The 216,058-nt window shown below is 33.3% G+C and overlaps 1 long non-coding RNA gene across 1 annotated transcript; it reads left to right on the top strand.

Moving 5' to 3' along the window:
- The first annotated feature begins 34,094 nt into the window (after nucleotides 1–34,094).
- On the top strand, nucleotides 34,095–157,166 carry LOC116422570. Its single transcript, XR_004233223.1, has 3 exons — nucleotides 34,095–34,797; nucleotides 116,138–116,245; nucleotides 156,279–157,166. It is a non-coding gene; the product is annotated as an uncharacterized LOC116422570 (long non-coding RNA).
- Nucleotides 157,167–216,058: the final 58,892 nt, after the last annotated feature.

Below are 216,058 nucleotides of genomic sequence, written 5' to 3'. Positions count from 1 at the left end.
CTACCTAAATATTTCCAATCCTTTAACTATCCCTCCTAGGGTATGATTTTAGATTTTAGGCCCTCCAATATTTTGAATCTCTTATCCTGTACACTCTCTACTTTATTGCTCATCACCACCAAATTTAGCTACTCTCAAAATTAAGCTATAATCCATTCTTACCGTTTTGTCTCATCGTTTAATCATTATGACCATTTGCGCCACACCAAACCCACTGAAATCTTTCAAGCTCTGATTTTTTGTGTGGACAAAATACTAGCAGGACAGAATTTTGCTAAGTATATATACTGTCTTTTTCAGGTGCTCTTTCTATAGGAAGTCACACTCTTTGGCTAAAGGGATGCAGGCTCTGCAATGGTACTTTAATTGCAAATTTTCCCATGCTCCCTAAATGAAAATTGGTACTAGAGAACATAAAAAGCTGGGGAATCTCTATATCTGAAACTCACTTTCACATTGACTGGGATTCTATTTTGAAGACATGCACTGACATACTTCTTTATTTTCTACAGAATTGTTATTCACTAAGCATTCTACACTATTGATATCACACTATTATGATTTTCTTGTCCTCTGGATGGACTCAATAACTATTCCATGTTCTGTCACAAACACCAAAGGCCAGGATCCTAACATGTCTACTGCACCAATTAGCAGCATCAAGAGACCATCTGGACCACTCTTTTGTAATCCTGGTCACTGTCAGTAAATGTCAGGACTTATGTATCTTCTCCAATTCAAAGTTGCAAGCTATTCAATCTAATATAGGATTCTACTAAGCTGGCCAAAAGGAATTGCGTTACTTTCACAGTTTCCTTAACTGAAGACAATACTTTCATAATCAGCTAGAAGATATTTTCAATATGGTTTTTCAATGACCCACATCCATTTCAATTTTTAATCAGAAAGTTACTATCTGGTAATAAAATGACATTTAATTTTAAAGTGATGGACTTCTCAAATAGCTCTTTGCTGTGATTGAGTTGATGGTTAATAATTAGTTGATCTGTATTTAACACGCTAGTCTTATTTTAATGAACTTAAATTAAATGCATGCCAGGGCTCAGAGCCTTAAATCAGAGCTGTGTCATAATGAGCTAACTGGAAAAATTTGAAGACATTGCCATGAAAGCACATTTTACTGAAGCTCATCAAATTCTCACCCAATTCTGACTTTTCTAGTCTCTTTGGAAAGCAGCTGTCTCAATTTTCCACTTTTATCCTAAGTAGTCACTAGCGTTTGAAACCAAAAGAGAAAGATATAGAGAAAACTAAAAAAAAATATTTAAAATTAAAAGTCATTCCTCAATAGACAAGTGGTTAAAGGATATGAACAAAGAGTTTCAAATGAAGAACTATGAATTCTTCATGTCACCCTTTGAAAAATTGTCCTAAATCATTAATGACAAAGGAAATGCAAATCAAAACAACACTGAGATTTCACCTAATACTCAGCAAATTCGCAAAGCTGATAAAAGAAGGGAATAGTGAGTGTTTAAGGAGCTGTAGAAAAAAAGGCACACTAATGGAGGAGCTGTGAATTAGTATAATTATTCTGGAAAACAACTGGGAATTATGTAAATAAAGAGACTAGACTGCACATATTCACTGATCCAGAGATTCCATTGGTATAAATATATCCTTTTGAGGTGATTGAACCAAAAAATGTCCGTAAACTACAAAATACTGAGAGAAGCACTTTTTAAGGTTGAAAAGAATTGGAAACTAAGTAGATGCCCATCAATTGGCTAAAGAAATTATGGTACATTAATACAATGATAGGCTATTATAAAGTAGAATGAATACAGAGAGGAATGCAAAGTGAAGTAATGTAAGACAAGAAAACAAAGTATTAAATGACTACAACAGTACAAGTAGAAAAAATAACAATAATGAAATAATTTAAAATTAAAGTTTTATAATTGTAAATAAATTCTTGGTCCCAAAAGGAAATATGAGAAGATACATCCCCCTCTTCTTTTTAGAGGTGGGTGCATGTATGGCTGTAGAATATTAAATATAATATTAGTAATTTAGAAGAGTGATCTGTTTTGCTTCATTTTTCTTTTTTTTTTACCTCTTTTCTTTAAAAAAAAACAAACCTCTTTGATATAAAGAATGCCTCTCTGGGAGGATGTTAGAAGAAGGATACAGGAGAAAACTTAGGTGATGTAAAAGACAGAAGATATCAATAAAATCTATTTTTAAAAAATGTTGGAGAGAATCCCAAAACCATAATGTTTCTACATTTCTACAACTATTGAGGAATGGATCACTGAAAATATGAGGAAAGTTTCTCTTTCCAAAATCTTTATAGCTAAATTTACTATGATAACATTTTTTAGAAAGTGATGCCGTAAAACTCAAATAATTTAAACTATCTATTGACTATGATGTAAGCTACAGGTTATACATTTGCTAAGTAAAGAATCATCACAAGTAATAATTTAAACATTTGACTGATTAAGTTGTTCAAAGTAATAAGTTATATGATAGTACTTCCAAGGTATTTTTTTGGTTAAGAACAAATACCAAGTTATTGTTGTTCAGTTGTTTTCAGATATGTTTAACTCCTCATACCCTATTTGGAATTTCTTTTTTTGCCATTTTATTCTGCAATTCAACTTATTAATGAGGAAACTAAGGCAAATAGGGCTAAGTGATTTGTTCAGGTTCACACAGCTAGTAAATGTCTGAAATCAGATTTGAACTCAGGAAGAAAAGACTTCCTGACACTAGGATCAGCACTTTCTCCACTGTGCCACCTAGCTATCCAATTATGTCATACTAATTATAAATTATTTTATTCTATTTAGTAAAGCTAATTTATTCCTATCTTGCCCAAGTTGTTGTTAGTATACAAATGCCTGAATCATCTAATATCAGTGTAGGAACTGGTTCTTGAAAGCTTTTTGAATTACATAAAGGCTACATAATTTCTCTAAATTCACATAACTAGTAAGTATGAGACATAGAATTTGAACCTAGGTTTTTCTGATCTGAATCTCCATTCACTACACCATGTTTCCTGCCTAGTTTTTAATACTAAAAAAATGTGATTAAACCCAAATCTAATCATAATCTGATAAATCTTTGGATTCAATTTTCCATTAATGATATATTATGGCACTAATGAATTTATCTCTTCCATCTTCTAGAAATAATAGCACTTTTTGGATCACTGAAATTATTTTCTCTTTAGCTTCTTTCTTTTTTTTTTCTCAATAGTATTTTATTTTTTCAAATACATATAAAGATAGTTTTCTTTTTTTAATTAAAACTTTTCATTTACAAAACATATGCATGGGTAATTTTTCAACATTAAGCCTTGCATAATTTTCTGTTCCAAATTATCCCCTCCTCCTCCCCCACCTCCTCCCGTAGATGGCAGGTAGTTCAATACATATTAAATATGTTAAAATATATGTTAAATCCAAATATAAATATTTATACAGTTATCTTGCTGCACAAGAAAAATCAGATCAATAAGGAAAAACAACTGGGAAAGAAAACACAATATATAGCTTCTAACTTTATCATAAAAATCCAGTTGAATTCAGTGTCTTGTTAAGAAATTTTATATATATATATATTCTACAATTTGTAAGGCATTATAGTTGGTGCTAGAGGTATTAAAATAAAATTGACATAGCTGCTGCCCTCCAAAGACTTTTATTCTACTGTGAATAAATGTCAACCACACAAAGAAGTATAATAGAAGGTATATATTAATGGAGTCAAAAGAGAAATCATAGTTCTCTGGGAAATTATTTGGAGGAAAAGATTTCTTTCTGTTGGTACACGAATAGAGTCTTGAAGGAAAGATAACAAAAAGGGGAAGAGAATATATACACTAAGAGCCACATAGATCTCTTGCAATGACCCAAGGACATAATCTGTTCCAAATTTTTCCAAAAGTCTATGAATTAAGGCAATTATATTTTTATAAATCTTGTCATCTTTCTTGGTACTAGTGAGAAATCTATTTTCATAGTTTCAAAAAGATGTAAGAATGAAATATGGCTCCTTTCTATGAGCAGCAACTACTTTAAAAATAAAGATAACATAATGAGATAGCAGTTCAATAATAGATATCCACATAAAAGATAAAATAATCTCAAAAATGTTTATGATTGTGTACAAAATTAACAAATAGATTAAATGTTTCCCAAACATTTAGATAAACATAGGTCCTTACATCACAAACAGGATTGTTTCAAAGTTTGTTTTAAAATCTGTATCTGTGCCATCAATTGTGACAGCATTCAAAAGGGCCTTTGTGGTCCAGTGAACCAATAATAATTTGAGGTTAAAGGATTTATAGGAATGTCAACAGAACACAGAATAAAAAGGAGAGTTGGCACCTACTTTATTTGATCAATGCAGATCAGCCAGACCAGAACATTTGTTCTCCAAAAGTGAAATGTGGGCCCAACTGAACTTTCCTGATTATCAATACATCTAAATTAACTGAACTAAATTATCACCTTCACTTTTTACTGCAGAGATCTAGCCTAGCCTGTGTGTCGGTAGAATCTTCTGCTTTTATTTCTCTTTCAAAACCCATTGAACACGAACTTTTAACAGTCATTAAAAGAGCTGCTGATGTTACCAAGTAACAATGATTCACACAAATATCACTAGCGGGCAAGAATCTAAGAGCTTGTTAATTAATGAAATGACTGTTTTACTTTAAAAGCTCATCTAAGGATGAGGAGAAATTACCAGAGTATGCCAGAAATTGTGGAGAGATGTGGCTTCAATAACAGTTGTGACATGTAGCCTAAAATCAGGGATTTCATGCAATACTGTGACAATGGGAAAGGGGCAGTTCTGGGCAACTATGGTCAATAGAATAGAGAAAACTTATCCAGAGACTGCCCTTGTACAGAAAGAAAATGAGAAAGCCTCCTACATGTTATAATCTAAGGGATGCTGCTGGATCTTTGCCATCACAGAATCATAAAATCTTAAAGTTGGAAGCAAAGAAGCATATAGTTCAAACAATATCTGAAGAGAGATATCCATTACAACAAAAAAGCGCACAGCCAACCTTTGGGAGACAACCTCCAATAATAGGAAATCCTTTTGGACAGACCTATTTGGAAGTTTTGATTGAGCTGAAATCTATTTTCTGGTAACCCTGTTCCTAGTAACATGTGCCAGAGTCAATAAAGATAAACATTACATCCTTGTAAATTTATGTCTATTCTCACTCCCTCCACTCTACTCTAAATCTTCTCCAGATCAAACATCCTACTTTCCTCAAGCTAGCTTTCTATATCATGCTGTGATCAATTGTATTATTTTCTGAAAGATTCCTTTTTGTGGTGTTTTTTTTTTTCTTCTTGATTATCCGCCTCCTAAAAGAGTCATACATGGAATCAGAGACGATACAACCTGAGTTCATGGGCGAACAAAATGCTCTGTGGCAATTTCAATTGATAATTTTAAAAATTAAATTAAATTTAAGCAGAAAATAATACATTTGTTATAACATCATGTAACACTGTTTTCAGTTTCTGATTTCAGTGTATTTTTCTGAATTTATTTAATTGAACTTACTTTTGTGCTTTTTGTATTTAAGCCAGACAAGCCTACATGGGTTTCACTGAAATTAGCATTTCATGCCACCTCCAAATGGCTGATTCTCTTCAAGACCAAACCCACATATGCCTTCCTATGGGAAACCTTTATTTAGAATCAATAATAATTATCATTTATGAATATTATTAAGTACTAATCATTAGGAGTCTCATTTCAAATGATAATGTATTTACTAATCTATTTACATATTACATCCTATCAATAGACTATGAAACTATTTAAGACAGTAACAGATTTTTCTTTGTTTTGTCTTATCAATGCCTTTCTAGTACTTTGTCACATATAATAGATAACTTACATAATTCAATGAATCTGTGCAATGTCTCTCCATACAGTCACAAATGTCTTTTTTTTAAAGTTTATTTTTCATGTTTTTAATATCATTACCTCCCCCTGCTCCCACCCAAGCAAATCATTTTCAACCAATGGAAAATAAACCCTAACAACAAAGGCATATTCCAGTGAAAGAAATACACATACTGGCCATGTCCAGATGCTTGTTTCACTCTCATTTTACAGTAATCACTACTCTACTGAGAAGTGGGTGATGGGCTTTATCTTCAGTTCTCTGGACATATGTTCATTGCATGAATCAGAGTTCTAAAATCTTCCAATTTATTTTTTTTATAATGTTACTGTGATTGTATGAATTTTTCTTTTTCTTTTCTCTTTGATCTGTTCAGATCATAGAAGTCTTTCAAGTTCCTTCTGAAACTCTCCATTTTCTCATTTCTACTGGCAACTGGATGGCACAATAGTTAAGAGTGCTGGGCTTGGAGACAAAAAGAACTAAGTTCAAATTCTACCTTAATTATGGACTACTTGTGTGACTCTGAGAATGTCACATGACCTATTTTCACCTGTTTCCTTATGAAATAGTTATTTGCCTCAGAGGAATATTGTGAGGATCAAATAAGTTAACATTTTTAACAGCATTTTTCAAATCTTTAAGTGCTATATTAATGCCATTATTGTTTTTTTAATTATTTTTATAATGTAATAAATTCTACTTAACGTTATATAGTATTGTTGAAGTTCAAAGAAAACCCCAAAAGTTTGGAGCTGCAGACTAGTGTTATGAGGTGTCTCAAAAGAATTTGCAGGCTTGAACCCATCTCCAAGTCAAAGGGAAAAATTTATAATAATCACAATGCCAATTGAAAGTGAGCTAAGTTCCAAAAGAATTTAGCAAAGAAGGCAAATTTATAGGAAAAAGAAAGATTGGATGCTTCATGTCACTGATATGCTACTTTTTATGACTTAGAGATTCAATGTAGAATTGAGGAGTGGTCTGGTATGTACCTATTGAGTTTTATGATATAGTCTGGAATGCTCCTCATTATTTTCTCAGAAATTGTTACTACTGACTATCAAATTGGTGTCTGGAAGCCAGCACTGTTTGTGAAACTACAGAATGCCCAAGGCCAGGTGCCCTTAGGGTTACTGCCATATGTCCCCTAAAAGCTGCATCCTATCAGTATAGTTTGATTAGCCATTTGTCAAAAGGTTTTCCAGGGTTGGGTTACTGGTGAGGTCCTGATTGGTGTTTTGGCCCAAGTGAAAGAAAAGAACTTGCCCTGAGGCAAAAAGGCCGAGGACACTGATTCAAATTAGTTGTACAGTCCTATCCTCTGGGGAGATCTCCAGTCAGAAATACAAGTTACATCAAACCCCTGAGACCCAACCTCTGCAGAGGTCTTGGCCAGTCTCACTTTGTCACGCCCTTTCAGAAATCCTAGTCATGTCCCTAATGTTAAACTTTCCTTATAAAATCTACTTTTGGGCCATCCCATGCCTGCTGCCTTCCTCTGGATCAGTTCTCCACAGGTACTTTCCCTCATGGAGTCTTTCCTCTTCCCCTTCCCCCATGGACATGCTATCTCCTTATTTCCACTATACTTCCCAACTCCACTTCTCCTCCTTACAGTTAACTCTTTCAGGGTACTAAATCCCTTTCAGATTTAGTCTGACAGCTAAGGGGATTCCCAACCTTATGTGAAACTCCTTTCCACTGAATAATTTTGAGTTTTATTGAGGAACTTGTCTTTCGTATTTACAATTTCTGGTGTCTATTTGTATCCCTTCATTTTGTCTCTAACGTCTCTCCTAAATAAATTTATTTTTTACCAAAGAGAATGGCCATTATGAATTTTTGACCTGACCAAACCCCAAATTTTGGTGCCTACCATCATCTGGTGTCTACATCACCAATCTCATGTTGGTCTTCAAACTACATCATTGCTATATAAAAAGATCTTTTATAATCCTTTTGTGCAAATGATCCTTTTTCTTTACTCTCTAGGGTATAGACTTTATCAATAGATATTCATTGTTTAGTAATATTCCCCCAAAATCATCTTACAGTTGTCTTCTATAAACTTGCACACATTTTCTCTCCTGCAAAAAAAAAAAAAAGTAAGCTTCTCAAAGGAACAGACTGATTCATTTTTATCTTTGTATTGCCAATACCTGGAATAATTCTTGAAGCACAGTAGTTGCTTAATAAATGTTTGTTTGTTTATTGATCTCATTGATATGGTTATTTCTTCCATGTAAGAAAACTGAAATCCCTCCCATGACAAATCATTCTTCATTTATTATCTATGTTTTCCGAGAGTGATGATAAAGCTCTTCTAGAGTTTTTGGGGGCATTTTTTTTACATACTTGAATTGTCCACATGGTACTTCTCACTATATAACTGGTCCATTTGATTTTTTCTATCTAATAGTTTGTAAACTGCATTTCATAACAATTCTTGTATATAAGCCAGCATCAGAAATATATTTTAGTTAACTTGTAAGTATGTATCTCTTGATTTTTCTTTACATTGCCCATAACTGTAGGTCTTGAGAGATTAGGTTGTTCTACACATTAGATATTCAAAAATTCTCAACTCCACAGTATCATTGGATATGTGAGATATGAATGGACATTTATTTGGCTTCCACAGTTATGAAAATAAATTGGAGAAATGAAGCCTAAGTTAAAAATGAGAGATGGATATTCATGTCATATAACTTTTGTATCATCCAATTAATAGGGAAAGATGCTTCAGGATAGGAAATAAAATACTGCCTTTGGAGTTTCAAATGTATATCTACTCACCTAGACCCCCATTATTGCAAGATTGTAAAATAAATCTTTCCTTCATTCATCAGTGAATCAGTGAAGTTATTGGTAAGATATTTTATTTCTTACAGGTAGATATATGTATTTCTTTTAAAGATGAGTTTGCATGGTTTAGGTTCCTTCAGGGTGAATTTGATTCTTACAGCAGCCTCCTTTAAGGACTTCATTCTTTTTCAGGCTATATCCCTGAGTCTCCGAGAATTTTTCTATAATTTCCCATGAATGGATAAACAGAGTAAAGATCTCTAAGAAGAATGTGGCCTCAATTTATACCCTATTGTGACTTGAGACTTTACAATAACAAATTGAGCTATAGCTAAAAGCTGCAGGTGTTTGATTATTGTAAGTAAACTTACATTCCCTTTCTGTCCATCCTCCCTCCCTCCACATACACACACCTTTTCATTAGTATTAAATATCTAATATGGCAAAGAATGTGCTATTGACTATTATTCCTTGTTTCTGGGATAGATTTTTAGTCTCTGGGTAAATTAGAATGTAAGCCTGGGTTCTCCAGTCAATGTGAGAAAAGGTCAGAAGGGGGTGGGAGCTTCCACATTAGGGTCTATATAATCCTGTGTTTGCAACTTGTACTTTGCACCCTACTTGTCTGTTAGTTGTCCTTTCTCGAGAGACTGTAATAAAGCCTTTTTTGCTTTTTGCCTTAAGAGCCTCTGATTTTAATTAGCATAAGGATCAGTATCCCATACAGCTCATCCAGGATATTTCCTGTTCATGAGGAGTCTCTCTGGTACCATATTCTTGGGCAGATGACCTCATGGAGAGTTTTTTGGTGGTTCTTGGATTTGGCACAGGGAAATCCCAATCCAATAAGGTAAATTTCCAAAGGGAGCCATTCGGAAAAAGCAAAAATGAAAGTTATGGAGTTCTGAGACCTGACTAGCAAAGACAGAAGATTTAATTTGGTTCAGAAGATAAGCCAGTGGAGAAAAGTTTAGAATCAGTCAGTATATTGTGCACACAACCCAGGTAGGTAAGAAACTGGTGAAGCGGAGAGAGACTCTAAGTGGTGAGAGTCCTTGAGAGTACCTTTCCCTTTGACAAGAACTGGTAAACTGCCTGGGTGACTGGAGCTGGGAGAGTACATAATAGTGCTCCCATTTCCCTTTGATGTAGGGAGACTTTAAGAAGATTGAGTCCATAGAGTCCTATTTCCTTTGTTAACATCAGGTAAGTCCTTCATGGAAAAGGAAAAATCTAGGGTAGCTGATTAAAACCTATTTAATGTCCTAGAAGATAGCCCTTTAGGAAAAATTGGGATGAAGTACCAAAACAGATAGGGAAAGATAAAAAGAAAATGATGAAATACTGTTGTTTTGTTTGGGCAGGAGCCAGGCTTGGAAAAAATGTCAATCTCCGGGAGGGCTGGGTATAAATTCAAAGGACCTTTTAATATTGAAGGGGAGTATCTATGCAGCTTTGTGTTTGCTGGCCCTTGTGTCTGTGGCTATGGAACTTCCCTTCTCACCTCCAACCCAAGGAGGTACTCCAACATTCTCAGTATGGTTCCTTGGCATTTCTGGTATGGAGGATGAGCTAGTCATTGGGCCACAGACCCGCATCTGGATACCTGGGTCCAAAACTCTCCAACCCTCTCACCCACGGTCCTAAATGTCAATTTTTAAAGCCATTCTTATAGACATTGTGATGAAAATGAGAGATGTGCATGTTCCCCTTGATAGTTACTATTAACTAGGGTGCGCTGAAATTGTGAACTTCTTTATTCTAGTATAGTAGTATAAGATTTTTAGAAATATGTGTGGATTAACATTGAAGTTTTGCTACTAGAAGTTTAAATCTGTAATTGATTTGATTTTAAGTTTTAAAAACATCTGTATTTGATTTTAAGGAAAAAAATGGGTATTAAAACAAAGTTCTCTAGGAACTTACATAAAGAGGTTACATGTTTATATCTTCTAATTAGATGAAATATATTCGAGGTACCATGTTGCTTTCTAAATTGTATATTGGGTAATTTGTAAAAAACTGTATGAGCTGTACTTTAACATTTTATCAGCTCTGCTGGATATGCTGTATAAATGTTGTGAAATTTGTTCCAAAGTTATTTAGATATTACTAAATTGATATTAGATGCTAGATTGCCTTGGATCAAATCTTTGCAGATTGCTTTGTTAAAGAATTATAACTGTCTCCAGAAGTGGTTTGAGATTTTCCCTATATACGTTTTTAAGGAATTATATACTGGCAATGTCCTCACCCCTTTCAGCCCTCATGCTAGCCCAAACAACACCTTTGGACTTTGCAGTTCCAGGAGAATGGGTGCTTACTAAATCCTGGAAGAAACAGAGTGGGAAGGATCTTGCCATATTACAGCTGACTGAGACTGCATTCTGGAAGCTGAAAATACCAAGCTTAAAGGACCTGTGGAGGAACTTCAAGAATAGAGTGTTAAGGACAATTTATACCATCAGATCTTTGGAGAAGGAAGGAACTTATGACCAAAAGAGAACTAGAGAACATTATGAAAATGGACAATTTTGATTACATTAAATTAAAAGGTTTTTGCACAAACAAAATAAACACAAACAATATTAAAAGGGAAATACAAATCTGGGAAAAAATCTTTATAGCAGTGTTTTTGATACAGGCCTCGTTTCTAAAATACATAAAGAACTATGTCAAATTTGTAAGAATACAAGTCATTCCCCAATTGATAAATGGTCAAAGGATATGAACAGACAATTTTCAGATGACAAAATTAAAGCCATCAATAATTATATTAAAAATGCTCTAAATCACTATTGATTAAAGAAATGGAAATTAAAACAACTCTGAGATCCACCTCACACTTCTCAGATTGGCTAAGATGACAAGAAAAGATAATGATAAAGGTTCGTGGGGACATGAAAAACTGGGACACTATGTATTGTGAAATGACACAAATATTCTGGAGAGAAATTTGGAATTATGCCCAAAGGGCTATAAAACTGCCTTTGACCTAGCACTGCCTCTACTGGGTTTGTATCTTGAGGAAATCATAAAGGAGGGAAAGGGACCCACATGTGCAAAAATGTTTGTAGCAGCTCTTTTTGTGGTTGCAAAGAATTGGAACATGAGTATTTGTCCATCAACTGGAGAATGGCTGAATAAATTATGGTATATGAGATAATGGGGTATTATTATTCTATAAAAAATTGATGAACAAGCTGATTTTAGAAAGGTCTGGAATGATTTACACGAACTGATGCTGAATGAAACATGCAGAATCAGGAATACATTGTACACAAATAACAGCAAGAATGTGTGATGATCAACTATGAAAGGCTTGATTCTTCTCAGTGGTTCAGTGATTCAAAGTAATCCAAATAGACTTTAAACAGAAAAATGCCATCTGCATCCAAAAACAACAACAACAAACTAAGGAGACTGAATGTAAATTAACACATACTGTGTTCACTTCATTTTTTTTGTTTTTTTCTCTCCCCCATGATTTTTCCCTTTTGCTCTGATTTTTCTCTCCTGATATGATTCATAAAGCAATGTGTATTAAAATAAATAAATTTTCTAGAAAGTAAAAAAGGACAATTTATAACCTCTAGAATTGTCTTTGTACCAGGGCAACTAGGAATGTTTTGGTGGGAAGGGAGATTAATTGTGCTTAGAGAAATTTTAACAATATTTCTGTTGTGCCTCTTATTTATATTTCCAGAAAAAAGTTTAAAAGAACTACTCAATTGAAGCAAGTTGAATGAACACTTTTGTGTATGAAGAAATTATTAATGTTAATTTTGAGAGCTTCTTTAATGTAAAATTAGGACAGCATATTCTATATTTTATTTGAATTCTAATTGGTTATATTGAGTCATCTTAAAGCTGTTCCCATTCTTTAGGGGGATTCTGAGAACAGTGGTCTATGTCTTTGTCTCTTTGAACATGGTTAATACTTGAACATGTTTTGTTATAGATTGGTTATTGAGTAACTCAAAATAAAATGATTTGTGTAAGATTGAATTTAAAACCATTTACTGAGATATGAAGATAAGCTGTGAGAGTCTCTTACTGTTCTCAATGTAAGATTATAGTTAATAGTTAGGCTTTGAGAGCTAAATTCACCTGATGATTTGATTTGAGATTAAATCTCTTGGATCTGTAGCTGATATTATTTGGAGTTTTAAATTCAAGTATGATTGTCTGATAGATCATCTAGCCAGTAATCCACCATCTGAAGCCAGAAGCTATCAAAGGAATGTGATCCTGAACTGTTACAGGTGGAGGTTAGTATCTGGGCAAGAATTGCCCTTGGCCTCTACTTAAGGTGGGATCCAGTGGTGTTCTTTTGAATAAGAGCCCATCTAATTATTCCTCAGCCTGGGTATAAGGTGGAATTGTTATTGCATACAATTACCTAAATTCAAACTAAGCTAAGGATGCTTTATCCTGTCATGTATGTGTTCTCAGACTACAGCCTGAATGAGCAGTTTTTTATTATAATCACTTCTCTGCTTTTTCCTATTACATCAAATTTCTATAATCAGAGCAAATGCTCTGTAGAAGCCATGAGCACAATTAAAGTATGTAAGGTCTTGCAGTTTCCTATCTGAAAATATGTGGTCATCATACCCTAAATAAGCAGGTAAATGAGTATTTAGTCTATTTGTTGCTAGATGCATATTTGTATCTGGTCCTTTTAGAATTTCTGTTGTTGCTGACTTCACGATAGACATCTTTATTTGTGAAGGGTTACCCAATCCAATTACTGGGAATGAAAATAGTTGGGGTGATAAATGGCCCAGATGGGAGTTGGGGGTACAGATCCCCAATTTGTATTCTGAATAAGTTCATTAGATTCCAGGAATGGTTGAAATAATTACTAACCAGAATGACAAAGACACTAAATTTGTTAGCAGACCAGGTCACTCAGACTACAGAAGCAGTATTCCAACACAGCTTGGCACTAGACTATTTGTTGGCTGAAGAAGGTGGAGTTTCTGGAAAATTAAATCTATCTACTTGCTGTGTGAAATTTGCTGTTAATGGACAGGTAGTGAAGGAACTCGCCAAAGACATTAGACAATTGGCCCATGTTCCATTGCAGGCGTGATCCTCACCATTTAATTCCTCTTGGTGGTCTTAATCTGGAGGCAGCTGGTGGAAACAGATTCTTTGGTTCCTGCTGATAGCTTTAAACGGAGTCATACTACTCTCTGTATGCCTCCCCTGTGTGATACAGCTTATTACAAGGGTAGTACACACATCACTGGTCAGGATGATAAAGACTGAACAACTTGTGGAGGTCCAGTTAGATTTGGAGTATTAAAAGGATGAAGATGAACCCCAATAGGGATCCATAGGGATTGGAGACTGAGGACCCGATGGGTGGAGAAATGTATCAAGAATGGTGTGAGAGGTCTTCAAAGATTAATAAATAAGAGGAGGGGTTGAATGGAATCAATTGAGTGAAGGCCTCTCATAAGAATGTGGTCTGGACCTGGGCCCTAATTGTGACTTTGGACTTATGCAATACAAGTTGGGCTATAGCTAAAAGCTGCAGATGTTCTATTATCTTAGGTAAAATTATATTCCCTTCCTGTTCCCCCATACATAGCTTTTCATTAGCATTAAGTACTTAACACAATAAAGAGTGTGCTATTAGTATTCTTTGTTTCTGAAGTAGATTTTTAATCTTTGGATAAATTAGAATGTAAACCTGAACTCTCCACCCAATGGGAGAAAAAGGCAGAAAGGGGTGGGGGCTTCTGCATTAGGGTCTACATAATCTTGTACTTTGCACTACTCTACTGACAACACTTTAGTGGGAGCTGCCCTTTCTCGGGAGATCACAATAAATCCTTTTTTTTTTTTTTTTTTGCTTTTTTACTTTGAGAATGTCTGATTTTAATTTGGGTAAGGGTCACTGTCTCACACATCCCAGAACCTACTCCATCCAGACAGCTAATTCTTCCCCCCTAAACACTGCAAGTATCTTCAGCTCATTCTGTCACTCCCTTTGATTAACTGACTCCTCCCAGTACCTTTAGTTTAAGAAAGTGATCCAGTTCAGTTATATTATCATTCCTCTGCAAGATGTACCTAAGGCTCTTCCAGATTTTCTCTATAATGCTCCTAAGCCAGTGCCTTTCTCTCTTCCCCCATTTTTGTATAGCCTTTTTAATGTAAAATCCTTGAGGGAAGTGACTACTCTTTTTTTTTTTTTTTTTTGTCCAGTTTGCATTGTATTTTCAGCATTTAGCAGAGTTCCCAGAACACAATAGGCACTTAATAAATGTTTGTTGATAGGTTGAAATTCTAAAACATTAATCCTTTACATTTATGAACTGACCTAAATCAAAATTCAAATCTCCTTTCAAGGATTAGAACATGAAAAAAAACAAACAAAACATCATTTGTCTACTAAAACCATTAGGCCTTCTGCTATGCTATAACTTTGATTTTCCCACTTTGGAATAGGACCTCCAAACCAAGATATTAGAAAATTGTTCCAAATGGACCTTTATAGTTATCCATTTATAATATGATCTCAGTGCTGGCCAACTTGAATTTACTATTGATTAAGTTAGTATAAACTCAACTATCCTACTATATCTAGCCAGCCCCAAATCAACAGATCATGTTTCACATGTTATCAAATCATCTATTTTAATCACTTTGCCATATTCCACAGTACCCCCAAATCTCAACATATATGTGTAAATTCTGACTCAAGTTATGAGCTTTGTAATCAGGTGAAAACCACAATACTAACATAGATCTTGGCAATGGTGTCATTTGACAACTTTATGGATCAGTTTATCATGATGTAGCACTCTTTCTTGATTTCATGAAATGTGTTGTCTCCCTCTATGTCTATATCTATGTCTATGTCTATAATATTTCTTAAGATCAAGGGATGTCTGTATTATATTTATATCCCCAATATTTAGCCTGGTCCCTGCAACACAATGAGTGATTAGCAAAAAATATATATATATATATTTTATTCATTATCAATCTACTATTTATTAATTTATTTTGGACTAGTATTAGGATTTTAAAGTCAAAATGTAATAGTCACACTGTATCCTACTATAAAATGGAGAAGTTGTGAGATTAAAATATAGGCTAAATATATTTTAATAGGTTAGACAAATTGATGGAAAAATGAATGAATGATTAAAAGAAAAGATTAAGCATGTGTCAGACATTGTGCTAAATGATAAGAATAAAAATTCAAGGAGGTTGTATCAAAAAGAAGAAGAAAACACATTATGGGAATGATAGCCAGTGAATGATGTTTGGTCTAGAAAGTCACCAGAACAGAAAAGGGAATCACAGGGGCTTTTCTAAGAATAGTAGGATACATCTGATTAGTGTGTACAGTGTTAATTAAAAAGTAGTAATGGGTTTTGGATGAGTTATGTGCTCAGAACCATAGCATAAAAATGTCCAGGACAAAAGGAAGAAGTTCCTAATAAATGGGATACACAAGTAAGCTCTTTCCCAGTTAGTAAGAAGGGATTTTTGCGTAGCAAAGGGATGACACCTAGGTCTGTACCAAGCCATTAGATAACCAAAGAAAGACTAAATACCAAAAGAAAAGTGTCAGACATAAACTTAATTTCTTTCCTCATCTAGAAAACTACTGGGCTTCCAAGCAGTTTCATAAATTTATAAATCCTGATTAGTAACAAATTGGAATATTCCAAAGCTTGCATAAGCCTTCCAAATAACAGTGGACATAGTGGAAAACATATCAAATCCCAGATGCTTAGCTGTTCTCCAAGTTAAAGTAAAAGGGCATTGAGCCTGGGTATCCCAGAAAACCAAATGGATTGAAGTAAGACTTGGCAAGAATATTATGTTTAAGTATTTGAGGAACTGATTAACTTTCCTAAAAGCATGTCAGTATTTTGCTGTCTCCTTAAGTCAAAATATAAGCAGCCACTTCAAAACCTTTTCATCAAGCAAGCAAGATATAAACAACAAAGGCAAAATTAGAAACTCAAGCATGCTGATATGTAGATGGGATGTAAAAAAATGTTATCTAATTTCTTTATCATCTAAAGAAATCTTAGTTCATAACTTCCTTATATTCAGCTCTTCTACTAAATGGACTGTCAACAGATATAGTAGTTTACAATTATTTATTTGATTGAATTATACTTATGAATGTCAAGATAAGAAGGGGTTAAAAAAAACTAAAAATTTGAGAAAGTGAATCTTCCTGATCTTGACTTTTTTCTCCTAAGGATTTTTAGAATTCTTCCCAACATGCCCAAATTTAAAATGTTAAAATTAAGTAACATTTATAAAGAATTAGAAACAACACATTTAAGATTAAGTAATAATTGTCTAGCTAACAAGTATTTAGTATTCCTTAATTTTTTCTACCAACTGAAATGGTACAGTCACACTTAGGAAATTAGCCAGTGCTTCCAGTGATTCCAAATTCTTCCTTTTTCTCCATCTCTTGAATACCAATGTTCTCTTTGTAATGCCTAATGGCTGGGAATCATAAAACATAATAAATTTATGAGAATGAAAAATCCAAATAGCCCACAGGGCAATGGAAATATACATAGCCCGAGGTCTCAGTTTTGGATTCCCATAGTGCTAAAAAGAAGATCAAATAATGTGAATTCTTAATGATAATTTAAATATCTAGTTCACTTGCTCTCAGAAAACTTGGAACTTCTAAGGTTAACTCAGATCTAAATATCTGATTAAAGAATATCCGTGTGACCTAAATGGATATGGCACTGGTTACCTAAAAGAGCTCACAATTGTAAATATGAGTCTCAAATCATCTATGTATTTATATGCATATAAATGTACATATTTGTGTATTTGTATATATAGATATCTGAATATGGATATACTCACATTTGTATACATACATATATATGCATATATACACATATATACACATGTACATAGTGCAATTGATTTGGAGTTAGAAGTGTTAGATATTAATCCTAGGCCTAGTGACCAAAATGAACTGAAGATAGCCTTACATATTGTAAAAATTGAAAAATGTAATGACTGGGCCATTGTCATGGATAACTGAGAGATTGTGAAGAATAGGAAAGAAAAATGAAAAATGGAAAATATTATCTCTTAAAAAAAGGCAGAAAAATCAAACCCAAAACCCATTGTGGATATAAAATTGGTCATCATGACATCACCAAGAATTTTTTAACACATAGTATGTGCCAGGAATTGTGTAAAATGCTAGAAATAGAATAAAAAGGGACAGCTCAGGGAGGCAACATGTAAACAAAATATACACAGAATAAATTGGATATAACCTCAGAGAGAAAAAAAAAACTAAGTAGAACAAGAAAAAGTTTCTCTTAAAAAAACAAAACAAAACAAAACAAACAAACAAAAAACAACACTAGATTTTATCAGGGACTTGAAGGAAGCCCAGAAAAACAGGAGACAGAAATGAGAAGAGACATGGAGAAGAATTTGTGAAATGTACAGAGTTGGGAAATGGAGTATCTGGTTCAAGAACACTGGATCACAGAATATATGGCAGTCAAGAAGAGATTGAAAAGGTAAGAGGGGCCCAGATTATGAAGGACTTTGAATGCCAAACATAGGATTCATATTTGATCTTGCAGATCATAGGGAGTCACTAGAGTTTATTAAATTGGGAAACTAGTGAACCTCAAAAAATAGAAGTGGTACTTACAAAGAGCTTCATAAGACTGGTGATATCAGGACAATCTTATTTCCTTTTTAAATTGGATTACTAAATTAGTAAATCAGAGGAAGCTTGAGATATGGTTTGTCTTGATTTAGTAAACCACTCGAATTGATAAACATTTATTAAGCACTTATTATATGTAGAAATAAGAAAAAGAAAAAAAAGTTACTGCCCTCAAAGAACTTAAAATCTAATAATAGATAAAATGAGACTCAAAATTATGTAATCAGGGGCATGATGTTAATGGACTCAAAGTAGAATTGCTTATGGAAAATAGAGAGCTTCTTGGAAAATTCTAATCTGAAATATCTATAAAGGAAGACTTTGGGAAGATTTTATTGTTCCACACTCCAGCTCTCCAAATAAAAGAGAAGATCAAGTAAGAGAATAGAGAATATGTTGAGCATCAAAATGTAGTCAATGGTGATAAGATTTCAGGTAATCGCTTATTCAGAGTGAAACATTATGTTCTGTGAAATTAAAATTAAGCAAAGCTGCTTGTAGAAAATGAAGAACATTTCATAAAGCATCTCATGCTATTCTTATGACAAAAATGAAAATATATCTGCTTTCTCGTATGTATTTCTATTATATATGTATGTATGTATGTATAGTAGAAAATAGATTATATTGATTCTGAACAAGTTAAATGAACAGGTCTAAAGGATTAACTTAAGAGAGCTATAGTGGAGTTTCCAGGCTTAGTCTTGTGCTATTCAACAAATTTATTGATTATTTAGATAAATGAATAGATTGAGACTTCAATACCCTTTGAGGCCACTTTCTTGTTGCCTTTTAAATACAGGACTCCATTGCTAGTTTCCTTAATCCTATAGGAAGACAAATAAGTCACATTATTAATTTTCCAGCTAAGGAGTACAACCATACCTGGTACTTCTATTTAATACATAACCCAGTGGTCTCTTAAGAGTCTTTTTGACCCATGTGTGGGATAGGTTTCCTAAAATGCTAAAATATCCATACTGGCCTAATCAAAACACATTTGAAGTACTATATGCAATTCTGGGCTAATTGATCAATCAACAATTATTTCTGAAATGCTTACTATGTACTAAGCTAACTCAGTTCAAAAAAAGATATGGATAAGAGAGCATCTACAGGAGGACAATAAGAATTACAAAGGACCTTTTGTCTACCTCACATGAGAAACACTGAAAGAATTGAGGTTGTTTTATCTAGAGAAGAGAAAAATCAGAAGGGACTTGAAAAATGTTTTCATATATTTGTATATCAAATGGTAGTAGATTAGACTTCTTTTGTTTGGTTCTAAGGAGACAGTTCTAGGAATAATGAATAGAAGTTGCAAAAGCTCAAATTTAAAATTGATATCTATAATCTTTTCCAATGATTAGAGCTTTCTAAAAGTGGAATGGGTATTTCAGGTAATTGTTTGTTCTCCTTCACTGGAAGTATTCAAACCAAGACTGGATAATTCCTTTTTCTACTATGCTACAGCAGGCCTCCCTTTTCATTTGTAGGTTGGATGCATTTTTGAGATTCCTTTAAATTTAAATTCAGTGAATTTTTTTGGTCATATTTGTGACACAATGTCAAAATTATGAAATACTTAATTGTGACAATAATGAAAAAATAATAGAAACCTATCTGATCCACATTTCTAAATAACTCCGATTTGATTATTTTTTCTCTATTTCTCACTCATGAATACTAAATATCTGAAACAGAAAGGAAGGAGGTAAAACATAGTCCGTGAATAATTTTGGAATTACTGCTTGTTCCTGCTGTTATCTGTGATCCAATACTCATCATCTGCCCAGCTGATTGATCCCAGTGTCTATAAAGTTTCTGGCTTGCCTTGCCTTAGGCACTCATCATTGTTCCCAGTCATGATCACCATTTGCTAGTCCACATGCCCTAGCTTTTCTCTAGATAAAAATTTTCGTGTTAAATCCAGCGGCAGCGAGAACAAACAATAACCACAACAATCCAGTTACTACCATTATTATTTCTCAGAAATCCCCATCTTTCAACATGTCCATAAACCTGATATAGACATTCTCCAAAACATTGTTCTGTTTTCTCATTTGGCTAACACTATTAACCTACATTATTGACATGCATGTCTAAAAAGGATTTGGAATACTTGTTCTTATAAATCAGATCTTACACTGAGGGACCAGATCCCTTGGTAAATGCAGTCCTTTATTATTTGTTCTGCCTTTATATCCTGGCACAGACATTTTTGAAAAACATATTATCTTCTACCCCTAACTAGTGCCCATTATACATATATAATAATATATAAAACCAAATCAAGATGATTCAGTATGTTATCAATAATTACTTGAAGGACAAAGAATAGAGATAGGGAATGGAATTAATATTTCATTGCTAGCCAACTCTCTCTTCAAACATAAGTCAGAGTAGCTAGCTGATCTAAAAGTTATAGTCTTAGAGAGCAGCTTCAAACAATAAGAAGCATCACTTTCTCAGGGTCAATCAGTATGAGTCAGAAGTAGGACTTGAACAAAGGTTTTTCTAGTACCAAGCACAGCTTTCTATTCTCTATACAATTGCCCTTTTTTGAAAGCAAAATATAACACACAATATATTATTGGGAATGTATATGTAAAGAAAAGAAGATAGGTTGAACATCTAACAAGAATGAGGGACAACAGAGAGATAACAGAATTATGACAGGTGAACAAAAATGACTGAAAAAACAAAAGTTGCATATTGCATTAGTATTGCATTATTAAGCAACACATGGCAATTTAACAATAAATCAGGAATAGACTTTTATGTATCAAAAACAGTTAATTAAATTAGGTCAATTAAATAAAAGGAAACAATACAATATTAGGTAATCAGATTGGATGAAAGTTTACGAACTTTACATGTTGAAAAGGGATAAAGCAAACAGGTGTAATTTTCTGAATTCATAAAAGGAAAGGTGTCTCATGCCCCTATAAACAGTCAGAGGAACATAGAAATAATAACTGACTCATCAGTAGAGGGGCAGGTTTTAGATGAAACATATGGGTAACTTGAAATATATAATTATGAGAAATTTTTTGCATAAATCTTCAGATCTGACTGGATTTCAGATCAGCATAACCTAGGTTCTTATTTTGTTGTTCAGTTGTTTCAATCATATCTTACTATGACCTCACTTGGAAATTTGGAATTTTTTTAGCAATGATACTAGAATGTTTTTAAATTTTCTTCTCCAGCTCATTTTACATATAAGGAATTGAGGCAAACTGGATTAAGTGACTAACCCGAGATTACACAACTAGTGTCTGAGGTTAGAATTGAACTCAGAAAGATGAGTCTTCCTAATATTATATCCAGCACTCTCTCCAGTGAGCCACCCAATTGCCCTAAATCCTTAAAGATTTTTAAACAGAAAGAAGAGGTGGTCCATTTCCCCAGTCACATAGGAACTAGGGTCAAAGAATATTATAAGGTTTCCTTCCAATTCCCACAACTGAATAAAATGTCTCACAAGACAGAATTTAAACTAGACCCATAATTCAATAGAAAGGGAACTGAGCTAGCTCCAGTATTGAGTCACAAAATGAAATCAGTGTGATTCATTCAATTTTCACAATTAACAATGGTTAATTAATTAACCATTAATTAATTAATTAACTAACACTGTCCTAATACCTTCAATTCCCTTAAAACCAGCTCTATGGAGTAAAATCCCAAACTCATGTAAGTATTTCAGCATATATTAAGCTTGTACTAATGAAAATTATTAATTTCCAATGTCCTTAATCTTCAAAATCTGTTAAATTGGTTGGGCAGTTTTTTAACTTAATCTTTCACTGAAAGGCTAAAGTGAGACCTAGTCCTGTTTACTAGCACAACTGCTTGAAGTATGAAACTTCATTAATCTTTCCCAGAATACTAAATTACTTAGCTGCAGTTTTTTAGCACTTTTTTCTGGCTGGCTTCATTTTTCCTTTTGTAAATCTTTCAAGGTAACATAATCTACAAACAACAAAAGAATGATAAAAAAACAAATATTTTCCTATATTTGATAAAGAAATAAGAACAAAGACAAAATGATGACAAACATGTTTTTTCTAGCACCATATTTTTCAATTTTCTATAATGAAAAAAGCCTAATGCAAGGCAAGAGAGAGAGAAAAAGGAGTGGCCAGTTGAATCTCTTGAAGATTTATATCAGGTATTACATGATTCAGTTGTGTACTCATTAGATATTCATTTAACTATTGGGAGCATCCCCTGGTTCTATGCCATCAAAAATCTATCCAAGAAGTAATACATAGGTATTTTGCTACTATTAGGACCCATCTTCCTTTACCATCCCTGGGAGAAAACTTATTTTTATTTTATTTTATTTTTTATTAAAGCTTTTTTATTTTCAAGACATATGCATGCCCCAAAGAGATACTAAAAAAGGGAAAGGGACCTGTATGTGCCAAAATGTTTGTGGCAGCCCAGTTTGTAGTGTCCAGAAGCTGGAAAATGAATGAATGCCCATCAATTGGAGAATGGTGGAGTAAATTGTGGTATATGAATGTTATGGAATATTATTGTTCTGTAAGAAATGACCAGCAGGATGAATACAGAAAGGATTGGCAAGAATTACATGAAGTGATGCTGAGCAAAATGAGCAGAACCAGGAGATCATTATATACCTCAGCAACGATACTGTATGAGGATGTATTCTGATGGAAGTGGATTTCTTCGACAAAGAGAAGATCTAACTTAGTTTCAATTGATCAAGGATGAACAGAAGCAGCTACACCCAAAGAAAGAACACTAGGAAATGAATGTAAACTGCTTGCATTTTTGTTCTTCTTCCCGGGTTATTTATACCTTCTAAATCCAATTCTCCCTGAGCAACAAGAAAACTGTTGGGTTCTGCACACATATATTGTATCCAAGATCTACTGTAACCTATTTAACATGTATAGGACTGCTTGCCATTTTGGGGCAGAGGGCGGAGGGAGGGAGAGGAAAAATCGGAACAGAAGTGAGTACAAGGGATAATGTTGTAAAAAATTACCCTGGCATAGGTTCGGTCAATAAAAAGTTATTTAATTAAAAAAAAAAGACATATGCATGGACATTTTTCAACATTCACCCTTGCAAAACCTTGTGATCCACTTTTTTCTCCCTCCTTTTCCCCCTCTCCTTCCTTTAGAAAGCATGAAATCTAATATATGCTAAATATGTGCAGATCTTCTATGCATATATCTATGATTATGTTGCACAAAAAGAATCAGATCAAAAAGGGAGAAAATAAGAAAAAAAAAACAAAATGCAAGAAAAGAACATCAAAAAAATGAAAATGCTATGTTGTGATCCACATTCAGTCACTACAATTCTCTCTCTGAGTACTGATGGCTCTCCCTCACAAAATCATAGGAATTGACCTGAATCACCCCACTGTTGAAAAGAGCCATATGTATCAGAATTAATCATCACATAATTTTCTTGTTGCTGTGTACAATGTTCTCCTGGAACTACCCACTTCACTTAGCATCAATTCATATAAGTCTCTCCAGGTCTCTCTGAAATCATCCTGCTGATCATTTCTTACAGAAAAATAATATTCCATAACATCCATATAACATAATTTATTCATCCATTCTCCAACTAATGGGCATCCACTCAGTTTCCCTTTCTTTATCACTACAAAAAGGGCTACTACAAACATTTTTGCACATGTGCGTTCTTTTCCCTTTTTTATGATCTCTTTGGGAGATCCTGGGAGAAAACTTAAAAAGAAAACTAAAAGTTAATCCTTTTCCTAAATCATCCCAATCCCGGCAACAAACAATTTAAATGTAAACTACCCCGGTTCCTGGAGCAAACAATCTAATTTACATCCTAAATGTTACTGAGCTTGGAAGAAACAGAGATTGAGAACAAGAGTCGGACCTTTGAAGACAGTCCTTGTAAAAATCCCTTATTAACCAAAATATTCTAGGTAGTTTTTCTGGTGGGCTGTTGATGAGACATTGGAGTCCTGACTTGACCTGGCTCAATTTACCAAAAACTGCTGGGTAAAAAATGAAATGACAGAGGTAACAAAGGTTTGAACTTCTGAGCATGTCAATATATGAAGCAATCCAAGTCAATTACCCAAGAAATTAGGACCAATTAATTTCCTAATTTTGCTCTGACCCTAAATACAAAGAGAAACATACTTTTATACATCATAAACAATTCATTGAATAAGGAAAGCTAATTAATTAATTGAAAGGAAACAATACAATATTAATTAATTTGATTGATTGAATTATTAGGAACTGTTTAAATTGGGAGGATAAAAGTAAATACGTGCAATTCTCTGAATTCAGGAAAGGAAGTATCCTAATCCCCTTAAGTGTCTGTAAATAATCAAAGGAACATGGAAACAATAACTGATTGATCATTCTAAGGTCAGTTTTAAGATAAGACATATGAGTAGCTTGAGATATATAATTGTGAGAAAAATTGTGATGCATCAATATTCAGATCTGACTGGGTTCATGATCATCATGATCTAGGTCCTTAGTTAAGAGTCTCTAAACAGCCAGTAGAACAACAACAGCAAGATTATATGATGATCAGTTCCTAATGGACTCTGATGGTGATTCTTTTCAACAGTCAAGTGATTCAGGTCAATTCCAATAGTCTTGTGCTGAAGAGATATATCTGCACCCAGAGAGAGAGGACTGTGGGCACTGAGTATGGATCACAGCAAAGTATGTTGATATGATAAATCATGTATGAGAAAAACATGTACCCTTCATAGAGAATTTATGTGAAATATGGATAAGAATTCCACAGGGAAAAAATGTGATTGGAATATGATTTGCTGGGAGAATTATCTAACCAGTTCAGATCACAGATTCATAAAAGTTCAAATTTTAAAACAGGAAGCATCTTTGAGTAATTATTTATACCCAATTTAGTAATCACTGACTCAAAATTACACTAATTTTCATCACATATTCTTATGAAAGTTTGTATCTCACTAGTACCATCCCCTTTCTCTTAAACCAGTGGCTTATTATTTTTATAATAATATAAATTTCTTCTTTTAGAATTTAAAATCCTTCATAACAAGACTCCCAATCTACTATTTTAACTTTTTTTAATCTTACTCCCCTTCACACTTTCAAGAACCAGTTAAAAACAGTCTTATTGCTTCTCATACACAACTCTTTATTTTCTGTCTCTATGATTTGCCAGTAACTATCCCAAGTCACAGAATTCATTCTCTCACTTTCTTAAGTTATTTAGAATCCCTAATGTTCTTCATGATTTTCAGTTCAAATGTCATATTCTATGTAGACTCCACTCTAGAAACGTCTACTCCTCAAATCACCTTGAAAATCTTTTGTAGCTCTTTTACATTTACCAGTTGAGGTACATATTTTCCTCCTCAATAAAACATAGCCTCCTTTATTTCACCTAAGTTTTTATATCCTCAGTGACAAGCTGAGCAGCTGGCACTTATAACCTTTAAGTAAATGATAGATGAATGATTTACAAAGATAAAATAAGAAATCGTAGAATATAAGGTATATTTCCAATGCTATGTAAAAAAAAATAAAGTGAAAAACCAACTTAAGAAATAGGAATAAGTTTGTCATTCAATCCATAATGCAACAAAAACCTTGGGTCCAAGATTCAAAGGCAGAAAAATAAATCGTGTTTGCACAGTTACTGCACTTGACTAGATCATAAAACATATTAGTCTTGCTATCCAAAAAGAACTTTTATTTACTCCACTATCTAGGATATTTCCAGGAGTTTGTCCTAGAGCACAACTTAAGATTCTATCATTCTCTCCTGCCACAGATAAAAGTCCTGAAACAGGACCTTTGTATGTCATAGCCTGTGTGCCCTTTTGCTTTGTGGTTTCTAATTATTCCCTCCATTGGAGAGTGGAATAGAAACTAGCTTCTATTTTGTAGATCACACCAAATGAAGTTATAGAAGAGTATGTGAAAAAGTGGAAAAGGTTGTTTCAAAGTATACCAGCCTCCAAGTTTCTAAATTCATTAAAGGTTAAAAAACAAACAAACATCAAAATAGCATAAATTTCAGATAGTGAATAAGTTTTCATGTGACTAAAATTATAATAAATAGCTCTTTTCTCTTTTTTTTCCCACTTACTTATTTTTCTACAAATGAGTGTTTATGCATGTGACTGATTCTGTAAGGGAATAGGAAAACTAAAGCTCAGAGATCATACAATGTCAATGCCTTCTTTTGTTCTCAAGTTTTTGCCTGCTTCCCACAAACTTGTTCAAGGCAAGAAATGCTGAAATTGGAAAATTACAGAATTGTTTAGTGAAAAACACTCTAGCAGTCATTCAGTCCTTCACTCATATGAAGAAACATACTTTCTACACAATAACTTACAAACAGGCAACTAGGACTTTGCATCAACCCCCCAAATAATGTAGGGCACAGCACTACAGAAGAGAGCTTTTTGAACTTTTTTTACAACTGCTATCATGAAAAGGGTGTTTTTTCTCGAGGCAGAGCTAAGATGGAGGAGTAAAGGGAGTATTCCAAAAACCTTTAAATAATGATTTGAAAGAAATTTTAAGGCATCAAAATCCATAAAAAGATGGAGTGGAACAATTTTCTAGCTATAGGCGACTTAGAAAATCTGCAGGAGAGGTTTCTTGTATTGGGTGGTTCTAGAGCACAATCTCAATGCAAGACACACTAGGAAAGAAAGAAAGAGAGAAAGGAAGAGAGAGAGAGAGAGAGAGAGAGAGAGAGAGAGAGAGAGAAGAAAAAGAAGAAGAAGAAGGAGGAGGAGGAGGAGGAGGAGGAGGAGGAGGAGGAGGAGGAGGAGGAGGAGGAGGAGGAGGAGGAGGAGGAGGGAGGAAGAGAGGAATTGGCAATGACAGACCCCTCAGCCCACAGAGTCCAAAGACAACTCAGTAAGAAAGTTTTGGAGAGCTAGGGTGGAAGGGAACCCCAGACCAGGATCAGGCTTTGGAAGCCACTGAATCAATAGCAGCAATGCAGCACTGCAGAAGAGGCAGCAACTGCAACAGCAACAGCAATAATGGCAATACTTAGTTCTTAACTTCAGAGGGATGTTATGAGGGTCATTTCTATTCCTTCATGCTAACTTCACTTACAATATTAACAAAAAAGAAAATTATTTAAAGATAGATTAATTTAAATTTGCAGTTGTTCTCCAAATAAATTACAATTCTATATCTCAAATAACAAGCACACCAATATATGCCTTACTTGTTTCTGTAAAGGCATTGTTCTAGATGCTACTACAAAGGTATAATGAGATGAATTACCTGGAATTACAGCCAGATTACAGCCAGATAATAAAAATTAATAATGAAAGAGTCCCTATAATCCAAAATGCCCTTCACACTCTTGTCTCCTTCCACACTATCTCACCTCTCTTACCCTTTTTTTGAGTGAGGTAACCTAGAACCAAATTCTAATGATCAGTTGAAGGAAAGAGCTTCCACAAGTTAGTGGGGGCAGGAAGGATGGTCCCTTCCCTTCTATTACCTGGAGCTATTTGACTGCTTAATGTTTGAATAAGATGAAAGTCGAAAACTTCAATTTTTCTGATGAGTTGTAGAATCACCATAAGGCCTTACCATCTGTCCTCTCTTAAGATTCTCCAAGCTTTGTAATTTGCTAACTCTCTTGCCTCTATGATTTGTTATGTCCTAGCACTCTCCACTTAAATATTAAATAAGAGAAGAATCTTCAGGCTTTTCCATATATCCTCTGGGATTTCTGGGATTTCCCATCTGTTCCACATATAAACTTTCCTTATATGTTGCATTCCCATAAAATGTGAGCTCCTTGAAAGCAGGGACCGTCTAGCTTTTTCTATATTAATTCCCAGTACTTACCACAATACTTGACACTTAATAAATGCTTAATAATGCTCTTTTACTTATTATTTATTCACACAGTGAAAGTTCTTCAAAGAGTAAGATTTCAGGGAAGAGTGTCAGACTCTAATATTAATGCAAGAAGAATTTAATAAGTTCTTATCAGTGAATCAATAAGCATTTATAAGAATTGTTGAGGACTTATAGAGAAGTACAGAATATGGTAGGAAATCAAAAGATGGTTGACCTGAATGTTCCCCTTAAATAGAGGCTCTAGGAGGACCTCTCCATTCTCTATTCAGAGAGAGATAAGGATACCAGAAACGAGGGTAAAATGAGGTGTGATGACTGAAATAACACTAAAAAGATACCTCGAGTATGTTGGAGAATTCAGAGGAGTAAAGCAAAGTATGGAGTTCTGGTAGTCACAGAATGACAAATCTCTATCATAACCCCAAAAGCCATCTAGTACAACTCATACCTGAATAATAATATCATGTATAACATATTCAATAAATGATCATCCAGACTTTGTAACAATATTTTGAAAATGAGAAATCAATTTCCTAAGGCAGGTTATTCTATTTTGTGATTATTTCAATTGTCAGGAAGCTTTTCCTCATACTACACACACACACACACACACATACACACACACACGTACACACATATATGTATGTATACAGATATATATTTATACATACACATAAATACATATAATATGTATTCTATATGTGTATCCTTATATCATGATTGCGCACTTATACACACACACACATACACACACACACAATTTTGCTTTCTACTTCAATGAAACCAACTAAATTTTCTCTATAAGGATTCCCTTCTCAACATCATAAAAGTATATATTTTTAATAAATATTATTGCCTCCCTATTTATCTATCCTGTTTCTTTGGAGTACATTTTCCCTTCCAAAGGTAGATTTCAATAGTTGTTCTCCTTCCATCAAGTCTACACTATTTTTTCCTTCAATATGATTTCTAATTTTTTCCCAAATTCTTCTGTGTTCCCGGCATTTAATGAAAGAAAAGCCTTTAGTTGTTTAATATTCATGTCGGTAAATCCAGAAAAAAGGCATTTCTGGATTCCAGCATGAGAGTGTGCAGCCCAATAGTTTTTGTCTCTCTGGATTTTGGATTTTGGGGTGGGGAGAATTAACTAAATTAGGAAACTAAACATCCCTGCTAACAGGAGTAGAATTTGAAGTGGAAGGATGGAGATATGCTTAGTGTAAATAGTAAGAAGCAGCTGGGTGAAAATGCTTGAATTATTCAAATTAATAGTGATTTTGATCAATAATGGGACCTAATTGCAGACTAGGTAACTTAGGTTCTGACTGGATATGTTAATGTTAAGTAGAAGACCAGGAGAAAAATTATTACTTCTCTTAATTATGTCAAATTTTTTCAAGTATATTCTATGTCCAAAGGAAGGCAGTAAGCTAACTATGATGGCAGGAATTTAGAAAAAAAATCACCAAGCATTATTAAATGAACAGGAAATTTGTGTGGTAGTGGTACTAAATGTCAGGGACACAATTAGAATTGAAAGTTTAATCATGATTACCTAATATCAATTAAGTGTGGAGGAATTTCTACTGAGAGGAAATGAAATTGTCACCAAAAACAAAGATGAATAAGATTTTAAGAAATGTTTGTATTGCTAACTGGGTACAACTGTGGACTAGAGTCAAAAAAGATTTAAAATACTAAGATTCCCTTCCAGTATACCTGAGTCTGTGACTGGCTCATAAAAAGAAATATTAACTTTTTATCTTTTTTGTCTTTAGTAAGTTTATTTTTAATACACATTACTTTATGAATCATGTTGGGAAAGAAAGATCAGAGCAAAAGGGAAAATTAATAAAGAGATAAAAATACAGAAAAAGGAAGTGAACATAGCATATCTTGATTTACATTCAGTCTCTTTAGTTCTTTTTCTGCACACAGATGGCATTTTCTGTGCAAAATCCATTGGGATTGTTTTGAATAACTGAACCATTGAAAAGAATGAACTCTTTCATAGTTGATCATCCCACATTCTTGCTGTTATTATTTACAAGATGTTCCTGGTTCTGCTTGTTTCACTTAGCATCAGTTCATGTAAATTTTATCAGGTTTTTCTAAAATCAGCTTGTTCATCATTATTTATAGAACAATAATATTCCATTACTTTCATATTCATATGTTTAGTCAATCCCCAACTGATAGCCATCTTCTCATTTTCCAAATCTTTGCTACCACAAAAAAGCTGCTACAAACATTTTTGCACATGTGGATTCTTCCTTGTGATACAGACTCAGCAATGGCACTGGTAGGTCAAAAGGCACATATAGTTTTACAACCCTTTGGGCAAAGTTTCAAACTGTTTTTCAAAATGATTGGAACGTTTCACAATTCTACAAACAATGTATTAGTGTCTCACTTTTCCCACATCCTCTCCAACATTTATCATTATCTTTTCCTGTCATCTTAGCCAATCTGAGATGTGTGAGGTGGTACACCAGAGTTTGTTTTAATTTGCATTTCTCTAATCAATAGTGATTTAAAACAATTTTTCATATAATAATAGATTGCTTTAATTTTATTGCCTGAAAATTGTCTGTTCATATTCTTTGATCATTTTTCAATTAGGGAACGGATTGTAATCTTATAAATTTGAAACTTTCTTCATGTATTTTAGAAATGAGACCTTTATCAAAAACATGTAAAGATTTTTCCCAGCTTTGTACTTACCTTTTAATCTTGTTTGTGTTGGTTTTGTTTGTGCAAAAATCTTTTAATGTAATGTAATGAAAGTTATCTATTTTTGCCTTTCATAATATTCTCTAGTTCTTCTTTGGTTATCAATTCCCCCTTTCTCCAAAGATCTGACAGGTAAATTATTCCTTGCTATTCCTACTTTGTTTATGGTATTATCCTTTATGCCCAAATCATGTACCCATTTTGGACTTTTTTTTTGTATGGAGTGTGAGATGTAGATATATGCTGTTTCTGACATATTGTTTTCCAGTTTCCCCAAAAATTTTTGTCAAATAGTGAGTTCTTATTCCATAAATTTAAATTTGGAGATTTATCAAACACTAGATTACTGAAGGGTTGTTGTATGTATCTAATCTATTCCACTGATCCACCATTCTATTTCTTAGCCAATACCAAATAGTTTTGACTACTGCTGTTTTATAATATAGTTTTACTTTTGGTACTGTTGTGTCACCATCCTTTGTATTTTTTCCCATTAATTCTCTTGGTATTCTTGATCTTTTGTTCTTCCAATTGAATTTTCATCTTTTTTCTAGTTCTATAAAATAATTTGTTGGCAATTTAGTGTGGTATTAAAAAAGTAGAATAATTTAGAACGAATTGTCATTTTATTATATTAGCTCAGCCTACCCATGAGAAATTTATATTTTTTCCAGTTGTTTAGATCTGACTTTATTTGTGTGAGAAGTGTTTTGTAATTGTGTTCATATAGTTCTTGTGTTTGTCTTTGCAGTTAGAACTTTCTCTTGTCTAAAGTTGTTTTAAATAGAATTTCTCTTTTTATTTCTTATTGATTGGCTTTGTCAGTAATATGTAAAAATGCTGATGATTTGTGTGGTTTTATTTTATACCACACAATTTTGTTAAAGCTTTTGTTTCCAGTAGGTTTTTGGATGATTTTTTAGGATTCTCTAAGTATATCATCTTATCATCAGCAAAGAGTGATAGTTTAATTTCCCCATTGCTTATTCTAATTCCTTATTTCTTTTTCTTTCCTCTTTATCCTCCTACTTCTTTATAGGGTTAGATAAATTTCTATATCCAATTGAATGATTGTTATTCTCTCTCTCAGCCAAAACTGATGAGATCAAGCTTCAGATAATTCTCATCCCATTCCCTTCTTTTCTTTGATTTTAATAGGTCTTTTGTACCTTTTTGTGTGAACCAATTGTCCCATTATATTTCCCATTTTCCATTTTTCCAGTAAAATCCTTTTCCCAGCCCTTAATGTCATGTTCTTTGATGTCATCACATCATAATCTCAATTCATGTGATGTCCCCTTCTGTCTGCGCCAGTGTCAGATACATTTTATAAGAGTTACAGACATTGGTTTCCTCTCTAGAAATGTAAAAAAGTTTAAACTTTAAATATCTATTTTCTCATTTATCTTTCTCTGCTTCTCTTGAGTTCTGTATTTGTAGATTAAATTTTCTGTTTAGTTCTGGGTTTTTTTTATAGAAATTATTGAAAGTCTTACTTCTTTGAAGCTCCCTCTCCTCCTCTGAAATATGGTGCTCAGTCTCACGGGGTAGTTAATTGTTGGTTGTAACCCCAGGTCCTTTGCCTTCCAGAATATGATATTCTAGGCTCTCTGATCCTTTATTGTAGAAGCTGACATATCCTGGGTAATCCTGACTGTTGCTCCTTGATATTTGAATTGTTTTTGTCTGGCAGTTTTTTTCCTTGGATTGTAGTTCTAGACTTTCACAAAAATGTTCCTTGGGGATTCTTTGTGGGATCTTGTTCTGAAGGCGAACAATGGATTCTTTCCTCCATTTGTAAAATATCAAAACTGTTTTCCTCAATTATCTCTTAAAGAATACTATCCAAGCTGGTTTTGTTTTTTTTGTTTTTGTTTTTTTTTGGTTATGGCCTTCAGGTGGGACAATAATTTTTAAATTGTCTCTTCTGGATCTATTTTACAGGTCAGCTATTTTTCATTTTTTTTAATAATTATAACTTTTTATTGACAGAATCCATGCCTGGGTAATTTTTTACAACATTATCCCTTGCACTCACTTCTGTTCCGACTTTTCCCCTCCCTCCCTCCATCCCTTCCCCCAGATGACAAGCAGTCCTATACATGTTAAAGAGGTTACAGTATATCTTAGATACAATATATGTGTGCAGAACCTAACAGTTCTCTTGTTGCACAGGAAGAATTAGATTCAGAAGGTATAAATAACCTGGGAAGAAAAACAAAAATGCAAACAGTTTACACTCATTTCCCAGTGTTCTTTCTGTGGGTGTAGCTGCTTCTGTCTGTCATTGATCAATTGAAACTGAGCTAGATCTTCTCTTTGTGGGAAGAAATCTATTTTCATCAGAATACATCCTCATACAGTATCGTTGTTGACGTATATAATGATCTCCTGGTTCTGTTCATTTCACTCAGCATCAGTTCATGCAAGTCTCTCCAAGCCTCTCTGTATTCCTCCTATCAGCTATTTTTCCAATGATGTATTTCACATTTTCTTCTATTTTTTCATTCTTCTTAGTTTTTTTCATGGATTCTTGCTGTCTCACAGAATCATCAGCTTCCATTTGCCCTGATCTGGATTTTAACCTGTGATTTTTTTCCACTTAGCTTTTGTACATCTTTCTCCATTTGGTTAATTCTATTTTTAAGGAGTTGTTTTCTTCTGATATTTTTTTTCTTCTTTCTCCAACCTAACTCTCTCCTGCATATCTCTCATTTCCTTTCTCATTTTTTCTTCTACCTCACTTATTTGCCTTTTAATTTATGTGTGTGTATGAGCATTTCCAAGAAGCCTCTTTGGGTTTGAGACCAATTTATGACTCCTTGATATTTTTTCTGTGCACATTTTGTCTTTGAGTTTGCGTTTTATTCTGCCCTAAACCCATATTTAGCTCTATATGGGCAAGGCTCTTTTCTGTTTCCTGCTCAGTTTTTCCTTTTTTCCTTTTCTTTTGGTATTTCCTTTTTTTTTTTTTTTTTTTTTTTTACTTTTATGCTTGAGCTCTTTTTTTTTTTGGAGTTAAGGGACTGCTGTCCCAAACTTCCGGTGCAGCCCAGAACCTTGACTCTGAGCACAGCGCCCCTTGTGTTTGCAGGAAGTAGCTTTGCCTGCTCTTTTCAGGGCACAGCCTGGTTTCCGGAGTTTGCCTTCTAAGATAGGACTGGAGGCTGCCCCCTGCTGGGCTCCGCTGCTGTCCATCATTGATCTATTGGAACTGAGTTAGATTTTCTCTTTGTCAAAGAAATCCGCTTCCATCAGAATACATCCTCATACAGTATCCTATGGGACTTAGTGGCTGCTTTGCTGTGATTAAGACCCTCTTTCCCAGAGTCTGTCTCACCTGCGCTGAACACCCTTTCCAGCCCAGTGAGACTGACGCTTTTGAAGGCTATCAAGCTGGGGAGAGGTTCCACGGCATCTTCTCTGCTCAGAGGCTCCTTTCATGTGGTTTTCCAGGGTAACTGGGAGAGCTCGAGCATCTTCCCGCCTTTATCCCGCCATCTTGGCTCCGCCCCCCAGAAGTCAATCCATTCACAGTTCAAACGGCAAAGAAGCCCGCTGGAAATAAAGACGTAGCGGCTAACTTAGCACTTCGCCGAGCAAAGAATCCAGCAACGGATGGCTTTAACAAAATCGAGGCAATGTCTGCTTTGAAAATAGAGAGGTGTTCCTCGTAGAAAGCAAAAGGATGAATTACGCGGGAAGAACGGTGGCGGGAAAACGGTACCCACACAGAAGAGAGCTGGTCCCAGGTAAGAGCCCATCATAAATTTCCCAAAGTGATGGCGTCGTTTGAGTCTGTACTGTTTATTTCTATTTGATTGGAATCTATTATCACATGTTACATAATTAAATATTCAAATATCGTACATTTGAATATATGACTTCATAAGATTCATTATTTGTACCAATTGGAATCTAGTTTTAAACTTATAAACATATAAACAAATTTTATTTTCAGAGTGCGGGTTGTTAGCTATTTAACAGGACACTGCTAATTCAAACCTGAATGTAGCTTTTAGGAACTCATGTTGATGGCTTCTGAAGCGATTTATCTATAAGTAATTCAAAGTATAATTCTTTTAATTTAATTTTTGTTACTTCCATTGCCCAAATTCAATAAAGAATACGATATAAAGCAATTACAATTTTGAACATTGTTTTATATATTATCCATTTAGATAATATATATCCCTTACCTATACACATATCAGACTTTTCTTAATGAGAAAGAATTTATATGAAAGTCTTCTTTTTATTTACCATTATTCTAAACAGTTCTGTAATTAAAGTATGGCTATACATAGAAAGGAGGAGGAATTGGACCTGTATTAAAATGGATTACAATACTGCTTGCATTTTTGTTCTTCTTCCCGGGTTATTTCTACCTTCTGAATCCAATTCTCCCTGAGCAACAAGAGAACTGTTCGGTTCTGCACACATATATTGTATCCAAGATCTACTGTAACCTATTGAACATGTATAGGACTGCTTGCCATCTGGGGGAGGGGATAGAGGGAGGGAAGGGAAAAGTCGGAATAGAAGTGAGTGAAAGGGATAATGTTGTAAAAAATTGCCCTGGCATGGGTTCTGTTAATAAAAAGTTATTAAATAAAATAAAATAAAATGGATTACAATGATAAAGGAAACTCCCCAAAGAGAAAGTTGTCTCTGCCAAAGCAAGTTAGCACTTTTCTATAATTTCTCATTTTAATGAGTTGCCTACAGCACTGAGAGATTAAGTAAATTGCAGAGGTTGTATATATCACAACTTGTATATATCAGAGGTTTCACTGGAACTCAGGTCTTCTTAGCTTTGAAGATGGTTTTCTCTCATTGTGTGTGTGTGTGTGTGTGTGTGTGTGTGTGCATGCACCTGGTTGATGTCTGATCAAAAGAGGAATTTTGGTCTGCTCTATTTCTAACTTGTCCCGGTTTTTCCCTCCTTAGGCACCCTGACTTCCGCCCTGTCCCTATTCCCCCAATCTCAGGGGTTTCCATATTAATGCCAAACTTTCCACTGGTATCTGAGCTCCTAATAGCCCATTGGAGCACTAAACACTGAAGCTCATCTTTCATCCTCAGCTTCTTTCACATCAGGGATCGCTGGCATGTGCCTCCAGGTCTGCCTAGCACTAAGATTTGAAGTTTAATCCATTTAAGTTACAGATGATTTGCTGACCTACATTAGTGAAGGAAATTTATACACTGGGAGTTTTCTGATGAAATCATAGAGCCCGATCTCTGCTCTCCCTCTAATGTTATATTTTATGGGAATTTTGAACCTAAAAACAATACCTTTTTAGTTATTCCATAGTGATGATTGTTTTGACTACATGACAGCTAGAGAATGTACATTCAGAAAATCACTGGAGCAAATATTCTTTTAAGTGTCTAAATGCTATAATTCCTTCCCATTCCATTACTCCAAAACATTTCCTTACAACAAGTTCAGCAACTCCCACTTTGTGAGCATAATTCACAAATATCTATGTCTCAAAAATTATCAATTTAAAACATAGCCAGAATTTTTTAAAACAGTTTTTCCTGGTCCATTGACAAAGCCTATCTTTATTTTAAGACAGCAAACAGAAATACCAGATGTAATTTATTGATACATACATCTTGTAACTGGCTTCATCCATATTTAGGGCTAGAAAGCTAATAATAAGAACAAGGAACACATCAAAACAAATTGCGGGAATGTATTATTTGAATAAAAAGAAAATGGCATTTTAAAGTTGAAGTTGTGAGTATATATGCTGGATGCCATATTGAGTGTAATGATGAAGGAAGAACACCATACAGGCAGTCAAGAAAAAAGTTAGGAACAGGAGACAACAATCCTACAGTTCATCAAAGGGACACACATTCCAAGAGTGTTCAAGGGATCAAAAGTCAATACCGGAAAAAACAGTTTGGAAGAAACTTGCCTTGGGGATACAGTGAATACCACACAACCATAAAACTATGCATTGTTAGTAGAGGCAGAGAAGGGAGAGTAAGAAACTGGGCCATAGGCTTTGATGTGGGCCAGAATTGAGATCTAGACCACGAAATGGGCCAGGAATTATAAGAGAATCAGTTCAGAAGTCCTCATGAGCTAAAGGTTGCGGTGAAACAGCATCACCTTACAGAAATACTTGTTAAAGATCCACAATTTTGATAACTGAGATTTATATAGCATTCTATGCTTTAAAGGTTGCAATGCACTTAACTCATTATATTTCATTTGAATGTCAAAATTATCTGTAAGGTTCTGTCTTTTGTGAGGGGAAGAGGGATGTGGGTAAGGAAAGATCCTAGTACCTGTGACTTCATTGATGTTTAAAAATTTTTAAGTGCCTACTATGTGCTAGGAACTGTGCTAAACACTGGGTTTACAAAAAAGGCAAAAGACAGTTGTCTACCCTAAAGAAGATCCCAATATAGTGGGGGGAGGAACAACATGCAAATAAATATATACATAATAAGTTACACAGGAAACAAAAATTAACAGAGGAAAGGCATTGGAATTTGGAGTGGTTGGGGAAGCCTTTTATGGAAGGATTTTAATTGGGACTTAAAGTCAAGCAGGTTAGTAATCAAAGAAGAGGAAATAAAGTGTTCAAAGCATGCAGGACAGTCAGAGAAAATGCCCTGAACCAAAAAATGGAGCATCTTGTTCATGAAACAGCCAGAAAACCAGTGGCATTGGATCAAAGTGTCATGGATAAGTTATGAGACTGGATAAATAGGAGGAGCTGAGTTGTGAAGGGCCTTCATTGCCAAACAGAATAACTTGTACTTAATTCTGAGGCAATAAGAAGCCAGCAGAGTTTATTGATTGAGGGGTAGAGGAAAGAGGGTTATCTAATTAGGACTGTATTTTAGGAAAATAGCTTCTTTGGCTGAATGGAGGATTTCCTTATTTCTAGTGGGGGAAATTCACTCTGCCAAGGGAGACCAGTAATTTAAAAAACTACAATTAAAAAAAAACAAAAACAAAACATCCTCATCTTTTAGTCTTATCCCCTTGTGGTGACAAGAGTTTAAAGGATTTGCCTAATGTTTCATAGACCATCTGTATCAGAGATGGGAATTGAATCCAGTTCCTCTCACTTCAAGATTAGCTCTCTATTCATTATATTAAGCTAAAAGGTAATAAGTGTACGGATTTATTTGCCCCATTTTATGGATGAGGATGTTGCAAACAAAAATATTAAGTGGCTCATTTATGATCAGACATGTGCCTGAAATGGAATTAGAATTTAAATCTTTCTTATTGCAAGATCAACATTTTCTCCAAAGCCCCATTTGTCCAAGACATTTTGTAATGATCTAGAAATACAAAGATTAATATAACAAAGTTGTTATCCCCAAGTACCTTCCATTTAATTGAATATCAGAAACCAACTATTCCAAAAAGCATGCCAAAAAGAAAGGCAAAATTGATAGGAAAAAATGATTAGCTAACGAGTTAGGACCCAGGGAAAAACTGGGTTTAATTATTTTAATAAAAAAAAAAAACAACCATTGATTTAGCAAGTCCCTGAGAAGCAACATAATATAAGGGATAAAAGGAGGATGAGAATTGGAAAGATTTGGGTTCAAGTCTAATGGACTTCAAGTCTAATGGATGAGTCACTTAGACCTTCTATACCTTAGATTTTCTTATACCAATCTTTTTTTAAGATTTTCTTAGATTTTTCTATACCAACTATTTTTCTTGTTGTTATTATTATTGTTTAGACTTTTTTCAGTCATGTCTGACTCTGTAACCTCACATGGAGTTTTCTTGACAAAGATATTGGAATGGTTTGCCATTTCCTTCTCCAATTCATTTTACAGATGAAAAAAACTAAAGCATAATTAAATGACTTTCCTAGGATGATACAGCTAATGAGTGTCTGAGGTCAAATTTGAATACAGATTTTCCTGGCGCTAGGCTCAGGGCTCTATTCACTGTACCACCTGGCTGATCAGCTATTCCTTAAACTGATGAAATCACAAGTTAGATCCCAAAAGGAATGCAAATGTTCAAGGTTTTCTGGTTTCATTAAAGGTAAAACAATAATAAATGGTGCAGTCCATGCCCTCAAAAAAATCTGTAAAGAGTTGAAAAAGAAAAATGGAAAAAGACAACTATATATATATATATATATATATATATATATATATATATCAGAGCACTGGATTTATGAGTCAAAAACTGATTTTCAGAACAGAGAACAATTGCAGATCTACATTGGTAGAAGGTGTTTTCTCTCTTAGACTTGACTCTATTAAATACATCATAATACCAATTCAAACCAAAGGGGAAAAATAATATCATCACACAAAAAAGCTCCATTGCTTAACACAGTACCTGATTCATAGTAGGGGCATCATAAATATGTGTGGCTTTTTATTGGATTCGGCTTCATTTCAGATTTTACCCAAAGCACCTAAGGAAAAAAAATCTGGAGAGGAATAATTTTACAACTCCATTTCAGAAATAGATTGCTTCTGTTAGTGTAGCATGTATCAAGTTTGCTCACAACTAAAAATAATTCATAATGTGCAGGCAGTTTGCACTTTGTGATTTTTTATAAGCAATATTTTAAAAAGGCATTTCTAATTATACACTTCACCAGTATCATCATCATCATTCTACGGACACTACGCTTTACATTTGGAATGACTGCTTATCTACCTGTCGGATAGTCCATTATTTACTGCTGTTTTCTATGTGTACCTAAAGCTTTCCACTCCAGGAAAAGTAGTGTTCTTGCAATGCATTATGTTAATGATGCATGAGAATGCTTAAACTGTGCTGAACTAATAAAATCTGTTTCCAATCAGACCATTAAACATGGTAGGGATTTTTTGGACTTGATTTGCTAAGTCAACCAATAGGAGAAGAGGAAAAACCAGCACATAAAACAACTTGAAACAATTGTTATCCTTCCATAATACCAATCTGTTTGTGACATTAACTTGCATGTTCTATAATGTGATTTTATCTTCAGATTTCTTTTTCTGTTTTTTAAATTGGAGCCTTATTTTAATGCTACATATTTATTACAATCTTAAAGCACCACTGTTGTGTGGATAAAATCACTACAGAATATGTACTACTAACAGCTAAGCATCTTTTCGTTAAACAAATAGAAAACTTTAAATTCACTCCTTCATTCTTCTGCAGGCTCTGCTGCTGACAATTCATACTTCTTTTTCCACCATTCTACCAACACCCTTCTCATTCTGAAAGGTCTCTCCATCTTTCCTTCACCAGCCACTATCAAAATTTAAAACTGAATCGAAACTTAAATAATAGAATGTCATGACCAGAATGAATCTTTACCATCATCAAAGTCTAATACCTTTATATTATAATCATAAAACTCAAAGCCCAAAAGATGACATTTCTTACCCCATACCTGACAAAAATTGAATACAGATACAGAATCAGAGTGCCATTCCTTTTCAGAACCTTTTTTGTTTCTATGAGAGAAGAAAGATGTTGAGGGGGAAATGTCTCTCTGGGTAGGACTATGATAAGTCATTTTTTCTGATTCTGTGTTCATTAGCCATACTAGAAAGAACAGCTAATAAATTTATGTTAGCTTTCATGTTTTCATATCTGTATCACCTCTTCTGAGCTCATTCTCACAAAGTAGATCAAGTTCCCAAAAGATAATGACTTTTGCTTCTTTCAAGGTATTAGAGATAACTCTAAGGTGCTAAATGTGCCTCTAATTCTGACAATCATGAGACCCCAGTTGTGTGTTTTGCAATAGTTATCAGGTAATTATCTTAATTTGCTTTTAGAGGTTATTTACTAAGATGGTATATTAATAACAGCTTTGAAAAACATTTCTCCTTAAATAGCCTCTTCTCCCTCAAGTACATATAAAATATGCCATAAGATTGCCTTTTTTGCTTAGAATATGATGTTAGTAAAGTATAAGTGTAAAGAACATATATGTTCAAAGTTTAAAGTCATGTATCCTGTTTATTAGAAATTCTTTCTTGATTATACAGCCAATAATTAATTCAAGGCATGAAATAGTTGAAGTTGCTTCTTCTATATTGGCTATTTGGCAATATATTTCTGTGACTATGTTAGCTCTAGGCATATCTCTTTCTGCTCCTGACTAATGAATTTCTTACTGGTTCAATTCTGCTGGTCAATGAAGAAGTGTGAGAAAAGAGGGAAAAGTTCTCTTTTTCCTCTGTCTCCCTTAAAAAGCCATTCTATCTCAGGAACTTGGCTTAAACTGGAATCCAAAACTGTAATGCTGAAATCTTCCACCTCTGGGCTGAATCTCTAAATGGAGCTCACAGACAGATTAGCTGATATTGATGTTGGTGTCATGGACATTTCTGATCCTCCCATTCTTTCTTAATCCAATCCAAGAGATTTCTAATTTATAAAAAATATCCCAGCTCACAATCTCATTGCTGGCACATTTATACATATGACAAATTAATTGGGTAAGGAAGGAACTTCACCTTTAAATAACTGATACCATTTGAAAGATGTGAATCCTTAGCTTAATTCCAAACTCAGTTCAGGTGCTTCCTCCCATGGAAAGCCTTTCTTGATTACCTAGTTGTTAATGACCTCTGCCTTCTCACATTGTGTATTTGCTTAATTTTTATCATGTTCTATGTTTTATTAGAATATAAATTCCCTGAAGGATCAGATTATTTTATTTTAAATTTTTACCTGTGCAAGTTGCATTCTCTCAAACTCTGTTTTTTTCATTGGTAAAAAGAAGGAGTTGGACTCAATGACTTTTAAGGTCTTTTACAATTAACCATATTGACTAGTGCAGTATATTTAATGTAGTAGGCATCTGATAAATGTTTCTTGAATTAGCCAAACTGAATTAAGTGTAATACAAATAACATTTGTTTATTCGCCCTCTATATAGCACAAAACTAGTATGTTTCTTCTCCCATTTCTCCAAATGTAGGAGCTACTTCAGGAAAATTTCTATTTTCATAAAAATAAAAACTGAATTTCTGCTATTAGAGTATTTGAATGGGAAAAAAGCTGAGGGAAAGAGGGGAAGATGATATCAATGACTTAAGGGAAGCAATAAATTAAGTCCTATGCTTCTTGGGAGTAATGAAAAATATGTCTTAGGTCAATGTGGGACTAAAATATATTTCCAGTTACAATATCAGTAGGAGGCCTAAAAATATGAATACTGTTTGGACAGCAAATATTGGTCAGTACTCAGAATGGTAGTAAGTGGACAATGGATAGCATACAGCAAGTACTATGTATATAGTCAATGCATAATGAGCAAAATACAATAATAAATGATTACTGAATATCAGAGAATCAGATAATAATCAGATAATATTAAATAACTAGGTCATAGAAAGTAGATAAATCAATAGTATATAACTACACAGACTGGAAATGAAAAAATGATGAAAGATGATCAAGGGAAAAAATGCAAAATTCCCCATGGTTCTTTGGTGGACTCATGCTTTTTATTAAAAAGGAACAGGATCAGAAGATGAATAGCATTGTACAGATTTCAGATTCTTTATTAACATTATATTAAATATGGGTACTCTAGATACAAGCTTTTTTCCAATGACTAACATATGGAAATATTACTGGAAGAACTGAATAATGCCAATTTTGACATTCTCATAATTAACAAAACAAAGAACAGAAAGAAGTTTTAACTAAATGGAAGGAAAGGGAAACCAGCCAAGTTCATACAATAGTCATTTAGTCTAAAGAGCACAACTGGAAAAATAATTCTAGCTTTAAAAGAGCTTATATTCTAATGAAACATAAAGAATGTAAACAGATAAGGACATATAATATAATTTGAGAAGAGAAATCACTGACTACTAGGGGATCAAGAAAGGGTAATCCTTAAAGAAAAACTAACATTGTTCATAAGACATATTAGAATTCCTAGAAGAAATTAACCAAAAGATCAGGAAAATATTACTTAAGAATCTTTAGATGAAAGTAGTGATCAAAAAAGAAAAACTGGGATTTTGTATTTCAAGAAAACAGAGGAAAACAGAAAGAGAGGAAAGGAAATGTGTACAGATGTATTAAAATAAGACTCAAGGGAAATTAAAAGTAATGAGCCACATGCTTTTTGAAAAGAAACCAATCCCAAAATGAAAACTCTTAAAACTTCTAGACTTTTAAATTTAACATAATCAAAATTATCTATTTTTCATTTTGTAATGTACTTTACCTCTAATTTAGTCATGAATTTTTGTCTTTCCATAGATCTGAGACGTAGACTATTTCTTGCTGTTTTCATGTGTTTATGGTATCATCTTTATGCTTAAATCATGCCCCTCTTTTGACCTTATTATGGAAAACAATGCCTAGTTTCATTCATACTATTTTCCAGTTTTCTCAGTAGTTTTTGCCAGATAATGAGTTCTTATTTCAAAGAATGGGCTTATTAAATACAAGGGTTTATGAAACACTAGATTACTTTGTTCATTGACTACTATATTTTGTGTATCATATTTTCCATTTTCCATTGATCCACTATTTTATTTTTAGTAAGTACCAGATATTTTTGATGATTTCTGATTTATAATATAGTTTGAGATATGATACTGCTAGGCCACCTTCCTCCATATTTTTTCATTGATTCCCTTGATATTCTTGATCTGTTGTTATTCCAGAAGAATTTTGTTAGGTTTTTTTAATGCTATCAAATATGTTTTGGGTAGTTTGACACTGCATAAGTAAATTGAATTAAATAGAAATGTCATTTTTATTATATTGATTTAACCCATCCATGATCAATTGATATTTTCCCAATTGTTTAGATCTGACTTTATTTATATGAAATGTGCTCTATAATTGTGTTCATACAATTATTAGTTTGTCTTTGCAGGTAGACTTCAAAATAGTTTATATTGCTTACAGTTATTTTTAATGAGTTTTCCCTATCTCTTGATGCTAAGCTTTATTGGTCAGATAAAGAAATGATGATGATTTATGTGGGTTAATATTTTATCTTGCAACTTTGCTAATTATTTCAAGTATATTTTTAGCTGATGCTCTAGGATTCTCTAAGTTTACCATCGTATCGTCTGCAGAATGATAGTTGCATTTCTTCCTTGCCTATTCTAATTGTCAATTTTTTTCTTCTTTTATTGATAAATCTAACATTTCTAGTACCATATTGAATAATAGTGGTGATAATGGCCATCTTTGCTTCACTCCTGATTTTATTGAGAAGACTTCCAACTTGCGTCCATTACAAAAAAATGATTGCTGGTAGTTTTTCATAGATACTGCTTATCATTTTAAAGAATACTACCTTTAGTCTTGTATTCTGTACTATTTTTAATAAGGAATGCTATATTTTGTCTAAAGCTTTTCCAGCATCTATTGAAATAATCATATAATTTCTGTTCATTTTCTTTTTGATATTGTTTTCCTAATATTGAACCAATATCACATCCCTAGTGTAAATTCCACCTGGTCATAGTTTATAATCCTTTTGACATATTGTGGTAATTATTTATTAGGGAATTAATCTATAATTTTCTTTTTCTGTTTCAGCTATTTTTGATTTAGGTATCAACACCATATTTGTGTCATAAAAGAAGTTTGGTAGGACTCCTTCACCTCTTATTGTATTGGAATTAATTGTTCTTTTAATGTTTGGTGAAATTCAACAATTAACCTATGTGTCCCTGGTGATATTTTCCTGGGGAGTTCATTAATAGCTTGTTCAATTTTTCTTTCTAAGATTGGATTATTTAGGATTTTTATTTCCTTATCTATTAAGCTAGGTAGTTTATATTTTACAAATATTCATCAATTTTGCTCAGATTGTCAGATTTATTGGAATAAAATTGGTCAAATATTTCCTAATGATTAGTATTTTCTTTATTGGTGGCAATTTTTTTCCCTTCTCATTTTATATATGGGTATTTGGCTTTCTTACTTTTTAAATCAAATTAACCTATGGTGATCTATCTTATTGATTTTTTTAAATAAAACCAACTCCAAGATTTATTTATTAGATCATAGTATTATTATTATTTTTTTACTTTCAATCTTATCAATTTCACCTTTGATTTTCAGGATTTTCAATTTGGTGCTTAAAGTAAGATAATTAATTAGCTATGTTTCAAGATTTTTTATTGTATACCTAATTCATTGATTTGTTCATTTTCTATTTTGTTAATTTAAGAATTTAGAGAAATACATTTTCCATTAAATTCTGCTTTGGTGGTATCTCACAAATTGTGGTGTGATGTCCTATTGTTGTCATTTTTTAAATGAATTGTTTCTATAATTTCTTCTTTGATCCCTTTATTCTAGGATTAGGCTAGACAGTTTCCAATTAATTTTAATCTATCTTTCCATTGCTCTTTGTTTAATGTAATTCTATTACACTGATTTGTAAAAATACATTTAATATTTCTGCCTTTTTATTTTTAGGCTTTTATGCCACATTAAATGATCTATTTTTGTGAATGTGACATTTACTACTGAGAAAATAAATATATTCCTTTCTGTTCCCATTAAATTTTCTCCAAATATCTGTCATATCTAACTTTTCCAATAGTCTGTTTTCTTCATTATTTACTTTCTTGGTTGCTTTATTATTGTTGTTATTGTTGGTTTTATCAGGTTCTTTTGAAGTTCACACACTAGTATGTTTTTTCTGGATATTTGTTCCTGTGTCTCACTTAATCACCCTCTTACAAATCTGGATGCTATACTACTTGGTGAATGTGTGTTTTGTATTTATATTGCTTCATGATCCTCAATTAGGTTTTGTACTTTCTTTTCATGTGGCCAATTGTACTCTTAGGAGCTGTTTTCTTCAGTGGGTTTTCATGTCTTCTTTTCCATTTGGTTAATTCTACTTTTTAAGCTCTTAAACAAACTGTGGACTCTTCTTTCATAATTCTCTTGCATTGTTCTCATTTCTTTTCTTAATCTTTCTTCTGCTTCTATTCTATGATTTTTAAGTTTGTTTTTTGAACTCTCTTCTCTCCCTCTCTTCCCTCTCTTAACTTTTTTCCTTTATTTAAAATTTGAGCTCTAAAAAAGTAAATGAATGAATTTGAGATCTTCCCAGATGAAAGAAGTACTGTCTCAGGCTTCCTGTACCAGTGACTACAGGCCCGGGGTATTAAAATGGTGCTACCCTGATGTTGTCCTGAAGCCCAAGTAGGACATTCATGGGTGATGCTGGCTGAGGGGATGGACTGAGAGCGACTAGAGCTTCTGGAAGGTGCAGAGGTCTGACAGCTTACCTGATGCTGAGCTAGAGTCCTAGTGATGATGTCTAGCATGTGCTGGGGCCAAGTGGGATGTTTCTGTGTTTTCCTGGATCTGAAGAAAATAGTGGTCTGGTCTCGGAGCGGGTGGGGGGGGATGCCCGTCTGGCTAGGCTACAACAGAGAATATAGTGATTCCTGGGCAACTCTCTTGGTTTTGTAAAGGGGTGGGGGTTGGGTGGAACTTGGTATTGGTGTTTGCCAAGATCACCACTCTGGGGTTCAGGATCTTTTGTAATTCCCTGATGCGGGGCCTGCCAGCTCACAAGGGAGTTCCTGCATTAGATTATTCTCTTCCTCCTCACTAGATTGAGAGGGATCTTTCTGTCAATCTTCCAAGTTTCCTGGACTAAAAGTTTGTTCCACCCCATCTTCTTGCTGATTCTGCCACTCCAGGACCTGTCCCGGGATGCTAGTTAATGGTTGCCCCAAAACAAACATCATGGAAGGGTTACAGTGATTCAGTGCTTATTCTGCTATTTTGTCTCCTAGAATGACTGTCTATTAGGGATGATGCATTGGGATCTTAATGTCATGGAACATGCAAAGGGTCAAATAAAATAGATGGTCTGACAGTAGTTTTGTTAGTACTTCATAATCTTAAAGTTAAAAAGAAAAAAAGAGGAAATAGAATTCACTAGGAAAGAAAAAGAAGAGATAAATGGGAAAATTTATTTATCATAATCATGATGTGCAAAATGATGCATCATTTGAAACTCACTTATATCTAAATTGGCCAAAGAGCTATTTAAAATAAATGTGGGACTGCTAGGTGGTACAGTGGATAGAGCACCAGCTCTGAATTCAGGAGGACCTGAGTTCAAATCTGATCTCAGACACTTAACACTTCTTGTCTATGTGACCCTTGGTAAGTCACTTAACCCCAATCGCCTCAGCAAAATAAATAAACAAATAAAATAAATGTGAGTTTAATATAGAAATAATTTTCACTCAAGAAGGAAAAAAAAAGAATAGGAGAAAGGGAAAGGAGACTAAGAGGGAGGATAGATTGAGGCAGGGATTAGCCATAAGCAAAACAAATTCTAACTTTAGGGTGTGAGCAATAAAAAAAAGATCAAAAAGTAAAAAATAAGATAACTTGTGATTGGAGTCTGGTGTGGGAGCAATGAATGGAGAAAGGGAGACAAAGCTGATCAGTCATCAAGTATAGAGCAAGTGATGAGTACACTCATGTTACCATGATCATCTTCTTTAAAAAGGGCAGAGAATGAAGAAAGAGAAAGAAAAGCAAAAGAGACTAGGATAGAAGGAAATACACAACTAGAAATCATAATTATGAAAGTAAATAATAGGATGAATTATCTTATATAGGGGGAAAATATGGAAAAAATCAGAAATCAGAATGCAATACTATGGTACTTAGAAGAAACATACTTAAAAGAAAAAGACTCAGTTATAGAGAAAAAAAGATAATGAAGCAAATCTTTTATGCTTTGACTGAAATTTAAGAAAACAATTTTTACGAATCATGATCTCAGCCAAGGTAACAGAAATAATTAAAAATAGGCAAACGGATAAACAGTAGCCATATTACTATAAAACTTATCATAGATAATAAAGTTAAAAACGTATTTACAAATGCATATGTACCATATAATGTAACAATTAAAAATTTAAATCTGAACTTTTCAGAGGTTGGCAATCTAACAAAAAAATAAAGAATTTAAGGACCTAGATACTTATTTTTGAAAATTAAGTATGATAGATATATTGAATTGAAAGAGAAAGCACACATATTTCTCAACACAAAGTGGTGCCTTTAAAATTGACAATGACCAAAAATTGACAATGAGCACAAAATCCTCAGAGTAAAATACATCAACAAAAAGTATATTCAATTAAATGTCATGGAAGAAAGAAATAGAAATTAATGGAAATAGTAATCCTTTAAAAATGAATGGATCCAAAAATTACAAAAAAATTTAATAATTTTATTAAAGGTAAAGATATCAATGAGAAAATAAAAATAGAGTAAATAAAACCTAGTGCTCATGTAATAAATCATTAATATTTCTTTTGAGAAAAGGATTAAAAAAGATCTGTCAAAAAGCATCACAAAAATCAAATGATTTCAGAAATACTGTTACTAAAAGTTTAATTATTTTTGCTTAAGCCTTCTGTATAAAATCAGATCAATGACTTGTTAGATAAAAGTTCAAAATATTTCAAAACAGAAAAATAAAAATGAGGGGGAATATGTATGCAATTAAAACAAACACAAAATGATATATTTAAGTAAGTTACTGATGCTGAAAAATGTGAAATGGATGAATAAAATGACATTGGCACTGGTTATGATAACTGCACATACAGTAGTAACCAACATAAATAATTTGTTTTGATGAGGACACCAAAAGAGCTGTAAAAATCGAATTAGCAAAAAAGTCAAATTGTTCAACAAGAAACAAACATGGTAGCCAATAGTAATATTGATTTATAACAGGAATTTATTTGTAAAATCTTGTAGAGAAGGTTAGTGGTATGAGCAGAATCTTATAAAGTAGTGAGAAGCAATAGAGTGAGAGTAGCTAAAAGAAAATAACCACTGAAAGACCCAACTAGTCAATACTATTTCTATAAAAATGAGAAATTACAATAAAGACATGAAATATCAAAAAGATCTGTAAGGATCATATTTTTAATTGAAGCTTTTTATTTTCAAAACATATGCATGCATAATTTTTCAACATTGACCCTTACAAAACCTTGTGTTCCAATTTTCTTTCCTTCCCTTCACCACCTCTCCCAGAGGGTAAGTAATCTATGTTAAGCATCTTAAAAATGTATGTTAAATCCAATACATGTATACATATTTATATAATTATCTTACTGCATAAGAAAAATGAGATCAAAAAGGGAAAAAATGAGAAAGAAAACAATGCAAGCGAACAACACAGAAAGAGTGAAAATGCTATATTGTGATCTACACTCAGTTCCTATAGTCCTCTCTCTGAGTGTCAATGGTTTCTTCTTCATCAGATCACTGGAACTGCTATGAATCATTTCATTATTGAAGATATCCACTTCCATCAGGATTAATCCTCATATATCATTGTTGTTGTCATGTATAATAATCTGCTGGTTCTGCTCATTTCACTTAGCATCAGTTCATGTAGGTCTCCTCAGGCCTGTCTGAAATCATCATGTTGATTGTTTCTTATAGAACAATAATATTCCACAACATTTATATACCATAAATTATTCAGCCATTTTCCAATTGATAGGCATCCACTTAGTTTCCAGTTCCTTGCACTACAAAAAGCGCTGCTACAAACATTTTGAGTTGCAAACTTCTTATACAGGTCCTGGTGTTTGTTTTTTCCTGGATGAAGATCCATCTTTTTAATAAGGTTAATTATATATATAATTATACATAATTATATAATATACATTACAAATACATACAAATATATAATTATATAATATACATAATTATACGACTATGAGTCTGTAATGCCACAATCAGAAGTAAAATTGAATAACACCCAATTGGCAAATATGAATTATATCATATTCTGTTATGGTGGAGGCAAAGACTTATGAAGAAGTGAAATAAATTATATCATAAAAATGAAAAAAAGTCTGATTGTATAGCAAGAATGAGGAATCTTATAAAAACCCTATGTGATAATTTGATATCAGATGAATGTGAACTAGGCATATATCATATTAGTGGGACATTAATTGTCTTCTTATGAGAGAATATGCTCAAAGTCTAGGAAAAATCAAAATGAATACTGGTATAAATTACCTTTTTTTTCTAATATATACTTTTCTTATAGGACTTTTGAACTTATGAATCAAATGAATAATTTAAACATGTCATAAGTCCTAGAAATAGTCCAAAAGGAACCCATTGTCCATTACTTCATGTGCCAAGAATCCAATAATTCCTGTAAGCTCTGAAATACTGCAATAGTCTCATCAACAATTTTTCATTTCAAGAAATCCAATGATTCCATACATTTTATTCTCAACCAGGAAAAATCAAAATGAATACTGGTATAAATTACCTTTGTCTTCTAATATATACTTTTTTTATAGGACTTTTGTTTGCCTCAGTTTCCTCATTTGTAAAATGAGTTGGAGAAGGAAGTAGCAAGTTATTCAAGTATCTTTGCCAAGGAATCCTGAAATGAGTCACAAGGAGAAACAACTTAACAACTACATTCATCTATTTTGAATTATGTCATTGTGAAATGGGAACAAAAGTAAAAATTCTCATTGTACCTAACTTTAAGTGAAAATTTCCCCCTAAAACTTGTGAGTAAACAACATTTGGGTAAGCTAAATTCTATTTTCCCTTAGGTGAATTAACCTTTCATTCTGGCTTTACCTTAATTGCTGATTGATTTCCCCTTGACAATTTACAAACCTTTAATCTAAAGCTTTTCTGGCCTTCATCTTCTTTGCCAAACCCTTAGTGAAGTGTAAACAAAATTTGCACACTATAAGAAGCTTTCTCCTTCTCCCCCACTTCCCCTTCCCTACCTTCTTTTTCTCTATCTCTGTCTCTCTGTCTCTGTCTCTGTCTCTGTCTCTCTCTTTCTGTCTGTGTGTGTGTTCTCTCTCTCTCTTTTTTTTCTCTCTCTCTGCTCTCCTCTCTCTTTCCTCTCTCTCTCTTTCTTTCTGTTTCTGTCTCTGTCTCTCTCTGTGTCCCTCTCTTTGTTTCTCTCCCTCTTCCTCTCCTCTTCTCTTCTTTTCTCCTATCTCTCTGTCTCTGTGTGTGTCTCTGTGTCTCTTTCTTTGTGTATCTTTAAACTTATGTTGCATCCTTTCCAAAATGAAAAACTCTTTTTAAAGGATCAGTACAATGAAGAGGCAACCTAGGAAAAATCCTAGGTTCAAGTTTCAGTCAGTTATGGGAACATAGTCAAGGCACTCTTTTTTCATTCTTAGTGTAAAATGTAAAATGGGGATAACTGCACTTTTATTTCCTCCTTCATGTGGATGATGAGAAGAAAATAACTTGTTAGCATCAAGTCCCATAAAAGCAATAAATCATCACTTTATTTTCTACAAACATAAAATAAAGGGGTTGGAATGAATGGCTTCTTAGCTTACTTCCAAATCTGGATTTATGACCCTATGATACCATTAATTGTATTTTCTTATAGAAAGATTATTTTTAAGTATAAATTTAAAATAGGATCTAGATCTGGAAAGACATATAGAGATATTCTAGTCTAAAACCCTCATTATATAGATGAATAAATACAGAACCAGATAACTACAGTGACTTGTCAAAAATCACAGAGATATCAAGTATAAGAACTCAAAAGGGAACCTATTTCCACTCAACTTCAAAGAAATTAATGTTTCCATTGTCACAAAAAAGAAAATGTTTGTAGATATAAAATTTCAAGGCATTTAAAATATATGATAAAGTATGTGTAACACCACATCATAAAAAACAAACTTAAATAGGGGAAAAACAAACAATTGAATGAAAGTTTAGTCTAAGACTTAAGAAAATTTATCTCAGGGGTAAGTAATGATGAATTGGATGACAAATGGATGAAATATTGAAAAGAAGAGGAAAAAGGTTAAGGAACAAACACTTTTTTAAACCCTCAAACAAAGAATCTCCATACCTTTTTTTTACTTACATAATTCAATATCCAAGATTAATTGTAGTAGTGGTAAAATTGGTACTGAAAAAGAAAATAGAGAAGTAGTTTGTCCAGATGAATGTACAGAAGAAGTCTGTGCTAAAGATCACATAATTGAGCAAACTCTGAGGGACCAATTCACAGTATATCTAAAGAAGTTAAAAATATCAAAAGCATGGGGGGGAAAAGAACTTATTACTATTAATATTTTGATCCAGAGTTGATATAAGTTAATATTTTAGTCTAATTCTCTATATAAAATTTCTTATGAAAATAAGCTATACATATATTAAGGGCATTGGAGATAAAGGCATTAGAATGTAATGAGCAGAATTTATAAGCAATATTCAATATACCACATTATTACTGTCAAATAATTAACTGAAAGAAAAGAATACATCCTCTCACTGTACTTACCATCCATTGGCTTAACAAATATTTAATTATGGAGAGCAAAACACTACCTCTAAAGTTATCCTCCATCAAAGTATTTCATTTGGATATGTCAAAATTATATACAATTCCTTCAAGGACAGAATACCAGAATTAGCCTTGTTTGATGCCATGATGATCATCAATGTCAGATGAAGAATAAAGGAAAATCACATGTTCTAGTCAAAATTATTAGTTACCATCATGGAGGAAATTCAACATTAAGTCCAAATTGAAGAGAATGATATCCTTTCAATGATATTGCATGTGGTTGAAATTATCATTGTATAAAGCCTAAGAAAATTGCACAACTCTCAGTATAAATGAGATTCATAACCATTCACAAGTTTGAGCTAATTGAAATAATATAATTTGATTAAGGTACAAGATTCTGAGATAAAGTGCAAAGAGGGACAGAACACCATAAGATATAACAAAGCACAAGATGGTATGCAATAAAAATTAAGGAAGTGACTTTTCTTGGTGGGAAAAAAGTACAAATAATTATAATTGGAAGGACAGTAAGGGAGGATGGAAAAATGTCAGATCCAACTGAGTTCCCTGGAGGAAGACAGTTGAAAACTGGTACAAACTAATGGGTTTTTATAGGGTTCTTGTATAAGCAAAGGAGATCCCAAAAGACCTTAACCTTTAAGATTTAATAAGTATCCAGTTTTTAGCCACTACAAAAAGGTCTGCCACAAACATTCATGCACATACAAGTCCCTTTCCCTTCTTTATAATCTCTTTGGGATATAATCCCAGTAGTAACACTGCTGGATCAAAGGGTATGCACAGTTTGATAACTTTTTGAGCATAGTTCCAAACTACTCTCCAGAATGGTTGGATTCGTTCACAACTCCACCTACAATGCATCAATGTCCCAGTTTTCCCGCATCCCCTCCAACAATCATCATTATTTTTTCCTGTCATCTTAGCCAATCTGACAGGTGTGTAGTGGTATCTTAGAGTTGTCTTAATTTGCATTTCTCTGATTAATAAATGACTTGGAGCATCTTTTCATATGACTAGAAATAGTTTCAATTTCTTCATCTGAGAATTGTCTGTTCATATCCTTTGACCATTTTTCAATTGGAGAATGGCTTGATTTTTTATAAATTAGAGTTAATTCTCTATATATTTTGGAAATGAGGCCTTTATCAGAACCTTTGAGTGTAAAAATATTTTCCCAGTTTATTGCTTCCCTTCTAATCTTGTCTGCATTAGTTTTGTTTGTACAAAAACTTTTCAGTTTGGTATAATCGAAATTTTCTATTTTGTGTTAGAGAATGGCTGAATAAATTGTGGTATATGAATATTATGGAATATTACTGTTCTGTAAGAAATGACCAACAGGATAATTTCAGAAAGGCCTGGAGAGACTTACACGAACTGATGCTGAGTGAAATGAGCAGGACCAGGAGATCATTATATACTTCAACAACAATACTATATGATGACCAGTTCTGATGGACCAGGCCATCCTCAGCAAGGAGATCAACCAAATCATTTCCAATGGAGCAGTAATGAACTGAACCAGCTATGCCCAGAAAAAGAACTCTGGGAGATGACTAAAAACCATTACATTGAATTCCCAATCCCTATATTTATGCACACCTGCATTTTTGATTTCTTCACAAGCTAATTGTACAATATTTCAGAGTCTGATTCTTTTGTACAGCACAATAACGTTTTGGTCATGTATACTTATTGTGTATCTAATTTATATTTTAATATATTTAACATCTACTGGCCATCCTGCCATCTAGGGGAGGGGGGGGGTAAGAGATGAAAATTGGAACAAGAGGTTTGGCAATTGTTAATGCTGTAAAGTTACCCATTCATATATCCTGTAAATAAAAGGCTATTAAATAAAAAAAAAAGATTTAATAAGTAGGTTAAAGTTTAGGGTTGCTGATCTATAATAGGGCAAGAATGGGGGGGGAGGATCGATGCCTGGAAAATTCGCAACTGGTTGTAAATTGCTTTTACAGAAAGGAAGGAAGAGAAGAAGGGGACAGAAAGGAAGGAAGAGGGAAAGAAGAAAGCAAAAAAGAGCAAGGAAGGAAGGAAAAGATTTCATTTTTTAATTATTTTATTTTTTCTGGTTGTACATGTACATTAATTTTTTAATACACATTTCTTTATGAATATTGTTGGAAGAGGACAGAACAAAAGGAAAAAAAAACAAGAAAAAAAACAAAAAAATTGAAGATAGCATATTTTGATTTACATTCAAACTTCATAGTTCTGTTTCTGAATGCAGATGGCATTTTCTAAAATTTATTGGGATTGCTTTGGATCATTGGACCGTTGAAAACCATCTCATTCTTGAAAAGAGCCACATGCATCAGAAATGATTATCATATAATCTTATTCCTGTGTACAATATTCTCTTGGTTCTGTTCATTTCACTTAGCATCAGTTCATGTAAGTCTCTCCAGGCCTTTCTGAAATCATCCTCCTGATGATTTCTTATAGAACCATAATATTCTATAACATTCATATACCATAATTTTATTCAGCCATTCTTCAATTGATGGGCATCTACTCATTTTTCAATTCTTTGCCACCATAAAAAGTTGCTACAAACATTTTTGCACATGTGGGTCCTTTTCCCTCTTTTATGACTTTCCTGGGATATACACTTACTAGTGACAGTTCTGGGTCAAAGGGTATACACATTTTGATAGTATTTTGGATATAGTTCCAAATTGCTCTCCAGAATGGTTTGATCATTTCACAACTCCACCAACAATGTATTCCTGTCCTAGTTTCCCCACATACCCTCCAACATTCATTAATGCCTTTTCCTGTCATCTTAGACAATCTAAGAGGTTGTGAGGTAATAGTTGTTTTACTTTGCATCTCTATTTTTTCTGCATTTATTCATATGACTATAGATGACTTTAATCATCTGAAAATTCTCTTGACCATTTATTCTTTGACCATTTATCAATTGAGAAATGATTTGTCTTGGAAGAATTTCATGAAAGATCATCTCTGTTTTGAAGATGAATATTTGTGAGTAAATTACTTTAAGGACCATAGTCTAAAATACCTTGTTTGAATAGTGTTGTGTAGTGGAAAGGACACATTTGGAGTTGAATTTGAATTCAAGCTTTTTTAGTTAACCTATGTGTGATTTAAAGAAAGTCTCTTCATCACCCTGGACTTTAAGTTCTCTATCTGTAAAATGACTGGCACACTGATCTCTAAATTCCAATGTTAGATAAAATGAGGGGCTTGCACTAGATGATGTCTAAGGCCTCATGCAGCTTTAACGCTGCATGATTTTAGATACTTCCTGTGAGGTAATGGGAAAATAATGTGTTTTTAAAGGAGAGACAGAATGATAGCTGCCATTTATCTCACACTGATGTTGTTTAATCTATGAACCTCTTTCAATTAACATTTAAATAGCAGTAACCCAGCTGGCAATCACTATAAAAACATGAAATAGAACCCATAATTTGACACCAATGATCAAAACTGTGCTAACTCAATCGAATGATTTCAAATAAATAATTTGGTTCTTTTCAACACAGCACAGAAATTGGGAAGAAAAATTATAGCTTTTGATCATTTATATGAAAAAAATTCAAGATCCAGGTTGTCTTTAATCGTTCAGTCTTTAGTTTCATTTTGATTTGGAAACTATAATGGTTACCAAGGAGACATTCAGTGATATGGTGAAAGCTACTATTAAAAACCAATTCAACTCATCCCAAAAGTTGATTCATATCAGGTGGTACAACTTTCCTCTGAGCTAATTAACTTCAAGAATCTTAGGGACAGAAGGAATCTTAAAAATCATCAAATATCAGGCATCCCTCCCCATGCCCTTTTTACTGGGCACAGCTGAGGCACAAAGTGATGAAACAGACTTGTCCAGGTTTGTAAAATTTATAGTGGTAAAGTAGAAACTAGAAACCAAGTCTATTGGTACTGTCATTGTTCTTTTTACCATACAAAGAAGGATCAAAATGTTGTATGTCTCCTAGTTTAAATGTAATTCAAATAGGTAGCCAAGGAACTTTGCAAGCTACAGTTACACTATATATGCAATTAAGGTTTGCCTCCTTTAAAATCTGAACAACCCACTTATGGCAAAAAAAAAAAAAACTGTTTTGAATAAACAGTGGAAAGATATGGTAACATTTGGTCCTACCTCAGATCACCTGTATGAACATGGGAAATTAATTTAACTGCTTTGCATCTCTGTTTGCTCACCTGAAAATAAGAGGTAAACTAGATGGCTATTAAGATCATTTCTGGTGTTAAGTCTACGACGTTATAATCCTGCATTTCAATATTATATGGAGAAATGGTATTATGACTACAGGTATTGTATCCATTGACCAAGCCATATCCCAGCATGATTTTGTGTAGTCCTTATTATTTACTTTGAGGGGGAAAATTCACATGTAGCAACCAGACATTTGTTGGCAAGCTTCTCCAAACTTAGCTCTGCTAGTTCTCTGGAAAAAATGCAAAGCCCATCTGCAAGCCCATCTTTCCACTTTGGTAAAATAAAATAAAATAAAATAAAACACTCCAGAGTTTACACTTCATTTGTATAGCTTCCAGAAATCAAACTTCAGCTCCATACTACAATAGGTCATTAGAAAATAGCTTTGATTATCAAACACAAAGCAGTAATATAAGGTAGAACATGAAATATGATTCTCACAGGTGAATTACAAAAGAAGCATCATGATGGCTAAAAGGATGAGAAAAGGGGGAAACAACACTTCTAGTTCCTTTGTAGAAGAATTCAGATGACCTGAGCCTTTAAGAAATGGAATTCAATAGGTATATATGGAGTATGATTTCACATGTCCAGAAAAAATAAATAGACAAAAGTATGGAAGCAGAAATTCACTGAATGTATTTGTGAAATGTCAACTAGCTAATAAACATTTATTAAGCACCTAATATGTATTAGGCACTGTAATATGTAATGTGTATATAATATGTAATATGAAATATTCTAGTCTGATTAAAGTATAGGATATGGGATGAGGAGTAGTTGGAGTAAAACTAGAAGGTAGCTTTCAGTCAGGTCATAGATGAGTTTGTCAAGTAAAGAAATTTAATTTTACATAATACGTAGTAAGGAAACTATTAAAGATCTTTGAACATAAATGTTACATTAACAGAGCCATGCATTGGGAAAATTAATCTGTGGTTCAGGCATTCTGAAAAGAAATTCAAAGTTATGCTCCAAAACTTACTAAATTGCTCATACCCTTTGACCTACTGATACATTTCTACTGCCTAGACCCCAAAGAAATAAAATTAAAGGAAAAGAACACATATTATGAAAATATGTTAACTTTATTTTGTATTGGCAAAGAACTAGTAACTAAGAAATTTTATCAGTTGGAGAAAGACTAAAGAATTATAAATAATAGAATAAATAAATAGACAGACAGACAGACTGATAGGTAGATAAATAGATAGATAAATGAAGTGCCTTTTACCCTATCTGCCACCTGCTTAATTTATACCACCATTTTCCTTTCTTATTTTCCTGGACTCCCTAACAGCCAGAAATCTGTGGAAGGTTATGTCACAGGTTATTTGTTGCTCTTTTTCACCCTATCCCACATTATCAGTGACAATATACCCACTTTCTTTGATGTTTGAAAAACTATTTAGAAGAAAGCACTACTGTAAGATAGACACTCCTGGGAAGGGAAAGGACTGAAGAGAATGCAACAATAAATCAAAAGGGTGAAAATAAGGCAAATTGCAAAGTTTCTTATAGTTTAATATTGATCCCAAAGACACTGACTCCATATCACTATGCCAATTCTGCTTGTACTGTCTCCTATTTTATTTCATTCTGTGCTTTCTTAGTTTTGGTCATAGTATTTTAGAACTGAAAAGTACATTATACATTAATTCAAATTACTTTGCTATTGATTTGCTCACAAAGTTCCTGAATCTAAACTCAACCCATCCACATTAACCCCTTTTCCCTCCAGACTTAATTTCCTTGGCTTCCAATTATGGATATAAAGGTCAATATTTTGGCAGTTCTTTTCTTTCTATTAAAACTCAAACTTGTCCATTATTGAAATATCTTATTGTGATCCCTAGCTGTGACCTAGAGAAAAAGCCCTTCTTGCTTCTCTTCTTCCAAACTTTCACTAACAATCCTTGTTTAAGATTCAAAACTATCCCTCAGGTTTTACTTTTTCATTTGCAAATATATCTCATGGAGTTCTCACAATCTTTTTCCAAGACTTATTCTACCTTTCTCACTCATCCTTTTCTTACTATGCTGGCTAGTACTTCAGAGAAAACTCCATTAACTAAATCTTTGAATATGATTCTTCTGGGCTACTAAATCCTTCATTCCAGATTAACTGGCACTATCATTCTAGAACTAACAATTCCAACTGGTCTGGCAAAGAGATCATCACTATTGCTTAAACAAAACTGACAGAGAAATTCCCCTGAGGCTTAGGTAATAAATAGCAAGCTGAAATTTGGATTAAAAATACAAGTTAATATTTGAGAGAAGGGAAAAAAGTGAAGCCCATAAAGCTACAAATAAAATTCATTTAAAAATTTCAGGATTTCTCAGCAAATGTGAACTATCTAAAATTTTGATTTTGAGGAATTATATCATAGAAAATAGCACACAGTATGTGGTGAGCCCAGTACCAAAGTGCTTGTTAGACTTCATCCTGTAAGTGTTAACCTAACACTGTTCTTTTTGCTTTTTAAGAATTTTGTACCAAATGTTGGATTTAATTTCATAAAACAAGAATTACAAAACCCAAGAAAGTGCCAAACTCTGAGTCTCAATATCTAATGAATCATATCAACAGTTATTCACACACATGTGAATTTCAGAATACACCATTGAATTTCATTTACTTAATTTGTACGACTTTACAAAGCAGATGATCCTAACAACTTCCCTACATATTTTTCTTTCATTTAAACATCTAAAAGAATGGCAACTGCAAATATTTATTAGGGGAAACCTCTAATTCACCTTAATGCCATAAAATGTTTTTGACTGGCTAACAAACATATGCAGGGCTGAATTATTCATGACTTAAAAAACCCACAATTTTCTTAGATTCTATGTGAAAGGAGTATTAAATTAATATACAGATAATTTATGTTTTTTGCACTATCACAGTCTATGTAAATACAAGCATAAGGGAACATTTTTAATCACCCAAAGTTCAGTGGAAAAGTACACATTAGACATGAACAACCTTTAATGTATTATCTCTGAAGAATTATTCAACAGAAACTATTTAAAATGATATCAGTTGAGAGTTGCATTTCTAGAGTGAATAAAGGCCAAAAAGAAAGGATGGCCAATTGAAGCACATTGTGCAAGTCATGTCAAGAGATCTACAGAAGGCAAACAACTCATTAGATGAATCTTCTGTAAGGAGTTTGCATTATTGGAGGGAATGTCCAAACTGATGAGATCACAGATCAATCAAAGCATTAAAATGAGATATCAGAACCTCCTCTGCCATCGGGGATCTTCTAATTGGTAAAATGCACCCTTTCTCTTGCTGTTTTTTTTACTCCTTGTCCTCATCAATCATATGGGAAAGTGCTTTATACCTTAAATAGTAAATCTAAATACACTGCCTCATTTAATTCAATTATTCTGTGAGTTTCAAAGGCAGGTGTTATTGATTGCAATTTAATGGTTTTAGGTGGTAATGACCTATAAAAAGTCAAATAAAAGATGGAGCTCAGATAAGTCTAAATGGAGTTTTTGTGTTTATTTCTCCTTCCTCTCATTTTAAAGTATCTAGATAGTACTAGGAAGACATTTTCATGAATTCAAATTTGACCTCAGATATTAGCTGTGAAAACATGGACAAATCAGTTAACTTAATTGCCTCAGTTTTCTCATCTGTAAAATGAGCTGAAGAAAGAAATGGCATCCAATTCCAGTCTTTTCCAAAAAAACCCCAAATGGAATCACAAAGAGTCAGATGCAACTGAAATGACTAAACAAAACAAAAATACTCTTGAATTTGGTATAAGATAAATCTATATTCTACTTCTTCCCAATGAATAGTGTTACAATAAAATTATAGCGCATGTGGTTCAGTCAGAGATCAGTTTTATATTCATTTCTACTTTTTGAATAGTGAATCTGGACTTCAAAAAGTGACATAAAATAGCTGTCTAATTCAAGATTTTTTGATCTCCTGCTATGTAAAAGGCTCTAGTGTTTGACACTTTTTGCTATCCTACAGCCAAAGCCATTTGAATCAACCATTCTGACAATCATTAAAATTTGTTTGAGAAAACTTAGAGTCTATAAATGCTAACTGATAGTATGTTGACTTTATCATCTCATCATATGGATCCTTCTCCTGATGGTGGTGATCAAAATTAATCCTTCTTTTCTTATCCTGTGATAGGAGAATGATTAAATGATTGAGCAAACAAAGGTTCAAGCTTTTAAACATTTCAGTTTATTAAGCAACACATGCCAATTGCCTAACAAAACAGGACCAGACCCCTTCCTCAGTTTATGGATGGACTCCAAACACAGGGGGAGATAGAATTTAATATATTAAGAACAACTAATCAAATAAAGTCAATGAATTAAAAGAAAACAATATAATATTGAGTAATCTGATTTCTAATTGGATGAAAGATTAGGAGTTTTCCAAGTTAGAAGACGGAAAGGGAATATGTACAATTCCGTGAATTCAGAAAGGAGATGATGCACTCCCCAAAATGTCTGTAAGCAATTAATGGAATATGGAAATAATAACTGATTGATCGGTATGGGGCCAGTTTTCAGATACGACATATGAGTTCTTTGAGATGCACAATTATGAGAAAACGCTTTGCATCAGCCTTCAGACCTGATTCGGTTTCTGATCACCATAACTTAGATCCTTAGTTAAGGGTTTCTAAACAGCATGTAGAGGTCATCCAGCTTCTCAGCCACATAGCACTAAGTTTAAACAAAGCAACAAAATTTTCTCTCAATTCTTACAACAGAATATTTTTTCCATAGGACAGAATTTGAACTAGACCCGTAACTGAATAAAAAGGAAACTGAGCTAACTCTGGAACTGAAACACAAGATGGAGACAATATAGTTCACTCAATTCTATAATTAACCACATGCTGTCTTAATCCCCTCTTTTCCCTCAGTTTCCTTAACCTTATCCAAAAACTATTTTATATATTCTCATAATTCCTTCTAATCTAACTGATTCAACTGAATGCCTTGGAGGTCTGCCTTTATCTATTAATATTTTACCAGAACCAGTACTATGTCAATGTCTTGCATCTCACTATCATTTCCTAATTGGCCCACCTACATTTTTAAATCATGCATTTGCTCATTGATATGCAATATATGAAACTTGTTTTTTTTTAATTTAATGTTATTACATTTAAAGTTCTTAATTGTCATCCTCTCTCCTTCCTCACCCTACACTAGAAAGCACCACTTCACATGTGCATGCATATGTGTATGTAAAATCATGCCATCTTCATTCAAACATTCTTTGTAACTTATTTGAATATTTATAATACTTAAATAGCTTAGTCATTCAGTTATTCTTCAAACAATATTGCTCTAGCTATATACAAATATCTCTTGATTGTGTTCATTTCACTTCTCATTATTTCATGCAAGTATTTCCATTGTTTTTTCCTAAAATCAACCAGCTCATCATTTCTTTTTTTAAAGGTAAAAACCTAGGTTTTATTGTGCTTAAGTATAGGTTCAGATCTCAAGACAAAAAATAAGCCTGAATGAAGAGTAGCATTCTAACAAAGACTATTATAAACAAAATTACATCAAAAAGACAGAGATATAATTCTTTTACATATTCCCATCTTGTACATCCCTCTGCAACCATGAAAGTTTAAAAAAGTACAAGTATAATCCTATATTTCCTTCAATGTCATAAAATTTAGTTTAGCAAAGTCATAATCTCATACGTCCCCTATGGAAACAATCCTATAGAAAATTAAGTTAGTTTCAGATTAAACTTCATTTAGAGGGTCCACAAACAGGCTGATTGGGAATTTCTGGGAATAAAGATGGCAGAACAAACAGTAAAATGATGTAACTCTGCCATATTCACCACCCAACAGACTTAAAATAGTGCCCCCAAAATAAATCCTAGAAGAGCAGAACCAGCAAATAAGACATGGTGAAATAACCTTTTAGCCCAAGAAAATTGGAAGTTTGCTAAGAACAGTTTGTCTCACTTGGGCAAAAGTGAAAAACAGTCCGGACAGAAAACCTCCCAGTTAGCCAGTAGCAAACCCTACTTTAGCACACCAAAGGGAAATCCTAAACCCCAGGGCAGTGAACATCAAACACTAGGACATCCCCACACTCCCAACCTCCATCTACATGACTCAGCATAGCCAGGAAGAAGGGCAGATTCCAGCTCTTGAGAACTACCACTGCTCCAGCACAGCCCTGGGCATACAGGCAATGTTTAGCAGCCTGTACTTCAAAATGTAGCCCCAAGGAAATGGCAGCTCATCATTTCTTGAAACAGGGGAGTATTACATCATAATTATATACCATAATTTGTTTAGCCATTCTCTAATTGATAAGGATCCACTCAATTCTTTTCTTCATTTTAAATTATAAATATGCACATATACATGCATAAATTTTTAATATATTTCCATGACTCATATGGAAATATATTAAATTAGTCATGGTGGGAAAGAAAAATCAGAAAAAAGGGGAAAAAATCACAAGAAAGAAAAATAAAATAAAGCGATAGTAGGTTTCAATCTGCATTCAGTCTCCATAGTTTTCTCTCTGGATGTGGATAACATTTTCCTTCCAAAGTGTTTTGATTCCCTTGGATCCTTGAATTATTGAGAAAAGCTGAGTCCATCATAGTCAATCAACATAGAATCTTGCTGTTGCTATGTACAATGTTTTCCTGTTTCTTATCTCTTATCATCAGCTCATGTAAGTCTTTCCAGGCTTTTCTGAAATTAGCTTGTTTACCATTTGTTATAGAACAATAGTTTTCTATCATATTCATATACCATAACTTATTCAGACATTCCACAATTGATGAGCATCCACTCAGTTTACAATTCCTTGTCACCACAAAAAGAGCTGCTACAAAAATTTTGTTCACATGTGTCCTTTTTCTTCTTGTATGATCTCTTTGAGATATAGACCAAGTAGTGACACTGCTGGATGAAAGGGTATACACAGTTTGGGCATAGTTCTAAATTGCTCTCTAAAATGGTTGGATCACTTCCCATGGAGTGGAACAGAACTCCACCAACAATGCATTAGTATCCCAGTTTTCCCACATCCCAACCAACATTTATCATTGTCTTTTTCTATCATCTTAATCTGATAAGTATGAGGTGGTACCTTAGAGTTGTGTTAATTTGCATTTCTGTGATTTATAGCATTTTTATATGACTATAGATGACTTTAACTTCATCTGAAAATTGTCTATTCATAGTCTTTGACCATTTATCAGTTGAGGAATTGACTCGTGTTCTTATAAATATGACTCAGTTCTCTATATGTTTTAGAAGTAAGGCCTTTATCAGAAATAGTGGCTATAAAAATTATGTCCCAATTTACTGCTTCCCTTCTAATCTTGGTAATATTGGCTTTGTGCAAAAACTTTTAAATTTAGTATAATAGATTTTTTTTTTGCATTTCTTGTTTGTCTCTATTTCTTGTTTGGTCATAAATTCCTCCTTTTTACAAAGGATCCCTTCAATTTCCAGTTCTTTACCACCACAAGGAGGGTTATTATAAATATTATAGAGCACATATGTTCTTTTATGTTTTCCTTAATCACCTTGGAAAACAGACCTAGTGGGAGTATTTCTGGTAAAAGAGTAAAAGCATTTTAATAATTGTTTTGGGCATAATTTCCAGATTGCTCTCCAAAATGGTTAGATGAGCACACAATTCCACCAGTAGTGAATTTGTATCCTAATTCTTCCAACTCCCCTCCAACATTTATTGTTTTTCCTTCCAATCGTTTACATCATTCTTACAGATGTAAAATTATAGTGTTAGTTCAATGTTTATCATTTTTATAAGAGGGGGGCATTTTAGCAAAACTAGTTCCAATCTATCAAATGCAACGCCATATCCAATGTTTCATCTTTAGAGTTTCTCTGCTCCCAAAAGAATGGAGACAAGTCCTTTACAAATATGAGACCAAAAAAGGGAAAAATTTTTCTTAATTTCTTCTTTGGGCCACAAGTTTCCTCATAATTTCATGGTATTAACATTTTTGTTGCTTTTTTATTCCATTATTGTAGTTGTACATATTCTTTCTCTGATTCTGTTTATTACATTTTGTATCAGTTCACATGTTTCATCATGCTGTTCTGTAGTTTTTATTCATCTTTTGTATAGTGCCATAATATTCCATTGCATTCATATATCATAATCTCCTCAAAATTTTCCCAATAAATATTCCTTAAACTTCTTTGGTATAAATATTCATTGATTATATGCTACAATCTAATTATACCCATTACCCATCTCTAGCTTTGGGTCACCCGCAAATTAAAATTCCACTATGGCATTCAGTGATTTTCAGTCTTATAGCAACATCGATTTATGATTATATATACATATATATCCGTGTGTGTATGTGTGTATAAAATTTTTGGTGCAGAGTTCATTTAACTCAACTAGAAAATATGGATAATAATATCACCTCCCATACGAGATTTTTCTAAGGACTGAATGCAATAATTCATAGTTATTTTAAAAAGGGTGCTTAGCACAGTCCTGTGCACATAGGAGGCATTATATAAATGTTTATTTTCCTTACCCAGTTTTTTTACTGTCATTTCACCAGACTCCTTTCACATGTATATGAAATGATTATTTGATGATTGGTTTCCTATCACATATTTCATCTTCTTGTATTATTATAGATTGGTTATTAATCTTCTCCAGCCAGTAGAATTTAAAAAAATACCAGGTCACCTTCATGGTGAAGGAAAGAATTTGGAAACACCTAGGTCATCATTTGTGCCATGCCCAGGCTTTGGACCCAGAAGAAACTCAGAAGAATTGCAGTTATATTATCTTTGGACCTGTAGACTGACCACAGTATTCTGAATGACCTGATATGCACTTTGAAAGGAAGATATGAAAAGACAGCACAATTGCACCAAAAAATTCATACTTGCTCTTTTGGTGACTTAAAAATTGCCATAGTAAGCAAAGATTGGAAGAAAAAGTCACCAAAAATTGCAATAACTTAATATCAATTTATATAATGAAATATTTTAAACATTAATTTTAATAAGTGGGAGACATTTTTTCCTTAGAAACATTAGCTTAAAAGTCTAAATTTAAATGTGAATGGTGTCAGTAGCATCACTCTTCCCAGTCCCTTAAAAATCCAAAAACCTAATAAATGATTCATTTCTAGGATTGAATTTCTTTTAAAAGGTTTGCCAAATATATCTTGGAGAAAACCAAACACGGCAAAAATGCACCCTGCTTTGATGGGATTTACATAGTTTTTAATTCAACTAAAATCCCATCCTATAATAGGAATCTCTCAACTTACATCACCTTAAATTTAATAATTGAGGTGGTTTTAGGGCACATCCATTAAAGAGACAAACTTTGAAGCATGTCTATAATTTGACTAATACAATTTTCAGCTTTTAAATTTGTCTGGGTTGTGGAGTCACAGACATAAATTATTCCATTAAAATTAATGACAACATTTTTAAATACTGCTGATTGCAAATTGTTTTATCAAGTCATTCCAGAGGCCTCAAAAGCAAAACATTTAGACATCCTACAAAGAGTAAAGCATTAATAAACTCCACTAAGTAAGCAAAAGTCAAAGCATTAATGAAAACCTCAGGCAAGCTAAAATTTTGTTTATCCTATTAATAGCAATGGTGGTCTATAGAGAATCAGCTGTAGTCTCAGAGTTTCACATTCACATGAACTGTTACAACCACATGAAGAACTACACATATCAGCCATGGCATGGACATGTCCACAGATACAATAACGCATGACATTGATGATTTCATTCCATGTCTGCACAAATACCTGAACTTTGGCTTAACTGATGGAATTTCCGGGCTCCCAATCTGTCATTTGAAGCCTCATGAAATCTGTAAGGCAATATATCTGGCACCCCATTTCCTTATTATGTGATCTATTCTCTCAAAATATTTTTACATGATAGGCTGCTACTGACACATCTGCCACTTAAGATTAGTTTCATTTCTTTACTGTCTATGGTAGTTTGCTTCTGGTTATACAAAATATATTGTCATGCTGAGGGTAGGGGTTTGGGGACAGCTAATTTTGAAATCTGTAAATTGGAAGCAATTTCTTCACCCCTAAAGCAATCAATTTGTATCTTGAAGCATGAGAATTGATCAACCTTATCATAATATGCATAAGCATAACATATTATTAACAGTCATAAAATTATCAAGACATAGCATTTGACTTGATGACCTGGTGTGGTGTTGAATTTCAAAGGTTGATTTTATGCCCCATGAAGTGGTCTGTCCATTTATTAGTACTGAGGAGGCTAACCATTAATTTCAGTGAGGGATAAAAAAATAATTCTTAACGCCAACAAAGGTTTCTCTGACTTCATACATTCTTTGGACACATTACTTGAGCATGAATGAAATATTGGGTCATGATTCACTTAAAATAAAGTTGACATTCCATAAAAATGCATTACTTCAGTGGAATTTTGATTAGACAGATGAAACCAATTTTCTTGAGGTGAGGTTGAATTCATTTTCTCTTTTGATCCATTTGGCAGTATTAAACATATCAAAATATCCCATGGCTAATAACTCTTCCAACTTGTGCTGTGAAAATAATACCATCTTTCCCATTAGTTTCACCATTGTCCACAATGAAACAGAGATCATCAAGTTGGTGTAGGGACAAAGAAAAGGGCCAATTCAATTCCTCAGAATATATCTCAAGGTGACAAACCTACTTTCATTCACTTTCCCTCATTTTATAACTAGATGGGATTTCAGAGTTAGAATAGCAGAAGTATTAATAAAGACTGTGTGGCCCTTGACCCAGAGCAGTGATAGCACCTAACTAGAGTATGATATAGAGTACACTGAACTATAATGCATGATAGCTCCTCCGTGGAAACTTTGATCAGATTATTGGCTTGTAAGGTGGCTATGAAATGAAACAAATGACTCCTCACAAGGAGCTTGAAGATTTCCTCAGTGAAATTAATGGTCAACTATCTCAGAACCAATTAAAGGAGACAGCATTTTATAGGTAACCTATGAAATCCAATACCACTACAGACAATGGAAATCCTATTCGTCTTGCTATTATGGTGTTAGATTTGGAACATAAGTCACATGAATATGGACCCAAAAACCAATTTCCAATTTGGGTAAACAGGAACTTGATTTGCCCCCTGAATATGAAATCAGGGAAGTCCCCCAAATTCTGAAGACTCTTCACTATTGTGTTCTTTGAGTACAAGTTCAAGTATGTTACCTTGCCTGTTCCTTCTAGCCCAGCATTGAAAACAACCACTCATCAAATGCTGAAGTAGTTTAAAACTCACAGAGTGCCAACCAACTGTGATAAATCTTACACTGACATTCAGGGAGGCCAGACACATTTTTCTGAGATCCATTCCATCAATGTATCTCTCTTATTTTTACTTTACAATTCTCTATATAGGGCACAAATTTCTGAGATTACCTTCTGTCTGTAAGGTATATATCTTGTAAACACTTATTTATATGCATGTTGTTTTCCCAAGTTAGAATCTGAGCTCTTTATTCAAGGCATTTTCCAATTGATAAATGGTCAAAGGATATGAACAGACAATTTTCAGATGAAGAAATTAAAACCATGTCTAGTCATGTGAAAAGATGCTCTAAATCACTATTGAACAGAGAAATGCAAATTAAGACAGTATCTCTCAGATTAGCTAAAATGACAGAAAAAGAAAATGATGAATATTGGAGGGGATGTGGGAAAACTGGGACACTGATACTTTGCTGGTGGAGTTGTGAATTAATCCTGCCATTGTGGAGAGCAGTTTGGAACTTTGCCCAAAGGGATACCAAACTTTGCATGTCCTTCAATCCAGCAGTGTTTTTACTGGGCTTGTATCTCAAAGAGATCTTAAGGAAGAAACTGGAAACTGAGTGGATGCCCATCAGGTGGAGAATGGCTGAATAAGTCATGGTATATGAATGTTATGGAATATTATTATTCTGTAAGAAATGACCAATAGGATAATTTCAGAGAGGACTAGAAAGAGATTTACGTGAACTGATGCTGAATGAAATGAGCAGAATCAGGAGATCATTTTATATGGCAACAGCAAGATTGTGAGGTGATCAACTGTGATGGACTTGGCTCTCTTCAACTATGAGATAATTCAAACCAGTTCCAATTGTTCAGTGATGAAAAAAGCCATCTACACCCAGAGAGGACTGTGGGAGTGGAGTGGTTCACAACATAGCATTTTCACTCTTTTTATCGTTTGCTTGCATTTTATTTTCTTTCTCATTTTTTTCTTTTTGGTTTGATTTGTCTTGTGCAGCAAGATAACTATAAATATGTATGTATATAGGATTTAACATATATTTTACCATGTTTAACATATATTGGATAACTTGCTATCTATGGAAGAGGATGGGATAGGGGAAGGGGAGGAAAGATTTTGCAAGGGTTAATGTTGAAAAATTATACATGCATATCTTTTGAAAACTAAAAAGCTTTAACAAAAAAAGAATCTGAGCTCTTTGATAAATGGTACTATTTTTTCTTTCTTTATATCCCCAGGGCTTAGCACAGCACCCTGTACATAACAGTTTCCATGCCATTACATAAATATTTGCTCACTGACTGATTGACTACAACTCCAACAATTCAACTTAATTCCAAAATGAGTCATCTTTATCAGCTGCCTATCTTTTTGGCATCCAAAGGATTTCCTTGCTCATCACAGATAGTGATGCTCCTTGCTCCTTTAATAAGAATACTTATTTGATTCCAAATATTCTCCTAAAACCCAAAAAAGGGGAAGGAGGGAATTCTAACTTGCCTAACATAGTAGTTTTCATTGAAAAGGTTAAATAAGTATTTGACAAATTTCCATCTAACCAGGAACACATGTGGAAGCACACACTAAAACTCTATTTTCCTGTGATCAGAGACAGCTACCTTGTCTAGGGGAATTATAGTGTATTCACACCCACATCCACACTTCAGACTTTGATGGATAGAACACCACAAAACAGAAAAGAACTATTAAAATCAGGTGAAGAAGTCCTATCAGGGAACCACACTAATCCTCCCTTTCAGTCAATGTTATTGCTTCAAAAGCAATCTTTTTTGTGGAGAACCAGAATTCAAAGACCTGCAAAAAACACAAAGGAATGCATTTTCTTCCTCCTACTTTTTAGGGCTTTTTGATACATGGGTTCAAAGTTGTTAAACCACTTAGTCATTTGGTGGCCTTTGGTAGTTTAATGCACTTGCAGCTATGTACACATCCCTTGGCACTATGATTGCAATGTCAGCACTTTCAGCTGGGCAAGATGCCTGGGAAATAAAGCCTTAGGCATAACTTCTTGTGTCATTAAAAAAAAAAAAAACCAGTTGGGGGAAGGGAGAGAGAATTCATGGGAAGAAATCATCCAGCATTACTCAGCAACTCCTGCTCTGCCTTAGTCAGATGACTCAGCAAGAGAGAAATCAGAATTGTAAATTTTTTTCTAGATTTATCTTATTTAAAGAAACAGAATAAGAAAAAAACAGAGAAGAAATACAAAACAAAATGAAATAAAACAAGAGAATATTATCATGTGCCCAGCAGAATATCAGGGAGGATTCAAAATATTCCCCAGTTCAAGAGCAGTTCCCCAGTTCTCCCAGTTCAAGAAAGAATATATATACATATATGTATATATATATATATATTAGTAGAAGGAATTATATTCCTAATTGTCCATCTTTTATTTACTTTCTTGTAAATTGTTCTATTGTTCTCTGCTGTGCACCTTTTTTATTTTATTATTTTCTTCCCTTTTCATCACTCCCCCATCTCTAAGCAGACTATAGTTAAGAAAGGATATATACATATGTACATATATGTAGATATATACATATATGTACTTACACACACATATACACACATATCTTTCCTACCTCTGCTGATCCTTTGCTTTAATTCCGCTCCTAAATTGCCTTGCTATTACTAACCTCTCCTCACTCATGGATCACTCCTTTTCTTCTTCATGCGCTCTTTGTTTCCCTGTCCATTCATCCCTGCTCCCCGATTTCATTATAGATTTTGGAGGGTGCTATACTGTATAAATGTAGTGTTTCCTATTTGACCCAATTCCTATGTGAATAAGTTTTCAAAACTAGGAGCCCTCCTTTGCCCTTGAATGTCTTTGGGTCTATTCTTCCTCTGTATCTCATTTGTATGACATAATTACTATTTTTACTCTGCCCCAATCTTTCTTGTAAGTTAGTTGCCATATTGATGTCAACCTTAAACATATGCTACACATTTCCCACATTAAAAAACATAAACAATTTGCCCTTGTTGAGTTCCTTGAAATTGATCTTTGATACTGGTTCTTTATGTTAAATTTTCTGTTAAATTCGGATTTAGTCGATAGAAAGTCTAGAAAATCTACAACTTCATTGAATTTCCATTTTTCTTCATTCAATATTATAGATACTTTTATTGGATGTGATATTTTTGACTGCAGGCCTCATTCTTTTGATTGTTAGTAGATATGATTCTATGACCTGTGGTCTTTTATTGTGGCAGCTAATAAATCCTGTAAAATTCTAATTGTAGCTCCAGAGTGTCTGAATTGCTTTTTTTCCTTGTTTCTTGCAAAAATTTTCTCTTTGATCTGGGTGTTTTGAAATTTGACAATAATGTTCCTATGTGTTTTCCATAAAGTATTTCTTTGAGGTAGTGGTTAGTGGATTTTTTCTATTTCTATTTTCCCATCCTGTGCTATCATTCCAAAAGAATTTTCTTAGATTATTTCTTGCATTATTGTGTCAAAGTCCTTTTTATCAGGCAGCCCAATTATTCTTAGATTTCTTTTCTTGATCTGCTCTCCAGACCTGTTTTTTTCTTTTGTTTCACATTCTGTTCTGTTTTCTCAATCTTTATAATCTATTTTGTTTTTTCTTGATCTCTCATAGTTTTGTTGGCTTTCCTTTACCCAATTCTAATTTTCAAAGAGTTATTTTTACCTTTGAAACTCTGTATCTCCTTTTTCTGGTTGGTTGACTTTTTTTCACAATTTTCTTATTTTTCTTGGATGGTTTTTATTTTCTCTTTAGTTTTTCCTCCATGTCCTTTATTTGATTTTCAAATTCTTTTTTTGTGTTCTTCTATAAATTCTCTCTGGGCAGGGTGCCATTTCACATAACTCTTTGGAATAAAAGCTTTTTTTTTTTTTTTTTTAACTTCAATGTCCTCTGAAGATAAATGCCAGTCTTCCCTGTTTCCATTATATGAGATAAACCGAGTGAAGACACTGTCATGGGAATATAGCTTTAAACTATACCTTGATTGTGATTTGAGACTTTATAATAACAAATAGAACTAGTGCTTAAAAAAAAAGTTGCAGGTGTTCTTCCCCTCCTAAGTCCCACCATCTCTTAATTAGCATTTAAGTACCTCTTCTAAAGGCAATTTATTCCTTTATTTCTTGGATAGATTTCCTCAATTAGAATGTATTCTAGGACTCCTCCAAATAATGGGAGAAAAGACCAGGCTCCCATTTTGGAGCTTCTGCATTCAGACTATTTAATCTTCCTTTCTGCAGTTTTTACTTTGCACTTCTTTTACTGACAAACATCTTGTCAGATGGGGACACTCTTTCTCAGAAGATCCTAATAAACTCCTTTATGCTTTTTCTTACTCTGAGAGTCCCTGATTGTTTTTGTGATTGCTATGGTCCCATACACTAGATGGAGTGAGCTCTTCTTTGCCAGTTCATTTTACTTTAAATGAGAGCTATTAGTGTAAAGAGGTGCGGAAGATGGTGCTCTGGCTTTATTTCAGTTCTCTCCTCTGACCAGGAATCCCAAACCCAGACCTCCTCCCTCCAGCAAGTGCCCACAACCAGTAGTGTCCCTGCCCAGCTGGCTCTGCACTCACCAGGCACTGGTTCCTTCTCGCCCAGGACCTTGTCCTGCAGCATAGCTGGGCCTGATGTTTCTAATCAACCAAGATTCTCTTGGTCCTCCCAGACTCAAATCTGGATTCCATAAACATTCTGGGAAGTAAAAGTTCTGTGGTTCCTGTTAAAGCTCCAGCCACAGCCAGATAGCTTGGGGGGTCCCCGTGGGGTATTTATGGAGCTACCCTAGAGGTGTTTGCCTTTCAACCTGGAATCTGGGCCAGGCTCTTTCTTTGGATCTTCTTGGATTGTATCAGGATGACCCCATTCTCCCCAAGTCTTCATGATTTTTCATTAGTCTATGTTCACCCTGAGACACAATTGTGTTCTGTTTGTGGGGGAAATTGGGAGAGCTTGAAATTTACCAAGCTACTCAACCATCTATCTTCCCAGACTCTTCACCCAGATCTATAGATTTTTAAGGCAACTTTTTTCTGCTAATTTTAGCTCATATTAAAGTTGTTCTAGGATTCTCTATTCCACTTGACCCATCCTTGTGTGAATTTTCCTTTTTTTCAACATTTTCTTTTTTTTTATGAAAAGGATTAAACAAATGCATTTGTGGGATTTAAATGCTGTGGCTTATGGCTTTCCTTTAACTAAATGTCTTTTTTTCCAGAACTTATTTCCTTTTCTATACCCCTTCCCCAGCAAACACAACTCAACATTGTATTAAATGAATTACTACCACAGTAGAAAGGCAATATCATTTTGGCTACATGGTGAGCTTTTCTATAATTATAGAATTCAAGGAAAAGTTACTTAATCTTTGACATAAAATATCAAATCATTCTAACAAATCTAGCTATTTTAAACCTTTTTTTCTATTGATTCCTCCATATGTTCAAACTACAATGCATCACTCATTATAATGAAGAAAGGCTACATGGTGAGTTAATTTTCTTAATATTCATTTTCTTTTTTGCCTGCTCATTAGCAAAGGGATGGGAGGACATACTCTGAGAGTTGACCCTCCACATAAAAAGTGATCAAACTGGGATCAGACCTTTTTTCCTTATTTCCACACTATTTTTAATTTTCCTCTACCATTAGCTAATCAATTACATTTAAAATCCTTCAATTCTTTATACCATTCAGATCCCTAGCTTGCTTCACCTTATATGTCATTTGGGCACTTTGATAAGTATGCGATCGCATAGGAGTGAAAATCTTGTCACCAGTACTAAAAGGAACTCTACACATGCCTTCTTTTTCTATAATATTCCATTTCATTTCTTTTACTAAATCTTTCATAAAAAAAATCTACATGATGCTGAGCGTAGGAGGATAGAAAAGTATTGCTAAATATAATGTTGCTTTCAGTTGCCAAAATGTTGCTTTGTGTTTTTTAAAGTATATTTGTGAGAAAACTCTTGTTTCAGAAAAGATTTACATGTGGATTGATTGAAACTTCGAGAAAACTTGGTGATCAAATAGACATAAGAATGTCAGAAATATTTTTGAATAAAAGATTATCTTTAGTGAAAGAAGGCATCTCCAGATGCCTCCATGAAAGATATTTTTCTGTGCCTCTCTAATTCATTTGCTTGTTCTATGGTTATTTTTGTTACTCTGCAAATTAATTTGCAAATTAGTCTTTACCTGGCACTAAGTCCCTATAGATTATTGTGATTTCTCAATGAATCGATGCTGACCACTAAAAGGAAGACCATCAATATGGGTTTGTGAGCTGTAGGTTTTGTGAAGATCCAAGACCACAGAGATCCTTGAAGGTAAAATGTTTTTTTTTCTGGATTCTCTAAACATGAAAAGGGGTTCCAGTTCCATATATGCAACATATGTTTTAGGTCAATAAAGACAATACATAGATCACTATTACAAATAATTTTCCTTCTTTGAAACTTATCTACAAAATATTGTTACTTTCTATTTTGCTGACTTCTGATTTGATATATGTTGAATAGTTGGTGACAATATTAAATGTTTAAATATATGTATATAAAAATTAATAAGATGCTCAGATCAATTGCTGCTATAATTACTAATGTTTTATTTCATGTTTAAGATAAAAAATAAGTATTTTAATCAACCATAATGCTGAAAAAAATCAATAAGTCTTTGTGTTGGTACATTTGTATTAAGCAAGCTTTAACATAAATATTTTCATTTTAGATGTTCACATATTTTTCTTTTCCTTTCTTAGTTGAATTTGTCTTTTGTGAACTTCAAAACATTTTATGTTCCAACCCTGAGCTGCCTCAGAGACAGTTGTTTTAAAATATAATAATGTGTGATATCTTTTTCATTCTGAGAATTGAACTAAAGAATTTTCAATACATGGTGATTTTAAGAAGTTACTTTTGTCATTTACTCAGGATCTTAGAGAAGTCAGTTTTCTACTCAGTCTCAAGCATTTTCCTCAGAACCTTTTGTTCTTCATTTAAGGAACTGGACCAGTTGATCTCTAGATCTCCTTCTAGATTTAACATTCTACATTTTCTTTAAATACTATCAGAATTTTCCCCTACAAACTTGAGTTCTGACTTTGAAAACCAAACTCTTGGATTTGGGAAGAAATTATTAAAACAGCTTTAATGCTTTTTTAAAAAAATTCAATTCAACTTAATAATTATTAAGCATATACCAACATAAATAGTTTCTGTTCTGCAGATACATTTTCAATGGCAGAAGTTCTTTTTTGAGGAGTCCATTAGCATTTTTTCCATATTTTGTTAACTTTATTTCACTATAATTGGTTTCCTTTGTAACCTACCTGAGAAGAGATTTGTAAGCTTCTGTCAGTTAATAAATATGTTAAATGCCAAAGCATTATGGATAACAAAGAAAGATAAAAAGTAGCCTCTTTTTTACAATCTGATAAGGAAGGTAACATGCAAATAAAGAAATATGAATAAAAATTTATAAAACATTTTGAAAATAACAAAAGGAAGGCATTGGGATATTTGAATTATTGAATATTTAATAATAAAAATAATTACTAATGTTTAAATTTACAAGGTGTTTTGCAAACATTATATCATTTTATCCTATGAACAACAGATGAAGATGAGATGAGCAACAGTTAACACTGGCAATGGGGGCCATCTTTCTCTCTCTCTCTCTCTCTCTCTCTCTTTCTTTCTCTCTCTCTATTTCTCTCTCTTTCTCTCTCTCTCTCATTCTCTCTCTGTCTCTCTCTTTTTCTGTCATTAAGAACCTCTACTCAAGAAAAGTAATGCATTTATAAGAGCAATACATGCAAAATAATTTCAAGATATAAAGCCACAATAATTAAAAGGATTAGACAAGATCTTATAAAGAGATCTATGCTGCTCTGAGAAAACTAGAGATCCTCAAAGATGGGGATGATAAGTGATTACATTCAAAATATGAAGAACTTATACAAAGGCATGGAGGCAGGAGACAGAATGTCATACACAGAGAATATACAGCAGAGTAATTTGAACAGAATGCAGAATATATGAAGGAAAACAAGATAAAATAAAACTGGAAAGGTAATTGAGGGTATTTTTGAAGGGCTTTTTATCCTATAGCTGAGGATTTTGAATTTTATCCTAGAGACAATTAATTAGTGATTATTAATTAATTAATAGTGATATATCAGATCTGTGTTTTTAAAATATCCATTTGATAGCTGAGTGGAGAATAGATTAGAAAGAATGTACACTAGGCTCAGAGACCAATTAGGAAACTATTCCCTCCTAGCACAGGATAGAATAGGTAGGAAGGTATAGTCATAAATAACTTCCTTTTTTCCGAGTCTGAGATACTCCTCTTAATCTCCCCGTTCTCTGGGGAACCTGGGTAAAGAATGGGTCAACTATTCAATAAGATTAAGATTTCCTTGAAAAATTTTATAAAACCTAAAGCAACCAATTTTAGCTGATCATGTGGAAGGACTAAACTAAACATACAAAAGGTTACAGTTACCTTTTAAATCTATTCCTTTCAAAAGTTTTTATGGGGGATAGAGAAAGACATTGAAGGAGGGAGAAAATGACCTAGGACAGAAAAGATGTCAGTTTTTATTAATTATTTTTCATGTGTTAGTACAGAATCCCATTTTTGTTTCATTATGAAAGAGAACAAAGACTAGTTGCTGGCCTTGTAGCTAAGGCTCTCATGAGGTCGGCATCCTTTCACTATGAGCAGAATTCTAAGGAATTATAGGTCATGTCAGGGAATTGAAAGCATTTCATTCGATAATTTTTTTTTAAAAAAAGATCTAAAAATGGAAATGTTGAAGTATAAAATCCTTCTTCAACCTTAAGTAAATTCATACATGTCATTGGAATTCCTAATGCACTATTTCTTTTGGTCCACTGTCTATTAAATGAGCTAAGTGTAGATCAGGCAGATTAGTGGGAAGTTATTGATATGGACATCTTCCCATAAACACATCATTAACTCTACTCCTGTTTATTTTGACATTGTTTAGATACTGCAATTCCACCTGAGTGTTGCTATTACCTTTGCCCGACATTTTTTATTCAACTTTTATCACAGTCTTCTCACCCACCACCCTTTAGCTAAGACATTTTCTTTGAATATCTCATATTTTCTAGCCCAATTGGATACCCATTTTATGAAAGATTTAACTTCTTTGTAGGTAATGAAAACAATTGAGGAGGATGAAATATTCTCTTCTTTGACAATGACTCTGTGCTATTTCACAGATAGAAAGGGTTTGTTTTGTTGTTGTAGTGTTTGTTGCTATTGTTTTTGTTGTTTTGATCCAAGCTCTTATGCCCTGGAAAAACTCCATAATCTAAAATGCAAGAGACTGCATATTCTAAATGAATGACAGCGAAAAGTTTGGGATCATTTATGATTTTGTCATGTATTCAAAATATCTTTAATACTTCAAAAATCTGTAATCTCATTAATAACCCTACTTGGTGGTATAATGACTAACAACCCCTTTAACTATAGCACATTCCAGTACAAAATTCGACTGAGATACTTAATAATTGTCTCAATAGATGCAAATCACTCAGCTTTGGTGTCATTATATTGCAGGGTTATTCTAAGGATAAAATTAAAGTGTACAAAATACTTTGTAAAATGTAAAATTATTTTTAAATGCCAACCATTCCATGATGTTTACTATATACCAGGGATTCAATGAAATAAAGTCTGTGCCTTAAAAGAACTTACATTCAAATGAGGAGATTTTAAAAAAAAACATAAATCAGAACCTGCGATAAATGCAGGGGAGATGAGAGGTTTCCCAAGATGAAATATAACTAGCAACTAGAACTGGAAAAAAAGGCCTACTAGAAAGTCATATTTAAAATAAATCTTTAAAAAAAACAAATATTCTAAGAGTTAGAGACTGAAAAGAAAAGCACTCCAGGCTGGAGAAATAGCAACAGGAAAGACAGAAATGGGATATGAAAGGCCATATTCTTTGTACAGCAAGTAAGCTAGTATGACTAGATCATAGATTGCATAGAGGGAAAGAGAAAGAATCCAGACTTAGACGAGTTTCAAATGCCACACTAAGGGCTTTGATCTTGGAAATAGTCATTATTAATAACTAGTCATAAAAGTAAACAATATTGTTACTAGTAGAAGCATTTTTTTGAAATCTTTAAAAGACATATTTGTTTCTTAAGCAATATTTTAAATGCAGGAATTCTTTTCAGACAAGGGCTGTAACTGTAATGAATGATGACTGGCTGGCTTTTAAACTTTGTTGGTAAACTAAATTTAAACAGTGGCCACCAACCAGGAGTCCTGTTAAACATCCAAATGTTTTTAAATATTATTTTTCCTCTGTTAAGTGTCAATTAAAGTTTTAGTATTCAATTTCTATAAAATTATGAGTTCCAAATTATTCTCCCCTCTTCTCTCTCCTTTACCCCTCTCCCAAGGATAGCAGAGTTTCATGTACTTTATACATTTGTTATCATGTAAAATATATTTCCATATTAGAGCTGTAAAATAAGAAATAGATCAAAAGGGGAAAAATCATGAGAAAGATTAAAGTTGAAAAATATATACTTTGATCCACATTCTGAGCGCATCAGTTTTTATTTGATTAACAGCCAAATTTTTTCTTCATGAGTTCTTTGAACTTGTCTTGGATGAGAAGAGCTAGGTCAATATTAGTTGATCATCACATAATGTTATTGGCATTGTGCACAGTGTTTTCGTGTTTCTCCTTATTTCACTTTGCATTAATTCACATAAGTCTTTCCAGTTTTTTTTCCCTAAAATTTGCCTGTTTATCATTTCTTAATGAAGCACCATACTCCATTATATTAATATACCACAGTTTGTTTCTTGTTTGCTCTTGTGTACCAAGTCTATTCTATAATAGATTCATCATTCTATTTCTTAGCTAGTACCACATATTTTTGATAATCACTACTATATAATAGTGGTTGAGATAGGGTATTGCTAGGCCATCTTCTTTTGTGTGGGGGGAAAATATGTGTGTGTGTATAATATGTAATTTCCCCTTGACCCCTTGATTTTTTTCCCAATGAATTTTGTTGTTATTTTTTCTACCTCTATCTGATAGATTTTGGTAGTTTTATTGTTGTTTTACTATAAATTTAGGCAGAATTGTCATTTTCATTATCTTCTCTTGCCCTACTCATAAGCAATTAATATATTTCTGATTGTTTAGATTTGATTTTATTTCTGTGAAAAGTGTTTTGTAATTGTCTTCCTACAGTTCTTGCGTTTGTCTTGGCAGGAAGAGTAATAAATATTTTATATTATTTATCAATTATTTTAAATGGAATTTCTCTTTCTATCTCTTGCTGCTTGGTTTTGTTGGTCAAATAAAGAAATGCTGATGATTTATGTGGATTTATCTTATATTCTGCAACTTTGCCAAAGTTGTGAATTTTTTCAAGTAACTTTTTGGTTGATAATATAGGGTTCTCTAAAGATAGCATTATGTAATCTGCAAATAATGATACTTTAGTTTCTTCATTGCCTATTCTAATTCTGTCAATTAGTTTTTCTTCTAATATTGCAAAAGCTAACATTTCTAGTATCATAATGAATAATAGTGATGATAATGGGCATCCTTGCTTCATCCCTGACTTTACTAGGAAGGTTTCTAGCTAATTCCCATTATAGATACTGCATGCTGATAGTTTTAGATATATACTGCTTTAAGGAATGCTCTTTTTATTCCTATGCTCAGAAGTCTTTTTAACAGGCATAGGTGTTGTATTTTGTCAAAAGATTTTCAGCATCTATTCAGATAGTCATATAATTTCTGTTGGTTTTTTTAGTGATATAATCAATAATGTTGATGGTTCCTAATATTGGACCAACCTTGTAGTCCTGATATAAATCCAACCAGATCAACATCTAAAATCCTTGTTATATATGGTTATCATCATTTGGCTTATATTTTGTTTTAAAATTTTGCATCAATATTCACTAGGAAAATTAGTCTAAAGTTTTCTTTTATTCCCAGTTTACATATTAGCATCATATTTGCATCACAAAAGGAATTTGTTGGCGCTTCTTCTTTTTCCAAGTAATTTATATAGTATTGGAATTAATTGTTCTTGAAATGTTTAGTAGAATTCAGTCAAGAACCCACCTGACCCTGGGGATTTTTTCATAGGAAGTTCGTTAATGATTGCTTCAATGTTTATTTTTTTCTAAGATGTGGTTATTTAGGAATTCCATTTCCTACTATGATGATCAAGGTGATATATACTTTCATAAATATTCATCTATTTTGTTTAAATTATCAGATTTGATAATATGTAATTTTTCAATATAATTCCAAATGATTGCCTAATTTCTACTTTGGTGGTGGTGATTTTATCCTTTTCATTTTTGATACTGGATATTTGGAATTCTTTTTTCTTTTAAATAAAATTAACCAATGGGTTATCTATTTTAGTTTTTTTTTTCATAAAATAAGCTCCTAAATTTATGTATTAACTCAAAAGGTTGTTTTTTAGGGTTGTGTTTTTTGCTGTTTTAGTTTTTAGTTTCAATCTTATAAATCTCACCTTTGATTTTCACTATTTTCAATTTGATGCTCAATTGGAAATTTTAAATTTTTTCTCTTTCAAGTTTTATTGCTATTTGTTTGTTTAGATTCATGCATAATTACTTGATCTTTTCTTTTTCCACTTTGTTTATGTAAGAATTTAGAAAAATAAATTCCCTATGTACAGCATTGGCTGCATTCCATAAATTTTGGTATGCTGTCTCATTGTGGTCATCATTCTCTTTAATGAAATTGTTGCTTCTGTGATTTGTTCTTTGAGCCACTTATTCTTTCAGATTAGATTAATTTCCAGTTAGTTTATCTTTCCATTTGACTTTGTTGAAAATGATTTTTGTTTTTATTATCTGAGAATACATTTAGTATTTCTGCATTTTACATTTGATTTTGAGGTTTTTATACCCTACTACATGATCTATTTTTGCATAGATGCCATTTACCTTTAAGAAAAAGGTGTATTCCTTTCTGTTTCCACTCAGTTTTCTCCCAAGTTCTATCATATTTAACTTTTCTAATAGTCTATTTACCTCCTTAGTTTTTTTTTTCTTGTTTATTTTTTGGTTGGAATTATGAAATTCTGAGAGGGAGCAGTTGAAGTCCCTCATTTAGTTTTGCTGTCTGTTTCTTCTTGTAAATCACTTAACTCTTTCATTGCGAATTTAGATACTATATCACTTGGTGCACACATGAAGTATTATTGCTTCATTGGCTATGGTACTTTTTGGGAAGATGTATTTTCCTTCCTTATCTCATTTAACTAGATCTATTTTTGCTTTTCCTTTGTCTGAAATCAGGAATACAATAGCTGTTTGTTTGTTTCTTAACTTCAAGTGAAGCATAATGATTCTGCTCCAGCCCCTTACATTTACTCTGCCCTCCTTTCTATCCATCCCCCAATCTCCTTTATTTAATCGTCTCCCCTCCTCCTTCTCTGTCCAGTAAAATAGATTTCTTTATTAGACAGGTTGTGTATATTGTTCCCTCTTTGAGCCAATATTGATAATAGTAAGGTTTAAGTGATGCTCATTTTAATTTATATCATTTTATTATTTTACCTCTCCTTTTCTTCTGTTTCCAGGGTACTCCGTGATGCAAAAGAGGAGTACCCTGGAAGCCGAAGAAAAGGAGAGGTAAAATGCTATAAATTACTTCACATGAAGACCTATTAGAATGGAGGGGAAGATGGGAAGGTGGGCAATGAGCATCACTTAGACCTTACTATTATTGAGTTAAAAAAAGAACAAAATGTTCCCGCTTCATGGGAAAAACATTTGACCTGGAAAATAGAAGTAGTAGAACCAATTTCAAAACTATAGGACTAACTGAAAGCCATAATCAAAAGGAGGAACTGGACAGCATCTTTCAAGGAATTATCAAGGAAAACCATCCTGATGTTCTTTTGTAATTTTTAATCATTTTACCACTTAATAGTATAGCTAGAAGAAATATACATAAACAGAGGGGATGTGAATTTCAGGGAATGACATTTAAAAAAAAATGTTTAAACTTTTGATTATGACTTTCAATTAGTCCTATGGTTTTGAAAATGGTTCTACTACTTCTATTTTCCAGGTCAGTTGTTTTTCCCATGTTCTTTTTTGTATTTCTTTTGAATTTGTTTTATTGATTCTTAATGTGTCATAAAATCATTAAGTTTCATTTTTCCAGTTCTCACTTTTAAGATGTTCTTTTTCTCAATTAGGTTTTATATTTTCTTTTCCAGTTGACCAATTATACTCTTTAAGGAGCTGTTTCTTCAGTGAATTTTTGTATCTCCTTTTATATTTGACCATTTCTACATTTTAAGTTGTTTTTTTAAGAGAGAGAGAGAGAGAGAGAGAGAGAGAGAGAGAGATTTTCAAGTGATCTTCAGAATCTTCCTAGGGCAATTCAAATGGAAGAGATTCAATTTCCTGGCATGGTGCTGGTATATTGTCCAGGTTTCGCAGGCATAAAACCTATACAAATATAAACACATATATACATATGAATACCCACAAATAAATATATATATATATACATATTACATATATACATATATTACATATGATAATTGCATTTGAATAGAATTGAAAACAATTCAAATACCGAGGTGCCACAATAAGGATCACTCAAGATCTGGCTGCCTCCACATTAAAGGATTGAAGGTCCTGGAATCTGATATTCCGAAAGGCAAAAAAATTTGGAATGCAGCCAAGAATAAACTACCCAGCTAAGCTGAGCATTTTCTTCCATGGAAGAAGATGGACATTTAATGAAACATAAATAAATAAATAATAAAAATAAATAAAATAAATAAATAATAATAATAATAAACAAAAAGTTAGGTGTAAATAGATCAAAAAGTAATTGGAAACTAAATAATCTCATCTTAATGATTGGGTGAAACAGCAAATTATAGACACAATTAATAACTTCACTCAAGATAATGACAACCATGAGACATCATATCAAAATTTGTGGGATGCAACCAAAACAGTAATAAAAGGAAATTTTATATCTCTAGAGGCTTACTTGAATAAAATAGAGAAAGAGAAGATCAATGAATGGCTTGCAACTTAAAAAGCTAGAAAAAGACCAAATTTAAAACCCCCAATCAAATACTAAACTTGAAATTCTAAAATTAAAAGGAGAAATTAATAATATTGAAAGTAAATTTTGAATTAATAAATAAAACTAAGGGTTGGCTTTATGAAAAAAAACAATAACAAAGATAAACCTTTGGTCAATCTGATTAGAAAAAGGAAAGAGAAAAATCAACTTGTTAGTCTTACAAATGAAAAGGGAAAATTTTCCACCAATGAAAAGGAAATTAGAGCAATAATAAGGAGTTACTTTGCCCAACTTTATGCCAATAAATTTAATAACCTAAGTGAAATGAATGACTACCTCCAAAAATACAGGCTTCCCAGATTAACGGAGGAGGAAGTAAATTGCTTAAATAATCCCATTTCAGAAAAAGAAATAGAACAAGCTATTAATCAACTCCCTAGAAGCATATCTGGTGCTGTGCTGAGGTCCTAGTACAGGTGGCCTCCATGTGCTGATACCAGCTGGGTTTTTCTGTGTTTCCCTAAGCCTACATTGAGGCATTATGGAAGTTTGACTGCTAGATGTCTAATTCCCTGGGGCTATGCCAGAGCATGTGATTCCCAGGAGCTGGAATCTGCAGGTTCTGCTAGTTTTCTCAAAGCACATTGCAGGACCTGGAGTTTGTGTTTACCTGCTCCTCCAACCTGGATTTCAGGTTCTCCTGCTGATTTGCTAAGGGGGCCTTGCTGTTGACTCACTATGGAGCTCCCTGTCTTGGACTGCATCTCCTCTGTCCCTTACCCCCATGAGATATGCCCTTCCTGCCAATCCTATAAGTTTTCTGGGCTACAAGATTGTTTCACCCTTTGATCTTGCCTATTCCATTGCTCCAGGACCTGTATTGGGGTGCTATTTTATGATTGCCTGGAATGAACATGGAAGGGTTATATCAATCCACTGCTTACTCTGCCATCTTGGCCACTAGTAGACACTTTTGTGAAATACTTTAAACCTAAAGGAGAACTAAAAACATCATCACCTCCTGAAGATCCTCTCTAAAAATTAAGTGGTTTCATCCTTACCTAATAGATGAGCAGTCTGTCAATGGACTCATTCCCAATGTTGGACAAACATTCATAGCTTGTAGTCTGATGGCTTAAGCCCAATAATAGACTCAGGGTCACACCATAATACCATAACACAGGCAGAAAAAAGTACCATGCATTTATTAAGTGTCTTCTATGGGCCAGTCACTGGGTTAAATGCTTTAAAAATACAATCTCATATGATCCTCACAAAAGACCTGTCACGTAAGAATAATATTAAATTTATTTTATAGTAACTGTCAGACAGTATAAGTAACTTCTCCAGAGCTAGTGTCTGAGGCAGTATTTGAACTCAGTTCTTTCTGACTACAGTTCTAATCTTCTATCCACTGTGCTACCCAGATGGCCCCAAAGACAAAACATCAGGATAAGATGCAGAATTTTATATGTGTATTTTTGGTACCTCCATTTTTCTTCAAAACCATTGCCTTTATAATTTAGAACTGATAAAATTTTCATCTTGATGATATTTATTTCTTTTGGAGGAAAAGAAGGAGGAACAGTCTTTCAATAAGTAACCTTGAGCTATATTTAAGTACTTTTCAATTATACAAGCTTTGAATAGTTTCCAAATGTGGTTTTTCAACACATCTCCAAAAGACTTTCATTTATGAATTACTCTCCAATGACATTCTATATCTTCATTTCTCAAGACCCTGAAACACTTCTTGAGTTTCATTATGAAGAGTACACAAAAGTTATTGATTTATATCACAGACAAAAATATTAAAAAACAAAACACTATTTAAAAATCAGTACTTCATATCTTGTGCATCACATCCAACATAAAATGGCTGTAAATTTACAAATTAAACACTGGACTTCAATAAAACAAATATTCTTCTGAAGCTACTTAACATACACTTTTTCCAAATTAAAAGAGTTTATGTGAAATATAGTGTAACATATTTCATAATATATATATTGCATAATGTTATTATATATTAATATATATTATATAATATACATATTGAATAACATTAAGAAAAAGTACATTGTAATTGCCATAAATTATATTTTAAAATGAAGTACTAATTAATCCTATTTTTTAATGTTTTTAATCTCAGAACAGCAAATATTAATGCAGGGAAGTTGCTTTTTCATTTATTTATTAATGAATTATTTATTGAAGCACTATTCCGAAGATGGTTTATGTTTATTTTTAAGATCCTAGCTATTCTTTCCTAAGGACTCGGATGTTGACTCCTAGTTATATAACCACTTTGAAAAATTTTAAACTGACTTACAAAAAATCTTAGGTGACTTAAGAAAGTAGCTGTTCTTCCCCCCAAAACTAATTCTCACAGAAAATGAAGGGGTTGTACTGTCTAATTTCTATGATAGTACTTGATTTTATTGAGATTTCACGAAATTTGTTGCTTTTTGTTTTTCTTGAAGTGGCTTCAGGGGGAACTATAAACTGATAAAATCTTTCACATGTCATTTTTCCTAGAAATCCTTTGATCCTAGTATTCAGTATTAGTAATGATGAACACAAAACTATACAAGGGTCAATGTTGAAAAATGATCCATGAATATGTTTTGAAAATAGAAAGCTTTCCAAAAAAAACCCAGTGAGGCTACAAAGTTTTGTACTAGTTCTTTGTTTTAAAATTTATGGGATTATATAAAAATTTAGAGGAATTAACAGTAGGATTTTTAACACTTTTTTATTGAGTGGCCATCATGTAGTTCAGCTATCAAATATATATTTATGCTCTCATTTATTTCTATATGACTAGTAATGGAATATATTTCATATATATTTATATATTTTCTATTCAGCTTCCTATAGAGATCATGTGCTTCATGATCCTACAATTTTCATTTAAATTTAAATACATATTATTGAAAGTCAATATGATATAATTGTAAGAAGTATCTTATTGGGGATGAGAATAGTATGCTTCAATTCTAAATCAGTATAATCTGTGTGATAGAGAGCAAGTTACTCAGTCTCTGTGGGTCCCAATTACTCTTCTTAAAAATGAATGGTCTCTAACATCCCCTCCAGTTTTAAGATTCTAATATAATCTGAATCTTTGCATCTTGACCTACATTGTATTTTCCATTAGATAATGTTTCCTTTAGGTAACATATTGCTTGGATCTGGGGAATATTTTTTAAGTGCATTATGTAACTTCATTTTAATAGAGAAATGGAGTTCATTCACATTTAATGTTAAAATTGTTAGACCTGATTTATCTCCTAGCATTTCATTATATTCTTATTTATATTAGAAGGGAACCTATTTTTTATTACTTTATAATATGTATTCTGTGATAAAATCTAGTTTAGTGATATTGATAAGTCCTATATTTTAAATTGATAAATGTCTGCTTCCCTTAGATTTCAGTCCTTTCCAGTTGCCCCAATACAAAAACTCCCTCCTTTAAGAGTTTTGCTCTGGCATCTCTATATACATTTGATTTCCAGTCTTTTCCCTCACTACTTTTTCTCCATATCCTCATGAATTGTAAGATTTTGATTGTTTAATGATAGGTTCATTTCTTTTATTTTTTTCAACCCTAATTTTTATCAAAAGAATTCTAGTATTTGTTATTTTTAACAGACCTATTCATTTTTGTTCTCCCTCTCTTTCCCTTCTCTTCTACCTCTCTTCATTGTTTCTTCCTTCCCTCTTTTTTCCCTCTCTCCATCTCTCCTTTTCTTTCATAATTTTCTCTAATTTCATAATTCTTCTTTACTCATAAATTCCTCTCTTCTCCAAAGATCTGATAGATAATAATTATCCCTTGCTCTCCTAATTTGTTTATGGTATCACTCTTTATGTCCAAATCATGTACTCATTTTGACATTATTTTGCTAAGAGGTGGGAGATGTACATTTATTCTGAGTTTCTGACATATTTTCTATTCTCCCCACAAATTTTGTCAAATAGTGAGTTCTTATTACAAAAGCTGGAGTTTGGGGGTTCATCAAATATTAGATTAGTATAGGACTTGATTATGGTGTCATGTGTATCTAATCTATTCTACTGATCCACCACTCTATTTCTTAGTAACATATGTTTTCATGACTGCTGCTTTATAATATAGTTTTAGGTCTGGTACTGCTAAGCTACCATCCTTTTTATTTTTTTATATACATTCCCTTGATTGTCTTGATCTTTTGTTCTTACAGATAAATTTTGTTATTTTTTTCTAGTTCAATAAAATAATTTTTTGGCAGTTTGATTGATAGAGCACTGAACAAGTAAAGCAATTTTAGGCAGAATTGTCATTTTTATTAGCTCAGCTTATCCATGAAAATTGATATTTTTCCAGTTGTTTAGATCTGACTTTATTTGTGTGAGAAGTATTTTGTAATATATTCATATAGTTCCTGGGTTTGTCATAGCAAGAAGACACCCAAATATTGTATTTTGCCTACGTTATTTTAAATGGAATTTCTCTATCTCTTGCTTTCTGAGCTTGTCAATATAGAAATGCTGATGATTTCTGTGGGTCTATTTCATATCCTGCAACTTAGAGAAAGCTATTGATTGTTTCAAGAAGGTTTTGAATGATTTTCTAGAATTCTCTAAGTTTATCATTATATCATTTGCATAGATAATAGTTTTATTTCTTCATTGCCTATTCTATTTCTTTTCTTATTGCTAAAACCAAGATTTTTAGTATAATGTTGAATAAATAGTGGTGATAATGAGCATTTCGGTTTCCCCCCCTAATCTTATTGAGAATGTATACAGCTTCTTTCCATTACAAGTAATTTTCACTCTTGATTTTTAGAACTGTTTTTTATTTTAAGGAAAGCTCCCTTTATTCCTATGCTCTTCCTATGTGTTATTCCTATGTGTTTTAGTAGGAATGGATGCTGTATTTTGTCAAAAGCTTTTTTTGCCTTCAGTGAGATTATATGATTTTTGTTAGTGTTGTTATTTATGTGGTTGATTATGGTAATAGTTTTCCTGCTATGAAACCAGCCCAGCTTCCTAGTATAATCCTTCTTGATCATAGTGTATCCTGCTGATAAATTGTTGTAAACTGTTTAGTAATATTTTATTTAAAATTTTTGCATCCATATTCATTAGGGAGATAGGTTTGTGATTTGATTTTCTTTCTCTGTTTTGGCTCTTCCTGGTTTAGGAATCAGTATTATATTTGTGCCATAGAAGGAATTTAGCAGGACTTTTTTACCTATCTTTCCAAATAGTTTACATAATATTGGAATTAATTGTTCTTTAAATGTAAGGTAAAATTCATTTGTAAATCCATCTGGCCCTGGAGATTTTTTCTTAAGAGGTCCATTAATGGCTTTTTCGATTTCTTTTTCTAAAATGAGACTAAGTAATTTATTTCCTCTTCTGTTATTCTATAAATTCTAAATCTGTTCATTGTAAACATTCATCCATTTTAGTTAGATTGTTAAACTTGCTGCCATATAATTGAGCAAAATGCCTTCTAATTATTGCTGTAATTTCTTTTTCATTGGTGGTAAATTCATCTTTTTCATTTTTGATGTTGGTGATTTGTTTTTTTTTTCCTTTCTTTTTTCTAATCAAATTAGCCAAAGGTTTATCTATTTTGTTGTTTTTTTTTAATAAAACCAACTCAGTTTTATTGATTAGTTCAATAGTTTTCTTAGTTTTAATTTTATTAATCTCTCCTTTAAGTTTCAGAATTTCTAATTTGGTATTTAATTGGGATTCTTAATTTGTTCTTTTTATAGCTTTTTTAGTTGCATACCCAATTCATTGATCACCTCTTTCTCTATTTTATTCAAATAAAATAGATATTTAGAGATATAAAATTTCTTCTAAGAACTGCTTTGGCTGAGTTGCATAGGTTTTATGTTGTCTCATTTTTGTCATTCTCTTGGGTGAAAGTATGGATTAATTCTGTAATTTGCTGTTTGATCCACTCATCCTTTAGAATTAGATTATTTAATTCCCAATTGCTTTTTAGTCTATCTTTCCCTGTCCCTTTATTGAATATAATTTTATTGCTTCTTTGTCTGAAAGGGAAGCATTTGTTATGTCTGCCTTTCTGCATTTGATTATGAGATTTTTATGCTCTTAATACATGGTCAATTTTTGTGTAGGTGCCATGTACTGTATTCCTTTCTGTCTCTATTCAGTTTTTTCCAGAAGTCTATTATATCTAGGTTTTCTAGGATCCTATTAACCTTCCTAGTGTCTTTCTTGTTTATTTTATGGTTTGATTTGTCTAATTCTGACAAAAGAAGTTTGATGTCCTCCACTAATAGAGTTGCTGTCTATTTCTTCCTTTAACTGGATTTATATCTTCTCTAGGAATTTCTATGCTCTACCACTTGGTGCATATCTTATTACTTCAGTGTTTACACTACCCTTTATCAAGATGTACTTCCCTTCTTGTGTCTTTTAATTAGATCTATTTTTACTTTTGCTATATTTGAAATCAGAATTGCTACTCCTGCTTTTTTGCTTCACCTGTAGCATAATAAATTCTGTTTTAGCCTTTTATGTTTATTCTATATGTGTCTATATTTGTCAAATGTGTTTCTTGTAAATAACACACTGTAGTATTCTGTTTTTTAAACTACTCTGCTATTTACTTCTGTTTTGTGGGAGAGTTCAACCCATTCATATTCACAGTTATGATAACTAGTTCTATATTTCTCCCCTATATATACTTTTGTTCTCTCTTTCCACCCTGTCCTTTGGAGTGCTTTGTGTTTTTTGACCCACCCCACTCATTACCTTATGTTCTGTCACCTTTTCACCCTTTTCATACCATTTTTTCCTAGTGTTTCTGCCCCCCCTTCTATCTAGCCTCTCCCTTTTCTTTCCTCTTTCTTGTCCTACTTTTTTATAGGATTAGATAAATTTTTATATCCCACTGAATGACTAAGCTATTCCCTCTTTGAGCCAAAACTGATGAAATCAAACTTCAGACAATATTAACCCCCTTACCTTCTTTCCCCAGAATCTAATAACCTTTTGTGCCTTTTCATGTGATCTATGTTGTCCCATTTTACCTCCCATTTCCTCTTCTCCCAATATAGTCCTTTTTCACCCCTTAATGTCTTTTTCTTTGATATCATCACAACAGAGTTCATTCACAACCATGACCTCTGTCCATGTGATACCCCTTCTGTCTGCCCCAGTAATAAATACTATTCGCAAGAGTTACAGATATCATTTTCCCAGTGAAGAATGTAAATAGTTTAATCTTTAATTACTATATTTAACTTTCCCTGGCTACCTTTTTATGCTTCTTGAGTTCTGTATTTGAAGATCAAATTTTCTTTCTAGTTATGGTTTTTTTTTTTTCACTAGAAATGCTTGAAAGTCTCTTCATTGAAGCTCCATCTCCTCCCCTGAACGATGATGCTGAATCTCCCTGGGTAGTTACTTCTTGGTTGTAACCCCAGGTCCTTTGCCTTCCAGAATATGGCATTCCAGGCCTTCTGATCCTTTATTGTAGAAGCTGCCAGATCCTGGATAATGCTGACTGTTGCTCTTTAATATTTGAATGGTTTTTGTCTGACAGCTTGCAAAATACCCTTTTCACCCCAGTGAGACTGAGCTTTCTTGAAGTCTTTCCAATCTATCTTGAGCTGGAGAAGGGTTTCATTATGTCAGCCTCTGTTCAGAGACTTGATTTAATATGGTTTTCAAAGAAACTGGGAGAGCTGGAACAGCTTCCTGGCTTCACACCACCATCTCGATTCCACCCCCTCCCCAATTTTTTTAACCCCTTTTTATTTAATTTTCAAAGTCTATTTTGAGTTCTCCCAAGAAGTCTTTTTGGTCTTGAAGCCAATTTATTTTCCCTTTTAAGACTGTCCACATAGTCATTTTGACATTATTGTCCTTTTCTAAGTTTGTGTTTTGATCTTCACTTTCACCAGCTTTTTATTATCAGGGTTCTTTTCTATTTAATACTCATTTTGTAGTCTATTTTGTGACTTTGAAAGTTAACTCTGCCATTGGGCACAGGGAGAACTGTTCCAAACTTCTGTGATGGGGGACCAGAGGCTTGGTCACTGGTTTTTCTTACTGGGACCACAGATGCTGGCAGCTTGCCCACTGCTCTGGGGTGCCCCGACCTAGTTGCAAGGTTTCCCTGTTGGCAGTTTGCCTCTATACTGCAGCTGGAAGGCTCACAGCTGGCCTGTTGTTCCTGATGAGACAGGATTAAGGGGCTTCATTTGCTGATCTATATTGTGGTTAAGAGCTTCCTATTGGCTTTCCTGAACACCATCTGTGCTGGGCCTCGTATCCCTTTTATCTAAGTGAAACAAACTTTTTCTGAAATCTTTCTAAGTTATCTTAAACTAGAAAATTGTTTCACTCTGTCTTTTTGTAGATTCTGTCACTCCAAAATCTGTTTAGAGGCTTGATTTAATTTTGTTTCTAAGGGAAACTAGAGAGAGTTCAGGCAACTTCTTGGCTTTTTTTCACTAATTTGGCTCCAGCTCCAGGAGATATTTTCTTTTAAAAGAAATTGATAATAAATTATTATAGTTAATTTGTATATATTTTCCTTTATGCTAGAAGGATTTTTTTCTTTTTCAGTGAAGATATGAAATATAGTTAAAATGCCTTGAGTAGTAGAATTTTCTTCCTGATGTTAAAACCCTATGAATTCTTTTTATCTGCTGCTTCTTACTTATAGTAATTCTGGAAGGTTTTGCTGAATTGTTTTTTGAAATATAGTATTTGAACTCTTTGCTTTCCCCTCTTCCAAAATAATTTGGCATGCTATTTTTTCCTAAAGCAAGAGGTACATTTATCCTTAAAATCAGTGACATTTACCTGTACTTCTTCTCATAGTCTTTTATTTGACCATATCCTAGGTTTTTTTTCCTTCATTTATCATTGCTCTTTTCTCTGCTATATCAATTCTACTTTTTATTGAGTTTTATATTAGCTTTATTTCTTGATTGCCTTCTCATTTGTAAATTTTTTATTATAAATTTCTGAAATATTGTGTCCAGACCTTACTTTAATTCCTTTAGAAGGACTGAAATTTAATCAAGTTTTTGCCCCTTAAAAACTTGTTCCCAAGTTTTTCTTGAATTTTCTATACATTCTTTTATTTACTTCTTATTGCATATCCCTCATGAACCACTACGAATTTTTTTCATTCTCCTGCCACTACTAACCCATTTTTTAATGTTAGCAAATAACTTCACCTAATTTACTAAGAACAAAATTCTGATATTCATACTTATTTCCCCTTTTCACACTCTAAATATCACTATATGTCATTGAGTCTCTTTTCCATATTTTCTAGGAAAAAAAACTTACCACATTCCTTTTAAGGTTATTGTCCTTCACTATTTCCTGGATATCATACATTCTTACCTCCTCTAAGACCTTTCTTTAATTATTCTTGTTCTCTTGCATTAATCTTCCATCTCCATGAACTCCTCCTTTGCCTGTAAACATGACTAGTACTCCTTCTATCTTTTAAAAATCCCTTTATCTTATCAGTCAATTGAACTACCATTTCATCTCTCTCATACATTCACTCTCAAGTCAACAGAAAGAGTACTGATAATTGTTTCCCCCATTTCATGATAATAACTACTTATTTGCAAGTTACAAGATGAAGACTCTTGTAATTTGGCATTTATATTCCTGCTTTATTCAAACTGGCCTCTGATTTTTTTCAGTTTTAAATATATAAACTACGGACTTATGAGAAATCACTAATTATCTGTAAAAAACAATAGTCTTTTTTCTGTCCTCATCCTCAACCCCTCTGAGGCATCTGATTCTCTTAATCAATTCTTTCTTCCTTGATTTGCAGAACATTGCACTTACCTTGGTAAGTCCATATCTCTGATTGTTACTTCCTTTTCTCCACTTCTTTTTTATACACTTAATGTAGACATCTATCATACTTCTTTCCTTGACTCTTCTTTCTCTTTCTATTCTCTTGGCCAATTTCTCTTTCATTGATTCTCTTCTCCTCTCTTTTTACTCTCTTTGGCAATCTCATTGATACCCATAGTATTGACTCCTACACAAATCTTCAACTATTGCTCCTAAGATTCAACTGTAGCTCAGATCTATCTTGCCTTTAAGATCTCCATCTTTGAATTTCTGCTGTATGTATTCCTGGGGTGGGCCTGTGGCCACTTCAAATGTGATTCATCTTAAACCAAAGTCATCATCTATCCCCCAAAACCTAAACATTTCTCTGATTCTCTAAGGTCTATTAATGGCAGAAAAATTTCCTCAATAACTACATAATCACAATCTGGGAGTTTTCTACGATTGCCATCTCTTGTCTCCAACATCAGTTACTACCTTATTACTATCTATTACATCTCCATAATACATTGTAGCTCACTTCTATTCTAATACTCATTCAATTTTTAGGAAATAACTGAGAACTGGGCCAAAGCAACTATTTCATCTAAGATGCAATTGCCAAGGAACTACCACTAAAAATATAAATGTCATCATTTTCAGGCATTTAAATTACCACAAGCATGTCTCAGGATGAGACATTTATTTATTTAATTTCATAGTATCTGGATCAGTTAAAGAATATTTAATTTCATGATCTCCAAATTCTCTGTGAACTCCAGGTTTCTGTCTAAATGTATGTATATATTTTTATTGATGACAATTTTATGTATGTCTATCTTTCCAGGAAAACAATAGTCAATCATGTCTCTGAAGCCAACATTTGGGACCAACACCTATAGAGACTCAAACTGACCAAGTGTATATGCTAAATCACAATTGCTGAACACTCCCAAAAGAAAGGTTAGGGGTTTTTTGAGGGGTGGAGGTGTTAGTTTGTTGAAGTTTTTAGCATTATCCCATGACCCTAAATCAGAAATAAATATCATCTTAGTAATGGAAATGATATTAAAGAAGATGTATTTTTTAAAATGACATATGTGATCCATTTTGCCACAACATCTCAAAAAGCACAGATATTTTCCCTCTATTCTGCAGATGAATTATCCCGTATCTCACTTCTAGCAGTCTCCCCAGCTTGGTCCTGTTCTCCACAAGAATTTTCCAAATATCTATATCACACTAGAAACTTTGACTGAATCCCTCACTGCTGTCATATGTGAGCCTTTTGCCTTATCTGTCCAGGAATCAATCCTCTGAAACACTTCCTGCTGCCCCTTTCCTTGGTCCCCCATTTCACACACACACACACACACACACACACACACACACACACAAAACCCTTGTTTCCCCCCACCCTTTTATAAGTTATCTTCTCCCCATAGAATGAAAGCTCTCTAAGGGTTGCAACAGTGCTATTCGCTTCTATCTGTATTACCAATCCTAAGGACAGTACCTGGCACTTAATAATGCTTAAAAATGTTTTATGAATCCATCTGTATGTTTCCTTCCATTATTAGAATGTGAACCCCTTGAGAACTAGAACATCTTGTTTTTCTAACTATAGTGCTAGAACTTAGCAAACAGCCTGGAAAATAGCAAATGCTTAATAAATGTTATTTTATTCTATTCATATTCCAAAAAGGAAAAAGGAAAGATATTCTCCCAAGATCTCTCATTGAAAGATTTGACTCAATTTACTTTGCAGTTATATGCCCCGTTCATATCCCTAGTTAGCATACAGGATCATATTGAATTTTGAAATGTGAATATTATGGTAAATTAAACTACCATTTGTAAAGTATTTGGGCCCTGATAGAACTGTATTCAGTTCCATAAGCCTCCAGTAGAATGAAAGCTCATTGAGGACAGTCACTATTGAATTATTTTTCTGTTTGTATACCCATACCCCAACATGGATTTGCACACTGTAGGCACGTGATAAAAACTTATTGAACTGAATTGGATCACCTGAATGTCATATGAGGACATTAGTAGTAACATTATGTAAAGCTAGCAAGTAACATTTGAAATCTTGACAAAGGACTGAGTCCCTTTCTAAATTAAAATCTCATTATTTATTGAGAGCATTAAAAAGGTTTATAACCAAGGGATCTAATGTGTTTCCTATGCACTTTATCAGGACAGGTTTATGCTAATTTTTATAGGGTTTTGTTATTAATAGTGAGAAACTGGATGCTGGAATGTAGAACAAATATATCTTTTCCAAGAAAGCTCATCTGGTAATTATATTGAGGAAGGTATAAAGTAATATTTCTCTGTTTCACATGTAAAAACCTCATGCCAAAAGTCTACTTCTCCAAAATAAACTGCTGTGAACCTGAAGTAATTTAAACTACCATAGAAAGCCAAAAATTAAGGTCAAAAATTCATTTATTCTTTTATTTTTTACATATATATATGTGTGTGAATATATACACATATACATATATATTATAATTGTACTTATATGTATATACTCATAGATCTCTTAATCTTTAATATATATGTTTACATGTTATCTGTCTTTGTGTGTATATCACAAATATGTCATATTACATATATATAAATATATATACATACATACACACACATATATATGTATAAATAAAATCGTCTATACCTGTCCCTGCCAAATAAAATTTGCAACTGTTTCTAATAATGAGACCCTGCTTTTGGAAGTAGTGGAACTGATTTATAGTAGTCTTGTGACTTGGAGTCAAAAACTCCTGTGTCCCTAGGAGAGGCAGTAGGTTGATTAGAAAATTACCTGTGGAGACTTGCAGCTTTTAGGTAATAGTTACGATTAAAGATAAATCCCTTCAACAAACCCAAAGTTCCCAGCTTTTGGGATAAGAACTTACTGTTTGATAAAAATTGCTGGGAAAACTGGAAACTAATATGGCAGAAACTAGGCATTGATCCATACTTAACGCCGTACACCAAGATAAGGTCAAAATGGGTTCATGACCTAGGCATAAAGAATGAAATTGTTAATAAATTAGAGGAACATAGGATAGTTTACCTCTCAGACCTGTGGAAGGGGAAGGTCTTTATGACCAAAGCAGAACTAGAGATCATTACTGATCACAAAATAGAAAATTTCGATTATACCAAACTGAAAAGTTTTTGTACAAACAAAACTAATGCAGACAAGATTAGAAGGGAAGCAATAAACTGGGAAAATATTTTTACAGTCAAAGGTTCTGATAAAGGCCTCATTTCCAAAATATATAGACAATTAACTCTAATTTATAAAAAATCAAGCCATTCTCCAATTGAAAAATGGTCAAAGGATATGAACAGACAATTCTCAGATGAAGAAATTGAAACTATTTCTAGTCATATGAAAAGATGCTCCAAGTCATTATTAATCAGAGAAATGCAAATTAAGACAACTCTAAGATACACTACACACCTGTCAGATTGGCTAAGATGACAGGAAAAATAATGATGATTGTTGGAGGGGATGCGGGAAAACTGGGACATTGATGCATTGTTGGTGGAGTTGTGAACGAATCCAACCATTTTGGAGAGTAGTTTGGAACTATGCTCAAAAAGTTATCAAACTGTGCATACTCTTTGATCCAGCAGTGTTACTACTGGGATTATATCCCAAAGAGATCATAAAGAAGGGAAAGGGACCTGTATGTGCACGAATGTTTGTGGCAGCCCTTTTTGTAGTGGCTAGAAACTGGAAACTGAATGGATGTCCATCAGTTGGAGAATGGCTGAATAAATTGTGGTATATGAAAATTATGGAATATTACTGTTCTGTAAGAAATGACCAACAGGATGATTTCAGAAAGGCCTGGAGAGACTTACACAAACTGATGCTGAGTGAAATGAGCAGGACCAGGAGATCATTATATACTTCAACAACAATACTAGATGATGACCAGTTCTGATGGATCAGGCCATCCTCAGCAACGAGATCAACCAAATCATTTCTAATGGAGCAGTAATGAACTGAACTAGCTATGCCCAGAAAAAGAACTCTGGGAGATGACTAAAAACCATTACATTGAATTCCCAATCCCTATATTTATGCACACATGCATTTTTGATTTCCTTCACAAGCTAATTGTACAATAATTCAGAGCCTGATTCTTTTTGTACAGCAAAATAATGTTTTGGTCATGTATACTTATTGTGTATCTAAGTTATATTTTAATATATTTAACATCTACTGGTCATCCTGCCATCTAGGGGAGGGGGGGGGGTAAGAGGTGAAAAATTGGAACAAGAGGTTTGACAATTGTTAATGCTGTAAAGTTACCCATGTATATATCCTGTAAATAAAAGGCTATTAAATTAAAAAAAAAAAAAAGATAAATCCCTTCAGCTAAGATGCTAATAAAATTTTATTGACATAAAAAATCAAAGTCAATTTAAAGAGCTTTAATGAACTAAAAAAATGAAAGACCCTTTGAGTCTTACCTTTTATAAAACCTCATGAATGGTTTGTTTTGTTTTAGTTTTTTTATTATTATTACACTTTAACATATCTTCAACTTCCCTTCCTAGTGTAGTGGTGTTGATGGCCCTTAGATATAATCTTCAAACAGAGCTTTCCAATTGCTAATCTTCTTCTTTGGATGCTATGGACAACTTACAGGGCTCAAGGTTTGAGTGGAGGTTGATGCAGATGAATTTTGATGTTTCTTTCCATGTCCAAAACTCTGAGATCATAGAATGAATCCTGCTTCCTATATCAAAGCATACTTAAGATAGTGTGTTCAATGTTCATTTCTATAGTGAACATCATAGATTTAGAAATAAGAATACTCCTTAGAGGTGAATACTAAATTGCATGTTTTTTACTGATATAAAAACCTATGATCTAAAGTAGTAAGGTGATTTGTCTAAGGACATATAGTAAATAAGTAGCTAGGCTTAGCAAAGATTAGAAAGCAGGTATTCTGACTTCTAATTCAATGTGCTTTAAACTTAATTAGGTTGCTGATTGAGAAATCATATCATCTGCATTGTTGGTGGAGTTGTGAACGAATCCAACCATTCTGGAGAGTAGTTTGGAACTATGCTCAAAAAGTTATCAAACTGTGCATACCCTTTGATCCAGCAGTGTTACTACTGGGATTATATCCCAAAGAGATTATAAAGAAGGGAAAGGGACCTGTATGTGCACGAATGTTTGTGGCAGCCCTTTTTGTAGTGGCTAGAAACTGGAAACTGAATGGATGCCCATCAGTTGGAGAATGGCTGAATAAATTGTGGTATATGAATATTATGGAATATTACTGTTCTGTAAGAAATGACCAACAGGATGATTTCAGAAAGACCTGGAGAGACTTACACAAACTGATGCTGAGTGAAATGAGCAGGACCAGGAGATCATTATATACTTCAACAACAATACTATATGATGACCAGTTCTGATGGACCTGGCCATCCTCAGCAACGAGATCAACCAAATCATTTCCAGTGGAGCAGTAATGAACTGAACTAGCTATGCCCAGAGAAAGAACTCTGGGAGATGACTAAAAACCATTACATTGAATTCCTAATCCCTATATTTATGCACACCTACATTTTTGATTTCCTTCACAAGCTAATTGTACAATATTTCAGAGTCTGATTCTTTTTGTACAGCAAAATAACGGTTTGGTCATGTATACTTATTGTGTATCTAATTTATATTTTAATATATTTAACATCTACTGGTCATCTTGCCATCTGGGGGAGGGGGTGGGGGGTAAGATGTGAAAAATTGGAACAAGAGGTTTGGCAATTGTTAATGCTGTAAAGTTACCCATGCATATAACCTGTAAATAAAAGGCTATTAAATAAAAAAAAAAGAAAAATCATATCATCATTTAATAGCCAATTCTGCCAGTTTTTCTTTATCTTTTTCTTCACTGTCAACCAAAGAACCAAGCTTAGGGTTTCAAGGTTACAGAGAGTATGTGTAATTGATTATTCTGAGATGAGGTTAATTCATAAAAGGTCTTCAAAGTAGATGGTAGTGAATCACAATAATTTGGACTGCAGAGGGAGCCAAATTCTATCATTTGGGGCTAAAATTTGACATTGTTCTTAGAAATATTTATATAGTGGCATCAACTATTTTAATAATGAATGGTCATATCTACTGATTAAAGTCAAATTCACAATTTTACCTAGGTTTTAAATCCCATGAATTTCACCAAACACATTTTTTGGTAATTATCCAGGTAAATTTCTCTAAAAAAAATATATTTGGGAACCTTATTGGATTTTCAGAATGTTGTGAATCCAGTTATTAACTGCTAATAGCTCCATTTTGCCTGAGATAAGAACGTATTTGGAAATTAATGAGATCCCATCAGTTTTCTGGTTTAGATTACCATAATTTAAAACATTTATGTTCTCTTAAGGCAATTTGGTCCCACATATTTTTTTCCTTTGGTCTTTCCTTACATAATGATAGCATCTTCAGTAAGATTATATGATGCTAATGTTATAGCTAGAAAGGACAACTGTCATTCATTCAGCATGTATTTATTAAAGTCTTAAACTATACCAAGTGCTAATACAAGGACAAAAATAAAACCTTTCCTTTGAGGACTATACATTCTGTTGGGATAGTGGTTGAGAGGGAGACAACATGCACATAGAGAAATAAATGGAAGCTTCATAGAAAGTTATGTCCATGATATCGAGAGGACATCAGTAAGTTGGGGAAAGAGGGGTAGTAGAATCAACACGAGGTGGAAAATGGGACTTCCGTTGAATTTTCAAGGAAACTAAGGGCTTTGTGAATTGCAAGTGATGAGTAAGTCAACTGCAAAACATTTTGGCCTGAAGTAAACTAATTTGGCTTAAATGAAGATCTAGAAGTGATAGTAATATATAATAATCCTAGATAGACAACCTGCAGCCAAATTATCAAGCATTTCCAATGTCAAACAGGGGAAGCTAGAACCATCAAAGCTTCTTAGTAAAGAATTGAAAAGTTATGTGTATAATTTATGAATTTCATTTTGCCAGCTCATAGAAAGGAAAATGTTAAACTCAAGGGGACTGAAGAATCAGAGTAAAGTGCAATTAGGAAATGTTAAATTAATTAAATCAAAATATAATACAACATAGATAATCTTACTTTGTGGTTGTCTAAATCAAAATGTGACTATAGGTATCTGTTTCTATTTGAGTTTGACACAGTGCAATAGACAGATTGGAAAGTGGAAGGCAGAGTTATTATTGCAAGAGGTGATGGGCACCTGGAGTATGGTAATACTCCTTTGAGTGAGAGGAGGACATATTCAATTGATATTTTAGATGTAGAATCAACAAAACTTAACAACTATTTAGGGAAAAGGGAATAGGTGACTAGAAGGAGAGTGTGAGCTGCAGTATCAAATACTAAAAAGAATTCAAAGATAGGGAGAGAGGAAATGCCACTGACTTTGGGAATTAAGAGATTATTAGTAAACTTGGAAAGAGAGGCTTCAGTAGAGTTATGAAATCAGAAACCAGGTTACAAGGTGTTGAGATGTGAATGAAAGATGAGGAAAGAGAGACAATATAAGGCTTTATTCTAGGAAATTAACTCTAAAAGAGAGGGAAAATATAAGATAATAACTTGGGATGATATTCACATAATTAGAGAATTTCCAACTATTAAATTTCATGGAGCATTAAAAATTCAAGAAAGTTCCATATTTTAGATTTCTTTTAGTTTCTATTACCATCTAATTAGAAGAGAATTACATCATTCTTCTGTTCTTTCTTCTGAAAAGGTTTTCCTGGTTATTTCCTCTAATGAATGATACAGAATAGTGCAAGTCTAAGCCAGAGAGTAATGAGACATTTGTCCAATATAACCCATTCTTTGATAGGACCAATTTAAATTCCAAGGTCATAATCTCTCTAGTCTTTTTTTTGAAAGTCTCATTCTCTCCTTTCATGTCACAAACTAACCCACAAACACAGAAATATTGAAGACAAATATGTAAAGCATACTCAGGTACTTCAGCTATAGTTATTCAAATAAAACCAAGAGCTATTTCACTTAAAAATGAGTTGCTCTTGATCTAAAATATGTGTTGTTAATAGATTCTTAATAAGTGTTTTTGCTTCTTTGTCTATTTCATTTTTTTTCTTTTCTCTCAAGCATTGGTAAAGGTGATCCTGCCTGTGCTCCTTCTTACTCCTCATGCAAACCTCACCCCATCTCTATATTCAACATCATTTTATTCTTTACTTTTTATTCCATTATCATCTTCAAACTTTATATCGTGGCTCTTTTCTTTTCTTAACTATAAGTATTCTTAGGTATATTTTATTCTTTAAAAATTCCCATTTAGCCAAGACATAATTTCATTCCTTCATTTTTTTCTCTACTTTTCATAAGTGAACATCTAGAAAAAAGTTATTTACATTCTCTGCTTCCTTTTCTCCTTTATCTATTTACTTTTCAAGCCATTTCAATCTTAATTCTAAATCCCATTACTCTTCTGAAATGGTACTCTCCCCAGGGTTACCAAAGATTTCGTATATGCTAAATACAGTAGTAGCTTTTTGTCCTTTTTCAAACTCCCTCCCTCTCTGAAATTTTTTTACATTCTTGACTCTCCTCTTCCTGGTAATATTTTTATCTCTTAATTTCTTTGATATTGTTCTCTTCTAAGTTTGCCTCTTGCCTATTTGTCAGTTCTCAATGATTTAGTGTTGGATTCCCTAAAATTTTCCTTGTCCCTCTTTCTTTCCACTATGTCTTTAGTAATTTCCATCAGATATTATGGGTCCACATTAGGCATCTTTATCTATATAACTTTCAAATCTACAAATCCTTTTAGAATTCAGAGGGAAGGAGGGTAGAAGGAACAGAAGGAACAAGAAAGGGAGGAGAGAAAAAATAAAGAGCATGAATGGGTGAGGAAAAAAAAGAAGAGAGGAAGAAAGATAAAAAAGGAAGAAGGGAAGGAAGAAGAGAGAAGGGGGTGAGGGAAAGAAGGCGAGAAGAGAAAGAAAGAAAACAAAAGAAATAAAAAGAAAGCTAAGAATAGAAGAGATATCATGAAATCTTTGGAATGTGGATTGTTGATCCATCAGTGAAATGAATATCCCTATAATTAAAGTAAATCTTTTAATTACTGGAGTTTGATTAATTTACATGTACATTCATAAAATTATAGTGGCAGGTCAAAGAAAATGATTATCTATTATCCTTTGTCTTAATCAGGACACATTTCTATGTCCTATTCTATGTCCTAGAATATCCTATTCTAGGTCTTGATACCACAAGAAGAAAAACAGGAATATATTAGAGTATATGTGTAGGAGAAAGACCAGAATGGTAAGATATTTGAAAACCAAAGTATATAAATAGTTATACAAGAGACTTGTAGAAGAAAAAAATATATAATATGGTGATATTTGACTATGAAGGCACATGGAAAAGGGAATGGGTCATTATGTTTTGCTAGTTGGGTAGATCTGGGATCAATCATAAATAGTATATTATTTTATCAGTTGGAGGAAATGTCAAAGAGAAGGAGATCCACAATGATAAATATTTAGAAGTCAAATGTTTAAGAAGATTTTATTAATTTTCTATTACATGCCAGACACAAGAGAAACAGCCCCAACATTCAAGGTATATCAATAACAAAAATAAGAACAACTATGTAGCACTTTTAAGGTTTGCAAAGAATTTTACAAATATTCTTTCATCTTATTCTCCAAAAAATCCTAAAAGACAAGTGCTATTGTTATGCCACAATCTCTTTGAACTGTTCTACCTCAATTTCCCTGTACTAGTTTCCCTTATTGTCCTGACTGAATTGTTCTGTCTCAGTTTCCTTAACTGTTCTACCTCAATCCCCTTAGTTGTAAAACCCCGCCCTCTGGTCCATTAAGACTGAGGACCATTTGCTCTAAGGTTATAAATTATAATGTAAGACTCAAGATAAGGGGGAAATCAGACTTCCTGGCTCCTTCTGCTCTTAGGAATTTGTGACACTATCCCTCTAAAATATTCCAAAATATAAGACTATCCTGGATGCCTCATTGACATCTTTACTTCTGTTTATTCAGACATCCTGATTCTGGCTTTTAGCAAGAATTTATGGCCTCCCCCATCCTGACAGAACGAAATGGGTCTGTGAAGAAGTTTCCCGCTTCTGTCCCCTTCTTTGTTTGTAAAAAAAGGTATATAAGGATTTGGCATTCTCCCATTCATTGCTGGATACTTTGAGATGAGAGTCCTGTCCAGTCAATTATGCTTTCCAATTAATAAGATATTAAAAACTCTCTAATCTCTCTCCTGCCTCAGTTTCTCCGGCATTACACTATTATTTACCCAATTTTTACAAATGAGCAAACTGAAACAGACAATCTTAAATGACTTGCCAAAAGTCAGAGAGCTGACTCCAAATCCATGATTCTATCCATTGAGCTACCTAACTACTATAATTCTAAAAAGGAAAAGAGCATTTACATACATGTCTATATTATATGTATATAATGTATGCAAATTTAGTACAAAATAATTGGGAGTAAAGGTATAGTTATCTGGAGGCTATAAAAGGTTTCATGTAGAAGGTAATACTTATTTATATAAATAAAATTACATTTAGCTTTCTTAGGATTTCCAAATTATTCTGTTGTAGTGAAGTATTTTTAGAATTAATGGATTCATTTCTCACCACATTGAACTGTAGACTTTCTTCCAGAAATATCTTCATTTTAAAAGCTCACTTCTCACATTGAAGTGCTTTCTGCATCTATAGCATCCCCTTCTAGTTGGATGGCTCCTTCCAGAACTTTCATTTAAGTTCTATGCTCAGGCTAACTATATGTCATTTCTTTCTAGGCTGGAAATTAGATTTTCCTTTCCATGTTCTTCTCCCCATCTTTTCAGGTACTTTTTGTGTGTTGTCTTTGCCCATTAGAATATAACCTCCTCAAAGACAGAGAATTCCTTTATTGCCTCTATTTTTATTTCCCAAGCTTAGTTCAGTGTCTGGAACCTATTTGGTGAATGATAAAAGCTTGTTGACTGACTGAATGACTGATTTGTAAATGATACATTTCAATGGTAAGTGCTTGGAATCAAATAGAAGGATTATGGAAGAATGACAAGTCTGTATTTTCATCCTTTCTTCCTAAAGTAGAGCTTTAAAGAGAATTTAAGTAACGTTTTCTGGCAAGTATATTTAGTTGTATTTGAAGTGGGTAGGAACAATAGCTTAAAATGTAATTGGTATTTTAAAACAGGGCAAACTGATTGCTAAGAGTTACTCTTTGCATTCCTGCTACTACTTCTACTACAGGAAATAAAAATAATCATGTCCCTACTATTTTTATTATAGAATGATTATTCCACAGATAGGGACCAGTAACACATTTATTTCAAAAGAGTATTCATTTAAAAAGTATAACATTGTGATAAAGACAACAAAAATTCTACCACCAAAAGCTATATGAAATCCATCTTTTTCCTGCCATTCCTTTAGTCAAAAGACAAATACAGGGCTTTATCACCTCTCACCTGGATGGCTATACCATTCTAACTGGTTCTTCCCACATAGTTTCCCTCTCCAAACCATTCTTCATACAAGTGACAAGTTAATCTTCCTAACCATAGCTCTGATCACAACATACCTTTGTTCAAAAAAACCTTAATTGTTTCCAATTACGTATTGAATAAAGCCCATAGTCCTTAGCTTGATTCAAAGACTCTCTGTAATTTGCTTCAAAAATGACTTTTTCACCTTAGTCCCCCTCGTAACTAGAGCCAAAAAAGTAGTGTGTCTGATACATAGGAATGGATTGTAGACTTCACTAATATAGAGATTTCCCAAGTAAGACAACTTTATTTTTTAAAATAATTCAATTCTCTGCAATTTGCTTAAGGTCACACAACTGCTAAATGTCAGAGATATTTCTTGGCTTCAAAGCCAAGCTCTCTTTCCTCTATACCTTCATATATCTCATTTCTACTATATAGCTTATGTTTTCTTCTGCCATTATTTATTGATAACATATTTTCTGCACATCTAATGCCCTCTTTTGCCATCCCTGTCCATTGAACCTCATTTATACTTTAAGACTTTTCTCTGTAATATTATCTCCTCCATATTATCTCCTTTGTCCTGGATCACAAGAAAATCTTTGATCAAAATAAAACAGAATTTATCTCTCCCTTTTATAAATTTCATGTCATCCTTGTTATTTGTGTTAATGCCTTATCTTTCCTAATGGTGTGTGAATCTCTTAAAGGAAGAAATAGTGCTATGTATAACCTCTAGGTGATATATAATATAGTGCCCCTACAGCAATTGATTGGCAATTGCTTAATCTTTCATACAGGATTTGTGAATCATTGAATCAAAATGCATATTACTACAAGTCATCTACCAGATTAGGGAAGTAGCTGGGGATTTGGGGGTGGAGTTTCTTTTTTAATATCCATATTTGTATGTGTGTTCATTTGTCTTGCTTTTGCAATTTATACCTATTTGTAGTTCTTTACTGTGTCACTCTTTCTTAACTTTTCAGGTGAGACAAATTTCAGAATATATTCTATTCAGGTCTGTCCACTGGATTGATACTAAGTAATAGTGATAGCACATCAGGCTTGGAAGAGAATCGGTGCTGGGGAAAGTTAATTAAGAACATATTTTGCCAGGCCACACAATAAAATATAATGTCTCATGGTGGTATCTTATAACAGGTGCATAGAAAGAACAGAGTTGGGAATTTCATAAACAGATGCATTCATATACTAAAACAGCGGACTTTACTTGACTGTTGTAATTAAAACATTAGGATATAAAACTATAAGGATATGATTGAGACAAGATGTCTAAAAATTGCATCAAAAGGTATTTGGGGGCACATACTATGTGAAGGTATTCAGTAATATACTAAGTGCTATGACTATAAGGACAAATATCGAAGAGTCATGTCCCCAAGGAATTTATATTATATTAAGGTAGACTCTATGTACGTATGTACATAGATATGTATATCTAGACAGAATAAATACAAAATAAATATGATCCAATTAATCAGTAAAATTTATTAATTGTCATCTGAATATCAGATATGGTACCAGGTGCTAGGAATAGAAATACAATAATCCCTTCCTTCAGGAGTTTATTGTCTGGCAAGAGGATACTGCATATAGACATATAGACACACATTACTGTATTTAGAGAAGCAATTCTAGATAGTTAGGGGAGGAGAATCACTAAATCCATCAGAAAAAAAAGTTCATATAAATGGTGGTCTTTATAAGTCTTAAAAAATGGAAAGTAGAAACTCTGAGAGAAAGAATTAAAGGATGCCTCCCAAGTAAAGGATGTATTCAGAGGCTGAGAAAAATGCCATAATGATGTATAGACAACATTGTAATTAGAAATTCAATGAGAATTTGCAAAAACAAATGGGCATTTCAGCTAAGTTTTTAAGGAGGCTATGAATTATACGAGTTACTAGTAAAGAAGAAGGGTCTTATAACACTAGTACCTTCTAGATGATGAGTTTAACTAATGCCCCCAAGATACACAGTTGATTCAGAGTAGAGAGAGAATGAACTCATGGAACCAAGCCTATGAGAAACTTTCCCAGTCCTTACACTTTTCCATTTTCCGCCTTTTTTCTCCAGGAACAGCTTGACATATACATGGAATGAAGTAAAGAAAATAGCAGATCACCCCTCACTAACAACCATTAATGATTGTCTTGAAACATACACACATGATATGCTAAATCTGCTTGAGATTACATGGCCCAATTTCCTGTATCTTAATTTTCTGATTGCATTTTGTCTTTAGTCCCCATCCTGGAAGGAAAACAACAAAGAACTAAAACTATAATATGAAAGAGAAAAAGACATAGATTTTATACTCTACAACTACTGAGCTTTTCAGACAGTGTGTACCTAAGGGAAAGTGGATCAACTTTCAGCAACCCCATGTTTTTCTTTGCAAAGGAGTCCAAGCCAGTAGAATAGTCTCATGTGGCTGAATGACTTTATCAGTATCCATGTAGTTAAAAAAGGGAATTGCTGTAATCCAGGTGTATTTGCCTTTTTAGTACTTCCAATTTAAGTTACCTTCTGAGGAGAGTCTTAACTTTGAGGGAGTACTTTATCTGGAAGATTTAGAAATCCTACAAGGAAAGTAAGTTCTAACATAGAGGAAAGAAAATTGTATTGATTGTGAGCATTTGTGAGTCCTTGTTTTCTGAATTTGTTTAAAGCAGCAATGAGTTATTTCTTTGCTATGTTCTACTTTTTTTGAGCTAGAATAAAGGCAGTATTCTACTTTAATTTCTTGTCTTGAGTACTTATAGTGGAACTGAGGACCCGTTGGACTCTCATTTGTGGAAACCATGGCATAAACTAGTCTGAAAATTTTCAAATTCTAAATGGAATTGGGGGAACGATGAGCTCAAGAAAATGATTTTGGGGTGGTCACAAATATTGGGTCCAGCCCATGTACAACCAGAGCTCAATAGAGCCCAGGGGCATAAGTCATATATTTCCCTGTAAATTTTCTTGGAATCAACCTAGAACTTAGGAAAGTGAAACATAGCAATTATTTCAGGGGATAATGAATTATATATTTAAACCAATAAATCAAACCTTTAAACCATTCATCAAAGATGAGTGAAAGTTTATATCAGAACAGACATAAATAATGTTGATTTTAAAATTCTTACAACCTGTTTACCTCTGAGTGATGGTAACTTAGGAAAAGAAAAAAGTGAAATAATATATCTTTGTTGGAATGCTATCTCAAATTTCAGTTCATCCATTTTTAAATTTCCTTGCATAGTGTTAAAATAAGTCTTTTTGTTACACTAACCAATAGGCCCAGATAACCTCAACAAGAATCTGTGCATGACTTTTCCTATTCTAAAAAGTTAAAATGCCAATCTATTTCTAAATACCAAAGATCAGGAATCTTTAGGAAAGTAACTAATGGAACATTCTAATTCTACTATTCCCATTCAATTTAAAGACATTTTTGCTTGCAAGAGAGAGCGCAAAGTACTTAATGAGGGCTTCAAAGCCATATAAAGAGTTTGAAGGAAATGTTTTACTTATTCAAATCTATGAATATGCCTTCTATAAATCAAAGATGTAATTCACAACAATAACATTAAATATAAACTAGAATTCATGAAATAGGATGAAATTAAATGAGTCCATATCTTTTCCTATTGGACATGCCTTGATACAAGATTATTCAAAGATTTAAAAGAGTTAAAAAATTCTAAGTCTTCGTTTCTTTCTGCTTATTGTAGGGGAGGAGTAGTGGAGATGCATCCTCTAATGTAGGCACTAAAGAAGAAGAAAGGTATAAAAGATGTGGTGACAAAGTAGATAGAGCATTAACTTAAAATCAAGAAGACTTGCATTAAAATGCTGCCTTTGACACATAGTAGTGTGTGACTATGAATAAAGCACCACAGTACCTCATTTGTAAAATAAGTCTTCAACTAGAAGACTTCCAAATAATTTTTAAACCTGCAATCAAATCAATGGATAAAGGAAGAACTCCCTTACACTTAAAATGAAAGAATTACAATAGGTTATCTTTAAGTTACCCTCCTAAAAAAACTTCTATGTTTCTAATACCATTTTATAATGAACATTATGCTTCAAAAATATATAATATCCTGCAAAGAACACTGGTTATATTAACTTTCATTGGTTTAGATTGCCTTTCCAATATGATGTTCTTAGCTTCAAGACCATAAGGACAAAAGAACAAATCATCAAAATCTAAGAACATTTTGTAAATAATAATAATTTTTAAATTTTTTGCAAATAGTAATAATTATATTCACTTAATCTTGTTACTCTCTTATATATAGCATCTTACTACTACAAGGTGATGTACTCACTTCTCATTTGAAGCTTGTGCCATTGCTGTGAAGTAGGTGTGTAAATAGCAGTCATCTCTGCTTTGGCCAGAAATCCTGAGGGTCTTCCTTCCCAGATTAATTTATTTGTTTATTTATTTAGAATTTTTTTTGACTAGATGAAAGAGGAGATTCCTTGCTTAATTGGCTACCTAGCCTTAATCACTGAATGGGTATAGCCTCAATCAAACTGAGACCTATGGAAGACCTTGGATTTCAAAACACCCAGGTCTCCCATTTCATCCAGAGCCACCTCAGTCATCCTGATCTATATTTGGCCACTGGACCCAGATGGCTATGGAGACGAAAGTGGGGCAGGTGTCCTTGCCCAGCCTCCCTCACGTAACTCAACTCACTTGCTTATAGGGTATCACTTCCCTATGTCATGATCCTCTTTGAGAATGGAAGACAAACAATAAGGTGGACCATATATAGAACACAACAGGAGAGTAATTCAGTGGTACAAGTTCTGTATTTGACATTAAGAAGAATTAAGAGTGAATCATATCCTCTGAAACCAAAAGCAAGTCAGGAATCAAAAGTTCTTTGAGCCCAAGTTTCATTATCTATAACATGAGAATGAGAATGTCTATGGGACTTGAACCTATCTCACAAAGTTGTTGTAAGGGTCAAACCAGATAATGCATGAAGGATGCTTTTCAATCCTGAAAGAACTACATAAATGTCAGCAGTTATTAATTATAGGATCATAAGATTTGGAATTAGATACAATCTTTCATTTCACACAGAATTGTATCACCATAAATATAGAATTAGAAGATATATTAAAACTCATTGAGTTCAGCCTTTCATTTTACAGATAAGGAAACAAATCCAAATAATAAAAGTGACTTGCCCATGATCATAGAGGCTGTAAATGAGAGAACCAGCATATGAAAATTATATATATATATGTATATATATACATATATATGTATATATAATCGATCAGCCACTATTAGACATACTATACCTTGAACCCAACATAGTGATATCATTTTGGCCCTCTTCTAAAATGAAGGACAACAACCAATACAGATAAGAAAATCCAATAAATGCTAGGGACTCCAAAATTAAATATTCAATGTTTTATTAAGCATTCAAAGCCATTTATAACCTAACCTTTCTACTACCTCTGCAGCACTAACACTGCCTTTCCAGTCTTAAACCTTACTTGTCAACATATACTTTACAACCCAATGACAGTGGTCTCTGCTGCTCTTCAAATAAGACACTTCATCTCCTCAAATAAAAGAATTTTCATTGGTTCTCCCCCATACTCTCCATTCTCATTTCTGCTTCTTAGCTTCTTTCAAACCTCAGATAAAATCCTACATTCTACAGAAAGTTTTCTCTATTCTGGTGCTTCTATTGATTATTTCCAACTTATACTGTATATAATTTGTATAATTATTTGCATGTTGTCTCCCTGGGAGATTGTGAGTTTCTAAATAACAGAGACTATCTTTTTTCTTGATTTTTTATATCCATTGCATGGTACATAGTAGTTATTTAATCTATATCTATTAGGCTAAATAATTTCCCCAGAGTAATCACTCACAAATAACAATATTACAAAATGAACTCAGGTCATCTGATTCTACTCCATTGTCTTCTTCACTATCAGCACATTCAAATGAAAAAAAAATAAGGAAAGTAAAATTATTCTGAAGAATCCAAACAAGGCACAAAAGAATAAGATAAAAATATATTTAATCATAATTAATAATTAGTATTTGGAAGAACATTGTCTTGTAAGCAACAAACTGTCCTTTTCTATACCAATTCCTGGCATGTTTCTAAATCACTGGAATAGGAATTGATTGAAAAATAGTATCATTGGACATGCAATAACAAATAATTAGTTGTACATTTTTAAGAAAAAGAGCCCAGACTGACCCTGTAAATTTTTCATATAATCCATATAAACAGTTCATTACCAATATAGTCATACCAAATTGATGAACAAATTATGATTGTTATCTTCAAACATTCATTGCTTGATTAACTATGAAGACAAAAGATGAATGATATTAACAACTCATTTCATAAAACAAAGATTGTATGACTAAGGGTCCTTCTGTACAAAAGAGAAGCAATATAATAATGCATGATGAAAATCTGATAAAAAAAATAAAAAACAATACAATAAATTGGTAAAGTACATTAGTGCAGGGAAATCAAAATACAGGAATATGATATTAAAAGACTGATCACAAAAACAGATGGATCCTTTTTTCTAGCCATCTATCTATTTATCTAATTATATTTTTATCTTTCTGTCTTTAAAGGGAGAGGATTTTCACTTCTTTTCAGGAATGAGTAATCTAAAGCCTCATTAATTTATGAGATCACGATTTTTCATTCATTTCTTTGGCCAAGGAATGATCATGCAATGTTAATAGTAAGACAGTACTTGAACTGAGCCTGAAAAATTAAAAAGAGGAAGAGAGCAATTACAAGAAAGATGAAACAAAGAAGCATTATGATCTCTCAGGAGCAGTGGAAGCTGAAAAGCTATAACATCACATCTCAGGTGCGATAACAGTAAGAACAAAGAATCCTGAGAGTACTTTTAAAGAGACAGTGTGAAGTTCAGTGATGATGTATGGTTGGTTTCTTCTCCTTACCGTGGATAGAAGTGCAAACAAGAATCATGAATGGAAAAAATACAGACAGTTTTTGATTGTTGTAGCTTACTCATGTGGTTGGAGCTACAGTCTTAAAGGACGACTTTATATGAAATGTGTAAGAACTTAACTGTCCTCATCCTCTTCTCTTTTGTTTCCGAGTTTACTATTTTATTCTATTATGCTATTTTCATTGCCTAGTTTCGTAGTACATAAATATTAACCCAGACATGTATATTTCCTTGTGTCCCCATGTTCACAGCATGATATCCTATCACAGGGTGATAGGATAGCTCTTTGTAACTCTAGCCCACTCAGAAAGAAATTGCCTAAAAGCTTGCTCCTACTTTTGGATTATAGTCCTATGCCTAGATATTTTTAGAGAATTTCTCTTATTGGAAGAATATTTTACATATCATTTATTCTGTATTTATTGTAACATAAAATAAAACAAAATGAAAAACTCAAAAGCAAAATTGAAATAGCATTTTTGTTTTCCTGTGTTTTCTTTCTATCTACTTACTGGCTTCTGACCAACAGCAGATTTATAATTCCTATCATTTTCTACTGAGGATGTGACTAGTTCCAATCACCTACAGGGAGGGGATGAGAGCCAAAATAAGGGCTATTTGAGCTTTGCCCTAATGAGGTTGGGGAGAAGGAGGAGGGAGGATTGAGTAAAAAATAGGTTTTCTGAGATCCAGAAAGAATTTTTGATCATGACCTCTAGATCAATAATAAAGGTATAATAATAAGTGCCACCTAGTGTTGCATAGTTATCTGGTTACCTTTTTTGCTTTATTCATATGTAAATGATATATATGTTTTCTTTTACCTTAATTCTTTCTTTCCATGATAATATGGGAGAATGTGAACCAAGCATAACCCTGAAATGACTAAAAAGCGTCTTTGAATAATTTAAATAATCTCTTGCAGTTACAAACACCACTAGTCTTTCACTCACTCATGTTTACAACTTTAGTCATTCTCAATATCTCACTTTCCTTCCCATATACTGGTTGATCTCTCCGCAGAAACTCTTGCGACTTTTCCCTTCTTTCTATTCAAATAGCCCTAACTGAGACCTTCCTCAACTCTCACTCAAACTAGAGACTCATAATTGTCCCTCTGCCTCAGCTCTCTTCTTCAATCCATTCTTCACAAAGCTGCCAAAATGATTTTCCTTAAGCACCATTCTGACCATGCTATGTCACTACTCTATAGATTCCAGCACATCTCTATTAAAAGTAAAGTCAAATACAATTTTCTCTGTCTGGTTTTTAAAAGCTTTCATAAATGCTTCAACCTACCTTTACAGACTTATGTATTTTTTTACTCATTTTTACCATTCAGCAAAACTAGTCTTCCTGATGATTCTCTATTTTCTATTTCTGTGCCTTTCCAGAGAATGTCTGTCCTCTATTTTAGAATATGTTCCCTCTACCTCTGCTTCAGAATTCCTAGTTTCTTTTAAAGCTAAAATTCATGTTACTTTCTATATGAGGTATTTATTGATTCTTCTAACCACTTAGTACTTCAATCCAAGATATTTTACTTGTGGATTTATTTTGTAAACATCTGCAGCTATGTATGTTTACATATGCAAATAATGTAGCAGAGTATAGAGAGATGATTTGGGAGAATTCTTAGCTCTTAAAAATACTAGTGTATAATATTAGACAAATAATGAACTTTTGGGATCTCCAGCAATTCTCTAAAATTTATACAATAGGTGTCAATTTACATTGGTAGAATTAATTTCTTTATCTGTAATTCCATGAACAAGTGAAATCACAGCATACAAAAATAATAATAATAACAGATTCATTTTGTCTCCCTCAATAGAATGTGCCTATTATACTCATTGAAGTCAAGAATAATTTCTTTTTCTGTATTTGTATCCTCATCTAAGTGGTAGGAATATAAGTAGATTTTTCATAAATATCTTTTTATGGACTCCAAGGTCTTGAGAGGTATTTAAAGAAAAGTTAGGGTGCTTTTTCCTGCTTCTAGATTTTCAGGCATACCAGCACAAGCAGAAATCATTCTATCTCAAAGTCTAGGAAAAGAAAAAAGATGATCAATTGTAGTCGATACATACTAATTTATTGATCACTACGTAGAATGCTTTGGAGAGAAAAAGGTCAGGGATATGTTTCTTACTTTTGGGCAAACTTTGTGTGAGGCTAAATGAATGGGTAGTTCATACTGCAATGTAGAGTGGGAGCTGGCTTCAGAGTGTAGGTTCTCTACACTGATACTAACAGAGCTATAACATAGGGAGAACACAAGAATAGAAATTCTGCCACTCATTTGCAGTAAGAAGCAGGAGTTATGATGACAGAACAATTTTTTCTTTGAAAAATAAAAAGCTGGTAATCCCACCTGCTAGCAACTGAAAGAGAATATAAAATCAGAAACTAATGAAGGTCGTAACCTTCTAGGAGAGCTAAAGGAGGTTCAGTGGCAGGTATTTCCAGGTACCCAGAGAAGTCTGTAGTGGACATCACCAACTGAAGAACTACAATGGACAATTCCTTTTAAGATGAAGATGTCAAACTCTGATAGAAATGGATCTCTGTGGGCTATTTAATTTCTTAGAAAACCACAAATTAGCATCATCTAAGTTATTTTGTATTTTTATTTATTTTCTTAAATGTTTCTCAATTACATTTTAATCTGATTCAGCCAGCACTTAGTGAGTTTTGTAGGCTGTGAGAATGACAGTCTTTGTTCAAAGAGAGAATGCATATAAGAAATGCAGGTCATACAGGTCCCTGGGGAAGGAGTCTTCATTGATAGCTTTTCTATGATATGAACTCCATTTGTTTTCTATGACATGACTATACTTGTTTGTATGTATTTATGAACACATTGAATGATGTCATGTTGTCAGTCAATAGAGAGTTATTAAATGCTTACTATGTGTCAGGAATTGTGCTAAGTACTAAGGATACAAAAAAAAAAAAAAAGATGACTGTTTTCTCTCACACATAATCTAATGGGGGAAAGAATGTGAAAAACTGCTCTGAAGACCTACCTGTATTTCAGTGACTATTAGGCTTTGCCATCACTACTACCATGTCACTTTTCTAGGATGATCCAAAAGATTAGTCTGGAATATTTACCTCTTGATATGGCTTAAAAAGGGAAGATAATTTCAGCAATGGGTGCCAAAAATATCTACTACTTATCTTTAAATCATTACTTCCATAAAATTCTATTTTATGCAACTGTTCTTTTGCATCACCGTGGTGTTTTCTGATCAATCAATAAGGAAAAAAAGGGGTTTAGTGAGCAAGTGAATATGAAATAAAATAAGTAGTTGATTCTTATAAAGCAGAATTTGGGTTGTGATATCCCTGCCACAAAAGCAGACCAAAGAGTGGGAAAATAATTTTACTGTAAACTTGTCACCCAGAGGTAGCAAAAATAAACTTCCCACAAGAGACATACAATGCTACCTAATGAGCAAACTGAAATTCACCTGAAATATGCATATGCAATTTGATAGCTGGGCAGGTATTTACTAATGAAAATCCCTTTCCTATATTTTTTCTCACTTCTCATTCTATTTCCTTTTGAAATTGGTAATATTGGCTTGTGCTAACACTGGATTCCCTGGAAATAAATTATGCATACCAGTTGTTGATAGCTTTACTTTGCAAATCCAATTAGGTACACCAACTGCTTCTGGAGTCTTACAAAAGTAAGAAACTTAGGATTTCCACTGCTAGCATGCAGGATGCAGAGAAGAGAGAAAGTTACCAGCACTATAAACTATATGTATTTAAACACAGTGTATAGATCAAATGCTTTTGGGTGGGAAATCTAATTTTTATGGTGCTTCCAATCATCTATGTTTTTCTTCTTTGCTGGATTTACAAGAGAACAGATTGTGTCACATTCCTCTCTATGACCTTTCACTTAATGAGGTCAAACAGAGCTTCCTAACAAGGACAGAAATGGGAGAATGGATTAAAGTTTCAGGTAGCATAGTGAAAATATAGCTAGGAAATGGCATAAAATAATGATATATGTGTTCCAGACTGAATTTTTAATGTTATATGTTTTTTCTTTTCTGTTTATTTAATTTATATATGCACACACACACACACACAAACATTTCAATATATCCTAAATCTTATTATGGTAGTTTCTTTTAGACAACATAAATTAAACTAAATACACAGTAGAAATTAAACTAGCTATACATATAAGGAAGTAGGTAGACTACATTCAATTAAAATGTTAAAATAATAGTAATATAATGAATCTTGAATTAACTACTTATGAAAAGTCGGAAACATCACCAAATTATTTCTTTCCTTACATAAACATATTCAAAGAGGAAATTTAAAGGTAGACCCTATAAGTTAGACCATGTTTTTTTAATTGCCTAAAGAAATCAATAACTGTGACAAATCACTCTTAATTTGAATAATTATTATATGTTGTTCAATTCCTCATTTTTCTTTGTATATATGAATACCATCTTTGTTTATTTTCCAGCAAAAGGGCAGTAGATCTCTTGTTATGAATACTTTATAGAAGAAACCATGATGTCCAGTCTTCCTTCTTCCCTTAGGTCTTCATAGAGTGTGGGACTTATATGGAAGCAAATGCCACCAGTAGAGCATATTCTGAAAGGACCATTAGTCATATTCTCCAAAAGGAGCACCACACCAGGTTCTAGGTAAGCAGGTGATTATTCTATAACACTTAATAAATAACTGAGCATGCTCCCATTCTCAGGACTCAATAGTATCCAACCCTCAGTCAAAATGTACATTCCCCATTCTGTAACTAACAAATTCTCAATCTCTTTCTCGTCCAATGCTATTGGTACATAATTCTAAGTTATTCAAGAACCATCCTTCCTTCCCATTGTACCCCTTCCATTATATTCTCTCATTTTCATCTACTCAAGATATGGAGAGATTTTTAAATTCAGATTTTTAAAACACACATGCAGAAGATGAGATCAAAAGAAAATGAGAAGGTAAATAAAAAATAGTGACTTGGTTGTATTAAAAAGTTTCATGAACACTAGCCTAGAGTGAAGGAGCCAAAGCTATTGATGAAAGCTAAAGATTTTTTTAAAGGATATCTCTCTCTATTAAGGCCAACAAGAATGACAAAGAATGGACAAAATCATTGTTCTGGATGAAGAAGAGAAAGATGAACTACATACTCTCAGTGCACTTCAGTTTTCTTTTGCAAGGAGCAATATATTTCGACTGAGAATAGAACTTAAATGATTAGGAGGGAGTAGGATTTCAAGACAAATGAGAGAGTCAGAAAATATCTAGCTGTTTTAAGAGTTCAAGCAACCAAGCCCGGGAGTCCTACATTTCAGGATACTAAATAAATTGGCAGATATTATTTCTGACCTACTCTTAGTGAACATTAAAAGATAAGAATACTCAGGAGGTATTACAGGACTGGAGGCTAATATTGTCCCAATAGTCTAAATTTTAGACTATAAAAAGAGGAGATCACAGAGTCTGTAAATTATATGTCAGTGAACTTGACCTGAACTTTTGAAAAAAAAATCTAGAAAATATTACTAAAGGAATGAAAAGGGAAATGGTGAATACAAATGGCATTATGATTTCATCAAAAATCTGTCACACACCATGAAACATTATATTCAATGACTGCAAAGTAAATGTAAAGAATCACAGCAAAGAAAAGAAATTGAAAGTTGTTCAATTAGAATGTCCAAGTGTCTCTCTGAAGAGTAAACAGTGTAATTCACCTGCCTCCCTTTTTTAACAGAAATGGAGAACTGTGGGAGTAGAACACAGTATATATTGTCAGATGTGGTGACATGTTGATTATATTTTCTGAACTGATTTTTGTCTCCCTTTTTTCATTTTTTTGCTATAAATGATAGTTTACTGGATAAGGAGTGATGGAGCACATTTGAAAATGAAGATAACAAAAACTAAAAATATATTTATAGATCTTTACCTATCTATCTCTAAAGAACATATCAGTTTAAAGAGGAGAATTAGACTGGTAAATCAACTTAATAATAGAGATAATGTGACTGAATCTCACTATTATATTTGTAAAGTTTCTTAAAATCACAGTATTTGAGTGTTTAAAGGGAACTCAAAAGATATCTTGTTCAACTCATATCTGAAAATAATCCCCACTATTACGTACTTGACCAATGGCCATTCAGGTTCTTCTTGAAGATCTCCAATGAAACAGAACCCAAAACAGCCTATTATGCACTTGAAAAGTTTTAATCATTACAAGGTATTTCGGGGATACCAAAACTAAATTTGTCTCTGAAATTTTGACAGATTGCTTCTCATTCCATTCTCTTATAAAGTGTAATAAGTTTAATTTATTTTCTCAAATGGTAGCTCTTCAAATACTTAAATAGTATCATCATATATTCCATGAAACTTCTTTTTCTTAACTCTGAGTATTTCTTGGTCTTTCAACCAAGTTTCTCAAGAACCAGACTCAAGAATTTTCACCATTATAGCTTCCTTTTTCTAGATGCTTGCCACTTTATTATTACTCTTTTTAGACTTTGGTGCCCAGAGATGAACACAATATTCCAAGTGGAATGTAATCATAGTAGAATGCAAAGGAACCATTATTTCCTTATTCCTAGAATCAGGTAGCTATGGTTCTCCACATACCCCCATAAAAATATTAATATGTTGACTGTTATGTCCTACCATTATTTCATATTATTTCATATTGAATTTGTAATACAGAAAAAGTCCCAGATCTTTTTCAGACAAACTTCTCTCTGACTATATCTCCCTATTCTTATATTTGTGAAATTTGATTTGTGTACCTTAAATGTAAATCTTAAGATGAACTATGAATTTCATGGATGCTGACCTTTATAAAAATGCTCTTCAACTTCAGGGTAGCATTTGGGCTGGCACTTGAATAATGGTGATACATATTGAAGAATAATTATCAAAATCTTGAAAATCTAGTGAGAAAAATGGAATAAAACAAAAATTTATTTAAAAGTACAAAGTAATATACTTAGTTTCTGGTATAGGAGGCATAACTACATAACAGTTTCCTATGGAAATTATCTGGGAATTGAGAGGATTGCAATAAAATATGAATCAGAAATTTGATATATCAAAAAACCTCACAAATTAAGAGATACATAGGTTTTAGCATGAGAAAAGTAACAGTTCCTATCACAGGCAATTTTTGGAATAATGTCTTGATTCCTTGTGATCAAATTTTAGGAAAGATAGAGAAAAACAACATCACTTTTTTAAAAAAGCAACCAAAATTGTAAAGGAACTAGCAAGCATGCCATGTCACATTAGAATAGTATTTACTCTGAAGAAAAGACTTGTAGGAGATACGATAACTATGTTCCAGTATTTAAAGAGTTATCATATTGAAGAAGTGTTAGTTTTTGCTCTATTTGTGCACAAAGAGTAGAATTAAGAAAAATGACAGTTGGAGTAAAGCAAATTTCTAAGAAAAAATGTAAGAAAATGTAAGATATAAGAAGATATAAAAATAAATCGGGATGGATTGTCCCAGGAAGCATTACTTCTTCAGGTAAACTGAATTACCACTTATTCAGGATATTTTAGATGTTATCTGAGTACTGTTTGCATTGTATGATTCTCTAATTTAACGACTTGCTCTGTACAGAGAGATGGGTTAAGGGAAAAGGGTAATAGAATGGAGAAGGAGACATTTATTAATTGCCTACTATATCAGGCACTGTGCTAAGCAATTTATAAATATCTTGTTTAATCCTCATAACAATCCTAAGAAGTAGACATTATTATTATCCACATGTTTCAAATGAGGAAACTGAGGCAAACAGAGGATAAATGATTTGCACAGAATTACAGACTAGTAAGTAGTCTGAAACTCAATTTGGACCCAGGTTTTTCTGACTCCGGGCAAAACTATGTCACTTAGTTGCTTCCAATGATGAGGCATAAAGAGGAGATGTAAAGTCAGTCTGCTACCTGCTATCTACAGAGACATACTCCATGATTTCATGGAACTTAAAATCTAATAGGGTTAAAACACAGAAGATTAAATGAAAGGACACAATAAAGCATGAAACATACATTAAAGAAGAATAAACAGATTGCTCTGAGGTCTGAGAGGGAAGGTCATTGACACAGGAAGCATCAGGAAAGGCTTGAGATCATAAAGACACATGATTTATAACAAAGTGGGATGAGATCATTTAGTTGAAGTCCATTTTACAAATAAGAAAACTGAGAGTCAGGGAGTCTACTCCCTCTCATACATTCTTTGCTGCAGTCAAACTCCCATATTTTCTATTCTCTGTCCATTACATTCCATCCAAATCACAGAATGATATTCATACCTGAAATGTTATTTTCCCTTTTCTTCTTTGGAATCTTTAATTCCCTTTAAAGCTCAACATAATTTCCATCTCCCTCAAGAAAATTTTCCTTAGTCCCTCAAATTTAGTATTCACTCTATTCCACCAATTGTTGTACAATTATTTTATTTATATCCTGTATTTCCTTATCTTTAAATGAGTCCAATAAATTATTTTACTTTTCTATTTGTATCTCCAGTACCTGGCATCTAGTTTGTACTTCATATTGATGGATTAATGAATTGACTTAATCAAGATTATATGATAAATAGCAGAGCCAAGAATCAAACCCCGGTTCTCTGATTCCAGATGCAGTGCTCTTACCATTACAACATAGTTTATTAGCATGCATGGCATGAATTTGGGCTTTACCTAATAAAGAGGAAGCTAGTTAGTAAAGAATAGGAGAAAAGGTATTATGCTCAAAGAGGACCAAAATGTTTCTATGCTGAGGTCTGACTATAGCTCATCAGATTAATCAAGCTCTGAAAACTAACATATTTTGGAACCAAAATAGTCCATTTGAATATTTGAAGTGGAGATGAAACAGGAGCTAAGCAAATTTATACTTTTGATCTACTACAATTCTGCTATGTTCATGCTGGGCAATATTTTGTCAGTATCTCCCATATTTCACAAATTCAAAATTCTTCAGAGAGACCTTGAAAGGGTTTTTGCATTACTTCTTCTGACCTTCATTTGAGCACTTACTTATGTCAGAGCTCTGTAAAATAGTCTTTTAGGCAAACATATATTTGCCATTCAACAATATGGCTAACTCATCAGAGTTAAGCTCTCTCAGCTTAAATTCTTCAAAACTTGACAATTCACCTCAAGGAAGGACTTCAGCATCAGAGACTTAATCTTGCAGATGATTTTTTTAGTTTTCCTAAAACAACTCACATGAAGGCAATTCAGTTTCTTGGCATGGGGCTGGTATATTTTCCAGGTATCACAGACATAAATAATGAAGTCAGCACAGCCACTGTGGTAGGCAGTCTAATAATTTCTTCTCTCATACTTCCCTTCAAAAATATAGACCTAGTTCTGGCAATGCATGTTATCCCTATACATGTTCTGGAGTAAAGGATACTTGCAAGGAAGGGAATTTATCCATGGCACTCAAAAATATCTCCATTTGCTGTAACCAATGGTTTCATGTATGGATGATGTGAATCTGGTTGGTGAAGAACTTCTGTTTTCTGGGCCTTATCAGGCCAAAATTTGCACAAGTGTCAGAAAATCAATCCATACTTAGTTGCATCTCAGCCTCAAAGACTATGGGCAATCATCTGCAAATAAAATGGATTGCACCAACTTTCCCTCCACTTTTGTTTTGGCTTTTTCAAAATAATGTATCCTTAGTGTAATAGTTGATCTTGATTCTGTTTTTATCTTCATTAAGGGAATCTGACAACATTGATGAAAACATTATACTAAAAAACAAGGAAGCAAGTACAAAGTCCTGTTTCACTCCACTGGTGACTGATAAAGAAGATCATCCATTTTTCAGAACCCATGCTAGCATACCATCATGACATAGAAATACAATGCTGATGAACTTCCCCAGATAACCCAATTTTGGCATCATTTCCCACAAGGCCTTAAAACTGATGGTCTCACAGGCCTTGTCAGATTAAGAATGGAACATACAGATTTCTGATATTTCTGTTCTGTTTCTGGTGTTCTAGGTACAATAATCAGTGTAAGCAGGGACATAGAAAACAAAATATATTTAAGAAGCAAAAAATAGTTAGTACATAGGTTAGTTAGTACATAGACAGCATGGACAGAAATGTGAGAACTTAAGGTTATAAGAGAAAAGTGTGGCAAATTGAAAAGGCCTCAAGTGTCAATCAAAAGATAGTAGAAAAAGCAAAACATGACAGAAATAATATTCATTGAGTGATGAGGCTTTGGTCTAGAAAATTATTATTAAATTATTCTGGGGCAGAAACCATGATTTTTCTAGCAATGGAAAAGAAGATGACAAAAAAAAAATAAAAGTCCGTGGTTTACATACATGTCAGCTGTCTTCACAGACAAATTTAAATGCATTTTTTATCAGACTTTAATTGTTCATCTGCTTTCCCTTCCAGTTTCTCAGTGGGATAGAATTACATTTATAAAACCAAATTAGATGGAATGATGCCAGTTCCATCAAATTTTACTGCAAGCTGCCTAAAATAATCAATATAACAGAAAATCGGGCAGCTCTCATGGAGTATGTAGGTAAAAATCCTAGGAGTTCTTTCACGATGCTATTCCCTGGGGCAGAGCTAATGAAGGATATTGAATGTTTCCCAACATTTTTAGAGGCCAGCATTTATTTATTCGTTTGTTCATGCACTTATGTATTCAGTCATTTTTCTCTTACCTGCCTATTTCCACATTCTAGGGTTGTATGTATTGTGCTACACATGTTCTTTTGGTTTCTGGAAGGATAACTTACAAATAAGTCAAGGATATGTTTTTTATGACCTAAATCATATTATCCAAACCTTGCAAGAAACAAATATGGCTTCTGTCCAGCTCTTTCTAGGTCTACCACCTCTCACTCCAAATTTTCCCAGGCAGCATTTGCAATAAGCACAGACTTCAGGGAGTCTCCAAACAAGTGTCTTTATGCCATCGACACAGCATTCTGGCTGGTTTCCAGGTATATGAAATAAATTAAAGTGGTCCTTGCATTTTTTCACTTCATAAACCCTATTGAACAGATAAGGACAATAGATTCCTCCTGAGAATATGTTTAAATGCATAAAATAAAACACAGAATTACAAAGGAATTCAATTCTGTTGAAATACATTATCAAAATATTTGTTGATTAGTTCATGCATGCAGATTTCGAAGTTCTAGAGTGTCTACCATCCCATCCAGATATAAAAACTATGAGCTTTATTCATGGTACATTATTTAGCAACCATAGATATGGTGGTAATGTCCTTAATAAAGGCTTAAGCCCTAAATGTTTCCCCAAAGAAGAGATAGCAAAGTTCTAGGAAGGATTCAACTCACTTCCAACCTAGCAGGATATCATTTGGGTCTTTTCTGCTCTCCACAACTTCACCAACCAGTATCAGCATCTTAGGATCAAAGATTTAGAATTGGAATAGAAGTTAGAAGTGGATGGAACCCTGTCCCCCATTCTAAATTTGAGGAAACTGAATTAAAAGTTAAGTATCTTCCCCAGGATTATACAGCTATTAGGTATCTGAAGCAGGATCATGAACTCATCTTCTTAAGGAACCTTTCTGTCCTCTACTATTTCCCAAAGGCTGTACAAGCTCATGTTCATTGCTTTTATGATACTATCTATTCATCTCAAACTCTGCCATTCCCTTCTATTTTTGATTTCAATCTTTAAACCTTCCAGCTCTTGTTAGATCACATCTTACTCCCCTTGATTCATAGATCTTACCTTCGGGGTTCCAATGCAATATTGATCTTTGAAGCCTTGAGTTTTCTTTTGATCACCAGACACATATGTATATAACTGAGCTTCCTTTCTGCTTTGGTCCAATCACTTCATTCTTTCTGAAGGTACTTGTATTTGTCTTCTTCCCCAGTAATTTGTTGGAATCTTCCTACCTGAGGAGTTTATCTCCCAATATCATGTCTTTTATCATTTTAATATTGTCCATAAGGTTTTCTTGACAAATGTACTGAAGTGGTTTGCCAGTGGATCACTTTTTGTCTAAACTTTCCATTATTATGTCTCTGTCTTGGATAACTCTGTATAATATAGCTCATTGTTTTATTGAGCTACATATGTCTTTCTGCCCCAAAAAGGCAATGACCCAGAAAGTGATAGGTAATCAGTACTAGCCTTGGCTAAAGTTCTTTAATTGCTATGTGATCTCAGGCAAAGCACCACAACTCAGAGCCTATTTTCAATCTATAAAATAGAGTATTGGGTCATTTACCTCACAATTTGAAGAAAGTACTTTGTAGACCTTAACATACTATATGAAAATCTATTTATTGTTATACCATGTGAGCTGTTATTCCTCTGTCATCATTTAATTCATCTATAAGAGATAGACAGACACCTATGAGAGATAAATAGGGATATTAGATAGAGGGGTAGCTTTGAAATTGGGAAATCCTGAATTCTCATCCTACTGCTGACACATACTAACTGGGTAATCGTGGATAAGTAGCTTCTCAATTCACCCAGGCAGCTTTCCAAAACTAGAAATCATAGAAGATTTGACTGTTTTGAATAGAAGATTTTAATGAGTGAAGAGAGTTTCCTCACTAGAAGTTTCTTATACTGAAAAAATCATAGATCACAGAAAATAATATATTCTGCCAAGAATATAGTAACAAAAGTAAACATTTTATTCACTTTGACGACCTTAATGCTTTAGTTCCTTTGGGTTTCTTTCTTTGGATGCTTCAGTGGTTCACTGAGGCAATTCAATAGTAAAAAAAAAAAAAAATCCTAAGGAAATTTTTAAAATCTGTATAGAAAAATATAGCACTCTATTTGGAGTCAGAGAATTTGATTTCTGGCTCTGATCCTAAGTATCTGTTGATTTAGGGACACTCATTGCAATAATCTGAATGAGGACTTACTGTCTTTGGAGGAGTTTTTAATTGAGAAGACTTGATTGATTTTCCTGCCCATTGCAGTTCCTTGATATGGCAGCAAAGGCCTCTCCAAGTGAATGATTATGTGGTAACTCAGCATCTGCACTAGGAAAGGGAGAAAGAGAAAAAGGGCACATCACATATTTTGTCAAAGGATGTTCCATACAGCTGACTGAGATCTCTGGAGGGCTGAAAAGGGGAGGAGTGGGTACTACACTCCTATAAATCTTTGCAGTCTGGGGTTGATTTCACAGATTCCAAAGATGATTTCCTTGATTTTTAATTTTATTTCCTCCATTCCACTTAGAAAAGTCCAATACCAGATGTATATTAGAAATGTGTCTTCAGTGACTCTTTCCAACAATATGATTGAGGGCAGTTCCAATAATCTTGTGATAAAGAAAGCCATCTACACCCAGAGAAAGGACTGTGGGAACTGAGTATGGATCACAACATAGCATTTTCACTCTTTTTGTTGTTGTTTGCTTGCATTTTGTTTTCTTTTTCATTTTTCCTTTTTGATCTGATTTTTCTTGTGCATCAAGATAATTGTATAAATATATATGTACATACATGTATGTATACATACAAATCCAATACATGGATTTAATATATATTTTAAGATATTTAAATGTATTGAATTACTTGCCATCTAGGGGAGGAGATGAGGGGAAGGAGGGGAAATTTTGGAACAGAAGGCTTTGCAAGGGTCAATGTTGAAAAATTATCTATGCATATGTTTTGAAAATAAAAAACTTTAATTAAAAAAAAAAGAATTGTGTTTTCCTTTTGAGAGGTGAAGAGCAAGATGCTTTCTTGTACCTCTTTTTCCAGGTTTATGCTTTGGTCTCTAATCCCCATAATTGGCTGGAGCTGAGGGGTGGGGTGAAAAGCATAGGACTGGAATATTCAACCCTCTACTCAAGGTCTACCAACAAGGGGGCTGAGGAATAATTTACTGATCATCCTAGTTGCAATGGGAATGTGTAGGTCCTCATGTATTCTTATCTAAGGAGATATAATTGGGGAAAATGCCATGCCCAGTTTTATAGATAAAAACAAAAGAAAACATGAATGAATGGATATTAAGTATGAATATAGAGAATATTACTCAGTTAATATTCAGTCAATATAGGCACGACTCTTTCCAGGGAGTTCTATCTCTAAATAGCCTGAGCCAGGAGAATGGCTTGGGTTCATTCTTTCAAATGAGGCTCAAAGGCCCTTTGGCAGAGATGTTTATAGCTTTTCCTCTTAGGATCCTACATATAAATGCTAACTTGAATTGTATAGGAGAGAAAGCAATAAGCTTCTAATACACAAAGATCTGAACATGGAAGGAAGATAGGCCTCAATTATTAATATAAGTAGGTATGAATGTGTGTGTGCATTTTCTAGCAAGCATAATCAAGTCATTTATATTCCCCAGAGGAAGGATGGCGCTTGCAGTTAAAAATTCTGGGAAAGCAAACATATCCTTTTGCACATCATAAGAAAGGTCATAGAAATCTGGAGCAGACAATATAGAATGAATCACAGCAGTCATAGTCAATAGTCTCTACAAATCCTGTGGGGGATCCTGGCCAAATCACTTTACCTTTATGACCTAGGTTTCCTTATATTTAAAACAAGGGGACTGAAATAGATAAGTGTGGGGTGCCTTTGGGTTTTAAATCTATAATTCCCTGACAAGATGACCTCCAAGTTTTGTTGCAGCTCTAAATTTATGTCCTTATGACCTTCTGCCATTTGGGAGGGTTTTGGTATCACAGCAAAATCCATGGGATGAGGGAAGGGTCTTCAATGTGAAGAATGTAGGGAAAAATGTAGAAAATTGGATAAAATATTTATTTCCTTTGCAATTTTCAGAAAAGCTTAATTTTAAGAATTATATAAATAGTTCACTGATTAATTGTAGACTAGTTTTTTTTAAAAAATAAAAGAATATGACTCTGTGAAGAAATTTAATCCAATTAGTAGAGATAAAAGGAAATATGTTGGAGAGTGGAAAGATGAGGAGCCACTTGCCTTTTTTTGGTCCAGGAAGAAAGAGTTACTGTTATGTAAGTCTCTGAAAGGATAAACATAATTGAGTTGGGTCAAGGCAGCAGGGGGAGACCGGACTGTGAGCTAACCCTTTTCTTAAGTAGGCCAGATAACAACTGGTGAATAAAGTGGTACCAGATGTTAACCTCATGAAGTATCCAAAGTGCTCTGCTTTCTGGTATGGCAAAAGCTAAAGAAGAATTCTAGTCTCCTTTGTCTTTTGATCAATCCCTAACACAAGACTATCTACATGTATTTCTTGGATTTTTTGTCTGTTTACTTTTTTCTCTTCTCCAATGTCTTCTTCTGGCTGTCTCTTGAAAGTCAAATGGAACTGAACCCGGAAGAAGTTAATTTTCCTCTGTTTACCATAATTTGTGTTTTTAGCTGAGTTGCAAATATCACCTAGACAGCCAGTCTAGTAGTTCTCTTAGCATAAGATTCAGTCTCTTCAAAATTGAGAGCCTAATACAGTTTGTCCAAAGTTACATTTTCTATCTCCTATTCTCCTTGCTCTATCTCATTAATCTTCTTTGTCCTTTATTTTCCTCACCCCCCTTCCTGTTCCCCACCCTCAAATAGATTGATTTGAATACATAAAGATGATCCTATCTTTTTTTCTCTTCTTTCTGTAGGTGCCTTTATGTTACCCTCCATTAAGTTTTCATAAGGATTTATATATTTGAAAGAATTCTATGTTTGCCTACAGGCATATGCTTCTATTCTCTATCGATTTATTGTTTTATTGCTAATAAGGCACATATTTCCTTGAGGCCATATTCAAAATTGTTCTATGTCATTTTAGGACACTTCTCTGAGTTGCTAATGCTAAGTCTCCCTGTTCACTTGATGTTTTCTAGTGAAGTTTAATACTATGATCTAAAATATGTCTAAGAATGATATGTCTCTTGCCAGTTTATAGAATTGGGGGTTTTTGAGCTTTTACATTTAGCTATGTGCATCTTTGAGTCAACAGGAAACGTTAGCTATAGAGTTAATGATTTTGAAATCCTTAGTCATACTACTATGTATAAATAATGAAATGAAAGGAAGAAAATGTGGGAAAGGAGGAAAGCAAAAAACTTAAAAACAGAATGAAGGATTGAAGGGTTTTTTTTTTTATTTCTTTCTGAGCACATCTTCATTAGTAAGTTTGAAAAATATAGTTTATGAGTAGTTAAACTTTAAAGTGTTTTAAGAAAATAAAAAGAGAGTAACATAAGAAAAAATTAAAGACCTTCCAGAATGGGGAAAATTTTAATACAGGTGATAGAAAGAAAGTGAAAGAAAAAAGGAGGGAGATAGGGAGGAAGGAAGGAAGGAAGGAAGAGAGGAAGGAAAGAAGGGGGAGGGAAGGAAAGAGGAAAAGAAGGAGGGAAGGAGGGAGGGAGGGAAGTTAAGAAGAAGGGAAGGAGGACGGGAGGAAGGAAGAGAGAGAAGGAAGGAGGAAGGGAGGGAGGGAGCAAGGAAGAGAGGAAAGAAGGGAGAAAGGAAGGGAGAGAGGGAGGGAAGGAGGGAGGAAGGAAATAAGGAAGGAGGGAGGGGGAGGGAGGGAGGGAAGAAAGAAGGAAGAAAGGGAGGGAGGGAAGGAGGGAAGAAGGGAAGGAAATAAGGAAGGAAGGGAGGGAGGGAAGGAAAGAGGGAGGAAAGGAGGAAAGGAAGGAGGGAGGAAGGAAGGAGGAAGAGAAGGAGGGAGGGAGGAAGGGAAAGAAGGAGGGAGGAAGGGAAGGAGAGAAGGAGGGAGGGAGGAAGGAAAGAAAATAAGGAAGGAAGGGAGAAAAGAAAAGAGTTAAGACTGCTCCCAATCTTCTACATTGACAATTGTTGCAAAGAGCAAGTAAAGTGATTCCCAAAACTAAATTGCTGGGGCGGAGCCAAGATGGTGGAAAAGACACATGCGACTTTCTAAGCTCTTCTCTTACCCTCTTTATCAATATTATATCGAGCCTCAAAAATAGTCTTGACTGCTACAATTTGTAAAGATAATTAGTAGAACAACTCACCCGGCCGAAGAAAATCTGCAGTCTCGCCAAAAAAGGTTGGTTCTGGGGCCAGGGGGGAGATCCGCTCAGACTGGGAGAGAAATTAGGTTCCAAGGGGAGTCTCAAACCGAGGGTGAAGGCACAGATCCCCACAAGCGCAGCCCCAACCTCTGGACGGGGCTTTTCCTTGGGGCAGTTGTGATCCTACACGGCAGGAGGACGCAGCCCGGGTTAGCTCCAACTGTGCAGTGGGGAGCCTGGCTTAGCCAAGAGCTTTTCCAGGCCGGATTGATTGGCAGAGACACTGGGGCAGAGTTCCGGCGGTCTGAGGTCCTGGCAGCCGCACACTCACAGTCCCACAAGAGGCTCCGGCCTGGGGCGGTGACACTTTCACCACTTAGTCCCCCAGCCGAGGGCAATCACTCAAACCACCCAGCCCTCTTGCCGTTTGATAGCTCAGCCAGTGCTGAATCCACTCCTGTTGGGGAAGGGAAAACTCACCAGAGCACCCCATACTGGAGCCGGAAATCGGTTTACATCTTTCCCTGCTCTGAGAGGAAGCTGGTAACCCCTTGCCTAGGAGACCCACCCAAAGGCTTTAAAACATGAATAAAAAGATGAAAAGAACGATCCACAGCTTCTATGAGAAAAAGAGCAGGTCAGCAAACCTGAAGAGACCTCAAACAGCAAAATGCATCAGACTGTCCTCCTTACATAATGTTCTCAGAAGAGACCATTAAAAGTCCCAAAAGAGAGTTAGAAGATAAATGGGGAAAGGAAAGAGAAGCCTTAAAGAGAGCAACAATTCCTGAAATACGAATTGAAAAGTTAAAAATTCCCAGGAAGTAGGGAAACAAAATTGGTGAATTGGAAAAAGTAAAAAAAACTTCAGGAAAGTAAGAATTGTGAATTGGAAAAATAAAGAATTCACTAGAAAGTAGGATTTGTGAATTGAAAAGACAAAGAACCTGCAAGAAAGTAGGATCCGTGAATTGAAAGACAAAGAACACGCAAGAAAGTAGGATCTGTGAATTGAAAAAGAAAATAATTCACTAAAAAAAAAATTAGTGAAATGGAAAAAATTCCACAGACCAAAACAATACATTCAAAACTCAATTGGACATATACAGAAAGAAGTAAAAAAGCTATTGAAGAAAATAATTTTAAAAATTAGAACTGAACAAATTGAAACTAATGATTCATTGAGACAGCAAGAATCAGTCAAGCAAAACAAAAAATGACAAACTGGAAAAAACATGAATTATCTACTTGCAAAACGACAGACTTGGAAAAATAGATCTAGGAGATAATCTGAGGATTATTGACTTCTGAAAACCATGATGAAAAAAAGAGCCTTGATACTATTTTACAAGAAATCATCAAAGAGAAGTGCCCAGATGTAATGGAATCAGAAGGTAAAATAGGCATTGAAAGAATTCATCGAACACCTGAAAGAAACCCAAAATAAAACCCCTAAGGAATATTGTGAAAATTTCAGAACATAGATTAAGGAAAATTTTAACAGCCAAAACCATTTAAATACCGAGGTGCCAATGATAAGGATCATCAAGATCTGGCTGCCTACATTAAAGGAAAGAAGGGCCTGAAATGATATTCCGAAAGGCACAAGAACTTGAGATGCAGCAAGAATAAACTACCCAGCTAAGTTGAGCATTTTCTTCCAGGGAAGAAGATGGAATTTAATGAAACAAATGAATTCCATTTGTTTCTGAAGAAAAACCAGAACTAAACAAAAATTTGATCTCCAAGCATAGAACCAAGAGATGCAGAAAAGGTAAAATAAATCTTGAGAATTGTATTTCGTTGTGGATATACAAAAGAATACATGACAATTTTGATTGGTACTGATATAAAATAAAAAAGGGAAGTAGATATGGAAAAGGATGATGGCAGAAAAGGTGGAAGGAGGGATAAAAAGGAAACCACATCCCACAAACAGGCTAAGGAAACTTATCATATCTGAGGGAATCAGAGGGAAGGAACATTGTGTGAATCTTACTCTCATCAGAATTGGCTCAAAGAAAAAATAATTGACATTTGTTTTAGAGAAAATTCTTCCTGCCTCATTAAAACGGGGGAGAGGAAAAGGGAAAAGAAAAAGAGAATAAGGGAAGGAAGGGGAAAGACTCAAGGGGGGAGGGAGGGATTAAAAGAGGATAAGATCGTGGAACAAGAGGGGTACATAAGTTTAAAAGGGGAAAGAGGGTTGGGGGAGGCAAGAATAAGTAAACCACAATCTGGGTTATTAGGATGGCAGGAAATACAGATTTATAATTCAACTGTAAATGTGAATGGATGAACTCCCCATAAAGAGGGAGGCAGATAGCAGACTGGATCAAAAGTCAGAACCTACAATATGTTGTTTACAAGAAACACATTTAAAGCAGGGGATACAATAGAGTAAAGGTAAAATGCTGAGCAAAATCTATTATGCTTCAGGTGAAGTCAAAAAGCAGGGGTAGCCATCCTTATCTCAGATCAACAAAGTAAAAATTGATCTAATTAAAAGAAATAAGGAAGGAAACTACATCCTGCTAAAGGGAGCATAAACAACGAAGCAATATCAATATTAAACATATATGCACCAAGTGGTATGGCACTCCAACTTGCTAAAGGAGAAGTTAAAGAGTTGAAGAAGAAATAGACAACAAAACTGTAATAGTAGGAGATCCAACCTTGCATCAGAATTAGACAAACCAAACCACAAAACAAATAAGAAAGAAATTAAAGAAGTAAATAGAATATTAGAAAAATTAGGTATGTTGGATCTTTGGAGAAAATTGAATGGAGATAGAAGGAATAACTTTCTTTTCAGCAGTTCATGGAACCTATTCAAAATTGACCAATATTAGGACATAAAGACCTCTTTAAAATGCAAGAAAGCAGAAATAGTAAATGCTTTCTTTTTCAGATCATGATGCAATAAAAACTACATTCAACAAAAAAGTTAGGGGAAATAGAACCAAAAGTAATTGGAAACTAAACAATCTCATCTTAAAGAATGATTGGTGAAGCAGCAAATTATAGATACAATTAATAATTTCACTCAAGATAATGACAATGATGAGACATCATACCAAAATTTGTGGATGCAGCCAAAGGGTAATAAGAGGGAATTTTATATCCTTAGAGGCTTACTTGAATAAACAGAGAAAGAAAAGATTAATGAATTTGGAAACTAAAAAACTTAAAAAGACCAAATTAAAACCCCCAATCAAATACTAAATTGAAATTCAAAATTAAAAGGAGAAATTAAAAATATTGAAAGTAAAAAACATTGAACTAATTAAAAACTAAGAGTTGGTTCTATGAAAAAGCCAATAAAATAGATAAGCCTTTGGTAAATCTGATTAGAAAAAGGAGGGAGGAAATGAAATTAGTAGTCTTAAAATGAAAAGGGAGAACTTTCCACCAATGAAGAGGAAATTAGAGAACAATAAGGAGTTATTTTGCTCAACTTTATGCCAAATTGATAACCCATGAAATGGAGACTACCTCCAAAATACAGACTTCCCAGACTAACAGAGGAGGAAGTAAATTGTTTGAATAACCCATTTCAGAAAAGAAAAGAACAGGCAATTAAACAACTCCCTAAGAAAAATCCCCAGACAGATGGATTTAATGTGAATTTTACCAAACATTTAAAGAACAATTGGCCCAATGCTATATAAATTATTTGATAAAATAGGGAAATGAAGGAGTCCCACCAAATTCCTTCTATGAACAGACATGGTACTGATACCAAACCAGGTAGGCTGAAAACAGAGAAAGAAAATTATAGACCAATCTCCCTATGAATATTGATGCTAAAATCTTAAATAAGATATTAGCAAAAGACTACAGAAAATCATCTCCAAGATAATACACTATGATCAAGTAGGATTTATACCAGGAATGCAGGGCTGGTTATATAGGAAAACTATCAATATAATTGGCCATGTTAATAACCAAATTAACAAAAACCATATGATCATCTCAATAGATGCATAAAAAGCATTTGATAAAATCCAACAGCCATCTTATTAAAACGGTTGAGAGTATAACATAAATGGACTTTTCCTTAAAATAATCAGCAGCATCTATTTAAAACCATCAGTAAGCATCATATGTAATGGAGACAAACTCAACCATTCCCAATAAGATCTGGAGGAAACAAGGTTGCCACTATCACCGTTACTATTTAATATTGTATTAGAAACGCTAGCTATAGCAATAAGAGCTGAGAAAGAGATTAAAGGAAAGAATAGGCAATGAGGAAGCCAAATTATCACTCTTTGCCGATGACATGATGGTATACTTAGAGAACCCCAGAATTCTGCTAAAAGTTATTAGAAATAACCACAACTTTAGCAAAGTTGGTTATAAAATAAACCCATAAGTCACAGCATTCTTATATATCACTAAAAAATCCAACGTCAGAGTTACAAAGAGAAATTCCATTTAAAGTAACTACTGATAATATAAAATATTTAGAATCTATCTGCCAAGGAAAATCAGAAACTTTATGAGCAAAATTACAGACCACTTTTCACACAAATTAAGTCTGATCTAACAATTGAAAATATTAAATGCTCTTGGATAGGGCGAGCAAATATAATAAAGATGACAATATTACCAAACTAATCTATTTATTTAGCGCTATACCAATCAGACTCCAAAAAATATTTTAATGACCTAGAAAAATAATAACAAAAGTTTATATGGAAAACAAAAGGTCAAGAATTTCAAGGAATTAATGAAAAAAATCAAATGATGGTGGCTTATGTACCAGATCTAAAATTATATTATAGAGCAGCAGTTACCAAAACTATTTGGTATTGGCTAAGGAATAGATTAGTTGATCAGTGGAATAGATTAGGTTCAAGGGATAAAACATCAACAAATAGCAACCTAGTCTTTTTGAAAACCCAAAGATCCCAGCTTTGGGATAAGAACTTACTGTTTGATAAAAATTGTGGGAAAATTGGAAACTAATATGGCAGAAACTAGGTATTGATCCATACTTAACGCCGACACCAAGATAAGGTCAAAATGGGTTCATGACCTAGGCATAAAAGAATGAAATTATTAATAAATTAGAGGAACATAGGATAGTTTACCCTCAGACCTGTGGAAGGGAAGGTCTTATGACAAAGAGAACTAGAGATCATTACTGATCACAAAATAGAAAATTTCGATTATACCAAACTGAAAAGTTTTTGTACAAACAAAACTAATGCAGACAAGATTAGAAGGAAGCAATAAACTGGAAAATATTTTTACAGTCAAAGGTTCTGATAAAGGCCTCATTTCCAAAATATATAGAGAATTAACTCTAATTTATAAAATCAAGCCATTCTCCAATTGAAGAATGGTCAAAGGATATGAACAGACAACTCAGATGAAGAAATTGAAACTATTTCAGTCAAATGAAAAGATGCTCCAAGTCATTATTAATCAGAGAAATGCAAATTAAGACAACTCTAAGATACACTACACACCTGTCAGATTGGCTAAGATGACAGGAAAAATAATGATGATTGTTGAGGGGATGCGGAAAACTGGGACATTGATGCATTGTTGGTGGAGTTGTGAACGAATCCAACCATTTTGAGAGTAGTTTGAACTATGCTCGGTTATCAAACTGTGTATACCTTTGATCCAGCAGTGTTACTTACTGGATTATATCCCAAAGAGATTATAAAGAAGGGAAAGGGACCTGTATGTGCACGAATGTTTGTGGCAGCCCTTTTGTAGTGGTTAAAACTGAAACTGAATGGATGTCCATCAGTTGAGAATGGTTGAAAATTGTATATGAAAATTATGGAATATTACTGTTCTGTAAGAAATGACCAACAGGATAATTTCAGAAAGGCCTGAGAGACTTACATGAACTGATGTTGAGGAAATGAGAGGACCAGGAGATCATTATATACTTCAAAACAATGTATATGATGACCAGTTCTGATGGATCAGGCCATCCTCAGCAACGAGATCAACCAAATCATTTCTAATGGAGCAGTAATGAACTGAACTAGCTATGCCCAGAAAAGAACCTGGAGATGACTAAAACCATACATTGAATTCCCAATCCCTATATTTATGCACACCTGCATTTTTGATTTCCTTCACAAGCTAATTGTACAATATTTCAGAGTGTGATTCTTTTTCTACAGCAAAATAACGTTTTGGTCAGGTATACTTATTGTGTATCTAATTTATATTTTAATATATTTAACATCTACTGGTCATCCTGCCATCTAGGGAGGGGTGGGGGGTAAGAGGAAAATTGGAACAAGAGGTTTGGCAATTGTTAATGCTGTAAAGTTACCCATGTATATATCCTGTAAATAAAAGGCTATTAAATAAAAAAAAAAAAAAAAAACTAAATTGCTATGTTAGATATTTTTATTGGAACATTTTCATGAAGTAAGAGAGAAGACAGCAGAACTAAATGAATAACACTGATCTGGTTATAGCTTTGCAAATAAAAAAATTAAATAACCATAAAAATAAACTATTATGGTCAAATCCAATGAGCAGCAATTGTACTAATTAATTAAAGTTAAAACACAATCTCTCTTTTTATAAAGAATAAACTTTGGTTCACTGAATAGAATCAGGAGGACCTGAATTCAAATTCAGCCTCAGACACTTACTACCTTTGTGACTCTGTGCAAATTACTCAACCCAATTTTTCTCAGTTTCCTCATCTGTAAAACTAGATGGTGAAGGAAATGGCAAACCTCTCCTGTGTCTTTGCAAAAAAAAAAAAAAAAAAAAAAAAAAAAAAAAAAAAGGATAAAAGAAAAATCCAATTTGAGTTACAAGTCTGATATGACTGAAAAATGACTGAACATTATAAACTATTTACGACAACATCTCTAAGTTGTCGTAAGTTGCCTCCCTGGAAAACTAAACTGTCCCTGGAACCATGAACTTTCATCTTATCTTTCTAGGATCCAGGCTACTTCCTGGAGCAAATATTCATTTTCCTCATCCTTCCCCATTCCATTTTCCCCTTTATAATAAAAGCTTTTTAAGGGTAGGATCTATCTGATTTAGCATAGTACTTGTAATAAATGCTTAATAAAAGTTTTACTTATCTTTACCTATCATATATGGTTGTAGCATTTATGACATCCCATTCATTGATAACCCTCTTACTGGGGTGCCCCAGGATAGCCACCTAGGTTAAAAGTACTCTGAAAACTCACATTCACTCAAAGCAATCACTCACAAACTCCACCACTGTCCTTACACAGAGGATCAAATTAGCTCAAAATAGAAGCATTTAATGAATTTGTGTAATAAGATTTGCCACACCCACAAACATACTTATCATTTAAGAAAATTTTTGTGTATAAGGATCACACAAGGTCCACATGTGAAGAATACATAGGAAGGGGTACCTAACACTTCCAATACTTCAGGATACCTTCCCCCCATGTCTCTTGATAATAGATATCATTCTAATATTTACTGGAGACATCATTAAATTGGGTTAACCTGACCTGTTCCTCATCAGGCAAGTTGCTCCCCTGAGCTGAACAACTCTGCTCATTTTTTCAACTCCATTTCATCTTCCAGAGTCCCAATCTGCTAATTATAGTGGTAAATACTATATTAGATAAGTTAAGAGTTTTTCAGTCTCAGCCACTATATTCAGTTAATAAAAATCAGACCAAGTGCCCTAGGCTAAGATTAGGTATTTTCTTTTAATCCCCAAGACTCTCAGATATCAAAGCCACCAGCTTTGATAAGCCACCACCACTAGATAACTAACTAGCTTAAAGTACAGACACTTCCACATCCTCCTATCTACTTTAACTTATCTGGATTTGATCCAGACAAAAAGTAGGTTAAGAAGGGAGGCAAGATCAGTATTCTCTATTAGCTTAGCAGAAACTTCTGTGTTTCACATGAATATTTGTTAGTAGCAAAGCCTGCATACTTTAGTGCTGTGCTCTGGCTAAGGAAAGCCTCCCTCACTCTTTCCAGCTTTGTTTTGCTATTTTCTGAAACTTGTGAAAAGAGGATGATAACTATTATAATATAGCTCACACCTGGAAGGGGTCTAAAGTAAAAACTTTAACTAGACAAAAATTGCTTGATAACACAAGCAATGGTTATCTAAATTACTTAACAGGCTCTGGAAAGGAGGATTAACTATTGAAGTACAAAATTTTTCCTGACATCAACTCAATTTCCAACTTACACCCTGGGTTCTTATACTTCTTTCCTTCCTGTGGGGCCAAGAGAAATAAATCCAATTCCTCTTAAACATGACACCCTTTTATAGCATTTATATGTTCCTTAAATCTCTATTATTCCAGGCCAAACTTCCCCATTTCCTCATATGGCCATAATTTCAATGATTATGATAATGAACTCACTAGTCTTCTTTTGCATGATCTCCACATTACCAATGTCCTTTCTAAATCATGATACTTTCAAATCAACAAGCTCCATTGAAAGAATTCTGTGTAGAAGAGATGCAATCTTTGCAAATAAACATTTTAAAAATAATTATATTTTTCAACAAATGCTCATTAATAGAGCCTACATTTTTTATCAGTATTTTTATCAGTATCCATCTCTACATTACTCCATAGTTCCTCATGTCTGAAAGCTAAGAGGAAAAATGTTTACTCTATTTTGGGTTTCAAAAGGTAGAATAATAATAACAATAATAGCTGATATTTATGTAGTGCATTAAGTTTTATAGAACATTTTACATATTTTCTCTCTCAATTGGTACTAGCTACAGATAAATGCTACAGGAATCATCATTTCCATTTTAAATGCTATGAGGTTAAGAGGAGTTAACTGATCCAGGGTCACATAGCTAGTAAATATATACTGCAAGACTCAAGCCCAAAGCTACCTACCTGATTGTAAGTCTAGCTTGTTTGTTATATGAATATTGTTAAGCAACAAGAATGTTATCTATCATACTGTCTCTCACAAACAAGAAAATGCACTAAAAGCAATAGTTAAAATCCCAATTTAAAAAGGCCCACTTTAAATTTAAATGCTGAAACTCAAATTCAGTTTTCAAATATTTTTATTCTCTATTCCACAAGTGAAAGAGTGAAATATTTGTAAATCTGTGAAATCAGAAGTAAATTCTAAGCCCCAAAGCAAAAATTTATTTTTTCTTAATTCTAAAAATAAAAGTTACTACAATTATACTTTGAAAAGAAAATAGGAGAAATTTATACTTAACAAAATAAGAGAAAAAAGACAGACAATCAGCAAGGGCTTCTCTCTTACACTGAAAGGGAAATGATTCTCCATTGCTTTTGCCACTTTTTCCAGGCTAGCAAGATAATTATATGGCTAAAAAAAATTCAACAAGGTAAATATTTGGTCTTCAAAGGTCTGTAAGGAGTTTATAGCAGTTTTCAACATTTTGAAAAATGTTGATAAATTAGCAAAATTATTTAGGGTCCACTATTGTGAATCTCAGAAGATTTGGAATTAGAAGGGTGTGTTCATATATTTTGACATATTTAATATGTATTGGACTATCTGCCATCTAGGGGAGGGGATGGGGGGAAGGAGGGGAAAATTTGGAACAGAAGATTTTGCAAGGATCATTGTTGAAATTATCCACGCATATGTTTTGTAAATAAAAAAACTTTAATAAAAAAAAAAAAAGAAGGGTGTGCTCCTGTTAGGGAGTTCTGATACCAGTTATATGTCTATGACACCAAACAGAAATCATTTAACCTCTAACTACCTGTTAATTTACCCATACAATGAATCTGAATAAATGACTTGAAAATTCACATGAATTCTAGGACCCCATGTATATTATTCCATATTAAATATTTCTGGATATAATAAAAATATTGTGAGATGGAGCAGAGAAGCAGCTCGGTGCAGGATAGAGCACTGAAGGCAACTAAGTGTTCAATGCAGCCTCAGACATTTACTAGTTTTGTCTATTTGGGATGGTCATTTGACTCTATTTGCCTCAGTTTCTTCATCTGTAAAATGAACTAGAAAAGGAAATGGCAAATTACTCCAACATTTTTACTAAAACTACTCAAATATAGTTACAAAGTATCAGACACTATTGAAAGCAATTGAATGCCACATGAACATGATTGGAACATAAAATGAAAATTTCAAGAATATTCATGGAAGGTGAAAGGGAGGATTATACCTGAGCAAGATCCTCCACAAATGGTAATCTGATTAAAGACCCAAGTGATGAGAATCTCCCCACCTGGTGAGATAGAACTCTAATCAAGAATTACTCTTCTGATCAATGCCTAAACTTTTAAACACAACAATTCATTTAGTATCTTTAAGTTTTGCTCTTTCTAAGGCGAAACCAGTTTGGGAACATTTACTCTAGGGTCTGAAGCAACAGAATCATTGATTACCCAGGAAGCAAACGATAAATTTCCTTTTCTACAAAGTAACTCTTTGTGTTATTAGCATATAGCTATTTCACTCAATTGATGAAGGTCTTCCTGGGCTAACACAGTTAAATAAAGTCAGTATGATTTTTAAGAGAGTCTAAAATCAGAAAAACAATTACAAAGAAATTTTCTTTGTTTTGTTCTCCTAAAAATATAAAGGAAATGTACTTTTATTCCTTAATTACAAATGACTCTCACTATGGTAAGGCATGAGCACTTGAATCCCAATAGGGAAAATAATGGGGAGGGAAGAAGGTTTTGATAGCCAGACTTGATTCTGTTCTCAGAACTTTATTAGTGTAGGAAGACTGGAGTGGGGGAAAAGGGCATGTACCAGTTGTGATATAGGATGAAGGTCAAGAAGAAAGTAGTCCTGAGTCCAGGCTACATATGGTTGATTCTGGGATCCCAAAGCAAAAGATTTTATAACAAATTCATAAGATATTAGCAGGTATGTAGCTGGAAGCATCATCTTTTTTTCCTTTTTTCAACTGTAGTTTATTATACAGAATCAAAAAAAACCCCAACACTGATCATATTCTAGCTATTAATAACTTAGAGACCTTGAGCAAGTATTTGTTCTTCTCAGAATCTATGTCTGTGAAATAGGTACAGTTATATTTGTGGTACCTCTCTCATAGAGTTGTTGCAAGGACTAAATGACATAAGAAATAAAAACCCTTCTTTCTACACAAAGCTATAAATCTGAATTACTGTTACTAACAAGAGTATAATGGCTTTGCAAATATCTTGTTATTAAGGAGCGGCTTCTATCTAATTGAAAAGATTTTAGTTAATCTGATATATTCAGCTCTTGAATGAGAAACATTTTTTTCATATATAATGAATGAATAAATGTAAAGTTTCTCTTCCAAAGAATAATATGAAGAAATTTTTAAGGCTTATTCTGGAAGAAAGAAAAATCATGAAGCAAAACACATATAATTTCTCTTTTACTAAGTTGGAAATGAAGTACAAGAAAAAAAAGGGATACAAATTGTTCAATGAAACTATGATGTCACATCATACCAGGAAAAAGGAAATGCAGTGTTGGGTGGATGTAATTGATAAATTTAAGATGCATCAAGGCCAGAAACAGAAGGGGAAAAAAACATTGATCAAAATTAGATACAATTAAATTTTAACTTGAAGGAATATCCATTGCAAATAATCCACAGGGAATAATAAGACTCTCACTTTGAATTAAGAAAGAACACAGATATCAAAGAGAATGGATTTAGAACTGGGAGAGAGTTTAGATGTTGTCTAGTCCAACTCCTTATAAATAAGACTGAGAAAAAAGGAGGTTAAGGAAAATGGTAAGTGACTTGCCTAAATATACCACAAAAAGAAATAGCAGAGCCAGGATATGGACACAAGATCTTCTGACACCAGCTTTGATTCTATGCCACTGAGCTATAATAAATGCAAATTCCTTGGCATTTACTATAGAGTTTACTTGTAGTTTACTTTTTATTTACACTGCAATATAGCAAAAGATCTATTATTTTATCCATGAGGTTTTTTTTAGCTAATTATGCATTCCATAACCTTGTAGATAGGTTCAAGAATCCATATTAACTGCTGGCTATCATGAGTCTCTCCATATTTAGCTGGACTGGTCACAATCATAGGCTGAGGGTTGGAAGGGATCTCCTAGGTTATCTTGTCCAGACTCCTTTTACAAGTCTGGAAACTAAAAAGATCCCTCTGCCCAAGATCACACAAGTAGTAAGTTGTTATCTTCCAGGGGGAAAGGGAGTGAAGACAAATAATTCATTATCAAGTACACGATAAAATAGGCAGCTCAGTTGAGCAATGGTTAGGCCTGAAGTCAGGAAGGCCTGAGTAAAAATCTAGCTTCAGATACTAACTATTCTAGCTTATGCTCTGCTTCAAAGCTTCATTTTGACTCAAATATAAAATAATAGCAACTACTAATCTTTTTAAAAGCTTTTTATTTTCAAAACATATGCATAGTTTTCAACTTTTACCCTTGCAAAAAACTTGTGTTTCAAAAATTTTTCTCCTTCCCTTCCCCACCTCCATCCCTAGATGTCAAGTAATCCAATATATATTAAACATGTGCAATTCTTCTATACATATTAACACAATTATCATGTTATACAAGAAAAATCACATAAAAAAGTAAAAAAAAAGAAAAAAGAAAACAAAAATCAAGCAAACAATAACAAAAGTAAAACCAGTATTACCTGGCACATAATAAGTGCTTAATAAATATTATTATCATCATTTTTAGAAGAATGGGACATAATCATAGCACCTACCTACCTGAAATGTTTTGAGGAACAAATGCAATAGCATGTATCCATAAAGGAAACCATGCAAATCTTAAAGTGTTATATAAAAGGGCTATTTAGATATAAACACAAATCATTTTCAAAAAGGCCTTGCTTTTGCTCCTTTGATATAACCTTCAACAACCTAGGCAAATTCACCTTCATAGATTCCTAATTAGAAAAAGGAAAAAGATTTAAGTAGGGGTTTTCTTTGATCTAATAATCATGTGTAACCAGTTTGCTATTTTTGAAATGAAGGTCTTAATTTTGTCACTTAAAATGCCACCCAGACTAAGCAGCTTAGGGATCAGGAGACAAGCGAGTATTATTTAATCATTGCTAATGTGTTTTTAGGGATTGGTGAGTTCCATAAAAAAAAGCTACTTTTAAAAAACAAATTAAAATATGCTTTGTTATAAGCCTTCTCTCCCCTTTCTCTCCACACACACACACAAACACACACACACACACACACACACACACACACAAACACACACATACAAGAAAGATAAATTTTGCTAAAAGTAGTAAAGAAATTATATGTGATAAATTACACAAAAATCTCTTTTTCTTTGTCTGATTTCCTCGAATATGAAAATTGAAAGAAACAAAATATCTTATCAAGAATTCCACAGACTCACTGGTGAATGCAGGAAAGATTTATTTAACATTCTTGCAAGAATTGGTGCCTAGGTGAGTAGACACAGCTTTGAAACTCCAAAGGCAGAATTTAATTTCCTATCTTGAAGCACAAGTCCCTTTTCTGATTTCCCATTAAATGGATGTTATAAAAATTACATGGCATAAATCTCCATCCCTCCATACTTAGCCAGTCCTTGCTCCCAAGGAGCTTATATTCTAGAAGGGGGAAGGTAATAGAAGATGACCAAGGGCAAAGAACAAAAGATTCTTTTCAAATCTTGGGTTATCACCCATGATTACAAAATTCTTGCCCCCAAGAAACCTACATTCTTTTGGTTTGGATAAACTCCACCCTTGATTATTCCTTTATGTTCTTGTGGGTTTCAGTTTTCTAATTTAAATTTCATTTTTCCAGTTTAATTTTCATAACTGGAAACCAAATACCTATCTATTTTTCACAAAGATTTTTCTATTAAACAGAATGTAAACTCTTTATTTAAATCAGCTTCTTCATCACCCTCTGAAATGACATCAGAACTGTATATTCCTGTTAGAGTAAGAAAGTAAAGTCCTCTCACTTTCCTCTATTTTTCTATACAGTGTGGAAATCCATCCCACAGATGCCCTCTTCCACTTCCAACCCCCAACTATCATAAAATAAGATATGAGCTGGTGGGAAGGATAATTATAGAGGGAGCAATTACACAAATCAGAATTACCAGGAATCACTGGTGCTATCTTGAGCCCAATCTCAAATCTGGGTGTGAGCCAGGAAAAGTATACTTGGATTGCAAATATGTGTATCTATAATTGGTATTGGTAGGGAGGGAAATATGTAAGCAGGATCCCACAGTCTTTAAGAAAACAATCTGCAAGTGAATATTTCAGGAACCCTTCTAAACAATTCAACAAAAGTTATTTATCAACAATAAATATTGCTCAAGTACCTCTAATCTGTTGGTTTGCAATTAGACCTAACAAGTTTTCTTGCATTCCTGCTTAGAGACCCTGAATTTCAGATGTTTTAAGAGGGAAGAAACACATTGAGAAAGCTCAAGGATAATCAGGTTAGATGCTCGAGATTGTTTTTTACCCTGTACTGCTTTTCTCTTTTCTATGGATTAACCATTTTCCATAAAGAATCTTAGGATCACAGATGAAGAACTGAAAGGGACCTCAGAAACTATCTAGTCTTTCTTCCCATTTTAAAGATAAGGAAACTGAGCCCATGGAGACTAAATGTTTTTTCACAAGGTCTCACTTGGAATAATCATTAGAGATAGGATTTGAATTTGTGTCTTTATTCCAGAACCAGAAATTATTCACAGTACTTGCTAATCAGAGTGAAAGAAAAGGAGAAAAGGAAAAGGAGGAAAAGAATTGAAAAAAGGAGAGAAGAAGAAGCTGGGATGTGTTGGTTTTAGTCCCTGAGATTCTCGTGGAAGTATATGCACTGGATATTTTATCTATCCTTTAGAGATTTTAGAGATTATGACAACCCAATGAACATTCTTTCATCTCACATTAGGTACCATCTTACCTGTTCTCCATCCTTCACTATAATACTCTTTTGATGACTCCTTGAAAAAGTTGTTTGATTTCCTTTTTTGTTTTTAACAGAAATTTCATTATTAAAGGAATAAATGTTTCAGACACTTCCTGACTAGTAATTCAAATAGGTTTATATTCAAAGTCTTAAGAAGCTATGTTGAAAAGACTTTTAAATCTAGTCTGAAGCCTGAAGAATGAGTTTGTTGCATAAGATTTCTCCTCTAAATCCATTCATCAAAGAAAACCATGCACTGTTTGGTTTCTCCTTTATTACATTTCATGATGGGCTTTGAATAGGGGATGATAAAGGCATGAATCATGAAAAGTGAATTTCTCATACAGTAAGTTTAGAAGAAAAAAATTGATCAGCAGTAGTATAAGGGAAAGAGCTCTAGATACTGAATAAAAATAACCATCAGCTCCAATGCTTCTAGTTGTGTAGCCATGAATAAGTCCTCTCTAGGATCATAGATTCAGATCTGGAAGTGACTTGAGCAGTCAAGCCAACTTGTCTGATAACCTCTTTTTACAGACATGGAAGCCAACAGAAATCCTGTGACCTTATTAAGATCACAATAAAAGTGGAAGAGTTAGAATTTGCACTAACCTGCCTTCAAAAAACTTCAATAAATCTGTTACTTAGCTGGAAATGAAGATACTAGGCTTACTTATCTCACATGCTCATATGTGCCATACACAGTAAATGTTGTAATTACCTTGTACTAAAAGGCCTCTAGAACATTATAAGCTTGGTACAGTAGATGGAATAATGGATTTGAAATCAGAAAGACCTGATTTCAAAACCTGTCTCAAATACTAGCTATGTGACCCTAGACAAGTCACTTAACTTCTCTCAACCTCAGTTTCCTCATATGTCAAATGGAGATAATAGTAGCTATCTCCCAGGTTATGAAAATCAAATAAGGTAACATTTGGGAAATGCTTTATAAATTCTAAAGTATTATAGAAATGCTAACAACTACTACTACTACTACTACCACAATTACTACTACTACTACTACTGCAATTACTATTATTACTACTACTATTACAATTACTACTACTACTACTACTACAATTACTACTACTACTACTACTACTACTACTACTACTACTATTTTTACCAAAACAAGAAAATTTAAAATAGTACTTTTACACTGAAGTCAGAATACCTACATAAATCCCAGTTCTACTATGTCATACTACATGTGAATATGTGCAAGTCCTTTCATGTTTCTAGGCCTAAGTTTCCTTATCTTTAACATCTGGAAATTAGACTAGGTGAACTGTGCAATCTTTTTAAGGTTTACATCTATAAATCTGTATAGATGTGCAATCAAGCTTTCCTAGGACAAACAACATTAAACACTTATAACCTTACATTTTTGAAACATAGAAAAAGCTTTTTTTTTCCTGCCACAGGTGTATTATTTGAATCATCAATATTTGAATCATGCTCAGATATGGGTATACATGGATTCTTTCTTCATGGCCTAGAAAGAAAACTTCCATCAGATACATTACATCACTTGGAAATCTTTCCTCTTTCTGTTGGACCCAAAATAATGTTATACATTTTTACGTCAAGGAAAGCCATGTAGGAATATGGTTATAATGGCTTTCAACTTCTAACCTGGATCAAATATGGAGTATATGGAATCATAATTGTACAAATATGGCTTGAACCATATTTCTAGTGCACATTCTACTCACAGACCAGAAAGTGATTTTAAATAGAAAAATATTTCACTGAAACAGAATAGCAGGATAAATACCTAGAGACAATCAAGAATCACAATCACTCCCCAAAAAAGGCAATTCTGTCATTGTATATATATACCATCTCTTACAAACTCATAACTCAACTGAGAAACTCCTTTTTTGTTATAAACAGATAGGATAAGAAAGCTCTCACCATATAATCATTTCATTTCATTTTCAACTCACTAGCCATCTTTCATTGTTTTTCTTTTAATCTGTCACCAGCAAGGAGGCTCTGTGGATAGTGACATTTTCATTCTGGGTTTGCTGCCTCCATTAAATGCTTCCAGTTTTAAAATTTCTCATCTGTCTGTGACGAAACATTCCCTTGCCTAGGTACAAATTTCACAAGATTTCAGTGTTGGTAACTTCAATGTTCAGGTTTTTTTTTTTTTTTTTTAATTTCTCTCTTCTAAATTTTAAATAAAACACTAGCAAGGGGATAATAGGAATATTTCAAACAGATCATAAACTATGACCAAGTGGTGTTTATACCAGAAATGAGAAAAATGTAATGGGATCCCTATTGCATAGTGATTTTGTTCCCTTTGAATTATTAATACAATACCAGAACTTGGGTTGTTTACATGAGTAAATAGAAAAGACAATGAACATTATGAAAAGATGCCCTAGAATTTAACTTAGAAAAGAGTAACTTTCCAATAAGTACAAGTAGAACTTTAGAGAAAAAAAGTAGGTTTAGTCACAAGGATTAGAAAGCTATGTGATGAGAAATGAATAGAGAAACGGAAGTAGAATTATAAAGAAAATAAGACTTCAGGAGGAAAGCATAAGAAAGAGAATAAATAGTTTTAAACAGAAGACAGAAAATCGTATGCAATCACGGGGTAAATGATAAAATAGACAAACCAACGGCTATTTTGGTTTTTAAAAAGAGAGAAGAAAACCAAATTATCAGAATTAAAATTCACTATCAATGAAGATGAAATTGAAGCAATTGTTAAAAGTAAAATTGACTAAGTGAAATGGATGAATCTTTTTAAAAATATAAACTGCCTAGATTAACAAGAGAGAAAATAGAATACATACATAACTCTGGCTTAGAAAAAGAAATTGAGCAAGCCATAAATAAGCTCCTGAAGAAAAATCCACAGGACCAGATGGATTTACAAGTGAATTCTACCAAACATTTAAGGAACAATTAATCTCAATACTATATAAACTATTTGAAAAAATAGATAAAAGAATCCTACAAAATTCCTTTTATGGCACAAAAAGGGTTTTAAAACCTAATCTAGGACTAGCAAAAATAGAAAAAGAAAAATATAGACCAATTTCCCTAATGAATGTAATTCCAAAATTTTTAAATAAAACACTAGCAAGGGGATCATAACAATATATCATATATATCATAAACTATGGTCAAGTGTTGCATGAATATATGTGCCAGGAATGCATGTGTTCCATATTAGAAAAATTATTTCACATACTTGACCATATCAGTAACAAAAAACCAAAAATCATATTATACAAATAGATTCAGAAAAAGCTTTTGACCAACTATAACATGGATTCTTATTTTTTAAAAAGCACTAGAAAGGATAGAAACCAATGGATCCTTCTTAAAATGACAAGCAGTATCTAGGTAAAACAAAGATCAAAAATTATCTGTGATGAGGATAAATTTGAAGCTTTCCCAGAAATGTCAGTGGTGAAACAAGGATGTCTACCATTAACAATTCAATATGGTATTGTAAATGCTAGTAAATGTAAAAAGACAAGAAAAAGAGCTAAGTGAATTAAAAATAAACAATGAGGAAGCAAAATACCACATTTTGCAGATTATATTATAGAATTCTAGAAACTCAACTAAAAATCAAGTTAAAACAATGAACAACTTTAGCAAAGTTGCAGAATATAAAATAAATGCCCCAAATCATCAGCATTTTTATATACAACCAACAAAAGTTGTCAGGGAGATATGGAAAGAGAAATTGCATTTAAAATAACTTCAGACAAAAGTATTTGGGCATCTACTTACTAAAACACAACACACATCAAAATATCTAAAAAATTTGGAAAAATGTTAATTGCTCGGGGATAGACCATGCAAACATAAGAAAAAGTTAATTTATTTATTCAGTTCTATACTAACCAAACTTTCAAAAACTTATTTTTACAGCTTGAATAAAAGTAATAACAAATTTGATCTCAAAGAACAAAAGGTCCAGAAAATCAAGGGATTGATAGAAAAGGGGAAAAGAAAGCCATGAAAGAAGGTGGCTTAGCAGTACTAGATTTCAAAATATACTCCAAAACAGTATTTTTTTTAAAGAATCTAGTATTTTCCAAGAAATAGAGTAGTGGATCAATTATAAAAATGACATAGTAAATGAACTATAGTAGTCTAATTTTTGTTTTATGTACACAAAGATCCAAGGTTTTGGTGTAAGAACACACCATTTAACATGGTAACATTTGGATGAAATTAGATGTAGACTAATATTTCACACAACATACTGAGATAATTTCAAAATGAACAAATGACTTGGATATAAAGGATGACATCACAAGTATTAGAAAAAAAAATGGGAAAAAGTTCCTGTCTGATATATAGGTAAGGGAATAGGTTTTGGCCAAACAAGAATAGAGAGGATCACGTGAAATAAAATGGATATTTTTGATTACATGAAATTAAAAATGGTTTGCATAAAAAAACTAATGCAGGCAAAATTAAAAGAAAAATAGGAACTTGGAGGGAAATTTATAACAAATTTCTTTTATAAAGACTTCATTTTTCAAATTTATAGGGAATGGAATCAAAGAACAAGCCATTCCCCAGTTGATAAATGGTCAAAAGATATAAATAAGCAGTTTTAAGGACAAGAAATCAAAGCTATTAATATTAGCTTTGATTTTTAAAAAGCTCTAAATCACTATTGATTATAAAAATGTAAATTATGATTCAATGACACCATATCATACCTATCAGACTGGCTAACATTACAGACAAAGGAAACCAACAAATGCTAGAGGGAAATGTAGCAATATAGGGACACTTTTGATGGAGTTGAACTAATTCAATCAATTCTGGCAAATAATTTGGAGCCCAAAAGCTATAGAACTGAATATCCACTGCTGGAGAGAAATGGGCCCATTTGTAGAAAAATATTTATAGCACATCTTTTTGTAATGGGAAGGAATTAGAAATTGAGAAGATGCTTATCAATTGGGAAATAGTTGAAGAAATGATGGTATATGATTATGGTAGAATACTTTTGTGCTCAAAGAAATGATGAAATAGGACAATTTCAAAAAAACCTGGGAAAACTTATATGAATTGATACAGAATAAAGTGAACAAAACCAAGATAATATCATAAGATTAATATTGCAAGGATGATCAAATGTGAAAGACAAAGCTACTATAATCAAGACAATAATCCAAAATAATTCCAAAGAACCCATGATGAAAAACATTACCTACATTCAGAAAGAGAATTGGTAAACTCAGTATAAATTGAAATATACTTTTAAAACTTTGTTTTTCTTGTTTGTGTCTGTGTATTTGTGCAACATGGATAATGTGGAAATATTTTAGCATGACTTCACATATATAATCAGTATCATATTGCATAACCTCTTTTTCCATTTACATAACATTTATAAATGTGCCTTTTATTTTTAAGGGAGGAAAGTGAAGAAGGCTTTGAGTATCTCATCAAATAAGGTATCCTTGGAACAAGTGCACTTAACAATGACAATGACAGGGGCCCTACTGTGCCATTGGCCAGTCATCTTGACTTTTGCTTTGCTACTAGACCTTAATGACTCTAAAGGGGAGAGTGAGACTGATGGTTTGATGTGAATCTGTCTCGCCGAAATCCAACTGGTGAACGGGTGAAGACATGCCTTTGGTCTTCTTAGAGAATTCAAGATGAACAACTGGAAAGACCAAACAAAATGAGGCTAAGTGAAATAGTGGCCAAGATGTGTATGACCAATTTTGGTCTTAAAAAAGTTATGAGTAACTTCCTTCCCTTCTTTGTAGAAGTGGTAAGCTATGAGTGTGAAACAATACATACATGAATTGCTGATTTTTAAAATTTTTTTTATTCTTTGTTATAAGGAATGGCCTTCTCTATGGCTGGAACATATAAACTGGGAAGTGAGCTTTACATAGCAATAAAATGTATCAAAAATTTTTTTTAAAAATAAGGAAAAATGTACATAATATGTTTAGTAATACCATTTTTTTTATCTGTACAAAAGTCTCATGGTAAGGTGAAACTTAGCAGAGAATAAAAGGGCACACTGAAGAGGATACTGTGTATTTGAAAACAGATTTCAACTCTCTGCAAATTCATTCCTCATATATCTTTCCTTCTCAACACTAGTAGAGATACCCTCTCCCTTTATTCTAGTACACACAATGGAAAATATAAAAGATGGACTTGTCTCCTCCTTGAAATATATTTTCTGCTTGCAGTATTTATCTCTTTTATTCAAAATTCCTTACATTTGAGCATGCACAATTGCACTCCAGATTAGCAGCATGAGGTTGTTTCATGCAAATATTCACTCTCCTATTGAATAAAACATACATAGACTTTATAGTGATTGCCATAAAGAGGAACATTACATACAATACAGATTAGTCCCTCAATACAGACGATTTGGCAACAATTCTATTGTTACACCAATAGAAGTCATAGAAAGGACAGATACCAGCACACCTCTTTAAAAGCCAAACCAGTGGCTTCCTCAAATACATTTGAATAATACTCTCCAATGGCCCCAGATGTGTTTCTTCCATCTCTCTAACTGTTCTTTTCAGAGCTCAGCCAGGCTCAAAGCTAAAGATGTTTCAAGAAATCTTACAGCACGGATTCCAGAAAATTACAGGGCACATTGTTGTGTATACTTACTTACACCAATGAAGATCATATCCAATTCTTGCGTAAGAAGTTAGCACAAAAATGTCTTTATCTGGTGACCTGTCTGCTGGTGATGAGACTTTTTTTTTTGGGGGGGGGAGGGGAGGCTGAGGCAATTGGAGTTAAGTGACTTGCCCAGGGTCACACAGCTAGGAAGTGTTAAGTATCTGAGATCAAATTTGAGCTCAGGTCCTCCTGACTTCAGGGCTGGTGCTCTATTCACTGCACCACCTAGCTACCCCCATGAAACTCTTTAATGAGATTTTTCAAGTGTTGTCTTCAAGCACACAGTGGAAGGCTGGTTCGTGAAGGACAGTCAATTTTAATGCTATCACTGTCCCTCTCTCACTGTCCCTTGTTTTTCAGAGTTTATATCATATTGGCCAGCTCCATGCCATGTTGATGCTTTGAAGAAAAATTTTGGTTAATGATTTTTCAGGTATATTCTCTCAATCAAATGGGCTTCTATGTACTGAACTAGGCACCATTCTATTTTGGATTAATTAATTATATCTTTGCCACTTCTACCTATTACTATTCATTTTGCATTCTGTGGTAGAAAAAGTGCAGTCCTATTTTCCAGAAGACAAATCTTGAAATCTTTGACAACATATTTTCCCCAAGTCTTTTCTTCTCCCCTTTAAATAGCAGCCCTTTCTTCAGCCTATTTCTATATAACATAATTTAGAGACTATTTACCAATCTGGTGGACCTGCTCTGGATGATTTCTGCGTGATATGATTTTGAGTAACTCACATTATCCCTGAGTCTCAGTTTATTCCTCTGTAAATTGGAGAAAATAATACTTACCTCATAGAGTTATTGTGAAGAGAAAATTCTTTGTAAACCTTTAAGTACAATGTAAATATGAATTATTATTTTCATATGCAATTTTATGCCTGTGGGGAAATAAATATATTCTAGTCTGCAAAGAATCACCAAAACTAAACTGCAAGAACACAAGCCATTGGTGCTTAGGGAGCAGCTGTTACTTGATGTAAGATGAGATATTCTGATCTTTGCCAGGAATTTGTCTTTCTTTCATATAGTCTGAGAGGAGGAAAAAAAATTTCAAACCCCTGGTGTTCCCTCAGAGCAAAATAGTAATGGACTTTATTATCTTCATCTAGCTTTCCTTTTTTCACCCAAGTTAGTTTCCTTTAGTTTAAGAAATAACTCCTTAAGAAAGGTGTTATTAACATGGAGTACACAAACACCATTGTTACTATTTTAAATATTTTGGCAGCTGTATTTCAACAGAATTGGTTTCCTTTAAAATTCTATATGTTATTTTTTTCATTTTAAAACAAAGGCTCTATTCTGGGTGCTCATCTCTCCTCCCTTTATTTTATTTCACTTTGCAATATCATCAGTTCTCATGATTTTAATCATCATCTCTGTGCCAAATCACTTGTCCAACTCTAATCTCTCTCTTGACCTCCAGTTTTGCCTTTACAAACATATCAAACTGGATAGCACATCTAAAATGGAACTCAATATCTTTCTTTTCAAGTCTTCTCTTCTACCTAATTTACCTATTATTGTCAAGAATATTACCATAGTCCCAATCATCTAGGCTTGCAATCTAAGAGCCATGTTCAATTCTCTTTGTCTCTCTGTCTGTGTGTGTGTGTGTCTGTCTGTCTCTCTCTCACACACACACACATACCCACACAGACACACAGAGACACACAAACTCCCTAGTTAATGGTTAAATCCTATTATTTCCAACCTTGGAATATTTCTTTTATATCCAACCTTCTGTTCTCTTTATATTTCCATAACCCTTGTTCAGGTCTTCATTATCTCATGCCTAAATTGCTGCAATAGACCAATGGTTCTGCTGTGGACTTTATTTTCTTCCCTTGTCAGGAAGAAACCCATCAGGCTATTATCAGCCATAACCAAGTCACCGATTGTCCTGTTTGAATAGAGTGATGCAAGGATGGAACTCTTTATCAGCCTCTATTTTCTATTCCTCCAATCTCTGAGAATATTTAAACAACTTTTGAGGTTTTGATTAGTATATCTTTAGACAGGTCTGGGACCTGGTCAGCCAGATGGATTCCACCTGACTGCTCCTTCAGTCCCTCACTCTAAGCCATCAAACTTCTCCCTAGTTCCTCCTTTTACTGCATAGATCCTGTGTATCCCAAACTGTAAGCTTCTCTTGTATTTATAGCTCTTCATTGTAATTGCTTGAGCCTATGAAGCTCTTTTCATTTAAATAAAATAGCACCCCTTTGTAATCTGTAATAGATGCCTGACTTGATTTCTTCAGGTGGACTGAATTGTAACCAAATCTCTATTATGCTATTTTTTATAATATTCTTTACAATTATGCTTCTCAAATCTATTTCTCTCCCAAATGTATTATGTTATCACTCCTAATCTCTATTTTACCTCTTCATTTTGTCTGTAACCTCTTCTCTTACATAACGGTATCTTTTGACAGAGAGAATATCTTTATGAATTTGTCACACATGTTTTGAATCTTGTATTTCAAACTAGGAATTGCCACTCTGACCCCATCAGTTTTAAAGCGTGGAACCAAGGAATACTGGAAGTCTCTGAAACCCTTTCAAAGGGTCTGCAAACTCAAAATTAGTTTTTATTTCTAATATGATAAATATCTACAAATATAATCTCCATAAATAAAAGTTCTTTGGACAGATGCTCAATACATTTTATTAGTATAAAGATACTGCAAACAAAAGTTTAAAAATTACTGCAATAGACTATTTACTGGTTATTCTCCTTAACTCATTTTGACCCACTCTAATTTGACCTTCAATCAGCTGCCAAACTGATCTTTCTAAAATATAGGACTAATCATAACACCTCTCTATTCCACAAACTCCAGTAACGCTATTAATTTCTGTAATTAAAAAGAAAATGCTGTTTGGCTTATAAAGCCTTTTATAAATTGACCCCTCTTTCTACTACCCCTCCCTTACTTTGCACATGTACTGTGGAATCCAGTAACATTGTCTCTTTGCTATTCCTTTACCAGACACTTAATCTCTTGACTTTGAACATTTTCACTGACAGTCCCCCATGCCTTGAATGCTCTACCAATTTGCATTTCCTGTTTTCCCTGGCTTCTTTCAACATTCATCTCCAGCACTGTCTCCTATACAATGTCTTTTCTAATCACCTCCAAGTAGTTTTCTCTGCTCCCTCAATTTATCTTAGCAAATGTTTGTGTGCCTCCAATAGTATGTAAACTCCTTGATGGCAAGAACTATCTTTCCTCTCATCTTTGTACCTGGCATAATAGTTTGCATGGAGAAATAACTTTACATAATTGAATTAGATATGTTGGTACAATGTCCATGTCAATTTAGAACAAAGGAATATTTTGTATGACTTTGAATATATTTTGCATTTACATATATCCATCCAGTGTTGTATCCTCCAAGTACAAAGCAAGCTCTTTGAGGGCAAGGCTTGGTTTACATTTACCTTTGTATTTCTGGTAATGGCCCAGCACAGGATCTAAATGTGTATTGATTTTAATTCAGTTGAACTTACTGTTTTGCATTCTGCACATTTTCAAAGCATTTAGCACAAAGCAAAAAATGTTCAGAAGAGAAGAGAAGAGAGAGTTGCTTTAAGGAGACAGGCTCATTTTTCTCCCATAACCCTAGTCCCACAGCACTTCTTTCAAACCCTCTAGCTATTTCACCACAGGGAAAGAAGAAGATAATAAACATTCTAGCAGTAGAATTAGAAATAACTGGAGCACTAATTTTGAGAAATTAAGGTCTCAGGTTGTTGGTCCCAGCATTTTCATTTACATTAACGAATCTTAATGCACTGTGAACCTCATTAGCAAAAACTAGCTTTAAAGCATTCTATAATTGAGTTTAGCTATTGTTCAAGTGGCCCATGGACCAAAGGCTGCTGACTTGGTTAGGAGTTCACCTTTCTTCTTAAAATATATTTCCAATTAAGAAAGCTCAGATTTGTACCTGGATATTTGCTCTAATTATCATATATGTTAAAATTGTGGAAACAGAGCTAGAATTGACCTATGAGAACTTCCAATAAATTTTCTTCTCTGGTCTTAGATTCAAAAGATCCAATTCAAGTACTGGCTCTGACACATGCTTGGCAAATGTCAATTTCCTTGAGTCCCATTCCCCATCCTTTAGTCAGAATTTTTCAGTCATGATTCTGCAATATGAGTTCTCCATCCACAAATGAATACTACAACTCTTAAATGCAATACCTGCCTTTGTGAGTTTATGTGACTGAAAAATATATTAGTCTGGTAATCAATTTATTTAATCTTAGCTAGAGTCATAATCAGGAAACAAATATACAGTCTATTACCAGAACCATATTTTTAATTCCTCACAAATATATTAATATACTTAGTTTTGACACCACAGAAAGTTTCTACAAACGTAAGCAAGCCCATTTACAAAATATATTCTTAAAGATGAGGTTTTTTTTTAGAAGATTATAAGAAGAAAAAGAGTGCACCCTTTAATATTGGCAATATGGTATCAATATTGATCATTATATCTTAGGAGAGCTTTGACATATCTTTTTAATGTAATCATGATATATTATTCATTTTCCTTGCTTTCATTGATATGCATCACTTTATATGTCTTCCCAATTTTCTCAAATAGCTTCAATTGATGGTCTTGAAATATTTCTCTCTCCATGCTTCCTTAAGCCAACTATTTCCATAACTGTATTTCATAAGTTATACTTACAGAATACTATCAAAATCTCTGGTTCTACTTCCCATAATATAGTGGAAAAAGTCCTGACCTGGGAGTTAGTTAACCTGACTTTGAGGATTATTCCTGTTATTTACAAGCTGTATGAACGTAAGCAAGCTATTTTAACTCTCTGAGTTTTAGTTTATTTATTTGTAAAATATGAATAATTCTCAAGGTTTATGTCAGTTGATATGATAGGGAGCTGTGCTAGAAGGGATGGTTAGAAGTCATTAGGTGGTTCGTTCTTGCTAGCCATTTTATGAACTGTATAGTATACCAATTGCATCTTTTCCTCCTGTGTTTAATCATCCCATAAAGCTATTTATAACACATTTGTTTGTCACTTGTGTGACAAGTGACATTTTAAAACATCATTATTGTTTCTAATCTTGTTTTTTCAAGTGATTTACACTTTTTATATGTTGTGAATTTCTCAAATTTTCAAAATGCCTCATAACTAGGTCAATAATACAAAGAGTTTTTATTATGTGTGTAGCCAGCTAACTTTTAAATCTCAGCTACAAAATTTTATGCCTCTAATTAAGGAAGCATATGAAGTCTATTTTTAGTAGAAAATACATTATTAGGGCAACACTTGGACCTCTCATTTCTATTGTATAACTTGTTTTATGCCACTAATTGATTGGATATATGATTCTTGTCTCACACTGTTTATGGTTTCTACAATTTAGATAGAATAAAAAAAAAATATTCAATAGATTTACATTTTTATTAAACAAGCAGAATATGTATTATCCCAAAGTCTAATTATTTTGTATAGCTAAGTGTATCATATAGTTTTTATCTATAAGGCCTGCTTTATACAGTGATGAATGACTTACAACAAAATTGTCAGAAACTTCAAATTCACATGATGAATCTAATTATTCAGATTTAATTATGAAGCTCAGTATGATAAGTTAGAAAACCAGTGAGCTGATATCTCCCCCTCCCCCAAAAGTAATTTTTCTGAAGACAATCTAAATGAGGTTGTCTCTGATCTTCACTCATCTCCTCCCAGCTCAAAAAAGTTAAATTTTTAGTTTTAAAGTAAAAAATTAGATCTTTGGAAAGGGAGCATAAAAATCTATTCAAAACCTGAATCTATCTTTGGAAGCATCAGTTTTAAAAATATTATTGGCCTATATTTTGATTTGAAATTTATTACCTTTTACAAATTGTCTATAACCAGAACCTCATGTTTTTTTTTGGGGGGGGATTCTTTTTAATGAATAGGGGCAGATAGTCTTATAGTAAAAAAATATATACAAACAAAAAACAAAGCAAAACAAAACAAAAAATACCAGTTTGGGGGGTAAGAATAAATTAAATGAAAGATAAACAATGCTAAACCAATTACTGGTTAAACATAAAAAGGTTTTGTTTGCTTATATTTCCTAGGCTGAAGAATAAACAAGTTCACCAGCTCGATTGATCTAGAACTTTAAAAGCGACCTTGGAAACCACCTAGACTAAATCCCTTCCTTCCAGATGAGGAAATTGAAGCTTAAAGAGATTAAGAGAAATGAGGCAGCTAGATGGTGCAGTGGATAGAGCACCAGACCTGAAATCAGGAGGACCTCAATTCGAATCCAACCTGACATTTAACACAGTAGTTCTGTGTGAATCTGGACAAGTCATTTTACCCCAACTATAGTGCCAAAGAAGAAGAGATTAAAATTCTTGTCCAAGATCACAAGGTAGCATTTCAATCCAGGTCTTTCGAATCCAGATTCGATATCGTACTATACTAACCACTAACTTGATTTAACAGAGGAAAAGGACGTTATTAGAATGACTTTAAAAAATAGTGGCAATTTTTTTATCTGAAAAATATATTTCTATGAATCAGTAAAGCTAAAATCAAAGAAGGGGCACATATTTCTTCAAATAATTGCAAAAATCAAATATCTTCATGAATATTTGAAGAATCTTCTTGGAAATCATTTTTAAAGTCACTAGAGCTATGTATTATGCTGCATGCATTCCTTTTCTTACATTCACATGTAATATAACTGCTTGATGATTACTGCTAGATAATGAGCAGAGATGGTATATAAATAAAACACAACAGAAAAATCATAAGTAATTACCTTTCAGATGAACTAAGTAAAAATTTATTCTGTAAAAGGTCATTTAAAATGTGAAACTGGGACTTTTCATAAAAAAATGAGAATAAGCAAAATATTAAGTCATAATAGAAACTAGCATGAAATGTGATGCATAAAAACTGCAACATTTTGTTGTTGTTGCCCAGTAAGATGTTGCCCTGACTATTTCATGGAATTAATGAAGATGTAAAAACATTTTTGTAAATCTTTAAAAAATACAACATGTTATTATTATTTTATTAGTAACACCTACTGATTCTTAACTCATGATTCCAAGTAGAATCTATTCTCCCACTACAATTATAATTAATCAATTGTGTCAACCTCTTTTCTCAATATTTATTTTTGCAGCTTCTCCTCCTTCCCCTTAACATAACTAGTGGCAATCAATGTTTGATAGAGTACACCAAGTTACTCCTTCAGATAGCATAAAACTCTTTGCAAAACTTAGAAACTGGACATCTAAAAGTTATGCTCCAAAAGATAAGATATGCTCTTCTGGAGAATAGACCCACATCAAACCACTGAATAAAGATAGGCTGAAAATTATCTTCTGACCTTAAAGATGCTCCATATTCCTTACAACCTTTTATACTACACGTTTACTTCTCACCACTGACCAATTTTGTTACTTAATAGAAAAAGAGATGAAAACTGAATTCTAAACTAGCACTTCCAGGAGAAACTTCCTTAAAGGTAAGCAAAAAAAAGGGGGTGAGGCAGGTTGTCCTCTAAATCAAGGAAGTTTTTTCACATGTTCTCAACTTGGGGTGGAAAGGGGTACAAAATTTGTGATATAATTATAGACTTGAGCATTTTCTTTTACCAAAATAACTCAAATATGTTTTCCCCTAAAATACTCTTTTTATTTTGCTGGCCCCAAAGTTTTCTTTCTGATTCTACTCTTATTTTACAGTGTATTGTTCTGACTGATTCCAAAGATACCAAATATTCAAAAGTCTGTTCCCAGAATGAAATGTTTTGGAAAACTTTTTCTCCTCTGGCACTGTATTTTATAGAGAAGCCATCTTCTCAGTCTTCAGTGGAGCTTGGATCTTTTAAGGACTATTGCAATGTTTCTCTTTGTCAACAGAAACTGGATTAACTTCCTAGCAATGTACATTTTATTTAAAGAATTTGACCTTCCATTCTCCAATTGATAAATGGTCAAAGGATATGAACAGACAATTCTCAGACGAAGAAATTGAAACTATTTCTAGCCATATGAAAAGATGCTCCAAGTCATTATTAATCAGAGAAATGCAAATCAAGACACCTCTGAGATACCACTATACACCTGTCAGATTGGATAGAATGACAGGGAAAGATAATGCGGAATGTTGGAGGGGATGTAGGAAAACAGGGACACTGATACATTGTTGGTGGAAGTGTGAATACATCCAACCATTCTAGAGAGCAATTTAGAACTATGCTCAAAAAGTTATCAAACTGTGCATACCCTTTGGTCCAGCAGTGTTACTACTGGGCTTATATCCCAAAGAGATTTTAAAGAAGGGAAAGGGACCTGTATGTGCAAGAATGTTTGTGGCAGCCCTCTTTGTAGTGGCCAAAAACTGGAAACTGAGTGGATGCCCATCAATTGGAGAATGGCTGAATAAATTGTGGTACATGAATGTTAAGGAATATTATTGTTCAGTAAGAAATGACCAGCAGGATGATTTCAGAAAGGCCTGAAGAGACTTACACGAACTGATGCTGAGTGAAACGAGCATGGCCAGAAGATCATTATATACTTTAACAACAATACTATATGATGATCAATTCTGATGGATGTGGCCCTCTTCAACAATGAGATGAACCAAATCAGTTCCAATAGAGCAGTAATGAATTGAACCAGTTACACCCAGTGAAAGAACTCTGGGAGATGACTATGAACCACTACATAGAATTCCCAATCCCTCTGTTTTTGTCTGCCTGCATTTTTTATTTCCTTCATAGGTTAATTGTACACTATTTCAAAGTCTGATTCTTTTTGTACAGCAAAATAACTATGCACATGTATACATATACTTTATTAACATATTTAACATGTATTGGTCTACCTGCTATCTGGGGAAGGAGATGGGAGGAAGAAGGGGAAAAGTTGGAACAGGTTTTGCAAGGGTCAGTGTAGAAAATTTACCCGTGCATATATCTAGTAAGTAAAAAGCTATACTAAAAAAAGAATTTGAGCTTCAATCAATGACATCAAGGTTTACATAAGCAGTAAGTGGCATTGGCTACAATAGTCTGTGATATTCACTGATTCCAATTCTGAGGCAATTCTAAGGGTTAATTTTGATCTATAAAGTCCTGAATAGTTTGGTTTCTGAGTGTTAGAAAATACCCCCACTGCCATACAAAACTTTATGGCTCAATTCTCACAATTTTTGTGAAACCATTTAAGATTTCTTTCCTCAGAATTTCCATATCAATCTGCTTAACTTCTAAGTATTTAATCCCATTCTACTATCAATTGTAGTTGCTCTCATGGGATCTAAGAGAGAGTGGTCCTGAACCATTCTTTTTTGAACATGAGTAATTCCATCTTAAAAACAGACTATTCCAGTTAAAGGAAAGAGTCACATTTTCCTTAAAAACTAATTACCATAAGTCTTTCCTTCTTCTGTCCTTCCTTCAAGACTGATTTTAAAATATCATTTCTTACAATTACACGCATACATACATTTCACCTCTTAGACTCTAGGTTTCATATAATTAGGAAACTTACTTTACTCAATTTTTTCTATCTTATTTTTGTCTATGAAAAGGCCTGAAATGTAATAATAAATAACCACTTTGCTTCCTTTCTTCCTTACTTCCTTTTTTTCTTCCTGCTTTCCTTCCTTCCCTATGTCCTTGCTTACTTTCATTCTTTACTTTCTTCCCTCTATTAACTTCCTCCTTTTTTCTTTCCTCATCCCCTCCCTTTCTTCCTTCTTTCTTTTTTTCCTCCATTCCTTCCTTTTAAGGGGAAAAGGATTATTATTTTTTTGTAACCTCAGCATATTTAAGTGTCAATGAGGTGATAAAGGAAACAAGTTCAAAGATCAGACATTGACAATAAATAAAGCATTACCAAAAAAAAATACAAAATACATCTCCTAGGAAGAAGTATAGATCAAGAAAGAAGAAATTTACCAGTTTTCATAAGTTGAAAACTAAGGAGAGTATTCAAATTTGAAATTGGAACTAGAGAAAAGAATGATATCTCCTGAATACACCATCTGTGCTGGAAAAGAAAAGCTGTTGTTACTTTATAAAAAGAAAAATAATAGAAATAAAATAAAATAATCAGAGGATTATTGTAACATAAGGAGAGGGAGAAGATGTGTATCAGAAAAGAGTATAGAGGCAGAGATGGGAGTCATAAACAAAATGAAGTAACAATGTACAGCTATGTAATGCTGATTATTAAAAGATAAGAAAAGAATGAGGCTTAGAAACATAAACTACTGATTTTAATAGTTAATTTAATACTCTCCCCCCTCCATTTTTTCTTCTAATATGGATGTTGAAAGAGAAGATATATTATGAGAAATATTACCTTAGGATAATGTAAAGGGGGAAACAATCCTAATAATCAATTATAAATATTAACGGCATGAGTAAAAAGAAAGGTCAGAACAGAAATAATTAGAAAAAAACTTAAACCTTGATGTATACAAAAATCCTAAAACTAAGATTCAAATAGTTAAAATTAAAAACCAGCAGGCTTTCTTACATTTTAGGTGATTATAGAAAAACAATCTTGTCAATCATGATCTCAGTCAGTAAAGAAAAGGAACAATTATGAGATATAAACAAGAACATTGCACTATGTTTAAAGGAAGTATAGATAATAAAACAACATAAATAGTAAGCACAAATGCTTGAAATATATATAATTTATTATATAATACTCATCATAATAATTATAATATAAGGTATATGAATATGCTTGTGGTTAATATAATTATAAATATGTATTATATAAAGTCTAAGTCGAATATATTAGACTTTATATAATACATATTTATACTTATATTATAAATATTTATAATTATTATATATTATAATTATATTATACATATTTATATATTATATATTACATATTATATATAAATATTATAATTATATTATAAATATATAAAATTTAATAACTTAAAGAAAATCTAATCAAACTAAAAGAAGATATAGATATCAAAACAATAGCTATTGAGAACTTCAACATGTCTCAGATTTCGTAAAAAATTTTAACGAAAAGATGAACTACACAAGTGTAATGTCCAGGCTAGCTTTCTAGAGGTCCTCAGGATCAGCCCGAGTCCTTCATTTTAGTGGAGGAATGCAAGAGGCAGAAGAACCACCAGGAGGATGGTCAAAAATGGAATGTTTCATTTCCAGTCCTTCTCAGCCCTTAAATATCTTGGTATGATTACATCATTACAACACACTATGTATATGTGAACTAGAGAATCATTACATCACCATGCTAAATACTAAGTATAGGTATATTGAAAAACCATCATCTCATCAATTCCACTGAGTTAACACTTTGTGGTAAGTATCCTTGTTTCAAGTGTACTTCTCCAAAGTTCTGGCCCCCTACATCCAAAAGGTTAAACATCTGACCAGAATATTAGAAAAATATTTTAAGTAACTAGTATTTATTAAAAAGTAACCTTAGTGTGTATATCTATTTTCAGCATTATAAGACATCTTGCCATAAATAATGTACTAAGTGATAAGAATTTATAAATAATTGTAGAAAGGCAGATTTGTTAAATAAATATTTTAGACCACAACTCCATATAAATTATAATCAAAGAGGTGAATATGAACAAAAAATTGAAGCTGGAGTTGATATGAAATGATGTAATCCTAATGAATGATTCAAATAAACAATCAAAGGTTTATAATCTATTTTAAAATCAATGAATAATTACCTTAGAGAAAATGATAATCAAGTTATTCCAAAATTTATGAGATGCATCTACAATCTTTAAAAGAAAATTTGTGTCTAAAAACTGATATGAACAAATGAGATAAAGAGATAATTATATTTAATATGGAATTAAAATTATATTAAAGTTAGCATAAACATATTGAATGAAAGCATTAAGCTAAATTTAAAACTAAATGAGAATTGTGCTGATTAATATAAAAGAAAGAAATGAATAAAGAAATTAACATAAAATATGAGAAAAATAATACTTGTTGGATAAAATAAAGAAAATTATTACAAATTATTTTGCCCAGTTATATGTCATGAAACTAAAAACTTAAGGAAAAGAGAATGATGGTATTTACAAAAATTTTGAATATTTAGATTAACAGATCAAAAATGAAAATAGTTAAATAATTTCATATTCGAAGGAGAAATTTGAATATATGTAGCTTTGTGAAATATCTTTTCTTAGCCACCCTGGCTTGACAGTAAAATATCAAAAGTATCAAAGTTTCAAATAATTAACAATCCAAAAAAAATGTATCTGGAGTCATAATTTTAATAGCTACATCTCAAAGTGTTTAACCAAGATTTTTTAAAAAAGAGATAGTCATATTTCTTTCCCAAATTATTATTATTAAGCAAATGAAATTATATATGATTAATAAAGTAAAACAAGATTAAGCTATATTATAATTTTAATTCATTTTACCATGTCTATCCTATAATAGTTACAATTTTTAAATATATAACTACACAGGTATTAGTAGTGATTGGTCAGAAATGTTTACCGATAATGCTTTGTGATGGAGACCCAATTCTTCACAATCAAACATATGTGGTACTGACAGCTAAAGAAGTAAATATTAAATAGAAAAAATAATTATGCAGACCAATATCACTAATTAATATTGCTTAATAATATTAAAAACATTAGAAAACAGGTGTACATTTTCAAAAATATTAATGATAACCAGATTCAAGTTATTCCAAGAATGCAACAATGGCTCAATATTTCAAAAAACTCTAAAATAAGCATATTGTATAGATAATCATAATGACAAAATAATAAAATTCCATGATTGCATCAATTAATATGGAAGAAATAACCTTTAACAAAAATACAGCATACATTTTGTAAGGGGGAAAAACACCAAAAACATTATAATAAGAGTCTCACTTAATGGGGAGAGGGAAGGAATTTTTCTATTAAATTTCTCAGGGTTTGGCATCCATGGTGTAAACACATGTAATGACAAAAAGCCAATAGATAAGTAGTCAAAAGATATCAATAAAGAGTTCTCAAATGAAGAATTATATATTATTAACTACCATAGGGACAACTGCTCCCAAATTTTAATACTAAAAGAACTGAAAATCAAAACAACTAAACAATGTGCTTACTTCAAGAAAGACCAGTTTTCAAGTTCTAGTTGCAACAAGGACAAATTATTAAAAGTAATTATGTCCCACCCCTTCATTTTAGAAATGAGGAAATTTAGAAAATGAGGATTAGAGAATTCAATGCACTTGTCCAGGGTCATCCACTAATGAAGATGTAGGATTTGAACTATGATTTCCAAGACTATTCTAGACAAGTTATCAAATATCTCTGATGTTTAGTTTTCTCTCCATAAATTAAGAATATTATTTTGAATATATAGTTCCACAGGGTTTATTATGAAGAAAGATTTGTAAATTATAAATTGCATTAGAGGTACAAGCTATCATTATGGTCAGAAGCCTAGAAGATTATAGGATTAAAAAAAACAGGGATTACTGAATTTGGAGAGCAATCTCATGCACTATATTTCATTTATGTCTGCCAGAGCCACCCCCTCACTGGCAATTCCCTCACTGGCAACTATTGCATAAATACACAACAGTCACTTCACTAATGCACCAACTCTATCTGCCTTACTCCACGATACAGTGTTTACCACTGACAGCTTGCAAGTCCATCAATATGAGATATCTGCCTATAAAGGGGTATTTTATGGGATATCCTTGTAGCAATTCTAGAAGTTGTTGTTTATATTATGTTGGTTGCACCACACAATATAGCAGAATTTTTTTTCAATGAAATTATTAGCTAAAAGCAATTTTTAGGGTCCTGAAATTGATTTTGAAATTTAAATGATGACATAGAAATGTAGCCAAGCCATACTACAAAGTATAACTAACTATAAGTCTCAGCTTTCTATGCAATATATTCAATAAATATCAATAATCCTTTCCAAAGACTTTTTAAAGAACTCTGTATTTGCAGCCAGAGGCTAGTTTTTGAGCACTGTCTTCATCAATTATTAGCTATTAAAACCCGGTGATATCATTTCAGATCAATTTATTTGTTGGTTAAACAATGGAATTCTCTTTCAATACTTACCTTCTGAAAATTTAAAAAAAAAACTGTTTAACGATGTAAAATATTCTAAATGGCTCTAGCCCTTTTTACTCTGAAGCTACAATTAAATTAGATGAAATTTAATTGCAACACAGGGATTGTGAAGCACTAATACTTTTGACAGCATTCAGATGAGTTAAAGAATTTTGGGAAGAGGAGTTATTAAAGTCACATCACTGTTATTGTTTATTTTCATTCTTGAAAAGGAACAAGACATCAGGGAGGTGATGCCGGGACATGCAAGTGAATTGGGTTTAAATAAGGGAGGGCTGGGCAAGGACTGCCCCACTTTTCCCTCCAGAGCCATCTGGGTCCAGTGGTCAGATATAAATCAGAACGATTACAGATGGCCTTGGATGCAATGGGAGACCTTGGCCTTTTTAAGCTAAAGTATTCAACAGGTCTCAATTTGATGGAAGATGCACTCATTCAGTGATTAAGGTTAGGTAGCCACTGAGGGAAACAATTCTTCTCTTTCAACCTAGTCCATAAAAAAATCTAAATAAAAAATAAAGGAATGAATGAATCTGGGAGGGGAAGATGCTCAGGTTTTCAGGCCAAAGTAGTAATAATAACTATTTACATTCAATTTGAGTCAATTGGGAATCAAACAATGACCAAATGGGGCTTGCCTAGGATCTACTGGTGGTCAATTAGAATCAATTTGATTTTGGCTTAAGGTCCCATCCTTTTGAAAGAAATCTAACCAGTAAATCCCAACATATCTTGGGAGGGTTCAGTGATTCCACAATACCATCAAGTCAATGGTCATATTGAAAAGATAATGCAAACTTTTGTGAACCATCCAAAGTAAACTGGTAAAGAAACTAGTTATCAAGACTTGCCTGGAAGTTCCTTGCACAACACATCACTCTATGCTCAAAAAGAGGAAATAAACCTTTTAAATTTAAATTAAGGGGAGCAGCAAAGTGGTACCATGTATTGAGCAGTGTCCCTGAAATCAGGAGGACGTAACTTCAAATCCAGCCTTACATGCTTGACACTTATTAGGTATGTGACATTGGGCAAGTCACTAAACCCCAATTGTCTCAAAATAAATAACAATAATAAGAGGTTGTTTAAAACTCACTTTGACCATCTTCATTCAAGCTGAATTAATGATTTAACCAACAAAAATAAGAAATTATTTTAGGTTTTGCTCTGTGCTCACTCTTTCATTATGTTTTGTTGGTAAAGCATAGTCACTATCCTCCTCCATCTTTACCCTGGTGCTGGACAGTGGAGTGGATTTAGGAGAAGAAATAGGCTAAAGCTCACTGCTAGGGGAAAAAAGTTTTAGACTACATAATATTCAATTGATATATGTAGCTGCCAACCACTTATGATATATGACTAGCTCAAGTAACTCTTCTGTATACTTTCAACATGACAAAGGCATACACAAACAATGCCTTACAAAGGAACTTTTTAGCTTCTAGGGAAACAAAGCCCTAGATGTATCTCCTTTGTAATGAAATACATGTCTCTGTCCTAGAAAGAAACATCAATATGAAAATGGGAGAGGTGGCCTCAGGGGTGAACTAGTAATGTTTAACACTGAGTTCTCTCAAAGTAAGGAAACAATTTTAAGTGTAATCTGTAATAACATGTTCATTACTTTCTTAAATCTAAATAAAAAAAACAATAAATCAAGAACTAGGTCAACAAATGAATATTTGTTGTTCTAATCAAGGCCTTTGATTCTTGGGTATCAAAGGGATTTGATTCTTAGTCATGAGAGTGTCTGAAAAATCATGGCAAAATTTGGCTGCCCAGAGAAATTCACCAGTATTTTATGTCAGTCTCATGATGTCATTTTCATAAAGGTTCTGAATAATGGAAGATGATCCCTTACTTTTCCAGTCACTAATGGGAATGAAATAGGATTATGTGCTTACTCTACTGTTTTTTAGTATAATGTTTTTAATAATATTATTGGATACCTTCAATGAATTCAAAAATGGCATCAAGGTTAAATACTAAACTGACATAAATTATTCATCTTGAAAAGGTTCCAAGCCAAGACTAAAGTGGAAGGAAAGTTGGGGAATGACTTTTTGTTTGCAGATGATCATGTACTCAATACAACCCCTTAGGGTGAGATTCAACAAAGTACGGGGCTTCTTGTGCTAATTTTAGACTAACAATTAATTAACCCACAAAAAACAGAGGTTTTGCACCAATCAGCACTACACCATTCATTCATAGAACTATTGGTTTTAACAAATGGAGAAATTTTGAATGCCTTGGCAGTATACTTTCCAGAGACGTACATAGATGACGAGATTGACACACACATTGCCAGAGCCAATTCATTGTTTGGGAAGCACCAAAAGCAAGTATGGAAGAGAAAAGAAATTAGACTGTCTATAAAACTGAAGGTCTACAGAAGTTGTTCTCAGTTTACTTTTGTATGCCTGTGAAACCTTGACAGTACACTAGCTCCATGTCAGGAGCTAGAACCATGTGCAGTTCTTTAGTACATATTTCCACAATTATCATCATGCTGCACAAGAAAAATGAAATCACAAAGGGAAAAAATGAGAAAGAAAACAAAAAGCAGGTAAACAACAGAAAGAGTGAAAATACTATGCTTTGATCCATGCTCAGTTTCCATAGTCCTCTCCCTGGATGCATATGACTCTCTCCATCACAAGACCATTTGAACTGACCTGAATCACCTCATTGTTGAAAAGAGCTACGTTCATCAGAATTGATCATTGTACAATCTTGTTACTGCATACAATGTGCTCTTAGTTCTGCTCATTTCACTTAGCATCCCCCATGTAAGTCTTTCCATACCTCTCTGAAATCATCCTGATGATCATTTCTTAAAAATAATATTCCAAGATAACGCGGAATGTTGGAGGGGATGTGGGAAAACAGGGACACTGATACATTGTTGGTGGAGTTGTGAATACATACAGCCATTCTGGAGAGCAATTTGGAACTATGCTCAAAAAGTTATCAAACTGTGCATACCCTTTGACCCATCAGTGTTACTACTCGGCTTATATCCCAAAGAGATACTAAAGAAGGGAAAGGAACCTGTATGTGCCAAAATGTTTGTGGCAGCCCTGTTTGTAGTGGGCTAGAAGCTGGAAAATGAATGGATGCCCATCAATTGGAGAAATTGTGGTACATGAATGTTATGGAATATTATTGTTCTGTAAGAAATGACCAGCAGGATGAATACAAAGAGGATTGGCGTGACTTACATGAACTGAGGCTGAGTGAAATGAGCAGAACCAAGAGATCATTATATACATCAACAACGATACTGTATGAGGATGTATTCTGATGGAAGTGGATTTCTTCAACAAAGAGAAGATCTAACTCAGTTTCAATTGATCAAGGATGGACAGAAGCAGCTATACCCAAAGAAAGAACACTAGGAAATGAATGTAAACTGCTTGCATTTTTGTTTTTCTTACCGGGTTATTTACACCTTCTGAATCCAATTCTCCCTGAGCAACAAGAGAACTGTTCGGTTCTGCACACATATATTGTATCTAAGATTTACTGCAACCTCTTTAACATGTATAGGACTGTTTGCCATCTGGGGGAGGGAGTGGAGGGAAGGAGGGAAAAAATCAAAACAGAAATGAGTGCAAGGGATAATGTTGTAAAAAATTACCCTGACATGGGTTCTGTCAATAAAAAGTTATTTTAAAAAATAAAATAAATTAATAAATTAATAATAATAATAATAATATTCCATAACATTCATATACCATAAATTATTCAGCCATTCTCCAACTAATGGGCATCCACACTAAAGTCTTTTTTTTAAATGAACTTTCAAGAATTCAAACTCTACTATAGAGTGTGCAGCTCCTGTGAACTAACCAGGTTGTTTGGATGCCAAATATATGTTTGCCCTAAAAACTATTTTAGAAAACTCACACAAAGCAAACACTCACAGGGAGATCAGAAAAAGTAATACAAAGACTCTCAGGGTCTCTTTGAAGAACTTTGTAATCATTACAAACTATGGGCACAGGACCACCCAGCATGACTTGACCACCTCAAAGAAGATGCTTTTCTCTATGAGCAAAGCAGAATTGAAATAACTCAAAAGAAAAATGAGATGTGCAGTTTAAGAGACAGTTCCACTCCAAATGTTCATATGGACTATTTGTTCCTCATCTGAGGTAGAGCTTTCCAAGCTCATCTTGATCCTCAGTAAGACATTCTATACCTTGACCCCAACATAATGATGCTGTTTTGGCCTTCTTTGAACACAAAGGAAAATAGCCAATCAAATCAAGATCTAATTTATGGAATTTGTGATTTACCAAATATAAAGGCTCACAGTGAAATTTTAATAATCAGTTACAGCAAAAGTCTGAGTGGTTTCCTTTTCACAGTTTCTTGTATGGCAAAGATTCACAGGTGAAATATGAAGAGAACCCATTGATGACCAGAGGAAGAAGGTAGAAACAGTTGGTAACTGCCTACTGCTGGATGTTATTTTGCTTGTTGTAAACCTTGACAAGAACATTAATGAGATATGATATCTTCTTAGAGCATAAACCTGAGAAATTTTAAAGAGCTCCCTGGGACTTTTAAAAGGGATGAACCTTTCCAACTCCTCAAAGCCTTTGCTCGGGACAGTAGAAGGTATCTTGAAAATATTGCTAGAAATTTAGCCATTGTGGTCAAGAAATTTCAGACATCCTGGAAACATTTGGTATAGTCATTATTGCTAATTATTGAATATTGGGAAATCAGACTGGAAAAGCTAGTGTCTGAAATGTATCAAACAATGGTATTTGGATTGAAGAACAACAGCCAAAAATACAACTAACAAGAACTACTAGGAATAGGGCAGCTAGTTAATGCAGTGGATAGAGGACCAGCCCTGAAGTCAGGAGGATCTGAATTCAAATCTGATCTCAGGCACTTAACCACTTAACACTTCCTAGCTGTGTGACCCTGGACAAGTTACTTAATCCCAACTGCCTCGCAAAAAAATAAAAATAAAAAATAGAACTACTAGGAATAAATAAACCTGACATACTAAAAATCATCAAGACTGTTTCAAACTGGACCTAATAAAATTGAGGGGCATCTCACAAATAATTGCTAAAATGGGTTAACATGAACAACATGAGATTAGTAATCCACAGAAAGAATATCTAGAAGAGAAGTCAGCATGAGATCAAATATATACATGCAATGGTGAAAAGTATGGGTAATAAATAAAATGTACTAAAGTTGGCAAATTTGATCTTCTAAGAATCCCTGTTGTTTGCTGATACAGGACTCCTGATGGGAATATGGCTTTGAAAAGAATGTTGTCTAAAGGAATAGATATAAATGCATAGTGGAACAGCACTATATGAATATATACATATACATATATATTTGTGTGTTCATATGTATATATGCTATATATAAATGTTTACATGTATGTATATGCATCGGCACTATATTAATATGTATATACATGTGTACATATATGTGTATAAATATTGCTGATATAATTCATTAATCTGACAGATGAATAATGCCATAGAATATTTGACAGAGGCTCAAACATGATAAAAACAGAAATGATATTGAAATAAGAGAATATTACAAACTACTTGGACAGAAGGAATAAATAGGAAGTTCAGAAAATAGATCACAAACTTGGCAAGAAAGCATAATATTTAAGATGAACTAATAAGAAATCTACTGTAACCCTTTATTTGACAAAAGCAGAACTGCTGACAAATTCTATAAGCCTTCACAAAATTTGTATTCTATGCAAAACAGAATACTGTGTTATTGATTCTTGATAAACAGATAATAACAAAAACACTGTCTTCTTTCAGGGAGCTCACATTCAGCTGACTCTAGAATCAGGAGGACCTGAATTCAAATTTGACTGAGACAATACTAGCTATGTGACCCTGGGCAGGTCACTTAATCCTGATTGCCTCAAAAAATGTTTTAAAAAGGACAATCAAAAAAAGGATAGGTTTGCCTGTCCAGAATACATGCTACAACAATAAATGACTATAAAAAAAAAGAAGTCAAAATTAGTCAACCCTCATTATATTTTTGGTTTTTGTACAACATAAAATAGATTTTTAATATAAGTAACACTAAAACAAAAGTGTTTAACTGGAAATTGAAGCAAAAAGACAGAGAGAAAAAAAGAGATAGAGACTAAGACAAAGAGACAGAAAGAAACAGAGAAACAGAAACAAAGACAGAGACTTAGATACACAGAGAGAGAGATAGAGAGAGAAGACATGGTAAGAACATAATTAATTCAAGTCACAAGTTTCAGATGAACTATATCTAAGGATAGTGAAAAAACTGGTAATGCTAAGCTTCTGCCAGTTATTTTTTCAAAAAATCTGGGGAAAGCAAATATTTTGCTTTTCAACAGAATAGAGGTGGCCAAATATCACTTTTATAAAGGAAGAGAGAGTAGTCTACAAACATTAGTTTATGGTTCAACTTCTATTTCTCGTCAAACTCTGAAATATATTATTAAAAAGATGGTTTGTGACATTTAGAAACAAAAGCAAGAACCACTAAGAACTAGCATGACTTCATCCTTAAGAGATTAATAGAATTTTTTTTTCTAATGGTATTGTTGAAAGGGTAGATTAGGAGTATGTCATCCTCTATCTAGATTTCAGTATCATATCTGATGAAGTCTCTTATGCTATTCTTGTAGAAATAGAAAGATGGAGACTAAATAATATAATCAAGTGTATTTAGAACTAATTGGATGACTGAACTCAGAAAAGAGTAAACAATGAATCAATGTCAACTTGGAGAGAGATATTAATAGAGTTGCCCAGCAACTTGCCCTTTTTTCTTTGGACCTGTACTATTCAATAGTCTAAAATAATTATTTCAATGAAAGTTTAATTTGCAGGTGACATGAAACCTGGAAAAATAGGAAACACATTAACTGAGGAAGAGAGGGATCAGAAAGATTTCAAAAGTCTACAACAATTGTAGAATAAAAATAGATGAAATAAAATAATGATAAATGTAAATGCATACACTTGGGTTTTAACTACAAGATTTAGGAGACAAGACTAGATTACAATTCAAGTGAACACTATGTGAGTATTTTACTAGTCAAACTCAATATTAATCACCAGAGTGACACTGAAGCCAAAACAACTTATATAATCAGACGAAGTTTAAAAAGGTATCACATTCAGCAGGTAGATCAGAATTTACTATTCTAAGACTTGACCCGTACAGTGATTAGTTTTGATCATCATTTCTGGGTGATCAATAAGTGGAATTTATTTGGAGGGTGATAAGTGGCATTAGGCTGGCGCCCATGACATTGGTTAAGGTTTAACTGGAGATATTTAGCCTGGAAAAAACTTTTTTGATAGCTTCCTTCAAGAGCTATAATTCAGAAGAGACTTTTGACTTGCTTCTATTTGGCCCTAGAGGGTAGAACTAGAAACTATAAAACAATTTTAAAAAAGAAAATTTATGCTTAATATAAGAGAAGAATATAAAATATGTTAAGGAAAAAACTTGCTAACAATTAAAGTTGTCCAGAAATGAATGGGTTGCCTCAGGAGGTGTGAATTCTTAGATATAACTGAAGGTCTCCAGATATCCAAGCAGTGGATGGCCACTTATTAGGGATATTATGAAAGAAATGCAAATAAATTTGGGTTTTGATACATTTTGATACCCATCCAAGTCTTGGATTCTGAGAGTCCATAAATTATGACATATAAGAGAAAGAAATGCTTAGAAACGTCTAGTAGGAGCAAAGCCAGTAGTCTTGAGGGATTATAGAGGGGCACAACTGTTCCTAGGTCCCTTGTGATTAATTGATCTACTGTGACAATTGATTAATGAATCAATAAACATTAATGAGCAATCTACTAAGAGTTTGAGCAACAGGAGGTGGTCAACAGAAAGCAAATGAGAATAAAATATAAAAGTCACTCTTAAAAACTAAAGAAAGCAAGGTGCAGTGAAAAGAGCACTGAAGTTTTAAGCCAAGGGACCTGAATTACCAGCTCATTTATTACTATTTCTGTGACTTGGGATAGATCACTTAGGCTCTAAGGGGCCTACTTTGCTTGTCTACAAAATGAACTATAATTTCTAAGTACCCTCCCCTTCCATGATCCTATAACTCTTTATATGTACAGTTACAGGTGACTGGAATTTACACTGGTCACTGGGATGGTATTCCTCATTAAAGACTTTCAAAGGCTTGTGCTTTGAGGGTTTTTTCTTCTTCTTCTATCAATAAAGCTTCCTTTTTATTATTGAGAAGTTCACATTTGTAGATATATGTAGGCATTCCCAGTAAACTAGGATGAAGAAGTATATCACACATAAGGATATTCCCAGTTTTCCTAAGTGATAAGTATGAGGTAAGAAAAATGACAAAAGGATCCCAACCTGTAGGTTTTCTGTATATCATATAAAATATAAATATATCATACATTTTTGGATTTTTTAACATTTTTTTATTTTAATCTGCATTATTAAATTTACTATATCACTTTAACCAGTCTAGACAATCAACAAGAACAATGGAATAAAATCCTGACTTAAAGTATTTGTAAATTTCCATAATGTAAACATTTATACTAAATCCAAAAAGTGGCTCTCAAGTCTTGTTTAAAACTTAGGTGCCCGTGATTAATGAGCAAGAAATTCACAAAACTTTTCTGTTATTCTGACTACAAAAAGAGAAGCCTCTGGTGGTTCATTTTCTTATTTTCTATTTTGTTGTGAATTTATAAACAAATATTTCAATATACAAAAAACAAGAAAGAAGGTTGTATAAGAAGTCACTTGTATTAAATATGGGTTAACACATATAATATATATGTGTATGTATGTATGCACACATGCACGTACACACATACAGATAGATACATATATTTTGTTAAATTTGTTATATATGTATAATTTTGTTAAAGTTTGTTATATATATATGTGTATACACACACACACACACACACACACACACACACACATATATATATATAACAAATTTAACAAAATAGTAAAAAAAAAACAAAATGCCCGTGTTCTCTTTTGTACTTTTTGGGGATTATTTTTCTTTTAGTATATTCAAAGATATTTTATTGATGCTTTTTCAAATTGCATGTCTAGCCCCAAGAGAATTCCCAAATGAAGTTCCTTCTTGTTTTTTTTTCCTTTTTTATTTCAGTAAATTTATTTATTTTTTAATACACATTGCTTTATGAATCATGTTTGAAGAGAAAAATCAGAGCAAAAGAGAAAAACCATGGATGAGATGAAAAAAACAGGGAAAAGAAGTGAACATAGTACGTGTTGATTTACATTCAATCTCCTTAATTCATTTTCTGGGTACAGATGGCATTTTCTGTCCAAAGTCTATTGAAATTGCTTTGCATCGCTTAACCACTGAGAAGAACCAAGCCTTTCATAGTTGATCATCGCATATTCTTCTTTGTGAGCTTAACCACTGAACCTCAGTAGATGTAGGTTTTCTCATATATCAAATGAGGACTTCCTTTCAGCTTTAGATCTATGATGTTCCATGCTTGGAAAATACTCAGAAATCTGTGTCACTCTAAACTGCTACTAGTCCTGGGAAAACAAGGCTCCAGGAAACTGCTATCTAGATGGGCATGCTTCCTTCATAGAAGTACACTTTTTGTATTCATCTGTTTTATCTTCAGGATTGCATGACTTCTTTCTATAATGACCTATTCTTCTCAAGGAAGAGGATGTATACCCTCCCCTTTTATGCTTTGCCCACCATGTTTTTTGTCTCACAATTCTTCACTGTTTTGTGCTGCTATGTAGCACTACTATTGTAGAATCCTATCACTATGTCCCACTTCTTTTTTTTTAATCCCTTTAGAAGAAAGAATAAAATATCCCCCTTTCTCCATGTGATTACATGCATTATCATATTGTTATACATGCCACAACTCGCCTACCTTCCTGAAGTTCCCCTTTTATTCCATTCTACTCTACTATATACCCCAATGTTGGAAAGTTTTTCCCTAAGTTTAAAAAAATTCTACTTGTACTTCTGTGGCTATATCCTATTAGCAAAGAAATTTTATAAATATATACGAAAAAGAGAAATATATAGGGTGCTAAAACTGATATATACCTCGTGGCAGCTTTGTGAGCATCTGTCTCTACAACTACCAATTGGAGATAACAGTTTGTCTTCATATTAGTTCTTCCTTTAAATTCTTAACCCAGTAACTTCTACTATAGCAATGTGGATGTGGGTCTGAGATCTTGAATGCTATGGTAATCCCTTGTGTCCCAGAAAATCCTAAAAGGCTTCTATTATAGAATAGCAATGGGCTGTAGTCCCAATGCCTATAATTTAATGAAGTTGTTAGACCTCACTACAAGATTAATCACAATCTAGTGACTTTTTCCCCAATCACTGAAACTTGCAAAGGCCACATATTTAGGCAAAGAGAGGCTATGATTTATTAAAGGATGCTCATACACTAATTAAATCAAAGATGCCTGATTTTTTATGTGCTGACATAGTAAATTATAAAATATGCTATCATTCTGAATTATATGACTGTATCATGAGGTTTTTGAAGGAAAAACATTTTATAAATTAGCTGGAGTAGTATCTTAAATACAATAATAACTATTGTAAGTTCTATAGATTTGTGATATTTGATTAGTGAATATTTCACCATGAAAGAAAACTGGTGATTGTCTTCTGTCAGTTGAATAGTCAGTGAGCCCACAATACTCTCAAAGTTATAGTGAGTTAGTATAAGGTTCATTCTTGGGTCATCCATAAGAAGAGAATGATTAGCTAGTTAAATATATGTATTATAGCATTTTGTACAAGGATATGCCCAGAGGCTTCAGTAATGGGTACATTTATTACAAGCTAAGAAATCAATGGAATGAGATATAAATGCACATCTTTAGCCCATTTTCACAGATCCTACTTCCCAAGTTAATTCGCTTCCAAATGAAACGAGCTCTAAAACTGAGTTATCCAAGAACCCCAGAGAGTAAATACACAGATACAAATGTGCTATGCAGGTGTTGATGACATTGGTCCAATTGCTTTTCTTATTTGTAGCTCATTCACCAACCCATAGAGGAAAAGAACTCTGCTTTGGAAACTGGGATAATAATAATAATAATAACAGTTACAATAACAATAATAATTATAGTCAGCACTTATATAGTGCTTTAAGATTTTCTGTGCTTTCCATAGGATTATCTCATTCAAACTTCAGAAAAACTCTGGAAGATAAGGTGTTACTATTGTAACATTTTATAAATGGAGAAATGGAACACAGAGAAATTAAATGACTTGTGAGGGGTGATACAGTAAATGTTTGAGATTTAATTTGAATACAGATCTTTCTGAAATAACCATGATGACCCTTAAGAGCCAATCTTAAACTATTCTTTTTTGGTCAACCTTTACTACCTGATTTATTTATGCATAAAATACTTATAAACTTTTAATATAGAGTAATGGGTTACAAGGGATCAAGTCTCAAGGTGTATTACATAAATCTGTTTCACTTTACCTCATCAGTACCAACTCTGAAATTTTAGACAGTTATCACAAGGATAAGAACAGTGCCAAATTAGGATGTTCATGTTTATTTCAAAAATGAATAATCAAAAGAGACAAGCATGAACATTTGTTAGACTAGCATGCCCTTTCAGTATGTTGAATAATCTGTGATCTCATCAATGAGGTCAGTCACTTACTCTACTAAGGTGGCGTACAATGTATCTTTCCCAAATCACCCTTTGTAACTTGTGAGTGCCCTCTTTTCAACCCTCTACAAGGAGCTCAGTTCACATAACATCTGATGATTTTCCTGTCTTCTGAGACTATTGGATCTCAATGGAGCACACAAACTGGCGAAATGTTAATTCTCTATTCTAGTTACATGATGAACCCACCTTATTTTCCAGGCAACTATATGTCTGATAACATTATTTAAATATATCCCACATAAACTTGTGTTGGTAATGGGTTACTGGTGGCTAGTATCTGATTCTTCACTGACTTTTTAGGCAACCTGTAACTTTAACCCTTTAGAAATTAGTCTTTCATAATTCAATCATATGGTATTACCAATCCCTGGGAGAAAGCTAATATTGAAAAGATGGACCTTTATTTGAATTGGAAGCTTGAAGTTATTTTTAAAAATTGAATGTTGTTTTAGCCATGTCTAACTCTTTGTGACTCCATTTGGTGTTTTCTTTGCAAACATTATGGAATGATTTTTCATTTCCTTCTCCAACTCATTTTAGAGCTGAAGAACTAAGGCAGACAGGACTAAGTGACTTGCTCAGGTTCACACAAACAATTGTCTGAGTGTCAGATTTAAATTCAGAAAGATATGCCTTCCTGATTCTAGACCCAACACTCTATTCATTGTGCCTGAGTAACTTTCTCCAAACATCTTGGTCTTCTCTCTTGCTCTTGTTCTATTCTGAGTGAGATTAGCTCATATGAAGGCCAAACTAGCTCTTGGAATTGAGACATCGATCTCCTCCTGGGAACTGAGCTATATATCTGCTACTTTATGGTCTGAACTTTTGCTTTTTGTTATACTACCTAGAGCCTCATTACCCAGGAACACTACCTCATCTGCAGGTGTCTTTCTCAGTCTGACTTGGATCTGTGACTTGGACACTCAACAAAAATGTTGCCAATTGGTACCTGTTTCTTTTATAGGGCATCAGTATGGGCCTATAGTGCCTTGGTATCAGTCTGGCATACAGCTTCTCCCTGAGCTCTAGAGTGCTTTGTTAACAGCATGTTCCTAACCCAGTTCCATCCCTAGTTTTCACAGAACTCTGTGTGTTTCTTTATTGCAGGCTCAATAAATGACTCACCATGACTTTTTTTTCAGAATTTTCCCATTATAATTCAGACTATTACATTTTCTAAGACTGTTTGGCATCATTTGTGGAGGGGAATTCAGATATAATGCCTCCTAATTTTGCCATATTCGCTCTGTCCCCAAACTAATAACTTTAGGACTCACTTTAATGATAATGTCATTCACTGAAAATAAAAAAAAACCTCACAAAGAGAAATTCTATTCTGGATGTAACTTTCACCAGTAGGAAAGGAAAATGATGAGGATGCATTGGGACAAAGTGACCCCTTCATCTGAGTATAACAGAAGAGATTAAAGGCAGGAATAATCTAACATGAACAATAGATTTAGGGAGATTAAAATTCAAAGAGTTAAGAGGAAATAAAGGATCATATCGACTAAAATTGTGTAGGGAAGCCAGAAAAAAGGAGAAGAGATATTCTGTAGAATGTAATTCTGAAGATACAAAGAGAAACAACTCAAGAAGGAAGAAAAAGAGGAGTTGTTCAAAGAGAACAATATGAATATATAGAAAACTCAACAACCAACTTGAATTTAAGAAAGACAGTTTTGGAAGATGAAAACAAAAGCAAGTAACAAAGGATGAATTCTAAAAGTATGACATAGTATTTGAAGAACAGTTTCAGGACCACTTAAAGAAAAAACAACAAAAATATGCAATTTGTTCCTTTATATTAGCTATATTGCAATATTTAGCTATATTAAAATGAGCTGTGAATACTTCTTAGAGATGATGAAAAATTGATAAAAGAGAAAAAAAAAGAAAGGATATGTCATGTCCTATTACCCAATTTTAATCTTGTGAGTGGCAAAAACAGAATAAATAGGTAATTTAAAAATTGATATCTAAGATAAGTAAGGAGATGATAGAGACAGACATAGCTACCCTTGATACATTAATGTTCCTTGGCTCATGCGAATCACAGTTGTGCAACTTTTTAAATGGCATATATATATATTTTAGCTTAAAACATCACTCTCCCAAGACTTTTTATCTTCACACATACTGGGCTTCATCATGAGGTCTGATCTAAGGGGGTCATTATTTTGACCCAATGCCCCTATTTTGAGTTTCTCAGACAAATCTCCTAGTAGATTCATGGGATTGCTTTTAGTAGTGTTCCCAAAATGCAGATGAGAGGCACCCCAGGTTATAAACATATTTTCATAGGAAAATAAATTCTTATTAGGGACAGAACATTGTTATTCTGTCCCACAGAAAATATGCATGGTGTGACAAACTTACAGGAGCTCCAGAATAAGTATATAAAAGATTCAAATAGTTAATAAGCATCTCCTAGAGCAAAATATACTGAGTACCATCTGTCTGACCTTTTAACACTCTAGGTGGTCTCTTTTTCACAAAGTCCTATGGTCAATCCTCATTAGGCTGATCATGTATGATTATATGGTTTAAACTCCCCACAAAATGTAAAATCTAGTAGAGACCAGCTGTTGACTAAGAAATCTCTTTGTAATTTTACCTATGCAATCTGAATAATCATTTATTTTGCTTTCCTAGTGAGTAGCTGAACAAGAGTTTCAAGTATCATTCTCACTTTTCTCCAAGAAGCATGCTACAGCAATATCTAATCCAAACTCTTTCATTTTAAGAATGCTTTAACATGTGATTACCTGCAAGGCAACTATCAGAGCAAGGGCTGTCCAGGAAATATCATTTCTTTATATAGAAGATGAGTTTCCAAGGTCATGCTGCCTAAGGAATTCAAAATCTCCTTTTCTCCTCACAAAAGCTGGAATGGCTGAGCTACCCTCACCAGACAAGATCAAGCACATATCTCCTCCCTCTACTAGGTGTTTCTATCACTGGTCCTGGGCACAGCTTGATTGGGAGGAACTTGTCCAATTAATCAGAAATTTCACAAGAAATGCTTTCCCTTGTAGATGTAATTAATGAGTCACTGTGAGAGATTCTTGGAAAAATTATGAAAAATGAAGTAGAAACTAAGGAATTGCGAAGGAAAAAAATTCTGTGGTTATTTTTAAATGAAGCAAATAAAGTCTACAAAGTAGATACCATTGAAATTAACTTAACTTACCAGTAAAATGATAGAAGTACCCATGAAAATAATGATCTGATTAGTAAACATTTAGAAATGGAAGTATTGACCACAAAGAACCAGTCACGACAGAATATCTTATTTATTTTTTGACAAAGTTACTAAATTGATAGATCAAGGGAAAGGCATAGAGATAATTAACCTTAGATTTTAGGTAAATATATGTTAAATTAACATGTATTGTTTTTGTTTCAGTAACATGACATGTAAATAATATATAATAAATAAATATACCACAAATAATAAATAATACATCTGAAAATGATATTGAATGATAGTGAACTAAATAGTTATATAATTACATGGACTCAGGATGGATTAAATAGCTAGAACCAATTATGACTATTTCATTGTCAACTTAGAAGGAGGTCTCTACTGTAGTATTCTAGAAATTTGTATTTCATCTTGTATTGTTATTTTATTAATGATATACTTATCAAATTGACCTAAATCTAAGGTAGGCATTACCACTAATGGAGATAGTGCTACTAAAAATAACAATACTATCTAAAGTTTGTATTGTAAATGTAGGTGTGCAAATCACTATACGTCTTTCATCTCATATAAGGTAAACCCTGTGACCTATGTGCTACTATAATCTTCATTTTATAGATTATTAAATTGAATCTTATAGAGATTGAAAAGAGACTTATCCATGATCACACAGCAGTTAAGCACCTGATACAAGACTCAAACATGTCTTTCTATCATGATTGCTAATCAAGATTTATAAATATATTAAGAGTACAGATGTTTAGACTGAATCAAATAAGTTGGAATTTATTAAAGATAAACATAAAGTTTCATAGTTGGGTTCAAATACTCAGCTTTAGTAGATGGAGAAGTTGTGATTGTATCATAGTTCGTCTGAAATATATCTAGGGATTTTAGAGAATTGAAAAGTTAATATCTGACAAGTGTTACCATGTGACCTAATAAAATTTGAAGTTTCATTGAGAGGTAGTTTCCACAATTAAAAAAATGATTGTGTTACTGGACTCTACAATAGACAGACCATATCTAGAATGTTTTGTTGCTCTTTGTGCCACATTTTAGGAAGAAACTGAAACAGTGATTAATTATAGAGTATCACTGAATCACAATACCATAGAATTTTAGGGTTGACCTAGTGGTCAAATAGTCCCAGAAGCCCATAATAATATGTTTCATATGTGTTCACTCATCCTTCCATTTGTTTAATGAAGACAAAACAAAGGAGGCATGAATACATGATGATTCATTGAAAAAAACAGAGGTACTTAGCTTGGAAAAAAAAGAAGGCTGAGTTAGGAAGGGAAAGTTCAGCAATGTTGTCTTCAAAAACTTTTTTTGTGCATGAGGAAATTAGGGTTAAGTGACTTACCCAGGGTCACACAGTTAAGAAGCATTAAGTGTCTGAGGCCAAATTCGAACTTAGATACTTTGATTTCAGGGCTAGTGCTTTATGGAATGAATCAACTAGCTGCCCCCTTATCTTCAAATCCTTTAAAGACTACACATGTAAAAAAAAAAAAACCTGACCTCAGAGAAAACTAGGAACATCTTGTGAAAAATACAAGAAAGTAAATTTTGGCTTCACAAAAGCCAAAGTTTGCAAGGGATTCTGTTAAAATCCATCCTAAAAGTCTTCAAGCAAAGGTTGGACGTGCCAAATATATAGTGCTGGGACTTGTTTTTTATTTATAATTTGGTTCAGATTTTCTCTGATGTCCTATACAACTGATATATTATTTTTCCAAGAAAATACATTCCAAGAATTGGGGAGATGGCTTATATTAATGTCCAGATATTAAAGATTGAATATCACATTTTTAAAATAGTTTATGATCTGTTATGGTTAAAATGTAGGTTTTGTTAAAGTGATTAGTATAAAATAAGGCTAGAAAGATAGAATAGAAAGATAAAAATAAGGTCATGGTGGGACTTATATACCAAGGCATGAAATTTGTACTATGTGCTGGAAACAATGAGAAATCATTGGAGTTTTCTGAGAAGGAAAGCAACATGGTTAGAGCTATACTTAGGAATATTATTTTGATAGCCACCTGGAGTATAGAGTGAAAAGGTGAAAGAAAAGAAATAAATAGGAGGTCTGAAAGCTGATAATGCTAAAACTGGGATCGTGCTTCTGTGGGGAAGATAGATGCAAGAAATGAAATGGAACTCATCATTTTTCTTCTCAAACTGTTCCTTCTTCTGAAATTTTCTATTATAGTTAAGGGTGTCACCATCATCCCACTCACTCAGGTTATTGAATTCACTAACATCCTTGATTCCTCATTCATATATACTTCACATATTTAATCTGTTACCAAGTCTTTTCATCACAAAATCTTTTATGAGTTTCCTTTCCTTCTCTGATGTTGCAACCCATCAGGTATAAGTCCACATTCTTCAGGAGGATATCATTCTTATTTATCCTGCTGACTCAATTCTCTCTCTAGCACTAAGCTGCCAAAGCAATTTCCCTAAAACTCAGTTCTTCCAAAATACTCCCCATATCCAGCTGACTTAATAAACTTCTATGGTTCGATTATACCTCCAGGATCCCATATAAAATGCTATTTGACTTTTGAAACTCTTCATGACCCATTCCCTTTCTATCTTTCCAAACATCTTATACTTTATTTCCCTACATGTACTTTAGAAGCTGGCAACACCCCCTAATTCCTGTTCCTAGTATAAGAACTTCTATTTCCCTAACCCATGCTTTTTGTCTCCCATTCCTGAAATATTCTCCTTCCTTGTTTCCATCTACTGACTTTCCTGGCTTCCTACAAGACTCAGTGAAGTCTTATGTAGGAGTGGAACCTTATGTAGGAAGCTATTCCTCACCTTATCTCCACTCCTCAAGACTTCCTTCTCACATATCTTATGAATTTAAAGAGGTTTTCTCTTTGTTTTCTCCATTAGAATGGGAACTCTCCGAGGACAAGGACTATGTTTTTTTTTGTTTTTTTGTTTTTTAATTCTAACACTTTGAACAGTTCCTTGTACATAGTGTGTAAGAGAGGTGCTAGACCTCCTTTCCCAAACTAACTAATCAGAGACATCTTCAGGTATAAAGAGAAAGCATTTATTTAGTCCCTGCAGGGAGAAGTCCAGATATATACCTGAGAGCCATCCTAGCTCCCACCATGTGCTCATGGAATCTGATAAGTTTCCTGCTTGTTGGGATTTAAATAGCAAAAGACCCAAGCCTTTTCATTGGATACTCTAAAAGGAAATAACCATCCTTGACCACTGGTCACCAGTGTTGTCTGCTTCCTGTGGATCATGTCACTTCCTGTAACTTCACTGATTTAGGATCTGATTTTCCAGCTCTGGGATTAGGGATCATGTGACTTAAGCCTAGACTGAGAAAACTTCACCCAATCAGTACTATTCAGTAGCAAGTACTTCATAAATTCTTGTTGATTGACTGATCTATTTTGGAGATAGAATTGATAATTTTATTACATTAATCCATCTCTAATATTCATTCAGATTAATTATGCCTTTCTGATTCTTTTTTGTTCCTAGTCTAAATATTCTTTCCTTTCATATAAGCCTCTGGATTTCCTCTTTCCTTTTTCTCCAAATGGATCAGAACTGCCTCTAATAAACGTTTAAAGCATTGAAATATTTGTCCCAAGTTTTCTATTATGTCCTCTCTCTGGGCTAATTGTGTCATTTGCCTACTTCTATTGAGAAACAACGGATCTCAAAAATCTTTATCCATGAATACTTCCAATAATTCAACAGATATTTATTGATACTGGTCCTTCTCATTTATTCTTCTCATCATCAAGCTTTGCTATCTTCAAAATGCTTGTAAGAATTGGTAAGTGAATATGATCTAATTTCTCAAATGTAAGTCAAATTTCTATCTCCCTATATCTTCTCACTATTCATTCAAAATGTATTTATTAGGCCCCATAGAATTTAAATGAGTCTTTTGCCTCCACATAAATGGAAGCTCCTTGAGGACAAAAGCCTTTTTTTTAATCTTGTAACAAAACATTTTTTGACAAATGGTTGGTACGTTAAAATATTAAAATGCATATTTTGAATAAAAGGAATGAATCAGTGAAACTCAGTTTGAGCTAACTGTGAGTTACTATGTTTGGTTGACATATTGTCAAGTAGACAGCATGATCATGCAAACACATAATGATTGTATATATCTTGGGTAGAATTTTAACGTGAAATCAAATAATATTTAAAAGATATTTAAAATTTCATTGCTACACCCTATAATATTGGTTATATTTAAACCAGTTACCATGAAGAACATTTTGATCAATGTATGTGGAGCAGAAAACAGCAAAGATCTTATGATCTCAATTATTATTTTTGTGTTCATTAAACTTGCAGGTATTTTCTGGCTAATATAAAAATAAATTTTAAAATACATATAAACAAAGGCAAAGAAAAAATGCTGTTCCTCCAAGTATTTAAATTACATCAAAGAAATTTGCTACTGGGTTATTTTTATACTTATTTGGTTTTCTATTGATAATTTGTATTTGTGAGCAATTTTTTTCCCAAAAGCATTCAAATAAACAAAACCCAAAACTATGAAATACTCTATCTCTAGTTTATCAAGAAAAGTGCCTGTAATACATTATATTTGTCTTTATTTTATTATAAAGTCTTATATATTTTCTCTCTCTGATAGCTCTTACATCAGAAAATCATTAGATCATAGGTATAGAGCTGGAAGGGACCTCTGACTTCTCTTAACCCAATTCTTTTGGAATTAAAGAAACATCTGTGGTTTAGTGCAAAGTAATCACAGCTAATAAATGGAAAAAGTAAGATTTAAACTCAGGTGTTCTAACTCCAGATATGGTATTCTTTATACTTCATCACACTTCCTTCCTATATCCCATTTTCTTTATTCCCATTGCTATTGCAATAGGATATGATAAACATTTTTGTTGCTATTCACTCATGTCACTTTGTAGCCTTACTTGGGTTTTTTTTAGTCAAGATACAGTAGCAGTTTAGCATTTACTTCTCCAGTTCATTTGTACAGATGAGTAAACTGATGCAAATAAGATAAAGTGATATGCCTAGGATCACAAACTATTTAGTATCTGAGGCCAGATTTGAAATCAGGTCTTCCTATCTTTAGACCTAGTGCTCTATCCATTGTGCCACCTAGCTGTCCTAAACATTTATTAGATACCTTTAGTGTGCCAGATATCTAACTAGGTACTAGGCATACAAAAAAAAAAAAAAAGATAAATGGTATTTTCTGCACTTGAGCTCACAACCTGAGGGATGGAGACAATACAGAAAAAGATAATGAAAAAATAGGGCAAGAAACATAAGTAGCCAGAAGGGAAAAGAAGAAAGGAGAGGACCTGCAGACAGGCAAGAAATGATGAGATGGCTGTGCTGGATCCCAGGTCAAATGAAGGATTTGGAAGGATCCCTTTGATATCTACTTTGCACCCTCTCCAGTCAGAGGGAAGGCAGCATCCCAAAGGTAAGGGGAATTAAAGAGGAGTAACTTTCAGAGTTGATTCTATTTTGCTGGAAGATGAGTCATTGAAGAGGATCAGTCCAATTCCACATCTTTCTCTTCTAAACTGTCCTTTACACGTTTTGCCAAAGGAAGTTGGAGTAGAAACATGATTTCCTATTATGAATATCAGCAACAAAGCCAAAGAATCATATTCCAAATCATGGTTTTCTGATTTGCTATTCAGGTGTTCATAGGTAAGTCATTTTCCCCTTCCACTTCCACTCACTTTCACCATCTATAAAATGAGGTTGAATTAGATGATTTCTATTGCCTCTTTCAGCTCTAAAGTCTTTAATTTTATAAACTTCAATTACATGATTCTCCTGTTCAAATAATTTCCTTGATTTTAAGGCCATCATTGTCTAAAAACAGAATAAAAACTTTTTAATGTGGATTTTATTCTTTGCAATTTAATTTTAACCTTCTTTTTCATTCTTAACATCTATTGATTTCTATAATATCCTCTAGTCAAATCAGACTAATTGTTGGAAATGTCCCATACTTTCCCTTTGCTCATGTGCTCTGGAACATTCTCCTATGCCCTAGTTTTATCTACCTAATTCTGACCAATTCTTCAAAGAAGAGTTAAAATATTTTCTCCACCTTGAAACCTTCCTTGATTCTGTCAAATCAAAATGATTTCAAATCTCACACTTTTTCCCCATTGATGCTCTACTGTCTCTTTCATCAAACACTTAATGAATACCAGAAGAGAATTATCTTTCAAATGCATAGGATGGTTTTTGCAATAGTTTGCCTTAGGTAGGAAATAAGTCTCTGTATTTTCTGAGTGCCAAAACTCCCTTAGACTGCTTATCTCCAGAGCTACATTTTACTAGGAGGTCATTTTATTTATACTACCAAGTCTATAGAATTTTTTTACAGGAAAAGTCTTTTGTTTTTTGTTTTGTTTTTTTTCGTTTTCTTGTTAAAAGAAAATCTATTTCTTTCCCTTTTTCTACAATATTAATAATCTCTAGTTTTATGTGCCAACTAATTTGATCCTCAACAAGTTGAGGTTACTCAACAAGTAATCTCAAGTTACCTTAAAACAAGCTTTTTCTCAGTGGGTAAATTCAAACAGAAAGAAGTTTAGTGTCTAAGCTAGTATAACTCAAGTAGTGAGTGTCTGAAGACACATTTGAACTCCTGGTACAGCTCTTTATCCAATGTATCAAAACATAGCTGGAAAGAAATTGAAATTTACAGGAGCATGGTGACTAATGAGAAGTTTCTGTGGATTTTTTCTTTTCTTTTTTTTAATCAGAAGGTATCTTTCAATCTTACTCTTCTTAGTGCACAGGTAAATTTTTCTTAAAACTGATCTCCTATGCTCAAATCAATTTTGATCTGTGGTAGATGAAAGAACACTATATCTCTAGTCCCATTTTTGTCACTAATAACAAATCATTTTTTCTACCAGGATCTGAGTTCTGTCATTTGTAAAATGAGGAGTACAATTAAGAGTTGTATAAAGAAGCAAGGACTAACTCAGAAGGTAGTGAATAACCCATCAATTGAGGTCTTCAAGTGAAAGTTGGACCACTTGTCAGGATCTTGTAAAGAATTTTATAGATAGAAGAGATAGTAGAAAAGAAGTTAGACTCTAATGTTCCTTCTTGCATTCATACTCTGTCAATATTACATTTTATAGGCTCTCTTTTGTTTCTAAAATTATGTTGTTCTACATTTTTGAAAAGGAACAGTGACATAATGGGTGTTGTCTCCACTCAAGGGTGAATTAGATTTAAGTGAGGCAGAGTTGCACAAAGTCATTGTTCTCACTCTCTCCTCCAAGTCCTCCCAAAGTCCATGGACAGGACAAAGTCAAGATGACAGGCAATGGTTTGAGATACACTGTATGACCTTGGCATCTTCAATGTATCTTCACAGCACCTGCCTTAGCCACCTTCTTGAGCAATGGGACAAATGTTTTTATCTACCCATTCATCCAAGCAATATCTTCCCAAGCTACTGATAGGCAACCCCTTCACTGATGAGATTGAGTCTGTGAGGTTACTCTCAACCTGTTTAGCCCATCTGCTAAGACCATCTACCAGAGAACTAACAATCAGTTAAAATCCCAGCTGCCTTATTTTAACAAACAGTTCAACTTAAAAAATTCTTGTAGAATGTTTCCCTTAAAGGTTCTATATTGCTTCTGACAATCAAAATATTTTGAATACAATTTAAAGTGAGGCTTCAAACTCCATTTTTAAATGTGAGATTGTAAGCTCCCTGAGGGTAAGGTTGAGCACAGTACCTTTGCGGTCTTCTTCGCACATAGTATATTATTCTGTACAAAATAAAGTTAAAAAAAAAACAATATAACCAAAAAAGTATTGCTATTATTGATGATCCAGATTTCAACCAGACCTAAGCAAATCTCTTGCCTATATGTTAAGACTAAGTAAAATGTACATAAAGCTGACCTTCTCCATTCCACTCCACTCCATCTCCAACCTCCACCCCTTTCTCCTAGTTTCTCTGATTTCCTTCAAGGCTCAGTTTATATCTTAACTTCCACATAATTAAGTTTTTGCTCCCTCCAATTCTGTTGTTTTGTCCAATGAGGTAGACCTTCCCTCTACATTCTATATGCCTTTTTATGTAATTAATTATTTTCACGATGATTCTCCCCATTAAAACATATATTCTCCCAATATGAGTTATTATTTTTGCCTTCTTTTGAATATTTTTGAATATTTTGAATATTCAGTGCTTAGCATAATGCTTTGCACATAGTAAGGGCTTAATAAATGCTTGTTCAATGATAAATGATGTGATATGAAATTACTCAAATTCTTTAGACTTCCTTTTCTTTATTCAGCAATTGAATGCTTATTTTGGCTCTGCAAAATTAATGGTGTGGAAAATCTTCACTGCAGTAGGGATTTGCAAATCAATGTCAGTCTCTTGAAAGATGTCATCCAAGTAGTCAACAAAACAATGAGCTAAACATTCACAGACTGAATAAAAAGAAGCACTTTCTTTTTTTTTTCTGAAGAGATATCATTCGTTCCAGACATTTCATGACATACAATCCTCAGTGGGGGAGAGGTTGAACCACTGAGGGGATCAATGATCATTTCATTATTTTCATAATTTTAGCAAATTAATGGTTTCCATCTTATTATAGAGAGCTTTTGATGATAATGAAAAAGCTTGGAAACTTATAGAAAAGAGGTAGAAAATTGGCATTTATGAGCTGGGGAAGTCAGCTGAGTAGAAAAGCAATTTTTGGAGGATATAGATGGGCAGAAACAGGTGTGAATTATAAACCAGTGACTCCCTAAGGAATGACTGATATCAAAATTCATTTATACTGCCGATATGATGATTATATTCCATAAACAAGTGTATTCTTTATCAAGGGAAATATTATTTAAAATTATTTCATATCTTCTCTCAAAATTACATAGAATTAGTTTAACCACAGACAATCTAAGTAAAATTATAAAATTGTGAAGTAGGTGAAACTTATATATGACTACTTGTCATCAAATTATTACCTTTTAAATTCTCATTTAACCTTCTCCACACTACCACTTCTCTTTCATTATTTTACAGTAAAGATAACTTTAGCTGATAGTCTGTTTAAGAATATCTGATCCTGGCAAAATCACAACAGAACTTGACCTTCATGTATCCTTCTAGAACACCAGTTTAGTATTACCAACTGCTGACTTGATTTTTATTCATATTTATGTATGTGTGTTATGTATGTACATATATATAGTATGTGTATGTATATATGAGCTTATCTCCTAAAAGCATCTCAAATGTAAAATGTCCAAAATAGAACTTGTTACTTTTTATCGCAAGTCTATTCTATACTTCCTCTAACTTCCTCCTTTCAATTAAAGTACCATCATTCCTACAATAATTCAGGTTCACAAGATTATAGTCATCTTTGCTTCCACTTTCTCCCTAACACAGACCTAACCCCAGATCCAACCAGTTGTCAGAGCTTATCTATTCTATCTCCATCTCTGCCATATTTTTCCCTTTTCATTGGTATAGCTAATGCCCTGATTCAATCCCTTATTGCTACTCACCTTCATTGTTAGAATAACCTCCTATTCAGTCTACCTGCTTTCATATATTTCCCTTTCTTATCCATAGTCTTTCTTCCTGCTCAATTTATATTCCTAAAACACATGTCTGTACATGATAATTTCTACTCAAAAAGTTTCAGACTCCTAATTTCCTCCAGAATAAAATATAAAATATTTAAATTGGCATTTGAAACATTCCATAATATGCCCTCTTCCTACTTTACACTTCTATTTTATATCATTCCCTTCTATACTCACTATTCTAGTCAAACAGGCCTATTCCCCATAAATTTCATTTTACTTCTTTCTTTTGTGCTTTATGAAGTCATATTGTTCCTCATGCTAGAAATTACTTCCTCCTTTTCTCTAGCTCCTCAAATTCAACTTCCTACAAATAAACCTCTCATGAGATAGTTCTTGATCCCCCTAGTTGTCAGTATATTTCCCCATCTTGAAAGTGCTTTGTATAATTTTATAAATATTTACTCATTTATAAACATATTGTGGGGCAGCTAGATAATACAAAGGGTAAAGTTCCAAGGGTGGAGTCAGGAAGACCTGAGTTCAGGTCTGGCTACAGACACTTAGATCTCTGTGATCCTGGGGAAGTGCTTTAATCAACTGTTTGCCTCAATTTCCTCACTTGTAAAATGAGCTGGAAAAGATCTTTGGCAAGACAACCTCTGACGATATCACGAGAATTGGGTACAACTGAATAATACTGATTATCAACAAATGTATTGTAGTGCAACTATATGTGTTCAGTGGATAAAGAGCAAGGCCTGGTATCAGAAAGATTCAGATTCCTAAATTCAAATGCAGCCTCAGATATTACTAGCTGTGTAACTCTGAGCAATTTACTGCATCCTGTTTTCCTCAGTTCCTAGAAAAGGAAATGACAAACTACTCCAATGTCTTTGCCAAAAGAACCCCAAATGGAATTATGAAATGTCAAACCCGCCTGAAAAATGACTGGAAAACAACAGTTTTCCCTATAGTTGAATATAAGCTCCCTGAGTATATAATCTGTCATTTTTCTTTGAGCAGTGTAATGAACATAATAGGTTCAAATTAAATGGCTAAATTGAATTGAACTTCAAAAAGTAAAGCTCATAATTGGAAATATCATCAATCTTAGCTACTTTAAGCCTTTTTCTGTACCATTTCCTCTACAATATTCTGATAAGAGTTCATCTAGCCTCAACTTGGCAGTATAAAGTAGTAGAGAGATTTTTACATCCTGAAGTAGCCTATTATATATTTATATTGTTCTAATTATTAAGAAGTTATCCCTCATGATGAATATAAGCTTTTTTCTATAACTTCAACCAATTGGTTTGTATTTTGGCCAATTTGATGCCAAGGGAAAATAATATTCCTTCTTCTACATAATAAATCTCCCAAGTATTTGAAGACAGATGTCATCTTCTTTCCTTTCTCCTTTCCCAATCCCTATTCCAGTTTCCATGCCTTAAGGCAAGTTATCTGTTCTTCAAGCTGAAAGATCATTCTTTTTTCCCTTCCTCCTTTTCCTTTTCTTTCCTTTCTTCCTTCTTTCTTCCCTTCCTCCCTTCCTAAACACTTTACTTATAATATGATGGAAATTATGTTAAGAAAAGACAGTATGGCTTCAATTAGATGAAGTTCTGCTAGATCTATAAATGCTACAATAATATGCTAGATCAGAAAAGTATGCTATTTCTTATAGCAGTGACAAATTTATCAGTTCTGTGAAATTCTCTCTGTTCTTTCCATTGATAAAATATTTTATGAAATAAATAATTACAATGTTCCATATCCTCTTTTTAAAGAAATGATTTAAACAATTAAATGAGGCTGATGAAATGACAGGAAAAGACAGATTATTTAAAATATTAAAAAAATTAAGATTTAAATATATATTGTAGACTATTTCTAAAATTATTTCATAGAAGTTGATTTAGTCCCAAAATATTGATGACTAGCTTATTCCCGATATGATCCTAGGGAACTAATTCATATCACTCAAATTTTCATGGAAGTGAATTTTGGATATTGAAGATATAATCACAAACATAAATTTGAAAGGGATTGATTTTATTGTCACTGTCATGATTGAGCATCTCAATAACTTACTTTGCTAATCAGTTAGCAGCTACTTAATCAACCATAGGTAAATGGAATTTTATTCAGATGTCCAGCTAAGTGATGATTATCACTCATTAGCTCCAGCAAACACATGTGAAAATTAGACATAATCTTATCTGCTTGTTAGAAATGCTTCCTCTTCCATCTCTTGGAATCAATAGCTTCTTTCAAGATTCCTCTCAAATGCTGTCTTGTACACAAGTGCCATCAAATCTTTCCCAAAGCCTCTAGTAGTTACTGACTCCTGATAATATTAATTTGTATTTACTTTTGGTATATATTTTTAGTTATCAATGCAAATATTTTTCATCTGAGACTGCAGTAGTATGTAAGTTCCTTGAGAGCCAAAAAATGTTTCATTTTTTGTCTTTGCATTTACAATGATTAGCATAATATCCGAAAGTGAATTAAGTGCTTACTAAATCCTTGTTAAATTGAGTGAGGGTTACCAGTTTATTTAGCATATTAGATTAAGTTTGTAGAACTTGGGTTTTCTCCATTTCTCAACAATGTTGGATTTAGCTGTACTATGCAGCTTGAAATGCAAATGCATTAATGATTGAAGCATTGTAGACTATCAATAATTTGTAGAAGACTCTGAAGAACATGAAGATGAGATAGATAGTAGGCAGAGCAGGAAATATGAATTGTTACCATTTAGGTGGCTTTATCCTGAACAACATCCACAAATAGGTTCTTATAAAAGATGTCATCATCAATACTAAAACTGCTTTTATTTTTAAAGAAGTAGCTTCATATTCATTATATTCATCTTAAAAAGTTACACCTCCTTACCTTAAGGCCTTATGATTTCATTCATAATAAAAAAAATCTAATTCCAAGAGTCAAACACTCAAATGAAGGAAATGTGGTTTCTCAAAAAAACATACTCAGAAAAGAAATATAAAGTAGTTCAATTACAGCATGCACTAGATGTAAAGAGCTAGAAATCAATGGATTTTTTTTTTGATTATTTGAAATTTCTAAGGCAAAGTAAAGCTCTATAAGAAATGTTCTACTTACATCTACACAGGGGTAGTATGATTAAGAACTCTAGTATTTACACTAGATTGTCTTTTACTTTCCCCTTTTAATAGTGAAAATGGCCTGTATACATCCAGAATTATTCTTAGAGTTGCCATGGTTCCCAGTTTCCAGCTTTTCTATGAAGCTTATAAAGACATGCAGAATGAATGAATCCTAAGTCAATGAGCATGAATAGAAGATAACCAATAATTGTTCAGGAATTGAATCCTGGGGAATGGAGAAAGGGAAAGAGTGCTCAAAAAAAAAAAAGCTAAAAAAATATACATATCAAATCACATATCTGAAAATCTCAGTGACTGCAAATTCCCAATCAAATTAATGCCATAAATTGAATGGAATCTCATGGATAGTAATCTGTGATTTCCTTCAGCGTTTATTTTTATTTGACATGCTATTCTGATTTGTGTAGTTGTATATTCTGATTCCCAATAACACAACAGATTAAACATGATAAAATGGGCGATAAAGTGGTGGTGCACAGAACAAAAAGTGGCAACTAGAACTCTGAGATGTCATTGAGATAAAGCAACATAAAGAAATATCAGAAAAAGCAGGTACAAGGATTGAAAATACATAAAAACCTGAGGCTATTCAGGATAAAGACAAATAGTCCATTGCTTTTCAATAGTAACTGAAGCTATTACTGTGGCTCAGCACTGCAACAATTGATAAAAAATAAAAATCACCAGTCTTTCATTCAAAAAAAATTATTAAGCATTGTTCAAGTCACCACGCTAAGCATTGGGTAGTGATATGAAGATGAATGAGACAACCTTCCCAATATGGTAAGGAGAATCAGGTATTGTATACAGTTACCTAAGACACAAAGCAGTCTATGTAAGGACTGCAAGTAAGGACTTTAAAAAGTAATTATCAGAGGGATAAAGAAAAATCAAAGAGGTGTCTTTGAACTGGATCTTAAAAGATGTAAAGAAGTGAGACAAAGATGAAGAAGAGGGATATTACAGAGAGAAAAAAATAGTATAGACAAAGAAACAACTCAAATTTAGAAAATTAAAAAAATATATTTTAGCACATACAGACCATTTATTCAGAAAATTCAGTTAATATGAAATACCGATTCACAAGATTCAATAAAAAAAAAAGTACACATGACTATATGCCAGAATAATTGAAAAAATTCCTCTGAAGAACTTTCTAAGCTTCATGAGGAATAGTCAAGATAGTAGGTAGGCAGAATAGTTAACAGGCATAGTCCAGCCCAAAATCACAGTAATCTTCAAAAAGTGGAATCTCATCATCCCCTTCTACTTTTCAAGGATGTCTGTGATATCCAAAATAATATGCATATTGGATAGATCAATCTTTATATAAGAACATAGAGGCAGGGGGAGATATGACAGAGATGCTTGAGAAAGCTTTTTTTAAAAAGGAAAAAAGAAATTATAAGGAAGGATAAGATTTCTGTTCAATTTTTTTTTCCTTTAAAATAAATGTCTGTTGGAAATCTAGTTATAACATATCTTTTCAGATTTTGAGAAACACAGTTTTAATTTTACTGGAGTTTAAAATTCAGTATTTATCCATTTATCACTACATTAATTCAAAAAGTGTTAGTTGAGTTCTAATAAGTCTAAATCAAATGTTGATTTACAGGTAGGATATAAATAAATGAAGGCATGTCCTATTTAATGACATTTAGTGATCTCAGAGTAAGATAATTTTAAGGTGAAACAACATAAAGGTCAAATAATTCTATAGGAACATTATTTAAATGTGGGATATATTCCTAAGTGACTAGAATTTAGATTACAAAAATCAAATTAAGGCTTTATAGGAAACATATAATCTTGATAATGGTAATAAAATCAAATATAAACAATAAGCATTGGATTTTACATACATCAGAATTTTAGTAAGTTCTTCAGCATGGCATAATAAAAAAAAGACTGCTTAATTTGGGAACAAGGACTATGTCCAAAACCTGACTGAACCATTTACTCTTTTGTGAGCTTTACCAGATCATTTGAATTCTCTAGATCTGTTTTCTTTTTATGGACAATGATGATATTTTATTTTAATATTTCTAAAGTCTTTTTAAACTCAAAACCTGTCATGCAGTTTTGTCATGTATGATAAAAAGAAGCTGATCCTCCAATTTTTTGTCTCAATTCGTCAGCAAAATGAAATAGAATTCAAATTAGATATTAAAGGAGCAGCGACATAGCTAAGGAATGCGATAGTTGTATTGTTGTGTATAAGTATTGGCAAATGTTTAGTGGAAAAGGGCAAAGCTTAAATGGGAGGAATTTCTTGGGCATCTGTGAGATCTTCCATGGGTTGCCTCACTGAGTTGGCCAATCAATATATATATATTGTGAACAGGCCTATGGGATATACAGTAATCTGGGAGCTGAAAAAATAAAATGGATCATATTAATAGGAGGGAAAAAATTAGATTTAGAAAATTGCATAATACAGTGATTCCAGGCTACTTGCTGGTTTACAAATATTCTCTTTTGTTTATGATCACTGTATCATTAAAACAATAACTATTTATTTAGTATTTGTTAGGTACAAGGTACTCTGAGTAACAAAATGGGAAGTAACCCAAAAGGCAATAGAAAATTCATGATATGTATGTATTAATCATACTACCAACAATAACTTCTACATAAAAAAATTATAGGAAATATAAAGAATATGTACAAGAAGAAAAGAAAAAATCAATCATATGGAAAGAGAGGAAGAGGCAATGGATAGCATAACTGGTACCCCTTAATATTAGGAAAGTGACATGGTGGACTCATAGAGGCAACAAGATAGTGCAGTAGATAGAACACCAGGTCGGGAGTCAGGAAAAACTGCTTTTGAATTTGGCATCAAACTTATAAGCTGTGTGACCCAGGACAAGTCATTTTCAATTTTCTCAACTATAAAATGGAGATAATAACAGCACATCCCTCTTAAGGATGTTGTAAGAATCAAATGAGATCATGTATGTAAATAGCTTAGCTGAGTGCCTGATACATAACAAATACTTTAAAATTTATTCTCTCCCCATTTCCCCCTCATATGTTGGGTAAATGACTTATGAAGTATTTATAGGAGAGGGGGAAAAAATCAGAGGAAGGGAATTCATTTCATCTAAAACATGGAAGGGAATCCCAATATTAATAAGATCATGGGTCTACCAATGTATCAAAGTGGAAGAATAGTAAAGAGTACATGGAACAAGGACATTACACATATCACACTTGACATAGTAACCTAGGCTCATAGTCCCTACTACCAGCAATACTGAGATTGGTGGTGAATCATTTGAACTAGGTAGCTAAATTGATCAGATATTCACATTACATCTGGCATTGATATGCTGAAATATTTAGAGTTAGATGTCGGCAGGCTTACTAATGAGGGGCAAAGTGTATCAGATCAAAAAAAAAGCATGTCAAACCTTTGTGATGATTAATAGTATAATTAGAACTATGAGTGGCTGCTGTATTTCCAGCCTAGGTGAGAGACAGGAAGATACAATTGGGAAAAAAATGCCTATGACAATGAGAAAATTGAAATTTAAAAAAGCAATTAGGATCAGAGTGATTCCTCTTACTGATACTCATTTTGGGGGGTCTTCTGATTCTCTGTACTATATTTCTTTTTTTCTAGAAATGGTTACTATAAGAGATACCACATTTGAAATAAGACTTTTCCTAATCCCTTTAGTTATGAACAATCTATGCATTTTACTTTCAACTTACTATTCAGTGCATGTGTCACATTCCACTAGAACAGGAGTCCTTAAAGTGAGGTTTGTAAATTTAAAAATATATTTTGATAACTGTATTCCAATAAAATTAGTTTGTTTTTGATATGGTACAAAAATATTATCCTGAAAAGATAGTTGTTGGCTTTACCAGACTTCCCAAAGGGAACACAAAAATGTTATGAAACCCTTGCTCTAGAAAAATGTAAGCCCTAAAGGCAGAGACTATTTAGTTTGGTTTTAGTAGCACCAAAAATGTCCAAGCATTTAATAAGTACATAATAAATATTTGTTGCACTGAAATTAGTCTAACCCCTTCTTTCATAGAAGAAGATAATAAGATTAAATTACCTCCTAAAGGATAAAAAATGAATGAGGGGTGGGATTACATCTATAAACTGTCTTCTCATCTATTCACTCCATGGTGGTATGTCGCCTCTATGCTAGTTATATTACCAGATGCTAGAAAAGTCCTGTTCAATCATATTCTGTTTCTATTTATGGGAATAGCTATATTGCAGCTATTTATTCTTACTATATTTTAGGAATTAAGATTCCCCAGAGTAGCTTTTCTTCCTGAGTTGAGGTAAATATTATCAATAATAGCAACTTAAGTAGAATATCATAGGTGAAAACATGTTTAGTACAGGATAAGAGCTTTGGTTTTTATTTACTTTTGCCATTGGCCATCATGCCTAAAATATTTGTACAATGAAATACCTTTTTTGGAGAGTTACTGCAGTGAATGTCTGATCAGGTCACTCAGTTCTCCTATAACAAAAGAATTAAAAGAATTTTATTCAACAAAAGAGAACTGTACTTTCTCAGATAAGACAGTTAGTCCTTCCCTGGGTATTGTTTGATAGTACCTCTTATGAAAATATCTTGCCAATAGAACTTATCCACACATAAAAATCCTTATCAGTTGAGTAGTTTCTGTCACTCTCTCAGGTGAAATTCAAAGAAAAAGTCTTAGTTCTATTTGCTGACTAAAGATCTCCTGGTCATAATTTCCTCTATGCTGACTTTATGCCAATTCACATAATCACAATCCTCCTACTTCATTCCATTCAAGGAACAGAAATCTATTCCTATGTCTTTGTCTATTTCCTATCATGGTTTAATTAGAATGAATTTTAAACTCTGAAATTCAGTGAGAATTACCTATAGTTTTAAAATATTCAAACTTGCCAATATATATCTATCTTAAGATTTCTACTACATTAAAAAAAAAAAAGAAGAAGTAAATTTCACAGCTGAAACCAATTGGGTGAATTAAGGATTTTCCTAATATCAATATATTAAGATTAAGATAACCAGAAGGAAGAAATTTAATTCCTTTTTTAAAAATTATAAATTTAATGAACACTAAAAGATATTTTCACATACAAAGTTGAATAGAAAAAAGAAAATTAGATGTGAAACCAGAAATTTCTATTAAGTACAGCTTGATTTTTAAAAGTATATAATAAATTCAACATTTTACTTTCAAAACTGACTTGCTTGTCTGTTTCTGAACTTCCTTTTGTTATCTTCTTTGCATATTTAAAATGCTTTAATTGCCCTCTTTTGTTTCTTTTTTTGACACTATCACTAGCTCTCATCTTCTCCCTATAATCCTCCCCCCCAAATATAATTGGTGGTTCTTGCATTGATCAGACTTCTTAAATCATTAAAAGTTTTTTTTCCTTTACAATGTTGATTTTACTGTATAAATTATTGTCCTGCTTCCTCACACTTTGTATCATTCTTCCCATATTTCTTCCATTATTTGTCTGAAGCTATCCCTTTTGTCTTTTCTTACTTTGCAATAATCTCAATACATTCAAATACTATAATTTGTTCAGCCATTTCCTAATTGATTGGCACTCCCTTTGTTTCCAACTCTGTGCCACTACAAAAAGAACTGCTATAATTTTAGTTCTTTCTCTGACATTGCTTCATTTGCTCAGTTAGCTTTTCAAGAGGAAAAGTGTGTAGAGCAAGGGTTTATAAACTTTTAGGATGATGGATTCTGGGTTAGCTAGTATGTCCTGTGGACCACTCTCACAATAATGTTTTAAAATGCATAACACTACAAAGAAAACCAAATTTAAATTAAATTCACAAAACCTAAGTAAAGAACCTTTGATCTAGAAGGAAGATGGAGAGAAAGGTCACAAAGCGGAATGTAGGATTGGCATTTTGAAAGTGGATAGAAGGGTAAAGTGAACAAAAATCATGCCTGAATCCCTGTCCCTTGTCTCCAAGACACAGGCATCTTAATAATTTTAATTAGCAGCTCTTCCTAATAAAGGTGGGAATAGAGATCCTTTAGGGGCAAATAAATGCTCAAGTTGTGGAAAAGTGTACCCTAAATTGGCAAGAAAGAATGTAAAAAGAGATTTCAAGTTTATGGTAGGTAAGAAATCAATCTACAGAAACAAGCAAGAGTGAGAAGTCTTCTGTCCATCAAGGATCACATTTAATGTAAATTTAAACTGTCTACTTGTATTTTCTGCTATTTTCTGTATTATCTGTATTATCTGTATTTTCTGCTATAGCTGAGAGTCAAGATATTTATGACTGGAAGCTAATTCCCACAGGCCTGAAACATTAACCATTAGAATTAGCCCTGGGGATATAAGATACCAAAACAAATTATGCTTTTCTTGTCTAGAAGCAAAGGAATATAAAGTCTGTGTTACACTTGATTTTTTTTGTTGCATTTCTAATTTAAGTAAACTATTGAAAATCATGTCTTGTAGTGAAAGTAAGAAGTAAAGTGACAACCAAAAAGGAAAATAAAGGAAGGTATGAAATAGAGGGATGGTTAATGATCTAAAGATACTGAATAAATTATATCATTCAATAAGATTTAGGAGGTTGTTAGAGATTTATTAGGTGTACAATGAGTTGATGAAGAAAGAATTTTTTCCATGGTACTGATCACCTAGGAAGGCTAGACTCATTGCTACCATACATTTTTATTCCACTGAAAATTATATCCTCATTTTATAATGACCAGGGTAAAGGGCAGAAGAAGAGATACAAAAATCCAGCATCTCCAAAGTGAATTAATCAATGAATAGAAAGACTGAACTTTTTAGGAGGAAGATGTCAAATATTAACCATTTCCAGCTCTTCTTTTTTTTCTTTACATGCATTATTACATATAATTTTATATGCATAATGTTGTTTTGATGGATGATTTGAAATTTTAAACATTGTTTATAGGGCTCAAAAAATGATGGAAGAGTTACTGATGCTTCATTCCGGACACATCTATTAAGTAAGCATATGCAAGGTTTTAAAGAAGGGCATTGAATATAGTGACAGATAAAACAGAACCAGCTTTCAAAAACTTCAGTCTGTTAGGGACAGATGTAGTTATGATAAAAGGGAAATTAAGAAAAGCACAAAGGAGGGATTCATTCAAAGTGCTATGAGACATTTCAGTAAGAGAAAAATATTTTTACTTAGAAAGATTCAGCATTTTCATGGGAAAATGGCATCTAAGCTATATCTGGGAAGAATTGAAGAAATTCACGAAATCGTGATAGGTGTTGAAGTCCATTTCATGCAAAGTGTCGATGATGTAGGTAAAAACTAACTTGATCACATGACAGAAGAGGATTCATAGGAAATAAGCTAAGAAAGATTATGGGGAGCAACTAAAGGTTTTTGAGTAGAGGAGTAAACTCAATCTTCAGGGAAGTGTATTAGAAAAGCTACTTCAATTAAAGAACAAATGATGGAGAAGTAAAGATATAATAGAGATAATAAGATAAATTAAGAGGTAATTACAACCAATTTGATGTTAAGAGATGAGGTTTTAGAGCTGGGATTAACGCAATAGGAATAAACAAGTACATTAAAAAGATTATTCATGAGAGCAGAATCGACGATAGATTAAAGGACAAAATAATGATAATATAATAGAAGCAGGAAAATTGATTAGGAGAGAGAAGTCTTATGTTAGGATGAGAGCAATGGAAATAGAGAATTAGGAGAATGTAGCAAGATATGAGACTTCATTGATATAAAAATGATGCAACACAACAATTAATTATATTAGATGATAGGGATATGTGAAAGAACCTAGCACAATTGCCCCACTGCTAGTTTATTGAATGGAATGAGCCAATAATTACTTCTCATTTTCCTTGAACTCTCTATATCATTATAAGACACTCTTAACCACTTTACATCCTACAAATCTGTCCTCTTTGGGATTTCATTACATTTCACTATCTTGTCACTCTCCTCTTACCTATATGGCTTTTGTGTATACTTTGTTGACTCAATTCATATCACAACAAATAATTCTTATATGCACTCCTAAGGTTCTGTTCTAGGCCCCCTAAACTTTTCTTTCTACAATCATTTAGTGTTTTTATTAGCTCTTATGTTCACTCATTATCTCTACTGGAGAACTCTTTTAGATATATATATATATATATGAGCAGAATCAAGCAAACATTACATATGGCAACAGCAATTTTGTTTTAAGAACAATTGAGTAATTAAGACATTTTTGACTATTATACATACAAAAATGAATTATAAAGGCTCTATGAAGGAAGACACTATCTTTATGGAGAGAAAAAACAGATGAATAGAAGTATGCAAAGATGATTTTACACATGTATACATCTCTAGGATAGCTATCTCTCGAATGGACAGAGGGAAGAAAAAAGTGAAGGAAAGCAAGTTACACGATAATTTTGTTATATATTTTAAAAGAATACCAAGTTGTACCTAACAGATTTTTTCCTATTTTACTATGTTATGAAAATGTTTGTTTTATTTCTTAAATTCAGAATAAAATAAATATTTTTTAAAGTATGCTAAAATCTCCAAATCCAAGAACAATAGAGAAGAGCATAATGACTCCAAGTAGACCAAAGGATATTTCCAAAGATGAACAATATGCAAAATCAGAAATGGGACTGGTTTGTTCATGCAACAAGAACGACAGATGAGAAATAACTACCCTGAGAACTACCTTCCTAGCAATAAAAATTCAGAAGACCCAAAAGCTCATAAGCACACTGATGAGGTCTTCAATGCAAGAAATGTGGAAGATAAAGAAATAAAAATTTCACAAGAAGAGAAAACATCTCTGTTCTGATCTGTTCCAATACCCTTATCCATGAGATCATAGATTATTTAAAGTAATAGGAAAATAATGTCCTATGATATAGAACTAATGTTCTCTTCTTCATCATGGTGTTTCTCCAAGGCTATTCCATTAAGATGTAAACTTTTTCCCATTGGAAAGATTTCAAGTTTACACCCAAGGACAATAAGTATATTCCATGGATTAGATGAATTCAGAGAAGTTTATGAGCAGGTCGATTGTAGTGTGATAATGTTTTTCAGCAATAGCAAGCAACTAAAATAATATATTAAGGCATGGAAGAAAGTTGATTTGTATTGGTTAAAGGACTATTCACCCCTTGAAATCATTGAGCCCTAAAGTATTCAAATATATAGTTTAGTAGTATTTTGATCAAAGTTTGTAACTCTCAACTAACAACATAATCTTCTCTGAGGTAGTTGTATGACCCATAAACTGTAGAAAATTCTCGAACCAAAATAAATACCTTTTTTGCCTTATTTTATATTTTTATTTCTTCACATGGATGAAAATTGTGTTCTCAAATAAAACAAAAATACATATTATTTTTTCACTGTAAAGAGGAAAGTAATATTTTATTTCCCATTGAGGGACTATAATTCTTCAAGATGAAATGCTACCTTCAAGCTAAATACTTAAAAGAAACATGTTTATTTTTTACTCAGGTTCCAGTGTTAATGCACAGACAGCTTTCTTTTCAGGTGAACTGAAGTCATTAAACTATTATTCCTTCTAAATAGGAACAACTGGAATTTAAGGTTTCTTCCACACCCTTGGGGAAGGGTGAGAATCAGGGTTGGTCCAGGCATGGAGTCACTAAGAGAAGCATCCTACTCAGTTCAATCTCAGTAGGCCAAGATTTCTAGACTTTTCAGGGTTAAATAGCAGCCCTCTTTTTCTTTTGGAGCTCTAAAAGTAGGGAAGTTCCTGAGAGACGGGCTGACAGAGAAATAAGTGATGAATTGAAAAGAGACAGAAATGAAATATGCAAAGAAACTCTTCTTGTTCTTGTTCTTGAAATCAACAGATTTCAAGTAGACACTTAAATGTACTCAGGTCATAGGAGTAAAAAGGATGGAGCTAGAGTGAATAGAGAAAACAGCATAGCAAGGTGATGTGGTCCTAAAGTGAACTATAATGGGCTTTGACTATCAAGACTCATTGTCATATATTATGAACTATTTAATTTGATACTATTCAACACAATATATAACTCTAATACCAGTTCTTTGTCCATTTGGTTACATATATATATATATATATATATATATATATATATATATACTTGGTTGCCCTGTTGACAAGTCACAATCTCTCTGAACTTTAGTAGCTAGAAAACTAAAATGAGTATGATGACATCTGCAACAGCTATTTTACAGGGTAATTTTGAAGTTATGTCCTAATACTATATGTAAAAGATTTTATAAACCTTGAAATCCCATATTCAGGTAAGTAGTCAAAATGTGTTGTCTGCTGCATCAGAAGTCTTGTGCTGAATGCTGGAGATAAGCAAAAGAGAAAAATTAACAAAAAAGACAATTCTTGCCCTCAATTGTATAGCAGAAGAATATGACACATTTATAACAATTGTCACACAAATCATGGAATCTTTAAGTAAACATCAAAGAACATCTAGCTTATCAAAACACTTGACCAAGATAATTGTTTTTTTTTTCAAAATTCATTATCAAATAACCATGCATTCTCCAATTACAGACTACTAGTGAGGAAAATAGAAAGAAATCTACTAACACTCTACATAGTTTATTTTGCTACTGGAAAAGAAAAGTGTAAGTAGTTTGTTTTTTTGTTTCCTAAAAAAATCTTTTTTTTGTTAACTTCCACCAAATACTTCCAACTTTGCTTTGGAATTAAAATAATTCTAAATCTTCCTTTACATGAAAATTTTTCATATATTTGGAGATAATTATCATGCTTGACTGCCAACTCCTGAGTCATAAATGATACTTGCAAAAATCCAGATGAGCCCACGGGTGGCACAAAGTCAAGAGAGGAATGTGTATATGTGTGGGTGTAGGTGTGTGCACCCTCTTGTGCAAGATAAAATGATATAGGAAAGTCCAAATGCAGATCCAGTTGTACTGAGAGACAGTTGCCCTTTCCTAATGACTTTCCTGTGGGTGGTTATGCTCTGTTTCTCAAGGAATCAATAAAATGAAGCTCACAGATGGTAGTCTCTTGAGGGAGAAGTCATATTAATGCATTCTTCTAAGATGGAAGAACATCCTCATCCTCCTCCTAAATCACAGCATCCTGGAGCAAAGCCTCGTTTACTCTCATTTATGCTAGTTGTAACTCTGACTTTGTCTTCTCTTCCCATTACTAAACATACCCAGATCCTTTAACCAATGAATGCTCTTATGGCATGGTTTTCAGTTTCTTCACCATCATGTATAGATCTTTTTTGGATATCTTGTTTGTCCATATTCTTACTAAAATAGCTGAAATCCTGTTTTAAATGTGATCTGACTAGAGTAAGACAAAGACTAGCTATCTCCCTTGTCTTTGTTTAACAATGGACCCAGAGGCTATATTTACTTTTTTAATTGTCAAGTCACACAATGTATTCATATTGAGCTTGTAGTTCACTAAATCACCATATTTTTTATATATCAGTTCTCATCTACCCATACCACTATCTATCTACCTATATTATATACACACACATATATGGTCTATATCATCAAATAAGTCTGGATTTATAATGTTGAAACCTAGAATAAGATATTATATTTTATTAAGTTTGATTCTATTATGTTCTTGACTATTGAGAACTTTCTTGGATGACCAGGTCTGATAGTTACAAATCTCTCCAACTTCTTATTTGAAACTTTGAATTGTACTACCTATAACTTCATCTAAATCATTGATGAAATAAATGTGAAAGGTGCCTTTGAAAGAAGGTTGAAAACCTTTCATTTAGTGAGTATTTATTAAGCACTTACTAGGTGCCATCTGCTTGAGCTATTTTAACATTCTATAAGTAAGACTTACTGCCTCTATTTTACCTTCTACCAATTTTTCACATCATTACCAGAATATGTCTAGTTTTGCCTCTCTTCTGCTCATTAAGTTTCATAACTCCCTGTTGTCAATAGAATAAAGCTTGAATTCTTTTGCCATGCAAGGATCTCTATTATCTGTTGCTATCATGGGCATACACAGAATGTGTGTCATCACATTTGGATCATGTTTTATGACAAGGCTTCTTGATATGGGGTTTCCCAGCTTATTTATTAGTATTCTGGTAACTATTTCTGATTTCCTTTGCATTAATAATTTTTAAACATTTTATGTATTTAAAAGCATTCTTTTGAGAAAGGACCCATATGCTAAAAACACATAGAACCCTATTAACACCTATGAACCCTTCTATCGCTTTTTAATTTACTCATAATATTCTCTTCCACACACTTTGTATTTCAGACAAATGGTCCTTTGCTCTCTCCTATGACCATGTGTTTTGTTTTCCTAATTTTTAATTATATTTTTCCCAAGGCCTGGAATATCTTTTGTCCCTTTTTTCTACCTGTTAATTTCTCAATCAAATCAAATATGCCTTCTTCCATAAATCTTCCCTGGGACCTTATATCAGCAGCTAAGTGGAGCAATGAATAGAGCATCAGGACTGGAGTCAAGAAGATCTAAATTCATAACTAGTTTCAGACCTTAGTAGCTGTCAAGTCACTTCATCTCTATTTACTTCAGTTTCTTCATTTGTAAAGTACCCATTTCCCAGGATTGTTGTGAAAATCAAATGAGATCATAATTGTAATACCATAATGCCAGGTTTGTTGTGAAAATCAAATGAAATCATAATTGTAATATCATAATGCTTAGCATAAAATAAGCACTATATAAATGTTATATATAATTAACAATCCCTTTGTGTTTCTACTTCTCTAATACATTTATAATGTATTATGATATTATGTCCTATATATATACATAATTTTGCATATATGCATATATATAAAATATGATCTTTGTGGTCATTGAAATATAGTTTGATGTCTCAATTGTAAGATTCTAATAGAGTCACAGTTTTATTGTTCATAAAGCATATTACGGTTTCATACTTTTCCATTTTTCTGACCTATTTAAACCTTTGTCAGATAGTTAATGTTTGTAACTTCTTAATAAGTAAAACTATTGTTCAATTACAATAGCCAATTGATGAGGTCCTGAAGGGTGAGTGTAGTGGTCATAGAGAAACTGAAGAACTGATAAAAATTATTCTGTGCGGCAGGAAGAATACTTTGATAAAAGAGATCAATTTAGTTCCATGATCCCATTCTCTGGAGGTAATCCAGTCAGAAATCCGACTTATTCAAGTTCCTTTGACTAAATTTTCCATATAAAATAACTTGTGGCCCATCCTTTGGCCACTGCCCTCCTTTTACTCAATTTCTGGTCCAGGTAAAGAAACTCCTCTCACTCAAGACTTGTACTGCTAAGAGATCCCAGGAAATTTGTTCATCACAGATGGGGCTGATTAAAAATGGCCCCCTTCCACTCTTGGCATTAATTGACTATCCTCAACCAAGATCCTTTTTTAGTGTCTAAAATTTACTTCCTTGAAACCCAACTTTGAGCATATACTTTCCACAACACAACTCCTCTTCCTTATTCTAGGTCTTGTATCCGTGGGGATAAACCTCTGTTTGTCTAACATAAGATATAATGTATGTATTGATATTATTTTGCTACTAGTTGTGCCACATAATGCCATTGTTCTTATTTGTATTAGCTTGCCTAGTAATGATGTCCTCTGAATCTTTGAACTAAGTCTTTGCTTTAACCCAAATTGTAAAGCCAAACATAGATATACATAAATATACATAAAAATAGATAATATATAGGCATAGTTTTTATAATAAAGTGCAATATTGCATTGCAAACACACACACATTTGTAATCTGCTATTATATTATCTCACCTCCAACTAGATTCATCAACTCTAATCAGAATAGTAACAGTGCTTTATGAAAACTTTTTCTTCTTTCCTCCAATAAACTCTAAGGGTCTTCCCCTCCCAAATTCATTCATTCATTCAGATTTTTTTGAACTAAATGAAAGGAGAGCTTCTTTACCTCAATTTCACTGAATCAGTGGGGCCTCAGTCAAACGGAGACTTGTTGAAGATTTTAGCTTGAAAAGGTTGAGTTCTCCCATTTTATCCAGGGCCATCTCTAGTTGCCTGGATTTATATCTGGACACTGGACGCAGATGGCTCTGGAGGCAGGTGCCCTCGCTCAGCTCTCCCTCACTCAAATCCAATTCACTTGCATGTCATGGCTTCCCCTCCCTGATGTCATAGTCCTCTTCAAGAATGAAGAACAAAAACAATAACAATCCTCATTGCTACAAAATTGTGACTTAATGAAAGCTTGCTACTAAATGAGCCTTTCTAGATCACAAAGTTTAAGTATATATAAATCATATACAACATCCCAGTATTATACTTTTATATTATGCTTTAATATTTTTATAATTTCTTAAGTTTTATAAAATATATTGCAAAAGGGGAATCTAGGTGGCACAGTAGATAGAGCACTACCCCTGAAGTCAGTGGTAGTTCAAATCTGGTCCCCAACAGTTAACAAGTCATTTAACCCCAATTGCCTCAGCTAAAAAAAAAATGTATTGCAAAATATAGTGCCTCATTCAGTCCCCCAAACAATGAGATGAGTGTTGCAGGTATAATTATTCCCATTTTGCAGGTAGAAACATTGACTTGTCCATGTATTGAACACAGGACTCAAAAGGAGCTCTTTTCTTTCAGTTAGCTCATTTGATCCTCATAGCAATCCTGAGAGATTGACAAGTGCAAGAATTTTGGTCCACATTTTACAAATGATGAAACTAAGGCTCATGAGATAGTTCCAAGTGACTTTTTCAATGTCACACATTCAGAAAGGGATAGGACTGGGACTTAAAACTACATCTTCTGATAAAGGTCTCATGTCACCAAGGCTCATCAGATCTAGAGTGTGACCTGAGTCATGCTAACATAAAATATTACTATTACAATACAACTAATGATTGATACTACATTCAAAATCAATACTATCAAAAAAAATTAACCATTATATAGAACTTTAAGGTTTTTTTTTTCCCTTTTTTTTATTATTATAGTAACTTTTTATTGACAGAATCCATGCCAGGGTAATTTTTTTACAACATTATCCCTTGCACTCACTTCTGTTCCGATTTTTCCCTCCCACCCTCCACCCCCTCCCCTAGATGGCAAGCAGTCCTATATATGCTGAATATGTCCTAGTATATCCTAGATACAATGTATGTGTGCAGATCCAAACAGTTTTCTCATTGCACAGGGAGAATTGGATTCAGAAAGTAGAAATAACCCGGGAAGAAAAACAAAAATGCAAACAGTTTACATTCATTTCCCAGTGTTTTTTCTTTGGGTGTAGCTGCTTCTGTCCATCATTGATCAATTGAAACTGAATTAGGTCTCTTTGTCAAAGAAATCCACTTCCATCACATTACATCTTCATACAGTATCGTTGTTGACGTATATAATGATCTCTTGGTTCTGCTCATTTCACGTAGCATCAGTTCATGTAATTCTCTCTAAGCTTCTCTGTATTCATCTTGCTGGTCATTTCTTACAGAACAATAATATTCCATAACATTAATATACCACAATTTACCCACCATTCTTCAATTGATGGGCATCCACTCAGTTTCCAGCTTCTAGCCACTACAAACAGGGCTGCCACAAACATTTTGGCACATACTGATCCCTTTCCCTTCTTTAGTATCTCCTTGGGGTATAAGCCCAGTAGAAACACTGCTGGATCAAAGGGTATGCACATAGAACTTTAAGGTTTGCAAACCACTCTGGATCCTTTATCTCACTGGATCATCAAAATGATGTAGTAAATCCCTTAAGAATAATGTAGTAGTAATCCCCAGGCTACCTGATCTTGGGAATGAACAAGTACAAACCCAATATTTAATTTCAGGAATGAAATATTTTTCTCTTAGACTATCTTCCTCAGTTTACCTTGTACAATTCATAAAATATCATACCTTTACCTACAGATGCTCTTAAACACTTTTTTGGGGGGAAAGGGTGTTGCTGAACCCTCCCAAGATATTTTGGGATTTACTGGCTAGATCTCTTTCTTAAGAACCAAGCCTTAAATCCAAACTATTTTGAGTCTCATTGATTGGCCAACAATATGTCTCAGACCAACCTCCCCGCCCCCAGTTGTTCATTGTTTAGGTTCTGATTGACTCTGAATGGATGTAAATAGCAATCATTCCTTTTTGACCAGAAACCCTGAGGATCTTCCCCTCCCAGATTGATTTATTTAGATTTTTTTTGACTAGGTGAAAAAAACCACCTTTTTTGGTGGCTCAGTTTTTTGATCCTCAATTATTACTTAGTTTTAGTCACTGAATGGGTATGGCTTCAGTCAAACTGCGACCTAATTTAAAAATTTAAAAAAAAACTTATTTTAAAAGTTGTCCTGATCTATATCTGATCACTGGTCCCAGATGGCTCTAGAGCAAAAAGTGAGCCAGGTGACCTTGCACAGCCCTCTCTCACTCAAGTCCAATTCACTTGCATGTCATGGTATGCTCTCTCTGATGTCATGCTCCTCTACCAGAATGGACAAACAATAACCACAACTTGTATGGCCAAGATGTTAAGTCCAGATAACAGCCTGCTGCCCAGTGATAATAGGATGCTTAGAGTTAATGAGCATCAATAATGAGGCATAATACAAAGTAAAATGTTTGCCACTTGACCTAGTATTGTTTCAGTCCTATTACAAACATATCCTTGGAAGGTTCTCCTGTGAACTCTGCCCAAGGAACTATGGGTAAGGAACCTGAACACAAAATAAGAGCCTGAACACTCCTCAACTCCACTTTTAAGCCATAAAATTAGCATATCAGTGACATGGAGCAGCTGGGATTTTTTTCATTTTTTTCCTATAAAAATACCTGTTTGTCCCCTACTTCCTCATTATCCTCCTCTTCGGAATTTAGCCAGCTCTATTGGAATTACAATCACAATAAACTAGCCCCTTGACTTGGAGATGACTCTGAGCCTGCAAATTCTTTTGAGGCCTACTACAACAACAGTCTAGAACCCCAATATTTGGTGGTCCCCTTGAACCCAACATTTTTGGGTCCTCTTTGAACCACAACAATAATACTCTTGGAATAGAGGCACTACTATTATCCTTGTTTTACAGATCAGGAAACTGAGGCACAAAGAGCTTAAATATCTTGTCCATGCTTACACAGCTATGAAGTTTCTGAGGCAAGACTCAAACTAGTTACAATGGAACTTTTAGCATGGCAGCTATTATTATTAAACTCAAGTCATCTTGATTCCAAATCCAGTATTCTATCCATCCACTGCATCACTTAGACATTATCACTGCATTTGCCAAATCAAGATCCATAAAAATAATATCACATTCTTTTATATGAACATTCATTGCCATCCACACACAGTCAGAAAGAACAAGTCAAATAACAGTTTTCTAGAGTTTTGTATTTTCTGTTTTTGATGGCTAGGGCAACCAGATGGCACAGTGGATTAAAGGTTAGGCCTAAAGTCAGGAAGATGCTGTTCTTCTTCCTGAGTTCAAATCTGGCTTCAGATACCTACTAGCTGTGTGATCCTGACCAAGTCACTTAATGCTGTTTACCTCAGATTCCCATCTATAAAAATGAACTAGAAAAGAAAATTGAAAATTCTGATATCTTTGCCAGGAAAATACCATTTGGGGTCATAAGGGTCAGACATGGCTAAACAATAACTTTAGAAGGCTATATTGGCATAGGACCAGAACCATGGATCTTGTTGAGCATATAGGAATAGTAAATCAGAGGAAAATAATGAGTAGAGCATATTCTGATTAGTTGGGGAAATATTAAGTTCAGGGAAGCTAAATCTTTAGAAAAACCTCTGAAAGACTATGAACCACATAATGTAGATAAATAGTATAAAATGATTGACTTGAGACTACTTTTGCAAATTTAACCATAAGCCTTATAAAGAGAACTGGATTTATACAAAATTTAACTGATACAAAGAGCTGAAAGGATGAAGTAGCTCTTGCATATCCATATGGGGTTTGTAGTAATTGTACCTCATTCCTTCATTATACCATACACTTGAAATTGAAGAGATGATAGCAGAGGGGGAAATAATTCAATCACATCAGTAAGAATCATAAACAAAACTATTTTATTACAAGACCCCTCAGAAGGTCTAGTGAAACAATTTCAAATTATGCAATTAGCCCTCTCACTTAGAAATCTGATTTTTAGATGGATAGCCTGATGTAGTTTTTGTACAAAAGATCTAGCTGTACAAAAATATTAACAGATATATTTTTATATATTCTAAGCACATAATGGAAAAGCCTGAAAATATGTGACCAATACTTAGAGGATGACTGAATAAACCATATTCTAATATATGTTAATGTCATAGAATATTATTTGTCAACAAGAACTCAGTGATAATACAAAAAAATCTGAAAAAGATGAAAGGAAGTGCTATAGAGTAAAGGGGAGAAACAAAAAGATATATGTATCTTGACAATTAGTTCAATGAAAATAACATCAAACAAAAGAAAAAGGCCATTACAAATAGGGCAAAGTATGTGGATACTACTTTGTTAAAGTTAACAAATAATATATATATATATATATATATTCATATATATATTCATACATATTAATAATTAGCAAATGATGGAAGAAACTTGTCACATTTATAATCACTAATAAATAAAAATATAATCATGAAAAATTTTTATGTTGTTTTACTTAAATGTTTTCAATTGTGTGTGTGATTTTGATTTTCTTTGTTGGGTGTTGCTGATTTTGGCCCTTATGATTTTGTCCTATCTGACTTTGGTTTTTAAGTTCACACTTTTGAATGTGTCAAGAAAAGCTGTAACAAATTTCATCTATGAAGACATGAAACATTAGCCCAATTTTACAGATGACGAAACTGAATGTTAAAGTAAAGTGACTTGTATATGAATCATGTAGCTAATTTGTAGGATTGTAACTATCTCCTGGTTACAACTTCACTGTTAGCTATTATATCATAATGCCCAAGTGTCTTTGTCTAAACACTGAGAACATTTCCTTCCTTTCAGTAATTATAGAATAACTTGAAAAATGATGAAAACCTTTTGCTAATAAGAACAAATTAGATGTCTAAAGAAAAAATGGAGAGGCCAGGTTGAGATGACCTTAACATAGTTTAAAATTAGCTTAATCCTCACTTAGCTGTGTTCTTTCCTTCTAGCACCAAATAATGATGAATGCATGGTAGTAAGTTGGGTAGTTACAGTATCATAGAAATGTAGAATGTCACCACTTGGAAGAACTAGAAAGCAGCTCTGACTCTACTATTTTCTAAATGAAAAAAAATAGAGGGTTAGATAGATAAAAAGATATTGCCATCATGGCTAATAGCAGATTAATGGCAGAACTGAGACTAGAACCCAAGTCTCCTGATCTGCAGAGAAGTGTGTGACCACATAACAGTTTAATCTGATTGGTAAAACTTAGAATGAATAGCAGCATAAATCTAACCTTGAGAAGAAAAAATTTTGTGGATGCTTCAGAATTGCTACCCAATTAATAATAGATAAAAATATGTGTTGAAACGGCCTTCAAACAATGAGATTAAATTGAAAAAAGAGATTAGGTGGAAGAATAAATAGACAGCTTACTGTTTCATATATTTTAAAATTGAATTCTTCATTTTAAATGTTTACATATGAAATTTCAAATCCCAAGTTCTGTGATTTGTTGAAAAATAATTTAATACAATAAAAACTAGCCCCAGTGAAGCACATTGTCCTGTAAATTATGAGAGCTATCTATTAAGTATATTTAAGCTATCTAAAAGCTATCCAATTCACTGAGTATTCATTTTTCATTTCCTATGTATTTCCTACTTGTTTGGATTATGAGATCAGGGCTTATATTTTTACCATGATCAAGATCTGGTCCTTGACTATAAAATAGATGTTATGGAAAAAATGTCTTCTCTCTGAATTCATGTGGTAGGTAATTGCTACCAAAATATATTTACCACAACACAAAAACTATAGAGATAAAAACCTAGGTTTTATCATATTTTTATATTATTTAGCATATTTTCAAGCCTCAGAAAGAACTTGAACTCCTATTAGGATTCCTACCAGCCCACTTATAAGGCAAAAATACTTCAGTGACAGAAATAATTAATTTAAATGTTATAATCTTATATATTCTTTTTGTCATAATACTAAAAGAGAAGCTAGATGCATAATTCCACACATAATTTAATTGTCATAAAATTGAATTTAGTTACATAAAGTTATAAATTTCATACATATGCTAAGAAAGCAAACCTTATCAAACAAACTGTAGTTAAACTAAATCAGGTTACAGATTAAGCTACATTTAGAGAGTTCAGAAAAAGACAAATTGAAAAGGAAGAATTACATGCTATCAAAAAGTCAAGTACAGTTGAGATTCTCCCTCTGGCTTCTAATACAATGGATGTTTAAGGCTTTAAGTAAATTTTCACATCCTATGGGACAGATTTTGGTCAGGTGAGTTTAATCTTAATTGAAGGTTATAGGAAGAATAAAATTAAATAAAAAGAAACAATTGCCATTAAATAGACTCAGGCTGGTAACTTTTTGTTCTGCCCCCTTCCCCCTTCTTTTTTCCATTACTCTGTTCTTTTCCTTTAGGAAGAGGCATGTTCTTGAGTCAATCAATAAATCTGGAGAAAGATGAAGAAAAGAAAATATAAGAATAATTGGACTACCTAAAGCTTTAACCAAAAAAAAAAAAAAAAAAAAAAAAAAAAAAAGAACCTCAACCACAATATTGCAAGAAATAATCCAAGAAAATCGTCCTATAGTGATATAACATGAGGAAAAAGTAGAAATAGAGAAAATCCATCTATCACCACCTCAAAGGGATGTGTGGAAAATATATAGGAATATTACTGCCAAATTTTGAAACCCCCAGATCAAAGAGAAAATTTTGCAAAAAACAAGAAAATGCTGGAGCTATGATTATAATTGCATACAACTTATAGTAGCCACAATAATAGGCCACCGGTCCTAGAATCATATCTACCAACAATCAAAAGAACTAGACCTGTGGCCAAAAATATCATATCCAGCAAAATTATACATGCTATTGAATGGGGAAAAATGGACATTCAACAAAATTGCAGATTTTCAGGCCTTTCTGTCAACCAAACCAGAACTCAGTATAAAATTTAACATATAAAAGCCAGTATCCAAGATTAACTTTAAGAAACTAAACATAAATAAACTGTTTCTGTTTTTTCATGGAAATATATACCATATGTTTAAGACTGACACCAGTAATTGAGACATACAAATAAGGTGCAGAGGAAGAACAGACACAGAGGCATTAGAGTGAGGAGGAGGGATCATAATTCTCAAAATCAATTCACATCAGAAATGGATTAAATAAGCAACACTACATATATATATATATATATATATATACATATGTATACATATATATATATATATATATATGAGAAAGGGTATAATACCCTCCAAATAAAGGGGAAGGGATGAATGGAGGGGAAGTAAAGGTTGGGGGAAGAAGACAAGGGAAGAATTATGGATGGGAGGAGGTTAAGTAATAGCAAGGTAAGTTAAGGATTAAAGTAGAAGAGTTGGCAAGAATAGGAAAGAAGTCGATCCTTATATTTCTGTAAGATAGGTACTACAATCAGTATATCCATTTTATAGATGAGCATTCTGAGAACTCAAAATATTTTAACTTGCCCAGATTAATTCATCTAAATAATTTCAAGATAGGATTTCAACACTTCAGGACCAGTGTTCTATCAACTGCATTAGTCTATCTCTTACTGATTTGTACTTATAATAATATCAGCTTACTTCAATTCACAGAGACATATAACCAGAACATTTCCTGAAAGGTGTTGACTTTTTCCATTTGAACAATTCACAAATATTTTCTTCTATTGTGTAGAGAAGGGTTTCCATCTAGATTTCTTTGCAGGAAAGCTGTCTTAATGAAAACAGACCACTAAGCTCCCACATATTTCAGCAAAAACTTTAAAAAATATATAATTAGAGCAAGTATTGATAAAGTCAATTTAAAAAAACTATAGTGCGTGCTTTCTTCAAAACTGCATAAAAAGACAGCCAGGCAACTTGCCAACTTCCAACAATGGTTCCCAGAAAGAGGGCTACTCAAACTTTTTATTTATTTTTGAAATGCACAAAATTGAATAGAAGAAAGTTTAGAAGGAAGTACAGGCAAGCAAAGCAAGCATTGTAATATGAAATTATTATGTATATTTTTAAAACCCAAATAGATTAAAAGAATGGGTTTAAATGGTATGAAATGGAGATTTGCATCTTCATATATAATCTTCTTTTGATGTTCTGCTTTTTATGATAAAATTCTCCTTTTTGGTGTTCACATAATTTATAAAAAATTAATTTAAAAATTGTTATGGAGGCCAGGGGGAGAAATTCCCAGGATCAGCAGGAGGTGATCCCAGAGTATTTCCACCACCATGATAGCTATTGCTAGACATTATGCATACATTTATCTTATGTTTTCTTGTGCTTTATTTTCTAGTTAGTAGACAGCATTTTGTCACTTCAGAAATTTTATTTCAACACATTTATATCACAACTATCACAGAACAGAAGATAGGAGGCCCACTCCTGTGTTCAAAGACACGATCAAGAGGGGATCCAGCTTTATTAGGATGATATACAATTTTTGGGAGGTCTCAAGAGAATACAATTAACTGGTTTATTTAGCAGCAAGGCAAATGCTGTTAGTGCCATATAAGATGGATGAAGATATGCATCCCTATAACAAAAAATGGTTTAATCACAGGCCTTTCTCGGGCACTTATCAGCTTTTGGCAGATAGAAACCATCATTTGTTGTAGGATTAGATCAATCATACTAAACCATGCTAAACTATATAACTATTGTCTCCTCAATTCCACTTAGTACCTTGTAAGCATCCTTGTTTCAAGTTCAGAGTTCTGGCCCATAACACATTTCCCCTCTTTCTTTATTTTTCTTGCTTTTTAAAGAACATGATTAAAGCAGAAATATGCTTAGTATGACTTAATATATGTTATGGGTATTGCATTTTTTGTTGTCTCAATGAATGGGGGAAGAGATGGAAGAAGGGAGAGAATTTGGAGCTGGAAGTAAAAAAAAAAAAATAAGAAAATAGTCTTGTCAAGATAAAAAATGCCAAAAGTTGATAAGTGCCTGAGAAAGACCTGTGGTTAAACCATTTTTTGTTATAGGGTTGCAGATCTTCATCCATTGCTCATTTTACTTCGTATCAGTTCACATGTCTTAGTTTTTTTTCCTGAAACCACTACTTTCATCATTTTTTATAACACTATATTATCTATAACTTTCAAATACCATAATTTGTTCAGCTGCTCCCACACTGATAAGTATCCCCTTAGTTTCTAATTCTTTACCAACATACAAAAAGATTTGCTATAAATCTTTTTAAACATATAGATCCTTTCTCTTTTTCTTTGATCTTCTTCAGGTATAGATCCAGTAGTGACATTACTTAGTCAAAAGGTAAACACAATTTTATAGCAGCCCTTTGGCCATGGCTCCAAATTATTCTACAAAACGGTTAAACTATTTCACAGCTCTGGCAACAATGCATTAGTGTGCCTATTTACCCAAATCCCCTCCAACATTCCTCATTTCCCTTTCTGTCATAATAGTCAAAGTGATTGGTCAGAGAGGATACCTCACAGTTGCTAAAATTTTCATTTCTTTAATTACATATGATTTAGAACATTTATGAATAGCTTTGAATTCTTCATTTGAAAATCACCTCTTCATGCCCTTTGACCATTTAACAATTGAGTGATGGAAGATTACTTTTTAAAAATATTTTCACTCTGATACTTTAAACTAGAAGATCTGTGTACAGAATTTCCCTCCATTTATGTAGCTAGAAACCTCATTCGTGCCTTTTGTCATCCTGCACCATTTTTGGTAAATATTTTTCTACCCAAATCCTGGGAGATGCCTCCCTTTAAATACCTCAGGGGTAATCTTCACCTTTGATTCTAGAGTGA

The sequence above is a fragment of the Sarcophilus harrisii genome, chromosome 1 (assembly GCF_902635505.1).
Source record: "Sarcophilus harrisii chromosome 1, mSarHar1.11, whole genome shotgun sequence".
In the NCBI taxonomy this organism is placed as follows: domain Eukaryota; kingdom Metazoa; phylum Chordata; class Mammalia; order Dasyuromorphia; family Dasyuridae; genus Sarcophilus; species Sarcophilus harrisii.
Note: the sequence above shows the minus strand (reverse complement) of the source record. Positions and strands in the feature narration are given on the sequence as shown.